The sequence below is a fragment of the Dipodomys spectabilis genome, unplaced genomic scaffold, assembly GCF_019054845.1.
Source record: "Dipodomys spectabilis isolate Male_0828 unplaced genomic scaffold, ASM1905484v1 ptg000188l, whole genome shotgun sequence".
NCBI classification, from domain to species: Eukaryota; Metazoa; Chordata; class Mammalia; order Rodentia; family Heteromyidae; genus Dipodomys; species Dipodomys spectabilis.
The window spans coordinates 2,359,023-2,644,498 of NW_024870865.1; the positions used below are offsets into that span (position 1 = coordinate 2,359,023).

At 44.8% G+C, this 285,476-nt stretch overlaps 5 protein-coding genes, 1 long non-coding RNA gene and 1 pseudogene across 11 annotated transcripts; 4 read left to right on the top strand and 3 right to left on the bottom strand.

Moving 5' to 3' along the window:
- Window positions 1-7,997: 7,997 nt before the first annotated feature.
- Window positions 7,998-64,943, bottom strand: Ctnnbip1 (catenin beta interacting protein 1). Of its 2 annotated transcripts, none has more exons than XM_042695684.1 (5): window positions 64,856-64,943; window positions 32,327-32,411; window positions 26,373-26,492; window positions 25,604-25,694; window positions 7,998-8,381 (listed from the first exon to the last, which is right to left on the bottom strand). In XM_042695684.1, exons 3-5 carry the CDS (start codon window positions 26,466-26,468, stop codon window positions 8,323-8,325), a joined length of 246 nt encoding a protein of 81 aa, XP_042551618.1. In that variant the 5' UTR covers window positions 26,469-26,492; window positions 32,327-32,411; window positions 64,856-64,943; the 3' UTR covers window positions 7,998-8,322. The 2 variants fall into 2 exon arrangements, with proteins under 2 accessions (XP_042551618.1, XP_042551619.1); XM_042695685.1 differs by having other exon boundaries at window positions 26,373-26,512.
- Window positions 64,944-84,489: 19,546 nt separating this feature from the next.
- On the bottom strand, window positions 84,490-96,514 carry Lzic (leucine zipper and CTNNBIP1 domain containing). 2 transcript variants are annotated; one of them, XM_042695693.1, is made up of 8 exons: window positions 96,415-96,514; window positions 95,635-95,788; window positions 93,155-93,263; window positions 91,156-91,291; window positions 90,651-90,749; window positions 88,227-88,322; window positions 88,005-88,086; window positions 84,490-85,833 (listed from the first exon to the last, which is right to left on the bottom strand). In XM_042695693.1, the coding sequence occupies exons 3-8, from the start codon at window positions 93,253-93,255 to the stop codon at window positions 85,775-85,777; spliced, it is 573 nt and encodes a 190-aa protein (XP_042551627.1). In that variant the 5' UTR covers window positions 93,256-93,263; window positions 95,635-95,788; window positions 96,415-96,514; the 3' UTR covers window positions 84,490-85,774. The 2 variants fall into 2 exon arrangements, with proteins under 2 accessions (XP_042551627.1, XP_042551629.1); XM_042695695.1 differs by lacking the exon at window positions 96,415-96,514 and having other exon boundaries at window positions 95,635-95,854.
- Window positions 96,515-96,585: 71 nt separating this feature from the next.
- Window positions 96,586-124,112, top strand: Nmnat1 (nicotinamide nucleotide adenylyltransferase 1). Of its 3 annotated transcripts, XM_042695691.1 has the most exons (6): window positions 96,586-96,730; window positions 108,225-108,286; window positions 119,672-119,842; window positions 120,872-121,055; window positions 122,970-123,112; window positions 123,436-124,112. In XM_042695691.1, exons 3-6 carry the CDS (start codon window positions 119,728-119,730, stop codon window positions 123,834-123,836), a joined length of 843 nt encoding a protein of 280 aa, XP_042551625.1. In that variant the 5' UTR covers window positions 96,586-96,730; window positions 108,225-108,286; window positions 119,672-119,727; the 3' UTR covers window positions 123,837-124,112. The 3 variants fall into 3 exon arrangements, with proteins under 3 accessions (XP_042551625.1, XP_042551624.1, XP_042551626.1); XM_042695690.1 differs by lacking the exon at window positions 108,225-108,286; XM_042695692.1 differs by lacking the exons at window positions 96,586-96,730; window positions 108,225-108,286 and adding an exon at window positions 117,008-117,038 and having other exon boundaries at window positions 119,670-119,842.
- Window positions 124,113-134,696: 10,584 nt separating this feature from the next.
- On the top strand, window positions 134,697-140,588 carry Rbp7 (retinol binding protein 7). Its single transcript, XM_042695745.1, has 4 exons — window positions 134,697-134,795; window positions 138,453-138,631; window positions 139,592-139,693; window positions 140,366-140,588. Exons 1-4 carry the CDS (start codon window positions 134,723-134,725, stop codon window positions 140,414-140,416), a joined length of 405 nt encoding a protein of 134 aa, XP_042551679.1. The 5' UTR covers window positions 134,697-134,722; the 3' UTR covers window positions 140,417-140,588.
- Window positions 140,589-149,496: 8,908 nt separating this feature from the next.
- On the top strand, window positions 149,497-268,228 carry Ube4b (ubiquitination factor E4B). Of its 2 annotated transcripts, XM_042695639.1 has the most exons (28): window positions 149,843-150,092; window positions 177,806-177,992; window positions 190,109-190,244; window positions 195,924-196,011; window positions 197,568-197,712; window positions 198,523-198,751; window positions 199,193-199,603; window positions 209,632-209,773; window positions 211,075-211,175; window positions 212,748-212,862; window positions 217,483-217,566; window positions 221,099-221,155; window positions 221,884-222,000; window positions 222,089-222,187; window positions 223,182-223,295; window positions 224,829-225,027; window positions 226,550-226,688; window positions 236,035-236,134; window positions 237,180-237,307; window positions 238,064-238,162; window positions 241,085-241,320; window positions 247,977-248,103; window positions 249,705-249,849; window positions 254,401-254,535; window positions 258,265-258,456; window positions 265,367-265,541; window positions 266,257-266,403; window positions 266,916-268,228. In XM_042695639.1, the coding sequence occupies exons 1-28, from the start codon at window positions 150,069-150,071 to the stop codon at window positions 266,975-266,977; spliced, it is 3,933 nt and encodes a 1,310-aa protein (XP_042551573.1). In that variant the 5' UTR covers window positions 149,843-150,068; the 3' UTR covers window positions 266,978-268,228. The 2 variants fall into 2 exon arrangements, with proteins under 2 accessions (XP_042551572.1, XP_042551573.1); XM_042695638.1 differs by lacking the exon at window positions 199,193-199,603 and having other exon boundaries at window positions 149,497-150,092.
- Window positions 234,756-235,121, top strand: LOC122121416 (annotated as a pseudogene).
- On the bottom strand, window positions 262,923-267,163 carry LOC122121417. The gene is made up of 3 exons (XR_006149947.1): window positions 267,083-267,163; window positions 265,865-265,874; window positions 262,923-262,933 (listed from the first exon to the last, which is right to left on the bottom strand). It is a non-coding gene; the product is annotated as an uncharacterized LOC122121417 (long non-coding RNA).
- Window positions 268,229-285,476: the final 17,248 nt, after the last annotated feature.

Genomic DNA, 285,476 nt, shown 5'->3' on the forward strand with positions numbered 1-285,476 from the left:
ATGTTTTTCCACTGCTGAAGCAGCTTCCTGGGGTCCACCAGCAGGAGCCAGGAGCCAGTCATTCAGGGGGACCCACAAGCATCCCTGCCACCCCAACCCACCCCAGTGAGTCACGTGACAAGACCAGGACAGCCCCCAGGGCAGGTGCAGGGCCGCCAAAGGAGCAGCTCCCTTTCCTGCAGGCAAGTCTGGCTCTGCCAGATTCAGCCAGGCCTCCTTGGAATGACCAGGAATTTTCCAAAGCAGTCTCCTCCCTCCAGTGACCTCAGCAACACAAAGGCAGGGCTGGGCCTCCCAATTTCCTGGGAGTCAGGACAAGGACCCTGGGTACCAGCCAGAGGGTTCAAGGCTCACCTCTGGAGGCAGCTGTATGAGCTGCAGGCTCTAGTGAAGCTGTAGAAGAAGCTTCTAGACAGAAACCCTGAGGAGCAGCGTCCTCAAGGTTTTAGCGGGTGAGGCAGCCTGGGAGCGTGCTTAGGGACCTGCAGGGTTGGGTGGACCTGCGATTCCTGCTCAGCTCCTTCCACCTACATCACCTTGCATCTCGCTGCCCTGGCTCCGTTCACAGCAAGGACACACAAGGATGTGTGGCCCATGGTAAACAAAGGGCTATTTTTATGGCTCCATTGTCTCTTCTCTCAGCTTCCTAACGCCTCAGCCAAGGTACACCCCAGTGCAGCCTCCAGGATCCCACAGACCTCCGGCCGGCGCAGCAGATGCTGCCCTGTCACGTTATAGCAGCTCCCAATCACGTCTTCTGTGGGACTGGGCAGGCCAGCGTCCAGAGTGGAAAGACCCAGCTCTCCCCCCCCATCTGAGGCTGAGAAAGGCACAGAGACCCCCCAGGCCAGGGGCATCCCTCCCCGCTCCAGGGCATGGTAGCCATGTATGTGTCTTTATTTCCCACCCCAGCTGTTTCCCTACCCAGCCCGCTTGAACCCAGTCATCCTGTGTTTCTGAAATTCTCTACCACATAACACATCCCTTATTGTCTGAACCCCAGGAGGCTGCTCCTGCACCCCATGTTTCCATCCTGGCCCACCACAGCTGGTGAATGCAGACGGCGCACCCAAGGAAGTGGGCACCATTCTTTCCCACTTTCTTTCTTTGTTGGTTGTGGGGCTTGAATTCTAGGCCTGGGCGCTGTCCCTCAGCTCTTCAGCTCAAGGCTAGCGCTCTACCACTTCACCCACAGCACCACTTCTGATGGTTTATTGGAGATAAGAGTTTCAGGGACTTTCCTGCATGAGCTGGCCTTGAACTGTGATCCTTAGCTCTCAGCCTCCCAAGTAGCTAGGACTATAGGCGTGAGCCACCAGCGCCCGGCTTGTCTTTCTCACTTTCCAGATGAGGAAGCAGAGAGACGCTCAGAGACCTTCAGTGACTTGCCCACAACACACAGCTAGGCACGGGCAGTCTGGATTCAAACTCAGGTCCACCAGTCTCCTTGGGTTAAATGTGGGCCTTTTCCCCAGGCAGCCACTCTTGGGGTGAGCTCCTAGCTTCAACAAGCCTCCACCTCCTCACATTGCGGACTGTGTGCGGTGGTGGGGGAAGGGCTGCTGGGCACTCGGGGCTGGCTTCCTGCAGCTTGCTTTGAAGCAGAGCCTGCTGCTGTGGGAAGGAGCCTCTGGTTGTGATGATTTAGTTTAGCCACCTGATTATGATCAAGACTTTAATTCTATTCTTTTCCTTGCTTGACTGTGATTCTGTTTTGGACTCGAAGCACAAGGCAAGCATTACAGTCCCTGGAAGTCTCCCATTTCCAAGCTGTTTGCCTGTCCAGCCATGACCAAGCCCATCTGGGGGTCTCCTCTTCACTCTTCAAGCTTGGGGAAGGCTGAGGATCATTGCTCCAATTAACACCCTTCTCCCACAGAAAGCTAAAGCCTCTTAGGACGCAGGGCGCCATGGGGGTTGGGAGCAGGAGGCAGCTGGCCTTGGTTCCTACCAAGGGATGATCTCAGCTCTTTCATCCTCATCGAAAAGCGTGGAATAGGTGCCTACTTGGACCTGGAGCTAGGCTCTGCCCCAAGCATTGCAGATAAGCCCTTGCTCTGAGTGTCTTGTGAGCAGAGCGGGTGCGGGGTGGACACCCAGCACGGTGACTTAATGATGACCATATGTCCTGGCCACCCACTATGCATAGGTCACTTTGCTAAGCTTGTCATATTATTACCTATTTATTCTACAATAACCGCCATATGGAACAGATGCTCTCCTCCTCCTCCTCCTCCTCCTTCTCCTCCTCCTCCTCCTCCTCCTCCTCTTCCTCCTCCTCCTCTAAAAAAGTTAGGTCATCCATCCTAAATCCCGGCTGATCTAGGTTTTAACCTGCTAGTTGGCCTCTAGAGTTCTCACTCTACCATGTCTCCCCAGCCCCCAGCTCCATGTGTACCAAAGATTTATACTGTGGGAGCAAACAGTATAAATATAGATTTAAAAAGAGGAATTTCTAGAAAAACCAGCTCACATTGCAGATGAGCTGTCAAGAGCTGCAAGGCTGGCATCGGTGAAAAAGGTGGAGAGCCAGAGTCAGGATGGATTGAGGTGGCTGCTGAGGGCAGCCCAGGGCTAACTTGCCTTTGTGAAGCTGGCTATGCAAAGTGCTACACACCTGCGCACAGGGCACGTCCACCAGCCGTGTTAACACTGGGACCTAGCTGGGCGCTGGGGGCTCACACCTCTAATCCTTGCCACCCAGGAAGCTGAGATCTGGTGTTCATGGTTCAAAGCCAGCCCGGCAGGAAAGTCTGGGAGATTTTTATGTCTAATTAACCACTCAAAGCCGGAAGTAGAGTTATGGCTCAAATTTTAAAGTGTTCGCCCTGGGCAAAAAAAAAAAAAGCTAAGGGAAGGCCCTAAGTCCCAACTTCAAGCCCAGTACAGGTAAAACGCCAAACCAAACCTGGGCCTACTGTCTTATTTCACTTTATATTGCCATAACGAAAACCTTGAGACTGGGTAATTCATCATGAATAGAAATTTATATGGCTCGTGCTTCTGGAAGTGTGAAGTTCAGGAGCATGGCGCTGGCATCTGGTAAGGGCCTTCTTGCTGCATTATAACCAAGCAGAAGACAGCACATGGGGAGACGGAGCAAGCCTGTTTTTGATGGCACTAGAATTGGGACTCAGAGCCTCACACTTGCCAGGCAGATACTCTACCACTTGAATCGTGCTCCATCTCTGTCTTTCCATTCTTACGAAGCCACTAGTGCCATCATGGGGCCCTACCTTCTCGCCCTCATCTCACCCAAATGAACTCAATCTTCTCCTCTAAATACCACTGACAAGCATGAAAGGAACTACATTTCCCGTACACGGAATCTAGCAGGTATAGTTAAAGCGGAGTACCTGTCCGAACGGTGTTTGTGGAAATTCTTCCACAGAAGCAGCATGGACAAAGCCAAGAAGTGGAAGCTCTTAGAGGCTCTAGGACTGAAGTTATTGTCTGGGGCTATGCAGGGCAGGACAGGGCTCCTACCGGTATGTAGTGTGTAAATGGTAGCTATCTGTTATGCACACTTTTCCTTCCCTGGGGTCCTCGGGAGGAGGCCTGGGCAGGGCAGGCAGGCAGGAAGTCAGCTCTCCTGACTTCCCTGCCCAGCAGGATGGGCACTGGCGACCCTCTGGGAAGCACACACGATGGGTGAAAAGTGAGGACAAAACACTGGCTGACAGCAAAAGGCTTGAGTCCACTGTCCTGTGTGGAGGCCTTCCTTGGAATCAGGATGAACTGCTGCTACCTTCCCCCTCCCTCCCCTGCCCTTCTCCCCACCCAGCTGTCCCTAAGAAAATCAGATTCTTTCAACGGACAGTGCCAAGGGATGCGATCATTTTCTGAATGGGTCCCAGGTGAGACTGGACCTAGTTCATCCTCCAGGAAGGGGTGAGGAAGGCGGCCTCCTCGAACAACCCAGACAAAGGACCTGTCCACAGAGGAGGGGCTGAGGGTGGTGCTGAGGTCCCCTGGGGCCCCCTAGAGCTGCCCATTCAGGAAGTTGGCTCCTGTTCCCACCAACCCGATCAGGTGCAAGGGACAGGATCGGTTTCCCTAGACAAAGGCTCTCTTGAGAGGCTGGGAGCAGGCTGGATGCTCACAGGTGCAGTTGACCTGTACAGAGAGGAAGCTCTTCATTCATTCGGAATCACCTTCCCTGCCCCCACCCCCACCCCAGACCTGGAAAACACCCACAAAAGACAGGATGAGCTCCACCCAGCTCAGTCCAGGCCTCTCTTAGACCCAGCCGGCACTACATCCACCTCAGCAGGGTCACGGTCAACCCCGTATGCACCTGTGCTCAGGAAGGAAGACCCAGAAAGGTGCCACCATGTGGGCTGAGGGACCCTGGAAGTGCCAAAGCTGCCTTCAGGGTCTTTTGCTTCACCTGACAGTGTCCCTGACAGATCTTTCATGGCATGCTTCCCACTCCAGACACAATGGGTTAGACCCCTCCCTCCCTGCTGTCTAAGCTCTGTGAGGGACTGGGCAGATGGGACCACAGCCAGCCAGCCCCTCCCTCTGAGCCGGTTAACTGCAAGCTTGACAGTGTGGCTCTGAACACTGGTGATGTGTGTGTGTGTGTGTGTGTGTGTGTGTGTGTGTGTGTGTGGTCTACACAGAGTTTAATCAGCATGGGCCCCTTGAATACCCATATCTATGTAAGTTTCTGGCTAACACAGTTGCCTTTATTTTTCTTGCAGCATCTACAATCTTCTTCTGGAAGTTAGAAAGGCAGACCAACTCAGTACAGGGATGAACCTGTTACCTGAAGAGCAAATGGGCTCATCTGTGGGGCAGTGAGTGCCCAGCCCTGGCAGGTATTCAAGCAAAGGCTAGAAATCTCTTTTCAGAGATGTTTCAGAGGGGATGCATGTTTTTGACTGCACCATGAACTACTGAACCTCCTGGGATGTCTTCCAATACTGAGGTCTTTTTAGACAGGTCTCTCATGTTGCTTAGTTTGTCCCTGAATTTTTTTTTTTTTTGGGTCCGGTCGTGGGGCCTGAACTTTGGGCCTGGACACTGTCCCTCAGCTCTTCAGCTCAAGGCTAGCGCTCTACCGCTTGAGCCACAGCGCCACTTCCGGCTTTTTTTTTCTTTTTGCTTATGTGGTGCTGAGGAATCGAACCCAGAGCCTCAGGCATGCAAGGCAAGCCCTCTACCACTGAGCCACCTTCCCAGCTCTGTCCCTGAATTCTTGAGCTCAAGTAATTTTTTATTTTTTTTTGGGTCTGGTCATGGGGCCTGAACTCTGGGCCTGAGTGCTGTCCCTCAGCTCTTCAGCTCAAGACTAGCGCTCTACCACTTGAGCCACAGTGCCACTTCCGGCTTTTTTCTTTTTGCTTATGTGGTGCTGAGGAATCGAACCCAGGGCCTCAGGCATGCAAGGCAAGCGCTCTACCACTGAGCCAACTTCCCAGCCCTCAAGTAATTCTTGTCTCACTCCTTTAAGAGGCTTGGCCTCCATCCAGCTCAACAAGATTTAATGATGTTATTGTGCCATCCAACCCCATATCCTGAAAACTTTCCAGCGGCTAGGACCCAGAGAAATTTTTTTGAAGAGAATAAAAGCAGAGGTCATGAAAACAAGAACAACAAAGAAGAGCCAACATGCTATTATGAAGGGTAGAAATGAAAACTTTCAGAAAACGCTTCCAAAAGAAAATTCCCTGATACATGATTGTTGCTTCCAAAGCTGAATGATTGCACAGTGAATACTGTCACATTCTCTACTTCTGGGATGGCTGGACAGGTGGAGATGTTTGGGCCCCTGAAACCAGCTATATGGATGTGGGGTGTAGGTTGGCAGGATCCCCCCACACTGAGGGACTGCTCAGTGGGAAGTAGGAAAGTGCCCCTGGAGATCAGTGACCTCAGTCAATGGGGATAATATTCAGACTCTTCCAACATCAAAAGACTTCTTCCCCGAAGGACTATGAGTTGGGCAGAGTCTGAGTCTGGCCCTGGCCACAGACATCAGCTTGAGCTGCCTGTCCCCTTCTTCTGGTTCCTTCCTAGGGAAGGCCTCAGTGTAAATACCCCAGGGCACCAACTCCAAGGGAGAAAGCAGCTCAGCTTACTCACCACGCTATGAAAACTCTTCCAAGTACCGCGCACTAACCGATTGCGCAACTGGAGCTCCTGAAAACTCTTTATTGTTGTCTTTCTCCCAGCCCCCCCAAAGATATATATTTTAGTTGAAATATAAAGCCACAGCAATACTTGGACTTTTCTTCTTTAGATGAGCCAGGCCAGGGCTGTCACTGTTGTAAGCGCGAGGCTGCAGTCAAGACACGAACAAGCTGGGGCAGAGCACACACCATTGACCGGAGCTCAGGCCCTTGATGGGAGCTGCAGGTATGAAGAGTGAGGACAGCCAGAAACCTGATTCCAGACGTTACAACCTGGGGGAAGAGGAATCTGAAACACCCAGAGCTTCAGGCCACCGAGCTGGCAGTGAGTGAATGTGAAGTGTGTTTCTCCTGAGGGAAGATCTCCCAAGCCCTTGCAGCCCTCCTCCCTGCCCACTGGCCTTGTTCTTTGGGGATCAACGGCCTTGGCAGGCTAATGTCAGCTAACATAACCAGGAGTCCATGTATAGTGGAAGACTTGGATCTCAACCCCAATGCTCAAATCCTCCTTCTGGAACCAGGCTGAAGATGGTGGAAGCCACCCACTGACAACGTGGTGCCACCCACTCCTGGGCCATGATGGCACTGGGCTCCTACACATCCATGACACAAGGAAGCCCCAAGCCCTGAGGAGAGGAATGGTGCTCCAAGTGTCTTCCTGCCACCAGACAGCCAGTCCAAGAAAGGGACTTCTGCCACCTCCTACTTTTCCTTCAATTCCCAGTGAAGCAGCAGGGGTGAGTGGGGTTGAGACTCCTGCACCAATGCTAGTAAACCCCCCTCAGGAGTTGCTGAAACATGATTCTAGGGCTGGCAGCCTGGTGAGACCTGCTCACTGAGGCCCAGACAGGCATCCTGGCAGACATGAATAAACTACAATGGGATCAGATGAGAGAACTCATCTGCTGCCCAGGCCTCATTATCCCGGCAGCAGATTTTGGGGGAGCCTAGTTGGCTAGGTTGTATTGGCATTTGGAGCCAAGGTCTCCTGGGCTTTATGGGAGATAAGCTGGGCTTTTCTGCGGGCTCCAGGCTCCTGGGGAGACCCCTGCTATGACCTCTAGAGTCTTGTGGGATTTTACAAGTAGGGGCAGCAGCTCTTCTTTCCAGGAGGAGCTCCAGGCAGAGGCCTGGGAGTGCGACACAGGTACGGCAGAGGAAAGAGCTGCCCGGCTGGCACTCTCTCAGCACAGGCTGGCTGCAGAGGGCTCAATAGTGTCTACGCAAATTCCATTCTTACCGAGGGAAAATGGGCTGGCTGCCAACTCACGGAGCTGATGCACATACATCCTGCCTCAGGATCACCGCTAAGCTCAGGGCTGCTGGTTCAGGGCAACACAAAGCTCCATGAGGACTGTGTTTTCCAGCTGTGGACCCTGCTCAGCATCCCTAAGGTCCATGGGCTGGAGGCAGGTGAGGTCACTAAAGCACTTGCCATCTCCAGGTGGACCCCCAGGCCCTACATTAGCAGCAGAAGGAGGGGATTCCATGGCAACGGGAGTCAGGAGTGAGCCAATGGGAAACCAAATACACATACTGAATGCCCATCCAATTCTAACACTAACCCAATACGTGAAGGCAGCAGCAAGCTCTTTGCGTAATAAATATTGCAAAGCTCATTTGGTTTCTCTCTTTTTTTTTTCTTCTTTCAAGTCAAATATAACCACCAAGTCCCAAACCCTGTTTTCTGCATTCAGAATAGAGAAGCTGTTGATATCAGCAGAACACCTGCAGCCAATCAAAGAAAAGACCGTGTCCCACTAGCCAGCCAATCATATTCCTTTTCCAGTTAAAACAGCCAATCAGGCCTCTTCACATTCCTAAAAAATGACCTAAATAAAGCACCAGAGCTCGGAGCACTTCCTAGGAAGCCAGATACCGAGGCGCATTTTTTTTTTTTTTAAATAAAGAGTCAGAAATAAAAATAAAAGGTTTCCGTTGGTCAAGATTTAAAAATAAAAAGGTTTCTTCTTGCAGCCAATCATGAGTCCATCCCTTTAAGCCAATCCTAAATGCATCACCAGCATCTCCCTTGATGCCAGCCCCACTGAGTGGCTGTGGGGCAGGGGATCTGGGGTGGGGAACACAGGAGGGGGAAGGTGGTCTGTTGCCACTCAGTCAGCCAAGGAGCCACATAGATCTTTTGGCCCTTGACAGCTTCCAGGGTGTTCCAATGGGCTTGGAGCTACTGCCTCCGGTCCTCTGTCTCCGACCTGGAAAACGCCATCACCACATCCTCCGCACCTGCAAACCAAGGGACAAGAATTGCTGGTAGGCTTATGGTGTTGGCCACAATTGGGTCAGACAAGGGATTCGGTCCTGTTGGAGCACTAATCCTCCCCCCTTCCAATCTCCCCCTGGCTTCTGGCCTAATATGGTTGTTTTCTAGGTAGCGGTGTGCTTTGCTTACAAGGAATACCCTCTGGTTTCCCCTGTAGCCTAGCCAGGAGATATGACCAACAATGCCAAAGCAGAGCTGCAGGGCTGCAGGGCAGTAGATGAAACCTGGCAAGGCTACCCTGTTAAGAGGTCGGCCACAACAAGGGTCTTTAGTTCTAAAGCAGAGCCAAGCAGAACTGTGTGTATGGCACTAGGGTGGGGGTAGGAGTTTGGTCCCTTTGCAGGATCTTAACCATTACAGAGAGAGAGAGAGAGAGAGAGAGAGAGAGAGAGAGAGAGAGAGAGTGTGTGTGTGTGTGTGTGTACTGGTTCTGGGATTTGAACTTAGGGCCTTGAACTGAGCTTTTTTTTTTTGCTCCAGGTTAGTGTTCTTCCACTTGAACACAGCTCCACTAATTGGAAGAAAGAGTCTCATGAACTTTGCTGCCTGGGCTGGCTTCAAACTGCAGTCCTCAGATTTCAGCCTCCTGAGCAGCTAGGATTACAGGAGTGAGCCACTAACACCTGGCTTCACTGTGATGTTTAATAGCCAATCATCTTTGCAACTGCTATCCTTTGCCCAAAGCCAACACTTGTTCAAAGGAGCTTGGGTAGGCCCATTTCCAGCCTGCTGTCTGCCTGGCTCACTAGAGACAGAAGATATCCACAATCCTTATTATTTTTCTTAATCCTGAGAGTCTGGTCCAAGCACTCATGAAATCACTTCCTTTGTCTTGTTTTTCATAAGACAAGCTCTGACAGCCAGAAGAGGGAGGAGGAGAGAGGCTGGAAATGCTAACCTGCCTGAGGAGGAGTCAGCTATAGCAAGTTGCAGTGACCTGCAGATCCCACTGTTTCTCTGTCCCTCTGTCCCTCTGCTCTCTCCCCCTTTTCTAAACAGTGATTTCGAGCTCTCCTCCAAACGATAATGGGTTGTTTGTGGCCTTTCTGATACTGTTCATCTATGTTAGTGGAGGAGTTCCCCCTGGAGGGGTGGATTGGAACAGCAGGTACAGGAAAGGCCACTCAAAGGTAGACTGGTGTGAGGCGTGTGTGCTGGTGTCTCTGGCACGTGGACCCCACCATGTCCATACCTCTAGAAAGTCTCTCCTCTGGACTACCACACCACACAGAGGCAATGGGACACCTAAGGAGGTTCTGCAGAAGGAAGGCCCAGTGCCAGGATGTGACATCACGAAGATGCTCCTTCATTGGGCACTGCAGCACCAATGTGTTGCTAAGAGAACCAACCTGTCACCACCCAACCTGCGTTCCACCTCTATTCCTGAAAAGAAACATGGGTTCTAGAGAAGAGCTCAAACAATCTTGCTTCTTAGGATGAGGCTCCTTGTCTGGGAAGCCCTACGAATCCTTCCCATCTTCTTGGGAACATGCAGTTCTCACCCTAGTCCTAGGACCACGCAGTATCACTGAAAGCAGAACTGTCCTAGCAACCACAGACTCCAGATTACATCATACCCCGCATGGCAGCTGAGCATTACCTAACAGACGCTGACTCTGAGTGCTGCCTCCCGGCTGGAGGGGAGGGAAGGAGTCGGAGTGAGCCTGCAGGGGAGGTGGCGGCTGAAGACACTGCTGAGGCAGTGAATGGCGGCAGCCTACTCGCTTCCTTCCTTGCCTGCCTCGTGGGCTTGCAGGGACCCTGAGCCTCTGCCGTGGGCTGCAGGCGCGAAAATAGCACTGGCTCCCCAGGAGGGAATGGTGAGTCTGCAGGAGGAATAGAAGCTAGAGCTCTGGGATCTGGAGCCAGCCCGGCGCTCTAAGGGCACAAAAGAAGTAACCTTCTCAAGGTCACCTGGGGGCTCGGGTAAGTTGAACAAGACTCTCTAGCCTTCCCCCAGGCCAGCTGGTTGTCTCAACAAGCTGGGAAGCCACGGGTCTCTTAATGCACTGCTGCAGCTACAAAAAGCGTCTGCAGAGCTGTGGCCTCTCCTGTGTCCTTTCCTAAGGGACGTGTTGTTTTCCAGGCCTCTCCACAAGGACTCTCCTTCCTTTGAGGCCAAAGAGGAGGCAGCTCCTCCAGAGCATTCTCTGACCTAACCTTACCACTGAACAGCCAGATACTCATTCCATGACAGCCTGGCCATGAACTTGATAAGCCTCAAGCTGAGGATGATAATTTTTCCTCTTCTCTATGAAATTTGGGTCTGTTTCCAAAAAGAGAGCATAAGTTAACTGAATTAGTTATCACAACTCTAGCCTTGGAGCTGGCCTCCTCTGAAGACCAACAGATGGCAGAGCCCTTGGGTTTCTCTCGGCCGTCCCAGAAGCACTGCAGCCCATCTTCTGCCTCCAGGCCAACAGCCCATTCCAAGATGATGTTCCGTTCTCTCCATTAGTTACCTGCCAACCATCTAACTGGTGTTCAGAGCTTATACTTGTCCCTTCCCAGCAGAAGCACAATAGGGCAAGAGCCTCAGTTCTTCCTGCCCACATTCTCTAACACACTATAAAGAACACCAGAGCCAGGCGCCAGTAGCTCACGCCTGTCATCCTAGTACTTGGGAGGCTGAGATCTGAGGATCTCGGTTCAAAGTTAACCCAGGGAGGAAAGTCTGTGAGACTCTTATCTGCAATAAACCACCATGAAAAAAAAAAAAAGGAAAAACCTAAGACCAGAATCTTTCCTAAACGTAGAAACAAAAAATGCTCAAATTGTTGTGCTGGTGGCTCAGGCCTGTCACCCTAGTGACTCAGGAGGCTGAGATCTGAGAATCACAGTTCAAAGCCAGCCTGGGCAGGAAAGTCTGTGAGACTCTTATCTCCAATAAACCACCAGAAAACCAATAGTGGCGCTGTGGCTCAAGTGGTAGAGCGCTAGCCTTGAGCTGAAGAGCTGAGGGATGGTGCCCAGGCCCAGAGTTCAAGCCCCGTGACCGACAAAAAAAAGCAGCTCAACTTACCAAACTAAATATAGTAACATATAAAAAGGGATTCCATACTCTGACCAAGTTGAGATTTATCTTAAGAAGACAAGATTGTGTGTGTGTGTGTGTGTGTGTGTATGTATATATATATATATATATATAGAGAGAGAGAGAGAGAGAGAGAGAGTGTGTGTCAGTCCTGAGGCTTGAACTAAGGCCTGGGCACTGTCCCTGAGCTTCTTTTGCTCAAGGCTAGCACTCTACCACTTGAACCACAGCACCACTTCACTTCCGACTTTCTGTTTATGTGGTGCTGAGGAATCAAACCCAGGGCTTCATGCATACTTGGCAAGCACTCTACTGCTAAGCTGTATTTTCCCAGCCCTGGATTAATATCTTTTGTTGTTGTTGTTGTTGTTGGTCATGACACTTGAACTTTGGGCTTGAGTGCTGTCCCTGCACCATTCAGCTCAAGGCTAGCGCTCTACGGCTTGAGCCACAGCGCCACTTCCAGTTTTCTAGTGGTTTATTGGAGATAAGAGTCTCACGGACTTTCCTGCCAGGCTGGCTTTGAACCGAGATCCTCAGATCTCAGCCTCCTGAGTAGCCAGGATTATATCGAGCCTGGTTACCAACTTTTAATTGGAGATAAGAATCTCTGAATCTCAGTTCTTAGATCTCAGCTTCCTGAGTAGCTAGGATTACAGGCATGAGCCACTGATGCCTGGCAGTCAATTAATTTTTGACAAGAGTGTCAAGACAATTTGGCAATAAACAGCTAAACAAATGGCATGTGGACACCTTGAAGAAGTCTAAGCTCAGAAGGAAGAAGCAGCTCAGTGAATCAAGAGGGAGAGAGAGAATGAGACTGAGAGGCTCCAGAACCCATACCTTCACCTTTATGTAGTACTTGGCCTTTTCTCTTAGAAGGGAAACTGACCAGCCCTAGTCACGTATAACAGTAAGTCTTGCCAGGCCTCCTGGAAGAAACTGAACCAATCTGTCACTATCTTAATTGAACCAAGACCCCAGATTAAAAGAAAAGCACAAACATTACCAAAACAGCCCAGGCACACCTTAGAGAAATTCAACATGAAACCCAGAGTGCCCGCCCGGGAGGAGCCTTACTCTCTGCACTCACCTTCTGCTTTCCCTTCAGCAATGCTGCGCACTTGGAAAGCAGTGCCGGGAGGAGCCAGCTCCCTGAGCCCAGGGAGCGCTCCCCACGCTGCCTCCTAGCCCACTCCCCATGCCAGCTTTGCTCTTTTAATGGAGCCAGGCAAATGACTGGGGAGAGAAAAATGACAAATATGCAGCAGCATAGAAACAGGGAAGCTGGCCTCTAGCTGGAGGCGGGAGCCAGACAATGGGGTCACTGGTCTGTTGGTGAGCTGGGGATGAATTCACACCAGCCGTGTTAGAACCAATGTCTGGCTCAGGCCAGCATTCACACTTGGCCAGACCAACTCAGGGCAAGGGCAGTATGGTTTAGACAAAGTCCCCCTGTTTGTAGAGATCACTCCTTTTCTTTTCTTTCCCTTCCCTTCCCTTCTTCCCTTTTCTTCTTCCCTTCTTCCTTTCCGTTTCCTTCTTTTTTTTTCAGAGAAAAAAAAATGATCTTGCTGTTTAGCCTCCAAAGTGCTGGGATTACAGATATGTTCCACCATGCCTGGCTTCGCTCTTGCTTTTTTTTTTTTTAATTTTTTCTACCACTTGAGCCACCGTGCCCCTTCCAGCTTTTTCTGCTTATGTGGTACTGAGGAATTGAACTCAGGGCCTCATGCATACAAGGCAAGCACTCTACCACTGAGCCACCTTCCCAGCCCCACTCTTGCTATTTGAGGCTCTAAGTTGAAGTCTTTTAAAGGTCTTTTTTTTTTGGTTGGTCACAGGGCCTGAACTCTGGGCCTGGGCACTGTCCCTCAGCGCTTCAGCTCAAGGGTAGTACTCTACCACTTGAGCCACTTCCAACTTTTTCTGCTTCTGTGGTGCTGAGAAATCGAACCCAGGGCCTCATGTGTGCAAGGCAAGCACTCTACCACTGAGCCACCTTCCCAGCCCTCAAAAGTCTTTTCATGAATCCTCCAGCTAGCTCGATGTGCTTCCTGCGCGGTCAGAGCATGTTCCTACTGGCCATGCAGGCTCAGGTTGAGCTGAGGGATGCAAAGCACCACAAAAGAAGACTGTGGAGCTGCGACAGCCCCGCAAGTCAGTGCACGCAGCCAGGACATCCACTGCCTGGCTGGGAAGTCTGGGAGCTCTCTACTCTTCCCAGGAGATTCCAGGGAGATCAGAGCTACACTGTCTCCTAATATGTACATTAGGAAAAAAGGATAGCCCGCTGGGCACAAGTGGCTCACACCTGAAATCCTAGCTACTCAGGAAGCAGAGATCTGAGGAATAGTTTAAAGTCAGCCCAGGCAGGCAAGTGTGTGAAACATTTATCTACAATTACCACCAAAAAGCCAAAATAAGGAAGCCAGCACCAGTGAGTCACACTAGTAATCTTAGCTTCTCGAAAGGTTGAGAGCTGTTGGGCTCTCGTGACTCATGCCTGCAATCCTAGCTACTCAGGAAGCTGAGATCTGAGGATCACGGTTTGAAGCCCAGGCAGAAAAGTTCCCATGAGACTCCTATCTCCAACGAACCACTCAAAAACCGGAAATGATACTGTGGCTCAAGTGTAGAGCACTAGCCTTGAGCAAAAAGAAGCTCAGGGACAGCACCCAGGCCCTGAGTTCAAGACCCCTCCCCCCCCAACAATAAAAGAAGGTTGAGATCTGAGGATTGAGCTGTGAAGCTAGCCTAGGCAGGGAAGTTCAGGAGACTCATCTCCAATTAACCATCAAAAAGCCAGGAGTAGAAGTGTGACTCAAATGGTAGAGCACTAACTTTGAGCAAAAAAGCTAGGCAAGAGCTAGAGGCTCTAATCAAGCCCTAGTGCCAACACACACACACACACACACACACACACACACACACACACACACACACACACACACACACACACACGGGATGGGAGGCTACAGTTCCTGAAGGCTGCAGCCCCAGAGAGAACCTGATAGGGCACAGCCCTCAAGCAATGTCACTGGAGAAAGGGGACTTGCAGAAGTGGTATAGGCCACAATGGATGCTTACACACGATTTGGAGCCAGTTCTCCCAAGCCGATGTCACATGATAACCCTGTGTCCTGAGGACAGAGAGCCTTGCTCTACCATCCCAAAAGACAATGAACACTCCCCCATGCATGCCCTTGGTTGGCTACAGCTTCACAGGACTGTTCCAGTGAGGGGCACTTGGTGGCATGGACCTCCTGCACGCTTGTGGGGCCTTACACCTGGCCGGCATAACAATGAGGACTTGGAAAGCTCAAAAACACACACCTGCAGATTCCAAATTCCCAGGACTGAGGAGGGCCCTCTGTGAGTCACCATCAGCACAGGGAGTAAACTGACCGATAACTTCCAAATCACCTAGAAAATGCCAGGCCTACAGACCATTCTAAGTGCGCATAGCAGCCTGGCTAGGCCATGCTGGAACAAAGAACCGCGTGTTTCAAATGTGCCCGGCACTCCTGCTCTCGGCGCTTTCACTCCTTCTCCAAGCACTTGAGTTTGGTTGGCTGCAGCAGCTCCTCTCTCACAAGCTCGTTATCTTGTCTGAATGCCACCTAGTATCTGGCTACCCAAGGTTGCACGCCCAGGCTACAAGCTCTGGGGAAATGTTGCCTGGAAAAACAGGTTCCAGATGGTTCTCGAAGGGGAACCCTGCAAGGGGAATGAGACTGGGGCCTCCTCCCAGGCACACCAACTCCCCCTGGGTGGCATGAGCTGTTTTTAGCAACCCAGGGCAACAAGCCGGGTGTTCTGTACATCTCAGCTGATGCCCCAAAGTTCCCAGGGGATAGTTTTCACCTAGAGGCAGCATGACACTCTAGTTGCTATGGGAACAGTAGCCACTGATTCACCAAGATCTTGGCGGTGGGAGCAGCGCCAAGCTTAATGGCGCCCACTGGGCTCCACGGCTGACATGAAGGTGTTTATGAAACCATGAGAAGCGAGGCTGAGGCAACCCGGCGGAGCTGTCACCCATGGGTGCCCAGCAGTGGCCTTTGGGCCTCATGGACTGGCCAGGTCTGGTCCAGAGAACAACAGAGGCCTCTTCCAGGCCTGGTCTACCTCAGCACATTCCATCACCAAGACCTAACGGGTGGAACTTGAGCCTGGGCTGGATCCTGACTTGGGGAAGTTCCTGTTCATCTAACCTCAGTTTATCACCTGCAGAAGGTGATAAAGAGCACGTGGCAGCTGATGATTGTTCTGCATAAAGTACCGTAGGTAACACCTGTAGAGACACAGCAGGCTTTACCTGCCTTGCTGTAATCCAAACGTTCCTCCTAAGCCCCTCTTATTCGTTCTCACTCTCCCAGACAGACAGACAGACAGACACACACACACACACACCACCTCTACATGTTCATTGTCCTCATTTTAATGAGCTTATATTTGTCTTCTCAAACATAAGCTCTCCTTGACTAGAAAACTGATGTGCCACAAAAGAAAGAGAATGTAGAGCTGGACACCAGTGGCTCACGCCTGTAACCCCAGCTGCTCTCAGCCTCGCCCAGGAGGCTGAGAACTGGTCAGTCATAATTTGAGGTCAGCTAGGGAAGAAAAATTATCCTACATTTCCAAAATAATCAACAAAAAGCAAGGCTGTGGGTGTAGCTCAAGTGGTAGAGCATCACCTAGTACCTATAAGTCCTGGCTTATTTCAAATGTTAAGTTCTGGATATCAGAATCACCTTGGGAGATTGTGTTCTCTTGTTTGTGTGTGTGTATGTATGTATATATGTGACATAGGGTCTTCTGTTTTTTTGTTTTGTTTTTTGTCAGTCATAGGGCTTGAACTCTGGGCCTGGGCAATATCCCTCAGCTCTTCAGCTCAAGGCTAGCACTCTACCAGTTGAGCCACAGTGGTACTTCTGGTTTTCTGAATGGTTTATTGGAGATAAGAGTCTCATGGACTTTCCTGCCTGGGCTGGCTTTGAACCACAATCCTCAGATCTCAGCCTCCTGAGTAGCTAGGATTACAGGCGTGAGCCACCAGTGCTCAGCTACAGGGTCTCCTGATACTGTCCAGGTTGGTTTGGAGCTCCTAAGCTCAGGAAATCCTCCCATCTCAGCCTCCTGATTAGCTGATACTACTATGTTTAAAGTGTGTTTAAAGTGTGAATTCTCAGGGCTACCTGGCAGGTACCATCATTCTCTGGGGCCATGGCAGGGCTTAGGAGCCTTCATTTCCCATTATTAATTAATTAATTAATTAGTTTGCTAGTCCTGGGGCTTGAACTCTGGTCCTGAGCACTGTCCTTGAGCTTCTTTTGCTCAAGGCAAGTGCTCTAACACATGAGCCACAGCACCACTTCTGGCTTTTTTGAGCAGTTTATTGGAGGTAAGAGTTTCACTGAGTATCCTGCCTGGGCTGGCTTTGAACCATGATCCTCAGATCTCAGCCTCTTGAATAGCTAGGATTCCAGGCGTGAGCCACCAGTGCCCAGCTCTTTTTTCTTTTTTAGTGACCTAAGTTATATACCACATCTAGGTTGATTTCTTGTTTCAATGTATAGGTATTTCTGCCTTACTTTTTTTTTGGGGGGGGTCCGGTCGTGGGGCCTGAACTCTGGGCCTGGGCGCTGTCCCTCAGCTCTTCAGCTCAAGGCTAGCGCTCTACCATTTGAGCCACAGTGCCACTTCCGGCTTTTTTCTTTTTGCTTATGTGGTGCTGAGGAATCGAACCCAGGGCCTTGAGCATGTAAGGCAAGTGCTCTACCACTGAGCCACCTTCCCAGCCCTAGGTTGATTTCTTGTTTCAATGTATAGGTATTTCTGCCTTACTTTTGTTATTAGGTTACAGGTAATTCTCATCTAAGTGTTGATTAAAGTTAGAAAAAGATTAGCTTCCCATCCCATAACTGGAATTCTCCCTGGGTCTGACAGTAATTTCAGCTCTAGTCTGTTTCTGCTTAGGGCCTGTGGGAGAAGCCTCCCAGGCACTCTGGGGAGAGGAGATCCAGAGCAGCAGCAGACGATCTGTGTCATGTAGGGGCCGGGACCCAAGGCAGGGAGGAAGGGGCCCAGTCAGCCCATTGCCTGCAGAGTTGCCGCTCTGAGCAACTTGGCCTCCATGAGGCTCGGTCTGCATTTAATAGAACAAGTACCACTCTGAGCCAGAAGCTGGGCTGGAATGTACACAGCTGAGCACAGAACAGACACCACAGAACTCTCACACCGAGCATCAGGAAGACTTTTTCCAGGAAGGTAAGATTCTCATGGAGGTCTGGGAGACAGTGGAGGCACTAGATGACCCAAGGAGAATGAAAGAGGACTCAGAGTAAAAGAACAGTCTGGAAATCAGCCTGAGAGAATTCCAGAGAAAGTTCAGGCTACCGCCTCCACCCACAGAGCACTGCAAAGTTCAAGCAGGGTAATGAACATAGCTGGGTCACCCAGGAAGTGTAGAACGAGGGGGCCACTTTCCAGAAGCCCTGGTTCCTCCTGGCTTGTCCATACCACAGCTTCCAGGTTCCTGAGACCAAGGGCCCTATTTTGGGCTCTCTGAGAGCATACCCAGCAGCGCTGGCTTCTATAGAGGAAAGCGAGGGAGACCAAGACAGTCCAGTGACCACAGTGGGAAGGTTTTCCCCAGAAGTTCCTTAGAGAGCATGTGAGCAGATGAAGGCTTTGACAGACCTGGGGAGCCAGTGTACTGCTCCCAGGGGCAAGGACCAGAGAGGTCCTTGAGCAGAGGCAGACCAAACAGAGGTCTCCGGGCAGAAAAACAACAAGAGGCTTCCTTGACAAAGTGAACCATGTCTAAGAAAGTACCTTATAGCTCCAGGACATGGGACAAAGGCTCATCCAAGGCTCCACACACACAAATAATTCTGTAGGCACTGTGCAGGATGACATACACATACATATATATATTGGTTTGTTTGTTTTTGGGTCCGGTTGTGGGGCTTGAACTCTTGGCCTGGGCACTGTCCCTCAGCTCTTCAGCTCAAGGGTAGCCCTCTACCACTTGAGCCACAGCGCCACTTCCGGCTTTTTTTTCTTTTTGCTTATGTGGTGCTGAGGAATTGAACCCAGGGCCTCATGCATGCAAGGCAAGTGCTCTACCACTGAGCCACCTTCCCAGCCCTGATGACATACACCTATAAATCTCAGCACTGTGAATGCAGGAAAATTCTGAGTCCAATGTCAACCTGGCTATACACAGTTTGAAGCCAGCCTGGCCAACGTAGTAAGATGGTCTCAGAAACAAAACAGACAAGCTGGGTGCCTGTGGCTCATGCCTGTTAATCCTGCTACTCAGGAGGCTGAGATCTGAGGATTGTGGTTCAAAGCCAGCCTGGGCAGGAAGTTCCATGAGACTCTTATCTCCAATTATCCATCAGAAAACCAGAAGAGCTGAAGAGCTCAGGGATAGCGCCCAAGCCCAGAGTGAAAGCAGAGAAGGAAGGAAGGAAGGAAGGAAGGAAGGAAGGAAGGAAGGAAGGAAGGAAGGAAGGAAGGAAGGAAGGAAGGAAGGAAGGAAGGAAGGAAGGAAGGAAGGGAGGGAGGGAGGGAGGGAGGGAGGGAAACAGACAATGATTGTGTAGGCAACTGGCTGGCTACAGAGTGGCCTTTGAAAGATATCACCAGGGGCCTGATCCCAGAACAAAAGGACAGCAGAAAGTGGTAAGCACCAGTGGCTCACTCCTGTAATCCTAGTCACTCAGGAAACTGAGACCTATTGGACTGTGATTTGAGGCCAGCTTGGGCCATGAAGTGAGAGACTCCATCTCCAATTAACCAGTAAAATGCAGGGATGGAGGTATGGCTTAAATGGTAGAGCAATAGCTATAAGCAAGCAACCCAGCCAAGCAAGTACAAGGCTTTGAGTTCAAGCCCTGGAACCAACAAAACAAGGCCTAAATACTATGCTACTTTAAAATGCATAGTGGGGGACATTGATGAATGTGAACTATACAACTCGTGGGTGGGGACTGGAGGGAGGGACTGGGAGGGAATGAGGGAACAGAAGACCCTACAGAAGGAAATGTACTCATTATCTGACTCATGTAATTGTAATCCCTCTGTACGTTACCTCTATAATAACAATGAAGTAAATTAATAACATTTTAAAAAATGCATAGTGGAGTGGCTCATGCCTGTAACCCTAGCTTCTCAAGAGGCTAAGATCTGAGGATCATGATTCAAAGCCAGCCCAGCCAGCAAAGTCTGTGTAACACTTATCTCCAATTCATCACCAAAAAGCTGGAAGTGTAGCTGTGGTTCAAGTGGTAGAACACTAGTCTTGAGCACAAAGGCTCAAGACAGCACCTAGGCCCTTGGTTCAAGCCCCAGGACCAGCACAAAAAACAAACAAACAAAAAGCATAGCGCAGCCAGGCACTGGTGGTTCATGCCTGGAATCCCAGCTATTCATGAGGCTGAGACTAAGGACTATGGTTCAAAGCCAGCCTAGGCAGGAAAGTCCATGAGACTCTTATCTCCAATAAACTACCAAATAACTGGAAGTAGAGCTCCAGCTCAAATGGTACAGGACTAGAACAAAAAAGCTTAGGTATAGTGCCTAGGTCCTGAGTTTAAACCCCATGACTGAAACCAAAAAACAAAACAACAACAACAAAAGTAGTCCTGTAAACCATTCCTGAATCTACCTTGAAATAATGAGGATTTATATACAACATCAGTAGGTGTAGGTATGGAACCCATGCTGGCTAGCTTTATGGTTATGTGTTATAGGTTCTTTGGGCCAATTTTCCTAACAGTGGGGCCCAAGACAGCACTTCATAGGGCTACGGTGAAGACTTACCAGGATAACCTTCATGTGTTACTAGGCAAGAAACTTGGCACAAAAATGAAACTTAATGAATGCTTCCATTAGTGTGATTACAGAGATGAGAAGCAGAGATGCAACAGGCAAAGAGTGACCAGTGAATTATGGCACAGTCAGTTGGCTGCATATAATGCCATCACTAAAATGTTTTCTAATTGTTTTGGAGCACAGTATAATTGCCCTAAATAAGAAATAGATGCTAAAATAAATCCTGTACAGTCCCAATTTTGTGACACAAATGCAAACATAATTTTATCAGGGGTATGGCCTACAGGTATATATTGGGAATTGAAGAAAAAGTAGTAAGTTAACAGCTATAGCTAGATAGCAGGATTTAATCCATTATACTTTTTCCATGGCTTCTTCCTCTCCCCCATTTTCTGCAATGACCATGTATCACTTCATAGCATAGCCAGGAAAGGCAATCGATACACGCACATGCTCAGGAGGAACAGCACCAATGAGAAAGAATCAGGCTTGGCACTCTGCAGCCTGCTTCTCAAAGCTGCAGCTCCCCCCACCCCGCCCCCCTGCAGCCTGCCCTTCTCAGAAAGGCAACCTTCCCAGACAAGTATTGATTTCCTTTGGTTCAAAGCTAGGTCCTGCCTGGCTTCCAAGTCTGCTTGGCCACTGTGGGACCAGGAGATAGTGCGCACAGAACTCCCTGCTTTTCTAGACCATTACCTCCTATCCACTGTTGCATCCACCCATGCCCGGTACCTAGCAGAGCCCAGCCAGCCCCACTGACATAAGATTGGAAAGAAGCCACATCCCAAGCTCAATGGAGAAACCGAGACAGTATGACAGTTAATAGCCAAGGTATCCATGTGAGACAGGAAGGCCTGATCAAAGTTGCAAGAGGTGGGGGTCTAGGGCTGGACTCCTGGAAGCTGAAGGAAACACAGAGACAGAAAGGAGTGGACACTGGAAGTGCTGTTGTGGCTGAAGTGGTAGAGTGCTAGCTTTGAGCTGATAGAGCTGAGGGACAGCGCCCAGGCCCAGAGTTCAAGCCCCAGGACCGCACCCCCACCCCCCAAAAAAGAAGAAAGGAGTGGATACACTTGAAAGACAAAGAAAGAGGATGGGAGGGGGCCAAGGAGGACAGGGAAGCAAAGAAAAGGTGTCACACAGTGGTCTCCGCCCAGCAGAGGCCCGGTGGACCAAGAAGTGGGAGGGCCCACCATTCACCTGCCAGAATCACCCCAAAGGTGCAGGCCTATGCCCTAGGCACATCCAACACCTACTTGTACCCAGCAGACATGGCCAGGCTGCTGCTCAAATACACACTCCTCTAGCCGTGGTATGTGTATATGTGTGTAAGTACGTACTCCTAAACATGGCTGGAATCCAAGCAACAATGCTGAGTGCTGTCCCATGGGTGGGCTGCCCTGACCCTCTGTCTAGAGGAGTCCCAGGGGAATTGCAAACCTTTATCAGCTCTGGGAAGCCTAGAGCAGAACCCTGTCATCTGTTGAGGGACAGCACCACCTAGTGGACAGGAGGCACTCTTGCCATGCCCCCTTACCATACCACTCTGCTCCAGGGCATGGGGCTGATCAAACCTTGCTTGGTCCCTTCCCTTGCCTATGTAATGGGGGTACCAAGCTTTGGCTACCTGGGTTAACTATGATTTGCAGGAGGCTCTGAGAATCCCCAGGTCTGTGGGTTGAGGGAGAGGAAGGAGTGGCTGTGCCTAGAAAAGCTTTACCTATCTTCTGTTATTTTGTGTGAAGATAACCGCAAACAAACACAACTACACTTTCAGTTTAGTCCCTCCTTCTGGGGTTGTACATCTAAGGCAGGAGCTTATATTTAGGACTATGCCTTGAAGCTAAATGGCTCTCTGCTAGAATTCTAACCTGCCACCTCTCCATTGACAAAGCAATTGCTATTGTTAAGGAGTTGTACAAGGTGTTACAATTCTATATGTCCCTATCTCGACGTTTTTTTCCCCAGCAAGGCAAAGTTTACTTCCATTCAGAAGGATACGCGACTGGTAAGCACCCCTACATGGACTTTCTTTTTGGTGGGTCATGGGGCTTGAACTCAGGCCTGGGCACTGTCCCTGAGTTTTGCTCAAAGCTACTACTTTTGAGACACAGCACCACTTCCGTTTTTCTGGTGGTTAATTGGAAGTAAGAGTCTCACAGACTTTCCTGCTGAGGCTGGCTTTGAACAGTGATCCTCAGATCTCAGCCTTCTGAGTAGTTAGGATTACAGGTGTGAGGCATCAGTAATTGGTTTCCTTTTTTTTTCTTTTTTTCTTTTTGCAAATAGTCCCATTCAGACTTTTAACTAAAGCATAGAAGCTGGGGGATGTGGCTCAAGTGGTGGAGCATTCCCCTAGCCAGTATGAGGCTTTGAGTTCAAACCATGCCAGTATAATAAAAGATCAAAAACTTTTCTTTATATTAACCATCTGGTATGTACTGCATCAGCTTTTCTTTCTTTATTTTCCCTCCCCGCTCTCCTATGTGGCATTTGAACTCAGTGCCCAATACTTACTAAGTAACGAGGTGCTCTACCACTGAAGCCATACCCTAAGCATTTTTCTTTTTGTTTTAGGTGTTTTTCCAATAGAGTTTCTTGCTGGATCCAACTGTACTTCCTGTTTAGCTAGGATTACAGATGTGAACCACCGTACCCAGATTTTTTTTTTTTTTTTTTTTTTGTCAGTCATGGGGCTTGAGCTGGGCCTGGGCACTGTCCCTCAGCTCTTCAGCTCAAGGCAGGTGCTCTACCACTTGAGCCACAATGCCATTTCCAGTTTTATGGTGGTTAATTGGAGATAAGAGTCTCAGGGACTTTACTGCCCAGGCTGGTTTTGAACTGGGATCCTCAGATCTCAGCCTCCTGAATAGCTAGGATTACAGGCGTGTGCCACTGGCGCCGCCAGCTTGTTTTTTGAGAAAGGGTCTCAATTTTTTTTTTCCATCCAAGCTGGTTTCAAACTATGATCCTCCCATCTTTGCCTCTCACAGGAGTGAATCACCATGCCTGGCTCTCTATCAGCTCCTTCTTTTTGGCAGTACTGGGGCTTGAACTCAGGGCCTGTACTTGCTATGCAGACACTCTACCCACTTGAGCCACACCCCCTAGCCCTTTTTTGCCTTCATTATTTCTCGAGGAGGGTTTCACATGTATGTGATCTGCCTGGTTACACTTCTCACTTGGCTAGGATGACAAAGACCACCACACCACCTATCAATTGACTGAGATGGGTAGCCTCACATTTTTTCCTAGATTGGCTTTGAACTACAATCTTCTGTTCTCTGCCTCCTGAGTAGCTAAGGTTATAGGAATGAGCCACTGGTACCCAGCTGCTGGAACCTTTTGTTCATTTTTGAATAGGGTCTTGCATATTGCCTGGGCTAGTCTGTACCACGATCCTGCTCTTTATGCTTCTGTGAAGCTAGGATGACAGGCATGCACTGCCATTCCTGGCTTTTTATTATTTTAAGACAGAAATCCCCCTCCCCGACAATCTAGCCTTGAACTGTGATACTCCTGATCTCAGCCTCCCAAGTAGCTAGGATTACAGGCATAAGCCTTTTTGTTTCTATACAAACATAGGAGTAAGTGTATGTAACAGGGCATATGTGGTATATGCCTACTCTGATATCCAGTCCTACAATTTACTTTGATTTTTTTCCATTAAGAGCATACCACAAGGGCAACTCACAAGGGGTGTTCTTACCACACCAGCTCAAACAGGGAAATTCAGGGCCTCATAACCACCAGGGAAGGAAGGTGAGCCCCTAGGGACTTATAAGGCTTAGGTTTTCAGGTAGACCTGAAGAGAGGGCCCATACTGGAAACCTACACTAGCCCTGGAGGAAAACGTGCCTGGCTCAAGAAACCCTGAGGGCTGGGAAGGTGGCTCAGTGGTAGAGCGCTTGCCTTGCATGCATGAGGCCCTGGGTTCAATTCCTCAGCACCACATAAGCAAAAAGAAAAAAAAAACCGGAAGTGGCGCTGTGGCTCAAGTGGTAGAGCGCTAGCCTTGAGCTGAAGAGCTGAGGGACAGCACCCAGGCCCAGAGTTCAGGCCCTACGACTGGACCCGAAAAAAAAAAAAAAAAAAGAGACCCTGAGAGGGTGGAGCTGACTGTACACAGCTTGGCCATATTGTTGCTTAGCATATAGTATGCCTGAGTAGGCATGTCTGGGCAGGCTATGCATGTTAAGCATCGTCCTAGGCTGCCATGTGAGCCACTGGAGTGGTCTGGAAGGTTTCTGCTGAGCTGGGTACACAGGATGGGTCACACCCAACATCAGTGCTTGGGAACCAGCCTCTGTGCCAGCCAGGTAGAGAACACACGAAACATCCAGAATAACCAGGGTGTGCCAGATCTTCTGTTCTCCCTAGCAGCATCAACAGTGTGGCAAATGTAGCTCTTAGCACTCTGCTCTAGGAGTCGATCCTGTCTGGACAGGTTGTGGATGTCCATTATTATGACCAATAATCTCAACAAAGCAGAAAGCAGAAAGTGCTATGTGGAGTTGTGGGTTAGAATGTCAGGCACAGTGTGGGATAAGCCATCTAGAGAGAAAGCCTCATAAGTGATTGAGGGACACAGAACTGCTGGCTAGCCTCATCTGGGACGATGAGGACAGGCCGTGAGGAGCTGCTCTGGAGAAAGAGTAGACTTGCATCCCGGCTCCCCAGTAACTGGTTGCATGATCAAGGGCAAAGAGAAATTGCTTCCTTGCTGCTCACTGGAAGTAATCCACTAGTCACTAGCTATAGTTAAATGAAGTGATGGGTATCAATCACTTGACACAGTGACTGTCATGCAATGTCATGCAATATACACTCAAATGATACTTATGACCGTGACTGACAGAACTCCCTTTGGGCACACAGACATCTAGGCCTTCTGGGGCAACACTCCTGGCCACATCCAGGGCCATTCCGGTTTCATGGCCTGTGCCCAGGCGACAGTGACAGTGCTGTGCTGGTATACAGGACAGTTTCAATGTTCCTGAACAAGGTGCTAGGTGGCAGGGGTCAGGCTGGAAGTTAAGGAAATGTAGCAACTAGACCCTCTGAAGCTACAAGGCTCCCAGACAGCTCCATTTCTTGCCTCTTCCAGGCCTACAAAGGGACCCATCTTCTGCCTTGTTGGGTCCTTGATTCCCAATGCCTATGGAAGGAGATAACACTGGGTAGGAGCCTCTATGTGGGGACGTGAGGGGGATAAAGCCTTTCCTTGTCCGCCCCAACTCCCTGGATCACCATCTAGCTTTCCACAGAACCACTGGGATCTCTGGGCCATGGCCCTGAACTCACCCTGGTCGATAGAGTGCTGAGGCAGTTGGCTGAGCTGGCTGCTGACCACCCCGGCGTAGGTGCGCAGGAACTCCTCCTCACTGGCCGTTAGCTGCAGGGTGAGAGCACCATTGTAAGGGGCAGCACATACCTGCTCCCTGGAAGGCCCTGGCCCAGGCCTGCCTGCCCCCACTGAGTGCATTTCCTTTGGCTCTGTGGGCCCTTCAGTCCCAGCGTGAGCACTCTCTCCTCACTAGACACCTGTTCCCTGGGCCTATAGGCCTTGCCACTTGGACAGTGTCTGAGATCGGTGTCTAGTCTTGGTACTGAGCCAGGGGAAGACGTAGGTCCTGCTCAGAGATGATGGTCAATGGGAAATTCCAATCCCTTCTCTTTTCTAAAGTTGGCCACACCTGCTTGTCTGCTGTTCTCCTCAGTGCCTGCCTTGCCCAGCTGCCCTGCACATGCCCTCCTGGGAGAACACACTATGAGGGGTTGGTGGAGGGGAAGACAGGAGGGTCAGGGCCTTCAGGGCCTTCACCCTCCTGGGCCCAAACATGTCACGTCAGTGGGAAGGCTACCCTCCGCGGTGCCTCAGAAGTGGGCAGGCTGTGCTCTCTCCCGGGGGGGGGTGGGGGTGGGTGCTGAACTGCACACAGAGCTAAGCCATAGGCCCACAATTCCTTCCCAGACCAGTGCAGCCACCCCATAGGTGGCTGGGCATGGCATCCCTTCCAATTCAGGGCAGCAGGTACCCTCCCCGGGAGGCTGTTCCCCACCACACACTCACGTTTGACCCCATCTTCCTCAGCATGAGCAGCACGCGGACTTTCTGCTGAATGTACATCTCCTCCGGACTCTTCCCGGGTGCTCCCTCACGGTTCATCCCCCTGCCCAGCTCCGGGGACTCCTGCAGAGGACAGGGCAGCACTGGGGAGAAAGGTGGTCAGAGTGAGACATACTCATGGATCGATGCTATAGGCGATGCGCGTCTTTCCCACGTAGGCCCTTCCCACCTGACGTCTCACTTCTGGAGGCGATGGTGAGCTGCCCAGTCCCACTCTTGCCCTATCCACTCCAATGAACCTGTTTCACTCAGCAGCTTATTCCCGGGCAGGGGCTGGAGGAAGCTGCTGGGCAAGCCTGCCACTTCTGTGCATAAGGCTGTTAAGTTGGGGAGAGAGCAGACCAGACTTCAGGCCAGCTTTAGCTTCCAGCTTCCCCACAGCAAGACTCCTACCAGGGCTGCAGAAAATGCAGAGTGCATGAAAAGCAAGCAACTGGCACATCTGCAGAAGTAGTATGATCTCAGGTGGCTGGCTTGGGCATTTGGCTGAGATCAGTGCCCAGCCCCCAGACCTAGAGACAGCTCTCTGTACAGAAGCCCCTGCCGAGTTCAAGAGGCCAGCTCCTGGGCTGGGCTCCAAGAAGTCCTTCAAGGGGGAGAGGAGGCCCCAAGGTAGAGAGGCAGAGGCACTGACAGAGTTGGCTTGCCCCTGTGCTCACAAACCCACCCCACCTGTCACAGGGCAGCTGTTAAGGCCAGCAGTTGTGTCCAGGTGTTTCAGGCCTGACGTGCAGCTAGGCACCGGGAGAGAAGCCCAGGGCCTCCTCCAGGAGGAGCTGGAGGAGAGAGGCGAGTGTGGAGGGGCTTGGGTTACACACTTGTAACTCCTGGATGAGTCAGAAATAACACAGCAGCAGCTGGTGTGTGTAGGGGGGGAAAGTTCATCAGTCCCGGAGCCAAGGAGCTGCACAAGGAACTAGGAACAGGGCTGACAGGCCAACACTCCTCACTCCTGATGTGGGCTGCCCTCAAAGGCCTGCAAGCCCTAGACGAGGGTTTCACCCAGGTAGGACGGCATTCTGTGCCAGAGCCTGGGCCTGGGCCTGGGCAGCAGCCGCCTCCCTGTCGACAGTTATCAATGCTCATCCCCCAAAACCTAATTCCTTACTGGTCCTAAAAAATTGGGCCAAGAGCCGGGTGCTGGTGGCTCATGCCTGTAATCCTAGCTACTCAGGAGGCTGAGATCTGAGAATCACAGTTCAAAGCCAGCCCCGGGCAGGAAAAGTCCATGAGACTCTTATCTCCAATAAACCACCAGAAAATCATAAGTGGCACTGTGGCTCAAGTGGTAGAGCTCCTGCCTTGAGCTGAAGAGCTGAGGGACAGCGCCCAGGCCCAGAGTTCAAGCCCCATGACCACCACCACCAACAACAAAAATAATGGGTCAAGTAGGGCTACATTATGGCTGTGCACATTATGCAGCTTGGGGCTTATTCCAGATCCTTCCTTCACACCTTTAAATGCCCAGACTCCAGGTGCTTTTCTTCTACTGTTTGCAAATAACAACTTGAAAAACAGGGAAAAAGGAGCAACTGCCTCAAACATTGTCTTGGGGGGAACATGCCAGCCTTCAGACAGCCCTTACTTCCCAAAAGGCTGTGCAGAAAAGTGTGGTTCTAGGGTAATACTTCTCCAGTCACACCATTCTCTTCTGCACTCACATAACACTGTTGACCTGAGGTGGGACCCTATACAAACACACAAAGAGTGAGCCATATCTTGAGCGTGGATCGTGTGACCTTATCTCCTCCCTGATGGCCCTCACCACTTCCTCCTTACCTTCACTTCCTCTCCTCTCCTTTCCCCTAATTAGTAGACAGAACCATTTAAAAAGATCAGAAGAGGGCCAACTGGACACTGGTGTCTTATGCCTGAGGTCCTAGCTATTCAGGAAGTTAAGAGCAGATCAGTTCAAAGCCAGAACATGCAGAAAAGTTCTCAAGACTCTATCTCCAATTAACCAGTAAAATGCTAGACTACAGGTGTGGTTCAAGGATTGGGTGGGAAAAGCCGAGCAAGAACACAAGGCCCTGAGTTTAAGCTACTGAATAAATACCAGAAGAGATGACATCACTCCCTGCCTAATCCTACCAGAAAATACACACTTCACCCATGCTCCTGATCTAGTCCGCCTCTCCCTACTCCTCCTCTTGGATGTCCCCACACACAGAATCCTCTGAGCCTGGAATTGGCTTCTGATCAAACTCCACTTGAGCTTTCCTCTCCAGAGAAGCTTCTGACAGCAAAATAGAACCTGATTCTGTGCCCCACCCCAGTCTTCCTGGTTATAGGCCTGTCAACAGTGTCCCAGTTTTCTGAGTACCTGCTTATCATCTCTCCCATGCCTTGCTAGAAGACCTGGGCTGTATCCACTTTACTTCCCCCATCATCCTGGAGCCTGGAACCTGGCAGGAAGCGTAGTCAACACTGCCCAGTTAGTTGAGTGAACAGGGCAACAGCCTACAGTATCTAAGCTTCCTCATCTTTATGATATTTACAATTCAGAACCAAATGTATTGTTGGAGGGTAGCTTCTGCAAGCAGCTCTGAAGGCTAGCAGCTGTGTCCTGATGCCATGGCGCTGACCTGTAGTGAGGCACCAGAGACACCCAGACCCTCACAAGGAGGCGCTAGAAGAGAAAGGTAGATAATCCCAGTCGCTTATGAACAAATTTAGCTTTTCCAAAGAACTCTAATTTCCAACATACTTGGTTGCCTGAGCTACTATATTCTCCAGAGGACATCAGGCATGTTCCTCCAAGCCTTGAAACCGTGAAGCAGGGATCCCAGGAGCAAAAACCTTCCAATTCTGTCCTGAGCCCAAGGGCTAGTTTACGACTGTGAAAGACACGAAGGGATGCAAGAGACTGGCCACTAGGTGTCGCCCCACCCAAGACCGCTTGAGTTGCAGGGTGTCCTTATCACCCCATAGCTAGTATGGGAAACAGGTGCCTTGCAGGGGCTGCCTTTATTCTAAACCACTGTTACAAATCACATCCAGTCAGCCTGGCTCCATTCATTCCAAACGCCAGCCCTATCCGGGCAAGGAGTGGTCTGGCTTGTGCTGTCCTGTCCGTGGGACCTCTTTCTTGTTGCTGGAAGCACGCGAGGGTGAGACTAGGGCATCTCTTCTGCATCATGGAATCATTTCACGCAGGGCCCACATTACAAACAATCCTACCCTCTCCCCGGGGAATGGCTTGTCATCTCATCCCCTTGCCCGTGGCAGCCTAGTTCCCAGGACACCTCATATTGATTTTGAAGGGTTGATGACTGCTCGCAGCCATAGCTTGAGTTGTCAGCCAGAGTTGACTGGGTCTTTGGAGCTGATCATTTCCACTTCAACATATTTCCCTGGCAGAGCTGTTTGTTCCTCCTCCAGGAAACTCCTCATTTGACATTTCTACAAATTCTGGTCACCTAGCATTTTCAAGCTCTTGCTTTCAGCTGATTCTTCCTGCCTAGGGCTGGATCTGGGGCAGAACATGACCAGAAGTGCATGTTTATACCCTTCACACACCAGCTTAAATGCTCTAGAAATGCCGTGATGCATTGACATGATTCTGTCCTAATCTGCAATAAGGATGTCAATGTGACGAGAATTAATAATTGAAAAGGATAAATCATAATCAACTCAAACAACACAGGCATCGCAGCCAAGGGTATACTACAAGCATATCACAGCATGTTGAAGTTTGTTGCCTAGCCAAGCAAATGTGCTATTAAATTTTCATCACAATTGTGACAAGCATCACATTAACTTGAAATCGAGAATTCTTATTTCTCCCTGTAGTAAAAGAACTGGTCTCCATTAAAACATGTGTAAATTACATAAGCTCTGCTACTAATTTAGATGCTAATTATTCATCCAAATTTAAGAATCAAAAATAACGATGCTTCCCAATTGTGGTCTTGGCTATCCCTATCATCCAAAATAGGGCAGCACCTTCCTTCCAAATTTTTCCAAGAAAAATTCTCAGCATTAGTCAAAGATGAGCCAAGAGGGCTAGGAAGGTAGCTCAGTGGTAGAGTGCTTGCCATGCATGCATGAGGCCCTGGATTCCATTCCTTAGCACCCATAAACAGAAAAAGCTGGAAGTGGTGCTGTGGCTCAAGTGGTAGAGCGCTAGTCTTGAGCTGAAGAGCTGAGGGACAGCACTCAGGTCCAGAGTTCAGACCCCACGACTGACCAAAAAAAAGAAAAGAAAAAAGATTCACAGAGCAAACAACTGTGGAGCTGCAACTCTGAGAGGCCCCTGCACGCTCTGGGAGATACCCCAGATGTCTGCACAGATGCCACCCTGCCTCTACATGAACCTAATATTGACTACCACATGATCTTCAGCTTTTGAGACACTGATCTCACCTTAGAAGTCGGTACCTAGAGAACAAGACAAGAATGTGACATGCAGGCTGGCACCAGTGGCTCATGCCTGTAATCCTAGCCACTCGGGAGGCTGAGATCTGAGGATCGTGGTTCAAAGCCAGCAGGGGCAGGAAAGTCTGTGAGACTCTTACCTCCAATGAACCACCAGAAAACCAGAAGTGGCGTTGTAGCTCAAGTGGTAGCCTTGAGCTGAAGAGCTGATGGACAGCACCAGGCGCAGAGTTCAAGCCCCACAACCGACAAAAAAAAAAAAAAAAGAATGTGACACGCAGCCATCAGAGGCTGGGTGGCTTGGGCTATCTTCTGGGTTTCCCATCTTGGAAATGCAACTGATTCTGGTAAGAGCTTGGAAAGCTAGTTCCCCTTTGATGGGCTCAAGTGGCTCTGAATACAATCAGTTATCTGCACTTATTTTTTTTTTTTATTTATAAATGGGAACTAATGCTGTTTGTATACCCACAATTACATAAAGTAGAATATCTATACACATAGGAGTCTTGCACCTGCTAAGAAAATACCATATAACCTAGGCCAGGACAGACCACATGGATGAGTCCTTTAGGTACACAAGGCACTTGTGAATTCTGGGTCATAGCAATTGTCTCTTGTTTTGTACATTTAAAAATACACCATAAGAGCCAGGTGCCAGTAGTTCACACCTGTAATACTAGCTATTCAGGAGACTGAGATCTGAGAAGTGCAGTTCAAAGCCAGCCTGAGCAGGAAAGTCTGTGAGGTTCTTACGTTCCTCCACCATCAGGTAAACCCTACAGGAACCCACAAAGCAATTAATTGCTCTGTTATTCCTGCAGGTATCAAAGCATCAAAATACCAAGGAATCCCAAGAACTTCAACCCAAGTCTCCACCAAAAAAAGCTAAAATCGGAGCTGTGATTCAAGTGGTAGACCTGAGTACAAAAGCTCACGGACAGCGCCCAGGCTTGAGTTCAAGCACAGAACTGGCACGCACGCATGCACACAACACACACACATAGACACACACCACATATATCTATATGAGGACTGGGGGTACAGCTCAGCATTGGAGCTTTTGTCTAGCATAGGTAATACCCTGGGTTCCACCCTTAGCACTACAACAACAACAATAAAATACATCAAATGCTTACACATAAAAGGATATACACATTTTCACCAAGTTTCTATCAGACAAAAATACATCATCTAATTGTGTGACTAGTAGAGTTTATATAAAATATCAACCCAGAGTCTATACAAATCTTAGCCTGAAGAGAGGGCAACCCCACATTTACCTTATGAACCCACACATTAGAGGGGAGCAGCTCAGTGGAACAGCCTGTGCTGACTCTGCATAGGCCCTGGGTTCAGTGCCCAGGACCATCGAGGGGGGAGAAAGACCCCCTACATTCGAGGAATGTATGGTAAAGGAAATGGAGAAAGGAAACTTGGGGAGTTAAGCTGCTGGTCAGCCCTGCCTCTACCCAGCACTGTCCCATGACTACACAGCAGGCACCTTCCCCTCAGGTCCTTACCTGCTTCTGGAAATTAACTTCAGGCAAACAAGTGCTGAACTGTGAGGGCAAGGCTGCAGCCAGGAAGAAATAGGAAGGCGGTGCCCTGTGGAAACAGAACATGGGTTATGGGAGGAGTGGGAAGGCCCTGGAGGCCCATGTACACGCCCGTACTGAAGGAACCAGACTCCTGGCGGGAAGCTCATGGCCTGGGACTCTGCCAGAGTCCAGAAATACCTGTGTATCAGGCAAGCCCAGGGGACCTGCTCCAACACCTCCAGGACTAAGTGCTGACTGCAGCACACGGACCTGTCATTCCCGGCTGAAGCAGGTCGGCCTGTTTGACACCACACACCTCTCCCCTGGGTTAGTCATCAGTCTAGAGACATCATGGACCAGAATGACTCAGTGCAACAGCTGAGGGATGAGTCTCACATCTGCAAGAGATGATGCCCCACCCACCAAGCACACATGTGCGCCAACGGAGCATCTGTCCACCTGGGCCAACCTCAACCGGCACAGACACGTTATACATACCCAAAAGTACAGTGACACTTACTCACACGCCAGCCAGCCTAGCTGCAGTAGCCGAAGTGCTACTCAACACCCTTCCTCCAGGAATGGAAGAATACTGCTTTCTTTGCTAATGCCTCCCCACATAGCCCCTTCACCCGGCAGGCTACTACAGAGAAGCACAGCCGGCTGAGGGATGGGAGTAGGAGCCCTGCTGGCTGGCCCGCAGTGCACAGACCTCCTGAGACCACCTCTGAACCTACCTCTCAGAGCACCTTACTTAAAGGCAGCCTCTCAGCACGCGGGCCTACCGTAAGAGGCTTGAGGACATCACTAAGAAATGGGTTTTGTGGACAGCATAAGAGCTAGGATAGCTTGGAAAACCCTCCTCCACTGTCCTCAATGACCCTCTGTTTTTTGATGCTGATCCTAGCGCTTGAACTCAGGGCCTACATGCTGTCTCTGAGATTTTGTGCTCAAGGATAGCACTCTACCACTTGAGCCACAGTTCCATTTCCAGCCTTTTGGTGGTTAATTGGAGCTAAAGAGTATCACAGACTTTCCTGTCCAGGTTAACTGTGACTGTGATTCCCAGATTTGAGCCTCCTGTGTGGTTAGGATTACAAGTGGGAGCCACCTGCACCAGTGACTTTTGCCCAGAAAGCTGTGTGTGTCTAAGGGCTGAGAAAGATATGTTTTCCAGAGGAAGTGGGACTTCAAAGGCCTCTTCTAAAATCCAGCATCTCTCTAAGCCTCAGACCCTCTGCTGTGTGTGTCCTTCCATCCAGAGGATGGCTCTGGGAATGAAGAGCCACCATCCACCCTGCCACTCGCCTCTACCATCAGGCAAGCCCCACAGGAACCAACTATTTATAGCAACTAATTGCTCTGTTAGTCCTGCAGGTATCAAAGCATCAAAATACCAAGGAACCCCAGGAACTTCAACCAAATCTCCACATTCCTTCAAAAAGAGATGAAAAGAGAGTCTTTGCATACTTCTGAAGGACTTTAATTTCTTCAGTTACGGCGACGGCTAATTGTCTCTTCCGGCTATAAGGTCAGGCTCTTCCAAGGAGCAGAGGAGAGCTGTCATGCAGGACATTAAGGGAAGGGGTCAGAAGAACAGACTGACCAGGGGTGACCAGTCAACTGTCCCAGCTGTCATTTTAGAATTAGGTCAGAAAGAAAACTGAGGCTCAAGGTACCTGGGCCTGGCACAGGTCAGACCGTGAGTGTGCACCGGGAGCTGGCTCTGCCTCCGGTCAGCTACTACTGACTGGCTGTGCAGCCTGAGGCCAGTCAGAGACCCATCACCCTTCTCTGCTCTTTGCTTCACCATTCGTTCCTGGCCAGTCTCCCCGGAGGACATGAAATGAGAGACAGATAGCTTTATGGACTGAAGGCTGGGATGTGGCACTTGACCCCATATTTGGCTTTCTTCTTTGCTGGCACCACATACAAGGCATTTGTGGATTTCCTGACTGTGAGCTACCTAGCTTGCTTACTTCCTTTCCCTCCTTCTTTTCTTCTTCTTCTTTTATATTTTTTAAAGTACTGGGGATCAAAGCCAGAGGCCTCAGACACGCTAGGCAAGCTATATCCCTACCGCCCCACCCCCACTCTGAAATTCTTTTTGTTGTTGTTGTTGGTTGTGGGGCCTGAACTCTGGGCCTGGGCACTGTCCCTCAGCAATTCAGCTCAAGGTAAGCGCTCTTCTACTTAAGCCACAATGCCACTTCCAGCTTTTTCTGCTTATGTACTGCTGAGGAATCAAACCCAGGGCCTCATGCATGCAAGGCAAGCACTCTACCACTGAGCCACCTTCCCAGCCCCATTCTTAATGACTTTTGAGCAAAAAGCCCTACCCTGGATCCTACAAATTACACAGCTGATCTAGAGTGCAAAACAGAGGTCGAAGTGACTGCCAAGGGCCCTACAGCTGAGGTACACACTATCTGGACTCAAGAAGCTTTGTCAAACCATTCTAGGTACACACTGCACCAGGACTGGGGAATAGAGATACAGAAGGAGGCTATGATGCAGAACCTGCCTCCAGAGATGACCAAATGATTGAGGAAACCACATTACACCCAGAGAAGGCAGCACAAATAAGGTATGTCAGGTTAAAACATGAGCATTCTGAGTGTCAACCATAAAACCACACGCTGTTTCATGTGCTATCCCTGAGCTCAGAGACAGGAGGGAGAGCAAGAGGGTGACAAAGCTCTTCAAGAATACAGGGTCAGGACTAAGTTACCAATGACAGGGGGTGGGGGTACAGTCACTGAGCTGGCCTTTAATGGATGAATAGGAGTTGGCTTGAGGAGAAGAAGAGGAAGGGGCAGGGCACAGACATTCACCCAACAAGAGAGAATATACTAGATCCACTTGTGATAAGGGCATACATTACCAGTCAACCCCACGACAACGCATCTCCAACACTTTAACACACAGGATGGATGTGCAAGGAGCCTAGCGTATGCGCTGCTGAGAGCCAGGACGACAGCCATGGCTGTGAGAGAGGCTGCGTGGTCCAGTGATGGTGGAAAATAAGCCAGGCAGCTAGGACTGAGAAGTCCACATAGGTTCAGAAGCAGAAGGATGATGAGAGTAAGCAGGTGCTACAGTGAGAATCGCAAAGCATTCTGAATCCAGAATCCAATTAGGGACCAATACCGGGGTCTCCTGAGTAGTTCTGAGATGGAACAGGGCTTTTGGCAGAAGGGGGGTGAGGGATTGAACAGCAGTAGGCACCTCTTACACAACAACTCATGCACAACAGTGAGCACATAGGAAGGACCTAGGCTCTAGCAGGAACGCAAAAGGGCAAAGGTTGGTCTGGGGCCAGGATATCAACTGTGGAAGGTCCAGGCTGCCATGAGACATCAGGCCCTGGTCAGGGGGTGAGTGAGCAGAGTGAAGTGAGATTTGCTTGGCTCAGTATGACACCTGAGTGCAACTGAAGGACAAAGTGAGGAGAAGGACTCCAATTGAGAGCCGCTTCTAGGGAGGTGAGAGGATTGATTTCCAAGAAGGGAACATGAAGGACGAGAGAGGCCAGCCATGCTTGCCTGTGCACCCCCCCAATTCCATCATCACAGCACTTATTAAGCATTAACCCAGTGAGTACTAAGGAGCCCCCTCCCCACACCCAGCCCCAACAGTCAGGGATGCTTAGGCAGCATAACCCTTGGCTCCAAAGACAGGTCTGGGATCCCAGCTTCCTCTTCTTCTTCCACTGAGTGTGCCTTCCAGGAACTCAGAGGACCACCTATCACCTCCAAGGGCAGGACTGAGGTACAGTCTTATTGGCCTTTGTACCTGCCTGGCTCCTGAACTGCATGTGGTCTCCTATGACTAGCTTGAACCTTGTGCATAATCTCCCTTACTCCTATTTGCCTCCTCTACATGGGATCGGCTGACATAATGGAGGGGCTCTGCAAGATAGATACTGTGGGTGGTCTCCACAAAGACATCAAGGAAGAAAGAGGGCTGAAGATGCTGCGGGAATCGCATCACAAAGGACGAGACGGGTAGGAGTACAGAAAAGGCCCACACAGAGCAGAGTGGTTTAGGAAAGGCATGGCTGACTTGGCTAGGCCTCAATAGGGTGATCACCAAGCACTCACTCTCTTTGTCTCTGTGTGTGTTTCATATTGCTGTGGCAGTGGCTATGGTGACTAGATTTCAAGGCAGGATCACCTGGAGAACTGTACCAGACAATTGGGAAGGCCTCAATGAGCGCTGCCCAGGCCTTCCTGCTGCCCAGTGGCTTGGGGGAAGGAGGGAACCTGCTCAGTGAAGGACACCTGGGGTCTGGGCAGCATGGGCAGCCCTCTCTCCAACCACAGGACAGGAACTAAAAGGGAGACAGATCAGCTGCCTCTAGCATATAACCTGGAGGTATATATAAACCAGGATCTCGGGTTGTAGGCACAGTCTGCTACCCAAAGAAGCCCGAGGAAGATGGGGAGGGAGCAAGTTCCATCTTGCATGGTGGTCACACATGCTCATGTGCCCGTCTCCCATGACCGGCCTGAGCCAGGTGGCACTGAAGTGAGCCATAGTCTTTCTTCTCTATTCCACCTCTCACTGTGTGATACACAGAAATACGGTACAGATCATGCTAAGTCAAAAAAAGAAACACACAAAAGAACACAGAAACCAACACCAAGCAGTCACATAAACAGAGGCTGGAATTCTACGAAATGAGATTACTTCACACCAGGCAGTGCAGAGCTCTGCAGCCGAATACCAGACACCAGGGGAGGGGGCACCAGAGCGCGCTGTTGTAAGGCAGCATCCTGCCAGACACCAATGTGGCCTCGGGGAAATGTGTCCAATCATTCCATCAATAAACTTATGGAATACTTACTATGTGCTGCTTGTCAGTGAACAGTTAAAATTCGTTTTCTGTGCATTCTAGTCAGAGGGCAGATCAGACGGTAAAGAAAAAAGGAGTAATGGATAAATAACAGGTAGTGAGGGAAAGGGGGAAAGGGCAGGTATTATGATAAAACCAGCAAGGTGGGGCGACCAGGAGGGTTGGAGGGTGAAAACAGTGAGAGGGTACACTGGGAAGCAAAGCTGGGCAGTGGTTCTAGAATGTGGTGGGAAAATATGGAACAGGGCCATGGAGGCCTCTGTGACCTCTATGTGACCTTCACAAACAAGGCAGCCACTGTGGAGCTAGGTCCTCTGGAATGCTTGGTCTTACTTGGGCTAGCAGGGCCACCCTGACTGCAGAAACCGAAAAGTGGTCACGGGGAGAGAGCAGAGGTAATGGTGGGAATCCAGGTGAAGCTGCTGGTCAGGGTATGTGGCAGTCAGCTGGGACACATGTACATGCAGGCTTGCTGCCTTGCCCAGAGGAGGGGTGGGGGAAGAGAAGGGGAGATCAAGGGCATGTGGTGGCGGCTCCCAGGTTGTCTGGTTAAACAACAGGTCTTGGGGCTGGGAAGGTGGCTCAGTGGTAGAGTGCTTGCCTTGCATGCATGAGGCCCTGGGTTTGATTCCTCAGCACCTCAAAAGCAAAAAGGAAAAAGCCAGAAGTGGCGCTGTGGCTCAAGTGGAAGAGCGCTAGCCTTGAGCTGAAAAGCTAAGGGACAGCACCCAGGCCCAGAGTTCAGGTCCCATGACGGGACCCAAAAAAAAACAACAGAAGATTTGTGTTCTGATCTCAACTAAGAAGGGGAAGATGCAAATAGAGCAATTTAGGGGAATAATTAGGGGGTTTTGTTTGTTTTGTTTTTCTCCTGCTTAGGATCTAGGAACCCAGGGCCCTGAGCATACTAGGCAATTATTCTACTATTGAAGTCTGCCTCCAGCTCCAGCCTCGCCCATTTATAAGCATGGTACTGCCTCAAGGGCAGTGGTAAAAAGTAGATGAAGTAACATAAAAGCAACACTCAGTGCTTGGTAACAAATACTAGTTACTAATGGTAAGATGAGAAGACCACCGGAAACAAGCACACAATAAGAGTTCAAAGCCTTCATTTACTCCCTTCTTTCTCCAAGTTTACCCATTTAGCTCCCAAATGGCTCAAGGAATGAAAGGGATGAAGAACTGAGGAAGGAAGGACCTCAGTTCTGTGTTCAAGTCACCCTGAGTCATTGAGGATACTTTGTAGCGGGGCATATCATCCTCGGCGTTATGAATATGTTACACCTTGTTGTGGGGCTGAGCATTGTCCTATGGTCAGCAGCACCTCAGGCCTCTACCTACCAGATGCCAGCAGCATATCCTCTTTAGTTGTCACAATCAAAATAATCTAGCTGGGCACTGGTTGCTCATGTCTATAATGCTAGCTACTCAGGAGGGTGATACCTGGAGGGTCAAAGTCTGAAGGCAGTCTAGAAAGAAAAGTATTCCAATTAGCAATTTAGCCTAGCAAAAAAGTTAGGCTGGAGGCATGGCTGATATGGTAGAGCACCAACATGGAGTAAGCAAACCAGTTGAGTGTGAGGCCTTTGAGTTTAAGCCTGGTATAGGCAAATAAACAAACTGTTCAGTCTGCATAATGGGGACACAAGGTACAGAGGTTTTGTGACTTTCATGGGATCACCTAGCTATTCCAAACTGGAGCAGAATTTGAACTCGGTCACTGAGGCCTCATAACAACTCTGCTTATTGCTTTCCAGGACGTTAAGCAATAATCTTGTGGTCAGAGCCAGGGCAAAGGAGGAAGGGCTGAAGCCTGACACGTAGCTCCTGTCAGAAGTCCACATCAGGTGACACCTCAAGTCTTCCAGTGACATACAAAATGAGGTGCCAGAGAGAATTCCCACCTGCTCCGTTCTGAGTAATTAAACTGCAACAATGTCCTGGATTCTCAGCCTTGGGAGCAGCCATCTTAACTAACACTGCAGCGTTCTCAATCCAGAGTGGTCCTTGGCATTCTGGATGGCAGTGAGTATGTGCCACACAGACCTCCTGACGACAGTACCAGCGAATCAGACAGTTGGCAGGGCACAGCCCCATTCTTAGAGCATGAGCCCAGGATTGGAATTTGTCCTGAGGATGAAATCCTAGTTTCAAACCTGATCCCAGCTCCTTCCTGCTAGGTGAAGCCAGGTGATGTTGCAGAACAATGATAATTATTATTGTGGCTGTGGCATTTTCTAAATGCCACGCATAGAGGCAGTAAGCTCAGCACATTGTCTTGTTTAATTTTAGCCCTCACAAGCCTGACTGGTAGGAATGATTCCCATTTTATTGATGAGACAACTGAGGCTCAGAGGAGCCCAAGGCCATAGGATGCTTTGCCTGCATCTTATCCGATGGCTCAGAAACAGAGAGACAACATCCAGGTGAACTAAAATTAGTATGAAAATCTGCCTTCAGGACAGGAAGTCAGAGTCCAATTACTTCTAATCAGATATCGGAATATTAGGCACACGGTCTAGTAAGTAGATACAATGAAGTCCTGGATGCGGCCCAGGGTGGTAGAGGGAAGCCAAAGACAGTACTGGGTAGTGAGGGAAAATATCACAGTGACAAACTTGGGATGAGTCTATGTATCAGTGCTTTATGTGCTGGGTGTGATTATATGGTTATACTGGGAAGTGTACTGGTTCTTAGGAGACACAGGCTCAAGTATTTAGGAGTCTCCATACTTGCAACTGAAATGATTCAGGAAAAATGTGCACATATGTGCCTGTGTGTGATCACGTGTGTGTGTGTATGCGGGTGTGTGTGAGTGACAGAGACAGCAGTATATCTGGCAAAGAATTAGCCAGTGAACCTAATGAAGGACATGATATGAGTGTTCACTGTATAACTACAGCTTTTCCATTGATATATTTTTTTTGGTTGGTCGTGGGGCTTGAACTCTGGGCCTGGGCGCTGTCCCTCAGCTCTTCAGCTCAAGGCAAGCGCTCTACCACTTAAGCTACAGCGCCACTTCTGGTTTTCTGGTGGTTTACTGGAGATAGGAGTCTCATGGTCTCTCCTGCCTTGGCTGGCCTTGAACCGCGATCCTCAGATCTCAGCCTCCTGAGTAGCTAGGATTACAGGTGTGAGCCACTAGCGCCCGGCTCCATTGATTTTTAAAACAAAATTAACATCTAGGAAGAGCCAGGCACCAGTGGTTTATACCTGTATTCCTAGCTACTCAGGAGGCTAAGATGTGAGGATTGCTGTTGGAAGCCGGTCCAGGGCAGGAAAGTCCATGAGATTCTTTTTTGTTTTTTGTCGGTAATGGGGATTGAACTCTGGGCTTGGGCACTGTCCCTCAGCTCTTCAGCTCAAGGCTAGCACTCTACCACTTGAGCCACAGCACCACTTCCAGTTTTCTGGTGGATCATTGGAGATAAGAGTCTCAGGGACTTTCCTGTCCAGGCTGGCTTTGATCCTCAATCCTCAGATCTCAGTTTCCTGAGAAGCTAGGATTACAGGTGTGAGCCACTGGGCACCTGGCTCCATGAGATTCTTATATCCAATTAATTATCCAAAAGCTAGACATGGAACTATAGCTCAAGTAATAGAGTATCAGCCTTGAGCAAAAAAAGCTAAGACCCTGAGTTCAAGTGCAATTACTGACACAAAACAAAACCAGCAAAAAGCCAGACTGGAGACATAAGTGCCAGCTGTGAGCAAGAAAGCTTGGTGAGCTTGAGGCTTCAGGCTCCAGTACTAAGGGAAAAAAAGCCGAGAAAACATCAAAAAGTTATTTGGAAGGGCTATAGGCATCCCTCAAGTGATAGAATGTCTGCACGAGGCCCTAAGTTCCAACCCCAGTACTGCCCCCCTCCCCCCAAAAAAGGGGTGGGAGGGAGGCTTGCAGGAGCCCTCTGAAGGTTCATGTATATCTAGATCACTCCATTAGCCTCAGCTGACCTCCTCCAGTAAAAGGCAAGTGGGAGGCCCATCTGGGGATTAGCCCATCTCTCTGACCACAATTCTCAGGAATGGCAATGATTCGGGAACTCTAGATGCTTACCTGTGTACCTCAGAACCACCTGCCTGTCTCATTCACAGTAATGCTATTCATTCAGTTCCAAGTGCAGCACACACTGATAAAGGCCCTCGGGTGACCCCTGGCTCAGAGTAAGGCATTACACAAACCAAATGAGTTTCAGGGACCTGCCTGCAGGCAGCTTCCCCAGGACTAAGGCTGGACTGGAAGCCCAGAGCAGGGGCAGGTGGCCAGATCCAAGCTCACCACTGTGTTCCCTCTACAGCCAGGACCTCAGTGGAGGCAATTTTGCCACCCAGGAAACATTTGGTCAGGAAATATCTGGCAATGTCCGAAGGTATTTTTTTCTTTCAGTGCTGGGGACCAAACCAAGGGCCTCATGTATACTAGGAGATCTCTGTTCTCATACATATAAACTCTGCCACTGAGCTACAACCCCTAGTCCATGGGAGACTTTTTATTTCTTGGCAGCACTGGAGTTTGAACACAAAGTCTCAAGAGCTTTACCACTTGACTCTAGCTCTTTAGCTTCATTTTTCAGATAGGGTCTTGTATATTTTGTCTAGGCCAGCCTCGGCTCATAATCCTCCTACCTATATATAACCTCCTGAATGCATGAATTACATGCATCACTGAACTTGGCTTGTTTGTTGATAGTAGTTCTCACTAACTTTTTCCCTGGTCTGTCCTCAAACTTTAATCTTCCTGATCTCCACCTCCTGCACTAGGTGTGAGCTACCATGTCCAACCATAGATCATATATATTTGTGTGTGTGTGTGTGTGTGTGTGTGTGTGTGTGTGTGTGTGTGCAGGTCTTGGGGCTTAAACTCGGGGCTTGGGCATTGTCCCTGAGCTTCTTTTTTTCAAGTTAGTGCTCTAACACTTGAGCCACAGAGCCACTTCTGGCTTTTTCTCCATAGGTTATTGGAGATAAGAATCTTACAGACTTCCCTGCTTGGGCTGGCTTCAAACTGTCATCCTTAGATCTCAGCCTCCTGAGTAGCTAAGGCTACATGTGTGAGTACCAGCACCTGGCTCAGAGGACATCTTTTTTTTTTGGGGGGGGGAAGGGGGTCTGGTCGTGGGGCCTGAACTCTGGGCCTGGGCACTGTCCCTCAGTTCTTCAGCTCAAGGCTAGCGCTCTACCATTTGAGCCACAGCGCCATTTCCGGCTTTTTTCTTTTTCCTTATGTGGTGCTGAGGAATTGAACCCAGGGCCTCATGCATGCAAGGCAAGCGCTCTACCACTGAGCCACCTTCCCAGCCCAGAGGATATATTTTGATGGTCACGTCTTGGGAGTATCTTACTAATGGCCCTCTATATTCATATTGTTAACTTCAGATTAAAAAACAAAAACATATTTGGGAGGCAGGGTCCTGCTGGCTTATGTCTATAATCCTAGCTTCTTAGAAGACTGAGATCTGAGAATCATGGCTGGGAACCATTCTAGGCAGACAAATCCACAAGACTTATTGTTAATTAGCCAGATAAAAGCTGGAAGTAGAGGCATGGTTCAAGTGGTACAGTGCTATGCAAGAACAGAAAAGCTGAGTGAAAGTCTGAAGTTCTGGGTTCAAGCTCCAGTACAAGCATACACACAAACTTTGATGTTTTATATCCAATTTTTACTGTATTAGGTATATAGAAGCAATTTAAAGTATTACTACAGGAAATACCTAAATTGCATGCAAATCCAATACTTTTTTTTTTTTAATGAGGGACCAGGTAGCAGCAGATTTCAGCACCCACAAATGATCCCAGAGCCTGGGGATAGCAGGAGATGCCATACTGGACAGAAGGCAGGAACCAGCGCTCACCAAAGAGAATCATCCATCAACCATGTCCCGAGTGACACCGGTGAGAAACCATGCTTGGTGGCCAAGCAATTCCACATCGGAGTGGCCAATTGCACCACAGTCCTTCTATACCTCCGGTTCTTTGCACCTGCTGTTCCCTTGGTCTGGAACATTCTTCTTCTACCTGAGTCATGAACTCCTTTACTACCAACTGTCCTCAGATCCATGCTACCACCTGGGTCTCCACAGTCTGAACTGCTTTGTCACTGCTCTAATAATGTACCTGGACTGTGTCTGAGAATTTCTTTTTTTTTGGGGGGGGGGGGGTTCCAGTTGTGGGGCCTGAACTGTGGATCTGGCCGCTGTCCCTCAGCTCTTCAGCTCAAGGCTAGAGCTCTACCACTTGAGCCACAGTGCCACTTCCGCCTTTTTTCTTTTTGCTTATGTGGTGCTGAGGAATGGAACCCAGGGCCTCAGGCATGCAAGGCAAGCACTCTACCACTGAGCCACCTTCCCAGCCTAAGAATTTCTTTCTATAACCAGACTGGACACTGCTGCAGGCAGGCAGAGGCCTTCACAGGCCTCATTACTTGTAAGTCCTGTAGAACTCAAAACAGAGGGAACGGGATTTTTTTTTTTCAGGTCTCCAGTTTTGTTTGTTGTTTTCTTTGAGATAGGTCTCATTATGTTGCCCCAGCTGGCCTCAAATTCACAATTCTCCAGCCTCCGTGTATGCCACCACACCCAGTTAGGACTCTAGTATTCCTGTGACACCTGAAAGCTTGAAGGTCCCAGGCTTTGGGTCCCCAGACTCTATAGGATGAAAGGACATCGCAGCCACAGCAGCGGCTCTGTGTCAGATGAAGTGAAGGAGCAGGTTTGAGGAGCCAGGGGGAATGCTCCCCACCAAGGATGCTCTCATCTATGAAAGGACGAAATGACACTGTTGTGGAGAGATCATAATAGGCTTTATTTTCAATTCTAGAATTGGGCAACAATACATTCCATAAGATAGAACAAAGACTGACAGACTCAGCCTCTAGAGAGGTTGATTTTATAGACAGAGAAAAGCTGAAGAAAGTAGAAACAAAGAGTGAAAGTCATCTCAAAGTGCCTTTCCTTGTAAGGCAGTGACTGCGAGCCAGAACAATAAAAATTTAACTGATTGCTAATATAAGGTTACTTTGTGTTGAGACAGAGGAAACTTCATGATCATGTAGTTGAAACTGTCTTGTTTCAGAAATGTGGCTATTCCCTCTGTCATTCTGATTTCTTAGAAGTTCGGATCCACAGCTCAGTTTTGCTTTGGTGCAGAGGAACTTCAACACGAATGGTACCAGTTTGATTTCTAGTTTGGTCCGTTAGGTCTAGTACCAAAGTCAAGTTGAAAAGAATGGGCTTGCTATAAATTTTCATTTTTAATTAAAAAGCTTTTATAGCCAGATACTGGTAGCTCACATCTGTAATCCTAGTTATTCAGGAGGCTGAGACCTGAGATCACAGTTCAAAGCCAGCCCAGGCAGGAATGTCCATGAGACTCTTATCTTCAATTAACCACCAAAAGACCAGAAGTGACACTGTAGCTCCAGTGGTAAAGCATTAAACCTTGAGCATGAAAGCTCAATAATCTCAGCCTCCTGTGTAGCTATGATTATAGATGTGACTCCCTGCTCCTGGCTCAAAGTTTTGTCTTTTCTCCGGTAACAGGATTTGAACTTGCCATGATTAGGCTAGCGCTCTAACACTTCAGTCATGCTTCCAGACCTGTGTTTTGCTGTTTTGTTCTTGCCACTGGGGCCTGAACTCAGCTACTTGTGCTCTCACTTGGCTTTTGCACTCAAAGCTGGTGTTCTATCTCCCACTTGAGCCACACCTCCACTTCTGGCTTTTTACTGGGTAACTGGAGAGAAGGATCTCATGGACTTTTCTGCCCAGGCTGGCTTCCAACCACTATCCTCTGATCTTAGCCTCCTGCGTAGCTAAGTATATAGGTGTAAGCCATCAATGCCCACTTGTACTGATTATTTTGGAAGTGGAGTCTCAAGGGTTTCTGTCAGACAGCCTTGACCCTGGATCCTCCAGATCTCAGCTTCCTAAATAGCTAGAATTACAGGTGTGAGGCACTAGCACTTAGCTCATGCCTTTGATTTTTTTTTTCAATAGAGTTTTTTTTTTTTAAGAGAGATGTTCAAGCAAACAAACTAAAAAAAACCCAAAACACTGGGAAAAAAAACACAAAAATCCCATGTTCTGGGTGCATGTATCAGTGCACCATATGGTACTCTATTAATATGCATGATTTTATTTTTATGTATCAGTTAAGCATAAAATTAAATCTGTATTTTTAAAAAGTTCCCCAGATCTCCTGGTCTCTGCTAGACCTGCCTTGGGTGAATACCACCTTCCCCTAGCTGAGCAGGAGCACCCAGCAAGCTGCTCTGTGGGTAAGCAGAGAACAATGCAGACAGGAAGGGAAGTCTCCTTGGCTGCTCAGTCCCTCTGGATTCTGAGTAGCATCTTTACCCTCCACAGTTCTGACTGAGAGCTATGGAGGTTTTATCTCTGCACAATAGGGGAAAGGGATAGAAGGAAAGAAAGGAAAGCATCAGGACTTAATTTAAAAAGTGATTCTGTTTTCTTCTCAGAACAGCTGGAGTCCTGAAGCTTAGCCAAGTCAGGGTCTGAGACCTGAAGTCAGGAACCAGCACGCCTACAGAATCCGGCTGGGATCTTCCTCTAATTCAGTCTGACTCAGGACTATCAGCCTGTAGAAGGTTCCAGAGGGGTCAGTAATACAGAGTCCACAGCCGGATGTATTTATAAGTGAAACCTCCTCAACTCCTGAGGGGTTTAGCAGCATCCCTTACTCCTGGAAAAAGGTCCCATAAACCAGATGAGTGTTCATGAGGGCTGTGTTGGCAGGAAGCTTCCATGAGAGCTGTAGGCAAAAGGACCTCTTTTCTCTCTTAAGACCTACATCAGCACTAAGCCCTCAAGGGAATTTTGTTTCTCTTTTTAATGTTTTTATTAGTGTGTTTCATTCACATAAGGGGGTTTCTTTGTGACATTTCCACACATGTACACAATGTATCACAATCAGCCTCAGCCCTTTATTATTCTTCCTCATGGGAAAGTTGATTTGCATTTGGTCATCAACTTTAGGTTGGAAGGATCCATTTGCAGGCCCAACAATCCCTGGGAAAGAACCTGGCCAGGAAGTTCTACAGAGCTTGGGCCACTTCCAGAGAAGGAGACCAAAATGGAAATTTCAACCCACTGGAGCTCCAGCAACCTCACTGTCCACAACTATGTCAACTCTTGCAGGGCCACAATTTAAAATTCTAATTAAGTTGGGAAGTTGATGAGTTTTGTAAAGGGGAAGAAGAAAAGCCACGGTGCTACATATTTATCAGAAGGCCATTCCACTTTCTCCAGGAGTTGCACATGGCCCTTCCCTCAGCCATAGACATCTTCAGCAGTGCTCAGCAAGCCTTGTCTCATCTCAGAGGCAGGCCTGGACACAGCCAGTCCTGCCCTCACAGGGCCTCGGGGTTGCCCCAGACCATCCCAGGACAGGCTGGCCAACTTAAGAACCACCACCCTCCCCAGCTCTTCTCCCTTGGCCTCCACCCTCTCTGCATCACTTCCCCTTCATTAATGTCAATCCTACAACTAGATGAAATACACTAGCTGACTGAACTGAGTTTGATGCACCCCTCTGAATCCCATGGCCCTGAGAACTCTACAGCTTCCTAAAACATTAGCAAGTAAATCAATCAGGTAGGCTACTCAATTGGGTTGTGCCCCTAGAGGTGGCAGGCTTGGACTGAGAGCCATGTCCTTTAGTTCCCTTCTTGTAATGAAACTGAATAAAGGTGGAGGTTCACTGCCTTTGTCTAATAGGTTCTGGACAAACAGGGTTATGCTAGTTTGCAAAAAGACATAGATAGCTGGGCGCTGGTGGCTTACGCCTGTAATCCTAGTTACTCAGGAGGCTGAGATCTGAGGATCGCAGTTCAAAGCCAGCCCAGGAAGGAAAGTCTGTGAGACTCTTATCTCCAATAAACCACCAGAAAACCGGAAGTGGTGCTGTGGCTCAAGTGGTAGAGCACTTGCCTTGAGCTGAAGAGCTTAGGGACAACACCCAGGCCCAGAGTTTAAACCCCATGACCAACAAAAATGAAAAAAGAAAAGAAAAGAAACAAAGACATAGGTCTATCTATGCCACAGCCATCCATATGTGTGCTGCAGACTTCAAAATTCATGACAGCACATAGCGGCTGGCTGGGTAAATGCTTCTGCATCACGGCACAGAATCCAAAGGAGGAGGAAACCTCCCCCTAGCAGGCTGCTGGGGACTCAGTTTCCTTCCTCTCTCAATGTTTAACAAGCTAATAATAGAAATACACAGTGTTCTAAAGAAAGGCACCTTCAGAATCTCTCATTTGTTTATCCCATTAACTTGCTAGGGAAATAGTATCAAGAAAACATCCTAGATGGCCCCCTTCAGCCCAAAGGCACAGAGATTGAGAGGCTGCAGCTGAGAAGATGGAAGACCAGAAGGCACAAGTTCTAAGGAAATGGGAAAACATTATCTGATAAGTAAGAGCCAAACATGGACCCTTGGAAAAAAGCTCCAAGCCAGACCCACCAAGGAAAAGCTCAGGAGATGACAGAGAGGAACATGGAACAAGTGTGGTGGTATAGACCTATAATCCCAGACACTTAGAAGGCAGAAATGGGGGAAAAAAATCCTAGTCCAAAGCCAGTCCTACAAAAGCATAGAATTCTATCTGAAATTAAAGAAAAAAAGCAATAAAGTCTGAGGGGAAAGGATAGGTGGCATATAAATTCAAACCCTGGTATCACTACAAAAAGAAAAAAAGGCAAAAAAAAAAAAAAGAGAGAAAAAAGGAAGGAAAGGAAGGAAGGAAGGAAAGAAAGAAACAAGGAAAGAAGGAAGGAAGAAGAAAGAGGGCTGGGAAAGTGGCTCAGTGGTAGAGCGCTTGCCTCACATGCATGAGGCCCTGGGTTTGATTCCTCAGCACCACATAAGCAGAAAAAGCCGGAAATGGTGCTGTGGCTCAGGTGGCAGAGCACTAGCTGAAGAGCTGAGGGACAGCACCCAGGCCCAGAGTTCAGGCCCCACGACAAAAAAAGAAAGAAAGAAAGAAAGATTGATCGATCGATCTTGGAGCCAATGTGAGGGCTCCAAAGCACTGTCTGCTTTGCCAGTGGATGCAAGCATAAACACCCAGAACTGGACATACACCAGTAATCCAGCCCAGAAGCCAAATCCAGCCCAGGAGCCAAATCCCCACCACCCATCTATTATGACATCCTTCATTTCCAAAGCTACCAAACCACAAAAGGGATCAGAAACTCCCTCCAAGGCTGGCCTGTAAAATGTATCCCTGGCAAAGGTTCCTGGTTTCAAACCAGTGACTCGCCCAAGATAGTCACAATTCACAAATGAATGCCAGAAGTCCTTAAGAGCCTGTGTCCACAGAATGCAGACAGGACCTGCCCTACTGCATAACACTTGCAGTTGAGAGGAAAAGGCTTATCCCAAAGTTCAGGGAGAGGTTATACATTAGTTTAATGGTAGTTCTGAGTTCTAAGAGAACTAAATTTACTTCTAAACATACTTAGAGCACAGAATATAATGTTTTGTTGTTGTTTTGTTTTCTTGTGCCAGTCCTAGGGCTTGAACTCAGGGCCTGAGCTCTGTCCCTGAGCTTTTCTGCTCAAGGCTAGAATTCTACCACTTGAGCCAAAGTTCCACTGCTGGCTTTTGTGTGTGTGTGTGTTTAATTGAGATAAGAGTCTCACAGACTTTTCTGCCTGAGCTGGCTTCAAACTGCAATCATCAGATCTCAGACTCCTGAGAAGGCAGGATTACAGGCATATGCCACTGGTGCCTGGCTGCAATTGAAAAAAGAAATTGGCAAAATGATCTTTGTAGACTATCCATAAAAAATTGAATAATGATTAAAAAAAACATTGACATCAAAGCATTCAAGTCATTCAAGTCTATCAAAAGTTACTTTATCACAAAAACTTCCATAGTCCAAAATTTAAATAAAGCAGAAGTTCTTAGAAAAAGGGCCACAGATGAGTGTGCATGCTGCAAAAGGGGCAATAAGCAGAACTCCAGACAGTCACCCAAGGAGTGGGGTTAAAGGCCTGGGACCTGAGCCAAAGTAAGTTCCACATGGAACAAAGTTTTTGTTGTTGTTGTTGTGTTTTGTTTGGCTAGTATTGAAATTTGAACTCTGGGCATCACACTTACTTGGCTTGCTTTCTCCGCTGGTGTTCTACTGCTTGAATCACACCTTCAGCTCAACTTTTTGCTGGTTATTTTGAAGATGGAGTGTCAACAACTTTTCTGCTGGGGGCTGACCTCAAACCCTCCTGAGTAGCTAGGATTAGAAGCGCAAGCCACTGGCACCCAGATCTTTTCTAATTTATTTTCTTTTTAATAATATTGAGGTTTGAACTTCAGCATCTCCTGCTTTCTAGGCCTGAGCACTGCTAAGTCTGGCTCCACCACAGAGCCATGGCTCCAGCTCACCTTTGTATCTTTGTACAAGAACAAATATAATGACATCCAATACCCAGCAACCTAGAGTCGCCACATTTAATATGTTGTTGCATTACCTTATGCCTGAGTTGTGTTTGTGGGGGGTGAGGTGGAAGGGTGTTCTGCGTATGTGTGTGTGTCTGTGTGTGTGTGTGTGTGTGCTTGTGGTGCTGTAGAGTAAACCCAGAACAATTCAGAGCTTTACACATCTAAAGCATACACTCCTCCAAAGAGCTACTCCCTCATATACACCCTGCTCCTTTTCCTGACCCAGCTGAAAGTATGCTATAGACATTTGCTAAATGTCTCATCACATCTAAGGCCTTTCCCTCACACAACCACAATCCCATTATCCACACAAGGAAGTTCACACTGACCCAGGAGTATTGTTGCTGTAGAGTCCATATCAAAATTTCCCTAATTCCCCTCCCCTCAGTTTGGCCTGTGCTAGTTTTTAACCGAGATTCATTCAAGGATTTCAAAATCTCACTGGGCTCCCATGCTCTTTAACCTCCTCAGTCTGGAATGGTTCCCAGCTTTTTTTTTTCTCTCTCTCTCTTTCTTTCCTTCTTTCTTTCCTTCCTTCCTTCTTTTTGTTGGTTGTGGGGCTTGAATTCTGGGCCTGGGCGCTGTCCCTCAGCTCTTCAGCTCAAGGCTAGCGCTCCACCACTTGAGCCAGCACCACTTCCGGTTTTCTGGTGGTTTATTGGAGATAAGAGTTTCACTGACTTTGCTTCCTGGGCTGGCTTAAAACTGCCATCCTCAGATCTCAGCCTCCAGAGTTTCTAGGATTAGAGGTACGAGCCACCGGAGCCCCGCCTAGCTTTTCTTTACTTATCACAACATTAACATTTTTTTAAGAGTCTAGAATCATTATCTTTAGAATTTCTCACAATTGGGGCTGGGAAGGTCGCTCAGTGGTAGAGCGCTTGCCTTGCATTCATGAGGCCCTGGGTTCGATTCCTCAGCACCACATAAGCAGAAAAAGCTGGAAGTGGTGCTACAGCTCAAGTGGTAGAATGCTTGCTTTGAGCTGAAAAGCTGAGGGACAGCGCCCAGGCCCAGAGTTCAGGCCCCACAACCGGACCCCCCCCCAAAAAAAAAGAATTTCTCACAATTTAGACTTGTCCAACTATTATTCATAATTAGGTTTTCTAAACAAGATTAAAATTATTTTTGAAAACTATCATAGCTGACATTATCAGTGTTCTAAAGTTTGCCCAAAGACCAATGCACTAAAGGCTTGAGGTACTTGGGGAAAGTAGAACTTTCAAGAGATAGGGCCTGATAGAAGTTAGGTCATTAGGGGCATGCTCTTGAAAGGCAGTATTGGAGCCAGCTCATACCTCTAATCCTTAGCTATTCAGGAGGCTGAGATCTGAGGATCACAGTTCAAAGCCATCCTGGGCAGGAAAGTCTGTGAGACTCTTATTTCCAATAAACTACCAGAAAACTGGAAGTGGTGCTATGGCTCAAGTGGTAGAGCTCTAGCCTTGAGCTGAAGAGCTTAGGGACAGCGCCCAGGCCCAGAGTTCAAGCCCCATGACTGACAAAACAAAAACAAAACAAAACAAAACAAAAAAACTCTGCATGGAAAAATAATATAATCAAAAGAACCATAATTAGGCTGGGAATGTGGCTCAGTGGTAGAGCGCTTGCCTTGCTGCCTGAGGCCCTGGGTTCAATTCCTCAGCATCACATAAGCAAAAAGAAAAAAGCCAGAAGTGGCGCTGTGGCTCAAGAGGTAGAGCTCTAGCCTTGAGCTGAAGAGCTGAGGGACAGCGCCCAGGCCCAGAGTTCAGGCCTCACGACTGGACCAAAACAAACAAACAAACAAAAGAACCATAATCACAAATTGGGGGAAACTTATATAATACATATTATAGTCAATGGGCAAACTTCCTTAGTATATGAAAAACACCTGTAGATCAGTAAGAAAGACTGTCAACACAAGAAGGAAAATGGGCAAAGAATGTAATACATTGCTCTTAAAGAAACTAAATGAGGCCGGGCGCTGGTGGCTCACGCCTGTAATCCTAGCTACTCAGGAGGCTGAGATCTGAGTATCACGGTTCAAAGCCAGCCCGGGCAGGAAAGACCGTGAGACTCCTATCTCCAATAAACCACCAGAAGACTGGAAGTGGTGCTATAGCTCAAGTGGTAGAGCGCTCGCCTTGAGCTGAAGAGCTGAGGGGACAGCGCCCAGGCCCAGAGTTCAAGCCCCATGACCGACAAAAAAAAAAAAAAAAAGAAACTAAATGAACAGGCCCTGTGGTAAGGCCCTGAGTTCGATTCCTCAGCACCACATAAACAGCAAAGGCTAGAAGTGGAGCATGGCTCAAGTGATAGCGTGCTAGCCTTGAGCAAAAGCAGCTCAGAGACAGCACCCAGGCCCTGAGTTCAAGCCCCAGGACCAGTCAAAAAAAAAAAAAAAAAAGAAAAGAAAGAAAGAAAGAAAGGAAAACTAAATGAAGCCAGGCACCAGTGGTACAGTGGCACACACATTTAATCCTAGCTACTTAGGAAGTTGAGAATGGGAGGCTTGAGGTTTGTGAAAGCTCTTCTCAACCCATAGCTGGGGACAGTGGTGCATGCCAATCATCCCAAGCTACATGGGGGGCTGGTGCCAAGCCACACAGGCAGAAAAGTCTGTGAGACTCTGTCTCCACAAAGGGAAGCTGGACACAGTGGTCCACACCTGAGATCCCAGCTTAAATGTGTATCTGGGTATGAAGCAAGACCTTATCCCAAAAAAACTATTAAAAAATAGTGCTGAACACCAGGCCCTGGTGACTCATGCCTCTAATCCTAGCTACTCAGGAGGCTGAGATCTGAGGATCACAGCTCAAAAATAGCCCAGGCAGGAAAGTCCGTGAGACCCTTACCTCTAATTAACCACCAGAAAACCGGAAGTGGCACTATGGTTCAAAGTGGTTGAACACTAGCCTTGAGCAGAAAAGTTCAAGGACAACAGCCAGGCCCCAAGTTCAAGCCCCATGATGGATAAAAAAAGTGCTGGTGGCATGGCTTAGTAGTGTCATGCCAGCCTAGCATGCCTTTAGTTCAAATCTCCAAGTACTACCACCCAAAAACAACAAAAACAAAAAGGACAGGCAATGAACCCGATATGGTGATAATTCACCTGTAATCCCAGTACTTGAAAGGCTGAGTCACAGAATAGTGAGTTTGAGGCCAGCATGGGCTATGTAATGAGACCTCATCTACAGAAAACCAAACCAAGTTCAGTAGCTCCCACCCATCATCCTAGCTGTTGGAGAGGAGTAAGTAGAAACATAGCAGTCCAAGATGGCCTAGGCAAAAGTGAGAGCTTAAGGCAGCTGAAGGCTGTAATCCTAGCTATTCAGCAGGCTGAGACCAGAGTATCACAGCTGGAAACTACCTTGGGCCGGAAAGGCCATGTGACTTTTATCTCCAATTAACCACCGGAAAACTGGAAGTGGAGCTGTGGCTCAAGTGGTAGAGTGCTAGCCTTGAGCAAGAAAAGGCTCAGGGAAGCACCCAGTCCCTGAGTTTAAGCTCCTTAACAACAACAACAAAAATTTAAAACGGTCAGATTCACCTATCAGATTAGCAACAACCAAAATAAAATTGACAACTTTTGGCCAAGATATCGGGGGAAATAAGTATTTTCAACCTATGTTATAGGCACATGAAATGTCACCATTCTGGAAGGTAATTTGGCAATACCAAAATTTTAAACGTTTGTACCTTTGTTCCTATAATAGTAATAAAATAGATCTGGGAAGGTGGCTTAGTGGTAGACTGCTTGCCTCGCACGCATGAAGTCCTGGGTTCCATTCCTCAGTACCACATAAACAGGAAAAGCCGGAGTGGTGCTGTGGCTCAAGTGGTAGAGTGCTAGCCTTGAGCAAAAGAAGCTCAGGGACAATTCCCAGGCCCTGAGTTCAAGCCTCGAGACAGGCAAAAAATAAAAATAAAAATAGCAGTAAAACATAGAAAACATAAATGTTCACCAGTAGGAGAAAACAAAATAAATAAATGAATAAATAAGATATAAGCAATCAATAGAATACTATGGAGCCATGACAGTGAGTCACATGGTCAGGCATGTGATACTGACTGGTAATCCCAGCCCTTGAGATTTTGTAAGACTAGGGGGTGTAGCTCATTGGCACAGCCTGTGCCTAGAGTTTGATTCCTAGCCCAGGGGGGAAAAAAAAAGATATGCCCTTGGTTAACATTTGTCACTTTGAGGAAAGAGTTACTGAGTGCCTGTGAATACAGGGAGAAAGGCAGATTTCGTTTTTTACCATATATAGCCTTTTGAATTCTGTACTGTCTATTAACTACTCAAAAAAAGAGAAGGATTTCTTTAAAGGAATGACATGGGGTCAAAAGATCAGAATAAAAGAACTCTTCATCTGGGTGGTCCTGAGGGCCGAAGGCACTGTCTGATGTGAGTACTTCAGTATTCACCCGCCTGGCTCAAGGGCTTTAAGAAGTCTCCTCTCTGAAGAGGCTTAAGTGGACAATCACCCCTCAAAATAGAGGAAAAGGAGACAGGTGCCTGAGATCTCTCAGGTGGCAGCAGCAGCAGCTCCTCCCTAAGAGGGAGGGAGAGTCTGAGCTTTGTGCTGGTTCTAGCTGTCTCTGTCCTCCACCGAGTCCTGCCACAATCTCCAGAAGGCTTCCTTTGGAAGGAAGCAGAATGGCAGGCAGGACTAGAAGGATATCCTACTGCCATACCTGAAAGCCCGCTTAAAAATCACCAGAACCCCCGTCATCCTGCAACCCCAGAGGAAGGCCATATCCCTGAGGCTGCGGGCAATGTTAACAGTACTGACAAATGGGGCCCCTCCTCAGGCTGAAATTCCATTGGAACACACACGCTGTCAGGAATAGGTTCACACAGCCAAGCCAGAGGCGACCTTGGCAGTTGTGGGGCTTAAACTCAGGGCCTGAATGCTGTCTTTGAGCCTTTTCTTGCTTAAGGCTAGCACTTTACCACTTTGAGCCATAGCACCACTTCTGGTTCTCTGGTGGTTAAGTGGAAATAATAGTCTCATGGACTTTCCTGCCTGAGCTGGCTTTGAAGTGAGATCCTCAGATCTCAGCCTCCTGAGTAGCTAGGATGACAGGTGTGAGCCACCAGCACCCCATGGCAATTACCATCTTTTGTCATCCCCCCACACTTTTTGTTTTGTGCCAGTCCTGGAGCTGAACTCAGACTCTGAGCACTGTCCCTGGGCTTAAACTCAGGGGCTAGATGCTGTCTCTGAGCTTCTTTGTGCTCAAGACTAGTGCTCTACCACTTGAGCATGGAGTCACTTCTGAATAGTTTTTGTTTTTTTTCTGAGTAGTTTATTGAAGATAAGAGTCTCATGGACTTTCCTGCTCAGGTTAGCTTTGAATCATGATCTTCAGTTCTCAGCCGCTTGAGTAGCTAGGATTACAGGTGTGAGTTGTTGGTGCCTGGCTTTTTGCTCCCTTCTTTTACAAACAAAATGGCATCATCATTCAGGGGCTCAGAACTTCTTGCCACTTTACCAACTTAAAATCCCCAAATTGTCCTTACCGTACTCAGACCATCCTGTCTAAACAGCAGCACCCCACAATCATACACAAAAGAAAAACACAACATTACAAGTGTAAAATCATTAAAATACTCTCTGCCTGGAAGAAACCTGGGGGTACAAGCAAGTTTTATTGCACAGTCCTGCAGCAGCAGAGTATTCTGCTAGGGGGGAGGGCAAGATGGGTTTCTGGGAAACAGGGTTGCTTGGGGCAGGAAGCTGTGAGGCCTCAGTTTTCCATCTCCTTGGTCCATAATTTGCCTGAAGATTTAGCAGGAAGACTTGGCGTGGGGGCCCATATAGTAAGAGGGGTTTAATCCACAGGGACCATGATCTCTGTGGGAAACCCCATTGGCAGAACTCAAGGTGGCAAATGACAGGTGGTAACTTCATTTGCCCTGAGTTTGTTATTCAGTTCAGAGATGTGGACCACAGGATTCCAGCAGCAGGAAATATGTGGGTTGGATACTTGGGCAATAGGTAGGCCTGAAAAAAAGCTTAATTGGAACTGGTCTCAAAGCCCTCCACGTGGGAGAGGAGATGGAAGTGGGTCACATTCCCCGGCTGCAGTGGCATCACTTCAGCTCTCAGCACACTTGAAGGAGCCCGGGCGAACTGAGTGACCTGGAGTCCTCAACACCAGCCATTTCCTAATCAAACACAGGATTCTGCCCCAGACTGATGGGAGTCAATTAGCACCAGGAACATAGTACAGGACAGGGGCTGAGTGAAAATAAAATCACCCAGAGCCTTGCCACACTCTCTTGGCACCATCTTCTCCCTCCAAATGTGGGCAGGCTCTCTGTTAACCCTTTGCCCTCTCCACCCCAGCCCTGGTTGAAGGGAGAGAAAATACCATACACTTCCTCATGAAATCCCGGGCTACCCTGATTTTGGTCTCTGGAGAGAACTGGTGGTCTGCTTCCAGGAAACCCTGGGGAAGAAGAATCGGCTCCCACCCTGCTCTGCATACAGACCCAGAATAGGGGTATGAGGAGTCGGTGTCTACACTCATCAGTTCATTCAGGAACTAAGGGCACACCAGAGTGTTTCCTGCCAACATATTCTTGTTTCCCACGTTGGCAGAGGGCAATCTGAAGGCAGGAAGAGACAAGGTCAGAATATTACATAAGAAAGGCACCAGGTTGGTAACAAAACTTCAACAGCCAGTCCCCCAGTCAAAACCTTTGGAAAAAGACCTGTGATCATTTTTTTTTTTTGGGGGGGGGGGATCCAGTCATGGGGCCTGAACTCTGGGACTGGGCACTGTCCCTCAGCTCTTAAGCTCAAAGCAAGCACTCTACCACTTGAGCCACAGCACCACTTCTGGCTTTTTCTGTGTATGTGGTGCTGAGGAATCGAACCCAGGGCCTCATGCATGCAAGGCGAGCACTCTACCACTGAGCCACCTTCCCAGCCCTGTGATCATTCTTAAAAGAACACACAAAGGAGTAAGAACTTACATGGGAATGAAATTTGTTACTAAACATAGCTTTAGCTAGTGGTGGCTAAAGATGCTCATGCCAGGGCAGCCTCCATCACCTATGACATAGAAGGGTCCTAATCAGTTAGCTCTTTCCCTACTCTTTTGGGAAGCTGACACGGTCCTCTACCTTAATGTCCACCTAGGACAGGTAACTCCTGGGGCCAACGTGTACATCTTGAAACCATCTGACTCTCCAAATACTCTGGCCAGGAAGTCTGAGTCTCTTATCTCCAATTAACCACCAAAAGAGCCAGAAGTGGAAGGCTGTGGCTCAAGCTGGTAGAGTGCTAGCCTTGAGTGAAAAAGCTAAGGATAGCACCTAGGCCCTGAATTCAAGCCCCAGTACCAGCACAAAACAAAACCCTCGACAACACCATTTCATCCACATGCCCTACTACAAGAAAAGCATGTGGCTCTAGATTGTAGTTTGTATAGAGAATTTCTTGTGTGGGTGTCAGACTGAGGGCTTGAACTCCAGGTCTATGCACTGCCTCTGAGCTTGTTTTGCTCCAGACTAGCACTCTACCACTTGAGCCAGAGCTCTACTTGCAGCTTTTTTGGGGTAGTTTACTGGAGATAAGAGTCTCACAAGGGAGTGGGGGAAGGGAGCGATGGGCGGAGATTTCTGGGGTGGGGATGGGGACAAAAAAAAAAAAAGAAGAAGAAGCCGGGCGCTGGTGGCTCATGCCTGTAATCCTAGCTACTCAGGAAGCTGAGATCTGAGGGTCATGGTTCAAAGCCAGCCCGGGCAGGAAAGACTGTGAGACTCCTGTCTCCAATAAACCACCAGAAAACCAGAAGTGGCACTGTAGCTCAAGTGGTAGAGCGCTCGCCTTGAGCTGAAGAGCTGAGGGACAGCGCCCAGGCCCCAGAGTTCAAGCCCCACGGCCGACCAAAAAAAAAAAAAAAAAGAGTCTCATAAGGGGCTGGGAATGTGGCCTAGAGGTAGAATGCTTGTCTAGCATGCATGAAGTCCTGGGTTAGATTCCTCAGTAGTACCACATAAACAGAAAAAGCCAGAAGTGGTGCTGTGGTTCGAGTAGTAGAGTGCTAGCCTTGAGCAAATGAAGCTCAGGGACATTGCCCTGGCCCTGAGTTCAAGCCCTAGTATTAGCAAAGCAAAACAAAACAGAGCCTCATGGATAGGCTGGGAATGTGGCGTGATGGTAGAGTAATTGCCTAGCATGCATGAAACCCTGGGCTCAATTCCTCAGTAACAACACATAAACAGGTAAAAAGCTAGAAGTGGTGCTATGGCTCAAGAAGTAGTAGAGTGCTAGCCTTGAGCAAAAAGAAGCTCAGAAACATTACCCATGCTCTGAGTTCAAAGCCCAGGACTGGAAAAAAAAAATCTCAGACTTTTCTGCCCAAGCTGACTTTGAACTGAGTAATTAGAAGCAGCTGATTGGTTATAAAGAGAATTATTTTTACCCACCTACCTAAGTATGTCTATCTAGTATCTACAACGGTGATCTAATTATAATAAGATCTCACTAAATTTTTTCAGTGCTGAGTTGACTGGGTAAACAGTGCCTACAACATAGTAGGCAAGTGCTCTACCACTGAGATATACACAATCATCCCCTGAATATTAAGTGAAACAATGAGTCATTAGAAGAGAGGAGAGGAGGAAGGAAGGATGAATGGAAGACAACTCCCACTCTTGGTATCTCATGCTTGGCTATAAACACGGCCCCCTTGCTACATGACTCAGCCATCAGTGGTGCTCATCATGTTATGATACACACCACACATCTGCCTACAGCAGCTTATACAACACAGCGCATCCATGAAAAACACAGATACACTTGTGACCCTCAATCCTGCAGAAACTTCAAAAGGTAGAAAACAATGTGTTTTGGCCTGCCACTAAAGGATACTTTACCCTCTGGGGACCACTGTCTTCACCTTTTCAGTAAAGCTTTGTGGGCCAGGGCATAACATGTCTTTAATAACTAAGTATAACAACAGTTGGTGCCCAATTCTCTTTCATAAAAGAAGTTCAAAAGCACTTTGGCTCAAACATCATAATGCCCTTGGGAACTATGAAGACACAAGTATCATCAACCCCATTCACAGTCAGGGAAAGTGAGGTAATGAGAGGTTAACTGGCTGGCCCAAGGCCAGAAAAGACAAGGGAAAATAAAAAGATTCAAATCCTTCATGGCAGCCAGTAGGCCAAGCCTGGCCACATAAGAATGTCATCTACGCTGGACTGAAAAGGAAAGTTTTTTTTTTCCTTTCTCTGAAGTTTCTGCTGAGAAACAATATATAATGTGGTGCTCAGAGCTTTGTTTGAGAATGATACTTCCTGGGTTTGAATCTGGGTAATGAGACTGGTAATGAGACCTGAACTCTGGGACTGGATGCTGTACCTTAGCTTTTTTGCTCAAGGCTGGTGCTCTACCAATTGAACTACAGCTCCATTTCTGACTTCTTGGAAGTACATTGGAGGTAAGAGTCTCACATATTTTCCTACCTGGGCTGGCTTCCAACTATAATTCTTAGTTCTCAGCCTCTTGAGTAGCTAGGATTACAGGTGTGAGCCACTGGCTCCCAGTGAATCTGGCTGTTTTTTGATGAGAGTTTCTAGGTCCCAGGTTCTGAATACATAAAATGGTAACAACTGCACATCTCAGAATCAAATGAGACATTATTTGTAAGCGCCATTACCATCCATTTTCTTATTGTCTAAATGAACACATACCATTCTCATAAGAAAACCAGTTACATGAGAAAAATGCTAGCTAGCCACTCTGTATTTAGGCTTTACAAGACCACAGATGTCATGTGACTAAGAGGCATTTTGAACTCTGCCAATGAAATGCCCAGCCTCTGAAAATGTCTTGTAAAATAGAAGTTCTATTAGAGTCCCACTAACTCCTATTGGCCTCTGGCAGTTGGTGAGGCACGTGGCATCATGCGCAATAATGGACAATGGCATGCCTGAGGGAAGATCCAAGGTCAGCCACTGTACCAGGCCTGAGAGACCAGTTCTGAGTTCCTGCAAGTTGTTCCCCTGTATCTGAAACACCTTTTCTCTGAACCAAAAATTCTACTCATCCCAGACCAAGGAGGGCCTACGCTTTCTAGATACCAGTGTTCCTAGCAAGGAACCAGAGGAAGTACTCAGCAGTGACAGTATGGGGGTCTGCTGGTATTTGACAGGAGACTGGAGGAAGGGAGGCAAGAAAGCTACTTACTCAATCTTAATATGTTAGAAACCCCAACATATATGTATAAGCATGCCCCTGATGCACATATGAACAGCACCAAAACTCCCAGGTTGCTGAAGAGTCACTATACCAGTATTAGAAGATTGGAGCTGGGGTGTAGCCCTGTAAACCCCGCCCCCCATACACACACAAGATAAATCTTTAGACCATGAATCTTATTCTTGGCTGTATCCTCAAGACCTCCAACAGTGGCTGGTACCTGATAGGTACTAAGTAAGTAGATGAATCAATTTAATTATTTACTGAGTGCCTACTAAGCTTAGGTAGTGAACTAGAAAATCAGGGGGAAAAAAGACAAAACTATTCTCTAAGGACTTCAATTTTGATTGAAGGTAAAAACAGATCAATAATAACACATTATTATAACATTAATAAAAATAGGCCAACTACTCACATACACATACACAGTGCTACGTGCTCTTCTGAGCATCTAATGGGTATTACTTAATTTAATCCTCCCAACAACACTCTGAGGGAAGTATTATCATTTTACACATGGGGAAACTCCGGCATAGAAAGGCTAAATTACTTGCTGAAGATTACACTGCCCATGATGGCAGAACCAAGATCCAAACCCAGATAGTCTTGGCACAAAGTCCATGCTCTAATTAAGAGCTACACTTCATATTTGCTAAGTGTCGAATAACAACTTGCTCAGCACCCTCAGCAGCTGTTCCCTGGGGGCAGGGCTGGAGGAGGGCAGCCCCATCAACGAAGGGCTTCCCTCTCCTGTGAGCATGCAAGCCACGCACTGCTGGGCTCCCAACTGCATCATACACTGCACCTAGAGAGGTGTCAGCAAGTTAGAACAGTCCAATGAAAAGACAGGCTTAGGGTCAGGATTCCTGAGTTCTAGTTCTAGGTACCATAAGACATTCAAGACAGTCAACTATTATTTGATTGGCTTACACTTTGTACAAGGCATGCATCTAGACTCTTAAATCCAAGGAAGATCTGGCCTCAGACATTAGAATTGAGCACATACATATGCAGTTGGAAGAGGTGGAAAGTACCAACACCACAGGAAAAGGTAGAAACTTCTACGCCAAAGAGGCCTCTAGGGGCCACCACCGCCCAACCACAAGAGTCTGGACTATGTAACCTGCAAGGTCCTTTCATTCTGACAGCATAGATTTGGAGCACACGGAGATCAAGTTTAATGCAAATTAACAGCTCAAGCTCATGGCCACTCAATTCTCCCACTTATAATAAATACAGTCTCAGTTCCTTTTTTGGTGTACTGAAGACTGAACCCTGGGTCTCTCACTTGCTAAGCTCTGCTAGTGAGCTACACCCTCAGCCCCTCCAATTCCTTTGTGAAATATCTTAGAAGACAGGCAGAACAATAATGCTCTCATTTAAGTAATACAGCTGGATGCAGGGGAGAAGCCCAGTGTGTTCTCCATAATTGGGTTTTAAACCTACATGCCCTCTTTTTTTTTTTTTTTTTTTTAGCTTGTTGGTCATAGGGCCTGAACTTAGGGCCTGGACACTGTCCCTGAGCTCTTTTGCTCAAGGCTAACATTCTACCACTTTGAGCCACAGCTTTACTTCTGGTTTTTCTGGTGGTTAATTGGAGATAACACTCTCACAGACTTTCCTGCTTCGGCTGACTTCAAACTGTGATCCTCTGATCTCAGCCTCCTGAGTAGCTAGAATTACAGGAGGGAGCCACCGGCATCTGTCTCACACTGTCTCTTCTATCAAAGGGAAAATGACTGTTTCTATGAGCATATTGTTTTAACATAGAGACTACTCCAAGTGAAACCATGAAATCCACCTACTTTTGTCCCATTTCCAGAATCTAACATAGTACCTAATTCATAACAGATTCAGAACAAGGTTTGCTGAACTAAACTAAAATACAGGCAGGTCTAGAGCTTTTCTATTAGACAACAAACTCAACCTGTGTTCCCCAAAGTTTTGTTTTCCGACTCCCAGGGTCTCCTAGGGAAGACAGATTGGCTCTATTTCCTCTCTTATACCACCACAGGCCACCATCATCTCTTGCTGGGCAGCTAAAACAGTCAGTCAACTGGCATCCCTGACTCTACCTTTGCTCCTCACAATCCTGCCTCCACACAGCAATCAAAACTACTTTGTAGGGCTGGGAAGGTGGCTCAGTGGTAGAGCACTTGCCTTGCATGCATGAGGCCCTGGGTTTGATTCCTCAGCACCACATAAACAGAAAAAAAAAGCCAGAAGTGGCGCTGTGGCTCAAGTGGTAGAGCGCTAGCCTTGAGCTGAAGAGCTGAGGGACAGCGCCCAGGCCCAGAGTTCAGGCCCCATGGCCAGACCAAAAAAAAAAAAAACAAACTGCTTTGTAAAAATGAGGTTAGGCTGGATGTGGTGGTAGTACATGTATAATGCCAAAACTCCTAGAGGCTCAGGAAGAAGGATCACAAGTTCAAAGCCAATCTGGGGTACATAGAAAGGCTGTCTCAAAAGAAGGAGGAAAAGGAGGAAGAAAAGAGGAGGAGGAGGAGGAGGAAGAGGAAGAAGAGAAAGAGGAGGAGGAGGAGGAAGAAGAGGCGGAGAAGAAGGTAAGGGAGAAAAGAAAAAGGAAAAGAAGCCCAGCGCCCGTGGCTCACGCCTATAATCCTAGCTATTCAGCAGGCTGAGATCTGAGAATCCCAGTTCAAAGCCAGCCCCGGCAGGAAAGTCCCTGAAACTCTTATCTCCATTAAACCACCAGAAAACCGTAAGTGGCTTGTAGCTCAAGTGGTAGAGCACTAGCCTTGAGCTGAAGAGCTGAGGGACAGCGCTCAGTCCCAGAGTTCAAGCCCCACAACCAGAAAAAAAAAAGAAAGAAAGAAAAAGAAAAGAAAAGAAAAAGGAAAAGAGGAAAGGACTAGGGACCTGGTTCAAATGGGAGAGCACCTGAGTATAAAGTGTTAAATCCTGAGTTATTCAAACCTCAATACCAACAAAAATAAATTAATAAAAGAAAACAGAGGGGCTCGGAAGGTGGCTCAGTGGTAGAGCGCTTACCTTGCATGCTCGAGGCCCTGGGTTTGATTCCTCAGCCCCACATAAGCAAAAAGAAAAAAAGCCAGAAGTGGCGTTGTCACTCAAGTGGTAGAGCGCTAGCCTTGAGCTGAAGAGCTGAGGGACAGCGCCCAGGCCCTGAGTTCAGGCCCCACGACCGGACCCAAAACAAAACAAAACAGCGCTCAGGCCCAGAGTTCAAGCCCTATGACTGACAAACACAAACACACACACACACAACAGCTTTTATAGCTCTCTGCTCAAAATACTCCAGTGCATTCTTAACTGTACTTAGGATAAAATCTAAATAGCCTACAAAATCTTTTTTTTGTTGTTTTAACACACAGATGCTTAACATTCTGGCCCTTAACCACCACCTTCCTATCAGGCATCTATCACTAATGAGATCATTCTGTCTACTTATCAGCTCATTCATTCTTTTATCACCCATCCTCCTTCCTCCTTAGAATGCCATCTCCAGGAGTGCAGAGATTTGCCTTCACCTCTGAAGCCCTGGAGCATGGAATGTCTGGGTACATGGAAAGCACTCAGTACTAGATGAATGAAATCTCCATCCAGCAGAAGTGACTGTGTCTACAAGGACCACTAACTCCACCAGGAAGCCACGAATGACACACTGGCACTTAACAGCCAGCACTTTTATTTATGATTCAAAGTCCTGTTTTAAATCTGAGGAAGCGTTGGCACTTTAATGGCACAAGAGATCAGTTATCACTTAGCCTCCAGAGCCAGGAACAAGAGCCAGGGGTTGTAGCAGGGAGTTAAGAGCCTTGGAACAAAACCCAAAGAGAAACTCTGACTTGCCTCCAGGTCCCTTACCCACATAGCCAGTGCCTCAATTTACCTAGTGGCAGATCAGGCACACTTCCTTAAGATCTGTGAGAGACAGAAGGCAAAATAATTAACAGCTAGGCCATAGTTAGATTCTCAGATAGGAGGTGCTGTAAGCCACATGTCTCATTATTCATAAAACTCTTGATTTGTGGCCAACACCATCCCCCTGGGCCTCACAGAGGTACTGCACAGACAAGTTTGGCACAGGGGAGAGGAAGAGCTGTGGGACCTAAAGAAGTTGGGTGTCAGCTGGGCGTCAATGGCTCATGCCTGCAGTCCTGGATACTCAGGAGTCTGAGATCTGAGGATTGAAGATGCCAGCCTGGGCAGGAAAGTCCATGAGACTCTTATTTCCAAGTAACCACCAAGGAACTGTGGCTAAAGTGATTGAGTGCCAGGCTTGAGTGAAAAGCTAAGGAAAAGTGCCCAGGCTCTGAGTTCAAGTCCCAGTACTGGCGCACACGCACACACACACACGCACAAAGGTGGGGGTCTAGATCTCAGGTCTTGGCTTTGGAAGAGAGTTTGTGTGGGTGTGATGAAAAGGTGGGGAGAAGTGCAGTTTGGGGTTCCGAATGTTTAATTTGACAAGTCCTCAAGGAAGGAGCGCCACGCGCCTCCTAGGTGTACCAAGCAGATACTCTCACCATGGAGAAGTGGAATCAATCAAACTAGGGACCCTGGAAGGGCAGCGGGTGGCAGAGACCTTGGAAGCATTTCGCTGAGAAACCATGGAGAGTCGGGATGCTGGGAGCGGGGCTCAGGTGAGGGAAGGCAGGGGAGCCTCGGACCGCGCGGGTGGACAGGCGCTGACAACCTCGCGGGCGCCGCCGGCTCCGCAGCAGGGAGGGTGGCTGGGACACCTGTGGAGACCACCCCTGGGCGGGAGGTGAGGAAGGCACGAGGGGGGTCTGCGGCGCGACGCGGAGGCGCGGGTGGGGCGCGGAGGCCTGGCCCAGGCCAAGGGCGCCATGCCATCGGGGCCGGGCCGGGAGGGTCCGAGGGGGGTCAGGGGTGCCCTCCGCGGCCCCTCCCCGGGAGACAAAGGGCCGGCGGCTTCCCCGGGCTCCGGCGCGGCGCAAGCCCTGCGCTGCGGGCGCCGACCGGCCTCGCGCTTACCTGGGCCGCCCGACCCGGCCGGGCCGGCGGGGGCTGCGGGTCCGGAGCGCGGCGCGCGACGGCCTGTTCCGGGACGCGCCAAGCCGAAGCAGCCGCAGCGGCGGCGGCGGCGGGGGCAGCAGCAGCAGCAGCAGCAGCGGCAGCGGCAGCAGCGGGAGCGGCCGCCTCAGCCTCCGCCTCCGTGAGTCACCGCGCCAGGGAGGGAGAGAGGGAGGCGCCAGGCCGCCGGGGGAGGGACCGGCGGAGGGGGCGGCATCTGCCTCCGCGCGGGCCGCGGAGGCGCGGCAGTGGCAACGCCCCGAGGAAGACAGGCAGCGGAGGGCGGGGATGGTGGGCGGAGCCTGAGGGAAAGCCCGGGCCTCACATTGGTTGACTCAGTACATAGGGCGGTGCTTATAGCTATAGGCTGGGCCTGACTGGAGCGCGGGTTTGATTATTGGTAAGGAGGCGGGACTAAGGGTTAGAGGGCGGGGCCAAGCGGTGGGCGGGTAGATCCAGGCCGTGGGTTAGAGGCAAAGTCCGAGTTGAGAGCAAAGGGGAGGAGCGGAGCGGGCCTGGTGGGCAGGGGAGGGGCGGGCCGGGTGGGCTGGGGAAGCTGACCGGAGCTTGGAGGAGAAGGCGGGGCAAGGATGGAGCGGGCGCCGCGGTTAAGCTGCGGTGTCTGTCCCTAGCCGGAGCAGTGATCCGGCAAAATAATGGTCACCTTTACATACTACGGGCTAGGCGGCGAGATCCGGTGAGGCCAGCTTACCCAGAACCCCGGAAAAATCTGAAATGGAAGAGGTTGCCGAACACTGAGGGGCGGGGCCTTCCTGTTAAGCTGGGAACGTGGCTACCTCAGAAACAGGCCCATTCTTGTATTTGGGGCCTAACCTGGCATGGGTGGAACCCTGATAGCGTAGAATTTCGTATCCCGTGGTAAGAGGGAGCGTTTTTAGGGGTGAGGTCAGGGGTCTATAATTAGAGGAAATCTAGGGAAGTCTGACACTGTCTGCAGATTACAGGGAGAAACAGCCCATTTTAGGCAAAATGCAAAGAAATGCTTTTTAATACTTGCCTTCTTTTCAAAGGACATGTAGCTTTAAGTGTGGTCTTGTCAATATTTCGCTTACCAGCTATGTAGTGAAAACCCCAGTTGAGAAGCCCTCCGGACCTGTTTCAACAAACTTTCTTTTTAGCTCGGTCCCATCTGCTTTCACTCACCCCATCATTTCTTGCCCTCCCACTTGCATGAATACAATAAACTTTTTTTTTCCCCCATCCATACCTCTAGCTGGATATTTTGTTGGTTATTTGGGAGATAGAATCAATAAGAACTTTTCTGTCCAGGGTGGCCTGGAACTGGGATTCTCCAGATCAGAGCCTCCCTAGTAGTTAGGATTTCAGGAGTGACCCACTAGGCCATCTAAACTTACTTAAAAAAAACACACAAACAGGGCTGGGAAGGTGGTTCAGTGGTAGAGTGCTTGCCTCGTGTGCATAAGACCCTGGGTTCGATTCCTCAGCACTACATAAACAGAAAAAGCTGGAAGTAGGACTGTGGCTCAAGTGGTAGTGCTGAAGAGCTGAGGGACAGCACCCAGGCCCAGAGTTCAAGCCCCACAACCAACAAAACATGCACGTGTGCTTGCACACACACACACACACACACACACACACACAGAGTCTTTAGAAGCTGGGTGCTGGTGGCTCACACCTGTAATCCTAGCTACTCAAGGGGCTGAGATCTGAGGATTGCAGTTCAAAGCCAGACAGGGCAGGAAAGTCTGTGAGATTCTTATCTCCAATAAACCACTAGAAAACCAGAAGGGGTGCTGTGGCTCAAGTGGTAGAGCACTCACCTTAAGCTGGAGAGCTTAGGGACAGCACCAAGGCCCAGAGTTCAAGCCATGACCAGGGGAAGAAAAGAGGGGGGGGGGGGGGGAAGTAGGGTTGGGAGTTGAGCAGGGTACATTGTCCAGACTGGTCTTGAATCATGATCCTCTTGATCCTCTCTGCCTCCCAAGTGCTAGGATTACGTGTGTGCACTACCACAACCAACAAAAACACAATTTTTAACATGACTAATTTCCAATATTAGAAACACTGAAAGCAAAACAATGATCTCTTGCCTCAATCTCTTTGTCTCTGGTTCATATTTGGTATGGCTCTAACTTTCCCGAGGACAGTGGTTTGGAGGTCAGATACATAGCACACAGTGCTGCAGGCACACGGCATCAAATTGTGCCTTGTCAATACTTCTCATCTACTTTTCCTTTGGAGATAATAAGGAATTATTAAACACAACGATGAAAGCATTTTGTAGATCAGTGAATATACATACTTGGTGTCATGAGTGGGGTATGTGCAGCTGTGAACATCTGGCTGGCTGCCAGCCTGCCCCCGGAGTGTTGGTCTCCACAGCATCTGATGAGTAGATCTGCCCAACATCACACAACCCCACTATAAGGGCTTGCAAACAGCATAAAGAAATAATGATACCTCTCTGTGGCTGAGTATTTTGATAGGCCCACAGGCTATGTCAAAGTGTATTGTCAGTGCAGGTTCAGGCATTCTAACTGCCCAGTAGACCTTAGATTTTGCATACAAATACCTAGCCTTACACCTAACCTTTAGACACAGTAGTCTGTTCACCTTTTATCCTACTGGTTATTATCAAATTATTAAAGTGTAAAAAAAAAAAATAAGGACCATCCCTAAAAGCAAATAGCCTATGTCCTTTGGGGGTGAGGGTGAAAACAGCCGTGACTCCCAGCATATATCACTGCCTCTCATACCTGCAGATGCTACCACGCTTACACACTATCAGTACATTCAGATGAGAATGAGAAGCCCTTTGTTGACCAGCAGTTTCTTTCAGACCCTAGCTAAGTGCACACTGACTGCTCAGCTGTTCACTGTTGCACAAAGGGCCACAAAGCCTGTTGCTAGTAAATATCTGTATGTTTGCTATAAGATAGCAGTAGTTTTCAAGACTACAGCCCCCACTTTACATTTCTATGTTCTGTTAGGGTTTTCCTGACATCCTCTGCTATTTGTAAGGCCTCCGCCTAAGAGATTTTGCATTGTATCCAGCAGAGATTGCTCATTGTAAGTGAACTTTGTGGTTTTGCTTCTCCACACTCTCTACCTCATTTCTTCATTACTATTCTTCCAGGAAATTACTTTCCAACAGCAGCATTTGCCACCAGCTGATGAACCAGAGGGGGCTCTTTTTCATAGTTAATAAACACTGAAGGCTGAGGAGGGCAAATCTACACCCTGGTGCTAGCTAATGAAGGCCTCACATGAAAGCTTATGCAAAGGAGATGGGCATGGTGTAAATGTCCGGGGATCTGAGATTACTCACTCTTCTCCCACACGATGTGGAACAGATAGCAATGATTATTAATTATTTAAGCAATGAACATGAGAGCCAACCTAGGCAGTTAAAAAAGAAAAAGGAAGCTGCACTCTTAAGATCCTTTGTTGAAATCATTTTAATTAGCATAAACTAGGGAGCCAAAAGAAACAGACCAAGATACTTACTAGCAAAATAAATTTTAACATTTTTTTTTCTATTACTCTTTTTCCCTTAAAAGAAAAAAAGGTTTTGGGCTGGGAAGGTGGCTCAGTGGTAGAGTGCTTGCCTTGCATGCATGAAGCCCTGGGTTCAATTCCTCAGCACCACATAAGCAAAGAAAAAAAAAGCCGGAAGAGGCACTGTGGCTCAAGTGGTAGAGAGCAAGCCTTGAGCTGAAGAGCTGAGGGACAGCGCCCAAGCCCAGAGTTCAGGCCCCACGACCGGACCCAAAAAAAAAAGAAAAAGAAAAAGAAAAAAAGGTTTTGAGAATAGCAATGGAAGGGGGAAAGATAGAGGAGAAGGATGGAAGGGGTGATTTTTTTTCTTTTTTTTTTTTGAGTCCAGTCATGGGGCCTGAACACTGGGCCTGGACGCTGTCCCTCAGCTCTTCAGCTCAAGGCTAGCGCTCTACCACTTGAGCCACAGCGCCACTTCCGGCTTTTTCTACTTATGTGGTGCTGAGGAATTGAACCCAAGCCCTCAGGCATGCAAGGCAAGCACTCCACCACTGAGCCACCTTCCCAGCCCTAAGAATTTGATTTTTTTTTTTTTGGGTCCGGTCGTGGGGCCTGAACTCTGGGCCTGGGCGCTGTCCCTCAGCTCTTCAGCCCAGGGCTAGCGCTCTACCGCTTGAGCCACAGCGCCTCACTTCTGGCTTTTTTTCTTTTTGCTTATGTGGTGCTGAGGAATCGAACCCAGGGCCTCAGGCATGCAAGGCAAGCGCTCTACCACTGAGCCACCTTCCCAGCCCCAGAAGGGGTGATATTGATCAAGATGCATTGAACTCATAACTTGACTTCTGGAATTGAATTCCCTTTGTACAACTACTTAATACAAATAAACAGCCAGGTGCTGGTGGCTCACGCCTGTGATCCTAGCTACTCAGGAGGCTGAGATCTGAGGGGTATGGTTCAAAGCCAGCTGGGGCAGAAAAGTCTGTAAGACTCTTATCTCTAATAAACTACTCAGAAAAAGCAGAAGTGGCACTGTGGGTCAAGTGGTAGAGCACTATCCTTGAGCACAAAGAGGCTCAGGACAGCACCTAAGCCTGAGTTCAAGCCCCAGGACGGGCAAAAAAGAAAAGAAAACAAACAAACAAACAAATACGCTGGGTACCAGTGGCTCACATCTGTAATCCTAGCTACTCAAGAGACTGAGATCTGAGGATTGCAGTTCAGTGCCAGCTCAGGCAGGAAATATATATATATATATATATATATATATATTTTTTTTTTTTTTTTTTTGGTTGGTCGTGGGGCTTGAGCTCTGGGCCTGAGCATTGTCCCTCAGCTCTTCAACTCAAGGCTAGCGCTCTACCACTTGAACTACAGCACCACTTCCGGTTTCCTGGTGGTTTATTGGAGCTAAGAGTTTCATGGGCTTTCCTGCCTGGGCTGGCTTTGAACCTCAATCCTCAGATCTCAGCCTCCTGAGTAGCTAGGATTATGGGTGTAAGCCACCGGTGCCCGGCCATGATATTCTTATCTTCAGAAAAGCTGGAAATGGAATTATGCCAGAGTTCAGGCCCCACGAACAGACCCCATTAAAAAAAATAAAAGCAAAGCTATAGCAAGAGGCCCTGAGTTCAAGCCCAGCACCAGTACCAAAAAAAGAAAAAAATTACATTAACAGGCTCTTTTCTGTGGAAGCATACTAAAGAAAGAAGTAGAACTTTCATGACGTTTTGTTTTGTTTTGTTTTTCAGGGAAGGGGTTTTGCTATGTTGCCCAGGCTGGCCTTGAATTCCTGTGTCAGCTTCCTGAGTAACTGGAACTACTCCAGGTAGGTGTCACAGTGCCCCTATCGTGAGAATTCTTTATTTATTTAGCCAGTCCCGGGGCTTGAACTCAGAACATGAGCTTCTTTTGCTCAAGGCTGGCATTCTTTCACTTGAGCCACAGCACCACTTCCAGCTTCATGCATGCTAGGCAAGCACTTTATCACCACGTCACCTCCCCAGCCCTAACATGAGCTTTTCAATTCAGAGTGCAAACCTCATGCTAATCTTAGTAGGTTTTACTTTCTCTGTATATATCATGATACCTGTAAGAGTATCACAGATAAGCTGTGCCAAAGAGCCAAAAGGGAGCATATTTTCAAATGCGGTGACTGTTGTCATTTATCTGAACATCGTCAGTTCTGTCACAGTCCAGCCTTTGCACATTACCAACCTCCGTGCAGCTAATGACATTTCCTCCCATTATCATGGAGTTCATTTCTAATTCGGTCACACTGAAACATCTGACTATTTTTTTTTAATTATAACTACCCTGGAGCTGTGAGTAAATGATACTGTGCTTCCTTTGCAGCTGCCTTTTCCTGACCTTCTTCTAGCACTCACCCACCAGATACTCCATTCTCACAAGGCCTTTCTGTTCTTTGCCAGCATCACATGTATCCAAGCATATCCAATCTCTTTAGTCCCTCACTCACCCAAGGCATATTTCTTAGTGTTTCTCAGGCTCATGGCACTGTGCTAGGCAGGAGATAAAGTAGCTGTCATTATGCATATGATGGGCGCTGATGAGTTTATACAATCATGGTTAAGTGCTGAAAGCTGAAGCAGCAAGGGTTAGGAGTCCCTATTTTTGGGAAGTTAACCTCGTATTAGAGAGGTTCCCCAGGAAAGTAACATTTAAGCCTGCACTTGATGTATGAACCAGTGTTAACTAAGCAGTAGACAATGCAAGCAACATATACAAAGGTTCTGAGGAACCAGGAGCTGGTGGCTCACGCCTATAATCCTAGCTACTCAGGAGGCTGAGATCTGAGGATCACAGTTCAAAGCCAGCCTAGGCAGGAAAGTCTCTGAGCCTCTTATCTCCAAATAACCACCAAGAAAAAAAAAGTTGGAAGTGGAACAGTGGCTCAACTGGTGAAGAGCTAACCTTGAACAAACCAGTTCAGGGGCAGCACCCAGGCCCTGAGTTCAAGTCCCAGGACCAGCACCACAAAAAGAGAGCCCAATGAGATCTCACAAGTGAGTGAGAAGTCTGGGGTGTGAGGTGGTATTATGCTGAGTGATAAAGAAGCCCCAAGGAAGCTGGTCAGAAGAGGCTAGGAAGACATCCTATGAAACTTGATATGTCATACTATCCTTTTGGTCTTTGCCCTGGGAGTAATGGGAACTACAGAAGGGTTTAAACAAGGATGAGACCTTATCAGATTGTATTTATATAGGTAACTATGGAGGAGAGGTAGAGAGGTATAGCTTGGTGGTAATGTCCTTTGTTCCATACAACAACAACAATGGCTATAACATGAATTATAAGAATAGGGTATTAATAAGTTATTTCAGCAATAACACTATATTAAAAAAAAAAAACAACCTAAAAACCTGGCAATTCTGCTTTTTGCTCAAGGGCTGAGACTTCCCTGGCTTTAGGGTGTGGGTTGTCTGTTACTGCTGGATGGGGCTGAAGCAGAACAGTGTAGCTGCAGATAGGGACTAAGTCTGTCCCACCTGGCTCTCTTGCCCAGGAACAGTTACAATAGATGGCAGAAGAGCAACAGCACCCAACCCTACCGTGGAAGCAACTGAAGGGCCCTCCTGGAGTCAAATCCACACTTCCTCCGCTGGCCAAACTGTCTTATGGCCAAACCCCAAATCATAAGGCAAGGGAGCATGGCCCATCCCAAGGAGGGAGGTGGTGGAGAAATATTTTCTGAGTCCAATGTACCAAAGCAATAGGATCAGATCATTTTCCATTCTGATAGAAATCAAGTAAATGGTAGTCTATTCATTTTTTCATACTACGACACTTACACTTCAGTTTAGTTCCTAAACCATCTACTTTTAACTTTCCCAAAGCTTTTTTTTTTTTTTTTCTGCCAGTCCTGGGGTTTAAACTCAGGGCCTGAGCTGCTTTTGCTCAAGGCTAGCACTCTACCACTTGAGCCACAGTGCCACTTCCAGCTTTTCCTGTGTTACTGAGGAATCGAACCCAGAGCTTTAGGCATGCTAGGCAGCAATCTACCACTAAGCCACTTTCCAGTTCCCTGTCCCAGGGCTTTTTTTTTTTTTTTTTTTTTTTTAACACATTTACTACCATATCTGCAGGTTATTACCAGTTTAAAATTTAAAGGATATCTTAGGATCTTTCAGTGGAGGTTGGATTTCCTTCCTTCCTCCCTTCCCTTCCTCTCTCCCTCCTTCCCTCCTTTCCTCAGGCTACTCTCAAACTGAAGATCCTCTTGCCTCAGCTTCCCCAGTGCTGGAATTACTGGGATATAACACCATGCTGGGCAGTCCTGAGTTGTTTTTTTTTTGTTGTTGTTTTGTTTTGTTTTTTGTTCGGTCGGTCGTGGTGCTTGAACTCTGGATCTGGGTGCTGTCCCTGTGCTCTTCAGCTAAGGTGAGTGTTATACCAGTTGAGCCACAGTATCACTTCGGGTTTTCTGGTGGTTAATTGGAGATGAGAATCTCATGGACTTTCTTCTCCGAGCAATCCTAAGATCTCAGCCTCCTGAGAAGCTAGCATTACAGGTGTGAACCACTGGTGCCAGGCTAGTTCTGAGTTTTTAATAAGAAGCTAGTCTTGGGCCCTGCTGAGAAGATCAATGTTTTTGCTGGCATGTGAGGCTATGGAGTTCAGGGAACTTGGGAGCATCCCTGGACAATGAAAGTAAACTATTTTTAGCTGAATTCAAGTGGAGGCAATTCACTTAAAGAATTCAAAGGTTTGAGCAATATCTTAAATTACTTTAATGAGCAGTTAGATGGAAATAGCTCCAGGCTCCAGGGATAGATAGAACCTATGGAGAGCCTTTCCTGTGAGCTAAAAAGGGCTTAAGTAGCTTATGCCAGCAAAGTTGTGTCGGCTTCTTCATGCCCTGGGCTCAGTGCTCAGTATGGGAGCAATTCTGCTCATCTGACTAATTGGTGGCAGAGTACAAATAGAACAGAAAGGGTCACTATTTCACTAATAAGCAGAAAAGCTTTCTAAAGAGAGAAAAGGCAGGCTCACAGTGAGGAAGAGGCAACAAGTATATGGGTTACCCTATGACTCCCTCCCCTTTTCTTTGGTGGTACTAGGATTGAACACAGGCCCTTCAACTTGCTAGGCAGGTCCTCTGCCACTTGAGTCATGCCACCAGCATTTTTTCTGTTGGTCGTGAGACTTGAACTCTGGACCTGGGCGCTGTCCCTAAGCTCTTCAGCTCAAGGCAGTGCTCTACCACTTCAGCCACAGCACCACTTCCGGCTTTCTAGTAGTTTACTGGAGATCAGAGTCTCACAGACTTTTCTGCCTGGGCTAGCTTTGAACCATGATCCTGAGCTCTCAGCCTCCTGAGTAACTAGGATTACAGGCGTGAGCCACTGGCACCTGGCTGCCACCAGCATTCTTGCTTTGAGTTTGATAGGGTCTCATGCTAATTTTGCTGTGGCTGGCCTCAAACAGTGATCTTCCTACCTTCATCTACCGCCACCTGTCAGCAGGTGGGCCACAGAGGTGCCCCACCACTCCTGTTTGTTTTTTTGTTTTGTTTTGTTTTTTGAGATGGGGTCACTATGTAAACAAGGCTAACCTGGAATTCACTGTCTTGCCTCAGCCTCCTGGGTGCTAGGATTACAGAATATATTACCAGACCTGGATGACATTTAGGACTCTCTTTTTGGGCTGGTGTGGGGGGCTTGAACTCAGGGCCTGGGCACTGTCCTTGAACTTTTGTGCTCAAGGCTAGTATTCTATCATTCATACCATAGCACCACTTCTGGCTTTTTGGTAGTTAATTGGAGATAAGAATCTCACACTTTCCAGCCTGGGCTAGCTTTGAATTGTGATCTTCAGATCTCAGCCTCCTGAGTAGGTAGGATTACAGGTATGAGGCATTGACACCTGGCACATCTAGGATTCTTTAAAACAGCTTTGAGCTGGCCATTTCCATTTCCATTTCATTTCAGAGGAGGAGGCATACAGAAGTAGCTAAAAGGGCCGGGCGCAAGTGGCTCATGCCTGTAATCCTAGCTACTCAGGAGGCTGAGATCTGAGGATCCAGGTTCAAAGCCAGCCCGGGCAGGAAAGAGCGTGCGTGAGACACCTATCTCCAATAAACCACTAGAAAACTGGAAGTGGTGCTGTAGCTCAAGTGGTAGAGCACTCGCCTTGAGCTGAAGGGCTCAGGGACAGAGCCCAGACCCAGAATTCAAGCCCCACGAACGACAAAAAAAAAAAAAATGTAGCTAAAGGGGTTGTAAGGTCTGCAGAAGATAAAGGCACCAGTTTTCAGCTGCCTTTCGTTTCTGTTGTCAGTGACACCCTGCAGAGACAAGGTGAGTATTAGCACGTAAGTTCCCACAAACCCAATCCATCGTTTCATCAGGAAGTCATGGGCTATTATAAGACTCGTAGGGCCAATCTATATCACTAAGGAAATAAATTACTAAGAGTAATTTATTGTCAGGGGGAAAAAAAGGTAAGAGTAACAGAATTGTAAGCTTTTCCCCACATTAGGTACTCCTGTTTTTTGTTTGGGGTTTTTGAACACTGAGTGCTGTTCCTGAGCTCTTGTTTTTGGTCGGTCATGGGGCTTGAACTCTGGGCTTGGGCGCTGTCACTGCGCTCTTCAGCTAAAGGTGAGTGCTCTACCACTTGAGCCACAGCGCCACTTCCGGTTTTCTAGTGGTTTACTGGAGATAAGGGCCTCACGGACATTCCTGCCCAGGCTGGCTTTGAACCGTGATTCCCAGATCTCAGCCTCCTGTGTAGCTAGTATTACAGGCATGAGCCACCGGCACCCGGCTTGTTCCTGAGCTCTTTAGCTCAAGACTAGCACTCTACCACTTGAGCCACAGCACCACTTCTGGCTTTTCCTGTTTATGTGATGCTGAGGAATCAAACCCAGGGCCTCATGCATGCGAGGCAATGAGCCACCTTACCAGCCCCCTGGTTACTTTTATGATCTGCCCTTCCCATTCTTTTTTTTTTTGCCGGTCATGGGGCCTGAACTCTGGGCCTGGGCACTGTCTCTCAGCTCTTCAGCTCAAGGCTAGTGCTCTACCACTGGAGCCACAGTGCCACTTCCAGCTTTTTCTGTTTCTGTGGTGCTGAGGAATCGAACCCAGGGCCTCATGCTTGCAAGGCATGCACTCTGCCGCTGAGCTACCTTCCCAGCCCCATCCCTTCCCATTCTTCCAAAGACCTAAACTATGAACACACAAGCTTCCCTTACTCAAACCAAATGTAATTGTCTCCATTTTGTTTAGTGTCCTTAAAGTGCCTATTTTATGATTTTAAGTATTTCAATAGAATTATTTTGCTTTTACACAAACTCTTATATATTCCAAAGCCATTTATGCATTTAACAACCATTTTTTTTTCTTTTGTTGTTCGTGGGTCTTGAACTCTGGGCCTGGGGGCTTCCCTCTTCAGCTTAAGACTAGCACTCTATCACTTAAGCCACAGCGCTACTTCCACTTTTCTGGTGGTTAATTGGAGATTAGAATCTCACAGACTTTCCTGCCCGGGCTGGCTTTGAACTGCATCTCAGCCTCCCGACTAGCTAGGATTATAAGAATGAGCCACCGGTGCCGGTTTGACAACCATTCTTTATAAAATATCTTCATAAATGTAGGGAAGTCCATATGACAAAGTAGGACAAAAACTAGGTATAAAAGAGTGGTGGAGCAGAGTGCTGGTTGCTCCCACCTGTAATCCTAGCTATTTATAAGGCTGGATATGAGAATCATGGTTGAAAGCCACCCTAGGTAAGAATGTCCATGAGGCTCTTATCTCCAATTAACCTCCAGAAAACCAGAAGTGGTGCTGTGGCTTTAAGTAGTACAGTGCTAGCCTTGAGAAAAGGAGCTCAGAAGCAGCACCCAGGCCCTGAGTTTAAGCCCCATGGCCCACCACAGGGGGCGGGGGGAGGGGGGCGGGGGGGGGGGCAGAGTGGGTAGAGCTAGACCATTGGCCAGTGGTTCACTTCTGTAACCACCCTACTCCCTCAGCAACCTGAGATCTGATTATTCCAGCTCAAACTAGCCCAGTCAGAAAAGTCCATGAGATTTTCATCTCCATTTGGCCAGAAAGCTGGAAGTGGACATGTGGCTCAGGTGATAGAGAACTAGCCTTCAGCAAAAAGCTAAGCAAGAGTGTAAGTCAACCCTGAGGTCAAGTCCCAGGACTGACTGGCTGGTACGCACGTACACACACGTGCACACACACACACACTCACACAAAGAGTGGTAGAATTAGGATTAGGAATAGAGTACTCTAGGGCTGGCGATTTAGCTTGGCACATGAGAGATACTGGTTTGACCATAGTAACCACATACATAAACATATAGTATTCTAATTTTATCTCCAAAACAGCTTATTTATTTATTTATTTCATACTGGAAATCCAGCACAGGGCCTCTAACATGCTAGAACCCTTTCATAAACAGCTTAATAACAAATATATTAATGAGAGTATGTACTTCATCAAATAGACTAAAACTGAAATTTTAAAAATACAAGAACATCATTTAGAACAAATTGTATACTATTTATAATATGCATACATTTTTATTGTGAAAATACTGTACAGAGGGGTTACAATTACATGAGCTATGCATACATTTTTATAATATTTAAATTCACATTTGAAATGTTTTTAATGACCTGGATAACTATGTTACAGATTCACTGTTATATCTAACAGTGCTGGGGAATCAAACCCAGTGTCTTGTGGGTATTAGGCAAGCACTCTACCACTGAGTTACATCTTCCTTAGGTAATTCTACCAAAAACACAACTTTATAAAACAAAACTCTATTCCTCACATATTGGTATACACTTATAATACTAGCACCTAGGAGGTTCAAACAGGAGGATCAAGAGTTCAAAGACAGCTTGTAGTATGTAGCAAGACTGTCTCAAAAACAAAAACATAAACTGGGTGTCCGTGGCTCGCGCTTATAATCCTAGCTACTCTGGAGGCTGAGATCTGAGGATCATGGTTCAACAGCCTGGGAAGGAAAATGTGTGAGACTCTTACCTCTAATAAACCACCAGAAAACCGGAAGTTTTCGGTGCTGTGGCTCAAGTGGTAGAGCTCTTGCCTTGAGCTGAAGAACTGTAGGACAGCTCCCAGGCCAGAGTTCAAGCCCCACGGCTGACAACACGCACACAAAATCTGAGTGCCAGTGGCTCATGCCTGAAATCCACAGAGACTAAGATCTGAGGATCATGGTTTGAAGCCAGCCTAGGCAGGAAGTTCTGCGAGACTCATCTCAACCATCAAAAAGCCAGTAAGTGGACCTGTAGCTCAAGTGGTAGAGCACTTGTGCAAGTGGTAGAGCCTTGTGCACAAACATTCAGGGCAGTGCTCAAACCTTTAGTTCAAGCCCAGGACTGGCATGTACACACACACACACACACACACACACACACACACACACACACACACACACACACACACACACACACACACACACACACACCCAAAAAGCTAAAAAAAAAAAAAAAGCCTAGTGCCAGTGCACTCCTACCTGTAATGCTTGCTTGGGAGTCTGAAATCAGGAGGATTATGGGTTGAGGCTCAACCTATAGCTGTGTATCTGTCATCTCACTTGGTGAAAGGCTGAGATTGGGAAGACTGCAGTTTCAAATCAGCCCAGGCATAAAAGTTCATCAGATTCCATTTCCATGGAGGGAAGCTGGAGGTGGGGATGCATACCTGTGATCTCAGCAACTACACCGAGCCTAGAGGAAGCCAGACCCTATCTTAAAATAGCCAGTGAATATCAGGGATTGAGGCGTGGCTCAGCGGTAGTACAGCAAGTCCTGAGTTCAAACTACCGAACTGCTAAGCAACAACTCTATGGTAATATACTTTTACATTTAAAGCTGTCATTAATGATAATAAACACTGAGCCCAAGGCTGGTGGCTGAGATCTGAGGATCATCATTCGAAGCCAGTCAGGGCCAGAAAAGGGCATGAGACCCTTATCTCCAATAAATTATCAAAAAAAAGCCAAAAGTGGAGCTGTGGCTCAAGTGGTAAGAGTGCCAGCCTTGGAGCAAAAAGGTTTGGGACAACGCTTATGCCCTGAATTCAAGCCCAAGGACCAGCAGAAAAAAAAGATATAAACACTCAAGAGACTCATTTTGGGAGTAAAGGAAGCACTGTGTCCTACATCCACTTTAGAAACTAGGGGGGGAAAAGTCAGGTAATGTCTCTTGCATCTATAAGCACTCAGCAAATTTCTGATGGAAGATATCAAAATCAGAGGAGGTGGCAGATAGATTCTTCCCTCACAACTACATTGGTGTTTTTTGTTCATTTATGTGCTGGTCCTGGGGCTTGATCTCTGGGTCTGGGCACTGTCCTGGAGCTTTTCATGCTCAAAGCTAGTGCTCTACCACTTCAGCCACAGTTCTACTTCTGGCTTTTTGGTATTCTGAGTTTCATAGGTTTCTTGCCTAGGCTGGGTTCAAACTGCAATCCTCAGATCTCAGCCTCCTGAGCAGCTAGGATTACACATGTGAGCCACTGGTGCCTGGCATATATAATTGTTATGTTCCCAAAGTATGTTTTCTTTTCTTCAATACCTAATTCCCACCTAAGGGACCTCATGTTCACAATGTGTCCAGTGATTTGGTTTTAACAAAATTAACTTGAGAAAATGTATCTCTTGCTCTGTGAAGGGAGGTGAGAAAGGGCATACTGAAGCAGAAAGAGGGCACCACAGTCTGGGTGACTCCCTGCAGAGGCCTAGCCAGGTGAGCACATGTCCAAAAGGAAGGAAAGCCCACCTTTTCTTTCTGGGAGAGGCATATAGATTCTGGTATTTTCTGCCCCAGGAACAAACTACTCACACTCTGGAAGACAATGTAAAGAGAAATACTCTAAGGCTGAGGCTGATTGAGGGAAGTCTTCTGTACATGCTCCAAATGAACCAATGCTCTGAATAAATATGAAAGAATATGTAAATAAGTTCTACTCAGTTTGTGTGTGTGTTGTTGGTCATAGGGCTTGAACTTGGGGCCTAGACACTGTTCCTGAGCTTGTTTTGCTCTACCACTTTGAGCCACAGCACCACTTCCAGTTTTCTAGTGGTTAATTGGAGATAAGAGTCTCACAGACTTTCCTGCCCAGGATGGCTCTCAACTATGATCCTCAGATCTCAGCCTCCTGAGTAGCTAGGATTACAGGCACGAGCCACTAGTGCCTGGTCTGATTTGTGTGTGTGTGTGAATGTATCCAAAGTTCATGGTTAAAGTGGCTCATACTTGTAATCCTATTTGGAAGGTAGAGGTAGAAGGATCATGGTCTGAGGATTGCCAGAGCAAAAGTACAAGACCCTATCTGAAAAACAAACAAAAATAGGGGCTGGGAAGGTGGCTCAGTGGTAAAGCTCTTGCCTTGCATGCCTGAGGCCCTGGGTTCGATTCCTCAGCACCACATAAGAAAAAAGAAAAAAGCCGGAAGTGGCGCTGTGGCTCAAGTGGTAGAGTGCTAGCCTTGAGCTGAAGAGCTGAGGGACAGCGCCCAGGCCCAGAGTTCAGACCCCACGACCGGACCCCCAAAAAAAAAAAAAAATATGGGAGATACTTTTGCCTTTTTTTTTTTTCTTCCTAAGCTCAGGATTGAATCCAGGACCTCTCTCATGGTAAACAAAGGCTCTACCTTGGCAGATAACTGACTGAGGCCAGAAGTAGTAATCTCTTAGGCAAATCACAAATCATCAGGATGTTTCCATTGACAGGCTCAAACCTTCCCTGAATCTGGAACAGCTGGACTTCCCACTGTAAACTTTGAGAACATTGCTGACCCCTTGTGTTGGAGGCCTGTCAGCAAGAGAGCCTCTCTGCACTGCAGTCAGTGTGAGTGTGGAGGAGGACTTCAAAAAGGACAGCCAATCAGGATGTCAAAAGGCAATATAGGCTAGGAAGATGACTCAGTGATAGAGTGCTTGCCTTGCATGCATGAGGCCCTGGGTTTGATTCCTCAGCACCACATAAGCAGAAAAAGCCAGAAGTGGTGCTGTGGCTCAAGTGGTAGAGCACTAGACTTGAGCTGAAGAGCTGAGGGACAGAACCCAGGCCAGCCCCACAACTAAAAATAAGTTTTAAAAGGCAGTATACATGCCAAGAGGAATAATTTTTGTTTTGTTTTGGTTATTTTTTTTTTGGCCAGTCCTGGAGCTTGAACTCAGGGCCATTATAAGAGCCATATGTGTATATATGTATATATATATATATATGCTTTTGTCAGTAGTGGGGCCTGGACTCTGGGCCTGGGCGCTGCCCTTCAGATCTTCAGCTCAAGGCTAGCGCTCTACCACCACTTGATCCACAGCGCTACCTCCAGCTTTTTCTGCTTATGTGGTGCTGAGGAATTGAACCCAGGGCCTATGTATGCAAGGCAAGTACTCTACCACTGTGCCACCTTCCCAGCCAAGAGCCATATTTTTTTTTTTTTTTTTTTGGGTCCAGTTGTGGGGCCTGAACTCTAGGCCTGGGCGCTGTCCCTCAGCTCTTCAGCTCAAGGCTAGCGCTCTACCACTTGAGCCACAGTGCCACTTCCGGCTTTTTTCTTTTTGCTTATGTGGTGCTGAGGAATCGAACCCAGGGCCTCATGCATGCAAGGCAAGCGCTCTACCACTGAGCCACCTTCCCAGCCCAAGAGCCATATTTTTAACTTGGATTTTTACAATTTGGTGAAATGTGAGATGTTTCTCCAGTTTCTAAAAATCTTTACTTCCAGGACCAGACAGAATGGAAGCAACTGTGGGGTGCAACTTTTTGGAAATACTGACAGCTTTAACTTACATACTGGTGTTGAAAAGCATTTTGCAAGGGGAGGCAAAGCCTTCTTTGAATTTAGTAATGGATTTTTAAAAAAAGCTTGGAGAGGAAGGTGATTGAAAGGCTGTAGGCAAAATAAGTCTAAGTTTGTTTATTCTATAGTGATTTCAATTATCCATCATTCAGTGCAATAAGAAACAACATCAGGAGTCTTCTATTTTGCTAAAGATGACCTTTCCTTGACTGCAAAAGGTCTTCTCTAGTAAAATGTCTAACAATTAAAGTTAACAAGTCCAACTCTTTTCCGGGAACAACTTGTTCAGATCACCCAGTTTCTTGAAAAACCACCCACCTAGATAGAATACCTACTTTCCCACACTCAGAATAGAGACAAAACACTGAAACATTGGTATTGTTTTAAATGATTAGATTTCATTTAACAATCCCTTTGGGTGCTTATTCGAGCTTATTTATGCTTCAGTCCCAGTATTTTGAGAAATGCAGGAATTTTCACCAAAATATTAGCCTGACCTAAGAATTTTGAAAGGTTAGCTGCCTTAGTGTTATTTCAACCTTTAGTTTCCAAAGACATTTTAAAAGTATCAAACTATGTACAGGAAACACAGTTTAAAAGCCATTTAATAACTGTAATTGCATAGAATTTTCTCACTTTTCAACTTATTTTTCTGAATGAATACCAAATTTATGGAACAAAATATTTCAAATGGCCCCAGGAAGAGTTGTTAAATGGTAGATTAGCACCAATGCAAAACATTTTTTCAGTATTAAGGAAGAAAGAGGAATGTATCATCTCCATTAGAAAGAAAGGAAAACGAGGCTTCAACTGATGATGACAACATAACCCACCACTGAAGGCCATACAGCTGTAGCTGTGAGTGTCCTGTGGGGTACAGCAAACCTAGACTCTTATAAAGGAAGGAAAACTGAATATATTGGTATGATTGATGACAAAACGTTTCACTGACGCTGTAGTTTTGTGATGCTGGTTGGTTGGTTTTTGTGCTGGTATTGAGGCTTGAACTCAGGGCCTGGGTGCTATCCCTGAGCTAGTCCTCTACCAAAGCTACAACTCTACTTCTAGCCGTGTGTGTGTGTGTGTGTGTGTGTGTGTGTGTGTGTGTGTGGGTGTGTGTGTGTGCATGTGTGTAATTGGAGAGAAGACTTTTATGGGCTTTCTTGCCCAGGTTGACTCTGAACTGTGATCTTTGGATCTCAGCCTCCTGAGTAGCTAGGATTACAAGTGTGAGCCACCAGTACCTGGCCTGATGTTATAAGTAGCTCAGGTTGGCTTCAAGGTCATTAGTCTCTTGCTTCCCCTCCCAAATGCTTAGGATAACAGGCATGTACCTCCACACCTGGCCCATTGATAGTGGTCTTAGGAAATTTTAAAGACAACCACAATTAAGGACTCTAGATTCAGATAAGTCCCTTAAGGACCCAAAACAGTCTGAATTTTTCTGAGGAAAATTTACTTCATGAGCAGGGAGACAGGGAAAAATCTTACTATGGCTTAGAAAACAAACAGCAATTCCCTATACGAATTGAAAAGATGTATTAAAAAGAATTTTTTTTTTGGTCGGTCATGGGGCTTGAACTCTGGGCCTGGGCACTGTCCCTGAGCTCTTCAGCTCAAGGTGAGCACTCTATTACTTGAGCCATAGCACCACTTCTGGTTTTCTGGTGGCTTACTGGAGATGAAGAGTCTCATGGACTTTCCTGCCTGGGTTGGCTTTGAACTGGGATCCTCAGATCTCAGCCTCCTGAGTAGCTAGGATTATAGGCATGAGCCACTGGTGCTCAGCTTCAAACAAATTTCAAATAAGCTCCAAAGTAGAATCAACCCAAATGTTAATCAAATAAATGGATAAATAAAATGTAGTAACTATACAATGGGATATTATCCAGCTATAAAAAGGAACCAAAGCTGGGTGCTGGTGGCTCACATCTGTAATCACAGTACTTAGGAGGCTGAAATCAGAGGAGTGTGATTCAAAGCCATTCTGGGCAGAATAGTCTGCAAGACTTCACCTTCCATTAATAAGTGAAATATGGGACTGGAGTTATAGCTCAAGTGGAAGAGCATCAGCTGAGCAAGCAAAGCTGAGCAAGTATAAGGCCATGAGTTCAACCCCCAGTACCAGTGCAAATAAAAATGAAACAAGGGGGCTGGGAAGGTGGCTCAGTGGTAGAACGCTTGCCTTGTATGCATGAGGCCCTGGGTTCGATTCCTCAGCACCACATAAGCAGAAAAAAAAAGCCGGAAGTGGCGCTGTGGCTCAAGTGGTAGAACGCTAGCCTTGAGCTGAAGAGCTGAGGGATAGCGCCCAGGCCCAGAGTTCAGGCCCACGACTGGATCCAAAAAAAATAAAAAATAAAAAGAAATAAAAATGAAACAAAATATACAAACTCCCTAAGTATCAAGTATTGAAACATGCTACAATGTGGATTAACTCTGAAAATATTGTGCTAAGTGGAAGAAGTTAGACACACAGCAAGGTTACATATCATATTATTCCATTTATATCATATAGCTCAAATACAGAAACAGTAAATTTCTGGTTTCTGGAGGGCTGGGAAAAGGAAATAATTGCTTAGTTGGAAGGTAAAAGGAATGTTTTGGAACTATAGGCAGCAGGTGAATGTACCAACTGCCACTCAACTATCTACTTAATAGTACGTTTTACATTAATGTAAATTCCATTACCAGTTAAAAATCAAGAAAAATGAAATTATGGTAAATACCTGCAAAGCCCTGGATGATAGCAGGCAATCTGCTTTTTTTTTCTTCTTTTTTTTTTTTTGGTGGTCATGGGGCTTGAAATCTGGGCCTGATGCTGTCCTTCAGCTCTTCAGCTCAAGACTAGCGCTCTACCACTTGAGCCATAGCACCACTTCTGGTTTTCTGGTAGTTTATTGGAGAAAAGAGTCTCGTGGACTTTCCTTCCCTGGCTGGCTTTGAACTGTGATCCTCAAATTTTAGCCTCCTAAGTAGCTAGGATTACAGGTGTGAGCCACCGGCGCCGGGCTGCTTTTTCTTGGTTTGTCACAAATTATGTTTGTTTTTGATTATCACAAGCTAATATATATATAGAACCCATCAGCTAGACACAGTGGTGTGCCTGTACTTACAGCCTCTTGTAAGGCTGAAGCAGGAGGATTGCTTAAGCCCAGGAGTTTAAGGCCAGCCTGGGTCACATAGAGAGATCCTGTCTCAACAAAAAACAAGAACCGTAACTATTCCAAATAAGGCATTAATATAGTTCAGGTCCCCTAATCTGTCCAGTTGGCAAAGCACCTAATAGAATTTAAGTATATAAGAAGCATCAAAAATGTTTTTAATTTGTATAAAGTGTAAAGAAAGAATACTGAGAAACACATTTTGGAAGACAGAATGACCAAACCCTAGGAAAAAACCAATGTACATGCACAGGGACAGGTCTGAACATACATCATGTACAGAGATGTCAACACTCTGGAGAGAAGCTTGTTTTTCCTCATAACTTATTTTATGCTTCTCCACAAACTGAAGAACAGATGCAGCTCACTGTTGCCACCCTCTGAGTCTGGCAGGAGGTCATTCTGGGAGGGCCTGAACTGCCACTTCCTATTGCTTCCACAGTGAAACAGCACAAGAGGTTAAGTTACTTCAGGAGATTCTCAACAGGGATCTCATTGTTCCAAGTTAGAAATTCAGAGACACAAGGGCCCCATTCATGGCAGGGCTCACAGGCTAGGGAATAGTCTCTTAGTGCCCAGTCAATGCTGGGTTAGGACTCAGTTTTCATAGACACTAACTTGCACAAGTACAAGTTCATTATTTTTCAAAAATGGTACCAAGCGGGAGAGAGAAAGAGAGAGAACTCAGGGGGTAATAAACTGTAAGGACCCATGAGTCTTGTCCTTGTTCCAAGCTCTGTCTGATGTGTCTTCAGCAAATCACTTGCTCTTTCTAAATCGTTCCTTGTTTGTATTAAAATGATTTCTAACATCACTGATGCTCTGAAACTATGAGCAACAGGAGGGCTAGTGAAGTTGCTGATAGAAATCAGTTATGAATGGAAAAGAATCAATAACTCACATCTTTTTATTACCTATCAGCACTTAAAACCAAAAAGCCTGGGCAGAACCCAGTGCTTGGGAGGCTGAGGCTTCACTGTCACCGATTTAGGCTGGCATGGGCTACACAGTGAGTTTGAAGCCACTTTAGGCTACAGAGTGAGACACTCCTGCCCACCTCCCTCCAAAAAAATTATTCCCCAAATAAATGGGAAGAGACCTCCAAAACCAAACCTATATCCCTCTCCCCAAAGCCAAAGAGCTTTAGTAGAGGCAGAAGTCTATGTTCTCTGTTGAGCAAACAAATCATAATGAATCAAGTCCAATGAGTCTTAGGTCCAGCGTCACTCAGCAAGGAGCCCTGCACAGAGAGAGGTGAGGAAGACCATAAAGAGCAGCCATAGTACGTCTGTCTCCATGTTACCTAGTCCCAAGATGCAAATGTGCTTTCAGAGTATCTGTTTCTTTGCAGTGACTCAGAATCCTCAGAACACACCACCATTTACAGGAGGAATGTGTTCAGTGTACCAGCTCCCATATTTGTTACTTTTGGGCTTTTTCCATCTCAAAACTGGCCAGAGCAAGGACTTTGTCTCCAGAGCCTAAGGAAAAAAACATAGTAAGTTTTTTTTTTTTTTTTTTTTCAAATGCATGTACAATTCTAAGTAAAGGTAGGTTAATTCTAGGTATAGATATTGAAACAAAAATCAGAATTAGTAGGGAGGCAGGGGGAGGATGGGAAGGGATGGGAAGGGGAAACAAAGGAGGAGGCTACAATGTTGTTAAGAAATGTACTCAGGGGCTGGGAAGGTGGCTCAGTGGTAGAGCACTTGCCTCGCGTGCCTGAGGCCCTGGGTTCGATTCCTCAGCACCACATAAGCAAAATGAAAAAGCCGGAAGTGGCGCTGTGGCTCCAGTGGTAGAGCGCTAGCCTTGAGCTGAAGAGCTGAGGGACAGCGCCCAGCCCAGCGTTCAGGCCCCACGACCGGACCCAAAAAAAAAAAAAAAAAAAGAAATGTACTCATTATCTTACCCATGTAATTGTAACCCCTCTGTACAGTATTTTCACAATTTAAAAAAAAATCAGAATTAGGGGCTAGGAAGGTGGCTCAGTGGTAGAGCACTTGCCTTGCATGCATGAGACCCTGGGTTCTATTCCTCAGCACCACATAAGCAAAAAGAAAAAAGCCGGAAGTGGCACTGTGGCTCAAGTGGTAGAATGCTAGCCTTGAGCTGAAGAGCTAAGGGACAGCGCCCAGGCCCAGAATACAGGCGCCATGACCGGACCCAAAAAAAAAAATGTTTAAGGGACAGTGGCCAGGCCCTGAGTTCAAGCCCCAGTACTGGCACATGCCCATACACATATAAACACACACAAGAAAGTAATTGTGGAGTCTCTCAAAGGTTTATCTCAACCATGCTCTTTGTCTATGAAGCTGCAATACATGCCCAGTTTTTAGATCTATGACAACAAGGGGCTGATGGGTGGTGATATGTGTTTAGCACGCATGAGACTCTGATTCAATCATCAGTTCCATAAAAACAAACAAACAAACAAAAAGACAACAACAGAAATTAGGTCTGGAGGTACGGCTCAAATGATACTGCATTTGCCTATCAAGTTTGCCTGGATTCAAACCCCAGTACCACCAATAAAAAAGCTGTGTTTAGGCCGGTCACTGGTGGTTCATGCCTGTAATCCTAGCTACTCAGGAGGCTGAGATCTGAGGATCACGATTCAAAGCCAGCCAGGCAGGAAAGGCCATGAGACTCTTATCTCCAATGAACCACCAGAAAACCAGAAGTGGTGCTGTGACTCAAGTGGTAGAGCTCTTTCCTTGAGCTGAAGAGCTGAGGGACAGTGCCGGGCCCAGAGTTCAAGCCCCATCATGACTGACAAAACAAAACAAAACAAAAAACAAAAAAAACTCACACACCATGAGACTAAGACTAAAGGAGGAAACACTTAGGGAGAAACACAAAGGTGTAATGCTTCTGTGCCTCTAATTGTGTAATATTTATCAAAATGAAACCCAGAAAATGGAAACAAGGACTTTGTTTTCTTTTTCTTTTCTGTTTTGTTGGTTCATTTTTCCACCTTTGGGGAGCCCAAAAATGGAGGGACATAGGGTGAATGAATGCAGCAGTGGTACTCAGTAGAAACTATGTTAAAAGTGAACTGTAACAACTTGTGGATAGAGATGGGAGGGGAAAACTAGTAGCGAACAAAGTAAGGAGTGACACCTTCCAGAGAGAAATGTACTCATTACCTGACTTAAGTGACGATGACCCTTCTGTACATCACCTTTATAACACTTTTTTAAAAAAGGAGGCATAGAAGTAGGTCATTTCTTTCTTTATTTTTTTTTTTTTTGGGTCTGGTCATGGGGCCTGAACTCTGGGCCTGGGCGCTGTCCCTCAGCTCTTCTGCTCAAGGATAGCGCTCTACCACTTGAGCCACAGTGCCACTTCCGGCTTTTTTCTTTTTGCTTATGTGGTGCTGAGGAATTGAACCCAGGGCCTCAGGCATGCAAGGCAAGCACTCTACCACTAAGCCACCTTCCCAGCCGAAGTAGGTCATTTCTTTCACAACCGTTTTTACTTTTTAAATGTCATGAACATAGATCGATGTTAGGTATATAACCAAACTGTAGAATACTATATAAAGGAATACTATCCAGTAATGGAAAGGAATGAGCTACTGCTTCATGAGCATATTGAATAAAATTTACAAAAGAAGGAAAAGGGAAGAACCAATCATGAGAGCACTCACCAAGGTCTGTTGAGACTTTCTCAAACTGGCTCAGGACAGCACTAGCATTTACTGACAAGAAGGTCTCATCATCTGCAGTCAGCTAGAAAAGGGTTCGAATGTCACAAGTGGCTTCTTGAATCATACTTAAGAAGATCTGCAGGCTACAAACTATATCATAGCTCAAGAAGTTCTATAACAAATACCAACTGTTTCATATGTATGATACATTAAATATAGTACCTTCTCTCCAAGTTTCCTGAGAGCCGTTAGTATCTCCACTTTCTGTTGAGTATATAGGTCTTTTTCCAGTTTTCCTACCATCAGATCTCTATCCATCTATAATAGATAAATGAACACAAGGCATATGTAAGGGAAAAACACTGCATAAAAATCAGTGTTTCAGACCTACTTTTTTAAAGAACCCATGTATAATATTAATAATATTTAATAGTATAACTATAGAAATAACCCAAAGGAACATTGAGAGCAACAATATGTATAATTTTAATAAATATAATGCTGGACATAATCACTGTTGGTTATAAACTCCACTGAAAGTAGATCAATAGCTTTCTTTGAAAAGAAACCATAATCCAAGAAATTATTAATACTTTTTTTTGTACCATACTGGGGCTTGAACTCAGGACTTGACGCTCTCACACTTAGCTTTTTAGATCAAGGGTGGCGCTATAGTTAAACCATATTATACTTCTAGTTTTTTGCTGGTTATTTACAGATAAGAGTCAATGTTTTTTCTGCTGAAGCTGGCTTTGAATCTCAATCCTCAGATCTCAGCCTCATGGGTAGCTAGGATTATAGGCAGAAGCCTCAGCACCTGGCTTTATAACTTTTTTTTTTCCCTAATTACAGTTCATTCTACACATTTGAATGAGATAATTAGCATTAGATTCCTAAAAGTTGTGTTAAATAACATCTCTTCACCAGAAACACTAATGTATAATCAGTGCATTAATACTATTCTAAATGTTTTAACAAATTTTTTTAATCCTGGGTACCAGATGCTTACAATGGTAATTCTCGCTATTTAAGAGGCTGAAATCTGAGGATCATGGTTTGAAGACAACCCAGGCAGGAAAGTCGTGAGTGTCTTATCTCTAAGTACCAAAAAGGCCAGAAGTGCAGTAATTAATAACAGTGCTGTGGATCAAACTCTGGACCTTGTACATGCTGGGCAAGTGCTCCATTACTGAACTATTGCCAAGCTTATTTTCATAATAATTAATTATTGAGACAGGGTCTCCTATGGTATCTTGGCTAGCCTCAAACTTCTGGGCTCAAGTGGTCTTTCTGCCTCTGCCTTCCAAGTAGCTGTAACTATAGGCACACTATTGTACCTAGCTTTTAAGTGCTTTACATATATGACTTCATTAAATCCTCACAACAACTACAAGAGGTAGGGTCTACCATGATCACCTTTCTAAAGACAGACAAGTTGCTGGGAAGGTGGCTCAGTGGTAGAGTAGATGCATGAGGCCCTGGGTTTGACTCCTCAGCACCACATAAGCAGAAAAAGCCAGAAGTGGCGCTGTGGCTCAAGTGGTAGAGCACTAGCCTTGAGCTGCAGAGCTCAGGGATAGAGCTCAGGCCCAGAGTTCACGTCCCACGATGGACAGAAAAAAAAAAAAATTAGAGCTCTTTTGCCGGGTGCTGGTGGCTCACACCTGTAATCCTAGCTACTCAGGAGGCTAAGATCTGAGGATTGCAGTTTAAAGCCAGCTTAGGCAGGAAAGTCTATGAGACTCTTATCTCCAATAAACCACTCAGAAAAACCAGAAGTGGCACTGCTGCTCAAGTGGTAGAGCGCTAGCCTTGAGCTGAAGAGCTAACAAACGGTGCCCAGGCCCAGAGTTCAAGCCCCAAGACTGACAAAAAAAACAAAACAAAACAAAATAAAAAAACAAGGAGGAACAAAGAGATTGAATAACTTCCCAAAAGTCACATATCCCAGCATGCAGAGCAGAGATTCAAATCCAGTCAAATCCATGTTTTTGGTCTTGTTTTGTTTTTGCAGTAATGGGTTTGAACTCAGGACCTCACACTGGTTAAGCATGTCCTCTACTGCATGTATACTATACTGCATGCAGCTACTGCTTTAAAAGGGGTCTTGAAAACTTTCCTGCCCAGACTGGTGTCAATGTGTGATCCTCCTAACCTCAGCTTCCAAGTAGATAGTACTAAAAAAATATAACCAACCAGTGCTTGGCTCAAATCTATGCTCTTACTCATTACACTACTGAATTATCCACATTGCAAATAACTTGTTAGTCCTTAATTACATTCAATTCTATAAACTGTAGAGGTTCATAAAGGTGCTTGAAATTCTTAGAGAAAATAGGCCAAACATGCCTAAGAGAATGGTGCTCATGCGTTCTCAATGGAATTTCAGATTAGGGCTCTAGATGCAGTTAGAAAGCCAGAGTCGAAGCACAAGTGTTCAGGGACCATTGAAACTGCTGTACACTTTAAACATCCACATTTACTATCAACTATAATTGCTCATGGTATGAATTTTGTCAGAAAATTGCAGGCCGTAGTTCTAAAATCAACTGGCCAATTTTAAAACTGTAGACCATCACAATAAGCAAATTCTTGAGCTACAGAAGGAAAACACACAACAATTAGGACAATTTAAATAAGCTTTACCTCTGCTAACCTGGTCCGAAGCTGACCTGGTTGTTTCTTTGCAAACAATCTGATGACCTCTGGAGTTTTAAAGGCCTGGCTGATAGCTGCCTGAATAGCCTAGACACACAGGAAGACAAAAACAAAAACATTCCAAAGAATCAGATTTGCAAAAACAGACTGATGAATCTTTTTCAATAAGTCTTTAGACATCAAACAACTGCAATATCAGTTTTCATTTGCTACTTCTGTGTATGCCACTGGGGCCAAATATATAACAAAATGAAGATTTGAAAGATACATATATCCTATTTCATGCACTAGGTAGACAATAATCAAGAAATTATATATATATATATATATATATATATATATATATATATAAAATAGTTCTTTCTTTTGCAGTGCTGGGAATGGAACACTGGGCCTTATACACACTAGGCAAGCACTCTACTGCTAAGCTATACCGTCAAAGCTACATTTTCTTTCACAGAAGACAAAAAAAAAATAACGAAAATGTGCTTACCAGCTGCATTCCACTTAGTTCATCTACCAAAGTCATATTTCCAGACATAATTTTCTTCAGGGAATCATTAAATTCACTTAGCTGCTCCAGAGTTTCCTTTTTGGTTTCTTCATATTCATCTGCATCAAGCTCTTCTCTGAAGTACAGTAAATACAATCATGCAGAAAAATAAAGATTTCCAAGTGAAAAAAAGCTATTTTAGTACTTACACATGAGAGAATGTCTTAAGAAAACATCATAATGCTAAAGACAGATGTGCCCAAATAGTTGTTAACACTTGGACGTAGTTCCTTTAGTATTACTTTTTTTCTCTCTTTTGTGCCAGTACTAGAGCTTGGACTCAGAGCCTGGTGCTGTCCCTAAGCTTCTTTTCGCTCAAGGCTAGCACTCTATCATTTGAGGCACAGCTCCACTTCCAGCTTTTTGGTGGTTAATTGGAGGTAAGAGTTTCACAAACTTTCCTGCCCAGACTGGCTTCCAACTATGATTCACAGATCTCAGCCTCTGAAGTAGTTAAGATTAACAGACATGACTGTTGATGATTGAACCAAGACCAGGAACAATAACACGAGTTCTTCCACTGAGTGAAACCATCAGTCCCTAGTCATTTTTCTTCTACCAAAATAAGGCACAGTAAAACCACACAATAGCTTTTCTTTAAACTCTCAGTGAATAACCTTGGGCAAGATACTGAACACAGCTAAGCCTCAGTTTATCTAAAAAGCTTTGGGTAATTATGGTACCTATTTAATAGGGTTGCTATGAGCACTAAATAAGATAAAAGAAAGTGCTTGGCACATATAGTAACAGGTAAATAGCTGTGGTTATTAACATCATCATTAATGGCAGGGAAGATTTTGTGTGTTCTCCAAAACAACAGCAATGCAGTACATGCCATCCGAGTAGGAGGTTATTTTTATTCACCAAGCAGGCCACTTATTAAATATTTACAAAGTTACAACAGCTGCTACTTAGTGATCGACCACTTACAGAGCACCTGTGCTGGGCCAAGCATAGTGTCCTCCACTTCATTTACAATATTTATACTCCAGAAAAGCTCTTAAATATGCAATAAACAATCTTGTTCTTTTTTTTTTTTTGGTGCCAGTCTTGGGGCTTGTACTCAGGACCTAGGTGCTGTTCCTGAGTCTCTGAGCTTTAATGTTCAAGGCTAGTCCTCTACCACCTGGTCCACAACTCCACTTATACAATTTTTTGATGCTTAATTGGAGATAAAAGTCTCATGGATTTTCCTTTCCAGGTTGGCTTGGAAACATGATCCTCAGATCTCAGCCTCTTGAATAAATAGGGTTACAGGAGTGAGCTACTGGCACCAGCAACTTCTTTTTATCTCAAGTGCTAGGGACTGAGCCCAAGCCTTAGCATGCTAAGCACCCATTCTTCTACTGAATTACACTCTTAGCCCAGTCTGTCTTTGAGTATACACCAAGAGTTCATACCAAGCATGGCTGTTTAAATATTAAAGACCAAATAGGTAGCTGGGCATCAGTGGCTCATACCTATAACCCTAGCTACTCAGAAGACTGAGATCTGAGGATTGCAATTCAAAACTAGCCCAAGCAGTAAAGTCATGAGACTCTTATTTCCAATTAAGCAACAAAAAAAGCCAGAAGCTGTGCCCCAAGTGGCAGAATGCTAGCCTTGAGTAAAAAAGCTCAGGGACAGAACCCCGGTGCTGAGTTCAAATCCCAGGACTGGCACAGACACATAAAGACAATGTAATGTTATTAATTCTACTTCAAGGAGGTTAAGCTTTTTGCCAAGTTCACATGCACTTAGTAATTACCTGAAAGACTTCCACATTCCAGGATTTATGACTCCAAAACCTGCACTAAATTTACACTTCTAATAGACAAAACACTGAAAAATACTACAGAGGAAAGCAAAATTACACCTGGGCCTGCGTCCATGGAACTTGTAATCTAGCGATAGAAAAAAAAGCATTTTATATCATAATAACACACAATTATACTATTACCTGCATTCTTCCAGATCTTGTAATTGCTGCATTAGTCTATCCAACTGTTCTTCTAAATTCTGCTTTAATTTGCTTGTCTCTGTCTTTCCTCTGGAAGCCATTTTAATCTCTGTAGAACAATAAGCCACATATAGGATATTAATTTGGTTATTTGAAAAGATTCAATGAATTAATGTAATTTTAAATTAAGTGAGTTTAGCTGGGTGCTGGTAGCTCACACCTGTAATCCTACCTATTCGGTAGGCTGAGATATGAAGATCATGATTTAAAGCCAGACAGAGCAGGAAAGTCCATGAGACTCTTATCTCTAATTAACCACCAGAAAACCAGAAATAGAGCTGTGGCTCAAAGTGGTAGAGCTCTATTCCTTGAGCAAAAGACTCAGAGATAGCACCCAGGCAATGAGTTCAAGCCCTATGATTGACAAAGAAAAAAAATTAAGTTTAACTTAAAGTTCTTTCTAAATTCCAGATATGGAAACGAGAGCTATTCAGATAAAGCCTCAGTTTGGATATAAAAGTTTAAACTCATTGCAGCAACACTCCACAGAAATGCCTTATAATTTCATTACAAGTCTTTGCTATTGATCCACATTAAATTTTAAATATGAACATATTGATTGTTTAAGACTGGGACTTGAATTTGGTATCTGAGATTTTTGCTCACTGGCTGGTGCTCTACCACTTCCAACCCAAATATACTTATTTATACAGAAATGGTCAGGGTGCTGGTGGAGTGGCTCTGGTGGTAGAGCGCCTGCCTAATAAGCGTGAGACACTAAGTTCAATCTCTAGTAATGTAAAAAAAAAAGTACATAGGAATTATTAAAATTTCCTGGTTTAGGGCTGGGAGCATAGTTCAATAGTAGAGTGACAGCTATGTGAAGTAAGCCTAAGGCTAGACTCAAAGAAACTTTTTTTTTTTTGTCATGGGGCCTGAACTCTGGCCTGGGCACTGTCCCTCAGCTCTTCAGCTCAAGGCTAGTGCTCTACCAGTTGAGTGCTCTACCAGTTGAGCCACAGCACCACTTCTGGCTTTTTCTGCTTATGTGGTGCTGAGGATTCAAACCCAGAGCCTCATGCATGAGGGGCAAGCACTCTACCACTGAGCAACCTTCCCAGCCCTACTCTCTTAGTCTAACCACACTGAATGTTCAAAACACATTGCACAATTTTTCTTCTTGTGTTGATGGAGACTGACCCCAGGACCTCCATGCTTGCCCAGCACACCTTCTACCATTACTCCCAGCATTTCATATCTCCCTCTCCCTCCCTCTCCTTCCCCCTCCCTCGTGTGTGCACACGTGCACATACACATATGCACTTTTTTTGTAAGACAGGGTCTCATTTTGTAGCCTAGGCTAGCCACAAATTCAAAATTTCCACTTTTCTGGGATTACACTCATGTATAATACCCTTCTCTTTTGAGCCTCCATCATTTTCTACCAACTAGTAGAAATTCTAATCCATCCAAAGTCTAGGTTCATGTGTCACCTTTCTCCATTTAGGACTTTAATTTTCTCTCAATCACATCACAAGGTGGTGCATTCTTTGAGAGGAAGGACTTTACCAATCCTGGGTAGAAAAAATGTATTGGGTAGACAAGTAATGAAAATTGTTTCTGTGTTGCATATTTTATTCTCAATTATCATCAATTTTTGCCATGGGTTGTGCAATTTTAAAAATTAATTTATTGAGGCTGGGGATGTGGCTTAAGTGATAGGGTGCTTGCATGAAGCCCTGAGTTTGATTCCTCAGTACCACATAAACAGAAAAAGCTGGAAGTGGCTCTGTGGCTCAAGTGGTAGAGTGCTAGCCTTGAGCAAAAGAAGTTCAGACAGTACCCAGGCCATGAATTCAAGCCCCAAGACTGGCCAAAAAAATAATAATATTTTATTGTAGCACTGAGGATAGAACCTATAGTCTTGCACATCTTACTGAACCACATGCTAGGTTTGTCCATGATTTTATCACAGTTCATTGTTTGTCTATGTTTCTCTCCTGATTAAGTTCTTGAGAGCTGAAATTTAGTTTAATTCTTCTGTTAGTCTCAACACTTAATACAAATATTTGAATGTGGATCAAGTACAAAAAGGCTCAATGATTTTAAAATCTATTTAAACAACAACAAAATGGCTGAAGAGGCTCTGAATTCAATATTCAATACAGCCAAAAACAATTATTTTTAAGGGTTAAAGACTGAACACAGGTCCTCATACTCATATGCTAATCAAGCACTCTCAATGATACACCACCTGTCCTTAACATATCTTAAAAGAGGCAAAGCTATCCTGAATAAATTACAGAGAAGATAGGGGCACTTTAAAAGCGGTCACCTGAAGATATCCTAGAAAGATTTAACTCGCTGGCACCACCTGGTATTGAATAAAGGCAGTGCACTTTTTTTTTTTTTTTTAAACTAAACTACAGAAATGGTTATCAAACCCTGTATGTACCTGGAAAGTCCTCATTCATGCTCACCTGTCTCCTAGTACATAGAATTCTGCAGTGCCGACAGCTCTCAATTGCATAAAACTCCAACCCTGGAAGTTCCAAGTGTGATCAGTTTGAGGAAAGCGAAGTTGTCCATCAGGACTACAAGAGGCTCGAAATTCAAGTCGCCTGGAGGTGAAAACTATTAACAAGCTGTTTTATTTGCTATAAACGGGCAGTCCAGCTTAGCTTGCACTTGAGCAGCCTGTAACTGGAACACACCCTTCAACTCTTTTTTATTTCTTTCCTTTTTTAAGTATTTTTTTTATTGTAAAGATACTATAAAGAGGGGTTACAGTTACCCTTCAATTCTTTAGGAGGACAAGGACGTTTACTCCCTGGACGGCTTCTCCGGCAGCCTTTTTGAGGTTTTTTTGTTTGTTTCCTTAACCGAGCCAGGAAGTGGACACGCCTTAAGAAACTGTCAAACTCAGAAGCCTCGTAAAGGGAAGGCGGAAAGCACACCTTTCCCTGCCTGGAGGTGAGCAGCGTTTGGTTTGTATCAGACCATCGGCACCGGGATAGGGCCCGGCTCCAGCCACCGCCTCCAAGCCCGTTCTCCGCCAGGGAACTTGAAGCTCGCGTATTTAGGTCGGGTTCAACTAGGCCTCAGTTGCCACTGGCGGTGGCCGGGAGCCCAACTCCCTCTAAATTCCTTTTGGTTTTCTCTCCTCAGAACCGGACCAACCTTCTCTAGACCCCAGGGTTCTCGGCCCGCCTCCCACCCGCCTGTAGCGCCCAGAGATTGGAACCAGGGACCCCGCCTACCTGAGATCTCTGGCCGGGCGGACCGAGCTGGAGGAGTACTTCCGCCGGACATAGGCACTTCCGGTTTCCAGTAACCAATGAGAATGCGAGCGCGGTGTTCCCCTCGCCCGCGTCCGGGTAGCGGCTAGCTCCTGGAGGACTGGGCCGTTTGGCAGTGAGAGCGTGGTAAGATCCCGGACCCGCCAGGACACCCGGGTTCTTCTGGACTTTGCCACCTTTTGTGTCCTAGACAACGGCTGGGAACTTCAGAGGCAATGCCACTGTCCCCGAAGCAAGGCGATCATGTTTAGGTCTTTCTGTGGAATCCAAAACCTCGGTCAGTTTCCCCCGTGACCTTTGCTACATTTGAATTCACTGGGGGCGGGGGGCAGAGGGAGGGTTGCTTCCCTTTCTAGAGGCGTCTTGAGCAGTAACTCTTGGGCTTGGCTGGGAGGTGGGGAGGGAGAAGCCCTCCATTGTGAAAAGTTGGTCCCTTCTCATCCTGACTACTTCTAAATCTGTGAAGCGCGCATTCAAAAGCCTTGAGGGGCATGGCTCAGTGGCACATCTACAAGTTGATCACTTGTTTACGATGCTTGAGGCCTTGGGTTTGATCTCCAGCTCCACAAACACAAGCACACCTGCCCAGGGTGTACTCAACACGCTCTCCAAGAAAGAGGCAACTAGTTGTTTGGCATCACTTTAACAGTTAACCAGAAGATGAGACCATCTTCCTGAAAAGGCAATGCAGGGTGGTCCACAGGACGTCCCGGGTGTCTGCAAGATAATTCGTGCAGAGATTTGGTCATTCAAGTTTGTATTTCAGCTACTCAGGACAATTGACCAACTTTGATTATCATAAAACTCTGCAGAATGAATTGTTCCTGCCGAGTTTTGCCTTATCACCAGTTGTTTTCCAGAGGTACAGTTTGATTAGGAAACCACATTCCTAGCCAGTGATAGCCCTACGTTGATAAATGTTTCAGATTCAGTGAAAGTGCCTCTTATGTTAATGCAGTTATTTTGAATTTTCATATATGAATATGTGTCAATGTTTTGGGTAAAATGCAACTCAGTGGTACTTCATGTAAAGAAACTTCCATCGCAGTGATAATAGAAATAAAAATGGGGGGGGGGGGCTGGGAAGATGGTTCAGTGGTAGAGTGCTTGCCTTGTATGATGAGGCCCTTGATTTGATTCCTTAGCATCACATAAGCCCGAAGTGGTGCTGTGGCTCAAGTGGTTGGGCACTAGCTTTGAGCTGAAGAGCTGAGGGGCAGCACCTAGGCCCAGAGTTCAGGCCCCACGACCAACAAAAAAATAAACAAAATAAATAAAACTGAGGGGAGAGAGAGTGAGCTTTTCAGGTATAAATTTAAATATAAATTTAATTCAGTTTAAATGTAAATTTAAATATAAATTGAAATTGAAAAGGAGAAAGCGTGTCAGGGGCAGACTGATGAATGGATTCTGTCATCTGACAGAGAAAAAGAACAGACCTTGGGTTGGAATATAGCTCAGTGATAAAGCACTTGCCTATGATGCATGGGGCCCTGGGTTTGATCTCCAGTGCCACAAAAACAAAGGTACTCAGGCATTTTATTGGGTTGCTGGAGTAGTCTGGGTGGTCTGACAATGACATTTGTAGTTTATTCCTTGTGTTTCAAGAAATTTTTTTCTCGCATAAGATATGGATCTGTAGCCACTTTGTCTTTGGAGATGAAACTATGGTGCAACCCTCTACCTAGAGTAAGTAGTGGGATATACCAAGTCCATGTGGCCCCCAGTTGTTATCCTAGCTATTCAAGAAACTGAGATCTGAGAATCGCAGTTCAAAGCCATCCGGGACAGGAAAGTCAGTGAGACCTTATCTCAAATTAACCAGCAAAAAACCAGAAGTAGAGCGGTGGTTCAAGTGGTAGAGCCACCAGCTTTGAGTGAAATATTTAAGGAACAGTGCCCATGATCTGAGTTCAAGCCCAAGTACCAGGACAAAAATAAAAGCGATGGGCAGGTTCTGGAGCTCTAATTTATAACCTCTTACCTACTACTAAGTAAAGCACATCTCCTCACTCTCGGTCAACAATATATGGAATATGCTCTCTCCCTTATCCTTCTACTGTGTGTATGTACATATGCATGCGCGTGCCCTCACACATATATACACATGCACTTGCAGCCATGCTGAGGCTTGAACTCACAGCCTTGGCACTGTTCCTTCACTTTTTCACTCAAGACTGGTGCTGTGCCACTTCAGCCACAGTTCTACTTCTGCCTTTTTGGTGCTTAGTTGGACATAAAAGTCTCACAGACTTTTCTGCCTGGACTAGCTTTGAACTGGGATCATCAATGGCTAGGATTACAGGCTGTGAGGTCTGTCCATTTCTTCTTCTCATGAGAATCCTTGTTCTACCTCAACAGTGACAAACAGGATTAATATAAACAACACCAACCCCCCCCCCAATGAGAAAATATACATGCTTTTTAACCACTTAGGAGAATTTTCTAAATAAGTGCTTGCTCACGATGTACTTCCCGTAGTTTGATGATTGATAGACTATTATTTTCAGACATTTATGCTGGTTTAATGTGTGTTATCTTAGAAAATGTAAAGGAAAAGCCTTGCCATTTGTGCATCGTCAGTGCCTGCTCTTCTTCAGTAACAATCTTCTTCGCAGTTCTGTGCTAAGAATGTTCTTATGTGCCTTTGGGTTCTTAATAAGTGATGATAACATATTCGTAGGACATAAGTAGAAGAGATTGGTGCGGGTTCCATCTATGTAACAAAAATAGAACCCAAGCCTTCAGATGGGATGCAGAAAAGAAATTGGAGAAAGAAGAATGGTATGTTAAGTTGGTAGTCACTGGAGACAAGACGAAGGAAAGTAACTTCAGAACTGAGAATCCTAACTGGGAAACCAGATAACTGCTACTGGACAGCTGAAGGAGTTTAGAACATTTCATCTTGGACTTGGCATGGGAGCTGAGATAGGGAAAGTGCTGAGGCAGATGAAACTTGAGTGACGACTCTGAACACTTGGACCTTTCATTATTTATTTATCCAGTGCTGGGGATTGAACCCAGGGCCTCTTGCATGCGAGGCTAATGTACAATTGGCCTATGCCCTCAGCTGAACTTCTTTTAAATGTCTACCAGCAGATGGCTTGTGCCATTGTTGCACCAATCACGTATGATAGAGGAAAGCATGCATTTCTAGGATCAACATCCTCTGAGCAAGTTAACCTTCTGTTTCCTTGTCGATATGAAGGTATGTGTGTAATAATCATTGGATATATCATAAGGCTTCTATGAATGTTTATAGATTGATGTGTCAAGTAAATATTCTTCCTTAACTGTAATATCTCATGAGAGATAGCATTCTGTATCTTGGACTTGTTTTTTTCTTTTTTTTTGTGGTCATGGGGCTTGAACTCTGGGCCTGGGCGCTGTCCCTCAGCTCTTCAGCTTAAGGCTAGCGCTCTACCACTTGAGCCACAGCGCCCTTCCAATTTTCTGGTGGTTAATTGGAGATAAGAGTCTCACAGACTTTCTTGCCCGGGCTGGCTTTGAACCGCAATTCTCAGATCTCAGCCTCCTAAGTAGCTAGGATTACAGGCGTGAGCCACCGGCAACCGTCTTGCTTTTATCTTTTCTTTTCTTTCCTTCCTTCCTTGTTTGCTTTTCTTTCCTTCCTTCCTTCCTTCCTTCCTTCCTTCCTTCCTTTCTTTTTCTTCCTTTCTTTCTTTCTTTCCTCCTTTCTTTCTTTCTTTCTTTCTTTCTTTCTTTCTTTCTTTCTTTCTTTCTTTCTTTCTTTCTTTCTTTCTTTCTTTCTTTCTTTCTTTCTTTCTTTCTTTCTTCCTTTCTTTCTTTCTTTCTTTCTTTTTCTGAGACCAGTTCTCACTTGTTGCCTGGGCTGGCTGCAGAGTCATGATTCTCCTCCCTCAGGCTCCTGAAACTGGCAGCAACTTTGGTCTTGAATTTCCAGTCTCTAGCAATGCAATAAAATGAGTTTGTGTTTTTGTTGTTGTTGAGCCCCCAGTGCTGCAGTGCTTAGAGGTGGGGCTTTGAAGAGGTATTTGGATGATGAGAGTTCTAACCTCATCCCTGAATTAACCATTGATAAATTAATAAGCTTTGAGGGGAGACTTTTGGAGGCTGGCCTAGTTGGAGGAAGTAGGTTACTGTGGTCAGATTGTTGAAGATAAGTAACTTTCGTTACCACATGCTTCTGCTATAATGTTCTATCTCAATATAGTCCAGAAACAAAAGAGAAAGTGACTATAGCCTGAAACCTTTGAAACCATAAACCAAAAAAACCCTTTCATTCCTTAAGTTGATTTCTCTCAGTAATTAAATCAGTTTCAGAAAGCTGTGTGTGTGTGTGTGTGTGTGTGTGTGTGTGTGTGTGTGTGTGTGTGTGTGTGTGTGTGTGTGTGTGTGTGTTTACTGGTCTGGGGCTTGAACTCAGGGCCTGGATGCTGTCCTTTAGCTTTTTTTTGCTCAAGGCTGGTACTCTACCACTTAGCCTCAGCTCTACTTCCAAATTTGTTTGTTGTTGTGGGGTTTTTTGGTGATTACTTAGAGATAAAAATCTCACAGACTTGCTGGACGCAGGTGGCTCATGCCTGTAATCCTAGCTACTGAGGAGTCTGAGATCTGAGGATCATGGTTCAAAGCCAGCCCAGGCAGAAAAGTCCGTGAGACTCTTATCTCCAATAAACCACTAAAAACTAGAAGTGGTTCTGTGGCTCGAGCAGTAGAACGCTCGCCTTGAGCTGAAGAACGCAGGGACAGCACTCAAGCCCAGAGTTCAAGCCCCAGGACTGACCAAAAAAAAAAAAAGAGTCTCACTTTTATGCCCAGGCTAACTTCCAACCACAATCCTCAGATCTCAGCTTCCTCATAGCTAGGATTACAAGCACGAATCACCAGTGGCAGTCTCTAGTACTTACTTTTATAGCACTTTACCAACTACTACTAACTTTCTTGGGTTAAAAATAAGATTAGGCCTGGGAAGGTGGCTCAATGGTAGAGTGCTTCCCTTGCATGCATAAGGCCCTGGTTCAATTCCTCAGCACCACATAAGCAGAAAAAGCCAGAAGTGGTGCTGTGGCTCAAGTGGTAGGGCACTAGCCTTGAGCTGAAGAGCTGAGGGACAGAGCCCAGTCCCTGAGTTCAGGCCCCATGACAGACAAAAAAAAAAAAGAGGATTGGGATTAGGGGGGGAGGGGAGAGGCTGGGAAGGGATGTGAAGGGTAAACAAAGGAGGAGGCTGCAATGCTTGGTAAGAAATGTACGCATTATCCTGCCCATGTAACTGTAACTCCTCTGTACAGTATGTTCACAAATAAAATTAAATTAAATTAAAAAAAAAAGATTTAGAAATATTACAGCCTTGAAAGCATTTACTAGTAATTCCAGCATCACACACAAAGATGAATTTAATTGGGAAGGCAGTCCTTGATTTTGGCTGGCTGATCCCTTTTTCTCCAGGGCTTATAAAGACTTAAAACAATTTTCTTCCAAATGGCTGTTGTCTTGACACATTTCTGTGATGTGTGGGTGATAGAATAGATGGTCTCACTTGTCCACAACTGGCAGTGATGCTTGAACACTCTCAGCCTGCTCAGGTGTGTATCTGGGGCAGTAGACCATCAGGAACCAAGGGTGAGCTTCAGATCATTGGTTTAGCATCTCTCCTTCTCATCTTGGATAGCCAGATAAGCCCCATGCCTGAGAAAAGCACTGCAGGACAGAGAATGAAACCTCATTAAATAGATGGGAGAAAGTGGGGTTTAAATTTTTTTTAAATTATCTTTAAGTAGGTGTACAAAGAAGTTCCCATTCTACAAAACAGTATATGAATACAAGGTGTCTGACAATCTGAACCCTCTCCTTCCCTTACTCTGTAGCATTTAGAGTTGCTGAGGTAAGAGCTAGGGCTTCCATTGCAATATCATGATGTTCACAGTCCAGTACTTACTTCCCTTGAAGGGGTGGCAAGATCGGACAAGACAGGTTAGGCTTTGCTTACCTGTGGATACTAGGCTGTCCACTGACAGCAGAACAGACAAGTAGTAAAGTTCAGGGGTAGATTTTTCCTACAATCAAAAAGAAAAAAGTCAGCCAGGCACTGGTGGCTCACACCTGTAATCCTAGCTACTCAGGAGGCTGAGATCTGAGGATCATGCTTCAAAGCCAGCGTGGGCAGAAAAGTCCATGAAACTCTCATCTCCAATTAATCACCAGAAAACCGGAAGTAATGCTGTGGCTCAAATGGTAGAGCACTCACCTTGAGCTGAAGAGCTGAGGGACAGCACCCAGACCCAAAGTTCAAGCCCCACAAACAACAACAACAAAAAGGTGTTTTAGATCCTGGCTCTGGTGGCTCATGCATATAATCCTAGTTACTCAGGAGGCTGAGATCTGAGGATCACAGTTCAAAGGCAGCCCCGGCAGTAAAGTCCATGAGTCTCTTATCTCCAGTTAAACACCAGAAAACCAGAAGTAGTGCTGTGGATCAAAGTGGTAGAATGCTAGCCTTGATAGATAGCGCCCAAGTCCTGAGTTCAAGCCCCATAACCAACAAAAAGAAAGCATTTCAGGCATTAAAAAAATGTAGTTCAGTGATGGAATACTTGCCTGACACTAATGCAAAGCTTAGGTTTGATTCTCAGCACTGAAAAGAAAGATGTTTTTGCTACAGAGATTTAAGTGAAGGTATAACAGATAGTATACAGATAGTATAACAGATAGGCATACTGCTTAATGTTACAAACCCAACTAATAGCTCCACTATTGATTAATATCTGCTTTTTAAAATGGTTGCCAGGCATTTAATGCCTTTAATTCTAGCTACTAAGAAGCCTAGGTCTGAGGAAAATGGTTCAAAGACAGCCTGGATAGACTGGGTAGACTCTTACCTTTTCTCAACTACCGAAAAGCTGGAAGTAGAGCTGTGCTCATGTGATAGAGTGCTACCCTTGAGTGAAAAAACAAAAAAAGCTAAGGGACAGTACCCACCCTTGGGTTCAAGCCCTCATGCTGGCATACACAAACAAAATAAAATAAAATAGTAGGCCTAGGAATGTAGTTCGGTGGTAGAGCATTTGTCTAGTATACTCAAAACCATGGGTTTGGTGCTCAATACCAAACAAATGAGAAAAGATAAAATTCTAGTGAAGTGGAACTCACCCACAAATAGGAAAATTGCTTGTGGAATTGTTTTGTGGGCTCAAACCCAGAGCCCTGAGCATGCTAAGCATACACTCTACCCCTGAGCTAACCCTCAGCTTTTGTTGTTGGTCGTGGGGCTTGAACTCAGGACCTGGATGCTGTCCCTGAACTCTTTTCCTCAAGGCTAGCATTCTACCACTTTGAGCCACAATCCCACTTCCAGTTTTCTGGTGGTTAATTGGAGATAAGAGTCTCACAGGGGCTGGAGGGGTGGGGATCTGAGAATGTGACTTTGTGGTAGAGTGCATGCCTAGCATGCATGAAGCCCTGGGTTCAATTCCTCAGTACCACATAAACCGAAAAAGGTAAAAGTGGTGCTGTGGCTCAAGTGGTAGAGTACAAAAGAAGCCCAGGGACAGTGCCCAGGCCCTAAGTTCAAGCCCCAGAACTGACAAAAGAAAAATAAAGAGTCTCACGGGGACTTTTCTGCCCAGGCTAGCTTCAAACCGTGATCCTCAGATCTCAAGCCTTCTGAGTATCTAGGATTACAGGCGTGAGCCACCAGCAGCCAACAGCCCTTGCTATTTGTAGAATGTTTTAACTTTCTTAGAGTAGTTTTTATGCATCTAATTAGGAATTCCATTTCTGCTTATCTCTGTATTTAGGATAAGTAGATAATAAATATTGATGACTAATTGTGTATTGTTTACAGTCAAGCTTTCAAATTAAGCTGAGCCTATAAATCTTCTGGTGCTGGTGGCTTACACCTGTACTCCTAGCTACTCAGGAAGCTGAGATCTGAGGATCGAGGTTCAAAGCCAGCATAGGCAGGAAAGTTCGTGAGACTCTTTATCTCTAATTAGCCACCAGAAAACTGGAAGTGGTGCTGCGGTTTAAGTGGTAGAGCACTAGCCTTGAGCTGAAGAGTTCAGGGACAGCACTCAGGCCCAGAGTTCAAGCCCCATGACCAACCAAAAAAAGCAACATACACAGTCTGATGCCCAAACTGTGAAGCCCAAAGTGCACACTCCTTCCCTGAAGGACCCCACGCCCAACACACAAAGCATCCCCTTCAGTGTCCTCGGGACTGGCTCCAACCGAGTCAGCAGCACGGTGAGTCCTAACGGGACGAGGAATAGCATTGGTGTAGTAACTTTTACCAGCTCAGAAATGGATGCTTTTGCTCTTCTTTTTTGGTCATGAGGCCTGAACTCTAGGCCTAGGCACTGTCCCTCTGCTCTTCAGTTCAAGGTTAGCACTCTACCACTTGAGCCACAGCACCACTTCTGGCTTTTTCTGCTTATGTGGTGCTGAGGAATCGAACCAATGCAAGGCAAGCACTGAGCCAGCCTCTTTTTTTTTTTTTTTTTTGAGACAAGCTTCACTATGTAGCTTAGATTGGCCTCAAACTTTCAATCCTCCTTACATCAGCCTCCTAAATGCTGGGATTCCAGGCATAAACCACCATGGCCCACACTCAGAAGCATGTTCTCAAGTAGAATCCTAAATGTAATCTATTTCTTGGCTTTGTATTGTGGAACATAAGTACTCACAACCTAAACAGACTGTCTTTCTTTGATGCAGGTTGTGTGTTTATTAGCAATGCTGGTAATCATAAACACGATGCAAGCATTTCTGTCTATAGTCATAAATGATGAAAGAGAAGCTCAGAGAAGTCTGTTTGCACAGTGAATAATTGAACCAGTCTCTAAGTCCACATGCTTCCTTATTACACTGTGTTGCCTCTAGTGGAGCTGTAACCCTCTCTTGTCCTGTGAGAGTGGCTAAGGCACTTAATAACTGCTTATTTATAGTAAATTTTTGAGCTAGTTTGGTGCTAGATATCAAGCCCAGGGCCTTCTGTATGCTACTGAACTGGACCCTACCTCTAAACATCATTTTTGTTTAAACTAGGTGTCACTTGTTAATTTTCTTTTTTTTTAACTCAGGGCCTTGTGCTTGATTAACAGGTACTCTACCACTTGAGCCATGCCCTGAGTTCTTCTTGCTTTAGTCATTTTGCAGATAGGGTCTTGCAGTTTTATGCAAATAGCCTTGAACTGATCCTCCTATTTATAGCCTCCTACCTATCTGGAAATGACAGGCATAAACCACCCTTCACAGCTTATCTGCTGAGATGGAGTCTTGTTAACTTTTTACCTGACCTGGTACTTTAATCCTCCCTACCTCTACCTTCTTTTTCTTTTGTCAGTCATAGAGCATGAACTCAGGGCTTGGGTGCTGTCGCTGAGCTCTTCTGCTCAAGGCTAGTGCTCTACCACTTTGAGCCACAGCTCCACTTCCAGTTTTTTGAGTGGTTAATTGGAGCTAAGAGTCTCATGGGGACTTTTCTGCCTGGGCTGGCTTCAAACCGTAACCCTCAGATCTCGCTTCCTGTGCAGCTAGGATTACAGGTGCAAGCTACTGGCTCGTGGCTCCTCTCTCTGCCTTCTGAGTAGCTAGAATCATGGCATAAGCCATCAGACCTGGCTGGCCTAAATTGTGGACATCCCAGTTTGTGTACCGAGTATCATCTCCTGACCAATAACAACTTATTGAATAAAACTCAAACTAGCACTTTAACACTATAAATAATTTTATGACACAAAGCATTTCTATTTAACTTAAGCAGGTTTCATATTCAAATTGTAGGACAACTACAGAAGGTACCAAGAAACATTTAAAAACACTCTTCATCCGTACTTTTTGTGTAGTTTGCCTGTCCTGGGGCCAGAATTCAGAACTCTTGTTTGCATTTTCACTCAAGGCTGGTTCTCTACCACCTAAGCCACACCTCTACTTATGGCTTTTTGGTAGTTAATTAGAGATAAGAGTCTCATGGACTTTTCCACTCTGTCTGGCTTTGAACTGGGATTCTTAGATTTCAGCTTCCTGAGTGGCTAAGATTATACCACCAGTGCCAGCTTTTATTTTATTTTATTTTACCGGTTGTGGTTCTTGAACTCAGGGTCTAGAAGCTGTTCCTGAACTTTTTTTTGCTCAAGGTTAGCACTCTACCACTTTGAGCCACAGTGCCACTTCTGGTTTTCTGGTAGTTAATTGGAGATAAGAGTATCATGGACTCTCCTGTCTGAGCTGGCTCTGAACCATGATCCTCAGAGCTCAGCCTCTTGAGTAGCTAGGATTACAGGTGTGAGCCACCAGTGCCCAGCTTTTTTTATCTGTATTTTAAAAGTGAGTTCCTCCCCTTCCCTTGGGGTCCAGTCTGACAGAAGAGCAAATCCATCTCTTGTTTGTTTTGTTTTTGTTTTTGTTTTTAGGTCCGGTCGTGGGTCCTGAACTCTGGGTCTGGGCACCGTCCCTCAGCTCTTCAGCTCAAGGCTAGCTCTCTACCACTTGAGCCACAGCACCACTTCTGGGTTTTTTCTTTTTGCTTATGTGGTGCTGAGGAATCGAACCCAGGGCCTCAGGCATGCAAGGCAAGCGCTCTACCACTGAGCCACCTTCCCAGCCCCGCAAGTCCATCTCTTAACCATTCTACACAGTGTTTGAGCAGTGTGTAGCCAACCAGGTTGAAAAGGAGAGGTTGACTGCAGTAGCGAGATGACCTCGGCCTATAAATCAATATTCTTAATATTGTAGTTCATTACCTGTTACAAGAAATCTACTAAACAAGTACTATACCAGAAGCCACCATCTTTAATCCTAAATTTGATGCTAAGTTCTTGTTGGCTCTTTGCAACTTCTATTTAGAAAATTAGTAATACAGGTATTAATGGTCAAAATTGCTAGACAAAATCTTTTTCTAGTTCATTCTATGGATAATTGGGCTAAAAAGAATACTTTGTGAAAATTCTGACCTAGCTGGGCTAGATTAAACTAATTACAATCAGTACCACAGCAATCCCTTCTTTCCTATCACTTAAAGAGATGTGTTTGTGTATGTATGCATGTATGTATGTGTGTGTGCTTGTGTATGTGTCTGTGTGTATACTCGCATGTGCCAATCCTGGAGCTTGAACTCAGGACCTAGACTCTGTTCCTAAGCTTTTTGCTCAAGGCTGGTGCTCTACCACTTGAGCCACAGCTCTACTTCTGGCTTTTCGGTAGTTATTGGAAATGAGTCTCATGGACTTCCCTGCTTTAAACCACAGTCCTCAGATCGCAGCCTGAGTAACTCAATGCTGCCTCCCTACTACTTGAGCCACAGCTCTACTTTCAGCTTTTTGGTGATCAATGGAGATAAAAGTTTCACAGTCTTTCCTGCCTGGGCTGGCTTTGAACCATAATCCTCAGATCCTAGCCTCCTGAGTAGCTAGGATTACGGGCATAAGCCACTGGCATCTGGCTCCCCCCTTTTTTTTTGTCGGTTGTGGGGCTTGAACTCAGGGCTTGGGTGCTGTCCCTGTGCTCTTTTGCTCAATGCTAGAACTCTACCACTTTGAGCCAAAGTGCCACTTCTAGTTTGGCAATTAATTGGAGATAAGAGTCTCACACACTTTCCTGCCTGGGCTGGCTTTGAACAGTGATCCTCAGAACTCAGCTTTCCGAGTAGCTAGGATTATAGGCATGGGACACCAGCGCCTGACTTTTAAGTGGATTCTTAATTCTCACATTTTTTAGATTTCAAGGGTTTAGGACTGCAGTTTTTTTTCTCTAAATGGTCAAGTTGTATTTGCTTCCTTTACTCACAGTGTCATTAACTACCTGGCTGTTTGTGGCATTGAATCTGAAAGAAGATCCAATCATAATCTAGGTGAGTGTGCCTGTGTTGCCTTCCAGACATTGGCTAATGCTAGACCCTTGGGACTGGCCCCTAGGGGATCCATAAATGGAGACATTGGTGCTCTTATTTTCTGTCTCCACTACTGGTTTCTTATACTGAAAGTGTTGATCAAAACAAATTCCACCTGCCCACATCCTCATCATCCTCACTGTATTGACTGGTGACTGCCACTGACAGTAAGGGCAGAGACAATGGGGCAGGCTGTTGTGAAAGATGTACTGGAGGTCACAGAGAGCATCCATACTACCTCCACAGGTAAGAACTGCATGCTGGCTGCTGCCTATAAGACCTTACTTCTGGGCTGGAGAGCCCCGCCTAGCAAGCCTGAGGTTCTGAGTTCAGTCCCTCGTCTGCCCTCATACTGCCCCTCATCCAAAGAATACAACTTACCTTAGCAGAATATAGAACTGGAGAAGCAAAGTCATGACCCCAAGGAAGATCACTGTCACCTAGCTACATGGGACACAGAGAGTTACAGGTGGTCATGCCTTGTCTACTGATAGTCCCCACTTCCATTTCGTGATAATTAAATCAGAGGTAAAACTCTAAAAGTAGCCAACATGAATTCAGGTTCATCCCATTAGAATAAAATTATTATCTAATAATACTTCAATAGGAAGATTAATAGTACCATTTATTTTACCATTGATTGATTGATTGATATGGTTGTGGGACTTGAACTCAGGGCCTGAACACTGTTCCTGAGCCTCTTTGTGCTCAAGGCTAGTGCGTAGAGCACTTGAGCCACAGCATCACTTTTGGTTTCTGAGTTGTTAATTGGAGATGAGCATCTCCTGCTCCTACTGTGGAGCAGGCATTGCCAATAGTGGCCTCTAAGGAATCTTTAGAGCTCTGGTTCCTTTGCCATGTCTAAGTTAATTTATGAAAGAGCTAACTGACAAATACATTAAAAATTATTAGCTGGGTGCTGGTAGTTCATGCCTATAATCCTAGCTACTGAGGAAGTAGGGATATGAGGATCATGGTTCAAAGCCAGCCTAGGCAGGAAAATCTGTGAGCCTCTTTATTTCTAATTAACCACCCCAAAACTGGAAGTGGAGCTACTGCTCAAAGTGGTAGAGTTCTAGCCTTGAGCAAAAAGAGCTCAAGGACAGCATCCACACCCTGAGTTCAAACCCCATGACTGACAAAAAGAAGTTACTAACAGAGAAAGTAAAAGTAAGTAGAAAATAGGAAAGACAAACATACAATAGTTATAAACGTTCATATTGGAATAAGAGCATCACATATTTTATATGCATTATATACTTAGTATTCACATGATTCTATAAGTTAAGGACAATAGCCCCAATTCTCTTTTCTCCTTCCTTCCTTCCTTCCTTCCTTCTTCCTTCCTTCCTTCTCTCTCTCCCTCCTTCCTCCTTCCTTGCTGCCTTTCTTCCCTCCTTCCTTCCCTCCCTCCCTACTTCCTGCCTTCTTTACTTGCTTCCCTTCTTCCCTCCTTTCACTCCTTTCTTCCTTCTTTTTTTTTTTTTTTGTTGGTCATGGGGCTTGAACTCTGGGCCTGGGCGCTGTCCCTCAGCTCTTCAGCTCAAGGCGAGCGCTCTACCACTTGAGCTACAGCGCCACTTCCGGTTTTCTGGTGGTTTATTGGAGATAGGAGTCTCTCCTGCCTGGGCTGGCTTTGAACCGCGATCCTCAGATCTCAGTCTCCTGAGTGGCTAGGATTACAGGCGTGAGCCACCAGCACCCGGCTCCTTTCTTCCTTCTTACCTCCCTTCCTTCATTTCTCTTAGCGGGATGCTGAGTATTGAATCCAGGACTTTGCATTTGCTACACATGCACTTTATCACTAGCTACATTCCCAGTCCTTTCTGTCATTGTTAGACTGGCTTGCTGTATTGGCTAGGCTGGCCTTGACTGAACTCCTGGGCTCAATTTTGCTGCTCCAGCTTCCCAAGTAACAGAGGCTATAGGCAGCACTCTGTGCCTGATATCCCCATTTAGAAGTGAGGGAGCCTAGACTGAAGATTTTAAGTGAGTTATAGATTGTCCTTTATTAAATAATAGCACTTCTCTTTTCTTCACCACAAACTCTACCCACTTTGGTTGTCTATATTACTAGTAGAGTTTATCACTGAATGACTTTAGATTGTAGCAAACTAATCTACCCTCCAAATGAAATGAAGGTACTCAAAAGAAGATTCAACTTCAGAGTACACTTCCAAGAGAAGTTAAAGCAGTCCAGCGTTGTTGGAACAAGAAATAGGTACATTTAAAGTAACTATTTTTAAAGAAATAGTGGTCAGCTCAGTCACATTATTGTGTGTGTGTGTGTGTGTGTGTGTGTGTGTGTGTGTGTGTGTGTGTGTGTGTGTATGCATGTGTGCTAGTACTAGGCCTTGAACTTGGGGCTTGGGCGCTGTCCCTCAGCGTTTTCACTCAAAGGTATCACTCTACCACTTGAGCCACAGCTCCATTTATGGCTTTTTGATAGGAGGTAAGAATCTCACAGTCAGGGCTGGGAATGTGGCTTAGTGTTAGAGTGCTTACCTAGCATACACAAAGCCCTGGGTTGGAGTCCTCAGCACCACATAAACAGAAAAGGCTGGAAGCAGTGCCGTGGCTCAAGTGGTAGAGCGCTAGCCCAGGCCCTGAGTTCAAGCCCCAGGACTGGCAAAAAAACAAAACACACACACACACACACACACACACACACACACACACACACACACACACACACACACACACAGACTTTCCTGCCTAGGCTGACTTTGAACTGTGATCCCCAGATCTCAGCCTCCTGAGTTCTAGGATGACAGATAGGAGCCACCAGCACCAGCATCAGTAAACCTTGTTTAACAAGGGATCAACACACGTCTGCACTGAGCATCTGGAAGCGTGACAAGGAGAACCAAACAACTACTCTTTTCCTTGATAGAGTTCAGTAATTGTAAATTCATCTTTTTAAAAAATGTTACATTAACATTTACATCACAGTGGTTTTTAAAACCTGCAAAGCTCATGGATTTAAAAATTGGAAGTACATTTTAGATTTTGGGGTTTTTTTTGTCTGTCATGAGGCTTGAACCCTGGGTCTGGGTGCTGTCCCTCAGCTCTTCAGCTCAAGGCTAGCGCTCTACCACTTGATAGCCCCAGCACCGGGTCTGGTTTTCTAGTGGTTTATTGGAGATAAGAGTCTCATGGACCTTCCTGCTTGGGCTGGCTTTGAACCGTCATCCTCAGATCAGCTTCCTCAGTAGCTAGGATTATAGGCATGAGCCGGGCTGGGAAGATGGCTCAGTGGTTGAGCGCTTGCCTTGCATGCCTGAGGCCCTGGGTTCGGTTCCTCAGCACCACATAAGCAAAAAGAAAAAAGCCGGAAGTGGTGCTGTGGCTCAAGTGGTAGAGCGCTAGCCTTGAGCTGAAGAGCTGAGGGACAGCGCCCAAGCCCAGAGTCCAGGCCCCACTACCGGACCCAAAAAAAAAAAAAATAAAGGTATAGGCATGAGCCACCGGTGCCCAGCTAGAAGTACATTTTAGTAAAACTTGAAGAGTGCCTCAGGGGGAAATGGACTCCTTTTTGACCCAGCACAAGGGAGGGATACTTACAGCCTGAGACGCTGTGGCCTTGGCAGCTGGCAGTGCACTCGGTAGGCTGTGTGAGCCAGACAGAAGTGAATCATGGCAACCCTTGACACGGAATACCTGGAATCCGGCAAGGAGGGTCCAGAACAGTTCTGTTAGCGATTCCAGCTACTTCGGCATCCACTTGTCATCTACCATGGCAGGACAGGCCACGGGGGCAGGAACTCACTGTAACCTAATTCATCTCAGCATCCTTTATGCTGGGAGATCAGCTGTGCCTTCCCCTCCCCTCCTCTAGGGATGATGGGAAACCTGAGATCAGGGAGGGGCTAGAGCACTTTGTTCCAGGACCACAGGTAGCTCCCATGAGGCCCCACGCACAGCTTTCTTCCACCCCACTCTCCCTTGGCATGGCACCTGGTACCAGATGACTCCGACTCCTCCACAGCAATCCCAGAAGCAGAGCGCATGCTCCGTGGCAGGAGCATGGGCTCCAGAGCCAGGGCTCCTAGGTTCACTACCACCCTCTAATGCCACCGGTGGTTTCTATGGGAACGAGATGGGGTAGGGCTGGGAGGGTTGGGCACAAGTCCCAAGTGAAACCTGGGGAATCCTGAGGATGCTAACTGAAGTGGGACATTTAATCCTGACCTAGCTTCTCAATCTTTTTCCCCCTCTTTTTTCTCTGATACTAGGGTTTGAACTCAGGTCCTAGACAGATACTGTTACTGCTGAACAGTGTATCTAGCATGCTTAATGTCATGGGTCCTCGTGATGTACCCTCCCTCCCACCGGGTATTCGCTGCCTTGTTCTGGTGTGTGCCTTCATGTGTGTGCTTTCTTTGTTTTTATTTTTTATTGAGATTAAGTGATTACATAAATTTCACAAATTTCAGAGTATTGTGGGATGGTGACAGTTAAAGTCACAAACACATTTTAACCTCTATGAGGTACATTGTCATTATCAGGCACAAACTTTGACACTATAGGTATTTTTTCAAAATGGGCGATATGTGCATTTCTTTTTGTTTAGTTTTAGCTGTTCCCTTGTTTTCTCTCATTCCCTCCCTCCCATTGCTGCCCTTGAGTTGCTGAATTCACTTTTATCAATGTCCATTGCAGCTAATGGGCTCCTCTGTTGTATTTTTCCCCATTTCCCTCTGATTCTGTGCCTTCCTCCTAGCTTCCCTCAGATGTGCACATGTATATACCATATATGAAGTCAAGAACATAGTCGTCTAGAAATGATAGGACAAATTAAGAAGAGGTCCTTTGCTTCTCGAGTTCTGTTTACTTTGTCATATCTCCTTACAATTTGAATTTAACATCCACATATCAGGGAGACCATGTGCCATTTGCCTCTCTGATCTTGGCTTACCTCGCTCAGCACAATTTGTTCCACTTCCATCCATTTCCCTGCAAATGCCATTATTTTGTCCTTTCTAATGGCTGTATAATATTCCATTGTATATAGGTATCCACAGTTTTTTTGGATGCATTCATCTGTAATGAGGCATCTGGGTTGTTTCTATATCTTGGCTATTGTGAACAGTGCAGCAGCAGTGCGTGTGTCCGTATATCCTGGATGCTGTTGGTTAGGACAGACGCCTATGAGTGTATTCTTTCTTTTTGAAGAAGGGCTCTTAGTATGTTGCCCAAGCTGGTCTCAAACTCCTGTACTGTCAAGTAGTTGGGATGACAAATATCCATGTTATGTTTGGAGATAGCTTCAAATACATCTTGTTTCTATCCCTGCTGACGGTTTAATTCTAGGCTCTTGTTGCTTCCTGTCTATATTTTCCCTTCCAGCCAATCCACAGCAGCTATTCTGTAGCCTCATACTGTGCTAAGTAAGCACTTTGCCACTTATTATACTCAAAATTAATTCTTGGGGACTGGGCATAGCTGAGTGGTAGTGTACATGTTTAGCATGTACAAGACCTCTGGGTTTGATACCTAGCACCACCAAAATAAAAACCTCTGAATGACGGAGATTGGTTACATCCCTGCTCCCATTTTACAGAAACTAAACTTGCTTATATAACCAAGTAAGAGGCTTAGAGTCATATTCAGAGACTCATGCCTTGTAATCCCCATTTGGAGAAGGAGATCAGGAGGACTGTGGTTTAAGGTTACCTGGGCCAGGCAAAAGTGAGACTCCATATCAACTAGTAAGCTGGGCATGATAGTGAGCATCTGTAATCCCAGCTGTGCAGAAGGCCTAGGTAGGAGGGTCTCAGTCCATGGCCAGCTCTGAGCAAAAACAGGAGATCCTATCAAACAAACAAAAAATTAGAACTAAGCCAGGTGCTGGTGGCTCAGGCCTGTAATCCTCAGGAAGCTGAGATCGGAGGATGGAGGTTCAAAGCCAGCCCAGGCAGGGAAGTCTGTGAGACTCTTATCTCCAGTTAACCACCAAAAAACTGGAAGTGGAGCAGTAGCTCAAGTGGTAGAGCACTTGCCTGGAGCTGAAGAGCTCAGGGATAGTCCCCAGGCCCAGAGTTCAAGCCCCATGACCAACCAAAGAAAATTAGAACTAGATCTGAAATCCAGGCATAGTGGCTCTCAAACTTGTAATTTTAGCTACTTGGGAGGTGAGATCAGAGGATTCAGGACTGAAGCCAGCAAGAGCATGAAAGTTTGTGAGCTGACTTCACCAGTGCTGAGCGTGATGGGAAGCGCCTGCCATCCCACAGCAAGGGGAAGTACAGTTAGGATCATAGTCAAATGTGATTGCAGTCTAGGTTCGTCCAGGTAAAAAGTGAGACTCTACCTCAAAAATAACCAGCACTGAACCAACACTGAGCTCACGCCTGTAATCCTACCTACTCGGGAGGCTGAGATCTGAGGATTGCAATTCAAAGCCAGTCCAGAAAGGAATCTGTGAGATTCTTTCCTCCAATTAACTACAATAAAAGCCATAAATGAAGGTATGGTTCAAAGTTATAGAGCACTAGCCTTGAGTAAAAAGAGCTCAGGGACAGCACCCAGGCCCTGAGTTCAATCCCCATGGCTGAAAAACAACAACAAAACAGGAAACGGGGTTGCTAGAATAGCTCAAGTAGTAAAGGGTCTCAAGTGGTAAATCACCTGCCTAGCAAAAGTGAAGCCTTGGGTTCAAAACCCTAGTACTACCCCTCCCCCAAAGAAAGGAAATCAGTCATCTCTCTAAGGACTAATAAAATCAACTGTTTTAGTTCTTTGGATATCAGAATTCCAGGCTCCCTGGCCTTTATTCTTTTTTGTCTGTCCTGAGGATTGAACTCAGGGCCTCATACTTGCAAGACAAGCACCGGTACCTTGAGCGAGGCCCCTGGCCCCTGCCTGACATCCACCCTTCAGAACTTACACAGCACTCCCCACTCCTACCCTGGGTTCTCTGGCTTTGAGCCTTAAACTTAACTGCACCATTGCTTTCCTGACCTTCAGGCTCCCAGCCTTACGACTAGTGTGCCAGGCACTTTGGCCTGTGGACAGCGTGTCATGGAACTTTTCAGCCACTACGGTCATGTGAGCCAAGTCTAACAAATCCATGCTCGTGTATGTGGACTCAGGTCCTGTGCTCTCAGTGGTGGGTGGTTCCACTGGTCCCTGGGCTGGATCTAGGGATGCCAAGGGAATTAGAAAGTACACCTCTGGCTGTGTCCGGGAGGGCATTTCCACAGAAGACTGACATGCGGCTTAGTCAATAGACTGGAGAAGACTCACGCTGAGTGAAGCAGCACCATCCAATAGGCTAGGGACTCAGATGGGGTGGGGGGAGGCACAGAGGGAAGCTAGTGCTCTCTCTTTCTTTCTCTCTGCTGGTATAGGGCTTGAACCCGGAACTGTCCCTTAGCTTTTTCACTCAAGGCCAGTGCTCTGATGCTTGAGTCACAGCTCTGCTTCCCACTTTCAAGTGGTTAGTTGGAGATAAGTCTCACAGTGCTGAGGATCAAACCTAGCTTCATGTATAATAAACAATCCTCCCCAGCCTCACAATTTTTAAATTATTTTGTTTCTGATGTTGAGGCTGGAACCCAAGGCCTAGCACATGCTAGGAAAGCCTTCTACCACTAAACTATAGCCTAAAACCCTGGTTTTGTTATTTTGAGAAAAGCAACTGTGTAGCCCAGGCTGGTATTGAACGTCAGATCTTCTGCCTCAGCCTTCTGAGAAGGGGAATTACAAGTATATGTCACCCATACCTGACCCCAGACCCCAGATTTCTAAATCAAATGTCTTCTGTTACTTCATTAGGATTAAAGAAGGATAAATAGATAACTAATGTAACATAGAACTTATAAACTATAGGCTGTTATTCAGCTAGAGCAAAAATGCTGTTTGTTTTGAGACAAACTCTCCTTGTGTAAGTCTTTCTTTTCCTTCCTTCCTTTCTTTCCTTCTTTCTCTTTCTCTCTCCCTCCCTCCTCCCTCCCTCCCTCTTTCTTTCTTTCTTGCTTGCTTGCTTGCTTGCTTTCTTTTGCAAGTCCTGGGGCTTGAACTCAGGGCCTGGGCACTGTCCCCTGAGCTTCTTTTGCTCAAGGCTAGCACTCTACCACTTGAGCCACAGCACCACTTCTGGCTTTTTCTGTTTATGTGGTGCTGAGGAATTGATCCCAGGGCTTCATGCCTGCTAGACATACACTAAGCCATATTTCCAGCCTCAGTCTTGAAATTGAGATCCTCTTGTCTCAGCTTCCTGAATGCTGGAATTACAGACATGTACCACCATACTGAGGCCAAAAGTGTCGACATGTATAGATTTGCGTTTGGGAAATGACAGTATCGTTGTGACAGTGAACTACGGCCATCCATCAGTCCACATTCATTTTTGCTTGCAAATCAGGGTCAGCTGATGGGATCTGAGATGGGCTCGGCTGTCTTGCCTGGCTAAACTGTGTCTGAGCAGGTTGGCGGTATTCTGGCCTCAGGGGCTGCAGTCTCATAAGGAATGTTTGGCTGTGCATCAGCTAGGATACGCTCTCCTTCCTGTGTTTTGGGTTCCTGATATCAGGCTAACGTTTTCACGGCAGAGGCAGGAGTCCAAAGAGAGCAGATGGGAGCAAAGCCTCTGCTATGGTTTGGCTATGGTTTGAGTGTGGCCAAAGGTTGTGTTCTGGAAGTTTTTTCTACAGTGGGACCTTTAAGACGTGTGACCTTCTGGAGCGTAACTAGGTCTGGAGGGCTCTTGGAGTGAGTTAGTTCGGTTTTTTTGGGTTTTTTGTTTTGTTGTTTGTTTTTCTTAATGCTGGTACTGGGGCTTGAATTCAGGGCCCCATTCTTGCCTGGTTTTTTCATTCAAGGCTGGTACACTGCCATTTGCACCACATTTCCATTTCTGGATTGTTGCTGATTAATGGAGATAAGAATTTCATGAGCCAGGTGCTGGTGGCTCATGCCTGCAATCCTAGCTACTCAGGAAGCTGAGATCTGAGAATCACGGTTCAAAGCCAGCCCAGGAAAGGAAGTCAGTGAGACTCTTACCTCCAGTAAACCACTAGAAAACTGGAAGGGTGCTATGGCTCAAGTGGTAGAACACTAGCCTTGAGCTGAAGAGCTGAGGGACAGCACCTAGGCCCAGAGTTCAAGCTCCACAGCTGACCAAAAACAAAGAGTTTTATGGACTTTCCCTGCCCAGGTTTACTTTGAACCATGATTCTCTAATCTAAGCCTTTCTTGAGGAGCTAGGATTACAGGTATGAGCCACTGGTGCCCAGCATGAGTTAATTGTGTGTTTTTTGTTTGTTTTGTTTTTTGTTATGGGGCTTAAACTCAGGGCCTGGGCACTTCCCTGAGCTCTTTTTGTTTGAGGCTAGCACTCTACCACCTTTGTGCCACTGCGCTACTTCCAGTTTTCTGGTTCATTGGAGATAGGAATCTCACAGACTTTTCTGCCCAGATTGGGTTTGAAGTATGATCCTCAGATCTCAGCCTCTTGAGTAAGTGTGAGCTGCCAGTGCCTAGCACATGAGTTAGTGAAGAGAGCAGATGTTACATAGGAAGTCCACCTGGAGTGCTTATCCCCCTCTGCACATGGCTGCTTCTGTTTCTGCTTTGCCGTGTTGTGGTGAAGCCAACAACCTCATCGCTAGGATGCCAGCACAACCACGCTCTTAGATCTCCAAAATTGCTGGGTACCGGTGGCTCACGCCTATCTGAGAGGCTGAGATCTGAGGCTCACAGTTCAAAGCCAGCTAGAGCAGGAAAGTCTCTGAGCTCTTATCTCAATAAACCACTCAGAAAACCAGAAGTGGTGCTGTGGCTCAAGTGGTAGAGCACTCCCCTTGACTGAAGAGCTGAGGGATAGCGCCCAGGCCCAGAGTCCAAGCCCCATGACCAGCAATAAATAAATAAATAAATACCTCCAAAATCCCCGTACTTTACAAAGTATCCAAGCCGAGAGGCAGTAGCTCACACACTTGTGCCATAGCCCAAGTGGCAGAGTATCAGCCTTGAGTGAAAAAAACATAAGGTTGACCAGGCGCCGGTGTCTTGTGCCTGTAATCCTAGCTGAGATCTAAGGATCACTGTTCAAAGCCAGCCCGTATAGGAAAGTCCATGGGACTCTTATCTCCAATTAACCACCAGAAAATGGGAAGTGGTGCTGTGGCTCCAGTGTAAAGTGGTAGAGTGCTCGCCCTGAGTTCAAGCCCCACAACCAATGACCAACAAAACAACAACAACAAAAATACATAAGGTTAGCTGGGTACTGGTGACTCATGCCTGTAATCCTAGCTACTCAGGAGGCTAATATTTTAGGACTGTGGTTTGAAGCCAGTCCAGGCAAAAAAGTTACCATGAGACTCTTTTTTTTTTTTTTTTTTTGGGTGGGGGGGGGAGGTCTAGTCGTGGGGCCTGAACTGGGCCTGGGCGCTGTCCCACAGCTCTTTAGCTCAAGGCTAGCGCTCTACCACTTGAGCCACTTCTGGCTTTTTTCTTTTTGCTTATGTAGGGCTGAGAAATCAAACTCAGGGCCTCATGCATGCAAGGCAAGCGCTCTACCACTGAGCCACCTTCCCAGCACACCCCCACCCTCATGAGACTCTTATCTCCAATGAACCACTCAAAAACTGGAAGTGGCGCTGTGGCTCAAGTGGTAGAGCTCTAGCCTTGAGCACAAAGAGGCTCAAGGACAGCACCCAGGCCCTGAGTTCAAGCCCCACAACCAAAAAAAAAAAAAAAAAAAAAAAAATAGAACATGAGTATCAGTACCGGTATCACTATAATAAGCAAGCAAGCAAACAGCAACATCAACAAACCCAGTCTTGGCTCTTTTGTTACAACAAAAAAACACTGTTGTAACTGTTAGAACTAGGCTCAGACCAGCATTGCCACTTCTGTTAGATCTTTTGTGCAAAGAAAGTCACAAAATAAGTTGTCATGTCCAAAACGAACTTTACAATGTTGGTGGGGGGGGGGGGCTGGGGGGAGGGAGGAAGGAGAAGGATTGGGATTAGGGGGGGAGGGGGGAGGCTGGGAAGGGATGTGAAGGATAAACAAAGGAGGAGGCTGCAATGCTTGGTAAGAAATGTACACATTATCCTGCCCATGTAACTGTAACTCCTCTGTACAGTATGTTCACAAATAAAATTAAATTAAATTAAAAAAAAAAAAAAAAAAAAAAAGAAAGTCACAAAATATAGAGATTTTATCTCTTTCTGCTAGGAAGTACAATTCTACTTTGGAAAGGAGGGCTGGAGAAATGGAGCCATTTTTGCAGTTCACCTAGCATCATCATTGAAGCCAGAAAGATTTTATCTAGCTGTTTGGAAGAACAATGGAAAGACATCCAAATATCTATAACTGAACTTCTTTTCTTTATAGACAGCAAGGGAGGTGCCAGAGCTTTCCATTTAGATCAGCGACTTCAAATTCTCACCATGGACAAATCTGAGAAGACAGATGTGGTTCTTCTTGCTTGTGGTTCCTTTAATCCAATCACCAACATGCACCTCAGGTTGTTTGAACTGGCCCGGGACTTCATGAATGGAACAGGTAGGAACAGTAACCCAAAGCAACTTGAAACTAGAGGACTGGCTGGGTGTCGGTGGCTCATGCCTGTAATTCTGCTAAGGAGACTGAGAACTGAGGATTGAGGTTCAAATCCAGCTCAGGCAGGAAATCCATGAGACTCTTATCGCCAATTAACCACCAAAAGGCCAGATGGAGAGCTGTGGTTCAAGTTGTAGAGTGCTAGCCTTAAGCATAAAAGCTCAGGGAAAGCACCCAGGCTCTGAGTTCAAGTCCCAAGTCTGGCACAAAACAACAATGAAAAAAAAACACAACAAGAAAAACTAGAGGGCTAGAAAGACGAGGTAAAACAATGTATTGTACTTTGAAAAAAACTTATTTGTTGGGGGGGTGGGGAGGGGTATGGGAAAGGATGGGAAGGGGAAACAAAGGAGGAGGCAACAATGCTTGATAAGAAATGTACTCGTTATCATGCCCATGTAATTGTAACCCCTCTGTACAGTATTTTCTTATTGTTTTTGTTTATCGGTCGTGGAGCCCAAACTCTGGGCCAGGGCGTTGTACCTCAGCTCTTCAGCTCAAGGTTAGTACTCTACCATTGCAGTTCAAAGCCAGCCCAGGCAGGAAAAGTCTGTGAGACTCTTATCTCCAACAAACCACCAGAAAAACGGAAGTGGCACTGTGCCTCAAGTTGGTAGAGCACTGGCCTTGAGCTGAAGAGCTGAGGGACAGTGCCCAGGCCCAGAGATCAAGCCCTACAACCAACAAAATAAATACAAATCTAATATGTTAGATGGGCACTGGTGGCTCATACCTGTAATCGTAGCTACTCAGGAGGCTAAGATCTAAGATCACAGTTCAAAGCCAGCCCTGGCAGGAAAGTCTGTGAGACTCTTATCTCCAGTAAACCACCAGAAAACCAGAAGTGGAGCTGTGGTTCAAGTGGTAGAATGCTCACCTTGAGCTGAAGAGCACAGGGACAGCAACCAGGCCCAGAGTTCAAGCCCTACAAAAAATCTAATATAACTAATAGCAACTCTTAACTCTGTCCAGGAAAATACAGAGTTATCAAAGGAATAATTTCTCCTGTTGGCGATGCATATAAGAAGAAAGGACTCATCCCTGCCCACCACCGGATCATCATGGCTGAACTTGCCACCAAGAATTCAAACTGGGTGGAAGTAGACACATGGGAAAGTCTTCAGAAGGAATGGGTAGAGACCGCGAAAGTGCTGAGGTAGGTATGGTACAATCCACTTTGTCACTTCGGGGAGAGGAGGGTGGGAATAAGAGCTACCACCAGCTTCCTGAGGGCAGAATCCAAGGCCTGCAGGACACAACAACTGAACACAGGTGTTCCTGAGCTTTCTCTTCTTTCAATGTAGCATAAATGTGCATGTTTGTAGTTTTTCAATAGCTCTGTTAGAAAGTACAGGAAACAAGTACAATGGCTCATGCCTGTAATCCTACCTACTTGAGAGGCTCAGATCTGGAGGATTGGAAGTTCAAGACCAGCCCAGGCAAAAAAAGAAGTCATTGAGTCTCATAGCTGGGCATAGTTTACACTCAGGATTCCAACTACTTGGGAAGTATAAATAAGGATCACCACTCAGGGCAAAACACAAAACTGCAGTCAAAAATGAATGAGAGCAAAATGGGCCAGAGAATGCCTAGCTAGCAAGCACAAGGCTTCAAGTTCAAAAACTAAATAAGTAAGTAAATAAATAAGGGAAGCCTGTCCTGTAGGGGTTACAGAAAGGGGCATCTGGTTAAGGAAGAGTGTCAGGCCATGCTTGTGCAAGAACAGGCCTGAACTTGATGTACTGCTCTGGGATGGCCCAGAAGGTTCCGCAGATCTCCTTGTCACACCTTTGAAAGTGATCTGGTTAAGTAAGCAACATGGAATTAGTTCTGTGATCTCCAGGGTGTTCTGAAAACAGCTGAAACTGCCAAGGAGGAAACCAAGTGCTCTGGGTACTTTGAGGGGGGCTCTGGGTGCTCAAGCATAAGTGTTAGAGCTGTGGGATGTGTGTACGTTCCTGCTCCTCAGTGGTGGTGAAGCTCAGGAACTTGCGTCTGCCCCTGCTGCACCTCTGTGCTGGTAAGGAGCAGGGACCCCAGGCATGGAACTGGACAGTGGGCTGTGGGACCTGGCAGTACACATGCCCTGTGAGATTCCTTGTCAGTTTCCATAGCCACAGCGTGATGATGGCCTCTGCCCCAGGTCTCTCAGGACACAGTCTCATCTCTCTTTCAAGGCCTGAGTTCAAGCCCCAGTACCATCACACACACACACACACACACACACACAGTATGCTGTGGACCAGCTGCTGAGGTTCAAACCTGGCTCTGCTGTAAAAAGCTAAAAAGCCTTGGGCAAATTGGGCAACTCCTCTCAATGGGGATCAGCAGTTCTAGAAAGGTGGCAACAACATCACTGCAACAGTCAAGATATGGGCTCTATTAAATTATTATTATTATTTTGTTGATGGTGGTGGTGGTGGAGGTCGTGGGGTTTGAACTCTGGATCTGGGCACTGTGCCTGAGCTCTTGAGCTCAAGGTGAGCACTTTACCACTTGAACCACAATGCCACTTCTGGCTTTCTGGTGGTTTATTGGAGATAAGTCTCACGGACTTTCCTGCCTGGACTGGCTTTGAACCCTGATCCTCAGATTGTAGCTTCCTGAGTAGCTAGTATTACAGGCGTGAGCCACCAGTGCCTGGCTTCTATTAAATTATTATTAAATGCCTCCTGCATTCCAGGGACTCTGCTAGAGCAACTCTAAACCATCCCTCCCATCCCCCCCCCCCCATTTGTGGCTATAATACTAGAAATGATGCAAGAGGTTGAGAAGATTCAATCAAACAACCTGTAAAGGATCTAGTGTGGGACATGATGCATGATAGACTGTTCATGTTAACACTGGTTATTTTGAGGCACACATACCTTAGACTAATGACAGCCACCAAATGTTGTGCTGCTGGGTTTTTCCTAGTAGTAGCCATCCTGGCTGGTGGTGGGACATTTTTAGTATCATCCTGCCTTCTCATTGGATCAGGCCCTTGTTGGGCATGTTCAGGGGGAATAGTACAGTACTTGGGGAGAGCAAGTGAGAAAGAGGAATTGGCTGTTGTTTTGTGGTTTTGTAGACATCATCAGGAGAAGCTGGAAGCCAGCCATTGTGATCACCAACAGAATTCACCTGTGCTAGAAAGGTCTGGGCGGAAGAGGAAGTGGACAGAACAAAGACAGAATTCTAGTCAAAAGAAATCCCTAGAGCCTACACCAAAAGGTTTGTATGTTCCACCAGGACTCATGGACTAGAAATTGCCCAGATTCAAAAGCTGAGCATCCTGCTTAGTTATTTTGATTTCACAATGCATACCTGGAATGGGGCCTGGAAAACGCCTTGTGCTGGTTTTATGTAAGAAGAAAGGGAGAATGAAAGGCATAACATAGCCACTTCTCTCCTGTAGTGGCCTTTAGTTTTGAGGTATCCTGGAGAATTAAACCCTCCTTTCCAACACATACACGCATACACACACACTCACATGCTCATTTAAACACAGATGGTTATTAGAAAAGCAAACCTTGAAGCTTGTTTGATTGTCCCAGGTGTGCCAAAGGTGAAGTTGCTATGTGGGGCAGATTTACTGGAATCCTTTGGTGTGCCCAATTTGTGGAAGAGTGAAGACATCACACAAATCGTGGCGGACTATGGCCTCATATGTATCACTCGGGCTGGGAGTGATGCTCAGAAATTCATCTATGAGTCAGATGTGTTGTGGAAACACCAAAGCAACATCTACCTGGTAAACGAGTGGATCACCAATGACATCTCATCCACGAAGATCCGGAGAGCCCTCCGAAGGGGCCAGAGCATTCGCTACTTGGTCCCAGATCTTGTTCAAGAGTACATTGAAAAGCATAATTTGTATAGCTCTGAGAGTGAGGACAGAAATGCGGGGATTGTCTTGGCCCCTTTGCAGAGAAACACTGCAGAAGCCAAGCCATAGCCATCCTGCGGCAGGAAGGTTTGGATTGCTCTCTCGGAGGTTTGAAACTATCTGGTGGAGTCACTAAGGGAAGGAAAGTGATCCTGTTTTATCTTCTAAAGCTTTGAAGTGTGACAAACATCAGTAGGCAATTAAATGAGATTTGGCTTTTTTCTGAACCAAGTTGCTAAAATGATTGGTTTTATTAAGACTTTTTTTCCCCTCAAAGAATGTACAAATTACCAGGCATTCATGGCCTATAATCTTAGCTGTGCAGGAGGCTGAGATCTGAGGACTGAAGTCAAAGGCAGCCTGGGCAAGAAAAGTTGGTAAGACTCTTAACTTCAATTATTCACTAAACAGCCAGAAGTGGAGCTGTGGCTCAAGTAGTAGAGCATCAGCTTTGAGTGGAGGAAGGCCAAGCAAGAGTGTGAGGCCCTGAGTTCAAGCCCCAGTACTGGCACACACAAACAAAAAGCTTATTGATCCCTTTGTTTTTTAAATAAGAGATTAAAGCTCATTAAAAAGAATAAATCTTACTAGAAACTAATCTTACTCGATAAAGAACATGATGGCTCCACTACACAAGACTGCAAGGTATGAACTAAGTATAACTTTAGCCAGGCTCAGCAACACCTGCCTATCATCCCAGCTACTCTGGATGCTCAATGAAGGGTCATAAGCTCAGGAACTGGAGACCAGCCTGCATAGCACACTGAACCCCCATATCAAAACCAAACAAACAGAATGATGAAAGGTGTGACATCAAGCAAGATGCATTGTACTTATAAACTGTTTTGTTGAAAGATAACCCTTTATATAGCTACTTAAAGATAATAAAAAATATAATTAGAAAAACCCCAGATTTCAAACTTTTGTTATGAAGTGCAATGAGATTAGATGCAGGCCTAAAGCTGTGCCATCTTAGGATGCACAAAAAAATTATTAAAAAAAATAATCTTAAGCCAGGCATTGGTGGCTCATGCCTGTAATCCCGGCTACCCAGAAGGCTCAGATCTGAGGCTTGTGGTTTGAAGCCAGCCTGGGAAGGAAAGTCTGTGAGACTCTTATCTCCAATTAACCACCAAAAGGCAAAAAGTAGAACTGTGGGGGCTGGGAAAGTGGCTCAGTGGTAAAGTGCTTGCCTTGCATGCATGAGGCCCTGGGTTCGATTCCTCAGCACCACATACACAGAAAAAGTTGGAAGTGGGTGCTATGGTTCAAGTGGTAGAGTGCTAGCCTTGAGCTGAAGAGCTCAGAACAGTACCCAGGCCCAGAGTTCAAGCTCCAGGACCAGCAAAAAAAAAAAAAAAAGTAGAACTGTGGTAGAACATTAGCTTTAAGTGATAAAACTCGCAGACCACACCCAAGCCCTGAGTTCAAGGTCTTGAATACTTTTCCTGAGATTTTTTGTTCAGAGTGAAGGAAGCTTCTTCTTCTTCTTTTTCTTGGTCAGTTGTGGGGCTTGAACTGTGGGCCTGGGTGCTGTGCCTAAGCTCTTCAGCTCAAGGTCAGTGCTCTACCACTTGAGCCACAGCGCCACTTCCAGCTTTCTGATGGTTGATTGGAGAGAACCTCACAGACTTTCTTGCTCGGGCTGGCTTTGAACCGTGATCCTCAGATCTCAGCCTCGTGAGTAGGTAGGATTACAAGCGTGAGCCACCAGTGTCTGGCTAGGAAGCTTCTTTCTAGACTTGGATTTCTAGGGCTGTGCCAATCCTGTAAAATCATGATGATCTCTGAGGTCCCTCTCAGATTTGAAATATTATCACCCTGATAGAGAGTTGGCACTTGGAACTAGCTTCTCAACTTCTGAGCCTTACCTGCCTCTTCCCTTCTGCTTGACCCGGAAGTGTTTCTTGGAGCGCCCTTACTATGCAAAGAGCCACCTAAGTGGCAAAGCATGGCCTCTGCCACCAAGCTGCTAACAGTCTAGAGAGAAGAAAATTGCTGGCGATTGAGCATCAATCAGGAACTTTCCAGAACTCATGAAATCTTCAGAGAGAGAGAGAATGAGAGAAAGAGAGAGGGGCTGGCGCATGCGCCCTCTCTCACTCTCTCGCTCTCTTTCTCTCTCTCTCTCTTACCCTTCCTGAGCCCTAGAGGATAGGAAACAGGAAAACAGGAAGGACTTCCTTCCAGGAAAGCAGCAGAAAGATCTTATACTAAAAATATTTTATCAGCAATTCAAGGAGGCCTGGTTTTGTTTGTTTTGCTGCTAACTTGCAACCTTAGATGAGGAGGTGGGAAGGACAGCATTGTGCGCTGTGAGGAAAGCATCATCAGGGGAAGCATCTGACTAAGGCAGAGGCTGTTCGTGACGTGTGCAGCACCGGGAGGCTTGGTGGGGCTGGATAAGCTTTTGGCCTGGCATGTGGCGGGCAAGACCCCATATTCCAATTTGACAAGTCTTCAGAGACAAGCCCTGCTCTTCATGTTGCCTTTCTGTGAACCTCCCACTTCAGGTTCAGATCTGGCTTTCAGCTCCTTCTCAGTCTTGTGGGTCTCACCATGACTAAGTCACTTAACATGGACCTATTTCCCAGCTAGAGGTAAGACACCCAATGAGGCTTTCAAAACTAAACAATAAAGGCTGGGAAACTGGCTCAGTGGTAGAGTGCTTGCCTTGCATGCATGAGGCCCTGGGTTCGATTCCTCAGCACCACATAAGCAGAAAAAGCTGGAAGTGGCACTGTGGCTCAAAGTGGTAGAGCGCTAGCCTTGAGCTGAAGAGCTGAGGGACAGCGCCCAGGCCCAGAGTTCAGGCCCCATGACCGGCAAAAAAACAAACAATCAAAACTAAACACTATGAGAAATGTCAAACATACACAAAATTAACAAACCCCCATGTAACCACCAACGCCAGTCAGCATCTTGTTAATTTTGTATCCATTCCTTCGTCCCTGCCCAACTACACACACCAAGGTGGGTTCTTTTACTGCATTGCTGTTTTGAAGGTGGTTTTTTGTCTTGTCTTGTTTTATGACAAGGTCTTGTTATTTTTCCCAGGCTGGTTCTGAACTCCTGGGCTCAGAGCTGTGCCTCTCAAGTAGCTAGGTCTATAGATATACATAACCATATCAGGTTTTGTGCTGGTATCATCTAAAGAAAATCCTATATGTGTGATTTCATTTATAAATACTTAAGTGTGGAGAGAGTGGCACTGTGACTCAAGTGGTAGAGTGCTCACCTTGAGCTGCAGAGCTCAGGGACAGCTCCCAAGCCCAGAGTTCAAGCCCCACAACTAACCAAGATAAAAAAGAAGGAAAGGAAGAAGGAAACATTTTGGGCTGGGAATGTGGCTCAGTAGTAGAGTGTTTGTCTAGCATGCATGAAGCCCTGGGTTCCATGCCTCAGTACCACATAAACAGAAAAAGCTAGTAGTTGTGCTGTGGCTCAAATGGTAGAGCGCTAGCCTTGAGCTGAAGAGCTGAGGGACAGTGCCCAGGCCCAGAGTTCAGGCCCCACAACTGACAAAAAAAAATTTTAGGAAGTGGCACTGTAGCTCAAGTGGTAGAGCGTTCGCCTTGAGCTGAAGAGCTGAGGGATAGCGCCTAAGCCCAGAGTTCAAGTCCCATGACCGACAAAAAAAAAATTAATAAATAAATAAAATGAATAAATACTTAAGTGTGGGGAATGCTTGAGACTCGTCTGTTCATTAAAGCAATAGTACACACCTAGCTACTCAGGAAGATTGAGAATCATGGTTCAAAGCCTGCCTGGGCAGGAAAATCTGTGAGACTCCTTATTTCCAATTGACCACCAGAAAACCAGAAGTGGAGCTATGGCTCAAAGTGGTAGAGTGCTAACCTCGAGGAAGAAGCTCAGAGACAGCACCCAGGCCCTGAGTTCAAGCCCCACAGCCAACAACAACACAAATAGTACAGAGCCAGGCACTAGTGGCTCATGCCTATAATAGCTCCTCAGACCACTGAGATTTGAGAATAGCAGTGTAAAGATAGTCTAGGCAGAAAAGTCTGGGAGAGTCCATCTCCAATTAACCAGCCAAAAGCTGGAAGTGGAGGTGTGTGTCAAATAGCAGAACATCAGCTGTGAGCAAAACAGCCTCCCCTGCCTCCTTCCCCCTACACACACACACACACACACACACACACACACACAAGGAAAAGGAAAAAAATTATTCAGTCAGCCTCAGGGTCTGAAGAAATGCATATCAGGGAAATCTGAGTGTGGAGGTCACATTCAATAGTTTGGCACAGAGATCTTGATGGTCCCAGTGTTTACTTTTTGTTTATGCTTAGCTCTGATGGGAAACAGTCTTGTCTTTGGTTCTTCAAGGTAGACTTTTGTTTTGTGAAAGTATCTTGTTATGTAGCCTGGGCCAGCTGGCCTCAACCTTCCAAGTGCTGGCATTGCAGGTATGTACCATCATGCCCCTCTGAAAATAGAATATTTCAAGTCCAGGGTTTCTCACAATTAATAGGATTTACACTAAAGCAAAAGGCCTGTTTGCAGCCATACTACAGTCACAAAGTAGTATTTTATGTCACTTAGAATACAGCTTGCTTTGAATCCACAGCTAAGTTAAGAACTGAACTATCATTTTGACCTCAAATAGATAAAATGCAGGTCAGATGCCTAAGAAGAAAGAGTATGTGGATTTTATAGGTTTGCTGGGTCAGGATGTTTTTCTACCACAAAGAAAAGAAAACTCCAACAATAAGGACATTTGTTCACAGAAGCACAGATGTAGGGCAGGAGTGGGGTTGGTGGGTGGGTGAATCAACAGGGTCATCAAGGTCCCAGGTTCTTTCCCATCCTCTGCTCTGCTAGTTGCCATGTCCTACATCCAGTGCCCTTTCAGGTACAGGGCTGTCACCAGTGTCTTGAAGAAACAGAGCAAGTTGAATGTTTGTGTGTAGAAGTGAAGAAATACTGGGTCTGGGTGGCTCTTTGTTAAAAAATCAAGTATCTTCCCTGTAGCCCTGTGAATGCTTCCATCATATCTCCAACTGGCTGATTCCAATCATTAAAAACTGTATTCCTGGGGCTGGGAAGGTGATTCAGTGGTAGAGTGCTTGCCTTGCACGTATGAGGCCCTGGGTTCGATTCCTCAGCACCACACACATAGAAAAAGCCAGAAGTGCTGCTGTGGCTCAAGTGGTAGAGCGCTAGCCTTGAGCTGAAGAGCTGAGGAACAGCGCCCAGGCCCAGAGTTCAGGCCCCACGACCGACCAAAAAACAAAAAACCCACTGTGTATCCCAAAAGCCAGTCCCTGGCAAAGAACGTAGGTTTTTGTGATTAGACTAACCTTAAACTAAGTTGGGTCTATCCCTGGAATCTAACTAACTTATTTGCTTTTTTTTTTTTTAAATTCCAGTACTAGGGTTTAAACTCAAGGTCTGGGCTGTCTCTTAGTTTCTTAGTAGTTGTTTTTCTTCAAAGGTGATGCTCTACCACTTAAGCCACGCTCTACTTGTAGCTTTGGGGTGATTAGTTGAAGATAAATCTCATAAACTTTTCTGCCTGGGCTGCCTTTGAACCATGACCATCAGATCTCAGATACTAAATAGCTAGGATTACAGTTGTGAGCCATTGGCACCTGGCTGAACCAACTTTTTTTTTTGTCAGTTATGGGGCCTGAACTCGGCCTGGGTGCTGTCCCTCAGCCCTTCAGCTCAAGGCTAGCGCTCTACCACTTGAGCCAGAGTGCTACTTTCAGATTTTTCTGCTTAGGTGGTGCTGAGGAATGGAACCCAGGGCCTCATGCATGCAAGACAAACACTCTACCACTGGCTACCTTCCCAGCCCCATGAACCAACTTCTTGCTGGCATTGTTTCTTTGCAGTAGAAAGATGAAGTGCAGATCATGTGACATCTATGATGTCTACATAGCTTTGCTGGATGGATATCACACTATCAGGTGATAGAAGAGCATTCTCACAAGTGAGCTTATCAGTCTCCATCTGTGACTGTTTAAGTGGACAAGTACTGTACATAGGTTTATCTTGGATATAATTTTGTGATTTAAGTCACTGGATCAAATTTGGACAAACATGTACCTTCTTTTCTTGTTTTTTTTTTTTTTGTTTTTTTGGTTGTGTGGCTTGAACTCTGGGCCTGGGCACTGTCCCTCAACTCTTCAGCTCAAGGCAAGCACTCTACCACTTGAGCCACATGCATGCGAGGCAAGCACTCTACTGCTGAACTACCTTCCCAGCCCCAACAGGTGTCTTATATCTTTTGGGGTGTTGTTGTAGGTGGTGGTGGTCGTGGGGCCTGAGCTCTGCACCTGGGTGCTGTTTCTCAGCTCTTCAGCTCAAGGAGAGTGCTCTACCACTTGAGCCAAAGCACCACTTCCAGCTTTTTCTGCTTATGTGGTGCAGTCAAACCCAGGGTCTCGTGCATGCAAAGCAAGTACTCTACCACTGAGCCACCTTCCCAGCCCTGTTCTTAAGTCTTGAGAGCTAGTTTTTGGTCTTGTCTATAAAGAAGAACTTGACTTGTAGAGAAGAAAATAACTCCCTATCCACTAGTCAAGTCTGATTTCTGTCCACAATAGGTAGCCTTTGCTCAAACTGGCCCAAAGCCATACTAACCAGCACAAAGGCTACAATTATTATTAGCTACTTTCGTGACTTCCATTTTGAGTTCAAGTTTTAGAACAATAAGGTTTTAAGGATAGGAAGTCTGATTTTTCTATGTCCTGTTCCCATGTTCCAGAAATCTGGCCAGAGTTCATACTTCTATGTTCTTTAAATAATAAGCTATGGAGCCAGGCACCAGTGGCTCAAGCTTATGATCCTAGCTCCTCTGGAGGCTGAGATCTGAGGATTACAGTTGGAAGCCAGCCTGGAAAGGAAAGTACATGAGACTCTTATCTCCAATTAACCACCAAAAAGCTAGAACTGGAGCTGTGGCTCAAGAGATGAAGAACCAGCCTTCGGTGACAAAAACTAAGGCTCTGAGTTTGAGCTCCAATGCCAGCACAAAGACACACACAAAAAAAAAACAAGGTATGAGCCGGGCGCTGGTGGCTCACACCTGTAATCCTAGCTACTCAGGAGGCTGAGATCTGAGGATATTGGTCAAAGCCAGCCCAGGCAGGAAGGACCATGAGACTCCTATCTCCAATAAACCACTAGAAAACCGGAAGTGGTGCTGTGGCTCAAGTGGTAGAGCGCTCACCTTGAGCTGAAGAGCTGAAGGACAGGGCCCAGGCCCAGAGTTCCAGCCCCACGACCAACAACAACAACAAAAAAACAAGGTGTGAAATAGGGGTGTGACTCAGTAAAGAACCTGCCCAGGGGCTGGGAAGGTGGCTCAGTGGTAGAGCGCTTGCCTTCATGCACGAGGCTCTGGGTTCGATTCCTCAGCACCACATAAGAAAAAAGAAAAAAGCCGGAAGTGGTGCTGTGGCTCAAGTGGTAGAGTGCTATCCTTGAGCTGAAGAGCTGAGGGATAGCATCCAGGCCCAGAGTTCAGGCCCCATGACCAGACCCCCCCCAAAAAAACCTGCCTAACAAGTAGGAGACCCTGCGTTCAAACACCAGAACCACAAAAAACAAAAAGAGAAGGTTGGCAAGCTGTGTCTAAACCAGACATATTCTACCAAAGGAATCAGTATCTTAAGAGAAATGACAGCTCACTGGTGGCTAATGCCTGTAATCCTAGCTACTCCAAGAAGCTGAGATCTGAGTTCAAAGCCAGCCTGGACAGGAAAGGCCCCTGAGACTCTTACCTCTGATGAACCACCAGAAAACCAGAAGTGGCACTGTAGCTCAAGTGATAGAGTGCTAGTATTGAGCAAAAACAGCTCACCCACAGCACAGGTCCTAAGTTCAAACCCCATGACTAAAAGAAAAATTTTAAATGACAGCTCATCATGGCAAGGTGCTACCATTCTGGCTTCTCAATAACAAAAGGCCTTTCTTCTTTGGAAAAGGAGTAGAGAAATACTGGCTCAGCACAGTACTGGGCCTGGCACTGTTAGGATGGAGAAATGCTGTGCTCTGTAGAGCACAGAGGTAGACCTAGGGATATTGTAATGCTAGGTGGCATGAACAACTTTCTGCCATGTATGAAAAGGCAGTCAGTAAACCAGGAAAAAAGAGAGCTACAGATTGTGACCACTCTGAAGGATATAAGCAGAGCTGTGATTGGAGAAAAGAAAATAGAAATATAACTGGAAGACTTGAGAGAAGGTCACTTGTCAAGGTTTTTTAAGTGATCCAAGCATTCTTCTGTTGAACTTCTAAACTAGCCGGTGGCTCACGCTTATAATCCTAGCTTCTCAGAAGGCTGAGATCTGAGGATCAAGGTTCAAAGCTAGCTGGGGCAAGAAAGCCTGTGAAACTCTTGTCTCCAATTAGCCACCAGAAAACTATAAGTGGTGTTGTGGCTCAAAGTGGTAGCACTAGCTTTGAGCAGTAGAGCTCAGGAACAGCACCCAGACCCTGAGTTCAAGCCCCATGACCAACAACAACAACAAAAAGATATGAAAGCAACAGACTTCCTGGTGGATTGAATTTGGACACACCTGGAAGGCAAAATCCTGTTTCTTGGCTGGAGCAGCCAGCTGATTAATGTAGATTTATGGAGATGAAATGAGCTGGAAAATATTTTTTTTTCTTTTGCTGGTCCTGGGGCTTGAACTCAGGGCCTAGGTGCTGTCCCTGAGCTGTTTTTGTTCAAGGCTAGTGCTCTTTGAACCACAGTGCCACTTCTGGCTTTTTCTTTTTTCTTTCTTTTTTTTTTTTTTTTTTTTTTTTGTCGGTCGTGGGGCTTGAACTCTGGGCCTGGGCGCTGTCCCTCAGCTCTTCAGCTCAAGGCGAGTGCTCTACCACTTGAGCTACAGCGCCACTTCCGGTTTTCTGGTGGTTTATTGGAGATAGGAGTCTCACAGTCTCTCCTGCCCGGGCTGGCTTTGAACCACGATCCTCAGATCTCAGCCTCCTGAGTAGCTAGGATTACAGGCGTGAGCCACCAGCGCCCGGCTCTTTCTTTCTTTTTTTTTGGACAGTTACAGGACTTGAACTCTGGGCCTGGGTGCTGTCCCTGCACTCTTTAGATCAAAACCAGTGCTCTACCATTTGAGCTCCAGAGCCACTTCCAGTTTTCTGGTGGTTAATGGAGATAAGAGTCTCACAGACGTTCCTGCTTGGGCTGGCTTTGAACTACAATCCTCAAATCTCAGCCTCCTGTGTAGCTAGGATTATAGGCGTGAACCACCAGCACCTGGCTGGGTTTTTTTCTGTTGATGTGGTGCTGAAGAATCAAACCCAGGGCCTCATGCGTGTGAGACAAGCACTCTATCACTAAGCCACATTTCCAGTCCTGAGCTGGAGAATATTATTTGCTAATAGTTTCCATCTTGGATTTGTCAAGTTTTGGATGCCTTTGAGACATCTAAGTGAAGACACCAAGTAGGAAGATAGAAGTGTCCCATGACCCTTGGAGTCAGGACACATGGGTTTGAATCCAGACTTTCCTACTAGTTGTGCAATCTTTGACAAATTACTTAACCTCTTTGTACCTCAACTTTGTCTCTGACAAATGGAGATAAGATAGTCAGTACTGGAGAAGTAGGACTTTTCTGACAAATGGTAAGATACATAGTAAGCACTCAGAAAAAGGTTAGCGAGGGCTGGGAGAGTGGTTCAGTGGTAGAGTGCTTGCCTTGCATCTATGAAGCCCTGGGTTTGATTCCTCAGCACCACATGAGTAGAAAAAGCTGGAAGTGCGCTGTGGCTCAAGTGGTAGAGTGCTTTCCTTGAGCTGAAGAGCTGAGGGACAGCGCCCAGGCCCAGAGCTCAGGCCCCACAATGAAGGAAGAAAGGAAGGGAGAGAGGGAGGAAGGAAGGAAGGAAGGAAGAAAGGAAGGAAGGAAGTTAGCAAACACTTGAGTGCCTGCCTAGCAAGTGCAAAGCCTTGAGTTCAAACCCCAATACTGACACAAAAATGTATACTATTAGCCAGGTGCTGGTGACTCATGCCTTAGCTACTCAGGAGACTGAGATCTGAGGATCATGGTTCAAAGCCAGCCTACGCAGGGACATCTGTGAGACTCTTGTCTCCAATTAACCACTCAGAAAATTGCAAGTGGCGCTGTGGCTCAAGTGGTAGAGCGCTTGCCTTGAGCTGAAGAGCTGAGGGACAGCACCCAGGCCCAGAGTTCAAGCCCCATGACCGACAAAAGAAAAAAAAAATTGCTGGACAGCCAGAGAGCTAGTGGCTCATACCTGTAAGCTAAGCTACTTAGGAGGTTGAAATTTGAAGATCATGGTTCAAAGCCAGCCTGAGCAGTAAAGTGTGTAAGACTCGTATCTAATTAACAAATAAACAATAAAATAAATTAATAAATGAAAATGGGACTTGGAGTTGTGGCTCAAGTGGTAGAGCACCAGCCTTAAGCAAAAATGCTCAGGCCTTGAGTTTAAGCCCTAGGACCAACACACACACACACACACACACACACACACACACACACACACACACACACACACAATATTGTTGGGCAAGAAAAATAATCATCTATTTATTTACATGCCAATTTATTGAGTTAAGAGGTCAAGCATACAGGTATATTGTCGTTTGCAGCTGACATAATATCATGACCTTGAAAGCCATCCATTGGTGGTTATAAGTAGGCCATGTGAAAAGTGTGGCCTGGGAAAAGTGGGGGTCAGGGGAGCTGAGGTTTAGCAGTGTTTAAAGGAAAAGGAGAGGAAGGAGAGCACCCCAAGGAAAAGCCAGCCGCTTGCCAAGGGCTGGGAGGGAGGGCGGGACAGAGTCAGGAGCTCGGGAAAGGAAACTAGGAGGGAGAAGTTCCAACAGGGAGTGTCCAGGACTTCCCCCCCCCCACTCCCGCCCCCCAGCCCCACCTTGCCGCCCCACCTCACTTATAGATGAGCGCAGGCACGGGTGTCCACCCGTGTCCCCAGCCATGCCCACCGACCTCAGTGGCACCTGGAACCTGCTCAGCAGCGACAACTTTGAGGGCTACATGCTGGCCCTAGGTAGGACAGGAGGGGTCTGGGCCACCAGAGGGAACTTGGAGAGGGCTCCAGGCCCTGGCTGCAGGTCTTGGGTGCGGAAAGGCAGCCTGGCTTGTTTGTCCCCTGTCCTTCTGTCCAGCCCCCACTTCCCATTCTCATCGGTCAGTCCATAACCCCTCCCTCCTCCCTCCACCTGTCCATTCCTTTGTCCTGCTAGCTGTCTATCCTGCCTTTCCCTGCCCTCTTCAGCCCCCAAGCCCCCCCCACCTCTGTCCCCCTTGTCCATCCCCAGTCTGTCTCTCCCTGCCAAAGCTGGCCCCAGGGCTCACTCTAAGCCAGCAGGGACAGGGTAGGCCACCTGGGGAGGGGGGCACTGGGGGTTGGGGGGTGGTGGAGGACAGAGATCCAGCAGGAAAAACGGAGCCAGGGTCATGGTCGCCCCAAACCGGCTTGTTCTGGGCAGTGACTGTCCCAGAAAGGTCAGGACTCACCGCAGGAGTCCGTGGGGTCAGAAATCTCAAGATACCCCTGGCTTCCCTCGCCCAGGGAGGGGGGGGGGGGCTGGGCCTTTCCCCGCCCCCCTCAGACCGCCCCAAGCCACACCGCCCCCCTCCCCTGCAGGCTGCTGTGATGGGGACCAGGGTCAGGCAGATTAGCTTTGTATGCAGCGTGGGAGTGGGGCTGGGCCGCTGCCTCGGGATGGTGGGGGACCATGGTGGGGGCCGCAGGAGGCCCTGATCAGTGCCTTCATTTCCCAGAGGGCGAGGGAATGTGTTTCCTGCCATCCAGGCAGGCGCTGCCCTTGCCTGTGCTGTGTTGGTTTCCCTTTGAACCTCGTTCTGCTCTGGATTTTAACACCTATTTTGTGGCAAGCACTTTGCCTGGGTAGCACTCACTGTTCCTAGGGGTCTTTGACAAGTGACTGGAGGGGTTGGACCTAGGCTCCTGATCTAGTGATACTGGCCTCAGCTTTCCAACTGGAAATTGAGAGTGAGGGTGTCTGGCATGTTTCTTTAAAAAAAAATAAATAAATAAATAGGGGAGCTGAGAAGGTGGCTCAGTGGTAGAGTGCTTGCCTTGGGTGCATGAGGCCCAGGGTTCGATGCCTCAGCACCACATAAACAGAAAAGGCCAGGAATGGTGCTGTAGCTCAAATGGTAGAGTGAGAGCCTTGCGCTGAAGAGCTGAGGGACAGAGCCCAGGCCCAGAGTTCAGGCCCCACCACGGATTAAAAACAAAAAAAAAAGGTAGGGGAGGAGGCTGACGGGGATCTGTGGTAGAGGTTGGTGAGAACTGGAGGTCAGCCTCAGCACAAGAGAAAAAAAAAAACGCAAAAGAGGATATTTCATGTTTGCTCCTTAATCATTGGAAATGCACAGTTCTGCAGCTGCAGAGTTGTTTCTAAGGACTCTGAGCCTGTGAAGGCTTCTGTCCCCTAATTCTCTCCCTAATTCCCAAGTAGGGAAAATTTCACCTTCTCTAGTTAAGTCAGACCCTTTTGTCCCATCAACAACATGGCCTAGCTTCTCTGTATATTCTGTTGTGACCCCTGTTTGATACTTTCTCTGGCCTCAAAATTCGAATTCCCTTGTCTCATCTCAGCATCTTGCATGAGGAATTATAGGTGTGAGCATTGTGCATGGTGAAGCCATGCAAGATTGAGCCATTGTCTTCTCTCTCACTGCTTGCTCTTACATGTGGTTCTGGTTCCAGAAGATACTAAATCTAAATAACTATTTATTTTATTCTATTTCATATATTCATTAAGGAAAACAAGGCCTATTGTAAAGTAGACTAAAAATAGCTGGGTGAAGCCAGGCACTGGTGGCTCATGACTGTAATCCTAGCTACTCAGGAGGGTGAGATCTAAGGATCACAGTTTGAATTAACTTGGGAAGGAAAGTCCATGAGACTTTTTTGTTGTTGGTGGTGGTTGTGAGGCTTGAACTCTGGGCTTGGGCGCTGTCCGTGCACTCTTCAGCTCAAGGCAAGTGCTCTACTGCTTGAGCCACAGCACCACCTCAGGTTTTCTAGTGGTTTATTGGAGATAAGAGTCTAACAGAACTTCCTGCCCGGGCTGGCTTTGAACCATGATCCTCAGATCTCAGCCTCCTGAGTAGCTAGGATTATAGGCGTGAGCCACCAGCGCTCGGCTCCAGGAGACTTTTATCTTCAATTAACTACCAGAAAACCAGAATTGGAGCTGTAGCTCAAAGTGATAGAGTATTAGCTTTGCGCATAAAAGCTCAGGAACAGTGCCTAAGCCTTAAGTCCAAGCCCCACAACTGACAAAAAAAAAAAAAAAAAATGCTGGGTATTAGTGGTTCACATCTATAATCCTAGCTACTTGGGAAGATAAGATCTGAGGATCCTGGTTTGAAGCCAGCTCAGGCAGAAAACTCCGTAAGTCTGAAAATGCTGGAAGTAGAGGTTTAGCTCAAGAAGTAGAGTCCCAGCCGGGCGCTGGTGGCTCACGCCTGTAATCCTAGCTACTCAGGAGGCTGAGATCTGAGGATCGCGGTTCAAAGCCAGCCCGGGCAGGAGAGACTGTGAGACTCCTATCTCCAATAAACCACCAGAAAACCGGAAGTGGCGCTGTAGCTCAAGTGGTAGAGCACTCGCCTTGAGCTGAAGAGCTGAGGGACAGCGCCCAGGCCCAGAGTTCAAGCCCCACGACCGACAAAAAAAAAAAAAAGAAGTAGAGTGCCAGCCTTGAGTGAAAAAGCACTCAGGCTCTGAGTTCAAACCTCAGTACACACACACACACACACACACACACACACACACACAGAGCTACCAAATAGGTTAGTGTTAGTGGTATAGCTCAGGGTGGACTGGGATTTCAACCTTCTGATGTTCTCAGCATTGCATGGTTTCTATGAATAACTTTAAAAAAGCTTATTAAAGACTTGTAAATATACTGTAGTATATTCATGAATGTAAGATTGAGCCTTCCTTCCTTCCATCCTGCTCTTTCCCTCCTTCCCTCCTTTTTTTTTCTTTCTACCCTTCTTTTCTCTGCTAGGGCTGGAATCCAGGACCCTGCATATGCTAGGTGTTCTGTCACTAGCTACATCCCCAGCCCTCAATGCTTTCTTTTTCTTTTTTTTTTTTTGGGGGGGACTGGTCGTGAGGCCTGAACTCTGGGCCTGGGCACTGTCCCTCAGCTCTTCAGCTCAAGACTAGCACTCTACCACTTGAGCCACAGCACCACTTCTGGCTTTTTTCTTTTTGCTTATGTGGTGCTGAGGAATCGAACCCAGGGCCTCATGTATGCAAGGCAAGCGCTCTACCACTGAGCCACCTTCCCAGCCCCCCTCAATGCTTTCTTAACTCAAAATAGAAATATATGGAGAGAAAAGGGCAACGTTAGGCTTGCGGCTGGTTAGGGAGCTCAGCCCTGTCTCCTTGCCTTCCTTATCTCCTTGTCCGTCTGTGGAGGTTTCCAGAACTGCTTCACCATGGCCAGCTTCAAACCCATTGCCTAAGGCACAGCCAGACCAATGACTGTTATGAAAGCCACCAGACTTTTTCCTCAGTCTCTGGCTGGACATCTGCTGGACATGGTGCCAATGAAGCTGCAAAAGAAACACTAGCGATCACATGTGAAACTCTGAACAGCTCTCGAATTCTCAGCTTTCACATGTCAAGTGATGAGATATTTAACAATTATTCCAGGCATTGACTTTGCTACTCGTAAGATAGCCAAACTGCTGAAGCCACAGAAGGTGATTGAACAAAATGGGGATTCCTTCACCATTCACACATACAGCAGCCTCAGGAACTACCTTGTCCAATTCAAAGTTGGAGAGGAATTTGAGGAAGACAACAAAGGCCTGGACAACAGAAAATGCAAGGTAAGGTAAGCTCATGGCGCCAGAGCACCCTTGACTCACACATGAAATCCTAGCTACTCAGGAGGCTGACATCTGAGGATCTTGGTTCGAAGCCAGACTGGGCAGCAAAGTCCATAAGATTCTTACATACAATTAACCACCAGAAAACTGAATGTGGCTCTGTGGCTCAAAGTGATAGAGCACTATCCTTGAGCATAAAAGCTCAGGGACAGCACCCAGGCACTGAGTTCAAGCCCCATGACAGAAAAAAAAGAACAAAAAGAAAGAAATGAAATGAAATGAAACGAGGCCCTGGGTTCAATCCGAGCACTACATAAAAGCAAAAATAAATATTAAAATAATAACCATAGGCTCCTAATTTTGAGTGGTTAACTTGACATGTATTCTAGTGGGTAATACATTTATTTATTTATTTATTTATTTATTTATTTATTTATTTGCCGGTCATGGGGCTTGAACACAGGGCCTGGGCGCTGTCCCCGAGCTGCTTTTTTTTTGCTCAAAGCTAGTGCTCTTACCACTTGAGCCACAGCGCCACTTCCAGCTTTTTTTTTTTTTTCTGTTTATGTGGTGCTGAGGAATCGAACCCAGGGCCTTATGCATGCAAGGTAAGCACTCTACCACTGAGCTACCTTCCCAGCTCCGGGTAATATTTTTTGTGTATACTGGTTGGTATTGGGACTTGACCTTGGGGCCAGGGAAATATACCTTAGCTTTTTTACCCAAGGCTTGTGCACCAATACCTGATCTACACCTTCACTTTTGGCTTTTTGGTAGTTCATTGGAGGTAAGAGTCTCCCAGACTTTTCTGCCCATGCTAGCTTTGAATCTCGATTCTCAGATCTGAGCCTTCGGAGTAGCTAGGATAACAGACATGAGCTACCAGTGCCTGGCTTCTAGTGGATAATCACTGAGGATCTTGTCAAAGAAAGCCAACCATTTCTTTCCTCTTTAATACAGAGCTTGGTTACCTGGGACAATGAAAAGCTCACCTGCGTGCAGAAGGGGGAGAAGAAGAACCGAGGCTGGCGCCACTGGATTGAAGGGGATAGACTCCACCTGGTACCTGCCACATTATGCTTTTATTTTGGGAGTGACAACATAATATTAAGAAAAAAAAGCTTAGTGCGTGTGGCTCACGCTTGTAATACTAGCTACTCAGGAAGCTGAGATCTGAGGATTGTGGTTCAAAGCTAGCCTGGGCAGAGAAGTCTGTGAGACTCTCCAATTAACCAACAGAAAACCAGAAGTGGTGCTGTGGCTCAAAGTGGTAGAGTGCTAGCCTTTGAGTGAAAAAGCTCAGGGACAGTGCCCAGGCTGAGTTCAGGCCCCGAAACCAAGCAAGAAAGCAAGCAAGAAAGAAAGGAGGGGAAGGGAGGGGAAGGGAGGGGAAGGGAAGGGAAGGGAAGGGGAGAGAAGGGAAGGGAAGGGGTCAGGTGCCGGTGATTCATACCTGTAATCCTAGCTACTCAGGAGGCTAAAATCTGATGACTGAGGTTCAAAGCCAGCCCAAGAAGAAAAATGGGAGACTCTCATCTCCAATTAACCACCAGAAAGCCAGAAGTTGAATGGTGGCTCAAGTGGTAGAGCGCTAGCCTTGAGCTGAAAAGCTGAGGGACAAAGCCCAGGCCCAGAGTTCAGACCCCACGATTGACAAATAAATAAATAAATTTTAAAAAAGAGTCAAAATAGACCATAAACCAACTTATCCTTCTTGCCTTCTTCCTGTCCCAGGAGATGTTTTGTGAAGGCCAAGTATGCAAACAGACGTTCCAGAGAGCCTGAGCGCAGCACATTTGTGGGCACAGCTTAATGTCAAATTATATTGCAAAATATACCTGAGTTTGTCTCGGTTTGGTGACGGGGCTTGCAGTTGGAGAGAGGTTACACAGCTTGAACTAGAAGCCATTTAACATTGGAAGAAAATTTTTCCTTCAATAAACCTATCCAGGTGACTCTGATCTTTTTCTTTCTAAATTTCTCATGGTGCCTTATCTTATTAAGTATTTAGAAACACAAAATATACAGTGAACAAGGTGGGATTTCTACCTGCCAGGCTAGCGAGGAAGGTGGGGAAAGGAGCAATGTAAGCAGTAGTAATGACAGCCAGCTCTGGAAAGGCAGACCGCTTTTGGGGTGAGTATGGTGTCATTGCAGTGTCACAGAGGTCCCTAAGCTAAGACTGAAGCCTGAGTGAAGAGATGCAATCAGAAAATGTCTTGAGGCTAGGGGTGGTGGTATACACCTGTAATCCTAGCTACTTAGGAGGCTGAGATCTGAGGGTCACAGTTCAAAGCCCTTCAGGGCAGGAAAGTCTGAGAGACTCTTATCTCCAATTAATTACCAAAAAAAAGTTGTAAAGAGAGGTGTGTGGCTTAAGTGATAGAGCACTAGCCTTGAGCACAAAGAGGCTTAGATATAGTACCCAGGCCCTGAGTTCAAGCCTCAGGACTGGCAAAAAAGAAAACATCTTGAGCTGGGTGGAGCTGAGTGGAGCTGGGTGGATGCAGTGGCTCATTCCTATCATTTTAGCTACTGAGGAGGCTGAGATTTAAGGATGGAGATTTGAAGCCAGCTGAGGCAGAATAATTCAAGGGACTCTTATCTCTAACCAACAAAAAGCTAGAAGTGGTTCACATGTTAGAATACCAGCCTTGCACATAAAAGCTAAAGGACAGCACTTGAGTTCAAGTCCTACTATCAGTACCTCTCCCCCCCTCCCGCCCCTTTTTTTTTTTTTTGGTCCGGTCATGGGGCAGCCTGAACTCTGGGCCTGGGCGCTGTCCCTCAGCTCTTCAGCTCAAGGCTAGCATTTTACCACTTGAGCTTTTTTCTTTTTTCTTATGTGGTGCTGAGGAATCCAACCCAGGGCCTCATGCATGCAAGGCAAGCACTCTACCACTGAGCCACCTTCCCAGCCCTCCCCCATTTTTTTTTTCCCCCATTTTTTTTAAAGGTTGGTCCCAAGCCTTCATCCTGGGTTTGAAGATGCTTGACATCTTTTTTGTCTCCTATGCTGAGGATCAAACTCACCATTCCACTTACAGTGGAAAGAACAGAGTAAAAGGGCTCAAGTGCCTGAGGCCTATTTATCCCTGCAATAGCAAATACTCTGTGTGTGTGTGTGTGTGTGTGTGTGTGTGTGTGTGTGTGTGTGTGTGTGTGTGTGTGTGTGTGTGTGTGTGTTTACTGGTCTGGGACTTGAATCCAGGGCCTGGGTGCTATCCTTTAGCTTTGCTCAAGCTACAGTTTTACTTCTGGCTTTTTTGGTGATTACTTGGAGATAAGAGTCTCAAGTGTTAGGAAAATGGAGAAGAAAGAACAGGCCAGTTTCGATCTCAACAGGTGGGAACTGGTTATTACAGCAATGAAGGGCAAGCAACCTCCCCACAGGAATGGAGGTTGTGCAAGGAGGCGGGGTTGGAGTTAGACTTTATGGGGTCTGAGCACAGAGATAGAAGTTTTCAGGGCAGGGGGAGGTAACTAACAGGTATGGGCAGAAAACAGAGTACCAATCTATCTTGTGGTTACAATCATTAACATGAGGCATAGTTGGTATACAGAGTGATAATTGACTCCCTTATCATTAGGGAGCAGAGGGGAGTGATTTTTATTTCCAAGGTCTCAAGTTTTTAGTGTCCAAACAGCTTTAACTTACACACACTTAGGATAGTAACTTATTCATCGGTCTTGCCGTGACTGACCTTTTCAGGGACCCTTTCCTAATCTCACAGCTCTGCCTCAGAGTTCCCTACAGGTTAGGCCCACAATGGAATGTGGTTGGATTGGCCTGTCTAGGTCAAGCATGTCTGTCCATTCCTGGGGTTTTGCCTGGTGACTGTATATGCCTGGCATAATAGGTTAGGGGTCAATACTTCATCAAGGACTTTCTGCCTGGGCTGTCTTTGAACCCTGATCTTCCATCTCTGCCTTCTGAGTAGCTAAGATGCTAGGCATGAGCCACCTACGCCTAGCTTAGCCAAATACTTTAAAGCACAGGAGAAGGAACTTTGGAGGTGTCTATGCAACCCTTTTCTTCCCTTCCTCACCTTCCTTTCTCCTTTTTTTCTTTGCTCCAAGGAAAAGGCTGGCTTTCCTGGGTCTCAGTCTCTATAGGAGAATGTGTGTGTGTGTGTGTGTGTGTGTGTATGAGTGAGCGTGTGTGTGTATGTATGTAGAAACCTGTAACTACAGGCAATGGTTTTTGTTTTTGTTTTTGTTTTTTTTTGGTGGTGGTTTCTTTTTTTCTTGAAAAATATCTTTTTTTTTTATTATTTGTTCGGTCATGGGGCTTGAACTCTGGTCCTGGGCACTGTCCCTCAGCTCTTCAGCTCAAGGCTAGAGCTCTATCACTTGAACCACAGTGCCACTTCTGGTTTTCTGAGTGGTTTATTGGAGTCTCAGGGACTTTCCTACCTCGGCTGGCTTTGAACCGCGATCTTCATATCTCAGCCTCCCGAGTAGCTAGGATGACAGGCGAGAGCCACCAGCGCCAGCTATTTTCTGTCTGGTGTAGCTTATTAGACTTGTGATCCTCTCATTCTCAGCCTCTATGTAGTCAGGATTAACAGGGGTGAGTCACCTGCTTCCAAGTCCCTTCTTTTTGTTTCTTTAGTGTACTTGATCTCTCAACTTTTTCAACTTTGAATGGTGATCCTCAGAACTCAGTCTCCTGAGCCAACAATGTCCAGCTTATGGGGTTTTTTGTTTGTTTGTTTTGTCGGTCTTGGAGCCTGAACTCTGGGCCTAGCTCTTCAGCTCAAGGCGAGCACTCTACCACTTGAGCCGCAGCGCCACTTCCAGCTCTTTCTGTTTATGTGGTGTTGAGGAATAGAACCCAGGGCCTCATGCATTCGAGGCAAGCACTCTACCACTGAGCCACCTCCCCAGCCCTACCTTATGTGTTTTTTTTTTTTGTTTTTTGTTTTTGGTCCGGTCGTGGGGCCTGAACTCTGGGCCTGGGCGCTGTCCCTCAGCTCTTCAGCTCAAGGCTAGCGCTCTACCACTTGAGCCACAGCAACACTTCGGCTCTTTTCTTTTTGCTTATGTGGTGCTGAGGAATCGAACCCAGGGCCTCATGCATGCAAGGCAAGCGCTCTACCACTGAGCCACCTTCCCAGCCCCGACCTTATGTGTTTTACATGTATTAATTTACTGGATTTGAGCAGCCTATGAAAGTTACTTCTTTTTTTTCTTTTCTGTCAGTTGTGGGGCTTGAACTCAGGCCTGGGTGCTGTCCCTGAGCTCTTTTGCTCAAGGTATCTCCTGAACTGTGCTGTCTAGGCTGGCTTTGAACTGCAATCCTCCTAGGATTGCAGGCGTGACCCAGCACCCACTGAAACAGCTACTATCTTTATCCCTGTTTTATGTTAGAGTCACAAAGACGTACAGTGAGAAACAGAGAAGCCACATTTTGAGAGGCCCGATTGGAAGTCTTTATTGACAAGCCGGTGACTGCAGGTGGACTCCTGTCTGAAAGACCCACAGCCCCCACAAAGCTTTAAAAGACAAAGCACACATTTGGGGTGGAGATCCAAATCTGACAGAAACAGATCAGGTAGGGAAGTGCTCAGGCCCCAGCAGAACTTTCCACCTAGGGCAGTAGCTCAGGGATTAGCTTAAACTTTCCATATTGGGGTATGTGTGCCTCAAAAACACTTAGGGAGGTAATCATGGACCAGCATTCTCTGTAGCCAAAGCTCTCCTAAGGCTAAACAGCATGATCTCTGTAATTCAATGAATGACCTCTCTCACCTCCAGGCTTTTCTGAGCTGGGTGGAAAGCCCCCTCCACCCAGCAAGGTACCAAGATGGCTGCGAGAACAAGGCGATGTTACTTAGACCCGGTCTCCTTGTTTCAAGATATTAACTTACCTAAGGTCATGGAGTTAGTATAATAAAGGAAACAGAAGTTTTGACCAGGAAATCTGTGCTATACTTTGCTGCATGACATGGTTGATACATTCAATTAAATAATTTTATTGTGATGATTCATGTTGCTCACTCTACATTGCCATGTTCTTCTTATAGATGGCCCTCCCCTTCATTATTTTGACCATTAGAACATCAAGGAAGAAAATGCTCAGTGATGTGTGTACAGCTCAGAGACAGCACTCACTCAGCATTCACTCAGTCCAGGGAGGACTGATCCCCAGCACTGCAAAACAAAAATGAACAAAAAATTAAGAATTGTCAACTGGCAAGGCACCGGTGGCTCCTAGCTACTCAGGAGTCTTGAGATCTAAGGATTGCAGTTCAAAGCCAGCTCAGACAGGAAAGTCCATGAGACTCACCTCCAATTAATCACCAGAATACCAGAAGTAGTGCTGTGGTTCAAAGTGGTAGAGTGCCAGCCTTGAGCAAAAAAAGCTCAGTGGAGGGCTGGGAAGGTGGCTCAGTGGTAGAGTGCTTGCCTTGCATGCATGAGGCCCTAAGTTCGATTCCTCAGCACCACATACAAAAAAAAGCTGGAAGTGGGTGCTATGGCTCAAGTGGTAGAGTGCTAGCCTTGAGCTGAAGAGCTGAGGGACAGCACCCAGGCCCAGAGTTCAAGCTCCTTGACAAGCAAAAAAAGAAAAAAAGAAAAAAAAAATAGCTCAGTGTCAGTGTCCAGGCCTATGAGTGACAAAAAAAAATTGCCAAGTATAACATTACAAGAAACCTTTTATTTTTCTTCAGGATGAGATGTAGACTTACCAGTTTGAGACCTCTTGCTTCGTATTGAGGATGACTGATGTGAGAGTGTAATGTTGGCAGCCCCCAGGCTCCTCCCTTCTCTTCCTTTTTTGTCCCAGCCTTATGATTGAGGTGGGATTGGCCACACAGGGGGCTAGACTGGCTTATTGTAGTATTTCCTACATCCATAACTGATTGGCTTCAGGACAAGTACTATGAGCACCTTTAGCCCAATCAGAGTTCAGGATTTTTTTATTTTTTGGTCGGTCGTGGGGCCTGAACTCTTGGCCTGGGCACTGTCCCTAAGCTCCTCAGCTCAAGGCACTTGAGCCACAGTGCCACTTCTGGTTTTCTGGTGGTTTATTGGAGATAAGAGTCTCATGGACTTTCCTGCATAGGTTGGCTTTGAACTGTGATCCCCATATCTCAGCCTCCTGAGTAGCTAGGCTTACAGGTGTGAGCCACCAGTGCCTAGCAGGATTTTTTGTTTTTTGAAGGGACGGGAGGGCTGGTGTCCAAAAAGCACTCACTACTGCCCAGGACCTCATAAATAAGCATGTGCCCTATCACTGAGCTATACCTCCAGCTACAAGAATGAGAGAGTTTTTTTTTTTTTTTTTTGTCGGTCGTGGGGCCTGAACTCTGGGCCTGGGCGCTGTCCCTCAGCTCTTCAGCTCAAGGCGAGCGCTCTACCACTTGAGCTACAGCGCCACTTCCGGTTTTCTGGTGGTTTATTGGAGATAGGAGTCTCACGGTCTCTCCTGCCCGGGCTGGCTTTGAACCGCGATCCTCAGATCTCAGCCTCCTGAGTAGCTAGGATTACAGGCGTGAGCCACCAGCGCCCGGCTGTGAGAGAGTTTTTACTTGTTGATGTTAGGAAGAAGTTTATTTTCTCTACTATTTCTTCAAATACACTTCTTTAATACCTAAGCCAGTTTGATTTGGGCTCCCTATTATTGCACCATAAATCTAACTTATGGAAATGCTTTCTAATAGTTGTGAAGGTTACCCTTCTTGTCCAAATTGTAGAATAAAAAGATGAAGGTTGGAAATGATAATTTACTTGAAACCTATCTGATTCTAGAACTCATGTTACTGACCATTGTCCCTCTATCCTAGCTATCCATCCTGTCCCAGTGTTATCTCCCAGCATATTGAATAGTGTTGAATATCATCATTAGATACTATTCTGAATTTTCTAGTATTGCTATATATAAAAATGATGGACAATAACAACTGTTGATAAAAATGTGGAGAACTTGGAAGCCACATACATTGCTGGTGGGAATGTAAAACTGAACAGCTGCATGCAACCTAGTAATATCCCTCCTAGCTATATGCCCAAGAGAAATGAAACTATGTCACCACAAAAACTTGTACTGAGAATGTGGCTTAGTGGTAGAGTGCTTGCCTAGCATTCCTGAAGCCCTGGATTTGATTCCTCAGTACCACATAAACAGAAAAAGCCAGTAGTGGTGTTGTGGCTCAAGTGGTAGAGTGCTAGCCTTGAGCAAAAGAAGCTTAGGGATAGTATCCAGACCCTGAGCACAAGCCCCAGGACTCGGGGGACTCGGAGGGGGGGGGGGGGGAGGTGGGAGGGGCAGGAGAAGAAGAAAGAAACAACTTGTACATGGAAGCGTATTGCAACATTATTCAGAAGAGCCAAAAGGTAGGAATGACCCACTCATCTGCCAACTATGAATTGATAAAATATTATATCTATGAGATGGATATTGTTTGGAATTAAAGAAGTGAAATACTAATACAACTGACAATATGAACCTTGAAAACATGCTAAGTGAAAGAAATCTGACACAAGCAGACACATAGTATATGATTTCTCTGATGAGAAATGTCTCAAACTTGCAAACCTAAAAACAGAAGGCAGATTAGTAATGGGAGGTGAAGAGAGATGAAGGTCTGAAGGTTTATGGGTAGGGGGGAGGATTTTTTTGAGGATAATGAAGTTTTGGAATTAGCAATGATGGTTGAAGAATTCTTTGGCTATCTGAAAATCACTATGTGAGGAAAAGCAATCTTCTCTGTCCAACTAAAATATCTACGTCTTGTAATCAATTGTCATTCTGTACTGATATGTCCTGGTACTGATATTGCCTGAAATTATGTTAAGTGGAACTATCGTGTGTGTATGTTGTTTGTAACCAGATAGCCATATCAAGGCTATGATTCATGCTGGGAAGGTGGTTCAGTGGTAGAGTACTTGCCTGGAATGCATGAGGCCCTGGGTTCGCTTCCTCAGCACCACATAAGCAGAAAAAGCCAGAAGTGGCACTGTGGCTCAAGTGGTAGAGTGCTAGCCTTGAGCTGAAGAGCTGAGGGGACAGCACCCAGGCCCAGAGTTCAGGCCCCATGACAGGAAAAAAAAAAAAGGCTATGACTCTACCAATGGAGTTAAATAATAAGCCCCGCCCCTTCACCCATTGAGTAGGAACTTTCCACTGACCTTCCCAACCTCCTTCAACTGGATCTGCCAGCAGCCCTGTTCCCAACCAGCCATGAGAGGAATATGCCCCTTTGCCTCCAAAATGACAGCCTCCTCCCACTAGGGATCTTTCACTAATGGTTAGAGTCCTTTCTAATTTCCTTGTATTTTTAGTGAATATCAATCAATCAATCAATCAATCAAATTGTGAATTTGACATTTTAGCAACAAGAAAGGACTTCACCCTTTGGCTTAGGATAAAAACTAAGCAGACCACCCTGCCCAGTGTGCCTGCCTAGCTCTGGGGAAAGTAATGGCAGTCTACCCATCTATACAGAAGTAAACTGCTTTGACAAAATCTGTTTATTTATTTTCTGACCCCAGAGGGTTGTGTGTTTCCAACAACTGTACACTTGAAACGGAAGACTTGCATGGCATGAGATTTTATGGCAATAATGATGTTTAAAAAGAAATGAAGGTCTTAACATTAATGACATCAGGAGTCCACATTCTGGCTTGCACAGAATTCCTTTCCTGGAAAGCAGATAACATGCAAAGCCAGCAGTGGTGTAATTTTACTCACAAATTCCAAGCATATCTACTAGTCAGGTTCCTATTTTAAGCATGTAGCAAATAAATTTTAACTCCTTTAGTGCTGGAATGAAAATGTTAAGATCATGCTTTGGTTGCTGACTGGTGGCACATGCCTGTAATCTTCTCACCCAGGAGGCTGAGAGGATAGGAAGTGGCAAAACCATTACAGCCTACAACAGTGAGTTCAAGGCCAGCCTGGGCTATAGAGCAAGGCTGTCTCAAAAACAAGATTATGGCTCAGCAAACCATGCCATTCTCTATGGCAGAACCTGTAATTTCATGGTAAAGTTACTTGGCTCAATTTAGCTTTGTGTGTTCTAAAATATTTACATTCACGTCTGTTGAAGGTTGATTTTTTTCAAATGCTGTTCATATTCGGCAGCTATTTGTGTCTCTCGTTCAGTTTTACCTTCAAATTTCATCCATATTCATTTTTTAAAGTCTAAGTAAAACGTATGAAAGTTCCTGTGTTAATTTTCTGACGTGGTCTTTCCTGGGGGCGAGGGGTGCAGAGGATCATAGCAGTTGTGCAGCATAAGAGCAATCAGCAGAGTGCAGAAAAAGCGACACTGCTGTTTTCTGTTGCTTGGTTTCAGCGGCGGGGGGTTTCAGGGCTCCGCGTCATTAGACCGCAGACACCGTCTGGGAACAACGGAGGCGCCGCGGGAATCCAGGGTGCGAGAGCGCGCCCCCTGCAGGCGCATCTTACGGGATGGCGCGATCCTTCCAAGGGCTACCCTACTTGCGCCCAGGGCCCCGCCCACTGCCCTGGCGCGGTTGCCAGGACAACGCCCCGGCAACGCCCCACTCCGCCCCCCGCCCGTGGCGGTCCCTTTCGCCCCACCCCCTCCGCACGACGCTGCTGCGTGGGAGGGGAGGAGCAGGGGGCGGGGAAAAGACGCAGGAAAGAGGAAATCGGCGGCGCGACGCCCGCTGCCTATTGGCTATCGCGTCCCGAAGCCAGGAGCCCCGCCTCCTCCGCGGGGTCACGTGATTCCTTTCAAAGATGGCCGCCCTGTTGTTTTGATGAATAATACTTGGTGGGGCGAGGGGGTAAGAGTAGGGGTGGAGGGGTAGGAGGACTTACGCTTCCAGCGATAGCTTCGCCAGTCCCACCCTCCCCTCCCCCCTCCCCGGCCTCCAACGTGGAGGAGGGGCGTGTCCGGACTGCTTTTAGAGGGGAGGGGCTCCACGGGACCGCGCCGAGCCTCCACGGGAGCGACCGGGAGGTCGTCTTACCTCAGGGCATCCTCTCGGCGGCCGGGCTGTTCCCGCCGGGGGCCGAGGGTTGGAGGGAAGCGGGCTCTGCCTGGACACCCGCCGCTGCCGCGCCTCCGCCAGGGCGACCCAGCACGTTGGGGGCCGGAGACGAGTGAGGGACCGCGCTGCCGGGTCGGGGTAGCCCGGGAAGCGGTGGGCTCTAAGTGGCGGCGCCGTGAGGTAACCCCGTGGCGGCGGCGGCGGCGGCGGCCCGAGGGGGCTGCCCGGGGCCAGAGCAGCCGTAGGAGTCTCTGGGGCGCTTGGAGCGACAGAAGCAAAGGCAATCCAGTGCCTCGTGTTCTTCTTCTTTTTTTTTAACCTCTGACTATGCAATTCTGAAACCTCCCCCATACGGGGGACCAGACAGCTTGATAGACAGACACCTTCCACTCTCCTTGCTCCCGCCCTGGTCTCGAGAACCGAAGGATCTCTCTCCCCAACGCCTTTCACCATTAAGAGGAAAGCGATGGAGGAGCTCAGCGCTGACGAGGTGAGCCGGGGGAGGGACACCTTGAGGGGGTTAGTTGACAACTCTTTGGCGCTTTAACCGGGGAAGGTATTGCACCAGTGGTGCTGGGCTTTGGGTTTGAAGAAGGAATGGAGGTGACATTTTCTCCCCCCCCCCAAGAATAAAATGACTCCCGCAGAGGGTCTCTGGTTATATTCTCTTTTATTCCCTTGCCTTCTCTCTGCATTCCGAACTCCACTTGGTTGTCGAGCGTTCTTAGGGTCTGAGGTGTTCTTTCTTAAGGGATTCAAGTCATAGAGATTGGATTTAGATTATAGATTAAGAGTGCGTATCTGTGTGTCTGTCTGTGTGTGTGTCTGTCTGTCTTTGGGAATTTGGAGATTTGGGGAAGAATCAGAATGTTTGAAACCCCAAATATGTAGGGCCATTTCATTGTGTAAGTTAATTAAACAACATACCTTTGTCTTTGGGAGGTGGCTTTACAGACATATTCTTCGATATTTGACAAAGTGTTGTCTTTTCTCAGTAGTTTAGAGGATTCCAGGGAAATGGTAGTGATTTTAAGAGACAATGACATCTGGTATTCCTTTCTTTCTTTATGCCTTTTCCTATTTTTCCCTCCTTTTGAAAAACTTACCTTTTTTTTTTTTTGCTGTAGCAGAGATTGAACAGGGAGCAAATGGAAGAAAATAACTTTATAAACTCTCTTGTTTTCATTTTTGAAAGGAGCCATGCAAATCTTGAGGTTGTAAGAATTTTTATTTATTTTTAATAAGATTGTCCTAAAAGCAGTGGCAAGTAGAGTACAAGGAATTTCCTGTGATTCTACTGACTTTTCCCTGCCTTCTTACAAACTGGGAGACTCTTGCTAGCTGGCCCCATTCACCCTACCTCCTCATTTTTTCCTTTGGTTGGTTTAAACTTCCTCTGCAGCATTATGAAAGTACTCATCCATCAGGTTGTGTTGTACTGTAAGACTACCAGTGCTCTATTTTTCGCTAGAGTCTTGTGTGCTTACTCAGTCACTAAAATTCTCCAGGGATTGGGCATGCAAGTGGTGGGTAAAGGGTCAGGAGAGAAAGCTAACATAATTTTGTCGATTGTGGTACTTGGTTTCTGGAAAGTCAGGATTGCTCATTTTATTTTACTGACTTGATTCTCTTCAAATATGTAATCTTAAATTAGGAAAATACTGAATAGTTTCTTTCAGGAGATATTAAGAGATTTCCTAGGAGCACTTTGTTTTATGTAGTTTTTAAAAGCACTCCCCTCATCTCTTTTATTTCATTCGAAATTAAAAGGCAGAGTCTGTTTTTCCGTTGTCCTTTACTCCCAGAAATTACTTTTTTCTTGATTTTTAAATCGTCTGGTTCTTACTTAACCAAGTTTTCACCAAGAAATTGTTTTCAGACCAATAATATATACAGACTGAGATACTGTATAATCTGAAACATGTCCATCCAGTCTTTCAGGACGGTACTACTTTGTTGTGTGACCTTACATGGCACATATAACCTTTGTGGAAGAAATAAAGGAACTTTTCCCCCTATTAGCAGAGTACTAAAAATGAATGTGAGAAATTAAATTCACTAATGTAAGTATAAAGTCATTTTTAACAAATTGGTTGGTCTGAGTACAAAAGGACAGTACAATGACTGGTCATTTTCTTCTAATTAGACTCTAGAACAAATTGTGTTTTTTGAAAAAAAAAATCTTGTTTGTGTGTGTGTGTGTGTGTGTGAGTGTGTGTGTGTGTGTGTGTGTGTGCGCGTGCTTTTGCACGTGTGAGTTTTATTTAAGTCCCATTTCTTTAACTCAGGGTTTAGCTTCCAAAGCTTTTGTCTTTGTGTTATTACTCTGTTGATGAAAATTTGTGTCATAGATGTGGTAGGTGATAATGATTTGGTTTAAAAAAATACATTTCTTTTGTGAAAGTTCAAGCAAACATTTCAGGATTAAAACAGGGATGACACTGATCTCACTCTTAAGTTGGGAAATGAGGTAAGAAAGACAGTTTCTTTTTTTTGGGTCCGGTCGTGGGGCCTGAACTCTGGGCCTGGGCGCAGTCCCTCAGCTCTTCAGCTCAAGGCTAGCGCTCTACCACTTGAGCCATAGCACCACTTCCAGCTTTTTTTGTTTATGTGGTGCTGAGGAATCGAACCCAGGGCCTCAGGCATGCAAGGCAAGCGCTCTACCACTGAGCCACCATCCCAGCCGGACAGTTTCATATTTTAACAAAATGAAAATATTTGCAAATACAGCCTATGAAAAATAAAGACTGGTCTAACCAGACTAGTTGCTTTAGAAGATTTTACATGTAGGCATTTTTTGATAGCTGTCATACAGCATCTTGAATTTTTTTACTTTATTCTCTTGTGCTTTGAAATAGAATTTTTGACCCTCATTGCCATTTGTTATTTATGTAGTATGTTACTGTAAGTTCTTTGTTCCATCCAGAAGATCTGTGACTAAGTTCAGGCTCTTTAGGAACCTACATTCCAGGGCATCATCATTTACATTATCTTCATTCTGTAGCTTACTCACATGTTGTTGTTATCTATCAAGATGATGCTCTAACTAGGGCAAGCATTTTAAACTGTTTTCCAACAGTGGTGGTGAGATTGTGTTGAAATATTTTTCTCTCTTTTTTTTTTTTCTCTTCTTTTAAATCTTTATGACCTACTTCTTCTGCAGGATGACTGGCTAGGATTCAGGGTGTGGTCAAGGTTTTAGAAGAATGTACAGTATTCCTTCCCAAATGCAGAATATGTGACCTTGAATTTTTTTCTTTCCTGTTTTTCTTTCTTTTTTCTTGCTGATTAGCCCAGGCTGCCTTCAAACATGACATACTCCCCCCATCCCAAGTCTATAGATTTAGAGTGTTTTGTAAGTGGAAAACTATTGACCTTTATAGCCTTAGGAACCTTTATTTTGCCAGGCACCTGTACAGCCTATCTCATTTAGTAGGACAGTGCAGTCAAGCAAGTCTATATCGCTTATTTTACAGGTAAGAAACTGAGATTTAGATTAAGTGGTGACCTGATTTAAAAGTGACAGGGTTAGAATTCAGACCAAGGGCTCTTGATTGTAGGTCCCTTTTCACAATTTAACAACTGCTGTAAATTTATCATAGGTCTATATAAGTATCCATGGTGGTACATGACCGTCATGGTACTTGGGAGGCAGAGATGGGAGGATTCTGAGAGCTCAAGGTAAAGTTAGACAGATCCTGAGGTCTAGAAACAAAATGCAAAGCTAAAGGGCTGGGGGGTGGGGCACATACATCTCTTTGGAGAAGTCTGAACAAGCATGATCCACTCTGCTTGATATGCGTAGTTTTCTCCTAAAGTGATGTTTTGTTTTGTTTTATTTTTTTGTCAGTCCTCTGGTGGCTGGGCCTGGGCACTGTCCCTTAGCTCTTCAGCTCAAGGCTAGTGCTCTACCACTTAGAACCAGTGTCACTTTTAATTTTGTGAGTGGTTTATTGGAGATAAGAGTCTCTCAGGGCTGGGAAGGTGGCTCAGTGGCTCAGTGGTAGAGCGCTTGCCTTGCATGCCTGAAGCCCTGGGTTCAATTCCTCAGCACCACATAAGCAAAAAGAAAAAAGCTGGAAGTGCTGGAAGTGGTGCTGTGGCTCAAGTGGTAGAGTGCTAGCCTTGAGCTGAAGAGCTGAGGGACAGCACCCAGGCCCAGAGTTCAGGCCCCACGACCAGACCCCCCCCCCCCAAAAAAAAAAAAAAAAAAGAGTCTCACAGACTTTCCCGGCCCAGACTGGCTTTGAACCTCGGTCCTCAGATCTCAGCCCCCTGAGTAGCTAGGATTACAGGCGTGAGCCACCATGCCTGGCCCCAAAGTGATGTTTTAAGCTAAAGCATTCATGATGTGCTCACCTCTTGTTGGAAATGACTCTCTGTGTCTGCCTGTTTGTCTGTCTTTCTGTCTTTCTCTCACACAAATGCACTACTGGCCTCAAATAGCTCACTCCATAGCATTTCAGGAAATTATAATTTAATTGGGGTTTAATGTAATTTTAGATAGTAATCTAAAGTGACAATTTGTGCCAAGTGCTGTTGTGAAGGTATGCACAGGACACGAAGAATAAGGTGCCCCTGCTGGGGCAGTGACTTAGTGAAGGCTGGAGGAAAAGTAATCTGTGATGGTGTCTCAGGAACAGCACCAGTGGTAGGGTAGGAGCTTGGGAGTTTTGCCTGCAAGAATGGAGGCACCAGATCTTGAGGGCTGTTAGAAAGCTTAGGAGTTTGAACTTTCTTTGTATGTCTGGAAGAAGCCTCTCTAAGATAGGAATGGCTTAGGAAGATGACTAGAAGGATGTAGACAGTGGATTACAGGAAGGTGGCTGTGGACTGGAAGACCCATTGGCAGTCTGTGACTAAGCAGGAGGTAGCCAGTGGAGTCCCACCAACTGTGGCCATGACTGTGGGAATGGAAGTAAGAGACAGACACAAGATTATTGAGGACTCCAAATAATTCTGTTCTCTGATGATCTGATGTGAAAGAGAAAAGGTGACTTCTCAGTTTCTAGCTTGGAACAAGGATGGATTGAAATTGATTCAAAATTCTAGACATTGGGCAGGTGTTTTGCTCTGGATCATTGAAAAAATGAACCAGCCTGAAGAACCCTATTCTGGCCTTTTTTTGGGGGGGAGGAGGGTGTGGGGCTTAAACTCTGGACCTGGGCTCTGTCATTGAGCTCTTCAGCTCAAGGCTAGCACTCTACTACATGAACCACAGCTCCACTTCTGGTTTTGTGAGTGGTTTAATGGAGATAAGAGTCTCACAGACTTTCCTGCCTGGGCTGGCTTCGAACTGTGATCCTCATATTTCAGCCTCCTGAGTAGCTAGGATTACAGGCGTGAGCCACCTGAGCTGGGCTCTATTCTGGCCTTTCTGTTCTGCCATCTTCATCTCTTTAACCTTTTCTGTCCTTGTGATAGGCTTAGGCCTTTCCCTAGCATAGTAGATACTCCCTACTCCCCACTTGACAATTGGAAATAATCTTGCTCAAGCCTGGAAGAGTGTGAGTGTAGTATCCCAGGTCCCCTTTTCACTTCTTTCATTCATTTTATTTTATTTATTATTTTTATTTGGGTCTGGTCGTGGGGCCTGAACTCTGGGCCTGGGCACTGTCCCTCAGCTCTTCAGCTCAAGGCTAGCGCTCTACTACTTGAGCCACAGTGCCACTTCTGGCTTTTTTCTTTTTGCTTATGTGGTGCTGAGGCATCGAACCCAGGGCCTCATGCATGCAAGGCAAGCGCTCTACCACTGAGCCACCTTTCCAGTCCTCTTTCATTCGTTTTAGAGAAAAGACAGAACCATTATCTTGATATTAGCAGAAACCCTACTGAATTTGTAGAACATGCTAAGCACTTAGTTAAGCACTTGTTTAGCAAGGCTGGTATTACCATCTTCATTTTACAGGTAAGAAACTTGAGGCTAATAAAATTAATTTACTGAAAGACCTACAAGGGAGTGATGGAACCATAGATTCTAATCTGGAGTCTGGCTCCAGAGTTCTTCATCAGTTTACTAAAAGGCCTCCAGAACTTGCCTCCTTGAGCAAGAGCAATGGAAAGAGGCAGCACAGCGGACTTTTATTCTTAGTTGTTATGACTGAGAGTAGAGCACATCAAATAGTTCTGAGCTGTGTGGGAGGAAGGCAGGAAGGCCCCAGCTCCTGCAGAGCACATAGCATGCATATCTAGAGGGGATGTCCGCCTGCGGGCACCATGTTTACAGTTTACTTGCATGGCCACTTGAGCCCGCCTGTGTTGAGCTTTGCTGCAGTGCTAGAGGTGGATCAATGAAGGTGCTTATCAGATATCTTTTGGTGATAAGTAGGCAAAGCTACTGGGTTTGTAGTTTGTGTAGTATTAGGAAGTGGCAGGGTTTTTTGTTTTTTTGAAGTTTGAGATACGGTCATGCTATGATATCCACACTGATCTTGAACCCCTGAGCTCAAATTGATCATCCCATCTGAGCCTCCTAAGTAGCTGGGACTACAGGTGTGTACCGTTTGTCTGCTTAACCACTGCTCTGCTTAAGAGGTGTGTTTTGAAAAGATTTTAAGGGATATTATTGATTTGTCTAGGGTATGAATGTTTCCTCATTCTGGGAAAAACTAGTATGGCAGATCTTCAAGTAGATGCATTCTTGACTCATTCAGGGAGAATTAGGAGGCCAGGGCATGCTTGGGATACTGTGTAGACCTGAAATTAAACATTCTTCCAGCAAAAAGCTACTGGGTTTTCTTGTTTCAGTTCCTGCCTTCTCTTCCCATTTAATACCTTTGAATGAGATGCTTTATTTATTTTTATTGTAGACCATAGCTGGTTGTAATTATTGTTGACTAGTTTGGGTTGTGACACAGTTGTCACTTCCTGCTTATGTTTTAACCTGGTTATACTTGTTTACCTTATTGCTTCTTTGTTGAGTGCTATAATAGGGTTTCAGTTTAGTTGCCATTTTAAGTGTCTTCAGAAAAATTACTCTTTGATTCAGCAACGAAAGCAGCTATTTTTTTTTTTTATGCAGAGAAAGAGAGCAATGGCAGTGGGTGTCAATTTGATATTAGCAAAGAAAATGTTTGTTGTTGGGAACATGACCACAATTCTATGTTTTACTGCAAGGCAGTAATAACCAAGTACATTAGAGTTTTGGAAAGGCAGAAATCCACAGCTGAATGAAGCTGTGTCACCCCACCATGAGGATTGCCTTTCACATCAAGCAGTGTCAGGAAAGTCTGAATATTGGAGTCCCTCAGCTCTTCAGCTCAAGGCAAGCACTCTACCACTTGAGCCACAGTGCCACTTCCAGTTTTCTTAGTGGTTAATTAGAGGTAAGAGTCTCACAGACTTTCCTGCCCGAGCTGGCTTTGAACCGTGGATCCTCAGATCTCAGCCTCCTGAGTAGCTAGGATTACAGGTGTGAGCCACCGGTGCCCTGTACAGAACAACATTTTAAAACAAGGAAAGCCTGGTGTTACATATTGTTACTCTGTCCCTGTCTATTGTTAAGGCATTTTTGTTGTAGTTAATGGGCAGTATATATTTTCTAAAATAACAGTGCAACTTACAACCTGTGCCATTATATTTTATGCAATACAATGTGTGCCCAGCATTGTTCCAAGACTACAGGGGTATACCAACAAACAAAATAGACAAATCTCTGCCCTCATGAGGTTTATTTATGTTCTAAAAGAACTATTCTGACTGCTGTGAAGAGATTAAGTGGGAAAGAAGGAATACGAAAGGTTAGGAGACCATTGCAGGAGTCCCATTGAGAGATGATGTGGGGCCACTAGCCAGAGACAGAAGGAAAGAAGGATACTTGATGCTCAGATATTTTGTGAGGAGAACCAGTAAGATTAGGTGATGGGTTGGATGGTGGAGTGTGAGAGTGGAGTTGACAATGGCCAGGTGAATCAAGCTATTGTTGAGTTGTTAAAACACAGACATGTGGAGGCTGGGAAGGTGGCTCAGTGGTAGAGCGCTTGCCTTGCATGCTCGAGGCCCTGGGTTCGATTCCTCAGCACCACATAAGCAAAAAGAAAAAGGCCGGAAGTGGCACTGTGGCTCAAGTGGTAGAGTACTAGCCTTGAGCTGAAGAGCTGAGGGATAGTGCCCAGGCCCAGAGTTCAGGCCCCACGACCGGACCCAAAAAACAAAACAAAACACAGACATGTGAAATAGTTGCTTAAGCCAAATGATGTTTATTTCTCTCTAAATAGAAGTCTGAGGCTAGTATGGCAGCTCGGTACTCATTAGAGGCCCAGCTACTATCTGTCTTGTACCAGTTTCCCTAACACATAGCTTCTATCTGTTGGTCCATGTGTGTCTGCATATAGCCAGAGAAGAGAAGAGGGTGGAGAAGGGGTATGTGTGTCATGCTCGTATTTCATGGCCTAGGCTGGAAGTTATACAGATACATATCTCTCATTGGCCAAACCTAAGTCATCTAGCCAAAGCTACTTATTGGGAAGGCTAAGAAATGAAAGATTTTCATACTGAGTAGCCATTTGTTCACTTGAAAGTTGTCTTATTGGAAAAGTGGGACAGTATATCTTTCTAAGCCCTCCTTCTCAGCCCTGAAACTGGCCCCTGAGGGAGACAGCCCCACTTCAGCTGGGAGAACAAAATGTGGGGATACACAGTCCAAGAACCTTTAGATTAAACACAGCTCCCTAATACGGTGTAGTGGGCTAGGATAGGACAGTACAGACTCCCATTTGGAAGAAGGAGAATGGGGAATGCATGCTCTCCCTGCTCTGTGGCTATTGTCAGCTCCTGCCTAGATGAGTTTGGAGACTTCTTGCTCACCAGTGGTATGGCTTCCTCACTTAGCCCAGCTAGCAGCCTTAGTTCTGGTCTCTTGGAAGCATCCACATGTCCCAGGCCCTCTACCCTCTGATGAGTGCCTCTGTCTCTCTTTTCTTCTGGGCAGTGAGAAGCAGGCTGGTACTAGAGAATGTCCCCTTCCTGAGCTTGAGCAGTTCTTCTAGCTTGCTTCCTGCTGGTTGCTGAAGGAGTTGGCTTTTTCACCTCTGCTTAGCCCCTAATTACCAGACTGAGTAAACTTAAACTGCAGACAGACCATGGACATTCCTCAGACAGATCTATATTTCTCTTTTATCTCTGCCTGCATATTTGCAAGCTGTAGCTTGAACTGGCCACATGCTTGTGGGACTTTTTCCTTAACGTGACACGAAGCAGCTGCACAGCGGCTCAAGCCTGTAGCCCTAGCTACTTGGGAGGCAGAGATGGGGGATAGCAGTTCCAGGACAGCCTAAGCAAAAGAATTTTGACAGACTCCATTTCAACTAATGACTGGGCCTGGTAGTATGTGCATATCATCCCGGATAGGAATACAAGCCAGGTGGCCTAAGCATAAAATGAGACTCTGTGCCAAAAAAGAGCCAGCAGAGTAGCAGTGGCTCTGGGGTAGAACAGTTTAGCAAGTATAAGACCCTATGTTCAAACTCCAGGAACTTAAAAAAAAAAAATGCATGGCCGGGCGCTGGTGGCTCACGCCTGTAATCCTAGCTACTCAAGAGGCTGAGATCTGAGGATCATGGTTCAAAGCCAGCCTGGGCAGGAGAGACCGTGAGACTCCTATCTCCAATAAACCACCAGAAAACCAGAAGTGGCGCTGTAGCTCAAGTGGTAGAGCGCTCACCTTGAGCTGAAGAGCTGAGGGACAGCACCCAGGCCCAGAGTTCAAGCCCCATGACCGACAAAACAAACAAACAAACAAAAAAAACATGAAGCCAGTAAACATTCTGAATTATTTAACCACTTAACCACTTTTCCTGGATTTACTGGCCATGATTGGCACGCAGATTGCATTTCAAGATGTCTCAGGTTAATTAGGGTTATCAGCCATCTTGCAGAATGTGTGGCCAGGCTAATCCAGCCCACATAACATATTTATATTCTGTTCTAAGGTTGATGACTTCTAGGTCTTCCATATAGTATGTATTACTTAGGATGTTAATCTTACTCTTGCTCCTATGGAGAGATCCAAAATAATAATGTCTTAAACAAGATAGAAGCATCGGCAGGCAGTTGAGAGCTGATTTACTGAGTAACCCCACAGTTACTAAGGGATAAATTGACTGTTTTGTGCCCAGCATCCTTCATAAGAGGCATCAACTTGTAGTCCAGGTTAGCTGCCCAGCTCTTGTGAGGAACCTGCATTTCAGACCCAAGCAGGGATTGAGGGGGAAGCCAGGGAATGCTCTTCTCCCTGAAAGACAAGATCAGAAAGTTTCGTGTAGCATTGCTTACCTTCTCCCTGGCCAGGGCATGGTCACATGGCCACATGTTCAGAAGCAGCATTTAACTGTCTCTACCACCCAATTAATTACCAGGAGTTTTAGCCTAAGCTGCTTGGCAGATGGAGTGTTGACTGAAATGGGAGAGATCTCAAGAAGAGATTTAGAAGAAGGAATGATCTGTTTTGAAAATATTATGATAGTTCTGCTTATTATTTACCCATGTGAAGATATTAAGTAGGTTGTATAGGGGTGTGCTGTTTGGGGATGCTAATCTAGAAGCTACCAGTAAATGAAAAGTCACATATCCATTGCCTAGAGAGTGAGCATAAGCAGAGAGGACAGACAGGACAGAGGACTGATGGCTGACACTTTCCACATTTGAGATCAGAAGATAACATAAGACCTTGAAAAGCAGACTGATAGAGCTCAGCCAGCCTGGCATCTGCAAGAGAGTATGCTGTTAGAGGGGACCTCATTCAGAGTGATCAAATGGCTATAGAGCAAGGTAGAGGAGGACCAAGACTTTGCTGTTGGATGTGGTCATGTGGTGGTTATGGTGACTTTCACAAGACCAGTTGCTTTGCTCACTATGTGATCAGAGAGGTATGCTCAAGAGTAAAGTAGAGCCCCCTGAAAACTTCTACAGAAAAAAAAAACACCAAAAAACATTAATGGTGAATATTTAACTGCTCATACATTTGCTTAGTTTCAGTAAATACATGTGGATCACTTCCTCTGCTGGGTTCCCAGGGTGGGGGATACTACCTCAAACATGAGAAGTTTGGTCATTTCCTTCAGTGAGCTGGTGCTCAGGAACAACAGCTGGAGTTCACGCGCCAAGAATCAGACATTTCAATAGGATGCACTGTTGAAGGAGCAGTTAATTCTAATGAGAAATCTGGACAAGGTGGGAGGATTTTGGCACATAGAAGAGTCTGTGATGAGGATAAATACTGTATTTCCAAGCTGAGTGCCAGTAGCCCATGCCTATAGTTCTAGCCTCTCAAGAGGCTTAGTTAAAGATCATGGTTCAAAGCCAGCCCTGGCAGAAAAGTGTCTTACCTCCAATTAACCAGCCAAAAGCCAGAGGGGAGCTGTGGCTCAAGTGGTAGAGCATCAGTCTTTAATTTTTTATTTTTTAATTTTTTTTTTTTTGTCATTGGTCATGGGGCTTGAACTCTGGGCTTAGGCGCTGTCCCTGTGTTGTACAGCTCAAGGTGAGCACTCTACCGCTTGAGCCACAGCACCACTTCCAGTTTTCTAGTGGTTTAGTGGAGATAAGAGTCTCACAGACTTTCCTGCCTGGGCTGGCTTTGAACTGTGATCCTTAGATCTCAGCCTCCTGAGTAGCTAGGATAACAGGCGTGAGCCACCAGCGCCTGTCTTTTTAAATAATTTTTTTTTATTGTGATTGATTATATAACTTTCACAGTATTGTGAGATAGTATGCTTAAAGTCACAAACACATTCTAACGTTCATGAGACAGATTGTCATTATCGTGGTCTACACAGTTTGTAAATACGCTATTTGTTCCACATCGGGTGGTATGTACATTTTTTCTCTTTTGCTTAGTGTTAGCTGTTCCCTCTTTCCCTCTCATTCCCTCCTTCCCATTGCTGCCTTTGAGTTGCTTAGTTCATTTTCATCAGTGTCCAGTGCAGCTGATGGGCCCCTCTGTTTTCCCGTTTCCCTCTGATTCTGTGTTGTCCTCCTAGTTTCCCTCAGATGTGGGCATATATACCACATATGTGGTCAGCAGCATGGGGTCATTTAGTAGTGATACGACAAGATGAGTGGAGGCCCTTTATTTTTTGAGTCCAGTTTACTTTGTCATATTTCCTTACATTTTGTATTTAACATCCACATATTAGGGAGACCATGTGCCCTTTGTCTCTTTGCTCTTGGCTTACTTTACTCAAAATTATTTTTTTCTAGTTCCATCCATTTCCCTGCGAATGCCATTGTTTTTCTAATGGCTGAATAATATTCTATTGTATATAGGTACCACAATATTTTGATCCATTCATCTGTAATGAGGCATCTGGGTTGTTTCCATATCTTGGCTCTTATGAACAGGGAGCACCAGTCTTGAGCAGTGTTCTTGCCCAGACCCTGAGTTCACATACACACACACTCACACACAAATTCCATTTTCCTCTTCTTCTGCCCAAATTTTATGTCTATTCTTTTAAGACTAGTTGTAAAAGTGAGATAACCTTTTGTGAGGAAAAATGATTCAGGCAGCACCAGCACCTTATGCTTTTGATCATCTTTATTTAAAAGAATTTTTTTACTTTTTTGGGAAACAAATGAAACTGTTTCTGTTCACATGAATTTTTGCACAGATAATCCCAAGGAATAGATTTTATTTTATTTTTTTAGTATATATGTGTATATGTATATTTATTTGGGTCCGGTCGTGGGGCCTGAACTCTGGGCCTGGGCGCTGTCCCTCAGCCCTTCAGCTCAAGGCTAGTGCTCTACCACTTGAGCCACAGCACCACTTCCGGCTTTTTTTCTTTTTGTTTATGTGGTGCTGAGGCATCGAACCCAGGGCCTCATGCATGCAAAGCAAGCGCTCTACCACTGAGCCACCTTCCCAGCCCTCCTCCCTTTTTTTTAAGTTAATGCATCCTTACTGAAATGAGGTAGTTATGGGAAAGTGTTGCCATTTCCAATGTGAAAGAAGAAGGCCGTGGCCATGCCTGGAGGATGTAGTTTAAACCCTAGAAGATTTACATGCAGTTTAGTGTTGGGTCCACCTTAGGATGTAGACCTTTATTTCATACCTGGTTGATAATTTTCAGCATCTAAAGAACCCACTTTATCTAACCCTATTGAGTAGATCTGCTGGAATATTGGTACTAGTGTTGGTATGAATGTAGAACTTTGATTGGAAGGACAGAAAATGCTGCTCTGTAACCCAGAACAATTTATTTTAGTTTTCATAGTAATTATTTTGTGAACCAATTAAAAAAATAAAGAACAAGATACTCTAAATAGTTGGTTTTTTAGAACATTCCAAGATTATTTATTTATTATTATTATTTGAGTTTCATTCAGGCTGGCCTCAAACTCCTAGGCTTAAGAGAATTTCCTGTCTCATCCTCTTGAGTAACTGGGGCTACAGGTCTGTGACAGCTTATCTATTTTTTAAATTAAAAAAAATTTTTTAGCTGGGCGCCAGTGGCTCACACCTGTAATCCTAGCTTCTCAGGAGGCTGAGATCTGAGAATTACAGTTCAAAGCCAGCTCCGGCAGGAAAGTCCATGAGACTCTTATCTCCGATAAAGCACTACAAAACCAGAAGCAGCACTGTGGCTCAAGCAGTAGAGCGCTCGCCTTGAGCTGAAGAGTTGAGGGATAGTGCCCAAGCTCTGAGTTCAAGCCCCACAACCTAAAAAAAACAACAAAAAAAAATTTTTTTAATACTGTTTCATCTGGGACTTTTAAGTTCTTAGGACCAGATTTATGTTGTGGTGTTAGAAGTAGTGATGCTTGTTTTCATCTCTGGAGTTCATCTTATCTCTTTAAGTGAGATCAAACATGCAAACAAGGACCATACTTTCCCTTCCTATCTTTTGTGACGTTTTTTTGGTGAGGACATAAAATTACAGAGAAGCATCATTTTATTAACAACAGGAAGCAGTAAAACAGCCCTAGTCTCAGGATGTTTCTCTGCCATATAATGGTTGGCAGATTTAGGCTCCTGAGCCTTTTGGTTTTCTCCTGGTGCTAATTTCACAGTGAGCTAACCAACAACTGTGAGATGCAGTTTAGTAGTTACGTTACTTACTCATATTGTTCTGAAACAGCATCTTAAACCAGAGGAAAACAGTATCTGCGCCTAAAAGGAATACTTAAAAAGCAAAAGGGTAGAGAAACAAGGTTAAATTTTGTTTCTACTGTGTCAGGTGGACACTTTCATTTGTTCAGCAAATATCTACCTGGTGTTGGCTGGGTGTTAGACACTGTTGTAGTAGCTGGGGAGGAAAGTGCCTTGATTCCCTGATCTCTTCAAGCTTGCATTGTGTGTTATTAAGGTTCTAATTCAGTTAGTGAATTATATTGCCTTTTTTATTTTATTTATTTTTATATATTTTCTATTTATTACCTTTAAGTAGCTATATAAAGGAGTTGCCATTCAACAAAGCAGTTTATGAATAAATGCATCCTGGTTGGTGTCACTCCTTTCAACAATCTCACTTACCCTCCCATATTGCCTTGTAGATGAGTGATGGCTATTTTATTACCGTCTCATAAATGAGAAAAAAGAGAGGTAATCCACTTGGACAGTGATTCCCTGTATGGATCAGGATGGCCTTCCATCCAATTCATTATCCTCTGGTCTCAATTCACTGTTACCCCTGCCTCAGGTATAAAAACTTGCTCTGCAGACACTGGTGGCTTAACCCTATAATCCTAGCTACCTAGGAGGCTGAGATCTGATGATCACTGTTGGAAGTCAGCATGGGCAGGAAAGCCCATGAGACTCTTTATCTCCAATTAACTACCAAAAAGCCAGAAATAGCAATTTGGACAAGAAGGGTAACCTTCACAACTATTAGAAAGCATTTCCATAAGTTAGATTTATGGTGCAATAATAGGGAGCCCAAATCAAACTGGCTTAGGTATTAAAGAAGCGTATTTGAAGAAATAGTAGAGAAAATAAACTTCTTCCTAACATCAACAAGTAAAAACTCTCTCACAGCCGGGCGCTGGTGGCTCACGCCTGTAATCCTAGCTACTCAGGAGGCTGAGATCTGAGGATCGCGGTTCAAAGCCAGCCCGGGCAGGAGAGACCGTGAGACTCCTATCTCCAATAAACCACCAGAAAACCGGAAGTGGCGCTGTAGCTCAAGTGGTAGAGCACTCGCCTTGAGCTGAAGAGCTGAGGTAAAGCGCCCAGGCCCAGAGTTCAAGCCCCACGACTAACAACAACAACAAAAAAACCCAGAAATAAAGATGTGGCTCAAATTGTAAAATGCTAGTTTTGGGCACAAAAGCTGAATGAGGGATAGTGTCTAGGCCCTGAGTTCAATTGGTTGAAAAAAAAATTTTCTCTAGTAAGGCCTATAATCTTAGTTACTCTGAGGCTGAGATCTGAGTATTGTGGTTTGAAGCCAGCTAGGGTGGGAATATTCATGGCACTCATATCTCCAGTTAACCAGCAGAAAGCTTCAAGTGGACCTGTGGCTCAAGAGGTAGAGCACCAACCTTGAGCAGAAAAGCTCTGGGGACAGTGCTCAGGCCCTGAGTTCAAGCCCTAGGATCAGTGCATGCTCATGAGCATGTATGCCTGCAGGCATGCACGCGCACACACACACACACACACACACACACACACACACACACATACACACAGAGCTTTAATTGGAGAAAGTTCTTGGGAGCTGGGTGGTAGGTACAGGGAGTCAGATGGTGGGGTGAGGGGCAGCAGCTAGTGAGGGGAGGGTCACCAGGAAGTAGGTGGTAGTTGAGGGAGTAGTTGGACCTGAGTAGAGGAGAGTGGAAAGCCAGACAATGGGGCACCAGATAGTGAGTGGTAGGGCTTGGGCTCCAGTGGACAAGGGCACTGGATGGTGGATGGTGTGACACCTAAAGCCAGGCAGGGGTTGGCAGTGATGCACAGGGTGCTGGTAGTGGGGACACTAGAATATCAGTGCCCACAGTCAGTGCCAGCCCAAGCTTGTCACTGTGTCCTGCAAACTGGTGCTGATCTGGTGCCTGGAGAATCACTTCAGTGCATGTCACTAATCAGAGCTGGGGCAGGAGGGGCAGAGCACATGGGCAGGTGCTGGGAGATGCTAGCATGAATTTTTTTTATTTAACCTCAGTGCAGAAGATAAGAATCCCCACCAGCTGGGCGCCTGTGGCTCACGCCTGTAATCTTAGCTACTCAGGAGATCTGAGGATCATGGTTCAAAGCCAGCCCAGGCAGGTGAGACTCTTATCTCCAATAAACCACTAGAAAACCAGAAGTGGTGCTGTGGCTCAAGTGGTAGAGCGCTAGTCTTGAGCTGAAGAGCTGAGAGATAGTGCCTAAGCCCAGAGTTCAAGCCCAATCACCGACAAAAAAAAAAAAAAAGGGCTGGGAAGGTGGCTCAGTGGTAGAGCGCTTGACTTGCATGCTCAAGGCCCTGGGTTCGATTCCTCAGCACCACATAAGCAAAAAGAAAAAAGCCGGAAGTGGCGCTGTGGCTCAAGTGGTAGAGTGCTAGCCTTGAGCTGAAGAGCTGAGGGACAGTGCCCAGGCCCAGAGTTCAGGCCCCACGACCAGACCCAAAAAAAAAAAAAAAGAATCCCCACCACTTGGTCAGTGCTGGTGTATTGATAGCATGAGGCTGCCCATCATGATACCTCCTGGGCTGAAGGTCTGGCCTTGATAGAACAGAATCTGCTGGGCAGCACGGGGAGGCCCTGGTAAAGATGTAGAAGCCTCAGGGACAGTGCTTAGGCCCTGAGTTCAGGCCCCAGGATCAGCACATGCTCACATGGAGCTCGCCTCCCTTTCTGCAGCAGCATCAGCAATTGTCATAGCCATGCAGACCTCAGGGCAGATCAACTCCCTCCCATTAAAAGTCTAAGTGACACTGTTGCCAGGCAGAGCTTTGCCCTTGTGGACTGAAGAAGTCATTCTCCAGAGCCAGGAAGGGGAAGGAGGACTAGTTGCAGTCTAGGACTACAGTTGTTCTGAGGGTTTCTCTAAAGAAATAGAGAAACTGGCCCTGCTTACGAGTTCTCCTATTGTGTGTGACTTGGACAAGAACTAGAAGCCATCCAGCTCATGCATCCTGGGAGATGAAGAGACATAGATAACATAGATAAAGCCCTGGAGGTAAGGCAACCAATGGCAAGGCCATGAAGTAAAGGCCAGCAGGCATATCTTCATCCCAAGGGACATCCTCTATGTCCACCCTGTTGCCCTACACCTCTCCCTTGCACACATTACACTGACCACAGAGAAGCATTTTAAGCTTGCTGCCTGGGGAGGGCTTCCCAAGTAAGTTGTTGTGAGTCAGTCGATTGGACAAACCACCAAGCTACCTCTCAAGGTTCTAGATGTTGAAATGGTCCTTTATGTGATCATCAGAAAATAAGGCATTCCTCACATCACTGTGGAATAAGCACCTTGGCTTCTAAGGAGCAGGGATTCATCCTTTTGTGTATTTTAGAATCCTTGCAGAGATGCTAGGGAGATTTGGTGTATATCTTCTATTTTCATTTTTTCCTCCTCCTACAGTTACTCTCCAGCCTCTGGGAATGGTGCCATCCATGTTCAAGTCAGGTCTTCCTCTGGTTCCTCTCTGTGAGAGGGCTTTACAGACATCTCCAGACATCTATCCCTCTTTCCTTCCCTCTTTTTTTTTTTTTACTTCCTTTTTCTCCCTTTCCTCCCTTGATAACTAGCAAGAGGGATCACTTTCGAAGAAGTGAGGTGGGCAGCCTCAGATAATGGCCTGACTATCTTGCTTTGTGACTCTCTCCTAAGTAAGCAGTATGGGTTCTCACCGAGTCTCTATGCACCTGCCAACATCTCTGTGTGCCTCGCATGGCTGACAGGTCCTTGTTCTGAAGAAGAAACTCAGGTTAAGGGCACAGCTCAGGCACTGTAAGTTTTCTGAGTTACTGGGTTTTTACAGTACTCTTATGGATGGTCTAGTCTTGACATTCATCTGGAGTTAATATAAGTGAATTTGAATCCTGAAAACATAATAGTGAAGAAAGGAAGCTGCTACTCTGCACGAACTGCTGATTGTGTCTCTGGGGAGTGGAAGTACTTATAAGTGTACACACAATAACTAATACAACAACTTATTGAGCTGAAGTAAGTAGGATTTATTTTAAGTACATGGGAGTCTTATTTCTGAACCCAAGGGGGAGGAAAAAAAAAAGCTGGGTCATGGGAAGAGACTGGAACTGAGAATCTGAATAGTGCTGGGGTTTCCTTGGTGTACATCATCATAACTAGCCTTGTGCATGCTGCTCACTACCTTGTCTCTTTCTCCCTTCCTCCTACTGTCTCCCCAACTCTAATCACCCCTCCTAGGTGTAGTGGACCAGCAAGAGAAAACCCCTACTAGTGGGTCTAAATTTTACCTCAGCTTCTTGTTTTCTTTGTTTTGGTCATGGAGTTTGAACTCTGGGCCTAGGTGCTGTCCCTGAGCTCTTCAAGGCTAGCGCTCTACTATTTGAGCCACAGCGCTACTTCCAGTTTTCTGGTGGTTAATTGGCGATAAGAGTCTCACGGACTTTCCTGCCCCAGCTGATTTTGACCTGGGATCCTTAGATCTCAGCCTCCTGAGTAGTTAGGATTACAGGCATGAGCCACCTGTGCCCAGCATTATTACCTCAACTTCTTACCCAGAAAAAGTTTAGGTTTGCAGAAGGATTGAATGAATTGCCTAAACTTATACTAAACTTACACTGGTTAAATTTTTTTTGCTATATTCATTGGTCTGTTCCAGAGTGTAAGTATATATGTGTGTGTGTACACACACACACACACACACTCACACACTCATTCACTGTTGGCTTGGGGTGAGTTGTTTACAGGCCTCATTGAGAAGGCAATGGTGAGCTAAGACCTGAAAGAGAGGAAGAGGATGCAGAGCAGCAGTAGGTAGCATGAGCAGCTCCCCAGCAGAGGGGAAGAAAGAGGTCACTCTCTAAAAAATGAGCACTAACACTCAGAAGTCTGTGGAAGGAACAAGACTCCAATGCAGCAGACTGGACTGCACTGCTCCTCTCTGGGGTATTGCGCTCCCCACCACATCGGCCATTCCCTCATCTTGCCAACAACTGTGGGAAGAAATGAATGAGTCACTTGTGGCTGGTGTGGAGTTTGCCACACCTCTATTTCCTGGCTAGATGATGGGGGGCTTCTTTGTCACCCATGTCTTGGAGGACTAGAACTACATCTAATCTTTTCAGGTTTATAGACAGAAAATAAGAACAATTTTAATTCTTGTGATGAGAAACTGAAAATAAAAAGATAAGGAAAAATGGGAATTTTTTGTGCTATTGCTACTTGTGCTTGTGTATAATTTGCACTGGTATCCATTGGAAGGTAAATATATATCCTCTGTGCATGTCCATAGCAACTGCCATTTCAATTCAGCTTTTTAAAACTGCAGTAAAACATTTAACATGAAAACAGGTCTCATTTTTTCTCCCCATTTCCTGCAGTTTGTTTTGATAAATATTATTTTATATGATCAGAGGCAAATAGTCATTGTACCTTTATGTTCCTCTCCTAAGAATATCCTCCTTTGGTCTCACTGTATGTGAATGCCTAGAGTAACAGGCATTGTTTTAAAAGCAGGAAACATTGAAGTGAATATAACATTGTTTTAAAGGCACCACATTTCAGGGCTGGGAAGGTGGCTCAGTGGTAGAGCGCTTGCCTTGCACACATGAGGCCCTGGGTTCGATTCCCCAGCACCACATAAGCAAAAAGGAAAAAAGCCAGAAGTGGCGCTGTGACTCAAGTGGTAGAGCGCTAGCCTTGAGCTGAAGAGCTGAGGGACAGCGCCCAGGCCCAGAGTTCAGGCCCACGACCGGACCCCCCCCCCCCCAAAAAAAAAAAAAAAAAAAGACACCACATTTCTAGGCTCCCTGAATGTGTGTTTGTGTGTCATCTGCCTGTGAAGTTGTGGCAAGTGGTGTAGCCTAAGTGGCATCCCCTCCTTTGTGTGGTCTTTCATATCCTGTGCACTGCTGGGCATGCTGTGTTCCTCATCATCCCTTTTCTTCTTTCTCCTGGTGGGCTTGGAAGTACTCAGGGTCGGGGTTATGCCTTTGGGGTAGTGTTTTATCTTCAGTATTGGCTCTGGTGCTGGTATACCCTGGGTATTTAATAAAAAGTCGAACAAAGGACTCAGTGTTTGTTTGTTTTTTTGGTAAGAGAATCTTCATGAAATATTATATTTTCCTGTCTTATTTATTTGTTATTTCATTGTATATACTGCACTAGAGAAGATAAATGCAATATCTGTATACTAGTATTCTATATGTAAGTTCATTTATGATTAATCAACAAATACTGTCTCCAAGAGGAAAAAGATTGTTCTGCCCTGGAGTCACAGCCACTGTAATGACAGATTGTCACTGCGGAAGGGATTTTCTACCTGAGGCCAATGCTGTATCAAGTTACAGACAAGGCTCAGATCCACTCTTACTTTCTAGCAAAGAAAGAAAGTGCAAACTGGTTTTCGTAGCACATTCCTGTAATCACAGTTCAAGAAAATCATGGTTCAAGGTTAGTCTGTACGAAAAGTTAGTGGGACCTCATCTTAATAAGATGGGTGTGTGGCACATGTTTGTAATACTAGCTTTATGGGAAGACATAGAATGATTCTCCGAAGTCTGAGAGGAGTCCCAGACAAAGCAAGGGACTCTATCTGAACAATAGCTAAGAGACAAAGTCACGGGGGCATGGCCAAAGTCATGGGGGCCTGGCTCTATTTGCCTGGCTAGCATATACAAGGTCTTGAATTAAAATCCCCAAACAGTTCCCCAACCCCCCTTCCCATACATAAGTATGTGCAACCTTGGGCAAATCTTTTTACTTCAGTGTCCTCATCTGGGAAGTGGGAAACAGATGTTCTGATCTCTGAGTTATTAACTGGACTTAAATAGATGGGACCTTTAGAATGGCATCTGTACTTGGTAAATATGGGGTAAGTTTGATTAGCCATATTATTATAAACTTTTCTTTTTCTTTTTGTCAGTAGTGGGGCTTGAACTCAGGGCCTGAACGTTGTACCTGAGCTCTTCTGCTCAAGGCTAGTACTCTACCACTTGGAGCCACAGCTCCACTTTGTTTTTTGAGTGGTTAATTGGAGGTAAGAGTCTCACATGGATTTGCTTCTCAGGCTGGTTTTGAACTTTGATCCTCAGCTCTCAGCCTCCTAAGTAGCTAGGATTATAAGTGTGAGTCACCAGCACTAATCTTTTAGTTGGATAGTTTTCAGTGGCCTTCAGAAGAGGTTGACAATGACAGTAAGACCTAGAAAATGTTTTTCATCCAGGTGCCAGATCAGCTTCCTTTTGAGAAGAGAGGTGATAGGACTACTTTGAGATCTTGAAGTAGATGTGTACTTGTGTTTGACCGCGTGGGAGAATCTATCCTAGCACCTGGCCCTTGCTGCTTTGGATCTACTTTTAGGATTTTATTGGGAGGGTGGAAAACACTACATCAAGATAGCACAGTTTAGGGGAAAACATAATTAAACGTCCTTTGTGAAAAAAGAACCAAAACAGAACAAGTAAACCTCTAGGAATGAGATTTCCTGGTCAGGGTATTTGTGTGTGCATTGTGGTTTAGAACATAACTGGAGGAGTTGGAAGTTCCTTTTTTAAAATTTATTTTATTACTGTTATAAAGGCCATCTATAAAGGGGTTACAGTTACATAAGTCAGGTAAAAAGTACATTTATTTTTGGACAATGTCACCCTTTCCCTCACTCCCAGTTTTTCCCTCCCACCTCCATCCACAAGTTGTATAGTTCATTTTTGTATCTAGTGAGTACCACTGCTGCTTTTGTTCACCCTCTGTCCCTCCATTTCTGTGAGAAGTTCCTTTTTTTTTTTAATTTTTTTTTGCCAGTCCTGGTGCTTGAACTCAGGGCCTAGGTGCTGTCCCTGAGCATCTTTGTGCTCAAGGCTTAGTGCTCTACTACTTAAGCCATAAGCCTGACTTTGGCTTTTTCTGAGTAATTTTATTGCAAATAAGTGTCTCAAGAACTTTCCTGTCTAGGCTGGCTTTGAACCATGATTCCCAGAGCTTAGCCTCCTGAGCAGCTAGGATCACAACCATGTGTCACTGGTGCACTATGCTTTTGTTTTCTCCTGGTGACACAAAATCTTTTGTCACTTAGAGGAGATAACACTGGTCCTTTGTGCTTAATGTAAAAAAGTGGAGTAAGCAAAGAAAAAGATGTTTAGAGATATTTTAGTGTGTTGAGACTAGCTCATATCTCATCACACTCAGTGTGATGAAAGTGAGGTCATGCATGTCAGCCCCAGACCCCATAGTCCGATGAGTCTTTATAACTGTGAGAGTTTCTTTATCTCTGCCTGTCTCTGTCTCACCCCCCCCCCCCCCCCCGGTCCCCTTTTGTGCAAGTTGAACTCAGGGCCAGGACACTGTCCATGTCTGGCTTTTGGTAGTTAATTGGAGATAAGTCTCATGGATTTTCTTGCCTGGACTGGCTTTGAACTGCAATCCTCAGATCTCAAACTCCTAAGTAGCTAGGATTTCAGATAGAAGCCACCAGCACATGCACAAAGCCCTTTTGGAAATGTCTTTCTGTCTGTGTATTCCCAGGGTCTCAGGTTGCTAAACCAGTTCTGAGTTCCAGCTTTGTGGGAGGTAGCCAGTCCATGGAAAGTGTCGCCCTCTCCTGAGGGTGCTGCTGTGGACAGCACAGGGCACTCTCCATCCAGCTTCTGCTTCCCTTGTCGGGAGATCTTTACGATTGGAGTGGGGCAGGCCAGTCCATGCAAGCCATCCACAGATGTGCTTCTGTTCCTGACTCCTCCCTGCTTCATAGCCTGCAGTGTACACACAGTCTTGTTTCCCCAGTCTCCTTCTCGCCTCTCTGCGCCTTCCCCCTTCTTCCTCCCCCCCCCCCCCCCCCCCCCACACACACACTGTGGTGGATACACAGATTGGGAAATCCAGCACAGGAGAAATCTTTCTTCTTGGAAAACTTTCCCCAGGCCCATATACAGAGTCAGGATATTAATTCTCTGTATGTCTGACGTTTCTATCTCAGGCTGAACTTGGCATCCAAGGTTAAGGTGACATTTTTTTTTTTTTTTTTAAAATAGTGAGTATGCTCTTTTAGAGGCGATGATTATTAGTCCCAGCTTCTAGGAGTCTGAGGCTGGAGGTTGCTTGAGCCCACATGTTTGAGGCCAGCCTTGGCGACATAGTGGACCCTACTTCAAAAACAAAATAAAGTAATGATAATGTTAACTAAAAGCTGTTGATTTCATGTGCAGTAAACTTCTGCTTTTTCCTCCTATCCAGCACATATGTAAGGAGCACCTACTATGGGCCAGGTACCATTGTAGGTAGGAGAGATACATCAAAGAAAAAAGTCCCAGGCTTCAGGGGGCTGGCGGGGTAACTCATTGATAGAGTGAGTTCAGGAGATGATTAGTTTAATCCCAATACTGCAAAACAGGGCAAAACTATGGAAAGAAGTTTAAAAAAAAAAAAGATGAGGGCAGTGACTAAATGACACACAAACAGATGCAGTAGGGAAGATAGGAGCCAAGGAGAAACACTGGGGAGGGAGACAAAAGTAGGGGCTTTCTCAGAACTCCATGAAGTTTTTTCACAATTCTGCCTTTACCCATTGTACAGATTCGGAAACTGAAGCCTAGAAAAGTTAAGTGACTTATCTAGAGCCTATAGAGGATTTGAAATCAAGCATGAACTCCTTCAAGTTTAGCTGTTTTAAGATAATGAAAGTCAAAAGGTGAAGCAAATCCTCCACTGCTGGATCCTATGAGAATTTTAAAGTGTGGGTTAGCTTTTTGGCTGGAAGCAGAGACAAAGTGGATTGGGTTCACTGGGTTCATTTTGAAGTCATTTCATTCCAGCTCAGTCCCAGTGGTGGTGAGCTTGCTTCATGCTGCCCGAGGCTTCTGCTTTGTCACCCTTCTAGATTGCTTCTATAGGGCTTGTTTTCTCTTTGCATCCCTAGCTTCTCTCCCACACTCACTTCTCCACTGATGATCTTGTTTTCCAATTCACCAAGAAGGTGAAGGCATTCAGAAGCACACTTCCCACTTTCCCCATGCCTCTACATCCACATCTTTCCTCTGCTTTCTTTCCCCATACTGTGTGTGAGCTCTGTGCTCCTGCCTGGGCCCATAGGTCCTTGTGGGAACAGCATCTCGTCCCCTCTTTGTGCCCAAAGACCCTCCTCTGCATCAGTATGCACTCACACTTCACTTTTCTCTATCTTAAAGTGAATTAGCAGAAATCTCTTTGACTCTGCTCATCTCTATCTCATCTGTATACTTTAAAAAAAAATAGCTGGAATCCTCAGAAGTCTCTGTGGCTACCTTTTCCTCCCATTCTTTCTTAGACTGGCTCCAACCAGCCAATCATCCCTTATCTTCCATCAGAAGAGCTCTTGTGGAGCTCTTGACTTCAGCTATCTCCTTACTCCTCGTCCAGTAGTCAGCCTCTCAAATTTGAGGTAAATCAGTTTGTGGACATCAACACAGTTAATCACTTTAATTTGAAGGACTTGGATTGGTTTCTAGGAAGCCAGTTCTGCAGGACAGACACCAGGACAGACACCAGGTTCTCTGTCTTCATTGGTTTTACATCCACTTCTCAATTGGCATGTTTTAGGGCTTCATCCTCAGGCTCCCCTCGCCCCTTCCCCTGCAAGTTACTGGAAACTCAGAACTCAGGGCCTTGTGCTTGCAAGACTGGTAGTCTACCCCTAGTCCTGTTGTTTTTAGTTTGGCAGATAGTGCCTAACTTTGCCTGTGCTGGCTTACACTACACTACATTTCTCCTGTCTCTGCCTTCTAAATAGCTGGTATTACAGGTTTGTGCCATTACATTTAGCCATCCTTAGACTCCTAAATCTCTCTTTACACTTTTTTTTTTTTTTTGGTCCAGTCATGGAGCCTGAACTCTGGGCCTGGGTGCTGTCCCTCAGCTCTTCAGTTCAAGGCTAGCGCTCTACCACTTGAGCCACAGTGCCACTTCCGGCTTTTTTCTTTTTGCTTATCTGGTGCTGAGGAATCGAACCCAGGGCCTCATGCATGCAAGGCAAGCGCTCTACCACTGAGCCACCTTCCCAGCCCCTCTCTTTACACTTTTAAGTGCCTACATGGCCTCCTCTGGTGTCATGGCTTTGAATGCCACCTAGGTAGAGTAGAGGCTGGTAGCTCTCAACTCTCCTCTTAACCTGCCCTCTACTCTGCATATATAATCAAATACTACTTCATACCTTCTTCTGATATTTAACAAGCAATTCTTGTTTTCATCTCAAAAAGGTGACTTGTTGCTGGTCACATTGGCTAATGCCTGTGATCCTAGCTTCTCAGGAAGCTGAGATCTGAGGATTGCAGTTTGAAGCCAACCCAGGCAGGAACATCCATGAGACTCTTATCTCTCCAGTAAACTATCCCCAAAAGCCACAAGTAGTGGAGCACTATCTTTGAGCAAAAATCTCAAGGATAGCATCCAGGACTGACACATATGCGCTTACCCACCTGCATGTGCTTGTGTGTACTCCAATCTTGGGGCTTGAACTCAGGGCCTTGAGCTCTTACTTGGCTTTTTCCACTCAAGGCTGATGCTCTACCACTTGAGCCACACCTCCAGTTCTAAAAGTGATTATAAAAAGCTGGGCATTGGTGGCTCACACTTGTAATGTAATCCTAACTACTCAAGAGGCTGAGATCTAAAGATTCAGGTTCAAAGCCAGCTAGGGCAGAAAAGTTCCCTGTAGACTCATATTTCCAGTCAACCACTCAAAAACCAGAAATGGCACTGTAGCTCAAATGATAGAATTTCTAGTTTTGAGCAAACTCAGGGACAGTGCCCAGACCCTGAGTTCAAGCCCTATGACCAAATAAAAGGCAGTGGCGGTAGCTGTAGTGAATTATAAGACTGTTGGTCATAAGTCTGCTAGTTACATACCAATTTCAGGGATATTTAGATACTGATTTTTTTTCACTGATACCCCTCCCCCCAATTTTGAGTACCTTTTATGTTAGTAGCTAAGGTCTTCAATTGGAACAGTTAGAATGTAATCTTTTGAGCCTCTAGTTACATTTCACAAGATAAAATGTTGCTTTTGAGTCTAAAATGTTTCTTTTTTTTTTTTAACCTCACACATCCTCTAAAATGTTTCTAAGAAACTTCTAGACTACTTTATCTAGAAATCTTGAGGCCTTGAGTTCAAACCCTAGTACCAACAATAACAAATAAAAACAACACCCCCTTGTTTAGTGATGCTTATTGGAAATTCACAATATCAGTTAAAGAATTACAATAAACAGTAAGACTATAAAGGTACAGTTTAAAAAGAAGTAGGTGCGGGGCTGGGAAGTTGGCTCAGTGGTAGAGTGCTTGCCTTGCATGCATGAGGCCCTGGGTTCGATTCCTCAGCACCACATAAGCAGAAAAAAGCCAGACGTGGCACTGTGGCTCAAGTGGTAGAGCTCTAGTCTTGAGCTGAAGAGCTGAGGGACAGGGCCTGGGCCCAGAGTTCAGGCCCCAAGATTAACCAAAAAAAAAAGGAGGTGGTAGCTTATAAGATTAATGGTTTGCCCAGTTGCTTTCTTTTGCTGTGTGTGTGTGTGTGTGTGTGTGTGTGTGTGTGTGTTTGTGTGTGTTTGTGTGTGTTTGTGTGTGTGTGTGTGTGTGTGTGATTGTTATTTGTTGTGGGACTTGAACTCAGGACCTGGATGCTGGCCTTGAGCTCTTTTACTCAAGGCTAGAGCTCTATCACTTTGAGCGACAGCACCACTTGCTGTTTTCTGGTGGTTAGAGATAAGAGTCCCTCACAGACTTTCCTGCGCCTGCTGGCCTTGAATCACAATCTTCAGATCTCAGCCACCTGAGTGGTTAGGATTAGAGGTGTGAGCCACCAGTGCTTTCTTTTTCTCAAATGTGTACTTTGATTTCATTTTTTTTTTTTTTTTTTTTGGGTCCGGTCGTGGGGCCTGAACTCTGGGCCTGGGCGCTGTCCCTCAGCTCTTCAGCTCAAGGCTAGCGCTCTACCACTTGAGCCACAGCACCACTTCCGGCTTTTTCTTTTTGCTTATGTGGTGCTGAGGAATCGAACCCAGGGCCTCGAGCATGCAAGGCAAGCACTCTACCACTGAGCCACCTTCCCAGCCCCGATTTCATTTTTTTTGTCAGTTGTGGGGCCTGAACTCTAGGCCAGAGCATTGTTCCTTAGCTCTTCAGCTCAAGGCTAGCCACAACACCACTTACTTTTTTTTTTTTGCTTAGGTGGTCCTAAGGAATTGAACCCAGGGCCTCATGCATACAAGGCAAGCACTCTACCACTGAGCCACCTTCCCAGCCCCTTGATTTCATTTTTTAAAAGTGATTCAGCCTGGTTTTTATTTAAAAATTTTTATTGCAAAATATACCTAACATAAAATTTCCCTCTTAATTTTTCTTTTTTTGCCAGTCCTGGGGCTTGAACTCCGGGCCTGAGCACTGTCCCTGAGCTTCTTTTGCTCAAGGATAATACTGTACCACTTGAGCCACAGCACCATTTCAAGCCTTTTCTGTTTATGTGGTACTGATACTTTGCCTCCCACCTAGGGAGTAGGTATCCTTTTGATCTCAGCTTTCTGTTAAAACTAATGGTCTTTATGAACCCAGGGCTTCATGCATGCTAGGCAAGCACTCTACCACTAAGCCACATTCCCAGCCCCACCCTCCTAATTTTTAAGTGTTGAGTACAATATTGTATTATTAGCATATTTTATGTTGAATTTTTTTTTTTTTTAACTTTTATTTGCTCCTTTTTCAAATGAGTGCTTTCTTGTCAAGGCATTTGGTTATTAAACTTTTGTTGTTGTTGGTCATGGGTCTTGAACTCTGAGGCTGAGCACTGTCCCTCAGTTCTTCAGCTCAAGGCTAGTGCTCTACCACTTGAGCCACAGCACCACTTCTGGTTTTCTGGGAATTGGAGATGAGAGTCTCATGGATGTACCTGCCCGGGCTGGCTTTAAACCATGATCCTTAAATCTCAGCCTCCTGAGTAGCTAGGATTACAGGCATGAGCCACTGGCACCCGGCTTGGTTCTTAAACTCTTGTTATTGATGGTTATTGATAATGTGAATATTGGTGATTACTGATAATGTGAGTGGTAGTGTTCTTGCATGCAACTGTGTTTGTGCCATTCAAGAATGCCCTTTCCTTCCTTTTGTAGATTCGGCGGAGGCGTCTGGCGCGACTTGCTGGTGGACAGACTTCCCAGCCAACTACCCCACTTACCTCTCCCCAGAGGGAGAACCCTCCTGGGCCTCCAATAGCAGCATCAGCTCCAGGCCCTTCCCAGAGTCTTGGTCTCAATGTCCACAACATGACCCCAGCTACCTCCCCGATAGGTGCAGCAGGTAAGCCTTTGCCTCCCACCTGGGGAGTAGGTATCCTTTTGATCTCAGCTTAGAGCCAGCAATTTTAAAAGGAAAAGAGCATTGTAGCATGCATTTGTTAGTGTATATTCATTTTGATAGTGACCTGTCAAAAGAAATTGTATTCTTTATCATATATATATATATATATGTATCTTATGTATATATCTTAATGTATCTTCTTTTTCAAACAGGCTCAGGTCTTATCTCTGACTAAGACTCAGTTTGCTTTTGCTAGTTTTATAAATCTGGTTGATGCATCTCTTTTTTTGGGGGGTGGGGGAGTCCGGTCGTGGGGCCTGAACTCTGGGCCTGGGCGCTGTCCCTCAGCTCTTCAGCTCTTCAGCTCAAGGCTAGCGCTCTACCACTTGAGCCACAGCGCCACTTCCAGCCTTTTTTCTTTTTGCTTATGTGGTGCAGAGGAATCGAACCCAGGGCCTCATGCATGTAAGGCAAGCGCTCTACTGCTGAGCCACCTTCCCAGCCCTGCATCTCTTTCTTGAATTCATCCCTCTGTCCCTTCCACTCCCTCCATCCTTCTTCCCCTTCATAGATTTACTGCTGTGCTACATGTGCAGCCCTTATGATGAAAGAATCTGAAAATACAAGATCAAAAAATGGCTCAATAAAATGATAGTAGATTTTTTGTCTTCATCTACATTAGCACAAAAATTTTAATAAATTTTAGTAGGTATTGAGGATGTAGCTCATTGGCAAGTATCTAGTGCTTATCTAGCATGTGCAAGATCCTAGGTTCCATCTCAGCACTGAAAAAAACAAACACATTTCTTCTGATGTGATGTATTTTAGAAGTATCTCATTGACAACTATTTAACTATGGTAAAGGTTCCTTTCTTTCTTTCACTTTCTTTCTCCCTTTCTTTATCTCTTCCCCTCTTTTCTCCTGTCCTCTCTCTCTCTCTCTCTCTCTCCTTTCCTCCCCCTCTCTTTCTCTGTCTCCCTCCCTACCTCCCTCCCTCCCTCCCTTCCTTCTCCTCTTTCCCTCTCTGTACCAGTCCTATGGCTTGAACTCAGGGCCTGGGCACTGTCCCTGAGCTTTTTTGCTCATGGTTTAGCACTCTAGTGCTAGCCATAGCTCCACTTCCAGCTTTTTGGTGATTTATTGGAGACAAGAGGCTCACAGACTCTCCTGCCTGGGCTGACTTTGAACATCAGTCCTCAGATTGCAGCCTCCTCAATAGCTAGGATTACAGATTGAGCCATTTGCACCCGGCAAAGCTTTTTTTTTTTGGGTCCGGTCGTGGGGCCTGAACTCTGGGCCTGGGCGCTGTCCCTCAGCTCTTCAGCTCAAGGCTAGCACTCTACCACTTGAGCCACAGCGCCACTTCCGGCTTTTATTCTTTTTGCTTATGTGGTGCTGAGGAATCGAACCCAGGAACTCAGGCATGAAAGGCAAGCGCTCTACCACTGTGCCAACTTCCCAGCCCCAGCTTTTTTTTTTTTAAAATACATGAAGCCATAATTGATATCTAGTACCTTTTGAGCTGTGGTCTGGTGCGTTGAAGGGCTCAGGATTGCAATGGTGTATTTGTCTTTTCCTTGGAAGAAGTATTTACAGCTGTACTGTTATCTCACCATGATTGGTCCATGCTTATAATTTTAGAATCAGTTTAGGGGGTATTCCTTCCTGTCATTTCTCTTTCTTACATGGCTGTATAACAATCTAGTTATCCTATTCCTCACCTGCCCTCTGTCTTGTGCACTAGAACAAGGCTAGGAGAAAACTCAGAACCATACTGTCATTTCCAATTCATGATCACAAACTCAGTTGGACCTATAGTATTGTCAGGTATTTCCATTACATTTTCTCATTCAGTTTCCCTCTCTGATAGTGGATTTTATTTATACCTTTCCTCCAACGTGCAATGCTTAATTCTCCATACACACCCTCAGGCTTTCTATTATATTGAGAAAACTGGTAGGCAGAAGGGAATCTCAATAAACCCCACCCTCTCATCCATCTCCCTACCTGATGCATGCCTAGTTCTTGTTAGGACAAACAGTTCCTATTCTATTGAAGCCTGGCCCCCCATATCACCGTTCCTCTTGTCTATTCAGAGCCATGGTTTCAGCAATTCCATTTCCCTCCTCTCATAAGATTTTTTTTTAATATAATATCCTGTGTACACCACTGTTACTTCTTATGGGAATCTTAAATAGTAACTCTTGATTCTTTCCCTTGCCCTTTCCACACATCTCTGTAACACTTCACAACCAAACTCTGAAATGGTTTACTAGTCTTCTTTCATCTCCTTTTTTTTGTCCTTGTGTCCTTTGCTGAATTGACTCCAAGTGCCCGAGACCTCTGTTGTTTGCTCTGAGTCACTGTCTGGTCTGACCTGTCAGCCTCATTTGGCATAGCTTTCATACTCTCCTTGAAACACCACCTTTTTCTTACTTCTAGAACATCAGCCTCTCCTCATATTTGTCCTGTTTTAGTTCTCTGCATGGTTCCTTTTCATTTCCCTGACTTTTATAATAGTAGGATGTCACAGTCCAATATTTAACCATGCTCTCTTTATCTGTGGTTTATCTTCTTATTGATTTCCAGCTTTAATTACTACCTCTAATTTGATGAGTCCTAAGTTTGCATCTTTAGTTCAGCCCTACTCTTTGAACCTCAGACTCATAATAATACAATGACTTTTTTTTTTTTTTTCTTGTGCTCTTCCTGGGGCTTGAATTCAGAGTCTGGACACTATCCCTGAGCTTTTGTGTTCAAGATTAGCACCCTACCACTTTAGCTACAGCTTCACTTCTGGCTTTTTGGAGGCTAATTAGAATTAAGTCTTAAGGACTTCACTTCCCTGGGCTGGATTTGATCCTCTATCCTCAGATATTAATATCCTGAGTAGCTAGGATTACAGGCATAAGCCTCCAGCACCTGGCTGGGAATTTTTTTTTTTTGTCAGTCATGGGGCTTCAACTCTGGGCCTGGGTGCTCAGCTCAAGGTGAGCACTTTACCACTTAAGCCACAGCACCACTTCTGGTTTTGTGGTGGTTAATTGGAGATAACTGTCTCATGGACTTTCCTGCCCAGGCTGGCTTTGAACCACAATCATCTCAGCCTCCTGAGTAGCTAGGATTACAGGCATGAGCCACCAGTGCCTGGCAGGGAAATTCTTTTAAGGGCCAGATAACCAATGTTTTTGCTTTTATAGGCCATAAGGTTTATAGCTGTTTACCTCTGTAAACCTTTGAGAATTTCATTTGTCTCTCTCTTTTTTTTTTTTGGTCATCCGTGGGGCCTGAACTCTGGGCCTGGGGCACTGTCCCTTAGCTCTTCAGCTCAAGGCTAGCTTTTTACCACTTGAGCCACACTGCCACTTCTAGCTTTTTCTGCTTATGTGGTGCTGAGGAATCGAACCCAGGGCCTCATGCATGCAAGGCAAGCACTCTACCATTGAGCCACCTTCCCCGTCCCACCTTTGAGAATTTCAAAGCAGCCTAGAACTAAACTAGATTTTTGCTTCCTCTTATTATTTCTTCCATTACTGGCGCATTCCCCAACATCTCTTGTCTATATTAATGGTATGACTTTCGAACTAGTCTCTCTGGCACCTGCCTGCTGAACTTTGGTCTGTTCTCAGTGGAGAGATGTTTGGCCCACTATCACAATAGTGCAGCATTGTGTAACAGCAATTCTATTACCACAAACTAACACAAAGACTTGGGCATCTCAAATAAACAAGTAAAAAGAAACAAAAACAATACTGGGTCCTAATGTGATCTCTGCTATAGTTCATCATTCAATTCCTGAACATTCCAGGGTGATCCTAACTTTTTTTAGGGCCTTTACACTTGCTGTCTTTATGCCTAGAACAGTTGCTTATCCTTGTAGTCCTAGCCACTCAGGAGGCTGAGATCTGAGGATCGAGGTTCCATGCAAGCACAGGCAGAATAGTCGATGAAACTCTTTATCTCCAGTTAACTACCAAAAAGAAAGCCAGAAAAGGAGCTGTGTCTCAATGGTAGGGTGCTGTCCTTGAGTGAGAAAGCCAAGTGAGAGTTCAGGGCTCTGAATTCAAGCCTCAATGCTGGTGCCTCACCACAAGAGAAGAAATAAACATTTTCAGGGTAATGTGGCTGTAAACAAGAGATTAGTCATTGTCCTCTCCTCCCTCCTTAAACACAGACAAATACTAAGTGCATGGTTGCCCATGGTGAGGAGCACCTTCCCCAGAATTCACTTAGTAGCTTTCTTAGTTGGGGTGCTTCCAATTGCAAAGAACGGAAGTAAGGCTCAAGAAGCCATAAGGGTCCTGCAAATAGCTTCTCCCTATGGAGTCCCAGTTGCTGCAGGGCCATCTGCTCAGTATTCCTTTGCCAGGGCTACCGTAACAACATGCCACAAACTTGATATGTTAGAACAACAGAAACTGATTTTCTATGTGAACCTTCAAGTCTGGAATCAGGATGTTTGGCCTGGTCGCTGAAGGCTCTGAGGAAGAATCTATCCTGACTCTTCTGGCATCTGCTGGTTGGTCCCTTGGCTGTGGCAGGAAAGCTCCAGGCCTTGCCTTCATCATGGCTGTCTTCTCTCCATGAATGTCTACTAATACTTTCTTATTCCTTCATTTTGCCATCTTAGATACTAGGGATTAGGGACTACCCTAATCCTATATGTCTTCATTTTAGACAGCTTATGGCTGCAAAGATCTCTCTTCTAATTTGGAATATTATTTCAGTTTTGTAGGTTTCCCTTTACACACAAGGTTAGGACAGAGACCATACTAGTGTTCTTCACATCCTAGTCCCCAGCACCATACTTAACTAATTTCTAGTAGGCACTTGATTACAGGAATCAAAGAAATACGTTTTTTTTATTGTTGGTAGTGGTGGTGGAAATATAAGAAGCACAATAAAAAAATTAATTAAATTTAAATTATAGGCATAGTGGCACATACCTATAATTCTAGCTACTCAGGAAGCTGAGATCTAAGGATCATGATTTGAAGCCAGCCCAGGCAGGAAAATCCTTGAAGCTCTTATCTCCAACTAACTACAAAAAAAAAAAAGCTGAAAGAGGAGCTGTGGTTCCAGTGGTAGAGTGTGAGCCTTGAGCAAAAAAGCTCAGGAACAGTGCCCAGGCTCTGAGTTCAAGCTCTAGGACCAGTGCGCGCGCGTGCACACGTGCACTTACACACACACACACACACACACACACACACCCCTTCTACCAGTACCACACACACACACACACATCCCTTCTACCAGTATTACTCCTTTTATCATGACTATCAGGTCTGTTTGTTTTTACTGGTACTCTGAACAAAATTTTAAAATCCTCTATGCCTATTCATCTTCCTCTAAAATTTTTAAAAAAGCTAATGCTGAGTACTTCATATACATGATAATGTAAATGTGCCTGCAAAACACCCTGTGGAGTCCCTGGGGTCGTCCAGTCTCCTTACCATCAATCTTTGACCATCAGGTCATTGATCTTCCAAATTTGGTATTCATCATCCTCAGACCCTCTTTGCACTAAATTGTTTTTTCAACATAACAAATGCTATCTGAGAAACGATTTTATTTGGGAATGCACAGAGGATTGTAACCCAAAACAAACACACACACACACACACACACACATACACACTGATGGATCATAAATATAGTTAGAAATGCGAAGGAAAAACAAGGTTTTAAAGGTGGTAAAATGAGGAAGGTTATACAAATTGTGTTTAAGCAGTTATCATTGTTTGAAAGAATCAATAACAACAAGGATGTCCTCATTCCAAGGTTAAGTAGGCGGATACCATCATCCTCTGAATATTCTTTGTGTAAAGCCACAGTGGCCTTTGTTCAAGATTGTGGTTTTCAGAGTCCTTTTTATTGATTTTTTAAGAAAAATACTGGTATTGGGACTTGAACTCAGGGCCTTGCAGTCTCCCTTGGCTTTTTTACTCAAGACTGGCACTCTTGCACTTGAGCTGTATTTTTTATGTTTGACAAAGACAAAAAGCTAAGATGTTTAGCTTACATATTGGAAACAAATACACAAATAATTAGAGGCTTAAAAAGATAGAATATAAGTTAGCAACCTCTTCCTGAAAAGGAATATGGCAGCAGCAAGAGTTTTGTAAATAGGTAAATTCAATATTATTTTCATTTCAAGAAATTCATCTAGAAAATCATCTGAAATAATATAAAAATTTATGTGCAAAAAGTTACAATCAGTCCAGGTGCTGGTAGGCCATGCCCCTAATCCTACTTTGGAGGCTGAGATCTGAGGATAACTGTTCAAAGCAAGCCCAGGCAGAAAAGTCTCTACTTAGTCACCAAAAAAGCTAGAAGTAGGACTGTGGCTCAAGTGGTAGAGCACTAGCCTTGAACACAAAGGCTCAGGGACAGTGCCTAGGCTCTAAGAACTGACACACAAAAAATGTTATAATCTCATTTTTCACAGAAGCAGAATATTTAACCAACTTTCTAACAATAAGGATATTAGTAAATTATGAGAGGATGTTCAATAACTTTGAAAACTCACGTTTTTTTGAAGAAGCTATGAGATTTTGAGATTTATGAGATTTTTGTAAAAATGTGAGCATATTGGATTATCAACAGTGCTTTGTGTGGTGGTGGGAGCTATGGGGCTGGGGAAGAAGTCACTGCAGACTGGTAGCCTAAGGATGCCCCCTCTCTTACCTGGTAAGTTGTGCTGGAAACAGGCTTGCCTTGCTAGTCCATCCTACTTGCTAGTCCATTCTACTAAAGTAGGTCTATAGAGCTGGTGCATACACTCATATATGGGATTCGTTGAGTCTTTACACAGAGCTATAAGGGAGGCAGTATTACAAGTTGATATGTAAAACTACTAAGTGAAATGATCTGCTCAAAACCTCGTAACTGCAAACCATGCAGTCAGGATTCTTGTCTGAGTCTCTTTGTAAAATAAACATTTGTTTTGTTTTTAACTGAGTATAGAGAAAAGTTATGAAGATAGTTCAGATAATTCCCATGTAGCCTTCATTTAGTTTTCCTTATGCTATTAAGTAAGAAGTGGTGCATTAGTCAAAGGCATAGTTCTGATATTGTTTGGGGGGTGTGATGATGTCTGTGACTTTTTTCTTCTTTTTTTTTTTTTTGGTCTAGTACTGGGGCTTGAACTGAGGGCCTTGGTACTGTTCCGTAGCCCTTTCACTCAAGACTGGAATAGTGTCACTTGATCCACACCTCCACTTTGGGCTTTTTGGTAGAAATAAGAGTCTCCTGGATTTTCCTGCCCAGGCTGGCTTCAAACTACGATCCTCATATCTCAGCCTCCTGAGTAGCTAGGATTACAGGTGTGAGCCACCAGCACCAGGTGTGAGCCACCAGTGCCCAGCATGAGTACATTTCTTTTTAGATAATATCACCCTTTCCCTTGCTCTCTCCCAGTTCTTCTCTCCTGTCCCCACCTCAAATTGAATAGTTCATTTTCAACATAGTATCAGCTACTGCTACATTTGTTCACCCATTGTCCTTCCATTTCCATTTCCTCTGTTATTCTCCCAAAGACAGATAAATAAACAAGACCGAAAGAAAACAACAACAACAAAGAAAAACTTCTACTTCCATTTCCTGGAGTTCACTTAATAAATAATTTATATGATTAGATACACATAGGCATTGTGCCTTTGTATTCCTGTTTTGTTTTTTTTTTCTTCTTCTTCTTTTTGTTGGTCATGGGGCCTGCACTCTGGGCCTGGGCGCTGTCCCTCAGCTCTTCAGCTCAAGGCTAGTGCTCTACCACTTGAGCCACAGTGCCACTTACAGCTTTTTCTGCTTATGTGGTGCTGAGGAATCAAACCAAGGGCCTGATGCTTGCAAGGCAAGCACTTTACCGCTGAGCCACCTTCCCAGCCCTGTGTTCCTGTCTTAAGAGTGTCCTTCTTTGGTCTCACTGTATGTGAATGCCTAGAGTCCTGTATAATTTATCATGTCCTGGTGTTTTAGATCTCATTTCTGCATAGGAGAGAAAACATGAACTGTTTGTCTCTCTGAGCTTGACTTAACGTGATTTGTATTAGGTCCATCCATTTCCCTGTAAATGACAGAGTATTATTCTTTCTAATGGCTGTGTAAAATTCCACTGTGTACCACATTTTTTGGATCCACTCATCTATTGTAGGACATCTGGGTTGTTTCCATACTTGGCTGTTGTGAATAGTGCCGCAATGAACATGATTGTACAAGTGTCTTTATATCCTTGCTTGTGATGTTCTGGGTAAATGCCCAGGAGTGGTATGGCTTTGTTGTTGTAGAAAATACATTTTGGGGGCTAGGAATGTGGTTTATTGATAGAGTGCTTGCCTAGCATGCAGGAAGCCGTGGGTTCAATTCCTCAATACCACATAAACAGAAAAAACCTGGGAGTGGTGCTGTGGCTCAAGTGGTAGAGTGCTAGTCTTGAGCAAAAAGAAGCTCAGGGACATTGCCCAAGACCTGAGTTCAAGCTCCAGGACTGGCAAAAGAAAAAAAAGAAAGAGAGAGAGAGAGAGAGAGAGGAAGAAAGAAAGACAGAAAGAAAGAAAAGGAAGGAAAAAAAGAAACTACATTTTGGTTTGGGGTTTTTTTGGTTGTTTTTCAGTAAGTGTGTGTGTGTGTGTGTGTGTGTGTGTGTGTGTGTGTTGCTACTGGGGCTTGAACTCAGGGTTTTGCACTCTCTTTTGCTCTCAGTTGGTACTGTACCACTTGAGATATGTCTCCAGTACCAGCTTTTTTGCTGACTAATTGGAGTTAAGGGTTTTCTGGATTTAATTGTCTGGGCTGGCTTTGAGCCATGAGATCCTCAGATCTCAGCATCCTAAGTATTAGCTTCTTTTAGAATTTGCCATGTACCCATATAAATGTGTGTATGTTTGTATATATATATGTTGTAGGTATGGAGGGAGGGTATTGGAACAGGTCCAGCTTTATTAGATTAACAATAGGCATTTGTTCTGGTTTATACCTAAAAAGGAATAGCAAACACTACAAGACTGTACTGTGCAGGGCTGGAAAGTTTTGGCTCAGTGGTAGAGTGCTTGCCTTGCATGCATGAGGCCCTGGGTTCAATTCCTCAGCACCACATAAACAGAAAGAAGGAAGCAGCTCAGAGACAGTGGCCAGGTCCTGAGTTCAAGCCCCAGAACTGGCAAAAAAAAAAAAAAAATGTACTGTGCAGTATGGTATTTATTCCTGTAGCTTTTGTGATATTTCATGCATGCTAGTAGGAAGGAAGTCTTGCAGAAATAAGATCTTTCTTAATTTTTTTTGGCTCTGGCTTTCCCACACAGAATGTATACTTTATCTTCAACCAGCTCTCAGCTTGCCATAGAAGTTTGGGAACTGCCATCTTGAATGTTTCAAATTCCTGTTTTATTAAGTAGACATGGTTTTCTCCACTATGTGTTATATGCACCCTCACTTTTGGAAGATTTATTTTTAAATTGACATTTGAAAATTTTATTCTTCTAAAGGATATCAGAGGAGGTTGTGTCAGAGCTTCAATTCTTTAGTATCTCCTTTATAATGAAGAAGAGGGGAAAAAAATCCTACTCTTTGAAGCTCAGCTTCCATCTGGGATTTCTTACAGAAATGGAAGGTAGAAAGGAGGAGAAGAGTATGTGTGTGTTTTCAGAGAGTAATAGTTTGTGCTATTGCTTTGATGTGTTTTAATCATGATAATTTAATTTGTATTCTAACTGTGATGAAAGAGATCATGAGTTTTGTTAGTTTGTTTTGCCAGTCCTGGGGCTTGAACTCAGGACCTAGGCAGTGTCCCTGAGCTTCTTTTGCTCAAGACTAGCACTCTACCACTTGAGCCACAGAGCCTCTTCCAGCCTTTCTTGTCTATGTGGTATGAGGAATCCAACCCAGGGCTTCATGCATGCTAGGCAAGTACTCTACCACTAAGCCACATTCCCAACCTAGAGACCATGAGTTTTGTAGTTTTAGGAATGAGTAGAGTCCCATGGTGTTTGGAAATTGAGGAACAGGGGCAAGGAATGTGGCTTAGTGGTAGAGTGCTTGCCTAGCATGCATGAAGCCCTGGGTTCAATTCCTCAGTACCACATAAACACAGAAAGCTGGAAATGGTGCTATGGTTCACATGGTAGAGTGCTAGCCTTGAGCACAAAGAGGCTCAGGGACAGTGCCCAGGTCCTGAGTGCAAGCCCCAGCACTGGCAAAAAAAAAGAAAAGAAATTGAGGAACCATATATGTATGATAAATTGTGGGAAGAATTGTTTCATGTGAGCTGCAAGGAATGAGCATGTGGAAGGTGCAGAAAAAATTTAATTCACATGATATCTTTGAAGTCCTATAAAATATCACAAAAGCTACAGGAATAAATACCATACTGCACAGTACATTTTTTTTTTTTTTTTTGCCAGTTCTGGGGCTTGAACTCAGGACCTGGCCACTGTCTCTGAGCTGCTTCCTTCTTTCTGTTTATGTGGTGCTGAGGAATTGAACCCAGGGCCTCATGCATGCAAGGCAAGCACTCTACCACTGAGCCAAAACTTTCCAGCCCTGCACAGTACAGTCTTGTACTGCATTACTGTTACTATGTGCTATCCATATACTATTGTGGTTACAAATATAGGTGTTTTTGTTTGTTTTTTGTCAGTCATGGAGCTTGAACTCTGAGCCTGTGTGCTGGCCCTGAGCCCTTCAGCTCAAGGCAAGTCCTCTACCACTTGAGCCACAGCACCACTTGCGGTTTTTCTGGTGGTCAATTGGAGATAAGTGTTTTACAGACTTTCCTGCCAGGGCTGGATTTGAAGGGCAATCCTCAGATCTCAGCCTCCTGAGTAGCTAGGGTTACAGGCATGAGCCACCGGCTACAAATACAGTTTTTAAAATAACTTAATGTGGGGCTGGGGTGTGGCTCAAATGGGTACAATACCTGGCTAGCAAATTCAGGGCTCCTTTTCATGAAACCCTAGTACTGCCGAAACCTAAAAAGTCACTGATGGGGAAGGTGCTGTGAGAATAATCTTTCCCCACACTAATGAGGCCCTTTCACTGTCCTGTAAGCTCCTTGAACACAAGAACAATATCAGGTTCTTTGTGTTTTTTTCTACCAAGATGACCTTGACTAAATGGATGAAAAGACATTGTTTCATTTAGTCCATTTCTACTTACCATTTTTTCATTTTGTTATAAAGATTTTAAACATATAGTAAAGTTGAAAGACTTTTGCAACGAACACATATACATGCCATTTACATTCCATCATTAACTGTTTTTTTTTTTTTTTGCTTGTCCTGAGGCTTGAACTTTGGGTCTGGGCCCATTCCCTGAGCTTCTTTTACACTCTACCACAGCCCTACTTCTGGCTTTTTCTGAATAATTTATTGGAGATAAGAGTCTTATGAATTTTCCTGACTAGGCTGACTTTGAACCATGATCCTAAGGTCTCATCCTCCTGAGTAACTAGGATTACAGGCATGAGCCACTAGCACCCAGCTCTGTGTATATGTGTGTGTATGTGAGAGGTGGGGGGAGAGGGAGAGAGAGGGAGTGTGTGTATGTGTGTACTGAGGCTTGAACTCAGAGCCTGGGTGCTGTCCCTTAACTTTTTTACTCAAACCTTGGCTCTACTTTTGGCTTTTTGCTGGTTAATTGGAAATGAGTCTCATGAGCTTTCCTGCCTGGGCTCACTTGAATGGTGATCTTTGGATCTTAATCTCCTGAGTAGTTAGAATTATGGATATGAGCCACCAGTGCCTGCTTCCACCACTGACATTGTATTACATATCTATCTCTCCATTAAGGTATCTTACTTTTCAAGAGTCTTTCAGCACTCTCATGGAAAACTAAATTGTATTTAGAGAATATCATTTGTGTTTATGAGAGAGATGATGAACCAGTTTTGGCATCAGATATTGGTCTGTTACTGGCCTCATGATCTATATAAGAAAATGATAATTTCCTTGTTTTATTCTAGAATGTTAATATTACTTCAGCACGTATTATGGTCTGATGTAAATCCTCAGTTCTTCAGCATGTGAGGGTATCAATGCAGATGGTGTGTTCACTGCTGCCTTTATCATTGACTTTCATATCACTCACTCAGGCTTCAATCACTTGTGTGTTTGTTGTATAGGAGTCGCCCATCGGAGCCAGAGCAGTGAGGGAGTTAGTTCTCTCAGCAGCTCACCTTCCAACAGCCTTGAGACGCAATCTCAGTCCCTCTCACGTTCCCAGAGCATGGATATCGACGGTGTCTCTTGTGAGAAAAGGTAACCAGAAGGCCATTCTCTCATGTATTATTTTACTTATGGAAAAGGACAGTGCCACTTTCCTTAGTCTCCATTCCAGTAGTCTAAAATGCCAGCCCAGAGATTCCTGCCAGTCCCTACTGAATTAGAGCTAAATTTCTTAAATTGAAAGGTCTTTATATCACTCTGAAATGTTCTTTATGTATTTGTTGGTGCTAAATGTCTTTTCTGAAATAAGTTGTGTGTGGTTTAAAAAAAAAGACAACCTCAGGGCTAATGTGTGACATGCAAGGAAAAAGAGAAGTGATGTCAATAATGGATGTGTGAAAAGCCCCATATGTGAAACATTGATTAGGATATGCAAGGACAGTGGGGGAGAAGAGGCCAAGAATCAAGCAGATCTAAAACACAGGTAAGCCAGACAGGACATGGTTAGAGTGAGGGCTATCAGGTTCTTGTATTATTAGGGAGAATGGTAAAGATACTGACTAACTTTGAATTTAAACAAATGCTAAAATTTCAAGAGTAACCATTGAAAAGAATAATAATGCAATACAGCCTTGTCCCCCAACATCAAAATATATTCCAAGACCCGTGATGGACATCTAAAGCCACAGCAATACCAAACCCTTGTGTGTTGTTTTTATTTATTCTCTGCTACATTGCCACATAGTGTCAGAGTTCATCTTTGGTTCTAGGTTTTATATCTAGGTGCTTCCTTAGTGTCACTCTGTCTTGGGCTTTGTGACCACAGTTAAGTAAGAGTTACCTGAACAGAAGTACTTTGACCTTCCATCTGCTAACTAAGCTAAGTAATTAATGGGAAGGTAGCATATACCATGGGGATAAGCTGGAGGAAGGGTAATTTACATTCTAAGGAGAATGATGGCATGAGATTTTATCATACTGCTTAGATGGGATGTGATTTCAAACTTGAGCATTCTTTCTTTCTCTCTCTCTTTTTTTTTTTTTTAAATTTTTTTTGGTCCGGTCGTGGGGCCTGAACTCTGGGCCTGGGCACTGTCCCTCAGCTCTTCAGCTTAATGCTAGTGCTCTACCACTTGAGCCACAGCGCCACTTCCGGCTTTTTTTTCTGCTTATGTAGTGCTGAGGAATCGAACCCAGGGCCTCATGCATGCAAAGCGATCGCTCTACCACTGAGCCACCTTCCCAGCCCCTTGAGCATTCTTTCTTTCTGGAACTTTTTGTTTGTATCATAGTTGACTGAAACTAGGTAAAGTGAAACTGTGGATAAAATAGGACTATCGAGAATCTCCCACACAAGTAAAGGAAAAATACAGGTCAAGAACAGGGTGAGGGAGGAGGGCAGTAGTCAAATCAATTCCATGAAAGGAAAAAAATAAACACAAACTTTAAAAAGGGACAAATAGCACAAAATCACATGTCAGGGGCCAGAATTGTGGCTCAAGTGATAGAGTGCCTGCCTAGCAAATACAAGGCCCCAAATTCAACTCTAAATCTGCCCAAATGAAAATTTAGAAAGTCACTAATTATAATAAATCACAGTAAAAACATATGCTGGACTAAAAACAATACAGAACTCATTTATTTACATTTGTTTACACAAGGCACACCTGAAAAATAGAGAGATTGAAAGTAGAAGGTAGCAAATACTACTTTGGAAGACATTGGGACATAGATAATGACAGATGTTAAGGCACAAGGAATTACTAGAAATATGTATTCTATAATGATAATCATTTCATTTACCAGGAGGGTACAACAGTTTAAAATGCATATTTAGTAATATCAGCATGTGATAAAAGGCAAATATTGATACAACTACAAGAAGAAACTGACACATAATCATAATGGAGATTTTAAACATGTTGCTTTAGCCATTAATTGATGAAAAGACATCATTAAATTCACACACAGGTTGAACTACACAGCCAACAAGCTTGATCTGATTGAAGAATACAGAGCTTTGTGTCCCCTGCTTAGAGCATACACAGTCTTCACTAATACCACCCAAAAAGTTTTAGGATCCAGACCATCTGAAGCATAGGAATCATGTATTAGGTTAGGGATTTAATAAGAACTTTTAAAAAGTAAGCTAGGACCAGGTGCGGTTCATACCTGTAATCCTAGCTACACAAGAGGCTGCTATCTGAAGATCACAGTTCAAAGCCATCCCAGGCAGAAAAGTCCAAGAGACTTTTTATCTCTCTGAGACTCTTACCTCCAATAATCTATACCAAAAAAGCCTGAAAATAGAGCTGTGGCTCAAGTGGTAGAGCACTAGCCTTGAGCAAAAAAAGCTCTGGAACAGTATCCAAGTTCTGATTCCAAGATCTAGGATTAGTACAAAAATAAAAAGTAAAAACATATACTGAAAATTTTAAGTACCCCATCAAGGGAAAAGGTTACATAGAAGTTTGAACACATCTAGAATTGAAGCTGTCCATGGTGGCACATGACTGTAAACCCAATAGTCAGGAGACACAGGCAAGAGGATCTTGAGTTTAAGGCTATGCAGTGAGACCTTGTCTCAAAAAGCAAATAGAGATAGAGAATGTCTACAACTGAACAATAACTAATACTACATATCAAAATTTGTATACTATAGCTGATTCTTAGAATAATAATAGGAAGCTCTAAATATATTAAAAATAAGTAAAGGAAAAAGTAAATATTCAGGGGCGAGGAAGGTGGCTCAGTGGTAGAGCATGCAAGGCAAACATGAGGCCCTGGGTTTGATTCCTGAGCACCACATAAGCAGAAAAAGCCAGAAGTGGCGCTATGGCTCGAGTGGTAGAGCAGTAGCCTTGAGCTGAAGAGCTGAGGGACAGTGCCCAGGCCCAGAGTTCAGGCCCCATGACTGGCCAAAAAAAAAAAAAGTAAATATTCACACAGTAAAAACTCTTTTCTAGAACATTCACCCTAGGCAGATGCATACTACTAGCCTCCTGGCATTTGCTTATGGGTCATTTCTTGATGAGGCCATTTTTAAATGAATTTTTAATCATTTAAAAATAACATGTCTGAGATGAGCATGGTGGCCCATGCCTATAATACAAACTATGAAGGAGGCAGAGATGGGGATGATCATGATTTGAGGCCAGCCTCAGTGAAAAATTAGCAAGAACCCATGGCCACAAATAAGCTGGGCATGGTGGTTATGACTGTGGTTACAGCTGTATAGTCCATAGGTAGAGGATCGCTGTTTGTGCTGGTCCGGGGCAACAATGTAAGACCCTATCTAAATAATCATAATAACAGTAACTACAACAAGAACAACCAAAAGCAAAAAAGGCTAGTGGCATGAATCAGGTGGCAGACATCCCTGAGTTCAAACTCCAGCACTTGCACTCACCCCCAGAAAGCTCTGAGTTCAAACTCCAACACTCCTACTGACTCCTTCTGAGATAGTATGTCTAGTGATGGGTATATAGTTCATTGGTGCCACTGGCACTTTATGTTTAATCCCCAGTGCCACTGGGCACTGGTGGCTCATGCCTGTAATCCTAGCTGCTGAGATCTGAGGTTTGCAATTCAATACCAGCCCAGGGAGGAAAGTCTGCGACTCAACTTCAAGTTAACTACCAAAAAGCTGCAAGTGGCACTTGCAGTGCTAGAGCATCAGCCTCGAGTGAATAAAACTAAGGAATAGTTCTCAGGCCCTGAGTTCAAGCCCCAGTACTGCCTCCAAAAAAACAAAAACAAAAAACAAAAACCATCAATTTACTTAAAAAACACATAAATATCAATAAATATCAGTTACCAGATTATATATTGAAGAGAAGAATTCCTTTGTTGGGTGCTGGAGAAGATTAATAAAATTCCATATTGGTTCATGTTAAAAATCTTAGAAAATGAAGAACAGAAAGGAGTGTCCCTAAAGAGGCATTGGGGCTGGGGTTGTTGGCTCAGTATAGAGCCCATGCTTAGTGTGTATGAGACCTTTGTTTCAAATCCATTGACATTGACATACAATAGAGACAGTTCACCAAATATCCATAAGCTCCCTGACATTTCCTGTCTCCTTTGCTGTTAGATGGGGGCCAAGTAACATGCTCTATGCACTAGACTATGAGTAGGAGCAACATGTCACTTTTAGGTGAAGGCAGTTGAGCCCACGTTCCTCCTCCATCCCTTTCTTCTCTTGCTCCAGTGACCTTGGAGGCTGCGTATTGCAGATGGCATAGATTAAAGATGGAGTAAGGATGCTTCACTCTCATCAGACTTTGCGTAAGCAAGAAATAACCCTTATAGTGTTAAGCCTCTAAGATTCCAGAGTATGTGTGTAACTACAGAATAGACTATCTTGTTCTAATTTAAAGGACACCTACCAACAAAACCACAGAGACCACATTTCACTTTCAATGGTTAGAGTCACTCTTTGAAATCATGAATGAGCTCAAGGGTGACTGCTGTTTCTGTTTCTGTTCTACCTGTGGGTCTTACTTAGTGCAATAAAACAAGAAAGGACTGGAGTGGAAGGAGCAAGTTAACTATTTGGAGACAAGTCTATCTCCCAAATAAACTCTGTGTATCCTTAAATATAACTTACCTTAGCCAGTGACATTATTATATGCTAACAAAAAGGAAGAAAAAAATTTTTAATTTAAAAAGGTATCATTCACAGTTCATTAAAAACCATATAGTACTTAGGAATAAACTTACTAAGAAGAGTGTAAGACTTTATGGAAAAATTACAAAGTTGATTGAAAGCCCTTGAAGAAGGTCTGCATACCTATATGGAAAGAAAGACACAAGAATGCAATGATATCATTCATACTCAGTGAAATTCACACAATGGTCAGAATCCCAAGGGAATGGTTAATCAGCTAGTCAGAATGATTGCCAGTGGGTATAGTAGAGGAAAGGTCAGGAATAGCCAAGGAAGTAAAAGAACAGGGAGGAGGCATTGGCTTGACATATAAGGTATTAGTTGGTAAGTAAGTGATCTTAGCTAGTGCACTGGCTGTCTGATGGAGGAGGAATGAGTATCCAGAAATAATCCCACGTATTTGTGATAGTGGGCACATGACAGGAGATTTCATATCAATGTGGAAATGATGGTTTTTTTCAATAAGTAGTACTGGACAGTAATGTGGGAGAAAAAAAATATGTACTTAATTTTTGTAATCAAGCTCTGGGCACACAGTATATATCATTTAAAAATAATATATTTAGCCGGGTGCTGGTGGCTCATATCTGTAATCCTAGCTACTCAGGAGGCTGAGATCTGAGGATCTCGGTTCAAAGCCAGCCCGGGCAGGAAAGTCTGTGAGACTCTTATCTCCAATAAACCACTAGAAAACCAGAAGTGGTACTATGACTCAAGTGGAAGAGTGCTTGCCTTGAGCTTAAGAGTGCAGGGACAGCGCCCAGGCCCAGAGTTCAAGCCCCATGACCACCCTCCCCCCCCCCCCCCAAAAAAAATATATATCTAGAGAATCTTCTGTACTGAATTTTGTGGGGTTTTTTGTTTGTTTTTGAAAGTGAGCACAACGAAATGACACCTTGAGAGTAATGTTTCCAACATATATGAGAGACAGGATGTTTATATCTTAATATATGTTGATCCCTTTAAAATTAAAAAAAAAATAAGATAAATCATTGTTTTGCTTTTCTGACTGATTTTGACTATTTTAGAACTTTTCTCCAGCCAGCAGTTGTAACAGTGAGAATTTTATAAAAGGTGAAAGACTTAATTATCTTTTATACTTAAAGCATGTCCCAGGTGGATGTGGATTCAGGAATTGAAAATATGGAGGTTGATGAAAACGACCGAAGAGAAAAAAGGAGCCTCAGCGACAAGGTTGGTAAGAGATGTGACTTTGCTTCATTCAGTCTTCAGGTAGCACTGACACATCATCCTTCTTATTGTAGGGCCTGTGCCAGCGGCCACCCACCAGCAGCTCTTACTTGGCTTTATTGCTTATGTCTGTTACTCTACCACTAGAACTACTCCTCCACTTCCAGCTTTTTGCTGGTTGATTGGAGATAAGGTATCTTGGATTTGTGTGTCAGGGCTGGCTTGGAACTTTGATCCTCCAAGCAGCTAGGATTACAGGCATGAGCCACCAGTACTTGTCAATCAGTGTCTTTGTAGTTGGGTTTTTTCTTCTGAAGAAAAGTAAGTAGCCTTGATTCTCCCTCCCTCCCTCCCTCCCTTCCTCCCTTCCTTCTTTCCTTTCTTCCTTCTTTCCTTCTTTCCTCTTCCTCTTCCTCTCTGGGTCTTTCACTCAAACAGGTAGATGACAGTTTTCTGAGGAAAGCAAGAATATGTAAAATTCAGTAGCAAGCAAAAAGTTTTTGAATCTATGAGGCCTTTATGTTGTGCTGTCATCTGAGCATAATTTCCTGTCTTTAGGGTTTCTTTTGTGTTTGCTTTTGGTCTTTTGGTGTTATGGCATGAACAATCACCACTTTTTGCTTACTGAATTTTTAGGACTAGTTTAGCAGCACGTGATGATTATTAGAACCTCCTGGTGGTGGCTGTAGTGCTCAAATTTCTATCATTCTGTAGTATTTACAAAGTTCTTTTTTATATGTGATATTTTATCTATGATAGAATATAATGAGAAATACTTCATTTTAGAAATAGTCTTTTTTTTTTTTTTGGTGTTAGTGCTTGGGCTTGAACTCAGGGCCCTGTGCTCTTATTTAGCTTTTTCACTCAAAACTTGTGCTCTGCCACTTAAGCCACAGCTCTGCTTCCAGTTTTTTGCTCCTTAATTGGAGATGTTTCTCAGATTTGTCTGCCTCAGCTGGTCTCAAACCACAATCCTCCTGAGAAGCTAGGATTACAGATGTGAACCACAGGCCCAGCTGGAAATACTCTTGAAGGGAAGTTGATTATGTACCTAGAATGTTAACCTGGTCCTTTGGACTTCAGAAAAATAGACAAGATATGTACATCATGTATCTTATTTTTTTTCTAGGTGATTTCTAATAATGACCTTGTTCTTTTATGCTCCCATCTGAATTGTATCATAAACTCATGAGACATAGATATTACAGATTGGAAGTCATGGTAACAAGTTTAGTTTTTCTTTTAATTAGTAGGTGAGTGGTTTTATGCTTTTTTTCCTGACATACTGAGGTTTGAAATCAGAGCCTCATGCTTGCTCTATCATTCTATCCTTTTTTCTGTTTTGGAGATGGAGTGAACTTTTCTTTCCTGGGCTGATCTCAAACCATGATCCTCCTAAGTAGTAGGTAAGATTATAGGTATGAGCTGCCAGGACCTGGTGGTCTTGTATTTTTGTAGTATCTTCACTCGTAAATGAATAGAATCTGAATAAAATATTCCTAGTGAACTAACATATGCCTCTTACTGGAGATTAACCACCAGATCTTCTTTCCTCCAAGGAGCTTTCTTCAGGCCCTGAAGTATCCGAAGAGCAGGCCTTACAGCTGGTCTGTAAGATCTTTCGTGTCTCTTGGAAGGACCGGGACAGAGATGTCATCTTTCTTTCTTCTCTTTCTGCTCAGTTTAAGCAGAACCCAAAGGAAGGTAAGTCTCTAGCTCAGCCATCTTTTTCAAGCACCTGCAGGGAAACAGTGTGAGAGCTTTGGCCTTTTCTGTGGTCCACATGTATCACTATTGCAGCGGCAGCTGGGTCACCAGATCAATCTCATGCTGAACATTAGCTCCAATTCAGGAACTAGCATCATGTTCTGCAGCTTGAGGTCCCTTCAGTGCCATCTTGTTTCCTGTCTTACTCTTTCTCTCCATCCCTTCCTCCCTCCCTGCTTGCCTGCCTACCTTATTCCCTCACTCTCTCCTTTCTTCTTTGCTTCCTGTGGTATTGGAGTTTGAACTCAGCACTTTATGCTTGCTGAGAAGATTCTCTGCTGCTAAGCCATGTCTCCAGCTGTGTTTTGTACTGGTTATTTGTGGCCTGCCCAAGCACACACCTAGACCAAAATTTGCCAATTTTATGCTTCCCATAGTTTCTGGAATGACAAGCATGTACTACAGCTTTCGACTCTACTCTGTGGCGGTAGAGACTTTCAACTTTTCTGCTTAGGTTGGCCTGAGCAAAAATGATTCATCTCATTCCTAACCCCTAAAGTAGCTAGGAGTGCAGGCTTTAGCCACAGGCACCTAGTTGAGTGTTGGGACTTTTGATTGCAGGTATGCTCTTTAGTGAGGACACTGCTGTTTGATAATTTCTCTCTTTCCAGTGATTTTATTGTTAAACAACCTTTTTACTTTCATGATTTCTGTATATGAAAGAAAATTATATGGTTAAGTTAATGGTCTCCACTGTGTATCAGGAGAGCCATGCCTAACCTGTTCATTATTCTGCCTTTCCCACAGTGTTCTCTGACTTTAAGGATTTGATTGGCCAGATTTTAATGGAAGTGCTAATGATGTCCACTCAGACTCGAGATGAAAATCCATTTGCCAGTCTGACAGCCACGTCACAGCCCATTGCAGCTGCAGCGCGGTCACCAGATAGAAATCTCATGTTGAACACTGGCTCCAATTCGGGAACAAGCCCCATGTTCTGCAACTTGGGATCCTTCAGTGCCAGCTCATTATCTAGGTCAGTGTGGTTGTTTTTGCACAGGCATTGACACTTACGAGCCATGAAGGAGTAGGAGGAAGTACTCACTCAGTGTTGGCCTGTGCCCTCGACACTTTGAAGTGGGTCGTATTTGGGGGGATAGATGTTGTTGTTGGAGGTGGCATTATCTTTTCTAGATTTCTTTTGGCTTTTCATGTTTAGTCTATGGTAGATTAAGACTTAGAAGCCAATAGTTGTGTTAATATATTAGTCTTAGAAAAAGGGACATTAACTCCTCTGGATTGTTGCGACAATTAGATTATGATTATTTAAACATGTATCTCATCATATACTCGAACTCTTACTAGAGATATGAAATGTATTTATGCTGTCCTTTAAAAACCTAAAGATTTCTATTTTAGTTATCTCAAGTTTTTCTTTGATTTTTCTCTTCTTTCCTCCCTTCCTCCATTAATTTAGCCTCTATGAAACTAGCCCAGCTCCCACTTCCAGTTTCTGGAGCTCTGTGCCAGTGCTGAGTCCATCTTTTGCCTCACCTCCCCGTGCAGCCAGCCACATGGCTGTGTCTTCCACCTCCCTCAGTCCTCATAGTGTGGCTTCTGGACCTGCTGCGGGAAGCCAGCCCTCGTCCCCGCGCTATCGGCCCTATACTGTCACACATCCAGGGGGGTCTTCTCCCTGCCCTGTCCCACGGTCCTCAGGCACTTCCACTCTATCTGGAGCCCCAAATCTCCCTGCCTTTGCAAGTAGCCCCCAAGCTGTGCCTGCCAGCAATTCCAGACAGAGGCCCAGCAGCGTGGGCCCAGCTCTCTCACCTGCCTCACCCCGTGCTGCAAGCAGACGGCCCTCCTCCCTGCGGATCTCTCCTAGGTATTTATTCACAGGAGAGCTGCGTGTGTGTTTGCAGTGCAAGGAAAGCAGATTAACATGGTTTGGAAGAGCTGCTGTGTGACACTGACCTCAGTTTAATTTGGGGGTTGTTTTGGGGAAGTCATCTTGTGTCGCTAGCAAGTGTGGTAGGCATGCACCCTGCATCCTGGCTTTGCCAGGTTGTGATCACATCAGAAAGTAAAGGTGGTGCTATGGTATGCTTCTTTTTCACCTCCTTTCCCTGGTTCATTTTCCTTCCTGCGCACACACACACACACACACACACTGAAAAGTGCATTTTTTAAAAATTGCAATCTAGCTCACATATCATTCCTAATTGCAAATGAATTTCAGAGACTGTGGTCAGTGTTGTATTTGAGGGTTGAGGCTCACAGGATCACTTTTTAACTGTTGTTAAGGATAGTCAGACCTAGGGGCTGAGGACAGATCTGTGCCTTAACCACTCCTCTTCTTAGGGCCCCTGGGCCTGTTCATATTTAAATGCTTTGATTTTTGGTTATGTATAATTTTGGCCTCTCAGAAAGCAGCAGTATCAGAATTCTGAAAATCCTGTGGTCCCTTCCCTCAAATGTATCTGTGTATTTCTAATGGAGGTGAATTATTTTTTCTGCATGTCCATGGATAAAACTTTTAGTGTAACCTTTACTTAAAAGATAGAAAATGCACAAAGTTCTCCCCCTCTTGTTTTCTTTTGTTCCCTGATGACCTCTTTTGCTTTTGTTGTGGTAGTATATACGACAATCCTTTCTCCTTCCTCTTCCTCGCACTTTCTGGGGACAGTAGTGATGAAGAAGATGAAGAAGAAGATGATGGTGATGATGATGAAGGTGGTGGTGGTGGTGATGATGATTTTTCTTGTGTCCAGTTTGGGTCCAGGTATCAGAGGAATGGAGTCTTACCCTGCATGTGCTTAGGTGTTTAGGAACTAACTTTGTAAGCCCTGCTTAGGGCTGTGCTTTGAATCCAAACTGGATAGGGTTAGGTGAGGTGGCCCGGCAGGTGTATTGAAGTGTGAGGACTTCACCGTGGTATGAAATGGCACAGAAGACAGTTTTCTTAGTTCTTGCCATTCATTGTGCGATTCATTCCATCCCTCAAAGATGAGGAACATTCCAGTTACCCGTTACAAGGATCTTCTTCAGTAGGGTTGCACGAATTGCTGGCATTTAGGAAGGACCTGGGGTATATATGTGTTTCCTTTCCCCCCATCCTGTCAAGCCTGGTCTTGACAGCCCGTTGAAGAATCCAAAGGGGTCATATTGTTTAGTATATCTGAGCTTCACTTTCCTCTTAACCTTTCATTTCCCTGAGTATCTCTTTGTCCTCAGTGAAGCCAGACCCCATTTGTTTAAAGAGCCTGTGCAATGACAGCAGAAGCTAAAACTGGGTTCACTGAATAGTTGCTGCTGAAAACTAAAAAAAAATTCCCTGAGGTTTCTAGGTGACTTTGAGCAAGAAAATATAGGAGTTGTTTCTTTCTAATTAATCCTCTGACTCGTTGTCTTACCAGTTTGATCTTAAAGTGGAGTTTCCTCTGGACAAAGTTGGGATTTGTGCCGTGCACTGTTCAAAAATAACTCTGGACTTTAAATAAAACCCTCTGTAGGAGTTAGGTACACTTCATTAATTGAACAGTGTTCAAGAAACTCATTAAAGAACACATAGAGAGAAGAATGTTGATACAAGGTTAAATATCGATTCTGAAAGGTTGATACTTGCATTAGGTTGGACTTTATACCACTATTTCTCAAGTAACTTTCCCAAAGGAAGAAGTGTCTTTTTCCATGCTTGTCTAGTTGCAAGATCACAGTCACAGAGCAGCTATGTCCTTAGGAATCACTTCTCATACTTGGGTAAAGGGGCTTCGTTATCTGCTTTGTTCTAAGTTATCTTAGAGATGCTCCTCTGGCCTATTTATTCTGTCATAGGCTGCTTTTACTGATGACTCTCTTTCTAGGTTTCTAACATCCCAACCTTGCCTGAGATCTTCTATACCTAGTAGCAGAAATACTTCCTGGGGTCATAGTAATAACTGTTAACACTGAGTGTGAAGTGCCACATCCTGTGTTGGTGATCTGGCCTATCTCTTGTTCTTCAGTCCTTTCTGTAGCAGTGGATGAGGAAACCAAGTACAAGTGCACTTGGTGAGGTGCAGAGAGGTTAAAATCACATATGTGTTAATGGCAGAGCCTAGATTCAGATTCAAACAACTGGAACCCAGAGCTCATGTACCTGGCCTTTCCATCTGTGCCCAACAGTGCCTATGTTGTTCTTCTCTAATATTTATTTCACCTTTAAGAGTCTATGTGTTCCTTGAATTACTTCCTAATTACAAAGTATAATTAAATCTCATGCCAGTTTGTTGAGAAGTCCCTTATTGGTGGTTACAATGCAGTGGCATGATCCAGATTGTAAATTAAATAACCTAACTATAGATAACTAATACATATTAAAAAGAAGGTTAAAGCCAGGCACGGGTGGTTCACATCTGTAATCCTAGCTACTCAGGAGGCAGAGGTCTGAGGATCACAGTTCAAAGCCAGCCCACGCAGGAAAGTCCGTGAGACTCCTTTTTTTTTTTTTTTTTTTTTGGGGGGGGGGGGGGTGGTCCGGTCATGGGACCTGAACTCTGGGCCTGGGCGCTGTCCTTCAGCTCTTCAGCTCAAGGCTAGTGCTCTACCACTTGAGTCACAGTGCCACTTCCGGCTTTTTTTTTCTTTTTGCTTATGTGGTGCTGAGGAATCGAACCCAGGGCCTCAGGCATGCAAGGCAAGCGCTCTACCACTGAGCCACCTTTCCAGCCCCTGTGAGTCTCCTGTCTCCAATAAGCCACTCAGAAAACCAGAAGTGGCGCTGTGGCTCAAATGGTAGAGTACCAGCCTTGAGCTGAAGAGCTGAGAGACAGAAGTGACGCTGTGGCTCAAATGGTAGCGTGCTAGCCTTGAGCTGAAGAGCTGAGGGACAGCAACCAGGTCCAGAGTTCAAGCCCCACAACTGACCCAAAAAAAAAAAATTTAAAAAGAATGTAAAAAGATAAGTAAATAAACATAGCTTGAGGCAAGTAGGTATTAAGAGTATATGTCAAGGCAAACCAGAAATAAATTGGAAAACCTCATAAATTTGAGGGGTCAGCAAAGAGAAAATTTTTTCTTCCTCTTTCTAATAGATCTTTGCAGAATTTCATTTATTTTGAAGTAAGCTGTTTTAATTACATGCTTCTTAGTCAGTGAGACTGTTTTCACGAGAATCAGGAAGATGGTCTTCATTTTCTTTCTGTTTGCCCAGTAGAGTTGATGCGTTTAAGTCCTTTGGGAAGGAGTTATAACATACAGTCATGTGTTAATTCCTCACTGTGGTATTGCTGAAGGTTGGTTAGTTTAAGAAAGGTGAGGCATTCTTCTGTATTGTTTTCAGGTCTTCTGTGGAAAGAACCGTATGAGGAGTCACGAGGAACTAGCTGCTCCTGTTCTTGCAGGAGAGAAAACAGTAAAGGGAAAATTGTCTTGTGAGTCAGATAACTGTAGGAATTATCCTGAGGAGTTTTCTGATTGTTTCCTAGGAAGTTGGTGACAGGAAGACATTGGGGGGTGTTTTGTTTTATTTGTTTGCTTTCTTTGTTGTTTTTAGTGAAGAAAGTCAAACCTTGAATGTCCTGAGCTTATATAAGGACAAAGGAGAAAATAGCTAGCAATGGGAAAGGTTGACATCCATGCTGCTGTTCCTGCTGGTCACCACTGCTAGAGGATACGTGGAAAGAGTGGGAAGTCCTTCTACTCACCCCTCTCATACAACCTAGGCCTCTAGTGTTTGTTCTGCTCTTTGCACTTAGTACACTCTCCTGTCTTCAACCTTTGGACTTATTTCTTCTCTGAGCCTCTCTTGCCCAGATAGCTGTGAGGCTGTTTCCCCAACTTCTCTCAGTTCTCTGTGTGAATGCTCTCTTGTCAGAGGCTGGCCCCTGACCCTCTGGTGTTAACCATTAAATTACACATGAAGCTGGGTGGCTCACGAGACCTGTAATCCTAGCAACTCAAGAGGCTGAGATCTAAGGATCGTGGTACAAAGCCTGCCTGGGCAAGAAAGTCTGTGAAGACTCTTTTCTACAGTTAACCACCAGAAAACTGGAATTGGAGCTTTGGCTCAAAGTAGTAGAACCTTGAGCTCAGGAACAGAGCCCAGGTCCTGAGTTCAAGCCCCATGACCAACAACATAAAAAGAAACAAACTTGGGCTGGGAAGGTGGCTCAGTGGTAGAGCGCTTGTCTTGTATGCATGAGGCCCTGGGTTTGATTCCTCAGCACCACATAAGCAAGAAGAAAAAAGCCGGAAGTGGCGCTGTGGCTCAAGTGGTAGAGTGCTAGCCTTGAGCTGAAGAACTGAGGACAGTTCCCAGGCCCAGAGTTCAGGCCCCACGACCAACAAAAAAAAAAAAAAAGAAAGAAACAAACAAACAAACTTGATCTCACTCGATCACCTGCTCTGCTTTCGTCATCCTTCCTACTAGTGTGTTTTGGGTGGTCACTGTCTTTAGAATGTAAGTGTCATCTCCCCTGAGTGATTCCGTATACACCCTAGGATCTACAGCAAGCCTGGACCATGCGAGGACCACTGTCCACTTGTTCAGTAATTTGTGCTTGTGAACGTGCACAGCTGTGTGCTGTGATTGAGAAAGCATAAATTCCAATGCCAGTATTTAAAAAATTGATAAATAGACTCATTATGGAAGAAATGCCAATGGAGTTTTTTTTAAAAAAAGAAGTTTCCTTGTTATATATTAAATGTAGTTCAAGCCGCACAGATCTGATATATATAAAACCCCCAGGAATATTTTCAGAAGAAGTCAGCCACATTTTTATTTTGTGAAGTAATTACATGATTAAATTGGACTGCTGATGTAGTTACCAGAAAGTGGTTTGCATACTCTCCCAGAAAGAGGGATAATTTTGTTTTATAACTTTTTGATGAGTAAAAATGAAATACTGTGTAGTTGGTTTTGAGACACAGTTTTTCTGTGTAGTCTAGGCTAGCTCAGAACTCAAGATCCAAATGCCTCCGCCTCCTCAGTGCTGGGCGCATAGGCTTGGTACCACTGTGCTCAGCTGAGAGGATTTTTTTTTTTTTTTTGAGTGGGGGACTGGTACTGGGGCATGAACTCAGGACCTGGATGCTATCCCTTAGCTTTTTCATTCTAGTTTAGCACTCTACTACCTGAGTCGTTATTACTCCCAGCTTTTTAGGGGGAGAGGGGGTCCGGTCATGGGGCCTGAACTCTGGGCCTGAGCACTGTCCCTCAGCTCTTAAGCTCAAGGCCAGGGCTTTACCACTTGAGCCACAGTGCCACTTCCGGCTTTTTTCTTTTTGCTTATGTGGTGCTGAGGACTTAACCCAGGAGCTCATGCATGCAAGGCAAGCTCTACCACTGAGCCACCTTCCCAGCCCCATACTTTCAGCTTTTTTAAATTGGAGACTTTCTTGCTGATGCCTGCTTCAAACCATTATCTTTTGATCTCAGCTTCCTGAGTAGCATTGTAGGCATGAGCCATGGGCACCTAGTTAAGAGACAGGACATTTTTGATGCTTGTGATCATTATTTCCTGTGATACCCTTAGAATTATTCTGTAATGTTGAAACATATTGACAGTGAGGTTTACTTAGCATTTCTCTGTGGATTAAGATTTTGTGTCATTTCCTTCTTAAAAAGTCAGGTGGTAGCTGGGAAGGTGGCTCAGTGGTAGAGTACTTGCCTTGCATGAGGCCCTAGGTTCCATTCCTTAGCACCACATAAGCAGAAAAAGCCAGAAGTGGCGCTGTGGCTCAGGTGGTAGAGTGCTAGCCTTGAGCTGAAGAGCTGAGGGACAGCAACCAGGTCCAGAGTTCAAGACCCACAACTGACAAAAAAAAAAAAGTCAGTTGGTTAGCCAGGCACCGGTGGCTCATGCCTGTAATCCTAGCTACTCAGGAGGCTGAGATCTGAGGATCCTGGTTCAAAGCCAGCCTGGGCAGGAAAGTCTGTGAGACTCTTACCTCCAATTAACCACCAGAAAACAAAAAAGTCTCACACAAAAAAACAAAAAACCACACAAAAGTCAGCTGGCTATTTAGTGTGTGCCTGATGATCACCAAAATGCCACAACATAGTTGAAAATTCTATAATATTGCTGGACGGCCTTTCATTACATTGCCCTACACACCACAACCAAACTTCTATAACTTGTCACTTTTGAAAGACAGCTTTTCATTTGCCTAGCTGAGCTTCTCAATTCCTGAGGCTTACATGTGTGCATGGCGATGACCTGGCCACCTTCTAGATTTCAAGTCTTAGCAAAATGCTTGTGAGAATATTTCAAGGTAGTGGAAGGCAAATTTAAATTAAACGAATGTGTTACTAAGAATAGAACATAATTTTTAGTAGCAATTGCAGAAGCCCCTCTAAGCATGTGAGTTCACACAAACACTTAAGTCTTCATGCTAGCTATGGGTACAACGTCAAGGCCATTCCTTGTAACTGATTAGGGTCTATCAATATCAATTTAAGATACTGTGGAAGTGTGGCTGAAGTGGTAGAGTGGCAACCTTGAGCAAAAAAGCCAGTCAAGAGCTGAGTTCAAGTCCTCCCTGTACTATCACACACACACACAAAAGATGCTTCTCACAAATTTCAAGAAATGGGATTTATTATTATGAAAATGAATAGCTTATCTGGGTGATGGTAGCTCAGACCTGTAATACTAGATACTCAGGAGGCTGAGATCTGAAGATCATGGTTCAAAGCCAGCCTGGGCAGGGAAGTCTGTGAGACTCTTATCTCTAATTAACCACCAGAAAACCTGAAGTGATACTGTGGCTTAAGTGGCAGAGCATTTACCTTGAGCTGACAGCACCCAGGCCCAGGCCCAGGGTTCAAGCCCCAGGACTGAAAAAAAAAAAAGGAAATAAATAGTTAAAATTTTTTCATTTTAGCCAGGTGCCAGTGGCTCACGCCTGTAATCCTAGCTACTCAGGAGGCTGAGATCTAAGGATCATGGTTCAAAGCCAGCCCAGGCAGGAAAAGCTGTGAAACTCTTATCTCCAATAAATTACTCAGAAAACCAGAAGTGGCTCTGTGGCTCAAGTGGTAGAGTGCTAGCCTTGAGCTGAAGAGCTTAAGGACAACACCCAGGCCCAGAGTTCAAGCCCCATGACCAACAAAAAAAAAAAAATCATTTTAAACACAAGAAAGTGTGGTTTTCATTGTCATTGATAAGAGCTGCTTCAAAGAAAATTCCTCTGACTTGTACGTAAGTCAAGCCTGGAGTAGAACCTTTCATCTTTGGGATCAGATGTGTGGAAACTGTAGTCATTGAATCACTAATGACAGATGGAGTGGTGAAGACGCTAAGATTGCTGCAGGTGACAGGGTTCAGCACTACCTTGCCAGCAGGAACCTGAGTTCAGATCACAGCTCTTTGGAAAAACAGATTCCTGTAACTGTGAACAATCAATTGTGATAAGTCAACTACCTTCGGACCAACCCAGATTTCTATACTTAAAGATAAATCCTCCTTTCTGCTTTTGAGGATCTGTTGTGATTTTTACATTTAATAATTGGTTTTCCTGTTTTATTGTTATGTGAGATTTCCTGTGTTTATTACAATACTCATTCTTTCTGTTATTAGGCTAGTTAGGAAGTACCAGATCCTACTATTAGTTAATAAAGTGTAACAAAACAGGTGGGAACTCAAGTGGTAAAATATTTGTTTAGCAAGATCAAATCCCTGAGTTCAAACCCCAGTACCACAAAATAAATAAATACATACATACATACATTCATACATACCAAAACTTTCCTTACAAAAAAGACACAAGAATGAATTTGTCTGTATTTGTCTAGGGTTCCCATGCTGACCTGCCCATCTTTGTTATGGCTCTTGTGAGGTTTTTTTGTGGGTGGCTTCTGACCTACTGGTGGGAAGGGAAGGGCTCTATTCTTTCCTAGACTGTCTCTCAATCCCATCCCGTTCCCCCCACCCCTCTTTTTTTTGGTCATAGGGCTTGAATTCTGGGCCTGGGCCTGAGCACTGGCCCTGAAGGCGAGTGCTCTACCTCTTAAGCCACAGTGCCACTTCCATTTTGCTGGTGTATTGGAGATAAGAGTCTCATGGACTTTCCTGCCCAAGCTGGCTTTGAACCATGATCCTCAGATCCCAGCCTCCTGAGTTGCTAGCATTATAGGTGAGAGCCATTGGCGCCTGGTTCCCTCCCTTCTTTTTTGTTTTTTTATTTTATTTATTTTTGTCCGTCATGGGGCTTGAACTCTGGGCCTGGGTGCTGTCCCTCAGCTCTTCAGCTCAAGGCTAGCACCCTATCACTTGAGTCACAGCACCACTTCTGGCTTTTTTCTGCTTACATGGTGCTGAGAATCAAACCCAGGGCCTCATGCATGCAAGGCAAGTGCTCTACCACTGAGCCAACTTCCCAGCCCATCCCTTCTTTTCTTTTCTTTTCTTTTTTTTTTTTTTTTGGTCGGTCGTGGGGCTTGAACTCTGGGCTTGGGCGCTGTCCCTCAGCTCTTCAGCTTAAGGCCAGCGCTCTACCACTTGAGCCACAGCACCACTTCCAGTTTTCTAGTGGTTTATTGGAGATCAGAGTCTCACAGACTTTCCTGCCCAGGCTGGCTTTGAACTGTGATCCTCAGATCTCAGCCTCCTGAGTAGCTAGGATTACAGGCGTGAGCCACTCGCGGCGCCTGGCTCCATTCCTTCTTTTTTATCAGACCATATTATGGATTGTAAGAAAGCAGATTTGCTGAATTGTAGGCTAAAATCCTGGACTTAAAACTGGCACAGTTTTTGCTTTTATTTATTTTTTTGGTGGTTCTGGGAGTTGAACTCAGGGCTTCATGCTTGCTAGGCATGTACTCTCCTATTGGAGCCACACTGTTCTCCGGCCCCCCTCCCCCAAGGCCTCTTTTCACTTTCCATTTCATTCTGAGGCCAGTTACTTAGCTTTTACCCCAAATTCTAGGATCAGTTTTGTGTATATATTCCAAAAGTAGTTCTGTTGAAGTAGGGCTATGTCTTAGCAAGTTCCAGATACTTTTCCCATTTGTCATCTTCTGGCTGTAACATTCCTGCTAAGTTCATTTTCTTCCTCTTGATTTACAAGCCCTGCTTCTTCCTAGACCTTGATTACTCTGTAATTGTTGTTTATATCAGATCAGTGGGTGCTATGTGTTCTGATAGTGGTGACTTTAACTGTGTTTAACTTCCTCAAAGCTAAGCCTAGTTATTTTGAGTTAATGACAGTGTGTCATACTGCTCCCTGCTGATATTTTAGAAAGCACTTGCACATTTTCTCACTGAAGCCTCCCTGGAAATAAGATAGAGGTTCTGGGTTCAGGTAACATGTAAGTTTGGTTCTAGAACCTACGTCTGCCAACTTCTAGTGCAAGTGTTTGCTTTGTTTTTACTGTTCTGCTTTGCTTCATTCCCTGTAAGTTTCAGAAATGTAATAGTAAATGTGTTCCTATCTCCTCCTAATGCGTTTTCCCCAGGGCCTAGTCCTGTTGCCAAATGCTGTTCAAGTTTTTTCAGATCTACACTAACAGTGATGAGGATGAATAATATTCTCTTTCTGACTTTACTCCTAAAGCCTTGTTTATAGTTATAGCCCAGTCTAGCTTTGTGAAGAGAGGTCATGTATGGTGCTGGTTAGTAGCTCTCAAATGCTTAGCACTCACTGGCAGTAAGTGCTTCTGGATCATAAATTGCCATCCGCACAAAAATAAGCTTTCCTTTGCACATGCACAAAGTGCTTTCCAGAAACTTTCAGAGGACTAGGAGAACACTGTCTTGGGCTGGGAGCAGTGGAAGCAAGCAGTGAACTCCCATATGTGCTGCATGGGGGTTTGTGCTTTGTGGATGCAGGGATCCTAACAGGCTTTCTGCTGCAGAAACTCAAACTCTAAAGAGAACTGAACTGATCAAGAAGAGGTAAACATCATCAGTGTTTTTGTCCTCTTCTCCAAAGTTTGGGAGCCTCTGGTGGAGCAAGTAATTGGGATTCCTACAGTGACCATTTCACCATTGAAACCTGCAAGGAGACAGATATGCTGAACTACCTCATCGAATGCTTTGACCGAGTTGGAATAGAAGAAAAAAAAGCACCAAAGGTACCATGAGACAGTTTTACTTAGAAAAGAAGAACTGGGGTGTCAGTGGCTCTTGCCTGTAATCTAGCTACTCAGGAACCTGAGATCTGAGGATCATTGTTTAAATTCATCCTGGGTAGGAAAGTCCACAAGACTCTTTGTCTTCCATTAATTATAGAGAAACCCAGAAGTGAAGCTGTGGCTCAAGTGGTAGAGTGCCAGTCATTTGGGTTTTTTTGTTTGTTTGTTTTTGCTTTTTTCACTAGGACAAAATATCTGAGAATATCAACAAAGGAGAAAAGGTTTATTTTTGATTCAGAGTTGAAGAAGTTTAAGTCCCTGGTTGGTCGTTTTAATTCTGGGCTGTGACATCAAGGCAGAGGGTGTGTGTAGCAGGGCACAGTTGCTGGCCTCATAGCAGCCAGGGAACACACAGAGACAGAGAAAGGAAGGAGGGGACAGGATAAACCAGGGTACACCCTAATGATCTACTTCCTTCAGCCAGGACCTACCTCCTGTATCACCTATGAATTAATTCATCAATAAATTAACCCATTGATTTATTCAGAGCCCTCATGAGCTAGTTATCTCCCTAAAGCCCACATCTCTAACACAGGAAGGCATTTTTAGATTCAAACAGTAGCACTGCCAGTCTGTGGCAATTGTAATAACAGTAAGCAACACCATGAAGCCCATGTAGATTAGATGACATTAACTCCACTTTAGCTTGAATTCTCTACAAGTGCTCAGAGTTACAAGTAGCCCTGTGCATGATATATCTTCTTTCCATGATATGGATAAGCAAATGAATGACAAAGGTTAAATTCATTATGGTAAAATTACTTAAATGATGACTTGCCAGGCTAGGTTTAAACTAAAGAAATACATATTTTGTACTGACTTGACTTCCTTATTTTTTCATTTTATTCTTAGTTTATTACCTAGTTCTAGTTTTGCATTAGAAAACTAATCTCGGTGTCCACCTGTTTTGGCAGTACTGGAGTTTGAACTCAGGTTTACACTCTTGCTAAGCAGGTACTCTGCCTCTTGAATCCCACCTGTAGTCCCACTTGTTAGTATTGTATTTGTAAAGGGCCTCTTTGAGGATTATTGTACTTGACCTGTGGGGGGGAAAAAAGAAGACCACATGTTTTTCTACTTACCCCTTCTGACTACATTTCACTTTTAGCACTTTGTTCATTATGAATAAAAGAATAAAAATGCCATTTTCCAGCCATTACGTTCTTATGACATTTGTCAGTTTTCAACAGCATGATGTTAGTACTTTGCTTCTTGTCCTGACAACTACCTTCCTTTTCCAGATGTGCAGCCAGCCAGCAGTCAGCCAGCTCCTGAGCAACATCCGCTCACAATGCATATCGCACACCGCATTAGTACTCCAAGGTTCCCTAACACAGCCTAGGTATGTTGTGAAGGATTGTTATGTGGCTGTGTGATAACACCTTGCACCTGGTTGGATCACTCCATTGTCTGAAAAGCGAAAATGTTTAACTCAGTAATCTGAGATTCCTTTCCTTCTCTAAAATGTTTTCTTCCTCATCTTGTAAAATATGAGGCATAAAAGACATGAGTTAGACCTAAGGAGTGTTTTTTGAAATAGATCAGTATTGAATTATGTGGAGACCAGTAAAGAAAACTAGTAATTTAGTTTAAAACTACCTGAACTTGGTAGAGGCATCATATAAAGTGTATGTATCATTACTTCCTATGTAGTACATACCAGTTTATGTTACATAGTAATTAAGAATAATGTGTAGAATAGAATCACACAGATACTACATTGTATTTTATTTTATTACATGAAGTTCCATAAAATACTTTGTATATTTCTTTTATGTAAAAATAATTCTAAGTGAAAAGTGGCACAAAGTTAAATTTGTGCATTCTCCTTGTTATATCCTGTACCATACCCACATGTTTTTTAAGCTTTTTTATTTATCCTAGTCCTGGGGCTTGCGGGGGAGGTTTTTTGTTGTTGTTTTTTTTTTTTTTTGGTCAGTCCTGGGGCTTGAACCTAGGTCCTGAGCACTGCCCCTGAGCTTCTTTTGCTCAAGGCTAGCACTCTACCACTTGAGCCACAGCACCACTTCTAGCTTTTTCTCTTTATGTGATACTGAGGAATTGAACCCAGGGCTTCATGCATGCTAGGCAAGCACTCTACCACTAAGCCACCTTCCCAGCCCGGTTCTTGAGTTTTTTAGCTCAGAGCTAGCACTCTACCTTGAGACACAGGTTTACTTCCAGATTTTTTGGGTAGTTAACTGGGGACAAGAGTCTCGGGGACTTTCCTGCCCAGGCTGGCTTCAAACTGTAATCCTCAGATCTCAGCCTCCTGACTATCTCATATTATAGGTGTGAGCCCTAGTGCCAACCTTAATGCTTCTTTTTTTTTTTTGCTAGTCCTGGGACTTTTACTCAGGGTCTGGGCACTGTCCCTGAGTTCCTTTTTTTTTTTTTCTCAAGGCTAGCATTCTACCACTTGAGCCGCAGTGCCACTTCCAGCTTTTTTGTTGATGTGGTACTGAGGAATTGAACTGGGGCTTCACACAAACTAGGTAAGCACTCTACCTCTAAGCCACATCCCCAGGCCCTCATTTTTTTTTTTAAGCTCTTTGTTTTTTCCACCAGCCCTTCATTTATTTTTTATTTTTTCTCCAGAGCTAAGGACCAAACGCAGGATCTTGCACTTGCCAGGCAAGTGCTCTTCCAATGAGCTAAATCCCCAACCCAATGCTACATTTTTAATGGACTGTGAAGGAAAATAAAAAATTTGAAATTTCTATAGCACTTCATTAAAAGACCAAAAAATGACTACAACTGGTTAGAAAGGTTTTCATTGTCTAAAACATGTACAGAATATTTGGGAGATTTCAAATTTGGCTTCTGACTGGGCAGGTGGTACTGCCATGTGCTTGTATTTGTTCTGCATTGTGAGATCACTTCATTGTAGCCTTTGGCTTTTGTGGGTCCACAGATCCATGCAGCAGCCGTCCTTCCTTGTGCCCTACATGCTGTGCAGGAATCTCCCATACGGCTTTATTCAAGAACTGGTGAGGACCACTCATCAGGATGAAGAAGTGTTCAAGCAGGTATGGTCATGTGAGTTTTCTACTGCACTTTTAGCCTAGTACTTCTGTGCTGAAGCTGATACCTAAATATATTTGAAATTTCTCTTCCCACATTCCAGCATTCTTGTTATTTGCTCAAGGGTAGACCAACCAAGATTCTTTTTGAGAAAATTGGATTTAACGGCTGTAGTTTTCAAATCATATGCTCAATTCAGCTATTGAGTCTTTCAAACAAGGTCTATGTTAAGTGCTTTGGAATATAAAAGTCCTGGCTGGGAATGTGGCCTAGTGGTAGAGTGCTTGCTTAGCATGCATGAAGCCTTCGGTTTGATTCTTCAGCACCACATACACAGAAAAGGCTGGAAGTAACGCTGTGGCTCACGTGGTAGAGTGCTAACCTTGAGCAAATGAAGTTCAGGGACGGTATCCAGTCCCTGAGAGCAAGCCCCAGGACTAGTAAAAAAGAAAAAAAAAAAAAAAAAGAATAGTCCTGTTGGATGCTGGTTGGCTCACACCTGTGATCCTAGCTACTAAGGAGGCTGAGATCTGAGGATTGCAGTTAGAAGCCAGCCCACACAGGAAAGTCCATGAGATTATTACCCTCCAATAAAAAGCCATAAGTGGCACTGTGACTCAAGTAATAGAGCACTAGCCTTGAGTAAAAGAAGCTCAGAGACAGCACCCAATCCAAGTTAAAGCTCCAGGACCAACACACTTACACACACACACACACACACACAAACACACACACACACACTCACACACACACACACACCAAGAGCCACATCCCTAAGACAATGTGAGACAGCACCCAATCCAAGTTAAAGCTCCAGGACCAACACACACACACACACACACACACACACACACACACACACACACACACACACACACACACACACACACACACACACACACACACACACACACACACACACACACACACACACACACACCCCAAGAGCCACATCCCTAAGACAATGTACATTTTACACACACACACATACACACACCAAGAGCCACATCCCTAAGACAATGTACATTTTACACAAACACACACACACACCAAGAGCCACATCCCTAAGACAATGTACATTTTACACATAGCAGTACTAAAAGTTGGTTGTCTGAGTATCTGAGATTAGTAATGCAATAACCAAATTAGCTCACATAGGATCCAAACTAGGAAGCAATGTGTTACATCTTACTGTTTGTGCTTTATTTGCTAATTATTTACATACTGTATTGATATCTCATTTTGTAAAGTCAAGTGAAGATGTTATCTCTTCACTGTTTACTGAGTCTCCTACAAGGTGAGACTCAGTTGTACTTTTCCCTTGCTTTTTCTTAAAATTTCTTACAGTTTACTTAGTCATCCCTTTTTTGTGTGGTTAGAGAAACAACAGTTGTAATCAGAAATGCATAACACCATTGTAAACTAGTTTATACTGAGTATTATAACTGTTGGTTTTAAGACTAAATTCTCGGGGCTGGGAAGGTGGCTCAGTGGTAAAGCGCTTGACTTGCATGCTTAAGGCCCTGGGTTCGATTCCTCAGCACCCTATAAGCAGAAAAAGCCAGAAGTGGCGCTGTGGCTCAAGTGGTAGAGCGCTCGCCTTGAGCTGAAGAGCTGAGGGACAGTGCCCAGGCACAGAGTTCAGGCCCCATGACTGGCAAAAAAAAAAAAAAAAAAAAGACTAAATTTTAAGAATTGTGATTTCAACATTCTTCAAAGGGAATAAAAAGGCCTGCTAATGTTCTGTAATCTTTCTAGAACTCAGTCCCCGCACTTGTCTTCCATGATAGTCATGTTGACTTACAGGAGCATAAAGGCAACAGAGTGAACTCTTCTTTCAAAAGCTAAACCCTGGGTTCAATTCCTCAGCACCACATAAGCAAAAAGAAAAAAGCCAGAAGTGGTGCTGTGGCTCAAGTGGTAGAGTGCTAGCCTTGAGCTGAAGAGCTGAGGGGCAGAGTCCAGGCCCAGAGTTCAGGCCCCATGACTGGACCCCCCCCCCCCAAAAAAAAAAAAAAGCTAAGCCAAGGGGGCTGGGAAGGTGGCTCAGTGGTAGAGTGCTTGCCTTGCATGCATGAGGCCCTGGGTTCAATTCCTCAGCACCACATAAGCAAAAAGAAAAAAGCCAGAAGTGGTGCTGTGGCTCAAGTGGTAGAGCGCTCTCCTTGAGCTGAAGAGCTGAGAGACAGCACCCAGGCCTAGAGTTCAGGCCCCATGACTGACAAAAAAAAAAGAAGAAAAAAAAATGCTAAGCCAAGTCTCATGAAAACAAGTGATGGTCTTGGAAAGTTTTAGTGAAGTGCCCATAATTTAATGGGTATAGTGGGCATTAATTAGAATACTTTATCAAAACAGGCACCCAGAGTAGTTTTTACTGTGTACTATCAGCACAGTAAGTAGCTGAAAGGGCCATCCATATAATACCTATATTATTCATGAACATATGTTGAGGTTATGAAATGACCTTTTTGGTCTTTATAATTGGGGTAAAATTAAGATAACTCAAATTGAAATTCATCCTCCCTCCTCCCCCACCCACACTGGAATTTGCACTCAGGGCCTCAAACTTGGTAAACAGGGTACTCTATGCTTGAACCACATCCCCTTCTGTGATTTCAACTCAGGGTGCTTTACCACTTAAACACTCATTGTCGTGGCGCTGTGGCTCAAGTGGTAGAGCGCTAGCCTTGAGCTGAAGAGCTGAGGGACACTGCCCAGGCCCAGAGCTCAGGCCCCACGACCAGACCAAAAACCTAAACACTCTGTCTTTTCTTATGTTATCATGAGGTGGTTTCTGTTTGTTTGTACGTAGATGTGCCAATACTGGCACTAAAACTTAATGCTTCACACTTTCACTTAGCTTCTTCACTCACAGCGTGGCTCTCTACCCTCTAAGCCAGCCACATCTCTATTTTGAGCATTTTGCTGGTTAATTGGAGACAGTCTCACTGACTTGTCTGCCCAGACGGTTTCAAATAATGACCCTTGGATCTCTGTCTCTTGAGTAGCTAGGATTATAGGCAGGCGTCATTGATACACAGAAGTGCATTTATGATGAATTTTTGTCAAGTATGAAATAGAGCTCCTGAAGAGAAAAAACACAATTTTACCTTTTTTATTGCACAATGCAGAAATCATGAATTATTCAGTGTTAGAGTAAAAACTTTCACCTCCATTAAATGATTGAGAGCTGTACACATGTAAACAGAAATAAAGAACAGCCATAATTTAGTATGAATAGAGCATGAATAGATATAGCATGTTTTCTCTAGTGCTAGTAGGTTTTGGTCTGAAAATAAAGCATTATTTATGGTAAGGAGAGCATAGCCAGGCACTAGTGGCTTACGCCTGTAATCCTAGCCACAGGAGTTCAAGCCACAGGACAGGCATAGAGACAAATGGAGATCATAAATATTAGCCAATGTTTTATTATTTAAAAGTACTTTGTATAGTCATATTTTGTTCATTATCAATTAAATCTTGCTAAGAAAGATACCGCCAATAGAAAGTGTAAAGGTACTTATAGCATTCCTCCAAAAAAAAAAAAACAAAAACAAAACCATACTTAGAGGTTTTTCTGGATGACCAGTTGTGAAATTTACTCTTGGGATTCTGGTCTGTCTGCCTCTTCTTGATTGCAGTTTGGCATTCCTCACACTCACACTGAGTGTTAGGGCTCCATTTCTCACTAGCTTTTGAAAGCACATTACTTCTACCCTGATTGTTTAAGTGGTGAAGACTAGCTTGATCTCTTCCAGTGCTATGTTTATATCTCAAGACATTCCACAGATACTTGTAATCTATGGCACCTTTTTTGGTGCTGTGTTCTTGTGATGATGAAAGTTTTAAGTAGGATGGGATGAAATTAGTAGGAAAAGGAAATTGTCAGGGTTTCTAATACTTTTCTAATATACCCCCTTTAAAACTTATTGTAATTCACTTTGTCCGCTGCTGTTTACACTTTCTGCTTGATGCTGTTAGCCTTGACTCTCAGCCAGCTCCTTGAAAAAGCAGTTCAGTGCATTGTGAAGTTTGGCGATGCATTGTGCTAAGAAAATCTTGAAGTGTTACCCATTGTTAGTGATAAATATGCAAAAGTAAATTTGAGGCCCTTAAGCTTTCATATCAGATGATTATATAAATTTTGCTCCTTATTAAATTGAACATTTATCAGGTATATCTGCTCTCAAGAAAGACTTTTTAAATATTTTACAGATCATAGATGCTTGGTAATTAAGAACGTAGTTGCTGAGATGTGTAGAATTGAGTTGTAAGAGCAAAGACCCCTGCAAGGCTTACTGTCCATATTGTGGTTTTCTGCTGAATTACTGAAAGTCCTGCCAGGATACTAGTGTTCATCAAAATCCTCTTACTTCTGGGAAACGTAGCTGTATTTCTCTGTGGTTAGCCTCTTTGGTGGACAGGTCAGCACACTGTCTGAATTACAGACCACTGCAGACTGTGCAGAAAAGCTTTTTTCTCAAAGAGGAATGAAAAGGCCTGCACATTTAGATACAGCACCTTATTTAACAGGATTCCTATTTGTGTGTGCGTGTGTGCGTGGGCGCATGCACATTATGTGCATATTTTGACTTCTGTTCGTAATTTGAGTTCTTTTCTTACAGATCTTTATTCCCATTTTACAAGGCCTGGCTCTTGCTGCCAAAGAGTGCTCACTTGATAGTGACTACTTTAAATACCCTCTTATGGTAAGTCTTTAAAAAAAAAAATTCTAGTACACTGAATAAATGTTTTTCTTTCTGACTACTTTAACTGAGTTTTTCTTTCAGGTCTCTGAATAATGTTGTTTTCCATTGCACACATGAAATGGTTATGTTGGCCATGCAGTGCCTGGTGTGCAGTGTGCAGCTGAGTGAAAACAACAGCTGGGACACAATCTGCCTCTCCCAGCCCTAGGCAGCCGTCAGCTGACTGGGCTCTACTTCACCATACTATACTCCTAACTCAGCCTCCTGAGTGCTGGGATTGCAGGCATGTACTACTATACCTGGCGTGTGATAAAATTTTGCTTTTCAAAAAAGTAATGTAGTCAGGCATTGGTGGCGCACGCTTAAAATCCTAGCTACTCAGGAAGCTGAAATTTTGAGGAAGGTGGTTCAGAGCCAGCCCAGGCAAACAAAGCCGGGAGACTCTTTCTCCAGTTAACCACTAAAAAAGCCAGAAGTGAAGTTGTGGCACAAGTGTTTCCGTGTCAGCCTTGATTGAAAGAGCTTAGGGGCAACCCCTTGGCCTTGAGCTCAAGCCCTACTACCAGCACAAGAAAAAAATTTTTTTAAGTAATGCAGTTGCTTTTCTTAAACTAAGAGAAGCAATAAATAGAGCTAATTTTTTTCAAGTTCTAGAAATAAGGACAAAATGTCAGAACGTGAAATTAGTTTACTGTATGTGTATATGCAACCTTGTGTAAATTGAGGCCTTGATAACATATATATATATATATATATATATATATATATATATATATATATATATATATTACTGTGTTCGTTACTGATTTGAGTCTGTTCACTTCCTGAGCATGTTCTGTACTAGTGCTGCATCACAGTTGCTTATGAGACAACACCTTCCATTAAGGTGCTCACAGTGCACCTCAGAATTCAGACCAGATCAAAAAAGTTAGGAATTGTCCTGTGATGATGGTACAACCAAGGTGTGTACAAAAGGTGCATTTTTTTTTCGAAAGCAAGTCCATCATCACATCACTTAAACATGGGGAAATGAGAAAGTGACAAGGAATTCTTTTAAACAAATAATTTTGAATGGATTCATGCTACAGAGCTCTTCCCATTGCACTTGTGGCAGACAGAACAGGAAGTGAACTAATCCGATTTAGTTCAGTTGTGAGATATTTGGTCTGTGTTGATGATCACTGTATTATGTAAATATTCCTTCTGAAATTGTTGACTTTTTGGTTGAATTAGCTTAGTGTTTCAGTGAGGAACTGTTAGTGTCAGATACCAACAAAATGTCCTTCTCAGTCAAAAGATAAAAGCTTCCATTGTTGTAGATAGTAATTTTATTTTGGGCCATTACTGATATACAATAGGGAGGGTTCAGTGAGAGAGAACAATAGTGAGAGGCATGAAGAGAAGACAGCTGGAACCAAATCAGAAATAATTGGGGCTGGGTACTGGTGTCTCACGCCTGTAATCCTAGGTACTCAGGAGGCTGAGATCTTAGGATTGTGGTTCATTGTGGTTCAAAGCCAGCCTACACAGGAAAGTCTGAGACTCTTATCACCAATAAACTTCTCAGAAAAAGCTAGAACTGTCACTCTGTCTCAAGTGATAGCATGCTAACCTTGAGCACAAAGAGGCCCTGGGACAGTGCCCAGGCCAGAGTTCAAGCCCCAGGACTGAAGATAAAGAAAGAAAGAATTGGGATTTTTCGCCAGCTCAGTGAACCCTACTGTGTCATACTTGGAGTCACTTAGGGTTCTTTACAAAATATTGTTGCCATTGTGTAAGGTGGCCCATGATAATCACCCAAGCACTCAGGAGGCTAAAGTAGGAGGATCCCTAGAAACTCAAAAAAGCCAACAACAATTAGGGTAAAAGTTAAAATGCTATCACCTGGCTCCCAGCCCCACGCACTGTGATTTAAATCATAGGGGGCACAGCATGGCACCAGGATTTTCTAGGCTTCCCCTATGATCCTGATGTGCAACGAAGTCTGTGATGCTCTGCCCTGGACAGTAAGCACTTGAACTTCTGTCTAGCTCCCTAAGCCTCACAGAGGCTGGACTTGCAGGTGTGCACCATCACAAACAATAGTTTAAAAAGTATTAGTTATTTTCATCAGTGCTGAACATCCATCCAAAGCTTCCTTAGCTATTTAGCAACCTAGTTGTGGCTAAACCAGACAAAAAGTAGAGTCCATACTCAGTATTGTTTAGTTTGTTTTCTTTTTCTTTTTTTTTTTTTTTGTCAGCTGTGGAACTTCGACCCAGGGTCTCGGTACTGTCCCTGAGCCTCTTTTTGTTTAAGGGTAATGCTTTACCACTTGAGCCATAGCACCATTTCTTCAGTATTGTTTGATTGAATTCCAGGAAACTGCTTACCTCTAAAAAAAAGTGCTCATCATAATTCTCTAAGAAGAGAATGATTGGAACACTGAAGAACACTTGGAATTTTCACATATACCACATAGCTTGAAACCGTCATGCTTTTAAAAAAAGATTCTGAGTTGATAGCTTGCTTTTTTTTTTTTTTTTTGGTACAAAGAAGTTAGAATTACACATGTTATGAATTCAGTGCTTCTTGTCAATGTTAACACTTCTATCATTCTCCTTTTTCCCCCCTCCCATCCCTATACTCAAGTTAATTATTACATAATCATTATATAATATACAATGAATATAATGATATTTGCTCATGCCCTTCCTTTGTGTGCCCAGCCTATTACCCTTTCCCCCCAAACATGTTGCTGCTTCCTGTTTTATTCTAGTTGTTTTTGTCTTTTTGCTTTTTTTTTAAAAAAAAATATTTACTTATTTATTTATTTATATTGATTTTTTGGGGGGGGCCGGCCGAGGGGCCTGAACTCCGGGCCTGGGCGCTGTCCCTCAGCTCTTCAGCTCAAGGCTAGCGCTCTACCACTTGAGCCACAGCGCCACTTCTGGCTTCTTTCTTTTTGCTTATGTGGTACTGAGGAATCGAACCCAGGGCCTCATGCATGCAAGGCAAGCGCTCTACCACTGAGCCACCTTCCCTGTCCTTTTTTTTTTTTTTTTAATAAAAATAAAGTTTGCCCAGGCTGGCCTTGAATTCAAGTACTTCTTTTTTGGCCTTCTAAATGCTAGAGTTTAAGGCATGTCCACCCTTGCCCAGCTTGATCACTATTTAAATCCTAAGTGCATTTATTTCTTCAAATCTATTTATAGAATATGTCTGGAAAGTTAGCAAAAATATCAACAGAAGTTATGTATGAGAATAAAGTGTGTAGTTTGTAGTTTTGGTTATATTTTTGCTTTATTGGGTGTTGTTTTTGCTGTTGTTTGTTTGTTTGTTGAGATAGAGACTAACTGTAGCTCAGGCTGGCCAATGCTGGGAATGCCATGCATATAAAATGCTTATGAAGTCAAAAAGTTCTAAGTCTGATAGCATCATAGAGTGAATGTACATGTTTGAGAGTAGCAGTTAAAGTTGTCCTTTGCTGCTACACAGGATAGCACTTTGAGAAGCAATATATTGATCTAATTCTTTCTTATATTATTTTTAGGCATTAGGTGAACTCTGTGAAACTAAGTTTGGAAAGACACACCCTGTGTGTAATTTGGTAAGTTTCTACTTGATATGTTCACACATTGTCAATGAACCTGTAAAAATACAGAATAATAGCAACTAAAACCTCTCTTAAGGGGTGGGAAGGTGGCTCAGTGGTAGAGCGCTTGCCTTGCATGCCTGAGGCCCTGGGTTCAATTCCTCAGCACCACAGAAGCAAAAAGAAAAAAGCCGGAAGTAGCACTGTGGCTCAAGTGGTAGAGCGCTAGCCTTGAGCTGAAGAGCTGAGGGACAGTGCCCAGGCCCAGAGTTCAGGTCCCACGACCAGACCCCCAAAAAATAACCTCTCTTAAAGGCATTTGGGTGTAAGTAGAGGTAAATACATCAGAGGCTCTCACCAACTGCTATTATATATGACATTTCTTGGAATGAAGTGTTTTACTACTATTATTTTAGGGAGAATAAGTATTTTCTAGAGCATAACAGGTACTATGGGGAGATGTATTTGAATCCTTTGGTAATATCAGAATGGTTTTTTTTTTTTTTTTTTAATGCCATCTAAGTCTATCTTGAAACATAAATGTGAAAATGTAGAGTTGGAGGATTTCCCTCCATTGAGGTGGGTAACTTCCACCAGGGCTCCTGACACCTTTGTGCCTTGTATTTGAGATGTTCAGGATCAACCGTTGTGCTGGTGATCAGAACCAGATGTGGAGAACATCACCCACTGCCTCTTCCCTGCTTCCTGCTCAGCAGCATGACCAGTCTTTTCCTTGTGTCTAGGTTGCCTCTTTGCCCTTGTGGTTGCCGAAGTCCTTAAGCCCTGGCTCCGGGAGGGAGCTGCAGAGACTGTCTTACCTGGGGGCCTTCTTTAGCTTCTCAGTCTTTGCAGAAGATGATGTAAGTCCAGTGGCTACTCAGATTTGCCGCTCTTTGTTCAGTCTCCTTCCCGCCCTGGGCTCATTCAGTGTTTTCTTTCTCTTTCCAGGCTAAAGTGGTAGAAAAATATTTCTCAGGTCCTGCCATTACCCTGGAAAACACCCGTGTGGTCAGCCAATCACTACAGCATTACTTGGAGTTGGGAAGGGTAGGTGTTTGGAAGAAGAATGAATGGATGAAAGATGAGTTGTTAGTACAGAACTTCCTACTTATTTTGTAGACAGGTTGTTGTCAATGCCCAAATGCTAATAAAAAGCCCCTAGAGCCAGGCACTGGTGGCTCACATCTATAATCCTAGCTACTCATGATTCAAAGCCAGCCCAGCCAGGGAAGTCCATGAGAGTCTTTATCTCTAATTAACCTCCAGAAAACAGAAAGTAGAGCTGTGGCTCAAAGTGGTAGAGCACTAGCATTGAGCAGAAAATCTCAGGGACAGCACCCAAGTCCTATGACCAACAACAACAAAAGTCCCTTAGATATTTTTAAAGAAGATATGCACTAGCTAAGTTAACAGGCCTCACAAGTATAAGGCCTTGAGTTCAAGTACTGGCAAAAGACAAAAACAAAAAAACCATAAGCTATGTATAAGTGATTTGCCTTTTTCTGATTTGCTTGTGTTGGGAATTAACCACAGGACCCTGTGCATGTTAATCAAAGGAGCTCCATCCCCAGCTCTCCATGTCTTGGGTAATAGCTACACCCATGCTGTGGTTCCTCTGTTAGCAGTGGCCACATTACCTCTGTAGCCTGCCCTTAGTCATTAAGTTTCTAGGTTGAGTGAGAGGTATTAGTTTGTACAAATCCTTTGCTGACCTACTTACCCATGTAGACTAATCTAACTTGTCTCCAATTCCAAAACATAAAAGTAAAGACTTACAGTTTTGGGTAACCAAATTCATTTTACTTTGCCCAAGGCAAAGTTTTGAGAAGTTTCATTAAAACCATAACTACTCACCTCCATGCCACACACTGCCTTTCTGCTATTGTCTCATCTTGGGTGCATGCATATGTGTCTTCATGTATACACTTCATGTGGTTAAGCTGTCCTGAAGTGAGGAAAAGTGGGAGAAGAGAGAATGTAGGAACTGGGCCACAGTCTTACGGAGTTTAATTTGTTTGTCTTCTTTTAAAAAATAATCTAGCAAGAGCTTTTCAAGATTCTGCATAGCGTTCTGTTGAATGGTGAAACCCGTGAAGCTGCCCTGGGTTACATGGCAGCTGTCGTCAATGCCAATATAAAGAAAGCACAGATGCAGGTAAGGTTTCTGAGACACTTTTGCTTTCACTTGCTCCCTAAATCCCTTCTACCATGACTTGCTCATGGTGGAATGCCGGATAGGAGGTACAGTTGTGATTTTTGATCAGGTACTGGGGAAGGCTTTTTTGAAGTGGTGACATCTGAATTGAGCCCTGACTGATGGGAAAGAGCCAACCATTGTAAAATTAGGAGGAAAAAAGCCTTCTAGATGACTATAAGGCACCAAGGTGGAAATGAGCTGCTTTGGTGCAACCCCTGTACACAATGGGCTTTTTGTGGCTGGGAAGGTGCAGTCATGGAGTTGGGATTGGGCTTATATATAAGGACTGTAAGGAGAATCTATGAGTGCAAAATGAAGTCTGGAGCAGACTCAAGGAGGCCAGTTACTAGGTCATAAGTACAGTAGTTTTGGTAATAAAGGCTGAGAATGGGGCTATGTGGTCTGAGTGGACAGGTCAAAGGGAGGGGCACCCTTCTTACATTTTCGTGGGGCCTGAACTCGGCCTGGATGCTGTCCTTCAGCTCTTCAACTCAAGGCTAGCGCTCTACCACTTGAGCCATAGCACCACTTCTGGCTTTTTCTGCTTATGTGGTGCTGAGGAATCGAACCCAGGGCTTCATGCAAGCACTACCACTGAGCCACCTTCCCAGCCCCCTTTCCTACTTTATTAATAAACTAGTATATGCTCTGTACATCACCTTTATAATAACAATTTAAAAGTAAAAATTGAAAATATTGAACAGGGCTGGGAAGGTGGCTCAGTGGTAGAGCGCTTGCCTTGTATGCCTGAGGCCCTGGGTTCGATTCCTCAGCACCACATAAGCAAAAAGAAAAAAGCCGGAAGTGGCGCTGTGGCTCAAATGGTAGAGTGCTAGCCTTGAGCTGAAGAGCTGAGGGACAGTGCCCAGGCCCAGAGTTCAGGCCTCACAACCAGACCTCCCCCCCCCCCCCAAAAAAAAATAAAAAATATTGAACAATAAATGATGTGACTCAGAAGCAGAAAAAAAAATGGTAGTCTTATCATTTCTAAAACTGAGACCTGGGTTCTGTGCCTTGGTTTTCCCATCTACTTACTGAGTGGAGATGATAGTGATACCTGCCCTGTAGGTGAAGCACCTGTAAAGCTGTTAGACCAGTACTGGGTGCCCAGCAACCACTTAGGTGGTGTTGGTCATCTTGTAATTGTTCTGTTATTAATGCTACCAGCTAGAGAAATTGGATTACTTGGTAACAAGTAGAATTATTTGTTCTGGTGGTTTTCATGGGAAATAAAAAGGACAACATTTAGTGTGCTTCTACGTACTAATCTTGAGGCTTTGAGGTTAATTGCTTACATCCTCTGACATTTGTTTCCTACCCTGTAAAGTATGATGTAGCATTTGACCATTGGGGTCATCGTGAAGCATGGGTCATGTTCCTCAGTTGACAGTGACTACATGTGCTCTTATTGGCTTTAGGATACTGTGGTGTTTGTTCCAAAATTTGTGTTCAGATTGGTATTTCAAGTAACTTTTTTTTCATACTTCACAGACAGATGATAGATTGGTATCTACAGATGGATTTATGCTCAATTTCCTTTGGGTACTACAGCAGCTAAGTACAAAAATCAAGTTAGAAACAGTTGATCCCACATATATATTCCACCCAAGATGTCGGATTACACTCCCCAATGATGAGACGCGAGTGAATGCAACAATGGAGGATGTGAACGACTGGCTGAGTGAACTTTGTGAGTAGCATGTTCATTGCTGGGTCATGAGCTCTACCAGCCTTTTACCTGGATGCATTTGTGACATACGTTCACACTAAATACTTATACAAGCTGGATGCAGGTGCTCACACCTGTAATCCTAGCTACACAGGAGGCTGAGATCTGAGGGTCGTGTTTCAAAACCAGCCCAGGCAAAGAAAGTCCATGAGACTCCTTATCTCCAATTAACCACCAGAAAACCAGAAGTGGCGTTGTGGCTCAAGTGGTAGAGCCCCACTAGCCTTGAGCTGAAGAGCTCAGGGACAGCACCTAGGCCCAGAGTTGAAAACCCACAACCAACTAAATAAATAAATAAATACTTATACAGTGAAAAAGTCCTTACTTTTTTAGGCCAAAACAGATACATAGAACATGTGAATGGGAATGTATTATTTTGAGTTATAAAAAAAAATTTAAATGATAGCAACTCTGTTATTACATAGATTGATTTTAGAATTATCTGCTGGTTGCTAGTGGCTCATGTCTGTAATCCTAACTGCTTAGAAGATTAGGCCTAGAGGATCAAGCTTTGAAGCCAGTCCAGATAGAAAAGTTCTTGAGACAGTATTTCTAATGAACTGGCAAAATACTGGACTGGAGATATGACTGAAGTGGTAGAGCACTATAGCAAGAAAGCTGAGCAAGAGCATGAGATCCTGATCTCAAGCCCCAGCACTGGCAACAAGAAAAAAAAATCCCATTAGATACTTCATGATGAATGAATATGTTTGGAAAATATGAGTATTTTGAAGGTATGATAATATTAATCTTCTCTATTGGTAACATAGCATATATTGTTTAATAATAGACATCAAAATCCACTCTACTACTTGAGACACAGCACCACTTCTGGCTTTTTCTGTTTATGTGGTACTGAGGAATAGAACCCAGGGCTTCATGCATGCTAGACAAGCACTGTACCACTAAGCCACATTCTCAGCCCATACACATGCTATTTTTAATGGAGAAAAATTAGAAACTACAAACATGCAGGGGAATATATTAATGTAACCTAGTACTACTTTGAGATTTTTTGGGGGGGGGCGGGGGGGGGGCAGTCATGGGGCCTGAAGTCTGGGCCACTGTCCCTGAGCTCTTCAGCTCAAGGCTAGCACTCTACCACAGCACTACTTCCAGCTTTTTTCTTTTTGCTTATGAGGTGCTGAGGAATCGAACCCAGGGCCTCATGCATGCAAGGCAAGCGTTCTACCACTGAGCCACCTTCCCAGCCCCTACTTTGAGATTTATGTACTGAAATGCTAGTGTATTTGAGATATTTGTATACTGAAAATTGAGAATGATTTTATAAAGTACACCAGAAAAATGTACCATAAAAGTCTGTTAGTAGAAATCTATGTAAACATTTAAATCGAATACCTGCTAATTGATGAAAATATGCTTAAACTTTTGGAAAATTCAAGAGTAATTTTCCAAACTGAATATTTGCATTGACTTATACTTAGAATAGATTTGATTTAGGGAATCTTGTTATTTTTCCTAGATGGAGACCAGCCTCCATTTTCTGAGCCAAAATTCCCCACAGAATGCTTCTTTCTCACCCTACATGCCCACCACCTCTCTATTCTGCCCAGTTGTCGTCGCTACATCCGCAGACTCCGCGCCATCCGGGAGCTGAATAGGTATGTGCCTTGTTGCCATGTCCTGGCATTGCCTACTTCTTGTTCTAAGGGAGCAGTTCCATTGTGTGCAGAGGATTTGAATGTGGGGTTTGTATGTTACAGTGTATTATCTGCCTCCTCTGCCATGTCTATATTCCTAAGTGTCCTCAAGTCTTCGCTGGTTAAAGTGATTCAAACCTTGATTCCTGGGAGTTCTGGATCCTAGGTGAGACTGTTCCAACTTCCAACTTCCCATGTCCTTCCACTAGACATGGTTTTCACATGAGCCATTTCCGAGATTCTCCAGGTTTCTAGACTTCCCCCTACCTGCTTACACTTGAAAACAGTAACCTTGTTTTCTCCTGTAATCAAAACAGTTCATTCCTTCCAACATGTATATCCCCTTTTGGTCTGTTTGCTGCGGCAGGAGTCCAAATGGCTATATAGCAGCCTCTGTTCTTATGCTTTAGCACTACTGTTCTATACCAATCCAGGTGTTTCTTTCCGAATACCGAATACCAGCATTATGGGAATATAGAAGCGTCTGTACATGTTTAACCTTACACCTACCCACCTAAAAAGTACTTATCCTAGCATTTACTTTATAGATTCTTCAAGATTCTTTTTTTTTTTTTTTTTTTTTTGGGTCCGGTCATGGGGCCTGAACTCTGGGCCTGGGCGCTGTCCCTCAGCTCGTCAGCTCAAGGCTAGCTCTCTACCACTTGAGCCACAGCGCCACTTCCGGCTTTTTTCTTTTTTGCTTCTGTGGTGCTGAGGAATCGAACCCAGGGCCTCATGCATGCAAGACAAGCACTCTACCACTGAGTCAACTTCCCAGCCCTCTTTAAGATTCTTCTACACATAATCATGTAAATAGTGGCAGTACTTTGCTTTATGATTTAGTACACTGACTATACATTTTTAATTAAAATATACATTAGATCATCTTTGTTCTCAGGAAATAAGTTTCAAGACCCTCAGTAGATACATTAAACCTTGGACACTGTCAAACTTTATATGTATTATATGTTTTCTTAGAAATATATTTCTAAAGCCAGTGCTGGTGGCTCATACCTGTAATCCTAGCTACTCAAGAAGCTGAGATCTGAGGATCACAATTGAAAGCCAGTCTAGGCAAGAAAGTCCCTGAGATTCTATCTCCAGTTAACCACCTCAAAACCTTAAGTGGAGTTGTGGCTCAAAGTGGTAGAGCGCTAGCCTTGAGCAGAAGAGCTCAGGGACAGCACCCAGGCCTAGACTTAAAGCCCTACAGCCAACAACAACAAAATATGACCAGTCTGTCTGTCTGTCTTTCTATATTTGTCTTACTTCGAGTTTTATTATGCTGTACTAACTGAGCATGGCTGAATACATGGAAAATGGAGCACTGAATAATGGGGGAATGACTTGTAACCTTCTTGAGATTTGTCATATCCAGTTTATAGGGGAGGGAAACCTTTTCAGATCAAAGGAATTCATATCTACTCAGGACAATAGATCTTTTTTTCCCCGTGTATTCTCTTAGTGTTGCTGAATTGTATCAGCTGGTTTTCTGATATTAATCTAATTTTTCATTCCTGGAATAAAGTGAATTTTCATAGTATTTTTGTATCTCATTGGATATTTGGTTTGCTAATAGTTTTAGGATTTTTTATTCTGCTCAAAAGAAAGATTGACTTAAAAATTTCACTTCTTGTTTGGTGCTTCTCAGATTTTGCTATCAGGTTTCTGCCCACCTTGTAAAATGAACAGGGAATATTCACATTTCTAATGTATACTATAAGAGGTTTTGTATATGAATTATGTTACTGCTTCCTTAAATGTAACAATTTTGCAATGAAGCTGTCCGGCCTTAACAGTTTACAATGTGAAAATTTTAATCATAGATTAAGTGCTAGGTCATCATTTCAATTTTTATACCAGTTTTTCCAGATGTGGGGTTTCCAAACACTGTTACAAAGTCATTTCTGGTGTTCTTTTTAATGTCTGTAGAGTCTGTGTGTGTTTTGTGCTGGTACTGGGGCATGAACTCCAATCCTGTCTAGCCTCTCCCTCACTAAGTTTTTCCTGCTCTTGGTTGGTGCTCTACCTCCTGAACCACACCTATAGTTTTATATTTTGCTTATTGGAGATAAGCATCTCATGGGTTTGCGTGGACTTCTGCCTTGGTTTAATTGTCTTTTTTTGTTAGTGCTTTTATTTTCTCTTGAGATGCATGCTTCTATTTTTTTCCACCTTGCTTGCATTTAAGACTCTTTTCCTGGGCTGGGAAGTTGGCTCAGTGGTAGAGCGCTTGCCTTGCATGCCTGAGGTCCTAGGTTCAATTCCTCAGCACCACATAAGCAAAAAGAAAAAAGCCAAAAGTGGTACTGTGGCTCAAGTGGTAGAGCACTAGCCTTGAGCTGAAGAGCTGAGGGACAGTGCCCAGGCCCAGAGTTCAGGCCCCACGACCGGACCCCTCCCCCCCCCCCCCAAAAAAAAGACTTTTCCTGTGAGCCTAGTTTTGACTACATTCTACATTATTAGTATGACAGGCCTTGTTTAGTTCAAAATATTTCACAATTTTTATTTTTTATTTGGCCATTTATAGATGTATTGTTTAAATTGCAGCTTCTTCATGGTTGGCCATCATTTGTTATTGATTTCTAGCTAAGTTCTCTTGATGTCTGAGTTACTTAAATCTTTAGAAATTTATTGAGAAATGATTTAGAGCCTAAAGACACTCCAAAACAATGCTTTCTTGTTGGTATATATCACTCAGGCCAAGTGTATTGATCTTTTAAGTTTGTCTTACCCCTGCTAATGTCATTAGATTTTTTTTTTCCAATTCTGGTGCTTGAACTCAAGGCCTGAGCACTCACTATTCCTGAGCTTCTTTTGTTTAAGGCTAGCACTCTACCACTTGAACCACAGTGTCACTTCTGGCTTTTTTTGGTACTGAGGAATTGAACCCAGGACTTCATGAAGCCTGCTAGGCATAACTCTACCACTAAACCACCTTCCCAGCCCTCTCATTAGATTTTGAGAGAGGCTTGTGCAGCTTTCAGACTCTGATTTCAGGTTTATCTGTTTTTCCATCTCAGCAAGGCCATCCTGACACCATACCAGTCCCACTGACTCTGGTGGGCCCATTTCAATGGTAGCAGATGTTACTTACTAGCAGCACTCTTGTGATCTTCTGAGATATTGATGTGCCTCTCAGCAGTGTACTTGTCAGTGCTGTGATAAAAGTGTCATAGGACACAATTGGGTGCATTGTGTTAGGAAGAAGATTTCTGAGCAAGTCATATATGGTAAATGTACATTAATATTCCAATTCCCTCTTCTAATTAGAGGAAGACCTAGTACCTCAGATTTACACTAGGTTACTGCAGTTCCTGCTTTTACTTAGCTCATTACATGTACATTGCATGTACTTAGCTCATTGCATATACATCCCAACCACTCGGGATAATAGTGAATCCAGAATAGCTGGTAGGTCTAATCTTTTTTATTTTTATTTTTTTGTCGGTCATGGGGCTTGAACTCTGGGCCTGAGCGCTGTGTCCCTCAGCTCTTCAGCTCAAGGCAAGCGCTCTACCACTTGAGCTACAGCGCCACTTCCAGTTTTCTGGTGGTTTATTGGAGATAGGAATCTCACAGTCTTTCCTGCCTGGGCTGGCTTTGAACTGCAATCCTCAGATCTCAGCCTCCTGAGTAGCTAGGATTACAGGCGTGAGCCACCAGTGCCCGGCAAGGTCTAATCTTGACAGTGAATTTAGTCCCACATGGGTCAAGGTTAGCATTTTCCTCTCCTGCTGACCAAGCATCCTCAGAATCTATTCCCACACAATCCACATAGATTCAGGTATAGGTAGAACACTAACATTCCAGAGGCCTTCACATTCTAGTGCATAGTATAGGACTTTGTAGATCATGATTAAGAATCTTGGGGGGGGGGCGGCTGGGAAGGTGGCTGAGTGGTAGAGCGCTTGCCTTGCATGCCTGAGGCCCTGGGTTCGATTCCTCAGCATCACATAAGCAAAAAGAAAAAAGCCAGAAGTGGCTTTTTGGCTCAAGTGGTAGAGCGCTCGCCTTGAGCCTTGAACTGAAGAGAGCAGGGACAGCGCCCAAGCCCAGAGTTCAAGCCCTGAGACCAACAATAAAATAAAATAAATTATTTTAAAAAAAGAATCTTGAGATAGGGAGATCCTGGATGATCTAGGTGGGTCCCATGGTATCACAAGGTCTTTGTAAGGAGGCGGGGAGGTCAGAGGGAAGGGATGTGATGATGGAAGCAGAGGAGGAATTATTGTGGCTTGGGGGGGTCACAACTGCTAAGCAATGCGGTTGATCTTGGAGGCTGGTATGGGAAAGGGAATGTGTTCTTCCCTACAGTCTCCAGAAGTATCAGCATCTGCTGACTCATTTTAGACTTCTTACCACCAGTAATTGTGGTGCTTCTTGTGCTAATTTGTTATTTAAACAACGCTAGAAAACTAATAAAACTTATTAGCAGATTTTGCCATAATTTTGAGAATTGATTTTGTAATTTCTCCTTGGCTCAGGTCTTGATCTGACTCTAGTTGTGGTTTGAGGCAGTGAAAGGTGATGGGGGCAGTCCTCTTAGGGAGTTGTGGTGGGAACTTCCTCTGCCAGCAAGAAAGGTTCAGAAGATTTAGTGATTTCGGAACAAGGAGTTACCACATTCTGCCATACTCTTCCATTTGTACTCCTGAGATTCTAGCCTTTGCCCTGATTTTCAAGTAGGAGGTCTAGGAAGGGTATGAATTTAGTCTGTGTTGTACTTTGGTAAGCTATAAAAACAGACGGCTTTTTAGAAACTTCCTGGTTCTGTGACTTTTTCTTGAGGTGAGAATTAGCCTCAAACCCATCGTTTTCTTTTTGTTCATTCTCCAGCATAAATTAAAAGTAGCCACTCTAAACCAAGCGCTGGTGGCTGGTGCCTGTAATCCTAGCTACTCTGGAAGCTGAGATCTGAGGATAAAGGTTTGAAGCCGCCAGGACAGAAAAGTTCATCAGACTTACCTCCAATTAATCACAAAAAATAACTGTGAGCTACTTCTTGGCCACAAAAAAAAGTAGCCACTCCATCTCAGAACCTTGGGCTACCAGTGTTCATTCTCAAATAATAATTAGATCTTTATCATTTTTAGGTAGCCTTGTTAAAAACTGACCCCAGAATACCATTCTGCTTGAGATCCTCCTTAGCAAGCTCACATGGTGTCAGTGGTTATGTGCATCATTGTGTATATTTCCTATGCCCACAGCCATAGGGACTTCAAAAAGCACACATACAGTTCTAGAGTCAAAAGTCCTAAAATTCAGTTTAGGCTACCCTGTGGAGAGAGTGGTTCCTGCCTCGCCCAGTTTTCAGAAGCCTCCTACTTTACTTTTTCCTTTCCTTTTTGCCAGTCCTGGGGCTTGAACTAAGGGCCTGGACACTGTCCCAGAGCTTCTTTGAGCTCAAGGCTAACGCTCCACCACTTAAGCCAAAGTACCACTTCTGGCTTTTTCTGAGTAGTTTATTGGAGATAAGAGTCTCATGGACTTTTCTGTCCAGGCTGGCTTCAAACCATGATCCTCATATCTCAGCCTCCTGAGTAGCTTGGATTACAGGTGTGAGCCAACAGCATCCGGCTAAGCCTCCTACTTTCCTTGACTTATGAAGACCTTGTCCTATTTCCAAATTCATCCATAAAGATGTCCAGATCTCTTCTCAGACTACCACTAACATTGTTACATTCCCCTCACTCTTACTCCCTCCTCTTAACAAGGACCCTTGTTATGACATTGTGCCCTAAAATAATCCAGGATAACCTCCCTGTATAATGGTTTATCACCCTCTAATCTGGGGTATGGCATCTTGAAAGAGCCATTATTCTGTCCACTATATTTCTATTTGATTTTGGTACCAATGAATTCACTTTATCTGGGATAAACAAAAAGATTTGTCATGGGAGTACTGTTGAGTTTATTGAATCATTGGAGTAGCTGGAAAAGATTCTCAGAGATGTTCTTTGAGCCAGCCTGACAAGGAAGCTGTTTCAGGGTTTAGTGGAGCTTCTTCTGTAGCCTCAGCTAATGCCCTCTGCCACCTGCTCTACAAGAATCCTGACATTCAAGCTTTGAAAGCTGATAAATAGCTTTAGCAAAATAGCAAGTCACAAAATCAACCCACAAAAATCAGTATACCAGGGCTGGGACTGTGGCTCAGTGTTGGAGTGCTTGCCTAGCATGCATGAAGCCTGGGTTTGATTCCTTAGTACCAGATAAACAGAAAAAGCTGGAAATGGTGCTCTGGCTCCAGTGGTAGAGTGTTAGCCTTGAGCAAAAGAAGCTCAAGGACAGAGGCCATGCCCTGAATTCAAGCCCCAGGACTGGCAAAAAAAAAGTTTTTTTTTTAAATCACTATACCAACAATGTGTATAAAGCACCAGAAGGAAGTCAAGAAAACAATTCCACTTGCAATATCCTCGAAAGAAAGAAAAGAAAGAAAGAAAGAAACAAACAAACCCAAAAAAGGAAGCAAAAGACTTCTATAATGAAAACTATAAAAATCAGAAAGAAGAAATTGAAAGTGACATCATGAACTGGAAAGACCTCCCATGTTCTTGAATAATAATGACCATATTACCAAACGTGATCTATGCAATTTAATGCAATCTCCATTATTATAATCCCAATGACCTTCACTGAGATAAACAACCCAAAAATTAATATGCAACAACAAAAGACCTTGAATAGCCAAAGTAATTTTAGGCAAAGGAAGCAATACTGGCAGTATCACAATTTCAGACCTCAAGCTCTACTATAGAGCTACAATAACAACAATTCGGTACTGGCACAAAAATGGGCCCAAAGATCAATGGTAGAATCCTGATAATAGTTGTTCTGCCTTCAGTTAGAGGCCTTCTCTTTGTCTAGTTCTGCAGAAATACTGACAACAGAAAAAAGTCTGAAAAGTGTGTGATAATAGACAGTACTGTCTACACAGTGTCATGAGACAAAATGAACTCATCTTTAATGAAGCATACTAGGTGATGCAAGAAGTTATTCCCTCCCTGATATTGAGATTCAATTGGGCGGGGCTGGGAAGGTGGCTCAGTGGTAGAGCGCTTGCCTTGCATGCATGAGGCCCTGGGTTCGATTCCCCAGCAACACATAAGCAAAAAGAAAAAAGCCGGAAGTGGGGCTGCGTCTTAAGTGGTAGAGCGCTAGACTTGAGCTGAAGAGCTGAGGGACACCGTCCAGGCCCAGAGTTCAGACCCCCCCAAAAAAAAAAAAAGAGATTCAATTGGGTACCTGAAAGAACTGAAGGAGAAAAATGTAAAGATAATCTCAGGGAAGGGCATTCCATGCAGAGGGATCAGCAGTTATAAAGAAGATCTTTAGCTAGGCAGTGCTGGCTCATGCTTGTTATTCTAGCTACTTGGGCAGGTTGAGATCTGGGGATCTTGGTTTGAAGTCAGCCTGGGCAGAAAAGTTCATAAGACTTACTTCCAGTTAAGCACCAAGAAAGTTGAAAGTGGAGCTATGGCTCAAATAGTAGAACTCAAGCAAAAAAGCTCAGGCAGCACCCAGGCCCTGATTTCAAGTCCCATGGCCAACTTAAACAAAAAAAGAAAGAACTTGCTGGTGCCAGTGGCTCATGCTTGTAATCCTATCTGCTCAGGAGGCTGAGATCTGAGGATTTTTTTGTAGTTCAAAACCAGCCCCTGGGAAAGTCTGTAAGTCTGTATTTCTATTCATCTCCAGTTAACCACCAGAAAACTGGATGTGGTGCTGTGGCTCAAAGTGGTAGAGAGCTCACCTTGAGCAAAAAGAGCTCACGAACAGACACCACCCAAGCCCCATGTTAAAGTCCCACTGCTGACAAAGTCAAAAATAGAGCTGTGGCTCAAGTGGTAGAGTGCTAACCTTGAGGAAAAAGAAGCTCATTGACAATTCGCAGGCCCCGAGTTTGAGCTCCAGAGCCAGCAGTACATTAAAAAAGAAAAAGAAAAAAAGAAAAGAAGGAAGAAATTGGACTGATTTGTTCCAATCCCTTGGAGAGGCCTGCTGGGAACAGGACTTCTAAAAGGCAAAATGTCTGGAAGGCTATGGTGCAAGGCCATTTTTGCTGGCTATAAGCGGGGTTTCCGGAACCAAAGGGAGCACACGGCTCTCCATAAAATTGAAGGCATTTATGCCTGAGGTGATACCAATTTCTACTTGGGCAAGAGATGTGTTTATGTATACAAAGCAAAAAACAACACAGTGACTCCTGGCAGCAAACCTAACAAAACCAGAGTAATCTAGGGAAAGGTAACGCGTGCCCATGGAGACAGTGGCATGGTTCGCGCCAAATTCTGAAGCAACCTTCCTGCTAAGGCCATTGGACACAGAATCCGTGTGATGCTGTACCCCTCCAGAATTTAAACTAATGAAAATTAAATAAAGTAAATCTGTGCTCTTGTGAAAGAAAAGAAAAGAAGACTTCTAGTAAAATAGCCTTTAACTCTGGTAATTAAGGAGTTATTTACAGAAATTTTAGTTTTACTAAAGTTTAGTTACAAAAAGTTTTTCTCAGCTGGGTGCTGGTGGCTCATGCCTGTCATCCTAGGTATGCAGGAGGCTGAATTTTAGTTTTACTAAAGTTTAGTTACAAAAAGTTTTTCTCAGCTGGGTGCTGGTGGCTCATGCCTGTCATCCTAGGTACGCAGGAGGCTGAGATCTGAGGATCATGGTTCGAAGACAGTTTGGGCAGGAATCGGAAACGGTGCTGTGGCTCAAGTGGTAGAGCACTAACCTTGAGCTGAAGAGCCGAGGGCCAGTGCCCAGGCCCAGAGTTCAAGCACAAATTGTCCCTCTCAGAAAGCTAAGGGAAGGTGTGCTTTTTTCCAGAGAATGTTATGAATATTATAGTTCATCAGATTTAAAGTGTTAACAATTTTAAGACATATCCTTATTTTGTTTGTTTTTTGTTTGTTTTTTTTTTTTGCCAGTCATGATACCTGAACTCTGGGCATGGGCACTGTCTCTCAGCTCTTCAGCTCAAGGCTAGTGTCCCTACCACTTGAGCCACAGCACCACTTCCAGCTTTTTCTGCTTATGTGGTGCTGAAGAATTGAACCCAGGGCCTCATGCATGCAAGGCAAGCACTCCACCACTGAGCCACCTTCCCAGCCCCATATCCTTATTTTACAAACCAATAAGAAGAAAAATTTTACCAATTAAATCATAAATTGGTTTTAAGATATGCTTTTACCTTAAATGTACTTGATGTAAAAAAGAAATTTATTGAGAATCAATGAAAGGATCAAAATGAATAGATGGGATAGATCCCAGTGGTTGCCTTCATTTGACTGTTGGTCTTTGATTTCAGGACTGTAGAAGATTTGAAAAATAATGAAAGCCAGTGGAAAGATTCTCCCCTGGCAACTAGACATCGTGAAATGTTGAAACGCTGTAAAACTCAGCTGAAGGTTTGTACAGTTAATTGGAATAATTAGGGACTAGCCTTATAATAATAATAGTAATTTTCCTGCCAGAGGATGTGCCCTGAGTGAATAGTGCAGTGTTTTATTTTTTTCATTATTTTGCTTGAAGATAAAAATAGGCCATTTGTAAATCTATGTGTAATCATTTCAATTTTCACACAGAACATACACATGCATATGTAGTGATGATGTACACTCTTAGGGGCTTTCCTTAATCTCAGTTTAACATCGCCACCCCTTCCTTGCTGTGTGCAGAACACCTTCTGATCCCACCCACATACTCTAGTACTACTTCTGGCATTGTAGAAAGATCTCTCTACTTGGCCCCACACTTCAGTCTTACTTGAAAATGATCCATCTTGAAGAACCTAACTATGAATGGAAATATTTTTCTGGTGAGACTTAGCTGAAAACAAATGCTGGCTGACCTTTACAAGGAAAGCATAGAAGATAGCAAATTCATGATTTCAGGGATTTGAGGTGGAGGAGAGGGGTGCTAGTAGGCTAGACTGCTTCAAGATGAGGAATACACTAGGGGCTCTTATCTGGATGCTCAGTCTTCCTAAATATTCTAAGATGTGTTCCCAGGGATGTGTACATTGTTTCAATCTGTATGTCAGTGTGTGTGTACATATGTGTGTTACCCTCACACAGTTTTCTGAGGTAAGTATTACAGCCCTAGTGGGCAACTCATACACGGTGATGCTGGAATTCAGATGTGATTTGTCTGGCTTTTTTCCACTAACTGTCCTGGCACCCGAAGGGCTTCCCCATCAACCCAAGTTATTGAAATATGACAGTAAGAACTAACCTTCTTGAGCACTAACCGTGTGCTAGACTCTGTGCTCAGTGGTTTGCATGGCATACCTTTTGTTTTTCTCAGGAAAAGAAAGATCTTGAGACCCAACCAGCATCCTTTAGCTAGAGAGGCAGGGCCAGCCCTAGGTCTCTGGCTCCGTTCCCTGCCCAGTCACGCTGAGGGCCTTGGCTCCTGACTAATCTCTGGGTGGGGGCACACCTACTTCCACAGAAACTGGTACGGTGCAAGGCCTGTGCTGACGCTGGCTTACTTGACGAGAGCTTCCTGAGAAGATGTCTGAATTTTTATGGCCTTCTCATTCAGCTGCTGCTCCGCATCCTGGACCCTGCATACCCCGAGTGAGTGTGCTCTTTCCTCTTTGCCTGTCTCTACTTGTCTGGGCTGTGTTGTGTCAGTTGTTCTTCAGAGTCCATAACAAAGCCAAAACTTCTTAAGAATTTGTTTCTCAGGTTCAAGGTTATATTTATATACTATTAATTCATTTATATTAATGGCTATTTTTCCCTACAGTTAACAGCTATCGGAGGGGTGAATATTAGCTTCTGTTTTTAAGGCTATGACTATATTATTTTTTTAATTTGCTGTAGGAAATGGAAGTTTATAAATTACAAACTAATTCTGGAAATAACAGATCCAGGAAAAATGCCCAGCTAATTCAGAGAATAAGCAAAGGACATTCCCAATCACTTCATTTTATTGTGTGTTTATATTTATTATGAAGTCTATAGGTCACTGTTGGTGAGAGTGACCCCCACCCCTTATAGGAATGGAAAATGTTAAAAAATACACTTGTGGCTCTTTTGGCTTTTTTTAGTTTGTTGTACAAAATGGCCATTACCTTTTTGTTTCCTTCTAATTTTATTTCACTAACTTTGAACAAGAAGTCAAGACAAGGGGAAACATTTCACACACCCTGAACATTACTCTCCATTTCTAGTTGTGGTTACTTTACCTGTATAATTGTTACAGGTTGTGTTAGAGGATTAGGATACTTTCCTTAAGGAATATATTATTGATAAGTAGTATGATAATTCAGTATTTTAATGTGTTACAATTTAATTTTGTAAATTATGTTCTTTTTTCCTCTTTGACAGCATAACACTGCCTTTAAATTCAGATGTCCCCAAGGTATTTGCAGCGTTGCCTGAGTTTTATGTAGAAGATGTTGCTGAATTTTTATTTTTTATTGTTCAGTAAGTGCCTTTGACACATTATATAATTCTAATATGTTTTTATATGTAATATGCACATATTATTGTAAACATTGTTGCAACCTTCTATTTTGGGCCTGGAATTTTTTTTCTATTTATTTATTTGTATTTGTATTGTCAAAATACCGTACAGAAGAGTTACAATTACATGGGCAAGATAATGAGTACATTTCTTTTTGTTGTTGGTTTTTGTTTTTTGTTGTTGTTTTGTTGGCCATGGGCCTGAACTCTGGGCCTGGGTGCTGTCCCTCAGCTCTTCAGCTCAAGGTTAGCTCTCTACCACTTGAGCCACAGCACCACTTCCGGCCTTTTCTGTTTATATGGTGCTGAGGAATCGAACCCAGAGCCTCATGCATGCAAGGCAACCACTCTACCACTGAGCTACCTTCCCAGCCCCATGAGTACATTTCTTATCAAGCATTGTTGCCTCCTCCAGGCCTGGAATTTTTTTTTTGGTGGTTTTTTTATGGTTGTTGTTTTGTTTTTTGTCAGTTGTAGGGCTTGAACTGAGGGCCTAGGTGCTATCCCTGAGCCTCTTTGTGTTCAAAGCTAGCACTCTACCACTTGAGCCTCAGCGCCACTTCCATTTTTGAATAGTTAATTGGAGATAAGAGTGTCACAGCAACTTTTCTCCCCAGGCTGACTTTGAACCACAATCCTCAGATCTCAGCTTTGTGAGTAACAAGCCACAGGTTCCCTACTAGGCCTGAAGTTTTATGTAACTTTTTAACTGAATGCTGCCTAGAGACTGGAGAAATAAATCAAGTCTGTGGCACCAGGCCTATTCCAATAATGCTTCCAGGACAGAAGTAGGATTAACAATGCAGCTAATAATGTATTCTGTGAAAATTGAGTTGAATTTCTAGTAGTGGAGTATATGTTACTGGGAAACAGAACAGGTTATAAACATCCCAATAAACATCCAAAACCCAGAAATATCCACACATCTATATTTTGAACTAAAAGTTGTCTCAGTTGTAAAATTGGGAAACTTATAAACAGCTTAGTCTTATAACTGATATTTGAGATTTTGTTTTTCCTTGGTGCCAATCCTGGGCTTGAACTCAGGACCTGGTTGCTGTCCCTGAGTTGAATTTTGCTTAAAGCTAGTGCTCTACTACTTGAGCCACAGCTCCATTTCTGGCTTTTGTGGCTGTTAATTGGTGATAAGAATCTCATGGACTTCCCTGCCTGGTCTGGATTCAAACCACCATCTTCAGATCTCAGCCTCCTAAGTAGCTAGGGTTACAGGTATCTGGCACTGGCACTGGCATCCAGCTGTTTGTTTTTAGAAATCCTCATTCAAGGATGAGGGTATATTTAGTTGGATAACTTGCCAGTCATATGATAAGCATGGATTTAATCCCCACTACCACCAAACATTAATTAATTTGACATTTCCCTTTTTTAACATTGTAGATTAGAAAAATTGTAACTGCAATTCCTTGTCACCATGATGTTACTGTAGTAGCATCAGCTAGGAGTTGGAATGATAATGTAAAAGCTATTTCCCAAGAAAAAGTAGTTAGTTGTAGGTTCATAGTCATAAATATATAAATATAATATACTTATACATATTTTCTAACAGAAAAATCCAAGATTAATATGTGATCCTTAAAGATGTTTTTAATTTTCATATGTATTAAAATTTTATTCTTAAAGAAATAGTTAAAATGGACCAGTTGCATTGCTGGCAAAAGCTGTGTCCATCTGGGCACTGGTGGTTTATATCTGTAATCCTAGCTACTCAGGAGGCTGATATCTGAGGATCATGGTTCAAAGCCAGCACAGGCAGAAAAGTCTGTAAAACTCTTCCAGTAAGCCACTAGAAAACTGGAAGTGGTGCTGTGGCTCAAGTGGTACAGCCTTTGCCTTGAGCTGAAGAACTGAGGGACAGCGCCAAGGCTCAGAGTTCAAGCTGTGTCCAAAGACAGACCTGATCTGTAGTGACACTTAAATTTTGAGTGGTGAGAAATATAAAGGGTAACTGAATATCATAGTTTTTTTGTTGAATGAAGCAAGCCTTGGGATTCTAGTACTTAAGTACAAGTATAGTTAACAGTGCAATGCTGTGTATGTATAACCCCAGTACTCAGAAGGCCAAGGCTGGATCATGAGTTTGGCCAGCCTGGGCTACTTAGTAAGACCCTATCACAAAAAACAACTACACCAAAACTCACTTGGAAATTTTTCTTTTTTTGTACCTGGGCTTGAACTCAAGGCTAGCACCCTACCACTTGGGCCACAATTCCATTTCTGGTTTTTTAGTGGTTAATTGGAGATAAGTCTCATAGTCTTTCATGCCTAGGCTGGCTTTGAACCACAATCCTCAGATCTCAGCTTCCTGAGTAACTAGGATTACAGATGGGAGCCACCAGCTCTTGGCTAGAAGCTTTTTTTAATACTTTTTTGGTAATGAAAGTCTTCTGTGAAATTTCCTTGATTTAATTATAGCTTTGTTTTCTAAAGGGTAAGTTTATGCAGCATATGACAGCCAATGCATGTTTTTTTGCTCATTCTGGTCCTGAATTCAGGCCCTCTCAATCTTGCTCTGCTTGCTGACTCACTGCTGCTGCTCTACCACTTAAGGCATGCTTCCAGTATTTTTTAAAAATTGAAACAGGGTCTCTCAGTATCCCTGCTGGCCTCATGCTAACTATGTGGCTCAGGTTGGTCCCAGGTGATCCTCCTGCCTCTTCTTCCTAAGTACTGGGATTGTGGGGGTTCCACTGCACCTGGTTTACATATGTCTATTTACAGTGTACATTGTAACTTTCAACTTGTTTAATTTAAAGGGGTTCAGTGTCCTTTCCTATATTATTTATCCTTTTGTCCTACCTGTACTTAATGATATCCTAGGACAGTTTTTCAGATTCATTTCTTGTCCTTCTTGCCTCTATTCAGATACTCTCCTCAGGTGCTTTATGAGCCCTGTACTCAGGATATTGTGATGTTCCTCGTTGTGATGTTGTGCAACCAGAACTACATCCGGAATCCATACCTAGTGGCCAAACTGGTAGAAGTTATGTTTATGACCAACCCTGCTGTCCAGCCACGAACCCAGAAATTTTTTGAGATGATTGAGAACCATCCTCTCTCTACCAAGTTACTGGTACCTTCTCTGATGAAGTTCTATACAGGTAGGTTCCTGAGTATGCCACATAACATGTGGTAGTCAGACTTGGGCAATGTTTTCTGAAGCCAGTTGTGATACTGTTGTACTCTTGAAACAACAGAGAGCATAGAGACACACTATAAAGAGACTTTTCTTTTCTGGTTGATTATATTCCAACTGGCATCAAGAGTACAGCTCTTTGTTGGTCAGAGTATTCTAGTGTTCAAGAACTGTCAACGAGCTGGGCACTGGTGGCTCATGCCTGTAATCGTAGCTACTCAGGAGGCTGAGATCTGTGGATCGCCGTTCAAAGCCAGCCTGGGCAAGAAAGTCTGTGAGACTCTTATCTCCACTAAACCACTAGAAAACTGGAAGTGGTGCTGTGGCTCAAGCTGTAGAGCGCTCGTCTTGAGCTGAAGAGTGTAAGGACAGCGCCCAAACGCAGAGTTCAATCCCTACAACCGACAAAAAAAAAAAAAAAAAGAACAGTCAACAAAGCCTGGCACTAAGGCTGGGAAGGTGGCTCAGTGGTAGAGTGCTTGCCTTGCATGCCTGAGGCCCTGGGTTCAATTCCTCAGCACCACATAAGCAAAAAGAAAAAAGCCAAAAGTGGCACTGTGGCTCAAGTGGTAGAGTGCTAGCCTTGAGCTGAAGAGCTGAGGGACAGCACCCAGGCCCAGAGTTCAGGCCCCATGACCAGCCCCCCCCCCCAAAAAAAAAAAACAAACAAAACCTAGCACTGGTGCTCACACCTGTAATCCTATTTACTGAGATCTGAGGATTGTTATTCAGAGTCGGCCCAGGCAGGAAAGTCTGTGAGACTCTTATCTCCAATAAACCACTAGAAAACCAGAAGTGGCCCTGTGGCTTAAGTGGTAGAGTGCTCCCCTTGAGCTGAAGAGCTCAGGGATAGCCCCAGGCCAGAATTCAAGCCCCAGGACCAACAATAAAAAAAAGAAAAAGAAAAGAAAGAACAGTTAATGACTGTCAATCAGGGCCTGTTTCTTCTTATTTGGGGCCCAAGCTGTTATCTCTCTGAACAGAGTCTGAGCAGTCTAAGAATCTGCCTTCCTGCTTTTCCCTTTATTTCTATTTTATGGTGCCTGATAAAGAGTTTCAGACAGACTCTTTTAAATCTAAAACCAGCAAGAAGTTTGCTAACATCTTTCTTCTGAGGCTTTAGAGAGCTCTGTTGGGGAAAAGTTTCTCTTGCCTGAAAATCCCTTTTCTTTAGGCATTTTATGTGATAAACACTAGTCATTTAGGTACAAGTGGTTTCTTATGCTTATCAGGATAGAACTTTGTAGTCTGCACATATTAAGAGAGGGAGACGGAGCTGGGAAGACGGCTTAGTGGTGGAGTGCTTGCCTCGCATGCATGAGGCCCTGGGTTCCATTCCTCAGCACCACATAAGAAGAAAAAGCTGAAAGTGGCGCTGTGGCTCAAGTGGTAGAGCACTAGCCTTGAGCTGAAGAGCTCAGGGACAGCACTCAGGCCCAGAGTTCAGGTTCCACGACCAACAAAAAAAAAAAAAAAAGAGAGAGAGAGAGAGAGAGAGGGAGACAGACAGACACCTACAAAAGCCAACCCAATAGCCAGTGGGTAAAATTAATACTATGAAACTCTCAGGAATATGTAAATTGATAAAGCCTTCTTTTTTTTTTTTTTTTTTTTTTGGTTCTGGTCGTGGGGCCTGAACTCTGGGCCTGGGCGCTGTCCCTCAGCTCAAGGCTAGCTCTCTACCACTTGAGCCACAGTGCCACTTCTGGCTTTTTTCTTTTTGCTTATGTGGTGCTGAGGAATCGAACCCGGGGTCTCATGCATGCAAGGCAAGCACTCTACCACTGAGCCACCTTCCCAGCCCTGATAAAGCCTTCTTATAAGCATGTTTGGCCAAACCAAGTCCCTTAAAAAAAAATGCCCTGTGTGTCATTCAAGACACATTCAGGAAAGCAGAAATATACCCAATCTTTTAAGAGAAAATTTAATATACAGAATTAGTTGAGTAGGTATTGAAAGATTGACTTGGTCCAAAACTGACAGTGTAGTGGCAGGAAACAGATCTTACTTACTCAAGAGGAGTCAGAGGAAGAGTTTGGGATTATTAGAACCTAACTACACAAACGAGGATATGGACTAGACCAGGTCCCAGACCTCTGAGGGAGGATATTGCTTGGCAGCACTAGGGTCTCTGAAGGCTGGCCAGGTTGGTAACTTAGGACTATTAGACAGAGCTGAAAACAGACATCGATTGCCATCACAGGAGTAGAGAGCCACTGCTGACAAGAATGAGAGGATCCAAGTCCCTTGCCTCTTGTTAGCCATTTTCTAGTTACCTTGCAGTACCTCCTATCGGTCTGCTGGCAAAAGGAAAATTCTGTAGTCCAAGCCCTGAGTCATGAAGCAAGCCTAAAGAATGTTCCTGATCTGAGACTACTTAATACCAGCTCATCTTCTTACTTGTAAATTTACCCCCCAGTATTTTATTCTGTGGGAGTATGAATGTGTGTACGTTTTAGTGGTAGATGGCATCCACCATAACTTATAAATATGGCACAGTGAAATGTATCTGCTGATTGTAGGTGAATTAAATACATATATTAACCATGAAAAGTATTGTTTTCAGTGGTTAAGTAACAAAAGGTAAAAAAAAAAAATCCATGGTTTGGTACACAGTGCAGAGAGGGATATTAATAATGAGTTGGTCTGCTGTGAGGCTTGAACTTGGCCTGGGTCCTGTCCCTGAGCTTCTTGGTGCTCAAGGCTAATGCTCTATCACTTGAGTCACAGTGCCACTTTTGGTTTTTAATGGTTAATTGGAGGTAAGAGTCTGACCGGGACTTTTCTGCCCAGACTAGCTTTAAACCACAATCTTTTATCAGTGGTTAAAAAAGAAAGACAAGGGCTGGGAAGGTGGCTCAGTGGTAGAGCGCTTGCCTTGCATGCATGAGGCCCTGGGTTCGATTCCTCAGCACCACATAAGCAAAATGAAAAAAGCCGGAAGTGGTGCTGTGGCTCAAGTGGAAGAGCGCTAGCTTTGATCTGAAGAGCTGAGCGACAGCACCCAGGCCCAGAGTTCAGCCCCATGACCGGACCAAAAAAAAAAAAGAAAGACAAAAATCAATCAAATGTACTTAGTACTTACTTTGGAACCCTGGGCCTATCACTATGATGTCAGGAGATCTGTCTGTATGCCTATGTCTTATGGGAAAAGGGCAAGGCTGGATGGGGCTCACTAGCCATGTTCCAGGAGCTAGGGAGTATTATTCTCTTTCCCTTCCATGGAACAGTGTGCCCTCCAGGCTGGACCACCTCTGTGGTCAATGATAGATGATGTTTGTCCTAATAATAGCTACCACTCATCAAATACTTGCTAATCCGTTCACTTGATCTGCATAGCAGTCCTAAGGACAGATACTATAAATACCTACATCTTACAAAAGAGGAAACTAAAGCTCAGAAAGGACAGGGGTTTGTGAAGGTCAGCAGCTAGTGAGTGGCAGCATCTCAGAGGTTCGATGCAGGTGCCAGGCACCAAGGACCTTCAGGAAGGAGAGAGCCCTCCACAGTGCCTCCAGATTCCCGGGTCTGCTGATTAGGTCCTATTCCATCTGACTGTCAGATGTGGTTTAGAGTTGTATAACACATAATCGATCAATGAAGCAAGCTCTTCTTAGGCCACAGACAGAGGGTTCTAACTCAGGAAATACTTGTGCTTCAGCTTTTGTTTCAAAAATAAAGTTAGGGTTCAAAATATTACAACAATCTGTTCCTTCAAGAACTTAAACTTTTTTTTTTTTTTTTTGGGTCCGGTCATGGGGCCTGAACTTGGCCTGGGCACTGTCCCTCAGCTCTTCAGCTCAAGGCTAGCACTCTACCACTTGAGCCACAGCGCCACTTCCGGCTTTTTTCTTTTTGCTTATTTGGTGCTGAGGAATCGAACCCAGGGCCTCATGCATTCAAGGCAAGCGCTCCACCACTGAGCCACCTTCCCAGCCCCAAGAACTTAAACTTTTGAAGACAGGAAAATCACAGATAAAGCAGACTTACTTTGAGACTCTTCCCTTCCTCTAGGCTGATCTGAATGAGTAAAGCCAGCATGGCTGAAGTAGAGCCCACCACAAATTCAGCCAGTGTTTATGGTATTCCTACTGGGCAATACCAGAATCACTTAGTGGGAGATGGATTGGACAGGTAGAAAGACACTGGGAGAAAGTTATGGGCAGAGGTGGGCTACTTCTGGGACAATATTTAGAGGAAGTCTGAGGACAGGAGATGACTGTGTGAGCTGTTGATAGTTTTCAGCCACAGTGTGTCAGAAAAGCAACAGCCAATGAGTGTAAAATCCTTGGGCAAGAAGTCTCACAGCAACAAGAGTGTGGTGGGAGATAAGGTTAGAGGTCAAGCTTGCTTGGTTTTAAGGACTTCTAAACTATGACTTGGGAAATGGGACTTGGACCAGTGTGATATTGAGGAGACTTTAGGAGCAGTTTTTTTTTTTAAATTGGATAGATGTAAACTGATGGATAATAAATTAACAAATTAGCCTCTGCTATGTTCAGAATGGAATCTAAACATGGGCAGCTTTGGATGCTAAGAAGTGCAATGCCAGTCCCAGCTTCTGTCTCTTCTGGGCTCAACTTAAATTGCTCACTCTCCACTCTGTAGTTCACACCTCTACAAGCAAACTGGCATTTAGTTCATCTGAAGATCTGAACATGAGAGGTGCTATTGTCTTGTTCTGTTTTTTATTATTTAATAACTATTTTCTCTTTTGGTCATGGGAAATGTATACTTAGGAAATAGAGAAGATAGAAAGAAAAAAAAAGCCAGATGCTGGTGGCTCACACCTGTAATTCTAACTACTCAGGAGGATGAGATCTGAGAATCTTTGTTCGAAGCCAGCCTGGGCAGGAAAGACCATGAAATTTATCTCCAATTAACCAACAAAAAGCCCAAAATGGAGCTATGGCTCAAGTGGTAGAAGATCCTTAATTGAAAAAGCTAAGTAAGAGTGAGTGAAAGGCCCTGGTGAGGTAAGGAAGGAAAGAAAGAAGGGAAAGGAGGGAGGGAGAAAGAAAGGGAAGGAAAGAAACAAAAAGGAGGGCAGCCAGTTTTGCTCTGTATCTTTCCAGTCACTTTATTTTTGCAAGGCTGTGATTGGCCCAAACTCTCCATATAGATTTTACTTGATATATTACAAAAAGGTTTCATATTCTGTTTGGGGGCATTTGGGTTATTTATTGATTTTTTTTTTTTCTGTAATAAAAATAGTACTTTGGAGCCGGGCGCTGGTGGCTCACGCCTGTAATCCTAGCTACTCAGGAGGCTGAGATCTGAGGATCACGGTTCAAAGCCAGCCCGGGCAGGAAAGACCGTGAGACTCCTATCTCCAATAAAACCACCAGAAAACCAGAAGTGGTGCTGTAGCTCAAGTGGTAGAGCACTCGCTTTGAGCTGAAGAGCTGAGGGACAGTGCCCAGGCCCAGAGTTCAAGCCCCACGACCGACAAAAAAAAAAATAGTACTTTGCCTTTGGGCTAGGAACATAGCTCAGTGCTAGTATGTTTGCCTAGCAGAGCAAAGCCCTGTATTCTAGCCCCAGCACCACACATACCAAAACAACAACAACAAAAAACTTCTTTGTTAATTTTCGTTGAAATCAGACTTGAGAATATATTTTCTCAAGTAGTTTGTGACCAGAGGGAAGGAAATGTGTTGATAGTTTGTGCTGTATTTTGTCAAATTGTCTTTAGAGAAATTGTGTCACCATTTTCCCAGCAGCGTATGTACTCTGCCAATTTCTCCAGATCTTCAGTTCTGTTCATTCTTATCACTTACTAATGTCTGCAAATTACCAGCTGGGCTCTAGTAATTCACACCTGTAATCCTAGCTACTGAGGAGCTTGAGATCTCAGGATCTCAGTTTGAAGCCAGACTAGGCAGGAAAGTCCATGAGACACTTTTTTTTTGTCGGTCATGGGGCCTGAACTCTGGGCCTAGGCACTGTTCCTCAGCTCTTCAGCTCATGGCTAGCGCTCTACCATTTGAGCTATAGCACTTTTTTCTGCTTATATGGTGCTGAGGAATCGAACCCAGGACCTAATGCATGCAAGGCAAGCACTCTACCACTGAGCCACCTTCCCAGCCCTCCATGAGCCTCTTTTTTTTCTTTTTTCTTTTTTTTTTTCTTTTTGCTTATGTGGTGCTAAGGAATCGAACCCAGGGCCTCATGCATGCAAGGCAAGCGCTCTACCACTGAGCCACTTTCCCAGCCCTCCATGAGACTCTTATCTCCAATTAACCACCAGAAAACAGAAGTGGCACTGTGGCTCAAGTAGTGAAAAGCTCAGGGACAACACCCAGACCCAGAGTTCAAGCCCCATGACTGACAAAAAGAGAGAGAGAGGAAGAAAGAGAGAGGGAGAAGGACAGGGAGAGGGAGGGAGGGAATGTTAATGATACAGAGTATTTAAAATAAGCATTTAACATGTACATATCCTTCATTAAAATATAACCCAATTTTTTTCTACACAAGCTCATAACTTTTCTCTTGGTTTATGTGCAAGATGTAAATCAAATTTTATCTCTGATTTTGCAGATTTATATTCCTTCAGTATCGTAGTGGCAATAACTATTTGGAAAGGACATGTCCCTTAGTCCCTTTGTCTTTTTTCTTTAGACGTGGAGCACACTGGAGCTACCAGCGAGTTCTATGACAAGTTCACAATCCGCTATCACATTAGTACCATTTTTAAAAGCCTTTGGCAAAACATTGCTCACCATGGCACCTTTATGGAAGAGTTCAAGTGAGTATGGGCTCCTAAGCCACAACCTGCTCTCCCTTGAGTCAGGTAGGGTTGTAACTTTTTAAAAGCTTTCACAGCTGGGTTCCTGTTGACTTTTCTTCCTCTCAGCTTTGGGTGGGCATGCTGGCCCTGATGTACTGCTGCATGTGGCACAGTTCTCTAAATGTCTATGCTATACAATATTGCTTAATTCCAAATTAGTCCCCACACTTTGGGGTGGGTTACATAGAAGAAATTTATGTTAATGTTCTTATGAGTTTATTCTGTTTTGTTTTTTGGTGATTTTTCTGACTGCTCAGAAAATTTTGAAATATTTATTAAATGACTTTCATGAGCCAATAAAGGTAGCTCCAGCAAGCCACTAGATAGAATGAGTTTATCACAGTGAATTAAAAAGAATAATCATACTAGATGTGCTGCACATACCTGTAATCCCAGCACTTGGGAAGATGTCAGGAAGCTCATGAGTTTAAGGTTAGTGTGGGCTGCATGAGACCCTGTCTCAAAAATATACAACAAGCCAGGCACTAGTGACTCATGTCTGTAATCCTAGCTACTCAGGAGGCTGAGATCTGAGGATCATGGTTCAAAGCCAGCCTGGGAAGTAAAGTCTATGAGACTATCTCCAATTAATACCAGAAAACCGGAAGTGGCACTGTGGCTCTAGTGATAGAGTGCTAGCCTTGAGCTGAAGAGCTGAGGAACAGTGCTCAGGCCCAGAGTTCAAGTCCCACGACCAACAAAACAAAACAAAACATTCAACTCCCAGCAAGATGATTTAGGCCTGTCATCCCAGCTACTCAGAAAGATTGAGGTTCAAGGTCAGCCTGGGTAAAAAGTTAGACTTCATCTCAACAAGCAAACCTGACAGTGGTGGTGCACTGCTGTAATTGCAGCTACTTGGGAGGCATAGGTAGGAGGAGGGTGAGGTGATCCTAGGCTAGTCCAGGCAAAAAGAAAGAACCTAAAACCAAAAAAGGCTAAAGGCACAGAAATAGAGGGATAAAAGGTGAACAAGTGTAGCAGTGGTACTTATTAGACAGAATGTTGAAAATGAACTATACAGCTTGTGGTAAGAACAGGAGGGAAAAACTGGGAAGTGAGAGGGAAGGGGTGACACTGTCCAAAAAGAAACGTACTCTAAGTGATTTATGTAACTGTTACACCTCTGTACATCATCTGTATAATAACAAATAATGGGGCCGGGCGCCGGTGGCTCATGCCTGTAATCCTAGCTACTCAGGAGGCTGAGATCTGAGGATCATGGTTCAAAGCCAGCCCAGGCAGGAAAGTCTGTGAGACTCCTATCTCCAATAAACCACTAGAAAACCGGAAGTGGCGCTGTAGTTCAAGTGGTAGAGTGTTCGCCTTGAGCTGAAGAGCTGAGGGACAGCACCCAAGCCCAGAGTTCAAGCCCCATGACAGACAAAACAAAAGGTGGGGGGGAAGTACTGGGAGTGTGGCTTAAGTGGTAGAGCACTGAGCACAAGGTCCTGAGTATTGCCAAGGGAAGCAGTGTGGAGGGTGACCTGCTGACACAGGAAGCCTCTCTCCCTGCCACAGCCCTGCTGGACATGACCATACTCCTCTTGCCATTATAGTTCTGGGAAGCAGTTCGTGCGCTACATAAACATGTTGATAAACGATACGACGTTTTTGCTCGATGAAAGTCTGGAGTCGCTGAAGCGGATCCATGAAGTGCAAGAAGAGATGAAGAACAAAGAGCAGTGGGACCAGCTGCCTCGGGTGAGAACGGGCCCAGTGCTCCCACAGCTTTGTCAGGAATCAGCCACCGGGGGACTGACTTACTAAGGGCTTCGAGATTCTAACCCAGCCTTGGGATAGGAAAAAGCTTAAAAAAAAAAAAGTTAGGTGAAACTTAAGAATTGGGGCTGGGAGTGTGGCTCAGTGATAAAGTGCTTGACTAGCATGTATGAGGTTTCCAGAGGAAAAAAGTTCCATTGAGCTTGCAGAGGTTATTTTATTTTGTGCCTCAGTATCAGCACAAAAATAAAAAATGGGAAAAAAAATGAGATGACAACTTTTTTAAATGCATCATTCTCTGCATTTTTAGTTTAAGAAGCTTTTTTATAGAAGAGCTTTCATTGTCTAAATATATTAAGATTTGTAGCAGGATGCAATAGCTCATGCCTATTCCTATAATCCTGTTTATTCAAGTAGTAGAGAATGGGAACATTGAGGTTCAAGGCAAGATCCTATCTCATTTAAAAAAAGTGTGTGTGTGTGTGTGTGTGTGTGTGTGTGTGTGTGTGTGTGTGTGTGTGTGATGGAAGATTAAAGTTAAAGGCTGACCCCAGGCAAATCATTTATTGGAAAAAAACAAGTAAAACAGAAAAGGGCGGGGGCATAACTTAAGTGGTAGAGCAATTACACAAGACTCGGTTCAAATTTCAGTAGTGTGTGTGTGTGTGTGTGTGTGTGTGTGTGTGAGAGAGAGAGAGAGAGAGAGAGAGAGAGAGAGAGAGAGAGAAATGTGGAAGTAAGTAGGAAATCTCTAGACTTGCCTCTACTGGTCAAGAATTTGGTGTGCTTATGTGGTCTTCACATCCTTGTCTAGCCAAAATGCTCAAGCTATAATAAGCTTAATCCTTAGCAGGGGCGTTGCCCCAGGTCCATGTGTATTGGAGTTCCCTTCCCTCCACGCTCTCATGCATCCTGGACCCCTCTGATTGTGCTGAGATAATGTGACAGTCTTTTGGAGGGGAGGGAAATCTGTGCTGATACCCACTGCCCTCATGTTCATTTCTAAGATACAGTACAAAATCCTTCAGCTCCCCATCTTCCTTAGCATAGAGTCAACCCCCCAGCTCCCAGATGTATCTCTAAGAGAACTTCTGTGGCTCACCTCCATCACAGGCAGCAGGTAGTAACTACCAATCTGAACCAGACTGTGGACTGCTGAAACCATGCTAGAACATCAGAAGGTGTAGCTGAAAGAGCCCAGCTCTGGTCCCTAAGGTGATCTAGGTTTGAGAACTGACACTGCCTCACTCAGAGTTCTGTAACCAGAAAACATCTGCCTTGCAAGAACGCAGAGAGGACAGAACATATTTAGCTAGGATTTATCCAGATGCTCAGTGTGTACACTCCTATTCCTCATAGGTCCTGTCCTAGTCCTGCTTCATGGCTAGCCTTCCCACCTTCCTCCTACCTCAGTAGAAACTTAGCTAAGACCCACTAATCCTTCAGGGGCTGGATACCAGGTCTGTAACACATTCTCTTGGACAGAGTGCTTGATAAGTATTTGTTTATGAGACAACAGATACTATTCATGTTTTTTTCATCAGTGGATATACAGAGATACCTAGTCCCTAACAGTTGCTATTTCAGAAATCACTCTCCTGTGACTTCACAGTGGCTTGCTGCCTCCCGCCTCCCTGGCTCTTCTTGCGAATCTTCCCAGCCTCCCAGTGCTGGCCGACTCTGGCTCAGCCCTCAGGTTTCTCTTTCTCCCTCTCCCCAGGTTAGTGTTTCTCAGGGTGGGATGCTGGGAGGGATTTCAGACATAGAGGAGCTTTGCTGTAGTAAGTAGCAAACTCTTCACAACTAGAAACTGCCCTACGTTGTAGGACTCTTAACATCTCTGGCTTCTGCTCATTACATACCCGTGACATCCCCACCCCAATTACAAAATCATAAAGCACTCCCACTCTTAACCCAGTGCCTCCAGCTGGAAAGCCCTGCCAGGGGACTTCATCTATTCCAAAGCGTTAAATACCAGATCTCCAAATATACCTCTCCACCTTTGATATGCCCTGTCACTACCTGGGACCCAGTATCAGCTTGCCTGCTCTGGGGGAGTCTAGTATGTATCTCAGACTTAACTTGTGCCAGACTGAACCTGTGATGTCCTTGGAATCCCCTCAATAAATGTCAGCTTCACTCTACCATTTGCCAGTTAATCAGCAAAAATTTAGAACTGAAGATGTGGTTCAAAGAATAGAACATTGGCTGTAAACACAAAAGCTGAGCAAGAGCTTTAGGCCCCGAGATCAAGCCCCATACTAGCACAAGTGTCAAAGTACTTGCCTATGATGCACAAGGCCCTGGGTTATACCCTCAACACTGCTTAAAGACAGAGAGAGAGAGAGAGAGAGAGAGAGAGAGAGAGAGAGAGAAAAGTGTAGAGATAAATAGAAACAGGCAGGCAGGAAGATCTGAGTCTTTACTCTCTGACCTTTTCCTACACCTCCAGGACCACAGTTGAGTCTTCCCTTATTACTGCAGTAGCCCACTCTCCAGCTCTCAGCCTCTGCCCTTGCCTGTGTCCACAGCCGAGATCCGCTGTTAAAATCTCAGCCTTCTCAGTACCACTCTGCTCAGAGTCCTCTGGGCTTCCCTTCAACACACTCAGTTCCTGCGTGCAGAGTGTGGCCTTCAGTGTTTGCAATACCAAGCTGGGTGCTGGTGGCTCATGCCTGTAATCCTAGCTACTCAGAAGGCTGAGATCTGAGGATGGTGGTTCAAACCCAATCTGGGGAGGAAAATCCATGAGACTTTTATCTCCAATAGACCACCAGAAAACTGGAAGTGGCACTGTGGCTTAAGTGGTAGAACACTAGCCTTGAGCTGAAGAGCTGAGGGACAGCACCCGGGCAAAGAGTTCAAGCCCCATAACCAACAAAAAAAACAGAGTTTGCAATACCTTTCTATATTCAGCTCCTGATACGCTTCTGCTCACTCTACCCCCTACACCAGCCTCTCTGCCTGCCCTCATGCTGGTTCCACAGAGGTTTGCTGATCCCTTCCTTTATTCTCCTAGATATCACCCCCACAGAGAAGCCTTCCCTGACCAGTTTCCACAGCAGCATCCTCTGTTTCTCTCTACTTTCTCGTCTCCACTTTTTTTCTCTTTACCCTGCTTCATTCTTTGCTGTCACTGTCAGACTTATTAGATGTGTTTCTTGGGATGGTGGTGACTCAACAAAGTTTCACTAAGCTCCAGCAGGGTATGGAGCTGCCCTGGGCCTGTACTGTGCTCTGCATTAGTACCTGAAGAACATCTGGTCTGGGGGAACTTACGTATTCTAGGCAGGAATGATATGACCCGGCCCCACACTGGGCTTCTCCTGCGTGCAGCCTTTCTTTCACTAAGCTCATTCTTTTTTTTCTTTTTTTTTTGTGGGGGGGGGTCCGGTCGTGGGGCCTGAACTCTGGGCCTGGGCACTGTCCCTCAACGCTTCAGCTCAAGGCTAGTACTCTACCACTTAAGCCACAGTGCCACTTCCGGCTTTTTTTTTTCTGCTTATATGGTGCTGAGGAATTGAACTCAGTGCCTCATGTATGCAAGGCAAGCGCTCTACCACTGAGCCACCTTCCCAGCCCCTCATTAGGCTCATTCTTGACCAGGGAGCAGTGGGCAGGGCCCCCAGCCTCCCTGCAGAAGCTCCACCAGACCTCGGCGAAGCTCTGACCTAGCAGACACTCACTCAGTTCTTTGTCCCTCTAGGCAGATGGAAACATTTAAGTAGACACTGGGTGCCGGGTGCCAGACAGGATGGACAGGCCTGTACTGCATCATGTATCTTTTTTTTGGTCGGCCGTGGGGCTTGAACTCTGGGCCTGGGTGCTGTCCCTCAGCTCTTCAGCTCAAGGCGAGCGCTCTACCACTTGAGCTATAGCGCCACTTCCGGTTTTCTGGTAGTTTATTGGAGATAGGAGTCTCATGGTCTCTCCTGCCCGGGCTGGCTTTGAACCGCGATCCTCAGATCTCAGCCTCCTGAGTAGCTAGGATTACAGGCATGAGCCACCAGCGCCCAGCTTATCATGTATCTTTATACAGCAGTGACTAAGCAAAAGTTCTTATTAAGGGAAACAGACTTGGTGGATATAGCACTAATGTGTTCTAGGTCCAATGTTAGAACCACTGAATTCATTCTCCATGGAAATTGACTCTGAATACTTTACCTTGGAAAGCTTAAGGCTCACTAAAGTTCAATAGTACGTCAGGGCTGGGGCAGCTCAGCAGTAGAGTATGTGCTTAGTACACACAAAGCCTTGGGGTCAATCCCCACCATGCACACATGCACGCACACATGCACGCACACCCACACATAATGCCAAGGCTATGTGACCCAAAGTCCTAAAGAGTTGTAGTGTTAGAAGAAATGAACTTATGCTTTCTGCACCCTTTGCTGGAGGTTCTTATCTCATTCTCCGAGCATGTTGGCTTCCTCCCACTTCTCCAGTTAGGAGCTGACTGTGTTTTTCCTTTGCACTTGGTGCTTTGGTGGGCTGATGACTGACACTGAGGTTTATTTGGCATCTGTTTCCTAGGATCAGCAGCAGGCCCGGCAGTCTCAGCTTGCTCAGGATGAGCGCGTTTCACGCTCTTACCTCGCGTTGGCAACAGAAACCGTGGATATGTTCCACATCCTCACGAAGCAGGTCCAGAAGCCATTCCTCAGACCAGTGAGTAGAAACTGAGGGAGTATTTGTTTTGTCTGTCAGATGCTACAATCAGGCTCCAGCACTTAAAATGTAATACAATTATTGAAACCCTGGAAATTTGGACCTCACAATCAACAATTAGTGAAATTCTGTTACTAATTTTGTTCCCAGTTTTGCTCATTAATACACATATAACTCTGCTGATAGACTTGGAATGAAGATTCTAATGTTTGCACATGTCTACACGTGCTCACATCCAAGATGACTTTATTATTCTTTCTGCTGAGACAGTACATTGGATTATTGATGTTGATGTTGTGGCACATTTTTATCATTATTGATTCCTATATTTTATTTAGAAGAAAAGTACAAAGCACCATAAATTAGAACTTGGCATACATTTAGTAGGACGATTGATGACATGTAAGATGTTTGGTTCTCTTAGAAGTAGCTTTGCACATAGAAGCAGCCAAAGGCTAATGAGAAGCCACAATTAGAATTTATGAAAGATCAGAGTCAGCCAAAATGTTTGACTTTGACTTTATTAATAAGACCTGGGTCCTATTTCTGAACTTGAAATTGAAAAATATAATTGCAGGTCTGTTTCTTCTTGACTGTCTCCACTATGTAGTATGCCTTTGTGGAGAAAAGTTGCCTTTACAGTGGATATAATTTTCCTGTGTATTCCCTCTGGTTTTTCTATTTACCTGTAGATCTGTCATGTCTTCCCAGCACAAGCATTATCACTCGGGGTGTGTGTAGCTCAAGATATGCTTCCCTCCTTCTCTCTCTCCCCCCATTTTCATCTCCTGTCTTTATAAATGGATTTCAGTGCAAGAGCAATGGAATTTGAGACAAAACAACTCATGGTTAAGATTCCTGCTTCCCTTGGCTGGGAAGGTAGCTCAGTGATAGAGCGCTTGCTTTGCATGCATGAGGCCCTGGGTTCAATTCCTCAGCACCACATAAATAGGAAAAGCTGTGGCTCAAGTGGTAGAGCACTAGCTTCGAGCTGAAGAGCTTAGGGACAGAGCCCAGGCCCAGAGTTCAAGCCCCACAACAGACCAAAAAAAAAAAAAAAAGATTTCTGCTTCCCTTACAGATTTACTTCTTTTTCTTTTTTTCCTTCTGTCATGAGGCCCTTGAACTCAGGGCCTACGTGCTATCCCTGAGCTCTTTTGCTCAAGCTAGCATTCCACCACTTTGAACCAAAGCTCCGCTTTTTTTTTTTTTTTTTTTTTGGTTTTTGGATTTGTCGGTCATGGGTCCTGAACATTGGGCCTGGGCACTGTCCCTCAGCTCTTCAGCTCAAGGCTAGCACCCTACTACTTGAGCCACAGCGCCACTTCTGGCTTTTTCTGCTTATGTGGTACTGAGGAATTGAACCCAGGGCCTCATGCATGCGAGGCAAGCACTCCACCACTGAGCCACCTTCCCAGCCCCTAAATTAGCTCCACTTTTTGAGTGGTTAATTTGAGATAAGAGTCTCACCGGGCTTTTCTGCCTGAGCTGGCTCTGAACCAATCCTCAGATCTCAGCCTCCAGAGTAGCTAGGATTATAAATGCGAGCCAAGGGCTGGGAAGGTGGCTCAGTGGTAGAGCACTTGCCTTGCATGCATGAGGCCCTGGGTTCGATTCCTCAGCACCACGTAAGCAAAAAGAAAAAAGCCGGAAGTGGCGCTGGGGCTTATGTGGTAGAGCGCTAGCCTTGAGCTGAAGAGCTGAGGGACAGCGCCCAGGCCCAGAGTTCAGGTCCCACGACTGGACCCCAAAAAAAAAAAAAAAGTGTGAGCCACTAGCACTGCCTGGCACAGATTTATTTCTATAAAGACCAAATAGTGAGTCATTTAAAGATGTTCTGAGGACTTTGGGCATGGCTCAAGTGTGATGCCCTCCGTTCAATCTCAAGTTCCATATACATACATACATGTATACACACATCATATATACAAATGAAAAAGTATTATTGCCATGCTCTTGCAGCCTGAGAGCAGTCACAGCCAGTATGTGAATAAACCTGGCTATGTTCTGATAAAACTATTTTTTTTTTTTTTTGGGTCCGGTCGTGGGGCCTGAACTCTGGGCCTGGGCACTGTCCCTCAGCTCTTCAGCTCAAGGCTAGTGCTCTACCACTTGAGCCACAGCGCCACTTCCGGCTTTTTTCTTTTTGCTTATGTGGTGCTGAGGAATCGAACCCAGGGCCTTGAGCATGCCAGGCAAGCGCTCTACCACTGAGCCACCTTCCCAGCCCCAAAACTATTTATAAAAGAGGCATGGTTGCCAGGTGCCAGTGGCTCTCACCTGTAATCCTAGCTACTCAGGAGGCTTAGATCTGAGATCATGATTCGAAGCCAACCCAGGCAGAAAATTCTCCATGAGACTTTTATCTCTAATTAACCACTCAAAAACCAGAAGTGGCACATGGCTCAAAGTGGTAGAATGCCAACCTTGAGCAAAAATGCTTAGGGACAGTGCTCAGGCCCTGATTTCAAGCCCCATGGCCAGTAACAACAACAACAAAGAAGCCAGAAGCAGGACTGTGGCTCAAGTGGTAGTGCCAGCCTTGAGCAAAAAAGCTAAACAGTTGTGCCCCTGCCCTGAGTTTATGCTTCAGTAATGGCACACACAAAAAAACAGAAAAGAAAAAAGAAGCGTGGCTATATTCCAGTAAAATTTTACTTCCAAAATGGAGACATCAGATAAATTGGCCAGTAGATAGTATTTTGCCAACCCCTGCTCTAAACCACATTTTATTTTATATACAGTGACTCTGGTGGCAGTGCCGTTTGGATACTAGAAGGTAGGAAGCTATAGTATATAAAGCCTATTTTTAGTAAGAATTTCTCCATTTTGTAAAGAAAGTTAATTTCCTTCAAGGCCTCTCACAAATCTGCTCCATGGTTATGGATGGCCTATGGCTCTGTTCTTTTACCCCCAGACTCAAGTCTGCATCTGATATGATGCTTCCATTGCCTTTGCTTCCTTTACCCTTTTGCTCCTTTATGGCTAGCCCAAAACTGTACAGAACTGTCCTACTTTAAAGAAAAATGTCTAGATGCCCTCTTATTTATAGCTGCTCAACAACAACTCAGGAGTGCTTTGTGCAAAAGCATCGTCTTGAAAGGTTGAATATGGAGCAAAGTTGTGTAAACAGGCATATTGCACAGGAGCCTTGTTCAGACCCTTTTCTAATCTGTGCCAGGTTTTCCTCTGGATATAAGAGCAAGATCTGCCTGACCACAGTGCATACTGTCTCCTTGTGGGCTTATCTCCTTTTCTGATGGTTGGATATGGGTTCACTTTGTCTCATTGGCTATATTTAAAACTATTGAAGACAAATTTTCTATTTTGTATTTCTTGTGTCTGATAAGTAAATAAGATCGGCACATGTTTAACTGTCAGGGACTTTTGAAATTTATGAAAAACATCACATGAAGTGATGCCTGGAAAAGCAGACCTCCCAACCTCTTTCATGTTTCTCGATGGTTCTGAAGTGGTACTTCTGTAATTAAAAGCATGGACTTTTTAAAAAACCTTTTGTTGGTGTCTCTCAGTCTGCCATTTCCCTGTACCATTGCATTAAGTATTGGAATTTCCAGATGAGACAAGGGACGTTGGCTATGATGCTGGTCCTTTCCTGTATGGGAGTCTTTGAGGACGAAACCAGCTGCTCCTCCTCTGAGCCAGGAGTTTGGGGTCCTCAGTGTTCATCTCACAGCATGAATGGTCCTGTCATCCTGTGACTTCCAGGAACTTGGACCCCGATTGGCTGCGATGCTGAACTTTAATCTACAGCAGCTCTGTGGCCCCAAGTGTCGTGACTTGAAGGTGGAGAACCCAGAGAAGTATGGCTTTGAACCCAAGAAGCTGTTGGACCAACTGACAGATATTTACCTGCAGCTGGACTGTGCTCGGTTTGCGAAGGCCATTGCCGACGACCAGGTCAGTGCCTTCTGAGAACTGGGCACTCTGGTGATGAACTCCTCTGCACGCTCTTACAGAGACAACATCCACCCTGAATTTCCCCACCTGATAGGAGGGAAGTGATACTTCTCAAATTGTGGTTTGAGAAGCTTCTAGTATGTAAATGGAAGTATTGCCCACAGTGGTAAAAGTGGAGATGAATTGGTTTGTTTTTTTGAGCAGTAAAGAGCAGACCTGATGTTTCCTAGTTGAGTTCTGACCCCACCTTGCTAAACTTGTGCTTGCTCCTGGTCTTCTGTGCTGCATCAGCTTCAGCATAGTGGTGGCCCATGTTTATTACTTGGTATGCCACATTTAACTTCTTTTTATGTTTTCACTCATTAAATCCTCACAGAAATACATAATGTGCTCTCTGCTGTACTTCTCATTTTTAAAATGAGGAAACTGAGGCACAGAGGTTAAATAGCCTACTTAAACTCCCAAAGTCAGTGGGATGGGGCAGGACTTTTTACATCTGACCCTGCACTACATTCTCACCCTCTCCTCACCTTTAAATGCCCAGAGGTGCCATGCATGTGTCTGTGGCTCCACCTTTACTCACGTGATTGGTCCACAAATTGCCATCAGTAGGCATTCTAGAATCTTCTTTACCCATATCTCACCCAAAGAGAAAATAGTAAAATGGATATATCCAGTGGGGTTTTATTTACTCTTTTGTTTTTGACAGGTTTTTCTATATAGACCAAGCTGACCTTAAGCTTGAAATTACCTATCTCAGCCTCCTGATATCTTTTTTTTTTTTTTTTAATTTTATTTTATTTTATTTGAGAACATACTGTACAGAGGGGTTACAATTACATGGGCAGGATAATGTATACATTTCTTACCAAGCATTGCAGCCTCCTCCTTTGTTTACCCTTCACCTCCCTTCCCAGCCTCCCCCCTCCCCCACCCAATCCTACCCCCCCTCCCCCCCCAGCCTCCTGATAGCTTAAGATTATGGTAGTGATGGTGCTGGAGTTTGAACCTAAGACCTCAACATTTGCTGGGCTGGTGCTCTACCACTTGAGCCACACCTCCATACTTATAATGGCTTTTTCATACAAGCAAAGGAAGCAGTCATAGCAAAGTATCCACAATGAAGGAAAAGAACATATCTAAAGCAGTTTTTCCATAAAATATGGTTGTAAAGGAGAGGTTAAGAAACTGTAGTCATTTGGGGGAGATGTTAAAAAATGTACTGTTTTTCTAGCTCACAACTGTGTAATAGTGTACATATATATGTGTGTATATATATATATATATATATATATATATATATATATACACATATATGTATATATAAATTTGAAGGTAAGTGGTAGTCTATAGTGAGAGAAGGAAAATTGGAAACACCCATCAAGGTGGGTGTACAAGGTAGATTCTTACACAGACCAACATTGTAGCTGGGTGTCTCCTGCCTGGATGTGAATGACACAGCCCGTGGGCTCCTCATCTCTACTGCTGAGAGACTGGAAGCAGTCTTCAACGTACTCCTTCTTCTCCAGTAGGTCTTGTTGTGCCTACCACATCACACAGATTTCTCCTAGCCAGATGCATTATGTGATGAGGATGCCTGGGCACACTTTTGAGCCAGTGGGACCAAAGAGAATTCTGGGAGATTCCCACACTGCTAATGATCAGTCTGTGGGTGGTGGGGGTGGGGTGGCCTGGCCTGTACAGGAACCTCCATGAGTCACAGACACACTCTTCCAGTGACACATGGGAAACAGAACATATGGGGGGAGGGGGGGAGATGCAGTGCTGAAGACCCCAAACTCAGGTTCTTGTACTTAAAAGGTAAACTCGGGCTGGGAAGGTGGCTCAGTGGTAGAGTGCTTGCTTCGCATGCATGAGGCACTGGGTTCGATTCTTCAGTACCACATAAACATAAAAAGCCAGAAGTGGTGCTGTGGTTCAAGTGGTAGAGCGCTAGCCTTGAGCTGAAGAGCTGAGGGACAGTGCCCAGGCCCAGAGTTCAGGCCCCATGACCAACAAAAAACAAAAAGAATCTCATGGACTTTCCTGCCCTGGGCTGGCTTCCAACAGCAATCCTCACATCTTAGCCTACTGAGTAGCTAGGAATACAGTGTAAACCACTGGTGCCTGGCTCTTCCTAGATGTTAATTTTGTTTTAAAAATCAATGGAGCCAGGCACTGGTGGCTCACGCCTGTAGTCCTAGCTACTCAGGAGGCTGAGATCTGAGGATCACGGTTCAAAGCCAGCCAGGGCAGGAGAGACCATGAGACTCCTATCTCCAGTAAACCACCAGAAAACCAGAAGTGGCACTGTAGCTTAAGTGGTAGAGTGCTTGCCTTGAGCTGAACTGCTGAGGGACAGCGCCCAGGCCCAGAGTTCAAGCCCCACGACCGACCAAAAAAAAAATATATCAATGGAAAAGCTGTAGTTATACAGTGGACACTCATATCATGTCCTTCATTAGGTTCACTGGCTAATTCTTTGCCAGATATACTGCTGTCTCTGTCACACACACACACCCGCACACACACACATGTGATCACACACAGGCACATATGTGCACATTTTTCCTGAATCATTTCAGTTGCAAATATGGAGACTCCTAAATACTTGAGCCTGTGTCTCCTAAGAACCAGTACACTTCCCAGTATAACCATATAATCACACCCAGCACATAAAGCACTGATACATAGACTCATCCCAAGTTTGTCACTATGATATTTTCCCTCACCACCCAGTACTGTCTTTGGCTTCCCTCTACCACCCTGGGCCACATCCAGGACTTCATTGTATCTACTTACTTGACCGTGTGCCTAATATTCCGATATCTGATTAGAAGTAATTGGACTCTGACTTCCTGTCCTGAAGGCAGATTTTCATACTAATTTTAGTTCACCTGGATGTTGTCTCTCTGTTTCTGAGCCATCTGATAAGATGCAGGCAAAGCATCCTATGGCCTTGGGCTCCTCTCATCAATAAAATGGGAATCATTCCTACCAGTCAGGCTTGTGAGGGCTAAAATTAAACAAGACAATGTGCTGAGCTTACTGCCTCTATGTGTGGCATTTAGAAAATGCCACAGCCACAATAATAATTATCATTGTTCTGCAACATCACCTGGCTTCACCTAGCAGGAAGGAGCTGGGATCAGGTTTGAAACTAGGATTTCATCCTCAAGACAAATTCCAATCCTGGGCTTATGCTCTAAGAATGGAGCTGTGCCCTGCCAACTGCCTGATTCGCTGGTACTGTCGTCAGGAGGTCTGTGTGGCACACACTCACTGTCATTCAGAATGCCAGACTTTTTTGCTCAAGGTTTTCACTCCACCACTTGAGCCATAATCCCAACCAAAATTAACTGTTTAAAGCATACTGTTCAGTGGCATGTAGGGCATACAGAATTGTGCCCTCCTGTTTCTGGGCTGCAGAGTTGAGTTCATCCTCCCAAAAGAAAAATCATGCCCACTGAGCAGCCTTTGTCCACATCCCCTAGCTACTATAGCCTGATGTCTCTGTCATTTTACCTGTTTATATTTGACATAAATGGAGCTTTGTAATGTATAACCTTTTCTGTGTCTGGCTTCCTTCATTTAATAATATTTTTGAAGAGCTAAGGGTAGAATACCTGCCTATACGCATGAGGCCCTAGGTTTGACTCCTACTACCCTGGAAGTAAATAAAGTAATATTTGGAGGTTCATCAGATTGTAGAGTTTTTCAGCCCTTCATTCTTTTGTATGCTTGGATTCAACTTCATTCTGTGGCTATGTAAGTTGTTTATTCACTCATCCATAGGTGATCATTTGGGTTGTTTACACCTTTTAGCTGTTACGGATAATGCTGCTATAAACAATTACGTAAAAGTACTTGACATGGGCAACTGTTTTCAGTTGTTTGAGTATATGCTCAGAAGTAGAATTGCTGGGTCATATGGTAATCCTGTGTTAAAATTTTTGAGGGGGCCACACCATTTTCCACAGCTGCCACACCATTTGACACCCCTATGCACATCCAAATGGACAAGGGCTCACATTTCTCCACATATTAACACTTGTTAATATCAGCTAACAAATTTGTTTCCTAAAGAGCCATCCTGGTGGCAGTGAAGTGGTATTTCATAGTGGTTTGACTTGCATTTCCTTAATGAGAAATACTGTTAAACATTTTTTTCGTGTGTTTTCTGGCCATTCACATATTTTTTGGAAGAAATATCTGCTCAAGTTCTTTGCTTATTTTTAGTTGAATGTATGTTTATATGTTCTTGTTAGGTTGGAAGAGTTCTTTATATATTGTAGATACTTTGCTCTTATTTGGCTATGTTGAATAGATATATTCATGTGAATTTGGTGTTTGCTCTGAAAGGTCCTTAAAGCCAGAAACAGCACCTGTGCTGCTCTGGCACCTGCCACACACACCCAGTCTGAGCGGGTGTGGATGCTGCACTTCTGTTGCTCTCTGACGTTAAATGCCAGGTCCCCTTATTGGAAGTACCCTGTGACTCCTCCATGCATACCACACTGCTGGAGTTTTGTCATCATTCACCTTCAAGCAGGCCCCAGTCTGGTGGTTGAACTTATCATCCTTTGGGAAGTTGAGTAGGTGATGTTTTGTGATGGTCACAGATGGGCCACACAGCTGCTTGTCCAAAGAGGTGCACTCCTCCCTAGCTTCAATAGCAGCACTTCCTCTCCTTCATTAGTTCCCTGACATGTATCCCCTTCTTGTTTTTACTGTAATATTTCAGTCATCTCTCCTTTGGTGTCTTACTTGGATCATAGGGAATTAACACTGAATAAATAATTTGTTGAGCAAGGCCCTAGTGGCTCATGCTATTCCTAGCTATTCACAAGGATGATAGTGGAAAGATTGTGGTTCAAGACCAACCAGACCTATCTGACAAATTACCACAAAAAAGCAGGACTGGAAGCATGACTCAAGTGGTAGAATATCAGCAGAGCAAGTAATCACTGCAAGGCTTTGAGTATAACTACCAAGAAAAAAAAAAGGATTTGATGAATTAATATAGTAATTTAGCTGTAGACAACTATAATCTGAACTTTTTGGGGATTCCAAAATTGCCTCTTAGGATTATTGCCAGGCCCAGCCACCCTGCTACCACTTTGCTTGCTGCCTTGTCCTCTCAGCTGCATGGCTGGTAAGAGGAGAGGAGTGTACAGACAGAGCAGCCATGTATCTTTTTTTTTTTTTTTTTGGGTCCGGTTGTGGGGCCTGAACTCTGGGCCTGGATGCTGTCCCTCGGCTCTTCAGCTCAAGGCTAGCACTCTACCACTTGAGCCATAGCGCCACTTCCGGCTTTTTTTCTTTATGTGGTGCTGAGGAATCGAACCCAGGGCCTCAGGCAAGCAAGGCAAGCACTCTACCACTAAGCCAACTTCCCAGCCCCCGCAGCCATGTATCTTATTTAGAAACTGAAATATAAAACAAGAAAGAAGAAAGGGTGTGGAATTTTAATCCAGTGCTCCAGAAGACAGTGACTATTACTAGGTGCATTCATGCCGTATGTTGATGTGAACCCACAGGGAAAGAAACCACAGGACACTGCTCAGATGTCTAAGCTCTCAGGTGATAGTCGTGCCGTGCAGCCCTACAGTCAGCTGCACTCAGCAGCTCCAAAAGCTGGACAGCTCTTCTCTGGTGGGAGCGCATGCTCTGGTTCTTACTGTCTTACAAGTCAGGGAAAGATTACATCATTCCTTCACTACATTTTTGTCACAAAATCAACCAGTGGCCACTGTTTTGTCTTAAGTACAAATGTAATGACTTTTCTGGGAGGTAAGTCACCATGCCTACTTTACATGTGAGAAATGAACTTAGGAAGTTGGGTGCTGATGGCTCATGCCTGTATTCCTAGCTACTCAGGAAGCTAAGATCTGAGGATCACAGTTCAAAGCCAGACCAGGTAGGAAAGTCTGTATGACTCTTTAGGCATGAATTCAGACTCTCGGCACTGTCCAAAGGCTAGCACTCTACCACTTTGAACCATAGCTCCACTTCTGGTTTTCTGGTGGTTAAATTGGAGATAAGGCTCTCACAGACTTTCCTGCCAGGGCTGGCTTTGAATGGTGATCCTCAGATCTCAGCCTCAGGAGTGGCAAGGATTATAGGCTTGAGCCACCAGCAGCCAGCTGTGAGACGCTTATCATTAATTAACCGGAAGTAGCATTATGGCTCAAAGTGGTAGAGCTCTATTCTTAAGCAAAAGCAGCTCAGGGACAGCACCTACGAGTCCCATGACTGACAAAATAAAAATAAAAAAGAAACAAAGAAATGAACTTAGGAAAGTTAGGGACTTGCCAACATCACACAGCTGGAAAGTGATGTCCAGGTATGCCTGGGTACATGGTGGGCACTACTAGTTCTCTATTCTTCCCTGCTTCCAGGCCCTTTCACCTATGGACTGGGGTGGCTCAAAGCCAGTGGGGGACCAGACATCTGATATTGTTACACTAATGATCTTCAAGAATTGATAGTAAATAGGAGGAAGCTCCTTCTAGTATGGACAATGTTGTGTTGTTTTTCCCATGTTTACTTGCATGAACAAGAGCTACAATTTCTGTCTCATCATGGGCTGCTAGGGTACAGTGCTTTGCAATACTAAAATGGATTAGATTTCCTTTGTGCCCACTTCAGATTTTCAAAAATCCCCATTTGCCTTACTCCTGCAGCTGTCCCCCTAGATGACAACTTTACACAGTTTGCCACATTGTACCAATCTTGGTACATGTATAAGCATAAAGTACGTCCTTTTATGTGGCTGCAGATACATAGAGAAAGAGTGGTGAGTAGCTAGTATCTAATCATGTGTAGTTGAAAGACCTCAGATCATATTTTGGATATTTTCTGCAACTTTTTTCACCTAAGATCTCATGTTACCTTTCCTCATTTGCAGAGATCCTACAGCAAGGAACTGTTTGAAGAAGTAATTTCCAAGATGCGGAAGGCAGGGATTAAATCCACAATAGCAATAGAGAAGTTTAAGCTTCTTGCCGAGAAAGTAGAGGAGATAGTGGCCAAGAACGCCCGGGCAGAAATCGACTACAGTGATGCTCCGGATGAGTTTAGAGGCAAGTGGCCCAGCTCATGCTCACATCTTTGAGTTAACCTGGAATTGTCTGCTTTTCCTTCTTTGATGGCATCCTTAGTTGCTTTTTTTTTTTTTTTTCTTTTTGGTCAGTCATGGAACTTGAACTTAGGGTCTGGATGCTGTCCCTGAACTCTTTTTGCTCAAGGCAATCACTCTAACAGTTTGAGCCACTGTACCACTTCCATTTTTCTGGTGGTTAATTGGAGATAAAGGGTCTCAAAGACTTTCCTGCCACAGCTGGCTCTGAACTGTGATCCTCAGATCTCAGCCTTCTGAGTAGCTAGGATTACAGGCGTGAGCCACTAGCACCAGCCTTAGTTGCTTCTTGAGAAGAAGAACCTTCTTAGCCCAATTTCAAACTAGATTACCCTACAGATTTTAAAGATGATTTTGCCTTTAGGGATTTGCCCTTTCAGAGAATCCTGAGACCCTAAAGAAGGGTCCTGGCTGCTGGGTGCTCCTGTGTCTTTTCTCTGTTGCTCCTTGCAGCACTTGTGACACAGGGGAACGTTCCCTCTGCAGAAGACAGAGTGCGTGTCCTTATCTCACACTGGTGTCCTTCTCAACTTGGGGACTTGGCAGGCCATTTTGCTAGCTGCTCTTTTGGATGTGGTTTTCGTTGGTAGGGGGCTTGGCTTTGCTCTCTGTATCACATTCAGCCTCTATTGTCAAGTCCCTTTGCTTTGTCTCTGCAGACCCTCTGATGGACACCCTGATGACTGACCCCGTGCGGCTGCCCTCTGGCACCATCATGGACCGCTCCATCATCCTGCGGCACCTGCTGAACTCTCCCACTGACCCCTTCAACCGCCAGACACTGACAGAGAGCATGCTGGAACCAGGTAGGGCGGGCATGACTGAGCAGCAGTGCCAACCTCAGTGCAGCCAGAGTCCTGTAACGAGTGATTAGCCAAGCCCTGCATTGGATCCTAGCAAGTCAGGAAGCTGAGATCTGAGGATTGTGGTTTGAAACCAACCCAGGGAGAGAAAACCACGACTCTTTCCTCCAATTAACCAGCAAAAAAGCTGCAAGTGAGGTGTGGCTCAAGTGGTAAAGTACTGAGGCAAAAAAAGGCAAAAGCAAGAGTGTGAGATGCTGAGTTCAAACCTCAGTACTGACCCAAAAAAAAAGAAATTAGCCAAGGAAGGGAAACCTGTCAACTGCAGAGAACTACCCCAGTATGGGTTCTTCCTATGGAAGACATGCCGGCCCTCTGCTCTTTTTTTGCCATCAGTCTAGCACTTCTCTTTCATGAGACTGAGGGAAAGAAAGGCCTTTTCTTCCACTTTCACAGAGCTATTGCTGAAGAGCCCTCCTGTCTGGGGCATTAATTCCCTTTCCTTTTTCTCTCAGTGCCAGAACTGAAAGAACAGATCCAGGCATGGATGAGAGAGAAGCAGAGCAGCGATCACTAAGCCATCCCTCGCCACTGCTTCTGGAAGCAAGGCCAGCAGGGCAGATACAGGCAGCGTCTGCAGTGAAGCTGCTGCTCAAGCCTTGGCAACCACACATTGCCAGACCCAGAGTGACCAAACAGCAGAGATCTGAAGGCACATGGAGAGACGAGCCCGACTCCTGTACATATATTTAAGTGACAAACACAGTGAAAAGCTTGGGGACGGGTTAGGATTGCCTGTGTAATAAAGCACGTCCTTCACACGTCACAATGGAAGTCTTAGTGATGAGAAGTGGGCGGGGCAGCTTCCCCTTCATCTTTTGTTTTTGTTTTGTTTTGTTTTTGTTTTTAAATCCAGTATCCATTGATTTGATTGTGATTAGAGAACTTGGACCTTTTGCTGCTAAAGAATCTCCACCCTCCCCCCCCCCCTCCTTGCCCGACTTGCACTGCTCTGGATTTTTTAAAGAGAAGCAAAAACAAAAACAAACTCCTTTCCCTGGCCCTCCAAACCATATATTCTGTGAGATAACTGTGCCTGCAACAAAGTGTTAATCCTGGGATCGTATTTTTATATCATATTCACATATTTGTTTTTTTAATTGGTGTTAGATGACATGATTAATAAAAAAGGCAAGATATTTTCAGAATTTGAATTTCAGTTTTTTTTTTCTTTTAAAATGTCCCTTTAAAATTTTTTTATTGTAAAAAAAAAAAAAAAATGAAGAGAATCCTGTTGCTCTGGTCCTTCTAACAAGCCCTGAATTAGGAATCCAAGCGACAGGTGCAGCCATGGAGTGGCTTCAGTATCAGGACTTGTGTGACTTGGGGTTGGGGAGGGTGAGGGTTGGGTTTTTTAATGCTATGTGACAGTTCTAAACCTTTACCATTCTCCTCTGAGGGTAAATCAATTCCTCAACCCAGGGTTCATTTGTATGACATGTTCTTTGGGGTTTGGCCTTACCAAAGCAAAAAAGAGGTACAAGAAATGTGGAAGTATGTCTGCCTGTTGAACACCCAGACACACAGCCACGTGAGCATAAGACGCTCGCTCGTTTTGTATTACTGCTCTCCACGCGACAGACTTGAGTTCTTGAATTTCCTCTGGGGTAAAAAAGGATTTGAAACCATAAAGTGTTTTGAAGAAATTAAATCTACAAAAACATACTTTCTTTTTTCTTTTCCTTTTTTTCCCCTCCACAGACAATGTCTTTCTCTGTTCAATTCCTAACGCAAACTACAATAAATGGTGATACGCAGTCGGAAGGAATCTTCTTTGAGTCTCTTCTTTTTGTGGAAAGAAAAGGGGGGAGATGCTCAAGAGCCAAATGAGAGCGCCTGTGGTAAATTAGTTTTTCTGGCAGCAATTAGAAGCTTCTATATTTTTTTATTGTGAAAATACCGTATAGAGGGGTTATAATTACATGGGCAAGATAATGAGTACATTTCTTATCAAGCATTGTTGCCTCCTCCTTTGTCGTCCCCCCCCCCCCCCGCCCCCGCCCGGGCACCCCGCAGAAGCTTCTGTTTTTAAAATGAAACTTTGCCATCTGCATCAGCCTTGCTGCTGTATTTGGTTCTAGTTTTACCTCTGAGAGGCTGAGCTCTTACGCTGGTGTTCTGTTCTCACCTCAAAGATCTTTTCCCTGGCCTTCCAGGCCCTTACTCAGGCCCTACTCACTCATTAGCATTTAAACTTCCTTATTTATCTATTTAGCTGTTCTGGAGATCAAATCCAGGACTGTGCACATACTAGGTCATCACTCTTCCACTGAGTTCCATCCCTTGGCCTACAGAACCATTTCCCTATACACCTGAAGTAGTGACTGTGCTAGCAATAGGGAAACTTAGCACTTCCAAGGCAAAGGCCTTTGTATTTATTTCCAGTTGGTTGTGTGTGTGTGTGTGTGTGTGTGTTTTCTGTTTTAGTACTAGGGCTTAGCTCAGAGCCACACATGCTCACTTAGCTTCTTTACACTCAAGGCTAGAACTCTTACCTCTTGAGCCATACCTCCACTTCAAGTTTTTTGCTGGTTAATTTGAAATAATGAGTCTCTCAAGTTTACCTGACTGGGCTAGCTTTGAACCTCAATCCTCATATCTCAGGCTCCTGAGTAGCTAGGATTACAAGTGTGATCCATTGCACCTAGCTTCTATTTTGATTTAAATAAATCAGGCTTTAGGATGCAGAGAGGTTATTGCTCAATGTCCTGGTTATTTAAGGAACATTATCCAGGCTCCAGAACTCAGCCTGTATTGTCTACTTCTTTTGAGCACATTTGGACTTGTTTTCCCCTGCCTTCCCACAAAATACAAGTTATTCATTGTAGCATATTTTCCATTATATAAATTATATATATGTATACATATATAGATGAAAATTACCTATAATCCCACTATACAGATGACTATTTACTTTTTTTGGTCTTCTTTGCACTTGCTAGACAAGCACTTTGCCACTGAGCTACATCCCAGTCCAATCTTACTCTTTACTAGCTTACTTATGTGCATTTCTCAAATTACATTTACTAACTCATCTGATCCTGTTTATTGGGCTCACAATGTCTATTGCTATCTCTTCTCCACCCAGATTACAAACTCTTACAGCATACATTTTGTTGTGTTATTTAAATCATCCCTCTCTACAAGTATACTTTCTGCTTTGTACTTCCACACTCACTTCATGGATATTGGAAATTCTGAGGTTCCAAGGACCCCCTGAGGGGGAGCAGGGTGCAGTCCATCTCCTGCCCAGAACTCTAGGGCAAAGATGTTTGGGATTTCTATTTTGAGAGTCTCGGGATGATTGTTCCACAGAAAGATGTTTGACTTCATTCTGCTGTTATAGATATTAAATGCAAACTATTTTGAAAATAGGGCTGGACTAAAGGGAAAAATGGTCAAAGAGGCTTTAGCACCTGAGAATCTGATCAGTAGAAGAAAAGGTCCTTAGAAGATGAGTAAGATAACTTTTTGCTCATTTTAGGACTCATTGTTGTGTGGGGTGTAGGAAGGATTTGGTAGACTACCTTTTCAAACCAGCCCAGGGTATTAATCACTTTTTGTAACCTTTGGATTTGGTGCATAAAATAGTGAATTGGACCACATATTTATTGGAGTACTAACTGGGCACCATCTGACCAAGTAAAAGTTTTAGTGGTTTGGTTTGTTTTAGTTTTTTTGACAGTAGCAGGATTTGAACTTGGGCCCTTATACTTAATGGGCAAGCTCTCTCTACCTCAAAATCTACGCCCCACCCCCGTTTCAGTTATTTTTTACAGAGTCTTGCATTTTTGCCCAGGCCATCCTCAGACCACTATCTGCCTACAAACAATTGCATAGCTAAGATTATTGATAGATGCCACTATGCATATCCTATTGGTTAAGATGGGAATCTTCCTCCCACCCTTCCCTCCCTCCCCCCCCCCCCCCCCAGTCATGCATGGGGCCTGAACTCTGGGCCTGGGCACTGTCCCTCAGCTCTCCAGCTCAAGGCTAGTGCTCTACCACTTGAGCCACAGCACCACTTCCGGCTTTTTTCTTTTTGCTTATGTGGTGCTGGGGAATCAAACTCAGGGCCTCAGGCATGCAAGGCAAGCGCTCTACCACTGAGCCACCTTCCCAGCCCCCCTGAGCTGGTTTTTGCTCAAGGCTAGCACTCAACCACTTTGAGCACAGCTCCACTTCTGGTTTCTGGTGATTAATATGAGAAAAGTCTCATGGACTTTCCTGCCCAGGCTGGCTTTGAACTGTGATCCTCAGATCCCAGCCAGAAGTTGGGGCTTTGTGGTAGAATACTTGCCAACATGCATGATGCCCTGGATTCCATTTCTTAGTACCACATAAACAAAAAAAGCTGGAAGTGGCACTGTGGCTCAAGTGGTAGAGTCTCACAGACTTCTGTGTGATCTGGCCTCAAATGGTACCCTCCAAATCTCAGCCTCCCACAAAGCTAGGAATGACAGATGCATGCTTTCATGCTGAACTATGAATTGAAAAGGGGTTTGTCAAACTTTTCTGCCTAGTATGGCCTACCTTTCAACCCACAGTCCTCATATTATCTTAGCTTCCTAAGTAGCTAGGATTACAATCATGAGCCACTGGCAGCCAGCTCATTTCTTAATTTTGAACCACCTTCTAGCTCTCCTCACATTTTTTTCCACAGGTAATGAGAAGTAATCTAGTAGTATGTTATAGTTTAAATTTTAAGTGTTCTCCAAAGATGCATGAAAGAAAGACTCACTTCCCTGGGTGATGCCAGTGAGAGATGGTGTGGATCCTTTAGGAGGTGGAGCCTAGCGGGAGGTTTTCAGGTTATTGGGGGTGTGTCTCAAAGGGGAGTGTGAGATGAAGTTTGCTCCATAAGGTGAGTAAGCAGTTTTACTCCTCCATGCACTCTTTTTTTTTTTTTTTTTTTTTTTTAATTTTTTTTATTGTAAAGCTACTATACAGAGGGTTACAGTTACATGAGTGAGGTTATGAGTACACTTCCTCTTGAACATTGTTACCCCCTCCATTGTTTTCCCCCTACCATCCCCTCCCTCCCTCCCTTCCCCGAGGTTCTTTTTTTTTTTTTTTTTGATTGTGATTAAATGATTACATAATTTCAAAGTCACAAGTTCATTCTAACTTCCCTGGAGCAAATTGTCTACCACAGTCTATAATATATAACAGTGTTCACATGTTATATACCATATTTGTGATCAGCAGCATGAGGATATTTAGTAGTGGTTCAACCAGATGAGCGGGAGTTCTTTGTTTCTTAAGTCCTGTTAGTTTTGTCGTATCACCTAACCTTTTGGATTTAGCATCCACTTATGAGGGAGACCATGTACCGTTTGTCTCTTCGTTCTTGGCTTACCTCGCTCAACATGATTCCTTCTAGCTCCATCCATTTCCCTGCAAATGCCATTATTTTGTCATTTCTAATGGCTGCATAATATTCCATTGTGTATAGATACCACAATTTTTGGATCCATTCATCTGTGGTGGGGCACCTAGGTTGTTTCCATATCCTAGCTATTGCGAACAGTGCTGCAATAAACATGGAGGTGCACGTGTCCTTGTATATTGGTTCCTGTTGTTCAGGGTAGATCTCCATGCACTCTTACCATGATGTGTCACCTTGACAGGCCCAAACCAACACCATCAACCAACCATGGACTAGAACTTAAGACTGTAAACAGCCAGGGATGGGTGGTTCATGCCTGTAATCCTAGCTACTCAGGAGGATGAGATCTGAGGATCACAGTTTAAAACCAGCTTGGGCAAGAAAGTCCATCAGACTCTTACCTCTAATTATCTACTCAAAAACCAGAAGTGGCACTGTGGCTCAAGTGTTAGAGCTCTAGCCTTGAGCACAAAGAGACACAGAGACAGCACCCAGGCCCTTGAGTACAAGCCCCACAACCAACCAACCAACAAAAATACTGTAAACAGCATCACTCTTCTTTGTAAGTTGATTATTACAAGTGGTGGCAGAAAGCTAATACATAATGTGTTCATTATTCTGCTTTGAAATTTCCTTACCTAATCTGGCACGATGGCTTACATCTGACATCCCAGATATGTGTGTGTATGCCTGTGTGTGTAGACAGACAGACAGACAGATAGATAAGCAGTTGGGAGAATCATGGTTCAAGGCTAGCCTCAGTAAAAGGTTAGAGAGACACCCTCTATCTTAATCAATAATCCCGGTGTGATGGCTCACATCTTTGGTACCAGCCAGGCAAAAAAAGATTTCAGTCTCAAGCTGGCTCAGGAGAAAAAAAACAAGACCTTGTCTGAAAATAAATCCAGGCACCTGAGGATCATATGTATAATCCTAGCTACTCAGGAGGCTGAGATCTGGAGGATCACAGTTTGAAGTTAACCCAGGCAGAAAGGTTCACTAGATTCCCATCTCAAACAAGAAAGCACCAGCCAAGCAAGCATGAGGTCCTGAGTTCAAGCCGTGTTGACAAAAATCTCCATCACTAGAATACAAAGGTCTCCAGCTTCTCATAACATTGACTTTTGGCTGCACTCTCTGTTTCCTCCTATGAGCTCCTATCTGTCGCTGGTCACCCAGTCCCAAAGCCAATGCCACATGTATTCTGCTTTGTTGCAATGCCACCCATATCTAAAGACCTAAATCCTGCTGTGAAAGAGCACACACAGGGCTGGGAAGGTGGCTCAGTGGTAGAGCGCTTGCCTTGCATGCATGAGGCCCTGGGTTCGATTCCTCAGCACCACATAAGCAGAAAATGCCGGAAGTGGCGCTGTGGCTCAAGTGGTAGAGCACTAGCCTTGAGCTCAAGAGCTCAGGGACAGTGCCCAGGCCCAGAGTTCAAGCCCCACAACGAACAAAAAAAAGAAGGAAAGAAAGAAAGAGAACACACACACTGAGGGGCTTCAAACCGAAGCTGAGATTTTATTATCTATTATGGTTTGGGTTGGTGGAGCCTAGCTATGTGCTTTCTCACTCAGGGAACATAAAAGAATTGTCCCCAAAAGGTAGCCAGCTTGAAAGCCTCATTTGTAGCTGGCTTTAGGCCGGCACCCCTGCGCTAAGAGTGTGCTTCAAAGGGGAGTGTGGGACCAGAGTGGGTCCATTTGGTTTCTACTGGCATACAGCATAATGACCAGATTCCAAAAAAGACCAGAAGCGGGGTTTGTTTTAACATAACACTGTAGCCACAGGCCATCAGCCTCAAGAGATGAGAACAAAGACCCCACTTCTCCATGGGAAGAATGTCAACATCATATTTTAAGAATAGCATGTGGGATCCGTGGGGTTATTTATTTAGGTGTTACTGGAAGTGAACTCAGGGTCTTAACACTTGCTAAGCTGCCACTCTACCATTTGGGCCATGCCTCTACTTCCAGGTTAATTGGAGATAAGCATCTCTCAAATTTTTCTTCCCTGGCTGGCTTTGAGCCATGATCCTTAGATCTCAGTCTCCTGTATAGCTAGGATTACAGGTGTGAGCCACCAATGCCAGGCTTCTAATTTGGTTTTGTGCTAGTTATTTGGAGATGGAGTTTCAAAGATGTTTCTGTCCCAGATGACTTTCATGATCATCAGATCTCAGCCTCCTGAGTACAAGTACTCCTTTCATATAGATATTTGGATATAATTTTTTTATTATCTTGAAGTAGTTATACAAAAGTAGTTATTATCTTTAAGTTCAACTAACATATTGAATTGAAACTGCCCTTTGGCTGAAGAATCAGCCAATCTGAGTCATGACCTAACAGCTCCTACCCTGCCTCCCCTCCACCTACAGCCAGCCATATCCATGTTCTGATCCTAGCTACTGCTGCCACCTGCCCTGGAACTCAGCCATTGGGCTCAGGATGGCCCAGTCAGTGTAATTTCTCTTCTGCTTTCCTCTCTAGTCTGGCTTTTCCAGAGCTGGCCTATACCCTCTAATTCTCCCAACAACCCCAGAGTAGATAGGATCAACCCATCCATCTCCAGAAGAGAAGCTGAAATTCAGGGGGGTTACAATACCCGCCTACAACCACACAGATGCTGACTGAAGATGCTGGGCTTATCCATTTCGTGAAACATGGGAGGCTGGGGGGAGGGAAGCTTTGCTTCTGTCATTCTAAACCCCAGGGGACCCTGGGATGGGTAGAGGAATTGTGACGTTGCTGCTTTTCAGCAGACAGTCTCTAAATGTTCCGTCTTTCTGCATCATGTATCACTTTTTATGGCGCTTTAAATTATTGATGATGTTTTGTTGAAAGCTAAGCACATTGGGGAAATTGCCACTTAGGGGAAGGGAGAAAAGAGGCAGGATGCTGGACAGGGAGAGGACATTGGGTCTGTAGCATTGATGATATTTTAAAACTCTTTTGGTGGAGAGAGAGAGAGAGAGAGAGAGTATATTAGAAAGGGACAGAGACAAGAGATGGAGACAGAGATCGATGGTTAATATTAGAGCTGTCTGGTTACTACCAGGCCATCTGTGATTTTTGTTCATTTCATGGCGAATCTATAGCTTCTTTGTATTTTATTTCTCCACCTTTCTTATTTAGGGGGGTGGCACTTGAACTCAAGGCTGGGCGCTGTCCCTGAGCTTTTGTGCTCAAGGCTAGTGCTCTACCACTTAAGCCACAGATTCTTTCAACCTTTTGGTGGTTAATTGGAGATAACAGGCTTGTCCATGCTGTCTTCAAACCATGATCCTCAGATCTCAGCCTCCTGAGTATCTAGGATTACAAGTAGGAACCACTGGGACTGGGCCTTTCAATTTCTTTTTTTTTGATCAGTCGTGGGGCTTGAACTCTGGGCCTGGGCGCTATCCCTTAGCTCTTTAGCTCATGGCTAGTGCTCTACCACTTGAGCCACAGCACCACTTCCGGCTTTTTTCTCCTTATGTGGTGCTGAGGAATTGAACCCAGGGCCTCAGGCATGCAAGGCAAGCGCTCTACCACTGAGCCACCTTCCCCTTAATTTCTTTATAAAATGACCTGCTACCTGTTATCACAGAGGTAGAAAAAAGTTGCTGATATAATGTTTTTTGTTTTTGTTTTTTTTTTGTAGGTTTGAGGTTTGAACTCAAGGCATGAGCACTATCTCTGAAGTCTTTTGCTCAAGGCTAATACTCTAGGTTTTCTAGTGGTTAATTGGGGATAAGAGTCTCATGGCCTTTCCTGTTCAGGCTGGCTTTGAGCTGTGATCCTTAGATCTCAGCCTCTTGAGTAGCTAGGATTGCAGGCATGAGCCACCAGTGCCCGGCTGTAATGTCTTTTTGTGGGTTAATGTTCTTGCAAAGAAAAGCATATTAGAGCCATGCAGTATTGTCTCTCCCCTGGAGCCCTAGATAATCAAGAGGCTGAGATCTGAGGGTCACAGTTTGAAGCCAGCCTGGGCAGAAAAGACTTTAAGACTCTTATCTCCAATTAGCCACCTAAAAGCCAAAAGTGCAGTGGAAGCTCACATGATAGAGCACCAGCCTTAAATTAAAATGCTAAGTCAGCTGGGGTTCACATCTAATCCTAGCTACTCAAGAGGCTGAGATTTGAGGATCATGGTTTGAAGCTATCTGGGGCAGAGAAGTCTGTGAGACTCTTAGACTCCAATTAATCACACAAAAAAAGCTGGAAGTAGAGTTGTGGCCCAAGTGGTAGAGTGCTGGCTTTGAGCAAAAGAAGCTCAGGGACAGAGCCCCAGACCCAGAGTTCAAGTCCCAGGACAGAGGGGGGGGGGAGGGGGAGGGGAGGGGAGAAAAGAAAAGAAAAAGGAAGGAAAGAAGGGAGAAGGAGGGGGGAGGAGGAAAGGAGGGAGGGAAGGAGGGAGGGAGGGAGAGAGGAGAAAAGGGAAGGAAAAAAAATCAAGTTTCTTAGTTACCCTTTTGTTTGCTTTCTGCAGCACTAAGGGATGGACCTGGCACCGCAGGCTAAGCAAATACTCTGCATTGACCTGAACCCCAGCTCTCATTTTCCTTGTGAGAATGTTAGGGATGGAATCCCAACTGAAGAGGATGAAAGCAAACAAACCTTTCACAAGAGATAAGCGAATTCTGTTTTGTTGATTGCCAGAAGTGGACTAGTGCCACCGATTGCTGCCAAGTCTCTCTCTCTCTCTCTCTCTCTCTCTCTCTCTCTCTCTCTCTCTCTCTCTCTCTCTCGCTATGAACTAAATATACCATCCTTCTTCTTTTTACAAACTGTATCTTCTTGTTGAAGTATACACATTTCTTGGCAGAGATACAAAGATGACCTAATTGGAATGGAAATCGTGTGGGAGAACAAACCTTTAAAGCGGTCTTTCTAAAACAGAGGTGTTTGCAGTGGGGAATGAATTTGGTGAGATCAGCCATGTCTAATGCAACCCTGCTAATTTTTCTCTTCATTCACTGGCTGATACCTCATGGAATTTTATTTGTTTTATGGATAATAAGGGGAATCTAGTGCTGTGCTAAAGAGCATGGGTGTTGGAGACAGAAATTCCCTGATTTGAAATCTAGCTCCACTACCTTTGTTAGCCATGACCATACATAAAGGGTTTTTTTTTTTCCTTTGCATTCATTTTCTGCGGCTGTTGTGTTAAATTACCACAGACTAGTTTACTTGAAACAATAGAACATTCTGCTCAGAGTGTTCTGAAGGCTGGAAATCCGTAAGTCAGTATGATGGGGCTGAATTTGAGATGCCTTTAAAGCAGCACCATTCCAAGCAAAGAATCTTCAGCTTCTTCCTGCTCTGGTAGCACCTTACATGCCTTGGCTCGTGGCTTCTTCTCTCTCGTTTCTGTTACCATGGCCGCACTGTGTTCTCCACGTCTGTGTATAGTCAAACTTCCTCTGTCTCTCTTCTAAGAGTGAATGTGATTTCTCCTTGTAGCTACCTTAATTCTGGATAATTTCTCCTTCTCCAAAACTTAACTTACTCTCATTATGAAGATCTTGTTTCTATGTAATGTGATATTCATAAGTTGTATCATGGGGAGGGACAAAGTTTTCAGGCTCCACAAACTCAATATCACCCCACCACATCAGATACACTCCACTCCCTAGCTACCAATGAGGTAAGTAGCTTGTCCAGTGAATATTCTCAGCCAGGATATACTGACTCACTCAGGCTAAAAGCACCAAGGCTGCCGGGCGCTGGTGGCTCACGCCTGTAATCCTAGCTACTCAGGAGGCTGAGATCTGAGGATCACGGTTCAAAGCCAGCCCGGGCAGGAGAGACCATGAGACTCCTATTTCCAATAAACCACCAGAAAACCGGAAGTGGCGCTGTAGCACAAGTGGTAGAGCGCTCGCCTTGAACTGAAGAGCTGAGGGACAGCGCCCAGGCCCAGAGTTCAAGCCCCACAACCGACCAAAAAAAAAAGAAAAAAAAAAAAGCACCAAGGCTAAATAAAGTAGCTGTGGATAGAAACCTCTGAAACTGGAAACCAAATAAACATTTCTTCCTTTTTTTTGTCAGTTGTGGGATCTGAACTCTGGGCCTGGACACTGGCCCTCAGCTCTTCAGTTCAAGGCTAGCACTCTACCACTTGAGCCACAGTGCCACTTCTGGCTTTTTCTGCTTATGTGTTACTGAGGAATAACCCAGGGCCTCATGCATGCAAGGCAGGCACTCTACCACTGAGCCACCTTCCCAGCCCACATTTCTTCCTTATAATTGAATTATCTCAAGTATTTTGTTATAGCAATGGAAAGCTGACACAGATATAAAGGCCAAGTGCTACCAAGCTTTTTCTTATCCCCCTTTCTCTTTCTTCCAGCATGAATTACTGTGCATACTTATGTCAAGGGCTGTGTGCTCACTCAGCAAAAGTAACATAGGAAGCCAGGTACTGGTGGCTTATGCCTGTAATCCTAGCTACTCAGGAGGCTGAGATTCTGAGGATCATGGTTCAAAGTCAGCCCAGGCAGTGAAGTCCATGAGACTCTTATCTCCAATTAACCACCAGAAAACCAAAAGTGGAGCTATGCCTCAAAGTGGTAGAACACTAGTCTTGAGCAAAAGTGCTCAGGGACAGCATAGGCCCTGAGTTCAAGCCTCATGACCACCACCAACAACAACAAAAAAGAATACCATAGGTGGCATGTGTGTGTGTGTGTGTGTGTGTGTGTGTGTGTGTGTGTGTGTGTGTGTGTGTGTGTGTGCTAGTTTGGGACTTGGACTCAGGGATTGGGTGAGTTCCTGAACTCCTTTTTCTCAGGGCTAGTGCTCTACCACTTAAGCTATAGCTGTATTTCTGGCTTTTATTTTGGTAGTTTAGTGGAGACACAAGTCTTACAGATGCCAGATGTTGGTGGCTCAGGCCTATAATCCTAGCTATTCAGGAGGCTGAGATCTGAAGATCACAATTCAAAGTCAGCCTGGGCAGGAAAGTCTGTGAGACTCTTATCTTCAATTAACCACCAGAAAAAAACAGAAGTGGAACTGTGGCTCAAAGTGACAGAGCACTAGCCTTGCACACAGAGATCAGGCTCAGGGATAATGTCTAGGTCCTAAGTTCAAGCCCCATGGCAAAAAAAAAAAAAAAAAAAAAGTCTCATAGACTTTCCTGCCCAGACTAGCTTTGATCCTCAGACCTCAGCCTGCTGAGTAGTTAGGGTTACAGGTGTGAGCCACCAGCACCCAGCCATAGGAGGTATTTAAGAGCTGAAGCATTGGACCACTGATGCCTTTAAAATTGGCTCCTATGAATGGAGCTTTGGAAACTGGTCCTCTGCTGTGCACTGATGAGCTGTGGATGAGATGCTCCCGGCTCTTCGTATTGTTCACAATGTCCCTGTCCTGAGTTCCAGAAGCCCCTTGTGGCGGCCAGACTCTCTCGGTACTACAGGGAGCCTGCTTCAGGCTGTCTGCGGACCATGTGCTCCAGACCATCTGTCACTGGCACAACAATTCTAGTAAACAACAATTTGGTTTCTTGAATCATGGCTTTAAGACCGAAGTTAATTGATGCAACGTTGTTCCTAATTAGTAAAAATGCCTGTTAGAGAAAAATAATGCCCACACTGCAATTCCAAAGAGGGGAATCTATACAGAGAGCTCTTAACTGGCCAAGATGATAGATCCCAGTCATGCTAAGAGAAAACAGCAAGACACTGACCACAGGGCTGGCTGTGTCCTGCGACAGCCAACAGAATCTCGAATAAATCCTTTGTAATGAAGAAAATATGTAACAAGCCATGTATCAGTGGCTCATATCTGTAACTGTAGCTATTCAGGAGACTGAAATCTGAAGATTACAGTTTGAAACCAATTCAGGAACGAAAGTTCATGAGACTCTATCTCTAATCATCCAGCAAAAACAAAACAAAACAGAAATGGAGGTGTGGCTCAAGTGGTAGAGCACCAGCTTGGAATAAAAAAAACTAAAGGACAGCTCCCAGGCTTTGAGTTCAAGCCCTCAGACCAACACACACCAAAAAGAAAATGTGGGACGGTAAAGTTCCCTAATTTTTTGATCCTTGTGGAAATACTGGTGCTTGGTTCTGCGTGTTTCCTTCTGCATAAGTTTTTTTTTTTTTTTTTGTCAGTTGTGGGGCCTGAACTCTGGGCCTAGGTGCTGTCCCTCAGCTCTTCAGCTCAAGGATAGCGCTCTACCACTTAAACCACAGTGCCACTTTTGGCTTTCTCTGCTTATGTGGTGCTGAGGAATCGAACCCAGGGCCTCAAGCGCTCTACCACTGAACCACCTTCCCAGCCCCTGTTTAGTATTTTCTGTGTAGCTAACTGCAGTGTAATGTCTATGTTCCTTGGTAAATTGATATTTATTTAAGTGTCATTGAGCACTGCAGGCCAAGGAAAATGAAAGGCATCAGAAAAGAAAGGAAAAAGAAATAGCACAGTTTTGCTATTGCTTTTATTGAGAAAACATGATCTGTGCTTTTTCTTCACAATGTCGTCCAAGGGGCTAGAAATTTATTTTCTGAAGGGGTCAACCTTTGTCTTTTACTTGACATTGTTTCTGAATTGAACACTAGCTTAGCAAGCATGAAGCCCTTAGGTCAACCCCAGTACTGCTAAATAAGAAGAAAAATGACTTAATGACTTTTCTAGAATTATGTTTACATTCTGCAGGACAATGTTATGGATGACTACTTTAGCCATTCATAGTTTGTATTTATTATTATTATTATATTTTTTTTGTGTGTTGTGGAGCTTGAACTCAAGGCCTAGGGCCTGGACTTTTTGGCCCCAGTTGGCTTTGAACCACCATCCTCATATTTCACCCTCTTGAGTAGCTAGGATTATAAGCCCGAGCCACCATACCTAGCTAATTTTATTTATTTGTTTATTTATTTACTGGTGTTGGGGCTTGAACTCTGGAGTTGAGCCTTTGTGCTCAAGATTAGTACTCTACCTCTTCTGTTTTTTTTGTAATTAATTGGAGATAAGAGTCTCAGAGACAGGCCGGGCACTGGTGGCTCACGCCTGTAATCCTAGCTACTCAGGAGGCTGAGATCTGAGAATCGCGGTTCAAAGCCAGCCCAGGCAGGAAAGACCGTGAGACTCCTATCTCCAATAAACCACCAGAAAACCGGAAGTGGCGCTGTAGCTCAAGTGGTAGAGCGCTTGCCTTGAGCTGAAGAGCTGAAGGACAGTGCCCAGGCCCAGAGTTCAAGCCCCACGGCCGACCAAAAAAAAAAGAGTCACAGAGACTTTCCTGTCTGGGGTTGGCTTCAAACAATGGTCCTCAGATCTTAGCCTCCTCTGTAGTTAGGTTTACAGGTGCAGCCACCAGTGCCCAGTTTGTATTACTATTATTATTATTTTGTCAGTCTTGGGGCATGAACTCAGGGCCTGAGCACTGTCCCTGAGCTTCCTTTGCTCAAGGCTAGCACTCTACCACTTAAACCATAGCACCATTTCTGGCTTTTTCTATTTATGTGGTACTGCGGAATGGAACCCAAAGCTTCATGCATGCTAGACAAGCACTCTACCACTAAGCCACATTCCCAGCCCCTAATATTTAAATATAATTTTATTGTTATTAAGATGTTGTACAGAGGGGCTACCCTTTCATAAGTTAGGTAATGAGTACGTTTCTTTTGTAAACGTCAGTCCTTTCTTTGCTTTCCTTGGTTTGCCCTTCTTATCCCTGACCACAAGTTGCAGAGTTCATTTTCAGCATGGTATATACTGAGGACCATGATTGGATTCATTTTTATTTCTTAATTTTTTTTGGTGGCACTGGGACTTGAACTCAGAGCTTCATGCTTGCTATGCAGGATTTCTACAACCTGAGTCATGCTACTAGTCCTATTTTGTGTTAATTTTTTCTGGGATTTTTGTTTTATATTCTGTGGTACTAGAATTTTGAACTCTGATCCTCACAGTTGCTAGACATGTGTTCTATCACTGGGACCACACACCCAGCCCTTTTGTGTGTGTGTTTGTGTACTGGGGCTTGAACTCAAGGCCCCTAGCTTTTTTGCTCAAAGCTAGTGCTCTACTCCTTGAGCCACCATACATCCACTAATATCTTTTTTATTTTAATTTTTATTTATTTATTTTTTGGTCCGGTCGTGGGGCCTGAACTCTGGGCCTGGGCGCTGTCCCTCAGCTCTTCAGCTCAAGGCTAGTGCTCTACCACTTAAGCCACAGCACCACTTCCGGCTTTTTTCTTTTTGCTTATGTGGTGCTGAGGAATCGAACCCAGGGCCTCATGCATGCAAGGCAAGTGCTCTACCAATGAGCCACCTTCCCAGCCCTAATATCTTTTTTAGTAGTTGGTTAATTGGGCCAACCAAAAAAAAAAAACAGGCCCAACCAAAAAAAAAAAAAAAAATCTCAGAGACTTTTCTGAACTGGTCTGGCTTTGAACCGGGGTCCTCAGATCTCAGTCTCCTGAGTAGCTAGGATTACAGGTGTAAGCCACTGGTGACTGGCTGTTAATTCATTTTTGAAGATTAGTCACTAGGATCCACAGATCATCGGATTGCTGTGTTTGTTGAAGTCTTACCAGGCTTTTAAACTTTTAATCTTTGTTGACTAAGCCTAGCTTCTAGCCTTGAACTCCTTCCTCTCCAACTTGCTCCTGCTAATCTCTCTAGGTAGGATTTCAGACAATGGAGCTTGTTAAAACTACTAGAGCCGGCCGCTGGTGGCTCACGCCTGTAATCCTAGCTACTCAGGAGCCTGAGATCTGAGGATGGCGGTTCAAAGCCAGCCTGGGCAGGAGAGACCATGAGACTCCTATCTCCAATAAAACCACCAGAAAACCGGAAGTGGAGTTGTAGCTCAAGTGATAGAGTGCTCGCCTTGAGCTGAAGAGCTGAGGGACAGCGCCCAGGCCCAGAGTTCAAACCCCACGACCGACCAACAAAAAAAAAAAAAACTACTAGAGAGTTTTACTGTAGCACTTGCCTAGCATATACAAAGCCCTGGGTTTGATTCCCCAGAACGGCAAGAAAAAGAAAAAAGTGATGGAATAAGAGTGAAGAGACCGCCGGGCGCTGGTGGCTCACGCCTGTAATCCTAACTACTCAGGAGGCTGAGATCTGAGGATCACGGTTCAAAGCCAGCCGGGGCAGGAAAGACTGTGAGACATCTATCTCCAATAAACCACCAGAAAACCGGAAGTGGCGCTGTAGCTCAAGTGGTAGAGCGCTCGCCTTGAGCTGAAGAGCTGAGGGACAGCGCCCAGGCCCAGAGTTCAAGGCCCACGACCGACAAAAAAAAAAAAAGAGTGAAGAGACACTGAATAACAGCAATATGAAAACCAGGCGCCAGTGCTCACAGCTGTAATCCTAGCTATTCAAGAGACTGAGATGTGAGGATAGCAATTCAAAGTTAGCTGGGACAGAGAAGTCTGTGAGACTCCTCCAATTAGCAAAAAAGTCAGAAGTGGCTGGGCACCTGTGGCTCATGCCTGTAATCCTAGCTATTCAGGAGGCTGAGATCTGAGGAACGCAGTTCAAAGCCAGCCCTGGGAGCAAAGTCTGTGAGCCTCTTATCTCCAATAAACCACTCAAGAAACAGGAAGTGGCGCTGTGGCTCTAGAGGAGAAGAGCTGAGGGACAGTGCCCAGGCCCAGAGTTCAAGCCCCACAACCAGAAGAAAAAAAAAAAAGCCAGAAAAGAAGCTATGGCTCAAGACTGTCAACATTGAGGGGAAAAGCCAATTGAGAGAGCAAAAGAGAAAACGACAATACTCCATCTCCACTTAAACAGAAAAATGCCAGACTGGAGGATTGGCTCAAATGGTAGAAGTGCCAGCCTTAAGCAAGAAAGCCAAAAAAGAACATGAGACCTGGGCTGGGAAGGTGGCTCAGTGGTAGAGCACTTGCCTTGCATGCACGAGGCCCTGGGTTCGATTCCTCAGCACCACATAAGCAAAAAGAAAAAAGCCAGAAGTGGCGCTGTGGCTCAAGTGGTAGAGCGCTAGCCTTGAGGTGAAGAGCTGAGGGACAGCGCCCAGGCCCAGAGTTCAGGCCCCACGACCAGACCCCCCCCAAAAAAAAGAAAAAAAAAAAGAACATGAGACCTGTCCTTCAGTACTAGAAAAAAGAAAGAAAAAGGAAAAAAAAAAAAGCAGAGATGGGTGAGATTTAATTAGGTATGTCTGTAATCCTAGGAGGCTGAGGTGGAGTCCCTGTCTCAACAAACCTAAACAAAGAAACAATAAACAAAATAGTAGTAGTAGTAGTAGTAGTAGTAGTAGTAGTAGACGACACTGGTGTAGGCTTGAGAATCTTTCCAGTGAATAAGGTGCATGCCTTATCTAATCGCTGTTTGTCTAATTATCTTTTCCTTCCTTCTGCATTCTGGGTAATTAAAGCCATCAAATAAAAACCAGTACTCAGCAAGCAGAGCTAGAGATTTGCCATCCACATCACTTCTTCATTGGCTGGACTAACTAGTTCTTACACACCTTCCGGTTTTGATTCTCTGATTCCAAATAACCTTGGCGACTGTGGTGTCACTGTATATTAATATTAATGAATTAAGCCAAACTGCATCCTGCTTGTTATTAAAAACTCACTGGAAAGGACCAGAGCATTATTGATCCATCATTATTTCATACAGTGCTTAATACAAATCTTCTCTACTTTTATAAAATAGGTATTAATGTTTGTAAGAATGTTGTATAGGAAAACCTATTGGAGGGGGGGACTTAACAGGATAGAGAGCCTTCTAGATTCCTAGATCCAAAAATATAAGCAGTTGCTATTTTTAATCATGCAACATGATCCAAGGCTTAAGCACATGTGTTACCTGACCTTGATTAAAGTAACTGGAAAATATTTCTCTTTATGGGCCTGGGACATCTGGTGGAAGACTGTCAGCAATAAAATGGAGGTGTTTCCTATGTTTTTTTAAATCAGTGCCAGCACTAATAACAGCAAACTTAAGTGCAGAAGGATTTTTATCACATTTACCCAAGAGCCAGTACACCATGGTCATTCACAGTGAAGGCTGGGAGTGTGTTTTAAAACCAGGTCAGAGAGGATTATGGCTTCTGGGTAGCACCCACACAGCCCCTCCTGCTAGGCTCAGCTGCCAAGATCTGCTCCCCAACCCTCTGATCCAGCTGCTGCCCCAGTCTGCAAAGGATTACTGGCAGTATCACAGCTGGGAGTCTCCAGACAAAAATAGCTTTTAAATTAGGACTTTTCTTTCTTTCTTTCTTCCTTCCTTTCTTCCTTTTGTCGATCCTAGGGCTTGAACTCTGGGCCTGAACACCATCCCTGAGCCTCTTTATGTTCAAAGCTAGCACTCTACCACTTGAGCTACAGATCTACCTCCAGCATTGTGCTGGTTAACAAGAGATAAAATTCTGAAGGAGGCTGGGCACTGGTGGCTCCTGCCTGTAATCCTAGCTACTCAGGAGGCTGAGATCTGAGGATCGCCAGTCAGGGCAGGAAAGGCTATGAGACTCTTCATGAACCACCAGAAAACTGTAAGTGGTGCTATGTGGCTCAAGTGGTAGAGCCCTCACCTTGAGCAAAATTGCTCAGAGACAGCACCCAGGCCCCAAGTTCAAGCCCAGGACAGACAAAAAATAAAATAAAATTCTGAAGGACTTTCCTACCCAACCTTCCAACCACAGTCCTC

What these genes read in the sequence shown, in the direction of transcription:
- Ctnnbip1 (XM_042695684.1), bottom strand. Translation starts at nt 26,468, where the DNA reads ATGAACCGTGAGGGAGCACCCGGGAAGAGTCCGGAGGAGATGTACATT. An exon ending in TGAGGAAGATGGGGTCAAAC is followed by an intron (nt 25,695 to 26,372) that starts GTGAGTGTGTGG and finishes CTCACCCTGCAG; the next exon opens with CTAACGGCCAGTGAGGAGGA. An exon ending in TCAGCACTCTATCGACCAGG is followed by an intron (nt 8,382 to 25,603) that starts GTGAGTTCAGGG and finishes CTTGGTTTGCAG; the next exon opens with GTGCGGAGGATGTGGTGATG.
- Lzic (XM_042695693.1), bottom strand. Translation starts at nt 93,255, where the DNA reads ATGGCTTCCAGAGGAAAGACAGAGACAAGCAAATTAAAGCAGAATTTA. An exon ending in CAAGATCTGGAAGAATGCAG is followed by an intron (nt 91,292 to 93,154) that starts GTAATAGTATAA and finishes ACTGTACTTCAG; the next exon opens with AGAAGAGCTTGATGCAGATG. An exon ending in TCAGGAAACTTGGAGAGAAG is followed by an intron (nt 88,087 to 88,226) that starts GTACTATATTTA and finishes ACCCTTTTCTAG; the next exon opens with CTGACTGCAGATGATGAGAC.
- Nmnat1 (XM_042695690.1), top strand. Translation starts at nt 96,697, where the DNA reads ATGTTTAGGTCTTTCTGTGGAATCCAAAACCTCG. An exon ending in CTGTGGAATCCAAAACCTCG is followed by an intron (nt 96,731 to 119,671) that starts GTCAGTTTCCCC and finishes TTTTCTTTATAG; the next exon opens with ACAGCAAGGGAGGTGCCAGA. An exon ending in CCTAGAGCCTACACCAAAAG is followed by an intron (nt 123,113 to 123,435) that starts GTTTGTATGTTC and finishes TGATTGTCCCAG; the next exon opens with GTGTGCCAAAGGTGAAGTTG.
- Rbp7 (XM_042695745.1), top strand. Translation starts at nt 134,723, where the DNA reads ATGCCCACCGACCTCAGTGGCACCTGGAACCTGCTCAGCAGCGACAAC. An exon ending in TGGACAACAGAAAATGCAAG is followed by an intron (nt 138,632 to 139,591) that starts GTAAGGTAAGCT and finishes TCTTTAATACAG; the next exon opens with AGCTTGGTTACCTGGGACAA. An exon ending in AAGGGGATAGACTCCACCTG is followed by an intron (nt 139,694 to 140,365) that starts GTACCTGCCACA and finishes TTCCTGTCCCAG; the next exon opens with GAGATGTTTTGTGAAGGCCA.
- Ube4b (XM_042695639.1), top strand. Translation starts at nt 150,069, where the DNA reads ATGGAGGAGCTCAGCGCTGACGAG. An exon ending in ACTTTAAATACCCTCTTATG is followed by an intron (nt 217,567 to 221,098) that starts GTAAGTCTTTAA and finishes TATTATTTTTAG; the next exon opens with GCATTAGGTGAACTCTGTGA. An exon ending in ATTACTTGGAGTTGGGAAGG is followed by an intron (nt 222,188 to 223,181) that starts GTAGGTGTTTGG and finishes AAAATAATCTAG; the next exon opens with CAAGAGCTTTTCAAGATTCT.